Source organism: Erinaceus europaeus, chromosome 1 (genome assembly GCF_950295315.1).
Source record: "Erinaceus europaeus chromosome 1, mEriEur2.1, whole genome shotgun sequence".
Lineage (NCBI taxonomy): Eukaryota > Metazoa > Chordata > Mammalia > Eulipotyphla > Erinaceidae > Erinaceus > Erinaceus europaeus.
The window spans coordinates 61333965-61593433 of record NC_080162.1 but is presented as its reverse complement, the minus strand read 5'-3'; the positions used below and the strand labels follow the sequence as shown (position 1 = coordinate 61593433).

At 37.9% G+C, this 259469-nt stretch overlaps 1 protein-coding gene across 1 annotated transcript; it reads left to right on the top strand.

The window, feature by feature from the left end:
• The first annotated feature begins 61591 nt into the window (after positions 1–61591).
• SPTLC3 (serine palmitoyltransferase long chain base subunit 3) lies at positions 61592–219676 on the top strand. Its single transcript, XM_007526075.3, has 12 exons — positions 61592–62010; positions 103844–104029; positions 111743–111897; positions 113664–113812; positions 133875–133999; positions 136200–136293; positions 162794–162899; positions 171094–171313; positions 177429–177555; positions 204553–204688; positions 210053–210182; positions 218569–219676. Exons 1-12 carry the CDS (start codon positions 61894–61896, stop codon positions 218680–218682), a joined length of 1659 nt encoding a protein of 552 aa, XP_007526137.1. The 5' UTR covers positions 61592–61893; the 3' UTR covers positions 218683–219676.
• Positions 219677–259469: the final 39793 nt, after the last annotated feature.

Sequence of the window (259469 nt, the reverse complement as noted above, 5' to 3'; positions counted from 1 at the left end):
GGGAAACGAAACTGTTGTCAGAATTATCTCCAGTCTTTTCCTATCAAAGATGTATTTTTATTTATTTATTTATTTTCCCTTTTGTTGCCCTTGTTTTATTGTTGAGTTATTATTGTTGTTGTTATTGATGTCGTCATTGTTGGATATGACAGAAAGAAATGGAGAGAGGAGGGGAAGACAGAGAGGGGGAGAGAAAGATAGACATCTGCAGACCTGCTTCACTGTCTGTGAAGCAACTCCCCTGCAGGTGAGGAGCTGGGGGCTGGAACCCCGATCCTTAAGCGGGTCCTTGTGCTTTGTGCCTCGTGCGCTTAACCCGCTGCGCTACCGCCCAACTCCCAATTTTTTTTTTTTATTTTACTATTAATGATGGGCACACTTAGTGTAATATACAAACTTGGGGTATTGAGTTAGCTTTTAAAAGCATAGCAGATATTGATTTGGGGATCAAGAAGAGCCTGGTGAAGATAGATGACATCAAATGTCAGCAGTTTTTCAGAGCACCCCATCTGTCTGACCTATCTTGGCAACCACTATCATCTGGGAAGGTAGTATTCATAAATTTATATTCAAAAGTAATGCACCAAAATCTTAATTAAAAAAAAGTTGAATCAGTATCTAACAATGTTATTCACATGATAGACTCAATAAATAACATGCTAAAAAAATAAACGATCTCTGATCTATAGATGTTCAAGCTCCTTATAAAAAAAAATGGCATAATATGGTGTCAGGTGAAAAAAATGGCATAATATGATGTCAGGTGATATGCACCATAGTACAAACATTACTATACACAAAGACCCAGGTTCAAGCTCCCAGTTCCTACCTGCAGTAACTTTTATAATATTCTCTACATTATATATTTCTAAAACAATATAAATGCTATGTAAATGGTTATTAGGTAATATTACCTATAGAAAAATATCAATAAAATACATATTCAATAAAGCTGCTACCACACATGTTCAGTTATATAATAGTAGGCATTTTCCTTCCATGGCTGACTGAAGCTTAGTGGATGGGAGATTGGAGGGTAGAGAAATCACTGAAGGAAACCAAAGATTCAAAACATCATCTGTACCACCTTCTGGAAGTGTGAATATTAGGCAATAATGCTAGAATTGGTAGGAGAAAGGACATCCACACAATAATGTAAAAGTAGCTCAGAAGTGAATGAACAAAACTTGCTCTAAGCTCACAGAAGATTAAAATGATTTGTAGAATTCACAAGGAATGGGTCAACTGCCCTGCCTTTTGTAGCCCTGTGTGTTCTTATGAGTATTACATGCATGCATTTCCACCATGTATGGTTTCCTTTCAATTTTAGCAGACACAAACTCTATCTAGATATTTTTTACACACCTTTAACATATCACTGGCAGTATAATACGTTTGCAGAAAGCGATTATTTACAGAAAATGCGTGAACTTCTGATTTACTAATACATCATTAGTTTGTTAATTTTGGGTAATTTAATTTATAATACACATGGCTTGAGCTCTGCAAGGAGGCTGCTTCAAAACTGGGAAGTTCAGGTGAGGCCACCAGATTCCAGATGCTACCATGATGCCAACTGACTTCCCTGGGCAGAGGACCCCACCAATGTGTCCTGGAGCTTCCCCAGAGCTCTGCTTCCACTAGGGAAAGAGAGACAGGCTGCGAGTTTGGATTGACCTGCCAACATGCATGTTCAGCAGGGAAGCAATTACAGAAGTTAGACCTTCCACCTTCTGCATCCCATAATAACGTCGGGTCCATGCTCCCAGAGGATTAAAGAATAGGAAAGCTATCAGGGGAGGGGATGGGATAAGGAGTTTTAGTGGTGGGAATTATACCCATCTTGTCTTATAGTCTTGTCAGTGTTTCCATTTTATAAATAAAAATTTTTAAAAATTATTTCTGAATTAATGGTGAAAAAAAAACTTGAGGTGGACAGAGAGATGAGAGATTGTACCTATGTGTCAATATCTGTACTGTAAATCATTAAGTCCCAATAGAGAAAGAAGGAAGCTAGAAAGACTTTGCAAATATCTCTTTTAAATATACAATAATATTTCCATGATTTAGCCTAAGTATAACTTATATTCTATGTTATTTTGCTAAGAATGTTTTTAGTAATAATTTTTGAGGTTTATTCTTGTTAGTTGCTTGCATCACCTCTTAAACATTTTATTCCATGAATATACAATTTATCCACTCTCTTACTGATGTTCAAGTTATTTTTGCACTATTATAAGCAATAATATTATACAATTTTTTCACAGATCTACTTTTTTTTAATTATCTTTATTTATTGGATAGAGATATCCCAAAATCAAGAGGGAGGGGGTGATAAAGAGGGAGAGAGACAGAGAGACACCTGCAACCCTGTTTCACCACTTGCAAAGTTTTCCCCTGCAGGTGGGGAGAGGGGGCTCGAACCTGAGTCCTTGCGCACTATAATATGTATGCTCAATCAGGTGCGCCACCACCTGCCCACTGGATCTACTTGTTAATATGTGCAGGTTTTCTAGATCCATAGTTAGCAAACATAACAAAGATAGCTATTAACATTGCTGCTGCTACTACTAATCATAAGAGCCGACTTTTAATAATTTATTGGTTTTATAGGTTGCCTATGAATCATGAAAGTATAAACATTAGTAATTCTAATATGCCAAAAATGAAAACATTAGAAGAGAATGATAGATTTGTAGTGTGTCAACTTTCACCTCATAAAATAGTGCTAAAATGTAAAGTTATATATGCCTACTAGACATATATGAGTTTCTAGTCCTGTGGTCTGGGAAATGGAGCAATGGCTAAAGCATGGGACTCTCAAGCATGAGGTCCTAAATTCAATCCCTAATAGCACATGTATGAGAGTGATGTCTCTCCTCCTATTTTTCTCATTAATAAATAAAATCTTTAAAAAAAAAACATTCCTACTGCTATGTATTTTCATAAAATTTGATGTGTCAGAAGTAAATTTGTGCAAAAAGTATGTATACAAAAAGAGATGATGTGGAAGGCAGGTGGTGACACACCTGGTTGAGCTCATGTGTTACCATGTGCAAGGACCTGGCTTATAAAGCTCCCACTCACTATCTGCAGGACGAAAGCTTTGAGAGTGGTGAAGCATAGCTGAGGTGTCTCTCTGTCTCCCTCCCCTTCCTCTCAGTTTCTGGAAGTCTCTATGCAATAAATAAATAAATATTTAAAGATTTTTTTAAAAAATAGATTATATAAAGAGTATACATCAACTTTTCAGTAAATACCAATAAATACTTAGAGAAAAAAGACAAAGAGAAAGCAGGATAAAGGTATGTCTATTGTAAGAAAGAGGAAAAACAGTCAAATAACTAGGATTTTTTTTTTTCTTTTTGCATATATCTGTGTGTGTTTGTTATACCAGAGTGCTGTTCCGCACCAGCATGTGCTGGTATGGGGGACTGAACACGGGGCTTCAGAGCCTAAGAAAAAATGGAAGTTTGAAGCTCAGTAAAACAGCCATATAGAAGCTTTAAGATTGATAATCTTGCATACATTCACGCAAGCACTGGAGTCATAATATATGCTATGTTCAATGTTCACTTGACTGTCAAAGATTACAGGAGGATATCTGAATTAAAGATCAGAAAATGGAATATTTTTATATCTATCTCTCAGTTCTCCCCTACTTTTAACATTACACTTCAATAAATACTGTTTCCCTAAGCACCTTTGCTTTTGTAGTTATGAATAATTCAAGTATCACAGAGAACATCAATAATACTCTTTTCAACCTAAATTTATAGTTTTATCCAGTATTTATGCATTTTTTGCTTCCTCTAGGAGGAAGAAACACATTACATATGTTTGAGTAGTTAAGAATCATACTCAAATTCTGATCATGAGATTTAAAATGTTTAAACAAAGCAGATTATTCTCTCCCTCCTCTGCCCCCAAAATCTGTTAGAATTTACTAGACCACTGGAGGCACCAAATTTTACTACCTCATTACTGTTAACTTTTTAAGCCCACAAGGACTTTAAAGTGGCATCAATAAGAAAATTCCACTAGTGTGGAAAGTGGGTGTCTCACCACAGCTACGCCAGATTTCTTCCAGAGAAAGAAGTCTTCTGTGTTGAACAGATTATAGAAAATTGGGCTCTTTTTTTTTTATATAAGTAAGCTATGAAAACATTCTAGAATGAATAAAAGATAGCTTTGTCTTACTGAAAACTAAATTTAGGCTACAAAGTCTTAAGATAATCCCTACCAAAAAATTAAATTACATTATAGTTATACACCCTATGCTTTTTTTGGCAGTCTCCTTTCTCCACAGAAAAATGTCAAGGTATTATCAATACCATAAAATACTGCATCCCATTTTTCAAAGAGGGAGTTGTACAGCTTTGAAAATTCAAGGTTCCTTTTAAATTTAATTTAAGAAATCTTACTGACTATAAACATATCCTGTGATCTGAACTCCAGCAAAAACAGTACCAAAATAGACCCCTTCTTTAGTGTCTCAGTCCCATTCATTCTGAAGAAAAGACCCTGAGTTTTTTTAAATGCCAACCTGGATTATTCAATGGAAAACACTGAAAGAAATCAATATTTTGTCCTGGCATTAAAATGTCAAAGACAAGTCAGGGTTTGCTGTCACTGACAAAACTGTTTAGGCTCAAGGATAGAAAGAATGCCTGCTTTATCCCTTTTTCTTGAAGAAAGTAAATAGGTTTCATGATAGATGGTTGCTTATTAAAAGGAATTTCAAGGTTTTTTTTTTTTTTAGCTATTATAAGCCAGTCTTTATTCTTGAATGAAAACACTTGAAAGTACATGAACTATGCTATAACTTTCAAACAAACAAACAAACTATGCTATAACTTTCAGAGCATTTATATATTTAAAAAAATGTTTCTCCAAATCTGATTTTTTTTTGGTCATAAAGAGGTATATCTAGCCTCCTTCTGTAAATCTATGCTTAAATTTTCTTAAGTTATTCAAGACTCAACAGTTATAATTCATGATTCTAAGAAACACCCAGCAACTTCTAAATAATATTCTAATTAGGAGTATTTGATTTTTTTCTTCCAGAGACATGTATTTTTAAAACAACTTAGCAATTAAGAATGATAACAGAGAATGTACTGCTATGAAAAAGAAATGTGTTAACTCTGTAGTGAGTGTATGGAGGAATCAGCTAGAGGATGCCTTCTTTATAAAGTTATATGTGTTTTTCAGTAAAGCATAAATCCACAAAAGATCAAGAGTAGGAAAGCTTTATAAAGTGATAAAAGGAAGGAAGAGAGAGCTAGAAGGAATAGTAGAAAGAGGAGATTAAGTACAATGCACATAAACATAATTTTTCTTTTCTTTAGCACATTGTAAGTTTACTTCTCTAGGGCTACCCTATACTATGGCATGTGAGCTTTGATATGCCAATGTTCACAACATCATAGAATTTACCACCCAAAAATGTTAAATAATCATGCAATTATTTGAGAAATAAATTGAGTGTACATACACATAAATACATACATCTGCTAAAAGATAACCAAGACCCATTCATCGCCCTAGATGTCTTATATGTGTTCAGTTCACTATAGGAAATGGTAGCTGTGGAAACAAGAGACTGGAAGAGATAGCCCATATGGGCTAATGTATCTATTTTATCAAGAGTTCATATGGGAGCTAAATTACTGGACATCATATTAGTGCTGATTTCTCCCCAGAAACAGATTTTGAAAGAAGAATTTATGAACATTTAACTTATCTGGGCAACAAAGGCAGCAGCAGGAAGAGGAGTAGGAAAGGAAGAATGGGAAGAAATTGACCAACATAGAATGAATTATCAAGCCAGTTTCACCAGTCAGACTTGGAGGAGTTTAAACCCATATTGAGCAAAGTGCCTCGGAATTTAACCTGGAGATATGCTTGAAAATGTATACTTCAAAGCTTATATGCCATTAGTTGAGGCTAGTGGGATGAGAGGAGAAGGTCTTTAATTCTTAGCCACATCCAGGGGGACATAACAAATCCAGTAGTCACATAATATTCTCAGGCAAGAACTGTCAGTACTGGCAGGAAAACAGGTCTTCTGAACTGAACTTTTTATATTGAAATAATCTAAGAGGACACTACCACCATCTGCTTACAGTCACCCAAAAGCTCAACATTGCTGGGTATAAGAAAAGGATTGTCTTGAACATACATACAAACTATGGGCCATAAGATAGGGTACATGAGCACATGCATCCATAAACTGAAGAAAAAATATACCTTAAAGTGAAAGTGTGCAATGTCTACAGTGACTCAATAAATGCAGTAAACTAGTAGAAAATCCTAAAAAAGACAAGATAAGGTAACTTAATCAAATATTTTCTACTTAGAAATAGATACCCTCCTCACCTACTCTGTATTTCACTTCTCTCAATCACTCTAAGTCCAACTGAGTCAGATAAAGTACGGACCACACAATCTGGATGAGGGCAAAAGACAGCCATGATTTAATGGTGGCCCTTTTGGTACCAGACCACCCCATCATATGGGGCTCTAATCGGGGAATCCTTGGATTCCCACACCGTTATGATGGGCCTAGACCTCTAACAGATCCCTCTCTCCACCATCACTGGTCATTTCCATCAGGAACAACATCATAAACCTTCTTATGGGCCTCTACAGGACATTGTCCTCAAAGTAGAACAACAATGGTAGGGACTGTCCCACTCTCTGAAGGGAGGCTGGGTCAACATACTTTGTCACTCAAGGAAAACTGGTCCTGAAATGAGTATAGCCTAGAATAGTCCTAGCAGTGACCATGGAATATGAGCTCAGACTGATAGGGATACAGAGGTTACACATGTTCCTTTGCTAAATATGAATAGGCATGGGCTCTAGGTCAGTTTGATGGGGTTTACAGTTAATGGTATTTATATACTTTTCCTAGATTTGAGGGCTTTTCTCTGTCCTTATCCAGCTTTCTAGTCCTATCCTAAACTACGGCACCATCTTCCCAGACAATACCTGCACGTTAGCTGTCAGGCTCAGTCCAAAATTAGTAGTCATGGGCTCCTTGGAATATACCTAAAATAGACTTCCTAGCTCCTTCCAACATGAAGAGCTCAAATTTCATCTGCTACACTTTTACCTTTAGGTTCCTAATTATTAAACAATTTGTTCTGCTTTATATCTTAATGCTTTTCACCCACCAAGTTGCAGATGCTAACATGATACCATCCCGAGCAGAGGACCTTACCAATGTGTCCTAGAACCTCACCTCACCAGAGCCCTTCTCTACTAGGGAAAGCTAGAAACATGCTAAGGGTATGGATCGATATGTCAGCACTCATGTTCAGCAGAGAAGCAATTAAAGAAGCCAGACATTCCAACTCCTGCTCCCCCCAGAGGGATAAAAACTTCCATTGGAGGGAAGGGGCTTTGGAACTCTGGTGGCAGGAATTATACCCCTCATGTCACAATCTTGTCAATCATTATTAAATCACTAATAAAATTTTTAATAAAAATAAAAGGATTGTCTTACCCTCACATTCCACAGAGCACATAACTAAACATAATATAGATAATTATTTTCAAAGACAAGATACTGAGCTTTATTTCTCAGGGAACAATTTAATTTTATGTAAGCATTTTCACATCTTTCTAAAGCAAGATCCCCATAAAGAATGTTAAGCATTTTCACTTGGATGACTCAGATCATATGCATTTTGTATTTTCATTTATCAAAATGAATTTAGAATCATCAGATGTCCTACCTCTGTAAGTCTTTATTTTGTATAATCTTTATATCAGAATTATGTGGGCAAACAATTGTTATGCGATAGTGAATTTAGCTTGGTGTTGCTCTTGCTTCCTGGGAATGAAGTTTAAGAAATTGCTGTAGAAATAGAAGGATCTTTGTTGTTCATGGTGCCTTGGATCATAACTGAATATACTTCATTATGTAAATTAAGTAACACATGGTGAACTCTTTCAGCCATAGAAGCACCAAAGAAGACATCAAGCAAGCTCTATGGATCGTAGCGCAATACTGTGGTGTATCTTTCTCTCTTTACCTTTTCTCAGTCTGCCTCTCCCTCTCACTATTCTCCATGTCTCTCTCTGAACAAAAAAAAAAAAAAAAAAGCAAGAAAAGAAAAGAAAATGAGAACAGCTAAATATCTCACATGGATAGAGCACTGACTTGTCATTTGTGTGACCCAAGTCAGACTCCAGTGCTCACAGCATTGAAAGAAATATTGGTGGTGGTGTTTCTTTCCCCCTCTTTCTTTGCCTCTGTGTCTCACCTTTCCTATCTGAAAGAAAAGTCATTTCAAAGTGGTGAATCCCTAGAGAGGAGGGAAAGGAAGAAACAATGGGAGGACATTTCATGACCCATGCTTCAAAAAGATCTTCAGAGATTCAAATCCAACAGCAAAGAAAACAAAAATGAAAGTAAATCAAGGGTAGCACATCAAACTGAAGAGCTTCTACACAGCAAAAGGTATCACAAAACTAACAGAAAGACGATCTACAGAGTTGTAGAAGATCTTTATACAACATATTTCAGATAAGGGACTTCAAAAAACTATCAAACTTCAAAAAAAACTCTGTAAACTTAACACCAAGAAGACAAACAACTCCTTAAGAAAATAGAGTAGGGACATGAATAGAAACCTTATAAAAGAAGAGATCTAGAATGTCAACAGACACATGGCGAAGTACTCGAAATCAATGATTATCAGAGAAATGCAAATAAAACAATGAAATACACTTTATACCTGTGAGAATATCGAGAATGTCATATATTAGAAAATAAAGTAACAAATGTTGGAGAGGATTTAGATAAAAAGGGGCACTCCTAGACTGCTGGTGGGAGTATAAATGGGTTCAACCCTTGTGTAAGACAGTCTGGAGATTTCTCAGAACACTAAAAATAGACCTTCCATATGACCCAGCTATTTCTCTCCTAGTGATTTATCCAAAGGGAACACCTACCAAAAGAGATGGATGTATACCCATGCTTATACCAGCATAATTTATAATCACCAAAATTTAGAAGCAACTCAGATGTTCAATGACAGATGCCTGACTAAAAAACAGACAAATAAAAAACCTGTGAAATATATATATACTATTAAGCTGTTAAAAAATGATTAAGTCATCGTGTTTGGATGAAATTGGAAGGTTTCATGTTAAATGAGATAAGCCAAAAAGGGAAAGAGAATACTGAATGATCCAACCTATACGTGGGACCTAATAATTAGGAACAGGGAGGAAGAAAAGTGATACATGAACTGGCCATGGCGAATTGCTTCAAAGCAAGGAACTCTGGGGAAAGGCAGGGGGTGAAGGAGGGGTGGGAGAGAACTATGGGGACTATTGCATAATAGAATTATATGCATGTGACAGTGACTGCGCTATAAAGCATAAACCCCATAGTAAAAAAGTTTAACAAAAAGAAAGGGGGGGAGAAGAAAAGCAAAAGAAAACTTTGCTCAGGATATCATTTAGCAGTACTGTGCATAGACTAATCTACAAGTTGATTCCCTGGTACCATATGAAAGGTAAAATAAAACAAATAATTAGCTCAAATAAAATGGTCCAAAAATCATTATGTCAAGGGAGCTTGTACGTATTAGGGCACTATATTCTGTTCCCCTTCAAAACTATAAGTTAATTGTCATTAAAATATTCTGACACCTCCTATTTTGGCTGTAAGTAGATTTTTACCTTAATCACTCACTCATGACTAAGAGACAAAACAGGGTGGAGGATAGATAGCACAGTGTTTATGCAAACAGACTCCCACAGCTCCAAAGGTCCAAAGTCCATGGCCCAATCCTTACTCCACCACCAGCCAGAGCTGAGTCAAGCTGCACTCTGGGACCCTGTCTCTCTGAATAAATCTTGGTTTCTGAGGGAATTATTCATCCTTTTTCCTCCTTTATCAGGAAAACAATGTGAAAGGCTCCTACTACATAGCCACACCTCTTCACCATCAGGAGTGTAGATTTTCTCCTGAGTCACCTGGCCAGTTCTCTCCCCCCCCCTGCCCTATGCCCCCACCCCCATGTCAGAATCAGGCTTCCCTGGTACTGTTCCAGCCCCTAAGGGGAAATAGCAATGGCCAGTTGTAAATTGGTGAGGTTTAGGTGATCTTCTCCTCCCCTCAGCAGTCTTTTTGTTGATAAAATGCAGACCAGAGGTGGTATGTCAACTGGCAAACTGCTGGACTGGTACCAGCCATTTCTGAGTAGGTATGGGGTTTTTGCCCCAGGAATCCCTCCTTAAGACCCTCTCTGTTCATGAGCCACATGTGTTTGTACTCACTCCTGGCTTGGACTGTTCCTGAAGTAATTCAAGTCCTATTTTATTGTTCTCAGGTGATCCTTTTTGCTATTCCTAGTTGATCAGGGAGGGCAAAACGCAGCTGCTATTACTTCTCCCCCTCCTTCCGCCCCTCCACCTCGTATTTTGGAATTATAAAGCTGCTGTATTTCCAAATTAAAAGAAAGGGGAAAGCCTCTGCTTGCTTTAGGGTAGGCTTCCAGCTCTTTTCAGGTGCTATTTGCACTGAACTGATGATAAATCCATCCAAGATGCCAAGTAAACAACTACTTGCCTCCAGTTGGATTTTCAATTACATCAGGTATGTAACCTGATGTCTGAGAGTCCTAGGACAAGATTGTTTTGTGAGGTTATTTAAAAGAGATCTTTGTTTACCTGCTCCCTTCCCCCAAGTGTCCACACCTCATATATTTCTCAGTCTAGCATGCTCTCTCTAAATACCAGACTGTCTGTGCTCAGAAGTTCTTATCTACCATAGTGCAAACGGCCATGGGAAAAATAATAACTTTAAGTAAGTATTCCCAGAAGACCCACAGTAATAAATGCTAACAACCATTTCCTGGGAAGCTAGGATATAGGATAGGTATATATGATAAGCAAGAAGAGTTGAGAGAAGTGTAGTCGAGGATGAATTATCTCTAAAAGTAGAGACTGATGAGAAGTATGAGCTTAGGAAGTACAAAATCTAAGCTTCAAATTCTCAGAGAGTGACAGCAAAACCTTTATTTTCTGCCCCCTTATTTGAAATATGAGCAGAACAGGTGGCTTTCAGAATTAAATGGAACTATGCTGTGCTTGCTTGTTGATCTGCTCAGCTATGCTTAGTGTAGCGTCAAGAATTAAACTTTGGGATTTTTGGTACCGTAACCATTAAATTCTACCACTGATGCTATCTTTCTGACCCTATCATAAACTTGGTAATTATTCCAGGATAGGGTTCTACTGTGTTCAACAAGTATGTAGCCTGTGCCATTTGTCTGTTTAACATCACTCAGTGCTCTTGTTCTATAAAGGGTTCAGAAAGATGTACCCACTTACCACTATGACACAAATTGCTATAAAATTCTTCAAACTCTTGCTCTCAAATGCTACTGTACTTATCACAAACCTACAATAAAAAAAAACCCTGACTGGCAGTGACTGGCACAGATCACACCTTGAATAACACTTATTTAAACATTATTTTCTCTCAATACGTAGCTTCTAGAAATGATATGTAGCTCATTTTCAAAGTTGATACAAATCATACTATGGCATATTGCCCAGCACGTAGGCGACATTTAATAAATATTAGATATAAGCAATAAGGCCATGCTATATTTTATTCAAGATAAATTATGATACTCTGTATCCAAGAAATCTTTTTGTAAAACTAACATTATTTGGATTTAGATGAAAATGAAAGTCTATTTTAGGCTGTGTAATTGATATGCAGACTCTCTCAAAAGCCTAGACCAAGTAGATCAGAAACATCCAATAGCACAGCTATATACAAGATACTGGGTACTGTACAGCAAACCATAACAAAAGGACTTTTCAAAGTTAACCCAATTACCAAATAATGTGATGATAACATTAACTATTGATTGTCTTTTTGAACCCTAAGACAGCAGGAACCTCACATCTCCACTATAGAGCCTCTACTTCCCCCAGTCCTGGAACCATTGTATAGGGCCCACTTTCCCATGTGCCTCTCCCAATCCATATCAAATAATATTGCATCTGCCGATCACAACCTAATCAACGCAATGATGGCCACCTCAACATGCTTCACTTCAGACTGTGTCCAGAGACATCACGTGTGGAATGACAACCCTTCAGCTTCATTACTCGGGTGAGACCTTTCCTTTCATAGTATACTCTAATTCCATCTCAGGTGGTTCACTTTCTAACAAAGTCCCAAAACCTAGATATACACCAGTTTCTGTGAGAGAGAGCATATGTTCACACGTATCCATAAACTACTGCAAAATATATACCTGAAAGCAGAAGTACACTAGAGTTTGCAGTGAGTACCCCCCTAACATTTCCTCTCCACTATTCCAAGCTTTGGGTCCATGATTGCTCAACAATTTGTTTGGCTTTGAATGCTAACTCTCTTTTCAGTCACCAGTTTCCAGATTCATCAGGATGCCGGCCAGGCTTCCCTGGACTGAAGACCCCACCAATATGTCCTGGAGCTCTGCTTCCCCAGAGACCCATCCTACTAGGGAAAGAGAGAGGCAGACTGGGAGTATGGACCGACCAGTCAACGCCCATGTTCAGCGGTGAAGCAATTACAGAAGCCAGACCTTCTACCTTCTACAACCCACAATGACCCTGGGTCCATGCTCCCAGAGGGATAGAGAATGGGAAAGCTATCAGGGGAAGGGGTGGGATATGGAGACTGGGTGGTGGGAATTGTGTGGAATTGTACCCCTCCTACCCTATTATCCTTTCTTAAATAAAAAAAGAAAAGAAAAAAAAAAGAAACCTAACACCAAAAAAAAAAAAAAAAAGAAAGTCTATATTGATACTGTATTCTTTCTAGAATGTCTGTTCTTAGTGGGAACTGAGCATCAAGGAGATGAATTCATCAGAAGCTCCATTCAAAGCATGATACAATCTCTAGTTTTAGGGAGTATATTATCTACTTTATATATTGCACTTCCCCACTTGGTATGTGTTCTGCTTTATACAATATGTTAGTATTGCAATGTGTTTATATTTTATTTTGTAAATGCTACTGTCATATCTCATTTTGGTTTTATTTATTTATTTATTCATCTCATTCTTATTTATTTATTTATTTTTGTCTTAACTGTTCCTCTAAACCATATTAAGAGTGTGGACCTTTAATATTTCAATAAAAGAAAAAAAATTCAACTAGAGTAGTAATCAACTATGGCTATTGGGTTAGATCTTGTCCTGTGTTTTTATATCTTTTACTGAAAATTAACTTTTATTAGAATAGTCATGTCCACTAGTTTTTATTGCTATACTACTCTTTGTAGTCCTAAAATACTGGGGACTGAGTGGTGGGGGGAGGGAGTATAAGAACCAACTTCAGTGCTTCAAATATTCACATTTTCTTTAAGGGTTTTCATACTGTAGCCAGTCCGGTCATTGCCACAGAAACTATATGACCTACAAAAATTGTTACATATATTATTGAAATTGTAACTCCAAAGGGACTGGGCAGTCTGACATAACCTGGGGGTAAAGGAGTGGCCTGAAATTGATAAACTGATTTAAATTTAAATGTCACATACTCTGTCAACAGTTAATATACCAAAACAAAATTTGAAAGCAGATACTGAGACTCAACAACTATCCACCCTGCTCCTGATCAACTTGTCCCTTCAAAATAATAAAGAATGCTTAAAACCAACTTATATTTTAATTTTTAAAAGTTAAAAAATATTATTTATAATTATAGTAGGTTACAAGTCCCAGCAACAAAGTCTTGTGTCCTCATCTACCCACCTTCCAAAGATAACCAGGATAGTTCTCACAGGTCCTTTGCTTGCTTCTTTTGTTTTTGTTGTTTGTTTTGTTATTTAGGTTTTTTATTCCATTCAAATTTACTAATTTTCTAGATAGTATATATGATTAAAGGCATACAGTAGTTGTCTATTATCTCTCTACTTATGTCACTACCTATTTTAGTCCTTAAGAGTAAATTCACAAAAGGCCTATTATAATCCAGGAGAACATAATTCTAGGGGAGGAAGATCTGAAGACTTCAGATCCCTTTCTCCTTTCTCCCCTTAGCCTATAAAGTCTGTGTTCAGACACCATAAAGTACCTAATCAACTAGCATCTACTTAGACCTAGAAATCCTCCTCACCTACCTCCTAATACACATCCCCCAATCACTCCAAAGCAATCTGTGTCAAAGTAAGGACTAAAAAAGCTGAATAGGCGCAAGAGACTGGCATACTTTAATGATGACTCTTTAGTCACTACCAGGGCCACCCCATCACCTGGGGCCCTAGTCAGGAAGTCCTGGGATTCCCACACAGATATGATGGGCCTAGACCTCTAACAAATCCCTCTCTCCACGGTCACTGATCATCTTTATCAGGAACAACATAATGGACCCCTCTGTGTGCCCCTATCCAACCTGGCCCTCAGTGTGAATCAACAATGGTATGGAATGTTCCATTCCCCAAAGGGAGGTTGAATACTCTGCCTAACACCCAAGGATGATGGGTCCTGAACTTGGCGCAGTCTGGAATGCTCCTAGCCGTGACCACGGAATGTGAGCTCAGACCTACAGGGATGCAGAAGTTACATATGCTTCTGTGCTCTCTATGGGGCCCAAATCAAATCGATGGGGTTTACAGTTAATATGTATATACTTTTCCCATATTTGGAAGATACTCTCTTCCTTGATCCAGCTTTCTAGCTCTTTTTCCAACTATGACACTATCTCCCCAGACAACAACCTGGGTCCACTTGCATATTAGATGTCAGGTGAAGGCAAAAACTAGTAGTCATGGGCCCCATAGAGCCCATGGAATATATCTGAAACAGACCTACTAGCTTTTCCAAAACAGAAACCCCAATCTTCATTTTCAATATTCATGCCTTTGAGTTCATGATTAGTCAACAATTTGTTCTGCATTATATCTTAACTCTTTTTCAGCCACCAGGTTCCAGATTCAACCATGATGCCAACTCAACTTCCTTGAGCAGAAGACCCCACCATGTATCTAGGGGCCCCACCTCCCAGATCCCTGCCCCTAAAGAAAGATCCCTAGAGAAAGAGAGAGAGAGAGACAGGCTGGGAGTATTGGGAGTATGGATTGACCTGCCAATAAGCATGTTCAGTGGAGAAGCAATTACAGAAGCCAGATCTTTTACCTTCTGCACCCCATAATGATCCTGGGGATAAAGAATATGGAAGTTATCAAGAGAGGGGATTGAATATGGAGCTCTGGGGGTGAGCAGTGTATAGAAATATGTTGTTAAAATTCGTACTGCTCCAGCTGGGCGGGCTAGGTTCACGGCGGGTAATAGAGACGTGGAGACAACAGCTGGGCAGGGAAGCTGTATTTCTTTATTCAGGAACAACGATTCATAAACTAAGACAAACTAATCACCAAACAGAACTCTGCTGTCTCTTTGCAGCGGCGCAAGCACTCTCTCTTACTCTGAAACTCAGGAACCCTCTCCCTCTTCCTCTGCAACTCTGGAACTCTGGCGGGGTTCCTTCGGGGCCGGGCCAAGCAGGCCCGCGAAACTAACTGGACTAATCTAATTCTCTCAGTGGGGGAAAACTAGAACCCAATGTAAAGCATACAACAATTCCCCCTTTTCTTTTTAACTAAATGGCTACAGTATCAAGGGTGTGGGGTGAACAGAAACATATATCATACAGGCATTTTTAAAAAAGAAACTGGCACAAACATGGAGCAACATGCAAGCAAATAACAAGAACCAGCGTGTTGCCAAGGGAAGGCCTGAGGGGGCCATATCTGCCCCTGTGGGCTAAACTTTATCAGCTTAAAAAAAACATCTCTTGCCTCTGTGGGGCGTACTTTCTTCGACGGGCATTTGCATGGGGGCGGGGAATGGCCTAGAGTCCCAAAGGCAGCTGGCTGCAATTTACTTACTATGAAACAAAACTTGTTATTAGCATATGTACTGCACGATCCAACATTTCTAATAGAGAAGGAATTTGAGACTTTTACATATCAACAACGTCTTTTAACCTTTTGTTACACCCATTCAAGATGGAGTCACGTTGTACTCAGGAAAGGAAACCTCAGGCATGAGAATAATTAGCATAGCCATTGTGCGATCTACCATTTCTAATAGAGAAGGTAATGGAGAGTTTTACATATCAACAAGTCTATTTAACCTTTTGTTTAGACCAATTTAGTTAAAATATATTGCTTGTTAACTAATTTTTACCTTAGACTTTAAATGTAAGTTAATTTTATCTTTATGAGAATTACGTTGAAAACCTTTTTCATTTAACTTTGACTAGTAAGAATTTAGCCTTAAAGTTACTGTTTACCAAACTTTAAACATATACATAAACATGGTCATTAATACACAAGGATAGAAACTTTTGTTATGAAGACATGTCATTTTAAACACGAATTTAAATCTGTACTGTCTTAGTTGTTGGGGGGGGGGTTTCACCATCCGGAGGTGGCTTCCCGCGCAGCTTCACTTCTAGGAATTGCAGGTTGCGATTTCTGCACAAATCTCTGCGTACTCCAGCTTGTCTGCCTTCAGACCGGACCGGCGGCTGGAGATCTCGTGTGCCCAGTTTCAGCAGGGAGCCCGGGGGTCCGGGAGGCCCAGGATCGTTCCAGAATTCATAGCAAGAGGGCAGGTGGGCCAGTTTTGTAGAAGGCGTGGGCCTAGGTGCCCAGGGGTGGCGGCCATGATAGGCTGCCACGGCCCTGCCCCATGGCCCTGACATGTTTGCTGCCCTGCTCGCAGTGGCCGAGCAGCGTGGAGGGATCACGCGTCCAGTGCCCTGCGCCACGCAGTGGAAAGCCGGCTCCTGTAGGCTGGCCTCGGGCTCTTGCGTGTTGGCATCGGGCTCCAGCATGTTGGCATCAGCCTCCTGCGGGCTGAGGGGCTCTTGGGGCTCTTGTGTGCTGGCGTCGGCCTCCTGTGGGCTGCGGGGCTGCAGGGCTGTGGGCGCGGTGCGCAGGGTTGTCTGGGCGCAGCCAGCTGGCTGGCTGTTTAACCAGGTGGAAACAGCAGCTCCGCACCTCGCCTCCCGCCCGCTGGCTCTTCCCGCTAGCTGTTCTGAGTTCACCCGAGCGAGTGGAAACCACAGAGTGGTCCAGAGATAAATGTTCCAGAAACAGCAAAACAGTCTTGTGAAGAAAGAGCAGAGGCCTTTGGAGATCTCTTCACAAGCAGAAGAGAAGGCCATAGTATATAGGTAGCCAAATTGTCTTGACTTATCTGAGAGATGCGCAGGTCAGGTCCACGTGGGCGCCATTTGTTGTTAAAATTTCGGAGGCTCTTGTTGGGTTAGCTAGCTTCACGGGCGGGTAACAGAGACGCGGAGACAACAGCTGGGCAGGGAAGCTGTATTTCTTTATTCAGGAACAATGATTCATAAACTAAGACAAACTAATCACCAAACAGAACTCTGCTGTCTCTTTGCAGTGGTGCAAGCACTCTCTCTTACTCTGGAACTCAGGAACCCTCTCCCTCTTCCTCTGCAACTCTGGAACTCTGGCGGGGTTCCTTCGGGGCCGGGCCAAGCAGGCCCGCGAAACTAACTGGACTAATCTAATTCTCTCAGTGGGGGAGAACTAGAACCCAATGTAAAGCATACAACAGAAATATACCCCTTTTATCCTGTGGTCTTGTCAATGTTTCCATTTTATAAATAAAAATAAAAAGAAAGAAAAATAGCTCTAACAGAATAAATAATTCAATAAATAAATACATCTGTTCCCCCTTAGCCTCTAAATTATGTTCCACCCCCCTTCTACCATAAATACAGAAAGAAGGGAAGATAGTTTGAGTAATGACTCCTGCCTCCATAGCAGGTTTTAGCATCAATAATTAATAAACATACATACATGTACCTATGTATATTTGTTAACTGTTGTGACAGTGTTTGAGTTTTAGAAATGTGCTTATAAAAGAAAGGGCTCTTTGATGTTACCCTGGAGTGAAGGAGGGGGTGACCAGAGACTGATGATAACGCTGGGTTTCTTCTTACAGGAACTCATTTGCAAAGAGTTAATATACTAAAACCAAATTTTTGAAACAGAAAAACAACTATTGATGTCCCATTAAACTTACCTTGTCTCTCCAAAATAATAAATAATGGCTAAATGTAATCACAAATTTTACAGGAAGACAATCTGAGAAGCTATGCTTCCGGAGGTGAAAAATCTGAGGACCTTGGCTCTTCCCATCATTTTTTTCTGAAAAACCTAACTTCTAGTTTCCAAACCTTCCCCAGTTCTACTTGTTAAAAACTGACTTCTTTTTGAGGGCAACAAAATTTACTTTGCCGTCCTATATAGTGGTGGGTTCTTCTGGCAACAAAAAGTTGGTATAACAATTTGACTTTATTTCACAATTGGCAGTGAGGTGCTATTTTAGCTTCACTATCTGACTCTTTACAAATGTTATGAGTCAGATGCTCCATAACAATTTTTCACATTCTCATTTCTCACAATCTTTCTTTCTTGTTCTCACTCTCACTATGGAGGTTTAGCTAATGGAGGAAGAAAAGCCATTGTTTACTATGAATACAAAGATATCTGAAAGCCACTCCCCACTCCTGAAGCCACACCTGTGGTTATATAACATAGCCACCACTCTCACAGACCTCAGCACACCTTGGAAATGCTCCTTCTCCAAGCTCCGTGTTAATTTATGTTTTATGGGCTTAAACAGTTAAGTCAGAATGTCTGGCACTGCTTTTTTGTCAGACCCCTTGATTAATGTGGTATGGAAAAGTAACTGATCTTAATGAGAAAAAATTCTCATTTCTTTAAAATGTAAGTATGGCTGACAATTGTTATCTATATTGTAGATTAATATTTTTAAAAATCCAGACTTTGGTGGCCAGGTTTTGGCACACCTGGTTGAGCACACATGTTACAATGTGCAAGGACCTAGCTAGGTTCAAGCCCCTGGTCTCCGCCTGCATGGGGAAAGCTTTGCAAGTGGTGAAGCAGGGCTGCAGGTATCTCTCTCTCCCTCTACCCTCTTGGTTTCTGACTGTCTCTATCCAATAAATAAAGATAATATTTTTTTTTAAAAATCCAGACTTTGAGGAAAATATTTAAAAATATAGAAGGCAAAGTATATATGGAGAAGGCTAGAATAGGACAAAAGTCTCAAATCTCTGGGCACCAAATAAAGACCTTTTATAGTATAACTATGCTTCTTAGAGTATTATTGTTCTTTTTTCTTTTTACTTCTATCCTTGTGGAGACAGCATCTCTTATTAGTGTAGATAAGCATAGAATCAAATAGAAAAAGTCATATTTATTTTTTATTTTAATTGGATTTTTGTTGTTATTGTTGTTTTTCTTTAATGTTTTCTTTATTTAGGATATAGAGATAACCTGAAAGGGAAGTGGGGGGACAAGGGAGAGAGAAACAAAGGCTTCTGCAGCAGTACTTTATCATTCCTGATGAAGACTGGGAATTCAAACCCAAGTCCTTGCACATTGTAATATGTGAGCTCTATCAAGCGTGCCACCACCACTTCCTTAAAAGCTTCCATTCTCTTCCTTCTCTTCTCTTCTCTTCTCTTCTCTTCTCTTCTCTCTTCTCTTCTTTCTTTTCCATTTCTTTTTCTTTTCTCTTCTCTTTCCTTTTCTGTTTCTTCTCCTTCCATCTTCCCTTCCTTCCTTCCTTCCTTTCTTCCTTCCTTTCTTCATACTTTGCTTCATCCTTTCCTTCTTTTCCTTCTTCTTTCCTCCCTTTCTTTCACCAGAGCACTGGTAAACTCTGGCAGAAGCTGTTCTGGCAATTGAATCTGGAATATTTTATTTCTATGTCAGAAAGGACTTTTTGCAAAACCACTATGCAATCTCCCTAGTCTAGAGTTCAAGTTTTACATAATACGGTACTAGGTACAGAGTAGACCCATATTAAATGTTTGCTTGATGTGTGCCTAGTCTACATGTGTGTTTTCAGTTAAATCCCAAGACTCTAGAATGTTGTGTGATAAGAAAAATACTGGAGCCAGGTGGTGGTATGCCTTGTTGAGTGCACATATTACTATGTTATTATGCACAAAGAGCTATTCAAACTTCCCTCCCTACCTGCAGGGAGGTAAGTTTCACAAGCAGTGAAGTAGGTTTATCGGTGTCTATCTTTCACTTTCCCTCTTTATTTACTGTTCTCCTCCCAATTTCTCCCTGTCCTACTAAACAGCCAGGAGTAGTGGATTCATAGTGCAAGTAAAGAACCCCAGTGATGCTACACTGGTAGCATTAAAAAAAAAAAAAATACTGCCCTGAGTATTCAGTGATGGCCATGCAGCTTACAGCATAAAAACAGTTCCCACACCTATAATCAGAAGACCTGCAAAATGATCATGAAAAGAAGCAATGGAAGTAGTTTTCAGGGGATACAACAGAAAATCAAAAGAACTAGCCTTACCAAAGTCCTATTTGCATGGAGTGTAATTAGTTCTAGGAAAACTATTTTGGTGGCATTCACTCAGAACATGCTCACTAACAGATAACTACTACATGCATTTGAATTTCGTCTTTGATTTCTTCACAAAAATTTAAATCAAAGCAATATATCCCTATAGAAAATGTTATATATTTAAGTTAAAGGACCACCTTACTGAATTATCAAATGAATATTTTATCAATAAATATCTGGAAACATAATTCATGAATATACAATTTACTCTTGTTATTTGCTGATTTATTTTATTGTACAAAATTAAATATTTACTGATGGGGCACATTGTTCTTTATGCTCATAAATAACAATACAATAAATAAGTATGTACATACTATTCAGTTTAACAAATGAAACATTTCTACTCAATTGAAGCACTCAATGTTCTCATTTCTGATTACTGAAGTCATTCATGTTGGAAGTAACAACTCTTTAGACTTTAGGAATTAGTTTTAATATTTATTTATTAGTTTATTAGACATAGAGAGAGACCTGCAGCTCTACTTCCCTATTCATGAGGATACCCCCACCCACCCCTGTAGGTGTGGATCAAGGGCTTGAACCTGGGTTCTTGTGCACTGGAACATGTTGTCTCTACTATGTGTGCCATCACCTGGTCTCAGATTTATTATTATGTTTCTCTAGTCTCTATACTTTTCTATATGCATCTGTTGATATCTACAATACTCGTTTTATATTCTCATAACTCAAGTATAACTGATATCCTTTTGCAAGTTGTTTTACTTCAGTATCTTTTGCATAACCACTATGCAATCTGCCCAGACCTATTTTTGAGGTCTATTCATATTGTTACATGTAAGTGTCCTGTAGTACCACCTTATATGAATATAGCAAAAAATGTTGTATGTATTCTTTCCTGTTTCTATTACAAGCAATATATTAATGAGCATTCATAAGCTTGTCATTTTATAAACTTGTACAAGCATTTCTTAGAGTAGTATCTGATGATAACTTTAACACTACTTCTATTAAAATGAATCTGCAACTTTCTGAGAAACAAAACTACAACTCCTCAGTATTTTGCATATATTAAATTATTTTACCCTCACATCAACCCTATAAATAAAATAAAATGATTATCTTTACTTTGTGGCTACAGAAGGTATAGGTAGATAGCTGGCTGTGATCATATTTACTGGGGGAGTAGTTATGGATTATAGCGCAGTTACTGACACAGGAACCTAATTAAGAGTATTTTGCAGACATCTGTCACAAGGTCAGAAATTGTACCTATGTGGTACCCGATTTTTCAATGTTATCAAATGCTACAAAAATCCTTTAAAGTGTTATGACAATTTTCATTCTTATTAGCTGGACATAGGGTTCCCTATTACCTACATTCTTTTTTTATTATAAAATGGAAATAGTGACAAGACTATAGGACAAGAGGGGTACATTTCCACACAATGTCCTCCCTCAGAGCTCCATATCCAATCCCCTCCCTTGATAGCTTCTTTATTCTTTATCCCTCTGGGAGTATGGACCCAGGATCATTGTGGGGTGCAGAAGGTGGAAGGTCTGGCTTCTGTAATTGCTGAACATGGGTGCTAGCAGGTCGATCCATTATCATAGCCTGTCTCTCTTTTTCCCTAGTGGGGCAGGGATCTGGAAGGCAGGTCTCCAGGACACATTCGTGAGGTCATGTGCCCATGGAAGTCAGATTGGCATCATGGTATTATCTACATTGTTATAGCAATTAATGTTAGCTTTAAAAATTGTGTTTCAAAAAGTATTTATAGAGACAAATACTAGATAGTTATATGTCACAGAAGTAACTCAGGTCAGAGAAAGCATGAATGTTTCTCTTTTGTTGGAGACCCCCTAATTTCTTGATGTAGTAGATCCCTCCCTGAGTTATAATGCCTGTTACTTAATACATTGGTGATTTCTCAGTTTTACTGTTTTCCTAACTATTGAGAAGCTATATGTAGAATAGGAAGAAATGCTGGGGATTCGGGCGTTAGTGCAGTGGGTTAAGCGCACTTGGCGCAAAGCACAAGGACTGGTGTCAGGATCTAGGTTGGAGCCCCTGGCTCCCCACCTGCAGGGGAGTCACTTCACAAGCGGTGAAGCAGGTCTGCAGGTGTCTATCTTTCTCTCCTTCTCTCTGTCTTCCCTTCCTCTCTCCATTTCTCTCTGTCCTATCCAACAATGACATCAACAACAATAATAATAACTACAACAAAACAAGGGCAACAAAAGGAAATAAATAAATGTCAAAAAAAAATTTTTTAAAAAGAAAGAAATGCTGACCACTTGTAGTCTCTCATGTTTCCCCTCTAGCTATGAATACTGATGAGCAGTTTGGGTCAACATACCCCAAGGCAAAAGGCCAAAAGCTGCATACTGTGACAAACACTGCTGTCCCTCACATACCATAGAATGCCTGATATGGACATAATGAATATGTATCACCAGTGTAGTCAGAGAGTTACATGACAATACCACGGTGTTCTAGCATTAACCGCCATAATTTGTGTATCCCTGAAAAGATGCTTTTGATGTTACTTGTTCTATGCTCTGATGTAATAGAAACTTTTTGCCAAGAAATTTTCTGTTGGAGTACTGAGTGATGTCACACACCTAACACAGACCATTGTGTATGTGGAGGGGGTGGGTGTCCATCTTCAGACCACTTCATTTCACAGACAAGAGTGTCTGAAGTTTATCTCAAGTCTGAGACATGACAAGGCTCAGGGTCCTGGCATCTGGTCCTCGACATCCAGTGCTTTCTATAATCTTGTCAATTTGGACAAGTAAGACTATAATAAAGGATAGGAGTTGAGAACACAGAAATATTTCCCCAAGTAGAGTCTGATATTATTAATCATCCGACATATATCTGTTCAAAAAGTAGTTTTGCTAATAATGCTCATAGAGCTATTGAACTACACAAGAGAAAGTCTGCACCAAGTTTCTAGCTTTCAATCCTTCTCAGTTTAAACACTGCCTTTCTTTAAAGGGCACCTATCTTCTCTTTTGTGAATTACTCAGAAAGCACAAAGAAAAGAGTGCCTTTGGGGAGGGGGGGACCCAGAAAGTTCACTTTCACTTTCCCCTAGAAATACTTTTTCTTGGGGTTTCCTATGAGAGGGAAAAATGGCTAACTGTTATACATATTTGATTGAAGATATATACTCAAATTATGAATGCAAGGATATGTACAACTGTGATCAAATCAAATAAAAAATTTCCCAACTTGTGGAAGATATGGGAAATGCTCTTTTCCACTAGCACACATTTTAACACACCACCCACACTGGAACTTTAAAATTCCACCAAATGGAAACTTCCCACAGTGCAGGAAGAGGCTTTTTCACCACTGGGTTGAGTGACTCCTTTCTCACTGAAGGACCCTTCTGTTCACAGAAAACTTCAGAAATAGACTTTTTTCCTAAGGGCCCAAACACATTTTACTAAGTAAAAGTGAAAGATATGTTTGCAAAGAAGTAAAAATTTAGGCCTTAAAAAGTTAATCTATGCTCTTAGAAACAAAACAGGCTATATTTTAGTAACACATTCTATGTTTTTTCTATAAACTCCTTTCCCCATAGAAAATTAAAGATGCTATCACCTTTATAAAATGGTACCAACCAATCCTCAAGAGGATCATTTCAGAATTCTGAAAATCCCATTTCCCTACTGAGTTTTACAAAAGAAGCTTTATGAAGCCATAAACCACCCTTTCTGACTATGAAATTCAGAGGGGAACAAAAATCAATAACAAACAAAAACTTCCTTCTTTTGTTTCTATGGTTCACCCATTTTAAAAAGTCTCTGTGTAATTCAAACATTAATTTGAATTAGCTAGTAGAAAAAAATGAGAACAAGAAATATCTTTCTCTCTTACTGCCATTTCCGTTAAAAGGAGAAGCCCGGGTTTGGTATAGTTGCTACAGGTCAAATCTCATCAGTTCAGGGATGGAATGCCTTTTCTTACTCTGCCTAAAACAAATAAAATAAGTTTCTCAGTGGACTCATGGCTATGAAGGGCTTGGTTTCCAAGTAATCAAGCTATTAAAATCCAGTCTTTATTCTTCTGGGTAAATGGAGTTTACTAGGATATCCAAATAATTTTTTAAAGAATGGTTAATTTGGGAGTCAATTGGTGTCTTGCCCAGTAGAATGACCATGTTACCATAAATGATAACATGGATACAAATCCTTGTTCCCCACCTGAAAATTTGAACATAAGGACTGGTATAAAGGAGTTTGCAGGTGACTGTGTTCTCTGCCTCTTTTGACTTTTCTCCCACTCTATATCTTTGTCTCTTACTCTTCATACACAAAAAAGAAGGAGGAGAAGAAGAAGAAGAAGCAAAAGAAGAAGAAGAAGAAGAAGAAGAAGAAGAAGAAGAAGAAGAAGAAGAAGAAGAAGAAGAAAAAGAAGAAGAGGAGGAGGAGGAGGAGGAAGAGAAAAGAGAAGTGGTAGGGGAGGGAAGTGGAGAGGTTCAGAGGGTTTAGGTGGGGCAGGGTGAGAAAAATGGTAGCCAGGAATGATGGAATGTGTTGGCACCAAACCACAGTAATAACCCTAGTGGCAAAAGAAAAATAAATTAATTAAATTAAATTAAATAAATGGGGACTCACTTTTAAAAATTGCAACTTATTTGTTTGTATCCTTTGATTTTGTCATAGTATATCTAATCTCCATTATGAAATAGAATCTGAGATCTGAGGTTAGAATACAAAAATCCTCAAGAGTATTATCGTTGATTAAATGCTACATCCAGGAGTTTAATTCTAACACTTCCAACAACTTCAATGAGTTAAATAAAGCCAATCTTATTCACCAGAGAAAGACCCCACGCATAGTGACAAAGACTCTGGTAACTGGAAGCTATGGTTTTACACTGAAGTGCTGAGAGAGAGGGACATGGATAAGCCTCAGCTATAGCTATGCAAAAATTACTAGGGAAAAAAGGCTTATCCTATGGCTCCCTTGTATCAGATCAGAATTTCAGAGCAGTTGACTTCCATGCACTATTTTATTTGCATGCAGTAGTATTGTATAGATACATCACTTACTTGATTATATGGTAGATAATTAAGCACCACTAGTAGGGTGTTACAACTGCATTGTAACATTGCCAAAGCTGTTGCTTTTAGGGCTTCAAGAAATGTACCAAAGTACTGGAAATATGAAGCTTCTATGGAATTTATGTGACAAGTTTTGTCTTTTACTTCTCAGTACTTGTCTGAAATCATCTATAGGTGTCCTGTGGAAGCAACTTTGAGGAGCACTTCAGGATATAGTATCTCCTTTATTCTCACTCGCAAATAGAGAGCTTCTCAGATACAAGGATTATTTCCCTGGTGAGGAAGCTGTCTGTGAGACTCCAGTGACTTCCCCAGTCTTTTACAATTGCAAGGAGATAGGACCTTGACCTACTTACTTCTTCCTCTTTTTTTTCTTTACCACTATACCCTGGTGATTTATAGTCATTACTGAGTTTGGAAAATGTTAGCTAAAGTCTAGTTACTACCACCAAGGACATCAAGATTTCAACTATTAACATTTATAGTGACAGTGTGTAGATATGATGACACCTTAAATTTTGCCACATAAATGTAATTTTAAATTGCTTACTACTCTGAATGCAGTAAGTCTTAAATGTAGAAGTTACCATGGTTTTTTCTTCTGGCAGTGCTGCATGTGTATTTGAGGAGTTAACCAAGAGTTTGCATCTTTCTCCCTTTTCTTTAGCAAAAGCGCAAGTAGTAAACTCCTGCATCTATTCATGCTGCACTCAAAAGAATGGAAAGGGGTCATGTTCATTCTCAAAAATTGACTTTATAGTTCTCACAGGTGCCACCTGCTGGGTTGTTACTGTGTTTCTTTGTAAATGTACATGTGCTAGCAAATTCTTCAAAGAAACTTGTATTAAATAATAATATATGTAATGAAATGTGTGAATATTTTGAATATGTACAGTTGCTAGGATTTTTACAAAGTGAACACACTCATGAGGCTAGAATTCAGCTAAAGAAGAAAAAATATTACCAGTAACATGTACCACCTACTCTTTGCCTTCTCCCTAACTCTGGAGTTGAGGCAACTGATATAATCTAATATGATAACCTTGGTGTGATTCAATATGTTAAACTGCGCCTTGAACTATTCACTATGCAAAATGCTTCATCAGTCAGGCTATAATCTTTCTCTTTCCTCTGCCTTTAATAAGAAATCACCAGGGTGTGATGGTACCTAAAGTATCTGGGTTGCAGGGCAGAAGTGTTCTCATATTTGTGAGAGCAGGAAGGTCACAGAACTGCATTCAAAGTCTATACTGATTCTGAGATGAATTAATGCACACCCAGCAGAATGCACACAGTACAGGATCTAGTTTCAAATCCCCAGTACCCAGCTGCAGGTGAGAAGCTTACTGAGTGGTGAAGCAGGAAAACGGATGTTTCACATTCTCCTTATCCATCTCCCACTTCCCTCTCAAAGCTCTGTCTCTATCATGTGTGTGTGTGTGTGTGTGTGTGTGTGTGTGTGTGTGTTTATGTTGTCCTTACATGCCAGCAAATTCTGCTAAATACATGGTCTTTTGGAAGCTTGGAAGTGGTGCAGTTGGTTGAGCACGTGTTACTATGTGCAGGGACCTGCGTTCCAGGCCCCTATGCATACCTGGGGGGGGGGGGGGGATTTTCACAAGTGTTGAAGTAATGCTGCAGGTGTCTTTCTTTGTCTCCCCCTCTTGCATCTCAGTTCTTCTGTGTCTCAACTTACTAAATGAATAAAAGTAAACAAATGTATATTCCTTTCTTAAATCAAACTCAAAAGCATCATCTTTTTCTACACTCCTTGACAAAACGGACCAAAGAGGATAATGGAAAAGGAGTAGAGAAATCTAGGAAGAGAGAGAGGGAAGGTACTGAACCAGAAACTTAAAATGCAGAGGGATACAGAGATAGGCTTGTGGAACATTCTGGCAATCTCAGATTCTTAGAAAAACCTTCTGGCATCTACAAGTGACTCAGATCTCTTTAAACAGTGACAGAAGCATCTTTCATACACCAACAATTAATTGGGTGCAAAGCTAGTCATATTTTTATGCAATCTGTATTAGCTAAAATTGACTACAGCTACAGGGGGTTGGGTGGCAGTGCATACATGGCGTGAAGCACACATAGCGTGAAGCACAAAGACTGGCGTAAGGATCCTGGTTTGAGCCCCCGGCTCCCCACCTGCAGGGGGGTCGCTTTTCAGGCAGTAAAGCAGGTCTGCAGGTGTCTTTCTCTCCCCCTCTCTGTCTTCCTCTCCTCTCTTCATTTCTCTGACCTGTCCAACAACAACAATAAAAAAAATCACAACAATACAACAAGGGCAAAAAAAGGGGGAAAAGTGGCCTCCAGGAGCAGTGGATTCTTGGGCTACTGAGCCCCAGCAATAACCCTGGAGGCAAAAAAAAAAAAATCAATTACATTTGCATATTCACCTTTTTTACAGGAATCTCTTAAAATATAAGTAAATAATTTCATTAATCAACCAGAAAAAAAAGTTAATTATTTTCTGTTATCAGGTTACCTCTCTTCCTATTTACAATATTCCTATTTGAGAGAATCATTTCTTAGTGAAGCTCCTATTTCATTTGCAGCCACAAGATGTCAGCCCAAACTCAGTAATCTTGTATTTCTAATCCAAAGAATAAACTTCAGTATTTTCTCTCTGGCCAGGAGGAACTTTGAGATGTTAAGACCCTTGGGGGTCAGGCACTGATACCACAGCAGCCACATGCCCTAGAAGGTCTTTTTCTTTTATAAGACCCAGTGAAGACATTTGGCCTTCTGACTGGCAGTGCACAGGGGATCAGGAAGAGAATAAGGCAACAAGCAGCATAGGTTATAGAAAGTTTATTGTTACTAACTTGTTACTGAAAAATAGTTACTGAGAGAAAAGGGTAGACAGTAAAAAGGAGCCATTTTCCTCAGAGATGAGACAGAGGTAGAGCCAACTGCCAGATGCTAGGCAAGTGTGCACTGGTTATATACCTTTAAATTGAAATTGGATTTTGTTGGGGGGGAAAAGGGAAAACGGCTGTGCCACTAGCCACTCTGGCATCAAGAGAATTTTTTTTTATTTTATTCAACTACAGCTTGCCGCTGACTGCTAGTCTTTGCGTTTAGTCTTAAACCTATGGGGTTTTCACTGTTCTAGATAGCTTTGAATAATTGCAATCTGTCAACCTGGAAAAAAAAAATCCCTATTTATAATTTTATGCCATAGCACCAGCACCTTACTGTCTCTGAATAGATGAATAATCTCTGGGTTGTGTGCACTGAAAAATATTAATTGTTTAACTGGAGCTCAAATCACTTCTAAGGGGCCTCTTTTGAAACTTATTTCCTGTTTCTAGAGGAGCCGCCTTTCCTTTCCACAGTCAACCACTAGCCCAGGAGTCCACAGACTTCTCAAGTCCAGAAAGTCTGTGCTGGGCACCCTGCACAAGGACAGGAAGCCCTGCTGCAACCAGCAACTATCCACACAGAACACTAAGCATGGACCTGCCTCCCACCAGAACCTGAAGTAAGCTTCTTTCCTCTGTAATTCTGAGAAGGCTTCAGGCAGCCTATCTCTCCCATTATGTTAACAGAACCTCCCCTATGGTTCCAAATGCTTGTGTTAATTCCAAAAATCACAATCTGGCCACAGGACATAGAAGACAAAAAGAGAGCACAAAATTTTATCATTACTTCTTAAAGTTTCTTTTCCTTTCTTCTCCCCCCCCCTTTTTTTTTAAGAATAGAAATAACCCCTTTCAGACTTCTTGCAGCTGATACAAATTTACAAGATGTTCACCCAGGCCCCAGAAAAGGTCACCAGCAAGAAAAGTGAGATGAACAGGGCCTCAGGGAAGTTTAGCCTGGTAAGACATACCCCTTAAGAGCATAACTTGAACTGTCTCAGACTTGAATACAAGTCCATTAGCAGGTCTGTTACAGAGCCAGCTAACAGAATCTGCTTTGGGAAGTTAAAAACAATAACCAAACAAATAGAAAAAAAAATCCAAAACATCTATACTATGCAGATAACTTGTCATAGTGTGTGTGCGTGTGTGTGTGTGTGTGTGTGTGTGTGTGTATGTGTGTTAGCAAAGGATCATATGCGGAGATTTTATTTTTAAGGTATTTTAGAACTAGTTTATTAAAAAGCAACTTACTGGAGGAAGGGGGAACATCAAGAAATGGGTTTCTATCTATGACACTCATTTTTCTTAGGTTCTTGTATCTCTACCAGTCCTTTGGAGATCTCTTGGACACATTGTAGCATGGGGTAGTTAACTTACCTTTAGTAAGCCTGGGGCAAAATCTGGTCACAGTGGTTTGTGGCTCTCTTTAAAATGTGTTTGTGTCCTTGCTTTATCCTTAGGATTTGTTATTAATTGCCAAGGTGAATATCCCAAGGTGAATACACTTCTCAATACTGTTTAGTTTGTTATAAAGCTTTCCTTTATTAATAAGAAAGTTGAGGAAAAGAGTGAATTAGAGCACCACTCTGGTACATGTGATGCCAGGGAACAGCTCAGGACTACATGCTTAAGAGTCTAACATTTTATCCATTGTACCCCCTTTATGGCCACTACTAATTGTTTTAAATAGAAAACAATCATCAGAGAGATTTTTTTTTGTATGCAAAAGTATTTAATTTTTTTTCTTTTTTATTTAAGAAAAGATTAATAACAAAACCATAGGGTAGGAGGGGTACAATTCCACACAATTCCCACCACCTAATCTCCATATCCCACCCCCTCCCCTGATAGCTTTCCCATTCTCTATCCCTCTGGGAGCATGGACCCAGGGTCGTTGAGGGTTGCAGAAGGTAGAAGGTCTGGCTTCTGTAATTGCTTCCCCGCTGAACATGGACGTTGACTGGTCCGTCCATACTCCCAGTCTGCCTCTCTCTTTCCCTAGTAGGATGGGTCTCTGGGGAAGCTGAGCTCCAGGACACATTGGTGGGGTCTTCAGTCCAGGGAAGCCTGGCCGGCATCCTGATGACATCTGGAACCTGGTGACTGAAAAGAGAGTTAACATATGAAGCCAAACAAATTGTTGAGCAATCGTGGACCCAAAGCTTGGAATAGTGGAGAGGAAGTGTTAGGGGGGTACTCACTGCAAACTCTAGTGTACTTCTGCTTTCAGGTATATATTTTGCAGTAGTTTATGGATACGTGTGAACATATGCCCTCTCTCACAGAAACTGGTGTATATCTCAGAGAGACTTTAAAATACCATTTATAGGGGTCACATGGTGGCACACCTGGCTGAGTGTACATGTCCTAGTGCACAAGGACCTGAGTTCAGGCCCCCAGTTCCCACCTGCAGGGGGAAAGCTTCATGAGTAGTGAAGTAGTGCTACACGTGTCTCTCTTTCTCTCTACGCTTTGTCTCTCCTTTCCCTCTTGGTTTTTCTGTCTCTGTCCAATAAATAATAAAGTATAGATTAAATATAAAAATTAAAAATAAATCTTTAAAGTATATAATTTATTAATTGATAAACTGCCTCCAAGAAAGAATAAAACTAAATCAAGACAATGTAGTTATACTATCCTCACTTAATAAATGAAGAAAATGTAGATTCAGAAATTATTTAGTTCTATTACTAGGTCTATTACTAGGTCTTTCACCTAGTAAATGAGACAGTAACACAGATTCTTAGAATTGTAAATCGTGTTTTTACCACTTCTGTGGTTTTTCACACAAATAACACTCAGTAAAGGAGGAGGGGAGTCTCTAAATAACTAATTTTAAATGAGTCCTATCCAATTTGATTGAAAAAGAATGGCTACTACTGTTAATAAGGTAACAAACAGCACATATTTTCACTTAGAAAACATTTAGCATATTCATTCTTTCAGTTAAGAGTCCTGGAGGGCACACCACAACAAAGAACAAAGAAGTGTAATATGTCCTTGCCTTTAAACTACTTTGCAACTATAAAGGGACCTGAAGTCATACAGCAGTTGAACCATAATACAAAGTGAAACATCCTAGCACAAATGCAAAATTCAAAGTGGTTTGTGATAAAAAAAATTCAGAAGTTCAATTTCATGTTTGGGGGAGTTGATGGCATAGTAAATTACAATCTGAGCAGAGCCCTGGGAAATGGCAGGCAAGAAGTTGAAAGATGTCAGAAAAGGACTTGATGGGTGGAGAGCAGCTTAAAGAAAAGCAGAGGGACAAGAAATCTTCTAGCAGGTTTGGGGGACAGCCAGTCATAACTGGTTTGGCTGGAATGTAATGTGTGTGGCATTTATGTATTAGAGACTGGGAGATAAGATTAGAAATTTAAGGAAAAGGAGTTTGTTGATAGCGCAGCTGACTAAGCATACGTGGCGCAAAACACAAGGACCTGATAAGGATGCCAGTTTGAGCCCCGGGCTCCCCACCTGCAGGGAAGTCGCTTCACAAGCAGTTAAGCAGGTCTGTAGGTGTCTTTCTCTCCCCCTCTCTGTGTTCCCCTCCTCTCTCGATTTCTCTCCGTCCTATCCAACAACGACATCAATAACAAAAATAATAACTACAACAATAAAACAACAAGGGCAACAAAAGGGAATAAATAAATATTAAAAAAAAGAAATCTAAGGAAAGGGGAAATCACAAAGAATCTTCATTTTCTAGTCAAGACAGTGGCTGGCATGTCATTGAAATATTTTTTTCTTTGTCCTGTTTGTTGTTTTTATTTGTTTTTGGCATCTTCAGGACTTTGGACATGCTTTTTTTTTAATTTCTTATTATGTTTATTTATTTATTCCCTTTTTGTTGCCCTTGTTGTTTTATTGTTGTAGTTATTATTGTTGTGGTCATTGTTGGATAAGACAGAGAGAGGGAGACGGGCGGTGGCGCAGTGGGTTAAGCGCACGTGGCGCAAAGCGCAGGGACCAGCATAAGGATCCCGGTTCGAGCCCCCGGCTCCCCACCTGCAGGGGAGTCGCTTCACGGGCGGTGAAGCAGGTCTGCAGGTGTCTATCTTTCTCTCCCCTCTCTCTCTAGAGTCTTCCCCTCCTCTCTCCATTTCTCTCTGTCCTATCCAACAACAAAGCAACGTCAACAATGGCAATAATGACCGCAACGAGGCTGCAACAACTAGGGCAACAAAAAGGGGAAAAAATGGCCTCCAGGAGCGGTGGATTCATGGTGCAGGCACCGAGCCCAGCAATAACCCTGGAGGGAAAAAAAAAAAAAAAAAAGACAGAGAGAAATAGAGAGAGGAGGGGAAAACAGAGAAGGGGAGAGAAAGACACCTGTGGACCTGCTTCACCACTTGTGAAGCGACTCCCGTGCCTGTGGGGAGCCAGGGGACTCAAACCTGGATCTTTAACCAGGTCCTTTCGTTTTGTGACACCTGCACTTAAACTGCTGTGCTACTGCCTGACTCCAGACATGCATGGTTTTGCCTCTATTTCAGATGGAGACAGAGACAAAGACAGAAGAGACAATCTAGTATCTATACTTCCCCTGGTGCCATGAAACTCCAATGTAGTGCTAGAGCTAGAACCAGAGTTGCATGCATGGCATACCAAGTGCCCTACTCAGTGAACTATCTTCCAATTCCTCATAGAAATAATTTGAAATTTTTTATATATTTACTTCTGCCAGTATACAGCTCAACTCTGGCTTATAGTGGAGCTGGGAATTGAACCTATGACCTATGAGCCTCAGATCTTTTTGCATAACCAGTGTGCTATCTCCATGCCTTTGAACTAATTTTTACTAGAACTGAATTTTAAGAACAGTGAGTTTTGGGTCCATGTATATTATCAACATGAGAAACAAAATTCAAAGTGAAAATTTTTAAAAAGTATAATAACCAAGCAACTAATCCAATTATCAGGGTCTGCATTCATTGTAGAAATAGTGGCAGAAATTTGTAGCAACTGGAGCTTTTGTATACTATCCATCAAGTGAAAAGTAGAACAATCACTTTTCAGAGTTGTTTGACAATTTCTTATAAAACCTAGCTTTACCATATGAGTCAATCATTTCAATACTAGGTACCTAGTAGAAATGGAATATACAGACACATAAAGTATTGTGTAAAAATACTTCCAACAGCCTTCCTCAGACTATTGAAAAACTGGAAGCAATTCAAAGACCATCATAAAAATTTAATATAGAAAAAAATACTATTTAACAATAAAAATAGAATGTATTATTGATATTTACAATGGCATGGTTCAATTTAAAAATGTAATATTAAAGAAACAAGATAAGTGTATAAAATAGGTGAATTTCGCATCTAATTGAAATACAAATTTAGAAAAACTGTAACTAACTAGTGTATGTTAGTGGAAGGAAGTACAAAAAGCATGGAGAAGTGATTGTGAATGGTACATGAGAGGGAGGGGCCGGGTCGTGGTGCACCTGGTTGAGCGTACATGTTACAGTGAGCAAGGACCCAGGTTCATGTCCCCAGTCCCCACCTGCAGGGGGAAAACTTCACAAGTGGTGAAGCAGTGCTGCAGGTGTCTCTCTGTCTCTCTCTCTCTCCCTGTCTATCACCCCCTTCTCTCTCAATTTCTGGCTGTGTCTATCCAATAAAGAAATAAAGATTTAAATAAATTTAAAAAAGAAAAGTACATGAGAGAACTTTCTAAAAGGTAAAAATGTTCTGCATGTTATTTTTGTAAAGGATATGTATATTCTATAATTATCAAAAATCACCAATCTAAACAAATTATACATCTTCATATTATTTTAATTATACCTTATTCAATTAATTGCAGGACATCAAAATGTAGCATCCATTCAATCTTCCTGAATATAAAAACTAACAAGTCAAAACCCTTAAATGCATCATCTAATATATCAATCAAAAGAAGATAACATAAATAATGGTGGATAGACCTAGAATTGAACAATGAAACTTTGTACTGAAGTTAGATTTGAAAACCAATTTAATCATTTCTGTAAGAGATAACGAATATGATAAAGATCAACATTGTAATATTTTTCACACCACAAGTGTTAAATTATATTTCAAATTTAGGAATGTCAATTGCAATTAAACACTAGCATGTTCAAATATATAATTAAAAAAGATTAAAGTCTTGCTGGAAAAAAAGGATTCCATTTTAAGGTTTTCTTATAGAAAAATTTTCAATTTTGTTCATGGTTCAGAAATGTTTTTGGAAATAAAACTTGACTGCATTTATTTCTCACATTAAGAAGTAATATAGTGTTCACTGATGAGTGTTCTTTTACCTCTTGGAAAGATAGGGCTTGTATTAAGAAGGCAGCATGCAACCTTTCATAATTAGCTTAGGAGGCAAAACTAAATTATTGTTCATCAGATAAGCTTTACAAAATGTATACTTAAGGTCGCCTGTTTGGAAAGTCAGAAATTATATTCACTATTCAAAAGCAAGATGGAAATCTGTTGAACCTGTCATCTGGTACCTGACATAGGGAGCAAGAGTAAGTTAAGAATACTTGCCAGAGGAGCAAGCAATGGTTGAGTGCACATACTAGAATGCTCAAGGACCTGGGCTTAAGGCCTCAATCCCCACCTGAAGTGAGGAAGTTTTACAAGTGGTGAAGCTGTGTTTCAGGTATCTCTCTGTCTCTCTCCCTTCTATTACCCGCTCCACTCTCTCCATTACTTTCTAGCTCTACCTAATGAATAAATAAAGTAAATAAATAAATCTTGTTTATTTATTTTCTTTTATATCACCAAGGTTATCTCTGGAGCTCAGTGCCAACACTAGGAATCCACTGATCCCAGTGGCCATTTTTTTCCCCTTTCTATTTAATTTAACAGGAGAGAGAAAAATTGACAGGGAAGGGAAAGATAGAAAGGGAGAAATACAGACACCTTCAGATCTGCTTCACAGCTCGTGAAGTGTCCACCTTGCACGTGGGGAGCAGGGCTCAAAAGGGATCCTTGGGTCTGGTGATAAATGCTTTTAACCAGGAGCTCCATCCTCCAGCCCCAATAAATCTTTTTTTTAAGGGGGTAATTTACAGTTCTTTTGAGAAGGAAAATACAATTGTATGCCAGCTATAACTCACATATCTCTCTCTGAATGGAAAATTTGTGTACTACTGATAGATGTGTTTTTATAGTGTTGAGCCCATGACGTTTCAGTGTAGAATTCAGTACTGTGTAGAATGTTGATTGTGTCGAGTATAGCAAATGCTTGAGAAACTCCAAAATAATGTATCTGGATACATGTTAATTATCTACTAAATTTCTGGGGACTGAAGTTATACCATTACCTCCCAAACAACATGGAGGAATATTGTCATTCTAAATTTTAAATTTTAGTGATCATATGATATTGTCAAATATTTCAAGTAGTTTTAAACTGATAGTATGGAAAAAAGTGTCATTTTTTGCTTTAATCGTATTCCTATTACCATAAATTATGGTTTATTGTAATTTCAACTGTGAAGTATCATTTTATCTGATTAAAAGTCATTTTGTCTGAAACAGATGTTAAAAATGTGATCAATTTTGAGGCTCTACAGAAAGGATATTCATTCTTATATGCCAGATGTTTAAGCACAGTACAAAATATTTTTTAATGATTCAATATTAATTTACAAAATTACAAGTCAACAGGGATACAATTCCACCCCATTCCCACCACCAGAGTTCTGAATCCCTTATCCCTTCACTGCAGTCTACCATGGTTCTTCCAGGGTTGCAGACATGAGTTAACCATCACCTCTACAGCTATCTGTCTAGATTTGTACATAATTGCCCCCTTTTTCATCCAGGCTAAGTCTTCTCTCCCTTCCGAAGCCACACATAGCCCTATTACTACATCCAAATCTCTCTCTCCTTTTCGTCCTCTCTCTCTCTGGGACCTGATGGAGCTAGAGTTCAAAGCCCTTTTATCATCTTCCTCCTATCACTTCTCCCCCACTGGGAATATGGATCAGAGTTGTTTTGGGGTGCAGAAGGTAGGAGTTCTGCCTTCTACATTGCTTTTCCATGGGACTTAGGTGTTGGTAGGTCAATCCATAACCCCAGGCTGTTTTTACCTTTCCCTAGTGGGGTAGAGCTCTGTAGAGTTGAGGTTCCAGGACACATTAGTGAAATCATGTGCCCAGAGAAGTCAGAATGGAATCATGGTAGCCTCTGAAACTTGTCTGGAAGGTAGCAGATCATCAAGTGAGACAATATGGCTAATGAGCAGGAACCAAAAAGTAAGAACAAAGCAAATGAGATCAGGAATCTTAGGGTAGAAGAAAACTAGGAAATCCATTCTAGGCATGATTCCAGGAGCCAATGTCTATAGTAGTCCCTGCCTGGGTGTGATCACAAACATGAAGTTGGATAAAAACATTGTCTGAGAAAACACTGTCAGAATATAGAAAAGGGCTAGAAAGTTGGATTACGGCAAAGAGTTATTGAAAATATTCTGTGGCTAGAATTAACTCTTTACCTCCATCCTCCCAACCCAGGACCCATATATTTTTATATTTAGCACCAGAGCCTGTATAGCCTCTGCGTTCCTATTGGTCTGAGCTTGCAGCTCATGGTCACAGCTGGGAAAAGTGCAGGCTGCACTCATTTCAGGACCAGTCTTTCTAAGGCAGGACAGGATACCCCAGCCTTTCTTTGGAAACTGAAATAGTCCCTACCATAGTTGCTCTATGGTGAGGACAAGGGTGGCAATAACAAATTTGTGTCTCTTAAAGGCTCCAACTAAAATCTCCTAGACCTCAGAAGAAATATGATCATTGACTAAAACTGTGTTACAGTCACAGAATTTTAGAGAACATGTTTTTTTGCCTATTCAATACAGTATAAAACTTAAACGTTTTGTTGATGTCTTTTTCTGTAGAGTAAGATTTATTTCAAATTCAGCTTACCAATGGAGTGGCCCTTAAGAATTTCAGTGATCTGGTTAAAGATGCTGTCATGATGCCAACCTAACATCTCTGGGCAGATGACCCCACCAATGTGTGCTAGAGCCCTGATTCCCCAGAGACCTGCCCCACTAGGGAAAGAGAGAGACATGCTGGGAGTTTGGATTGACCTTCCAATGCTCATGTTCAGTGGAGAAGCAATTACAGAGACCAGACCTCCCACCTTCTGCACCCCATAATGACCCTGGGTCCATACTCCCAGCAGGATAAAGAATAGGAAAATTATTAAGGGAATGGATTGGATATAAAGTTCTGGTGGTGGGAATTATGAGGAATTGTACCCATCTGAGCCTGCTGGACATATTCGTGCTATTATTTCTCCTCCATTGGGAGTGTGGACCAAAATTCTTTATGGGGTTCAGAAAGTGGGAGTTCTGGCTTCTTTAATTGATTCTCTGCTGGACATGGGTGTAGTCCATACCCCTAGCCTCTTTTGGTCTTTTCCTAGTGGTATAGGGCTCTGAAGAGGTGAGGTTCCAGGAAACATTGGTGATTTTATCTGCTCAGGGAAATCAGGATGGAATCTTGGTAACGTCATCAACTTCATGGCTGAAAGGTAGTAAGACATGAAGTGGGGGAAAATTATTAATGAACAGGAACCAAAAATTAGGAATAGTGCATATGAGAATAGGGACCCAGGGGCCAGGCAGTAGTACAGTGGGTTAAGTGCACATGGCGCAAAGCACTTGAACTGCACAAGGATCCTGGTTTGAGCCCCAGCTCGACACCTGCCGAGGAGGGTTGCTTCACAAGCAGTGAAACAGGTCTGCAGGTGTCTATCTTTCTCTCCCCCTCTCTGTCTTCCCGTCCTCTCTCAATTTTTCTCTGTCCTATCCAACAACAACAATAGCAACAATAACAATTATAATAAGAACTATGACAATAGACAACAGGGCAACAAAAAAAAGGGGGGGAGAGCCTATAGGAGCAGTGGATTCATAGTGCAGGCATTGAGCCCCAGCAATAACCCTGGAGGGGAGAGAGAGAGAGAGAGAGAAAGAGAGAGAAAGAGAGAGAGAGAGAGAGAGAGAAATGGTACCGTAGGGTGAAAGAAGTGCAGAAGTCTATTTTAGGTATGTTACTAAGGGGCCTATTACTATTGTGGCTTTTGCTTGAGTTTGATAGCTAAATGGAGTTGGACAAAAAATACTGTCTGAGAAGATAGTGGCAGAGTTGAGAAAAGGGTAAGAACATGAAGTTGTACTGTCTCAGCTGAAAGAGTGACTCATGAGTAACGTAACACTGTTCAGCACTGACTTATGGTAGTGCCTGAAACTGAACCTAGGTCTTCTTACCCTCAGGCATGAAAAACTGTTACACAACCCCTGTGCTACCCCTTTGACCTCCATTTCTATAATCTTTACCAAGTATAACAGAATTTCCCAGCAGAACTTTCTGTAATAATGAAGTGTTCCATATTTCCAATGGCTGTATGAAAGCAAGTAGTAACATACAAATTTTTAAAAAATATTTATTTATGTATTTATTCCCTTTTGTTGCCCTTGTTTTTTTTAAATTTTTTATTTATAAAAAGGAAACATTAACCAAACCATAGGGAAATAGGGGTACAGCTTCACACAATTCCCACCAGCAGAACTCTGTATCCTGTCCCCTTCCCTGATAGCTTTCCTATTCTTTAACCCTCTGGGAGTATAGACCCAAGGTCATTGTGGGATGCAGTAGGTTGAAGTTCTGGCTTCTGTAATTACTTCCCTGCTGAACATAGGTGTTGACTGTTCGATCCATACTCCCAGCCTGTCTCTCTCTTTCCCTAGTGGGGAAGGGCTCTGGGGAAGCAGAGTTCCACGACACATTGGTTGGGTTGCCTGTCCAGGGAAGTCTGGTTGGCATCATGCTAACATCTGTATATATTTTGCCCTAATTTATGGATACATGTGAACATATGCTCTATCTTTTTTTTTAATATTTATTTTATTTATTTATTCCCTTTTGTTGCCCTTGTTGTTTTATTGTTGTAGTTATTATTGTTGTTGTCGTTGTTGGATAGGACAGAGAGAAATGGAGAGAAGAGGGGAAGACAGAGAGGAGGAGAGAAAGACAGACACCTGCAGACCTGCTTCACTGCTTGTGAAGCGACTCCCCTGCAGGTAGGGAGCCGGGGTTCGAACCGGGATCCTTATGCCGGTCCTTGTGCTTTGCGCCACCTGTGCTTAACCCGCTGCGCTACAGCCCGACTCCCCATATGCTCTATCTTATGGGACCTGGTCTATATCTAGGTTTTAGGACTTTGTTAGGCAGTGAACCTCCTGGAATGGAATTAGAATTAAATCTTTTTTATTGTTGTAGTTATTATTGAATTCTTGTTGTTGGATAGGACAGAGAGAAATGGAGAGAGGAGGGGAAGACAGAGAGGGAGAAAGATAATAAATTTTAAAAAAAAGAAAGAAAAAAGAAAATAAAAACCTCATTATCTTTTCTTCCTTTTTTGCCCCATAAGAATAATTCTGGATATGTTAATCCACCTGATCACATAAGAGGGAAAGGTTTATCATAGCTTAGTAGATTGCACAAGTTGCAAACATACACAGCACAGGAAATGGCATGCAGAACTCACCCAGAAGGTTTCATTAGAATAAATTTTATTTCAGCTGTAGTGGCCTTGCATACCAACCCTAATGAGTTAATTCTGACTCATACTGACTTCCTGAACTTGTGCCAAAACCCAGTATATATTCACAGCTAGACACTCATTACACAACCTCTTGTTTTTATTGTTTGTGGCATTGTATCTCTCTTCTTGGGATTGTAGGGAATTCAGCATGAGGCCCAACTGAAGAGGAACTTTTCCCCGAGTTATTTCAACTAGGTATACAAAATTCCTTTTGAAAATATGTATGAATTGTGGTCTGGGAGGTGGTGCAGTGGCCAAGGCACTAGACACTCAAGCATGAGGTCCTGAATTCAGTCCCCAGCAGCACATGTACCAGAGTGATGTCTGGTTGTCTGGTTCTCTCTCTCTCTCTCTCCCTCTCTCTCTCCCATCTTTCTCATTAATAAATAAATAAAATCATTTTAAAAAAGAAAGAAAAAGAAAATATGTATGAATCTATAAACTATAATTCTACAGAGCTACAATCTTTATCAAAAAAAGCACTATATTCTTACCAGTAATGTACAAGTCATACATCCATTCTGGGCCTCAGTTTTCCCCAACTGCATAAAGAGAGAATTTTATTTTCAATACATAAAAATAAATATCCCTTATTACAGTATAATCAGGAAATTTATATTACTTAACTAGGTAAACAAATGAAATATGGAACAACTGAGCAATTCTGTTTCCATTCTTTTAGATCCTAATAGCTGGTTTCTCCAGTAGAAGGAAGCCAACCTAGAAATTGCTGACTTGATGACAAGGTCTTTGAGAACACAATTCTGTTCCAGATTGCACATTGAGTTACAGTACCTCATAAGACTCCTGAATAATATGTAGAAATAGCATTAGCCTCTCAGGCCTGATTGGTATTCAGTAGGTAACCAACTCTTTTTCACTTGGCTGCATCTATAGTAGATTTTTCAACCTGGTCATGGCAGATGGCAGTTCTAAGGAGTTAGTGTTGCCAAAAGTATCTCCCTTCCACAGTAATCATCATTAATCCTGTTTATTTTTGTCCTTTGTACTATCTGTAATGCCCTATTTTCTTGGTCAGGGAAGATTAAACACTCACAGTTTCTGGAAGTGTTTCTGGGTCAATGTAATGGTCTTGTCTTTAAGAAAAGTATTTTATTCCCTATAACACTAATTTTCTAGGACAAATGTAGATAGCATAATGGTTATCCACAGAAGTTCTCATGCCTGAGGCTCTGAAGACCCAGGTTCAGTTCCCCGCACCACTATAAGCCAGAGCTGATAAGCACTCTAGTGTAAAAAAAAAAAAAATCATTTTGTATCACTTTTTTTTTTCCTCCAGGGTTATTGCTGGGCCAAGGTGCCTGTACTACAAATCCACTGCTCCTGGAGCCAATTTTTTTTTTTGGTTTGTTTGTTTTATTGGATATGACAGAGAGAATTTGAGAGAGGAGGGAGATATTGAGAGGGAGAGAGACAGAGATGCCTGCAGATCTGCTTCACTGCTTGTGAAGTGACACCCTGCAGGTCGGAATCAGGGGCTTGAACTGTGATGCTTGCACGGGTCCTTGTGTTTAGTACTATGGGCTGTTAACTCGGTGCACCACTGCCCACCCCCTTCTATCAGTTCTATAAATAAAAGAACTACAATAATATATTTGTATCTAGAAGATATCTGAATAAAGGATAAACTTATTTTAAAATGACATGTTAGTTTCATTCCCAAACAATATGCATTAAATTAAAATCAACTGACTTGTTAATTGTGTAAAAGTATATATGTAGTAGTGTCCAAAAATTTAAACAGGGGAGAATAGTTATTTATCATATTAATTATATAGAAAATGGGCATTAAGTTCCAGAATGACTAAGAACTCTTAACAGGAGTTAGAGACATAATTCAAACCAAATTGATCCGTTTCAAAAGTTGTAAAATTTGTTTCACATTAGGTATAAGCATCAAAAATCAGAACTTCCTGACACATTTATAAATTTTGTCATTGAAAGTATATAAATGATAGTCCAAGACATCAGACAATTCACCCCCAAGGGGATTGGATAAAGTGATATAGATGCTTTTAGTATATGATAAAATAATCTAATTAAACTTTTATTCTTTAAGACTCAAAATTTTTATATTTTAACTATTTTTCTTAAATAATATTAGAGAGGACTGGATTTCTGGCTTGCTTCGTCATGTGCAAAACCCAGTTTCAATCCTGGTCCTCACAGCACTGGGAGAAGCTTCAATGTTATGATGTCTTCTCCCCTCCTTCTGTTTCTTGTGTGCTGTCAAATATTTAAGCTGTGATAGATGATGAAGTTCTAGAGTTCTTCTGTACAATACCGTACTTATATAGTTGACAATATAATACTGTACCCTTGAAAGCGGCTGATAGTGATTGCCATGTCATCTGTTCTTACTAAAAATTTTTTTAAGTTAGGTGGGATCTTTTAGGATGACTCTCACTATCAAAGATACCACAATGTTGAATTCCTTCATAATTTATGAGTAAATGATGGGAGGGTAAGTCTTATAGTTGTTAAGGAGAGCCTACATGGAATATTGGGGGGGGAGGAAGAGGTTTGGATTAAATATTCCCTGATATTTAAGCACAACTCCTCTTTCTGTATTTGGTCTCTTCATAAATCAGTATAATATATTACATAAATGCATGTCATAATAGTGGTAATAGCGGCAAAAACTACATAGCAGCATTTTCTCACAAGAATAGAAATCACTGAGAAATAAAGTCAAGTTAAAAAAATTCTAATTATGTTTGTGTTTTCATTGATGATTCCTCTAGCACAATACAATGGAGATTAATCCTTTAGCTTCCTAAGTGAAGATCTTTTAGCAAGAAGTACAATTAAATCTTAAGACCACATTTGGTGACAGACTCTATAAAAAGGCACCCAATTTCCCTTTTCAATATCATTTTATTTTATTTGGGGGGAGTTGATGGCTTACAGAACAGTTGTTGATACATGGATACAGTTCCCCAGCTCACCACAATACAGAATTTTTATAAAAACAATGCAAAGGGTCAATAGACATGAAAAAAAATGCTCATAGTCATTTAAAATCAGAGAAGTGGAAATAAAGACAACAATGATATACCACTATATTGCTATGATAATGGCATACCTTAGAAAGAACACCCCAATTTCTATGAATCCAAGAAGTATTTTCTCTTCTCTCTATATGGCTTCATGCTATAATGATGGAGAACTCAGAGCTCCTTCTTGTCCCACCTGCCACAAAAGTAAAGGTGGTTCTTCTTCTAGCGTTTGCCCTTCTTCCGTAGCCAGTCAACAGCATCAGGTTGAGCCTGATGTAAAGTTTCGAGACCTCCTTTGAATCTGGAGAGGTGGCAGTCGTTGACTATGTGAGTCATAGTCTGTCTGGATCCGCAGGGGTAGTTCGGGTCGTCTCTGGATCCCCAGAGGTGGAACATAGCGGCGCACCGGCCATGGCCTGTTCGGTAGCGATTGAGGAGAGCCCAATCATAACATGCTAGGTCAAAGCTGGGTTGACGCTTACAGGGGTCTGTGATGAGGTGTTTGTTCTTTATCTCAGCTGACTGCCAACTCTGTTTCCAAGAGACTGGAACAGAGAAGTTCAGTGTAGGCGTAGGGGAGGTTGGTGGTTATACAGGATAAGTCTGATAGGAGCCTTGCCTTTCCCCTGAAGCAAGTTTGGAGGATGAAAAAAGGACTAAGGATTGGGAAATGCCAGAGGCAATGTCTGAGTGCTAGTCCAAGTTTCTGCCCCATTCCATTCTAATTTAAAAAAAAAAAAGTGGCAACTTTTGACTAACTGAAAGTGAAACTCAATAGTTATACCTGTCAGAAATCAAAGGATGTTTCGGGGTGTCTCTCTCCTTCTTCGGCAGGGTGGCCTCCAGGGGAAAGGTAACGGGCTGGTTCTTTCTTGCTCACGACAGGGGTGACACGAAGTAAAAGACACTAGGGGACTCTTAGCGTGAATCTAGAATCTGAGTCCTTAGAGTCCCAGAATCCTAGAGTCCGTTTATTAGCAAAATTGACATGAGTTAAATAGAAAAACAATGGAGGTAATTATTGTTGAAATATGACAGAAATTACAGATTTCTTAACAGTCAGCATGCCCCAAGGTAGGGGGCTGGTATGACAGGAATTGAGATACAAAATAGTTATTTTCCATGACACAAACAACTTAATTATCCAAAGGTATTTGAGAGAAGCATAGGGGTTAAACCCGTAGGGTGAGACAGAAAGAAGATGAATATCAAAAGGCCATATAGTTTGGAATTTCTCTTGTCTGGGGTCTGAGGTGTGTGATGAAGTGTGTGATAAGGTGTGTTCTTCTGTGATCAGAAGGTGACTTTGAATAAGTGAATCTGCGGCCATGTGGCCTGCAGTTAATGGAGAGAAGTACTATGGTATCTGTGGGCCTGAGAGTCAAGAAGGAAAGAACCAAGTCTGAGTTTCCCCCCTTATGCTCACCTCAGTTGAGAGAGACTTACCAAGAGGTTATCTTCTCAGACCTCCATCCAAAGATGGGGGTGGTTCTCCCTAAGCTCTATCAGGCTTACACATGTTCCCAACAACTTTTTCCTACAAATTTCTTTTTGAACATTTAAGGAAATGTTAACTTTAGTGAAAATTAAAGGACAAGTAAATTCCATTTAAAAAATAATTGAGCGTACAGGTGATGGTACACCTGGTTAAGCACTCACATTACAGTGCACAAGGACCCAGAATCAAGCCCCTGGTGCCCCCTGAAGGGAGAAAGCTTCACGATTGGTGAAGCAAGGCTGTAGGTATCTCTCTGTCTCTCTATCTCCTCCTCCCCTATACATTTCTCTGTGTCTCTATCTAATAAATGTATATGTATATATATTTAAAAAACAATTGAAAAATAATAGTGATAAAAAGCAAAAAAATGAAAACTCTATGAAATTAATATTCATAATTTTACATTTACTTTAGAAGGGTTGGAACTATTCATGGAAATGTACAAGAGGAATCATTTGTAGTACATATCATTTAATTTAAAATTAAAAATTTAGGTTCATAAGTAATAATTCTGTTCGTAACATAGTATTATGTCAGATAGACTATCCATATTTAAGTATTAGTGATTGTGAAACTCCTTGACTTTAGAGGAGACCACCTGGGACCACAAAAAGGCAGGTGAGTGCAAAAACCAAACCACCAGTGAGTGCAAAAACATATGGCTCATGGACAGAGAGGAGCCTAGGGAGAGATTAAGTGGCTGGTAACAGTCTGGCAGTTTACCAGTTGACACACCACCTCCAGTCTGTTTCACCAGCAAAAGACGGCTGAAGGGAGGAGAGAACATCCATGAGACTTACCAAATGCAACTGTGAGTCTCCATTGATACTGCCCTCAGAATCTGAAGCAGCCAGTGGGTGGGGGGGAGGCCCTGTGCTGACACCAGGGGGCAGAGAACTAACTAAGAAACTCAGGAGGAGATCTATACCTCAGTGGCCTAGCGGTGGGGCTGTGAGAGTCTCTTTGGATTATCTCTGCCCCACCCTGCTTTATCTCTTGGTCAGGAGTCAGTGATTAAGCTAAGAAGCTTAGTTATAGTTTAAAAGCCCTCAGGCTCCCATAGTCTACAGGGAAGAAAAAGAACAAAAGAGGCTTTTAAACCTCTTAAGCCTTTTAAGATCCAACTCAGGGATTAAAATAATATTGACTGTAGGACTATGTGAAAGCTTAGTAGAGCTAAGGGAAGCTCTCCCATCCTAGGATGGAGGTCTGAAAAGACACCCCACTTGTTAGCTTCTCTCCTCATAGAGATGAGCCAAGAGGTGTTGTAGAGCCAGATGTTGTAGTGCACGGGCCGCAGAGAAGAGAGAGAGAGGGTCTGGAGCGAAGAGGAACACACAAATCTTTATTCACGCTGGCACCTCAGAGTTGGGTGTTAGAGAAGCAGGTTGGGCCACGTGGAGGTAGAAAAAATGGCCGCCTCAGCAGTAACCTTTCCTGCGTCTGAACACAGAGTGGAGCGCCGGCAAGAGAGTGAGGTGCGGAAAACGAAGAGTTTTTATAGGAGTAGCTTTCACGAGAATGGGAAGGGGGAGGAGTAACCATAGCACTCCAGGATAGGATGATAACTCTCGTGAGAATGGGAGGGGGGAGGAGTAACCAGAGCACTCCAGATATCGCGGGGATATAGACAATGAGGGCACAACATGGCTGAACAGGCACTCTGAGAATGTCCCAACTCTCGCGGGAACTAGCAGTAGCCTGAGGGGACAACTTGGTAGATGTGACTGCATTGGCACAATTTCCCAGCAAAGAGGGAAAAGTCTCCCAGACTCAGTTTCTCCTTGTTAGACTTTCAAGCTCACAGAATTCTTACAATTTCTCCCTACTAGCAGGCTACATGGCTGCCTGCTTTAAGGTTCACTCAAAGTTCACAGTCACTCAAAGTTCACACATCCACTTCACTTTTTGTTCACAAAGGAGAACACACTGTCATACACCTCAAACACCAGACAGAAAACCCCAAAATTTATATTCCCTTATACCAGACAGAAAACCCCAAAACTTATATTCCCTTATGTTCTTTGATATCTGTGATTTACATCAGTTTTGTTTATCTTCTCTCTGTCTCACCTTATTGGTTTAACCCCTAAGCTTCTCTCAAATGCCTTTGGATAATTAACCTTCCTGCATCATGGAGAATAATTGTCTTGACCTTTATGTATTGCATCAATTCTTGTCATACCAGCCCCCTACCATAGGGGCAAGCTGACCTTTAAGAAACCTGTAATTTCTGACATATTTGAGAAATGTTCTTTGTTTAAATCTCTATATAAACCCAAGCCCACCCCCAAATAAAATGGGTGTTTGTATCAGAATGCTCCCCGAGTCTTCCTTTCTGAATTTTTGGTCCCCTTAGAGCCAGAGAGGGAATATCGGTGGCTTGCCTCCTGACTGGAACCACCCCACGTGAGCCCCACCAATTGACATAATTGTCAATTTCCACAACAGTGAACCCTTTGATTGATAACCTTACAAGCCAATCCAGGCAAGAGTGATCAGTAATTTGAAAATTACTGAGAGAGGAACCTTATAGCACACAATATAGAATGGTTAAACCAACAAGAATAAATATTGGAGAAATGAACCAGGACAAGAGTCCAGCTAAAAGCCCCCCAAAGGGTGAAACACAAAATAATGAGGTCAACATCCAAATACTAGTTAAGGAAATAATCACAGGAGTAAAGAGTTTGAAAGAATTGTCATCAGAAATGCAGAAACAACAAATAAGACCCTGGAAGAAAACACTAATTATCTCAAGGTTATTAGAGAGCTGAAAGCTGAAATGTCTGAGCTAAAAATACAACTAGCTGAACAAGCTAAAACAGTATCAGAACAGCATAACAAGATAGATGAACTCCAGAAAACAGTAGAGGGGAGAGAGAATAGAATAAATGAGGGTAAAGACAGAATTAGCAAGATCGAGAACTAATTAGAGACAACTAAAAAAGAAGTAAGAGATCTCAAAAAGAGATTAAGAGATACTGAAAACAACAACAGAGACATATGGGATGACTTCCAAAGAAATAATATATGCTTTATTGGCTTATCACAGGAAAAAAAGAGAGGGAGGGGAAGAAAGCATTCTACACGACATAATAACTAAGAAATTCTCTAGTCTAGACAACATAAAAGACAAAAGTTCAAGAAGCCCAGAGGGTCCCAAACAGAATTAACCCAGACTTAAAGACACCAAGATACATCATATTTAGAATTAAAAGGAATAAGGATAAAGAAAGGATCCTGAAGGCTGAAAGAGAAAAACAAAGACTGACCTACAGAAGAAAACCCATAAAACTAGCAGCAGACTTCTCCACACAGACACTACAGGCCACAAGAGAATGGCAGATATCTATTGAGTACTCAATGAGATAGGCTTTCAACCAAGACTACTGTATCCTGCTAGACTGTCATTCAGACTATATAGAAGCATAAAAACCTTCTCAGACAAGCAACAGTTAAAGGAATCAACTATCACCAAACCTGCTCTGAAAGAAGTTCTGAAAGATCTACTATAAACAGTCAGAAAGTCCTTGATTTTACATATATATATTCCCATCTAATAATCATTTCATATTTCATATTTTATAGCAATGAGCTTGAATAATTGTGATGTGTTATATAGTAATATCAGAAAAGGTTATTAGAGGAAAGACATATATTTTATTATTGTTGTTGATGTTATTATTTGACAGGACAGAGAGTAACTGAGAGGGAAGGGTAGATAGATAAAGAGAAAGATAGACACCTGAAGACCTGCTTCTCCACTCATGAGGCATCTTACTTACAGGATACTTGTACATGGTATACATGTGCTTAACCAACTGCATCACTGCATGGATATACATATCCATATAAAGGAAGAGTTGATACTGTGGTGTCCTTTTGTTTCTCTATCTGTGTCCTTTGAAAAGGCTGATTTGGAGCTATGAAGTCTGGCAAAGAAAAAAAACAAATTTAAAAAAAGTAAATATAATTAATATCTCTTCTCATTTTCATGAGGTAAGCAGAGTATTTTCTCCTATTTCTCTATCCCAAGCGTGTAAGATATTTTGTAAAGATTTTGCAAAAGGTGTTTGTTTTTCAATCTGTTATTCTTTTTATTTTTAAATAGTTGCTTTAACTGTTTTTTATATTTTTATTAACTTTTATTTATTTATTTGATAAGGAAAGCCAGATATCAAGAGGGAAAAGTGATAGAAAGGGACAGATACAGAGAGACACCTGCAGCACTGCTTCACCACTTGTGAAGTTTCCCTCTGCAGGTGGGTACCAGGGGCTTGAACCCAGGTCCTTGTGCAATATAACATGTGTGTTCTACCAGGTGCACCATCATGGGGCCCCCAATCTGTTTTTCTCACCAAAACATTCAAGAATGTTTCTTTAAATCAATCATAAAGATCCAAGTCTTTGAAGTAGGATCCCTTCCAGAGTCCTTTCCTATTAACCTAGAAAAAACAAGAAAAAAATACCTGAAAACTCAAGAAAATACAACCAGGATTTCTTCAGAAACTTACTAATTCATGGATAAATATAGACACCCATGACCCATGTGTAGAAATGAGGTGAGGAGGAGATACTTAAAACTCAAGAAGCCGCAATGTATGATGGTAGTGAAACAACCAGTGTAGGAGAAGACCAAAGATAATATTCTGGTTCCTCATTGGAGGTCATCTCTTCTAGATCACAGGCTGTCAAACCAATGCTTGTTAGAATCCAGATATACCTAATACATAGTAGGGGACAGAATTTGGGGTCCAGCCATCTGTCACTTGTCTGTTGTGTGACCAGAACATTTCCTGTTCTCAGTATCTTGTTTATACCTTATCTCCATTACAATTGCTATATCTCTTTTATTATTGCTCTTATCTTTATTATCTTTGTTTTCTCTCTTTATCACTAGTAAGTAATTATGTGATAAATCTAGTTATCTTTCTAAACCTCTCTGATTGCCTCAGGCTCCCAGAGTAAGCTAGACCCATACTTGAACAGCTATACCCAGGTTTCAAAAATGGAGGAAGGTGATTATAAATTATGACTTGTGTATGTCCTCCAGAAGCTAAAAATCCAAGGAAACACATACTCCCCTTGAGTGTCCAGAAAGAAATCCAATCCTGATGAGACTTCCACTTTAGCCCAGAGAGATTTATATCAGACTCCTGTTTATAGAACTATAAGGCAACAATGATCCAGGATACAAACCTTCCCCCCACCCTAGACCCTTTTATTTTGGTGCAATACACTAACCCCAGTCCAAGTTCTGCTTAGTGTTTTCCCTTCTGTTATATGGAAAACTAGGGAATGTTATGCATGTGCAAACTATCATATTTTACTGTCAACTATAAACCATTAACCCCCCAATAAAGAGATTTAAAAAAGAATTATAAAGCAACACATTTATGTAGTTTCAGCTAAGTTTTTATAAATCTTTTATAATAGCAGTGGGAAATACATAGACAGTGATCATATACTATTCATTTATCTTCATTAGATAAGCAGAAAATAAAGTTTTACTTTCCATCCAAACTTCAAAAAAATGGTAAGTTATTTTTTTTACTTTTGCTGCAGATAAACATACTTCCAAAGATTTGCCAGATCCTTTATTTTTTTTAATATCTTTATTTGGGGATTAGTAGTTTTGGTGCAATATACCAGCTCCAGTCCAAGTTCTATTTAGTATTTTCCCTTCTGATCTTGTACTTCAACTTCTATGAGTGAGATCATCACATATCCATCCTTTTGTTTCAGACTTACCTCACTTAACATGATTTCTTCAAGCTACATTCAAGATGGGGTAAAGAAGATGAATTCACAATTTTAAATATCTTAATATTATTCTATTATGTATATATACCACAGCTTACTCATCCACTCATTTGTTGTTGGTAATCTGGTTGCTCTCATTTTGGCTATTAGAAATTTTTCTGCTGTGAACATAGGAATTCACAAATCTTTTTGGATGAGTATGTTTGGTTCATCAGGATATATTCCCAGGAGAGGAATTGCAGGGTTGTAGTATAGGTTCACTTCTACCTTTCTGAGAGTTCTCCAGACTGCTCTCCACAGAGTTTGGACCAATTGATATTTCTACCAGCAGTGCAGGAGGGTTCCTTTGTCCCCACAACCTCTCCAGCATTTGTTGCTGCTACCTTTTCTGATGTGGATATCATGAAATATCAAGAGTGAAACGATATCTCATTGTTGTCTTTATTTGCATTTCTCTGACCATCAATGACTTGGAACGTTTTTCATTTGTTTATTGGCCTTATGGATCTCTTCTATAGAGATCATTCTGTTTGTATCCTCTCCCCATTTTTGGATGGGGTCATTTGATTATTTGATTTCTTATTGTTAAGTTTGGTGAGTTCATTATATATTTCGCTTACTATCCTTTTGTCTAATGTATGGCATATGAAGATCTCCTATTCTATAGGAAGTCTCTTTGTTTGGTTAGTGGTTTCTTTTGCTGTGCAGAAGCTTTTTAATTTGACATAGTCCCATTGGCTTATTTTTGAATTAGTCTCCTTTGTAACTGGTTTCAATTCATTGAAGATATATTTAAATTTAGATTGGGAAAGAGTTTTGCCAATAATTTTCTCTAAGTATTTGATAGTTTCTGATCTAACATCCAAGTCCTCAATCCATTTGAAATTACTTTTGTTTTTGGTGAAATAGAGTGGTTCAATTTCATTCTTCTGCATGTTTCAATCCAATTTTTTCCTTCATCACTTGTTGAAGAGAATCTCCTTTTCCCATTTAATAGTCTGATCACCTTTGTCAAAGAGTAAATGTCCATAGGTTTGGGGGCTTCTGTACTCTCAAATCTATTCTGCTGGTCAGAGTGTCTATTTATGTTCCATTACCAAGCAGTCTTAGTCACAACAGTCCTATAATACAATTTGAGATCTAGGAGTGTGATGCCTCCAGTTCTGTTCTTTCTTCTCAATATTGTTTTGGCAATTCTAGGTCTTTTCTCGTTCCAGATAAACATCTGTAGCTTTTTTTCTATTCTACTAAAAATGTGGTTGGGATCTTGATGGAGATTACATTAAATTTGTATATGGCTCTGGGTAGTATACTCATTTTGATAATGTTAATTCTTCCAACCCATGAACATGGAATATCTTTCCACATCTTTGTGTCTTTATCTATTTTCTTGAGTAGTGAATCATCATTTTCAGTGTACAAGTTTTTCACTTCTTTTGTTGTATTTATTCCTAGATATTTTATTGTTTTTGTTGCTATAGTAAAAGTAATTGATTTCTGGATTTCTTTATCTTCCAACTTAGAGTTTGAATAAAGTAATGCCACTGACTTTCGAATGTTAATCTTGTAGACTGACACCATACTATATTGTCTGATAATTTACAAAATCCCTACTGGATGTTTAGGTTTTTCTCTATATACTATTATATCATCTGCAAATAGGGAAAGTTTGACTTCTTCTCTCCCAATCTATATCCCTTTAATGCCTTGCTCCTGCCTGATTGCTATGGAAGTAACTTTTAGCACTATGATGAATAGTAATGATGATAGTGGGTAGCCCTGTCTATTACCTGATCTGAGGGGGAATGCTTCCAGTTTTTCACCACTTAGTATGATGTTGGCTGTAGGTTTGCTACATATGTACTCCACTATCTTGAGGAATTTTTCCATCTATTCCCATTTTTTTAAATATTTTATTCATTTATTTATTTTCATTTTTTGCCCTTGTTTTTATCGTTGCTGTGGTTATTATTATTGTTATTGATTTTGTTGCTGGATAGGACAGAGAGAAATGGAGAAAGGAGGGGAAGAGGGAGAGAGGAAGATAGACATCTGCAAACCTGCTTCATGGCTTGTGAAGTGACTCCCCTGCAGATGGGGATCTGGGGGCTCGAAACAGGATCCTTACGCCAGTCCTTGAGTTTTGTACCATGTGTCCTTAACCTCCTGTGCTACAGCCCAACCCCCATTCCCATTTGTTTGTACTGTTTTAATCATGAAAGCATGATGGATTTTGTCAAAGGCTTTCTCTACATCGATTGATATAACCATGAAGTTTTTGGTCTTGCTTTTACTGATGTGGTAGATCTTGTTGATTGATTTACATATATTAAACCAACTTTGCATCCCTGGGATAAACCCCACTTGGTCATGATGAACAATCTTTTTACTAGACTGTTATATCTGGTTGGCTATAATTTCTTCAATATTTTAGCATCTATGTTTATCAGAGATATCAGTCTGTAGTTTTATTTTTTTAATTTACTTTAAAAAAGAGATATTAACAAAACCAAAGGATAAGAGGGGTACAACTCCACATAGTTCCCATCACAGAATCTCTGTATCCCATCCCCTCTCCTGATAGCTTTCCTATTCTTTATCCCTCTAGGAGTATGGACCCAAGGTCACTGTGGGATGCAGAAGGTGGAAGGTCTGACTTCTGTAATTGCTTTCCCACTGAACATGGGTGTTGACTGATCAATCCACCCCCAGCCTGCCTCTCTCTAGGGTTGGGGTCTGGGGAAGCAGAGCTCCAGGACACATTGGTGGGTTCCTCTGTCCAGGGAAGTCAGGTCAACATCATGCTAACATCTGGAACCTGGTTGCTGAAAAGAGAGTTAACATACAAAACCAAACAAATTGTTGAACTCTCAGTACTGACTCTCAGTACTCTCAGGACTCCCTCTCAGTACTGCCTTAGTTGTATCCCAAATAGCTTTTGTCATCATCTTCATTGAATTCTTGAAACAATTTAATTTCTTCCTTAATTTCCTCTTTGATTCAATAAGTTGTTAAGTGGTATACTGTTGAGTTTCTATATTTTGAGACTTTTATTAATTTTGTGTTGTCAAATGTTAATTTAGTTCCCTGAAGTCTGAGAAGATGCTTGGGATAATTTCAATGCTCTTAAATTTGTTGACACTATCTTTGTGGCCAAACAGATGGTATATCCTTGAAAATGACCCATGTGGACTTGAATAGAATGTGTATTTCATTTTCTTAGAGTGAATGACTCCACAATTATCCAATAATTCTAGTCTATATATCTCTTCTTCATTTAGCTCCCTTGTTTATTGATTTTCTGCCTAGATGATCTGTCAAGTTGAGAGAGTAGGGTGTTGAAATCCCCTGCTATTACAGTGTTCCTGTTAATATATTGCTGTAGCTCTTTTCAGTAGATGTTTGATGTATTTAGATGACCTCTCTCAGTGCATAGATGTCAATAATTATTAAGTCCTCTTGAGTGACTGATCCTCTGAAAATTAAATAATGTCTGTCCCTCTCTTTATTATTTTATTTATTTTAAGATCTATAGTGTCAGATGTGAGAATAATTGTTCCTGCCCTTTTTTGTGGTCCATTGGCTTGTATGATGGTTTTCCATCCTTTCACTTTGAGTCTCTGTTTGTCTTGAGATAGGTGGGATTACTGCAGACAACATATGGTTGGGTTGTGTTTTCTGAACCATCTTCCTACTCTGTGAATTTTAATAGGTGAATTCAAGCCATTGAAATTTATTGATATTATAAATTAAAGATATTTTAATGTCATTATTCTAATCTTTTAGAGTGTTCTGATATATGGTATGTTTATGGTGATGTAGTTGTTTATAGATCTTTCAGAACTTCTTTCAGAGCCGGCTTGGTGATAGTTGGTTCATTCAACTGTTGCTTGTTATAGGAGGCTTTTATGCCTCCATCTAGTCTGAATAACAGTTTAGCAGGATACAGTAGTCTTGGTTGAAAGCCTTTCTCACTGAACACTTGATAGATATCTTGCCATTCTCTTCTGGCCTGCAGTGTTAGTGTGGACAAGTCTGCTGCTAATCTTATGGGTTTGCCTCTGTAAGTGGCCCTTGGTTTTTCTCTTGTAGCTCTCAGGGTCCTTTCTTTATCCTTATTCTTTTTCATTCTATATATGATGTGTCTTGGTGTCTTTAAATCTGGGTTATTTCTGTTTGTGACCCTCGGGGCTTCTTGAAACTTTATATTGTCTAGAGTGGGAAGTTCTCAGCTATTATGTCCTGTAGAATGCTTTATTCCCCTCTCTCTCTTTATTCCTCTGGTAAGCCAATAAAGCATATATTATTTCTTTTGAATTCATCCCATATGTCTCTTTTGTTGTTTTCAGTATCTCTCAATCTCCTTTTGAGATCTCTTACTTCTTTTTTAGTCATCTCTATTTCATCCTCAATCTTACTAATTCTGTTTTCTGCCTCACTTATTCTTTTCTTTCTCGCCTCTGCTGTTTTCTGAAGCTCAACTATTTTGTTACCCTGTCCTGATACTGTATTATCTTTTACAACTAGTCATGCTTTTAGCCGAGAAATTTCAGCTTTCAGCTCTCTAATTACCTTGATATAATTAGTGCTTTCTTTTAGAGTTGCATTTGCTGATTCCCCATTTCTGAAGATATTACTTTCAAAAGGTTTTCTAACTTCCGAGGCTAATGCCTCAATTAGTTTGAATGTTGTCATCATTCTTATGTGCCTCTACCTTTGGAGGGCTTTTATCTGGTCTTTTGTCCTCGTTCATTTCCTAATTTTCCTAATGGCTTTTTCCCTAATGTTTCATCTTGGTTTAACCATTTTATATGGTGTATTATGAGCTCTCTCTCTCTCTCAGAACTGGTCAATCCACTAATCACATCTGCCTGGATTGACTTGTGTCTAAGTACAGTACTTAATGATTTCACAGTTTTGTAAATTAGCAGTCGTTACAATGTTATCTCCATCCTTGAGGTGAGGCACAGTGGGAATTATACATTGGGAATAGATGAACAATTTCTCAACACAATAAAGATCATTTATGACACATCTAAACCTAACGTTATCTTCAGTGAGCAAATGCTGAAATCTTCACCCTAAAACAGAAAACCAGATAAAGATGTTCATTAACTCCACTATTATTCAGTGTAATTCTCCAGGTCCTCACCATTGCAACTAGACAAAAAAAGAGGTACCAAAGGTCTACAGATTGTAAAGGAAGAAGTCAAACCATCAATATTTGCTAATGACATACTATACCTAAAGGATCCTAAAGACTTCACCAAAAATTACTGTAAATAATTAACAAATTCAGTAAAGTAGCAGGATACAAGGCCAATAAATATAAATATTTGACATGTCTGTATACAAACAAGAAGTCAAAGGAATGGGAAATAAAGAACTCAGTCCCATTTACAGTTGAACTCAAGAGATAAAATACCACTTGGGATTAATGTCATGAAAGGAATAAATAACCTTTATAAAGAAAAATATAGGTCATTGTTAAAGGAAATACAGAAAACAAAGAAATGTGATAATATTTCTTGTTCCTAGATGGAAGAACAAACATTATTAAAATGGCTATTCTACAAAAAAAAAATCTACAATTTTAATAAAACCCTGTTGAGATTGCAATGGCATTTTTTCTAAAGAAACTGAACAACTTGGCTAAAGATCTATAAAACCACACACACAAAAAAAAACATGTCTTTCCAAAGCACTTCTGAGAAAAGAAAAAAGAAAAATACGGAGTTATTGTGCTCCCAAACTTCAGTTTATGTTACAAAACAATAGCAATCAAAACAGTATGGTACTGGGATGAAATGGACACTCAGAACTCAGAAATGCACCCTCACATATACAGCCCCCTAGTATATGACTAAAGGACACACACACACACAAAAAAAAAAAAAAAAAAAAAAAAAAACAGCGGATGAAATGAAAGTCTTTCTAACAAATGGTGCTGAAAAAACTGTACAGCCACAAGCAGAAAGGTGAAACTATACCACCACCTAACAGCATACATCAAAGTCAGATTAAAATGCATCAAAGATCTGGATATTAGACCAGAAGCTCTAAAATTTATAGAAGAAAACATCAGTGAAAGCTTACAGAATCTTTGTATCAAAGATGTATTTGGAAACTCAACCGTATAGGTATAGGGAAGGAAAAGAAGAGTAAATAAATTGGAATCCATGAAATGAATTTTCTTCTGAACCTTGAAAGTAAACTACACAAGAATAGCTAGGCAACCCCATAAATGAAAGAAGATATTTGCACATCACATGAGTGACAAGGAACTGATATCAAACATCTATACAGAATTGGCACAGATCTACAGAAGAAGTAAAAATAATCTAATAAAAAGTGGGCCAAACAACTAAACAGACAGTTTCCTAATGAAGAGATACATGGCATATGAAGAAATGCTCCACTTGACTTATCAATAGAGAAATGCAGGGGTCTGGTGGTAATGCAGCAGGTTAAGTGCATATGGTGCAAAGCAAAAGCACCTGTGTAAGGATCCCAGTTATAGCCCTCGGCACCTGCAGGGGGATCACTTCACAAATAGTGAAGCAGGTCTGCAGGTGTCTATCTTTATCTCCCCATCTCTGTCTTCCCCTCCTCTCACTATTTCTCTCTGTCCTACACAATAATAACAATAATAACCACAACAATAAAACAAGGGCAACAAAAGGGAGAAATAATAGCCTCCAGCATCAGTGGATTTGTGATGCAGGCACTGAGCCCCAGTAATAAGCCTGTAGGCAAAGAAAAAATGAAAAACTACACTGAAATTTTATCTCACACTTATTGGAATGGATTACATCAATAAAACAGGAAATGACAGGCATTGGGGTTGTGGATAAAAAGGAGTTCTGCTATTCTGCTGATGGGGATGCAAACTTTGGAAGACTGTATAGAAAGTCCTTACATCAAAATGCAAGTATCTTACGACCCAGCAACACCACTCCTAGATATTTATCCAAAGGATACTCAAACACTATTTTGAAGAACATAACATGCACCTTTATATTTATAGCTACATTATTCATACTTGTCAAGGATTGGAATCATACTCAATACCCACCAGTAGATGAATCCCTAAAGAATTCATGGCATATATATTCCATCAATGCTACTTTGCCATCAAAAGTTATGGTATTTCGTCCTCTGTGATAAAATGGACAGGACTGGAGCTGATTGTGCTTAGGAAAATATGTACAGAGATGAAAGACAGCTGTGGGATAATTTCACTCATACGTGTAATTTGGAGAGCTGATATGCATGAATTTGAAATAAAAAACAGAAGCTTTTAAACTGTTCCTAAGACTTGTGAGAACTATGGTGGTTTTCTTTGTGAGGTGGGGGAGGGAGAAAACTTTAGTGATGGGTGTGGTGTGCAATTATACACTACAATCTTACAATCTTGTAACCTATTATTTATCTCGAATAAAAAATGGAAAAATATTTTAAAAGTCTATTAAAATAGTATGTTGCTAGAAACTGCTTTAATGTAAGTGATATATATCATCTTATCCCAATCATTCAAAAATACTATAGTTACTGTGTTTATTTTTTATCTAGTTTCTAAACAAATAGAATTCTCTAAGCATTGGGTTATGACAGTTACTTTTAAAATTAAAAAGTACAGGGAATCCAGCGGTAGTGCAGCGGGTTAAGCGCATGTGGCACAAAGCACAAGGACCTGCATAAGGATCCTGGTTTGAGGCCCCAGCTCCCCACCTGCAGGGGAGTTGCTTCATAGGTGGTGAAGCAGGTCTGCAGGTGTCTATCTTTCTCTCCCCCCTCTGTCTTCCCCTCCTTTCTTCATTTCTCTCTGTCCTATCCAACTACAACGACATCAATAACAACAATAATAACTACAACAATAAAACAGCAAGGGCAACAAAAGGGAAAATAAATAAATATTTTAAAAAATTAAAAAGTACAAATAAAATTAAGATAAAGTTACCTTGGGATTTGCTTTATATTCTAAATTACTGCTTGAACCTGCTATCTTTAAGTCTGGTTTCTTAGTCTACAAAAACTTCTTCACACTGAAAGCCAAGATTGTACATGCTATAAGGACCTATAAGTGATTGATTGTAACAGTTCTGCTTTACTCAATGCACTGAACTTGTTCTATTGGAAATAAGAAAGACCTTGTTTTGAGCAAAAAGATAACTCATTCTGTTAAAGCACAGAACTTACATGTCTGAAATGCCAGTACCAGCTTACTACAAAGATGAGCAGTGTTCTGGTCTGTCTGTTTGTCCTCATCCTCTTTTTCACAAAGTAAAGAATATACATATACAGATATATATATCTTGTTTTCTGCAACACAGCAATATGTAAAACTAGAGGAAGTGAAGTGGTCATTGTAATAGCCATAGAGCTAAAACTGAATGCACAATGGAACAATTATGTGACAAGAATTAGGATCTATTGAGATGTTATCAAATGGCTTTCTTGTTATTATCACTGGAGTTTACTACTCTAAGACAAGATTTTCAGATAGAGACAGAGGGGAAAAAGAGGAAAAGACACAGCAGCACTGAATATTCCTTAAGTGTGGAAAAGGAAACAAAGTGACTTCGATGAGAGTATCGCTGAAGAATTAAATAATTAGTCCTTCCTTAGTAAGCAGACATAAAACCAACAGTGTAAACTAGGGGCTTTTTATTGACATGATGGCAGCCATGGTTCCACCCAGTCACTGAGACTCTAATTCAGCCTTCCTGGACTCCACAACTCTTGTGATCTTCATACCTGTGTCTGTTCATTTCCTTCTTAGTGAATCTGTCAGGAATTTCAACCTCAGTGGAATACACCTATTCCTTAAGGTTGGGTGTTTGTATTTATATCCTGAGAAAAATTGAAGTTAATAGGGAGATAACATGATCTTAATCATAGGTGGACATAAAATTCAAAACAAGAAGGAGCTTAATGGTGGCACACTTGGTTGAGAGCACACATTGCATGTGTAAGGACACAAGTTCAAATCCCTGGGTCCCACCTTCATGAATGGTGAAACAATATTGCAGGTGTCTTTCTCCCTCTTTCTATCTCATCCTTCCTTCTCAATTTTTCTCTGCCTCTATCTGAATTAAATAAAATTTATAAAAAAGCAAATCAATGGATAATACAGGGTAAAATCTAAGGGGACTGTTTATCTAGTAAATTGGATTTATATACTTACTCAGATTTATAGATTAAATTTAAATAGATTTTCAATTTATAGTTTAGTCTGACAAATAATAATTTAAAACTCAATTAAGTAAAACTGACTTTGATTTGTACAAAGAATTCCCTAATGAAACAAGAAACTCACATTGACAAAAATTTAAAAATGGTATTTTTACTATTTGATTCACACATACAGGTAACTTCATCCCTAAATATCTGGAACAGAATTATAGTGCTACTACTGGAATATTTCTGACTCTTGGTGTTTTTTTTTTTAAATAAAATCAGTTTATTGAGAAATGTTGACTTATAAGGCTATTATTATTACAGGAACACATACTTGTGGGTTTTAAAACTTGCATTTATTTTTTAAAATAATAAATTATCCTTTCATTGGTTAACAGTGATATGTTTCTGTCAAGTTACTGTACACACTACCAAAAGTTCTGGTGCCCTTATATCTTTTTAGGTCAAATATATCCTTTTGTATTTTTAAAATCTTTGTTTCCAGAGTCTCAGTTCTGAATGCTTGGGATTTTCTTTAATGCATGTTGCTTTGTAGGTAGACTTGCTGAAGACTTCTCTTAACACTGTCATATCAGAAGTTAGAATTTCAAAATGCAAATTCTGGAGCAGGTGGGGAATGAGTCACAAACATTCAGACATAATAATCAATATTCTTAAACTCAAAACATAATTCTATATTTACTTTAACAGAGTAAGGTATTTAAAATGAATTTGAGTTATCTACTGGTTATAAATATGCATACTATCTAATGCTATGCTTTTTTTTGTTTGTATCTCAGTGTGTATGTGTGTGTGTGCTTGAATTAGTCCATTGACTCAATAAGTGGGTTTCTTTTTTCTTTCATTCCAACTTATTTTGGGGTTGGGGGGTGTAAATGGTTTACAGTACAGCCATTACCACAACAGTAGAGCTTCTTATCTTTTCATGACAGCTGTCTGAAAAACACTCTCAACTCCAATTTAGACGTATTTCACCATTATGCATTGGGAACCCAATGCCCTCTTCATCTTCCTGCTAACCCCTATGCTCCAGTTTCATTTGTTTTAGTGCTAAACCACACTCAATCCAAGTTTCACCTCCTGTTTCCCCCTCTTTCCTTGTTTCCTAAATTCCACATATAAGAGTGGCCATTCAGTATTCAATAAGTGGATTTCTTTTCAAAGTGCTTAATGTTAAAGAAGTCTCTCCAAGTCTTTGGAACACACAACAGAATGTAAATGATTACCATTTCCCAGCAAACCATGTCACCATAATAAACTTATCAAGAGGAAATAGACTTCCTGTGACTGGTGCATTGAGGGAATCAGTTAATGAGTAAACCAGATATATTCAGAACTAGGACATCACATTCACTGTCTGCCTCACAATATCTGTGTCAGTAACCAAGCTTAGTCAAATATTTATTTTCCTACTACTCTGCCAGACATCAGCCTGCCAAAAATATATCATCTCATTTTTAGAAGTGGGGAAACTGAGGTACAGAGTAAATAGTTACCCTCCCCTTGTCATGTTACAAAGGTAATGCAATCAGAATGAGAAAGCAAATAGCCTCTCAGGCTTTTGTCTTAATGGAAGACTTTAGGAACTAGTTAGTACCTTCATAGCCCTGGCTTTAACATGGAGTGAATGGAGAATTTTTTTCACCATTTTTGTGTTATAGTATGATCCATGTCACATAAAATTAACTTCATTAACTATTATTAACTGTCCACCTCAGTAACATTAAGTATATTCCCCTTGCTCCTATCATAAGCATATATTGTCTGTCCTCTTTCCATCTTCCCACTTGAAGCTCTGTGTCTATTACACAATAACTTCCTATACCCCCCTCCCATTACAGACCCTTGACAGCTGCTTCTGATGTTTATTTTACAGCAAAAAGAAATGTTGACTTTGAGTTTGGTTCACAAAAAAAAAAAAAAAGAAGAAGAAGAGGAATTTGATTCTGGAGAAGGAGATAGCAGATAGATGTAAATCTAGAACCAACTGCTCTCTGAAGATTGTATGAGTGTGCTAAGTATGTGTGTATGACTTTAAAAGATTCTCCACCTCCTACCCGCCCCCTCACAGTTTGTCACTGTGTTTTAGTCTCCTGATTTCCTCAATCCATACAAGAAGCCAGTTTTAGTAATCTACTTTATAGCTTCAGAAGCAGGTCTGTTGCTATGAAGGTCACAATCTGAGTTAAGGAATATAAAAGTAACCAGTATAAAGGCAACACTTTTCTTTTTCTTTTTTTTAGCTTCAAAGATCTGCCCAAAAGATAGACTGTTGCTCTTCTTCTGGAAAAGCCTGATTGGTAGGATTCCTTCAAGGGCTCAGCCCGAAGTGCTTTATCCTGTCCCTTAACCAACTTCAAAACTATAGCTTGTCAAGAGCCTCTGGAGGAAAACCTGTCTTGTTCCTTCACTTCACACAAATGGCCAATCCCAGAGGCAGTGATGTTTGCAATGGGAGTCTTCATAATCATAAGGAACAGAGGGATAATTTGAAAACTGAAAACTGCACAAAGAATGGAATAGTGCAAGAAATTCAGGTAAGGGGCAAAATCATGAATGACCTGCATGTTTCATTATTTCTTTTGCAATGTTATTTGAAGCTATTTAACTGTTTTTATGAAGTATATATATTTTTACTCTTCTACTAAACTGAAATTATTGGCTACCAAAGAGTTTACATAAGGGGTAAGAAGAAATTTTCTTTTTGATGCAAGGTAGAACAAGCATTACCCAAAAGCCTTCAACTCCCTAACATGCAAACATGCCTAAAAGACTTGTGGTTTCTTGTAAACATTTTAGGGAGTCAAAGTTATGAAGATCCACACTCTTCAGCTAAATATCACTAAGAAATAACAGCATACCACTTTCATCGTGCTTCAGAAGCAAAACAAAGGGGGAGGGGGAATGAAAGAAAATATTGCTGAGGTTATGTGGTTGTAGATGGCATTTTTCGCCTAGTGCATGAGAGTTGCCTGCCTTTCTGAAAAGAAAAAAAAAGACAATGTTTAATAAAGCATTATAATATGCGGTTTGACTTGGGGCCAGATTCCCTGTTTGAAACATCATAGGAATTCCTTTCTAAGACACTTCAGAAAGTGTAGCCTATTGTTACATTCTGTGCTCAGGAAACAAACAGACATTTAATTGTCATTCATTTTGACACTTTTTATATTTTGGCTATTTCTGGACAGATTTTTTTTTTGCCTCCAGGGTTATTGCTGGAGCTCAGTGCCTGCACCATGAATCCACTGCTCCTGGATGCCATTTTCCCCCTTTTGTTGCCCTTGTTGTTGTGTCCTTGTTGTGGTTATTATTGTTATTGTTGATGTCGTTCGTTGTTGGCTAGGACAGAGGGAAATGGAGAGAGGAGGGGAAGACAGAGAGGGGGAGAGAAAGACAGACACCTGAAGACCTGCTTCACCGCCTGTGAAACAATTCCCCTGCAGGTGGGGAGCCGGGGGCCTCCACCGAGATCCTTATGCTACATACGCTTAACCGGCTGCGCTAACACCCAACACCCAGAATTTTTTTTTTTTTAATGTGGATCCACTGAGAAGAAGGAACTAGAGAAATGTTGGTTTATTCAAACAGAGAGCGTAGGACTTGCAAGATATTTGTAAAGGAGGAGGAGGAGCAGCAGAAGCAGGAGGAGGAGGAGGAAGAGGAGGAGGAGAAGGAGAAGGAGAAGGAGAAGAGGAGGAGGAGGAGGAGAGGAAGGAGGAGGAGGAGGAGGAGAGGAAGGAGGAGGAGGAGGAGGAGGAGAGGGAGGAGGAGGAGGAAGAGGAGGAGGAGGAGGAGGAGGAGGAGGAGGAGGAGGAGGAGGAGGAGAAGAAGAAGAAGAAGAAGAAGAAGAAGAAGAAGAAGAAGAAGAAGAAGAAGAAGAAGAAGAAGAAGAAGAAGAAGAAGAAGAAGAGAAGAGGAAGAAGGAGGAGGAGGAGAAAGAGAAGGAGGAGGAGGAGGAGGAGGAGAAAGAGAAGGAGAAGGAGAAGAAGAGGAAGAAATGCAGTTCTCCTTATTCCATGAAGCTTTAATCCTCTGCTCTTAGCAACAGGTATGAGTTCACCTGCTTGTGGAACAAATTAGCATTCCCAAACAGGTATCTCCACTGTTGAGAAAGAAGAAGCTGCACAGAAGCCCCTGAAGTTCTCCTTTATTCATTCATCCCCAGATTCCCAGCGTCTGCCCAGAGAAAAGGTCCATTTTTTCTAAGATCAAGGAGATTTGGCTGCAGGCCAGTCTGCTCATCAGTGAATTGCATGTATGTGTTCATTTGGAAGAGTTGGTAGAAGGGGGCACTCTGAAGTCTGCGTTACATGTGAAAAGGTTGTTGTCCCTAAAATTTGTCTGCCATCGCCAGACATATTTGCAAGAGATGAAGATCTGAGGGTGAGGAATTAATATAAGCAAGCAGATTTCTCAGATGGTGTGGTTTTACCTCTCAAGACTTCAAGAGTATACTTATGGGTTGGCTCTGAATTAATTAGTTAGTCATTTTTATGACTATATTATGCTATTAAGAAATATTGGGAGTCGGGCGGTGGCGCAGGGGGTTAAGCACACGTGGCGCAAAGCGCAAGGACTGGCTTAAAGACCCGGGTTCCAGCCCCCAGCTCCCCACCTGCAGCAGAGTTGCTTCACAAGCGGTGAAGCAGGTCTGCAGGTGTCTATCTTTCTCTCCTCCTCCTCTCTCCATTTCTCTCTGTCCTGTTCAACAACAACGATATCAATAACCACAATAATGTTAAACAACAAGGGCAACAAAAGGGAAAATAAATAAAAATAAATTTAAAAAAAGAAGTTCTTACACTCAGAAAAAAAAAAAAGAAGAAGAAATATAAACAAGGGAGTCAGGCGGTAGCGCAGCATGTTAAGTGCAGGTGGCACAAAGTGCAAGGACCCAAATAAAGATCCTGTTAGAGCCCCGGGCTTCCCACCTGCAGGGGAGTCATTTCACAAGCTGTGAAACAGGTCTGCAGGTGTCTATATTTCTCTCCCCCCTCTGTCATCCCCTTCTCTTTCCATTTCTCTCTGTCCTATCCAACAACGACTACAACAATAAAACAACAAGGCCAACAAAAGGGAATAAATAAATTAATTAATTTAAAAAAGAAATATAAACATACTACGGCTGAAAATGGATAAAATAAAAGATTGTCAGGATATATTATCATTGCAATCATTTGCAAAGCAAAGTGAGAAAGGTTTCTAGAAACCATGAAAAAATATTAGTGCATTCTATCTACCTGAAAATCTAAAGCACTTTGTGGCAAAAGGAATCACTGAGAAAAATAAATTAAAATTAATTTTAAATGAAATTTCAATTAAAATGCCATTTACGGTTGCATCAAACACAAGAAAAATGTGAGATTGGATGTGAAAAAAAATGAAGAGAAATCGAATTAAAGCTATTTTTGAGTTGTTATTGAGAGACCTGAAAGGAATATATGGAAAGATATTTTTCACACTGAGGGAGACTCAGTGTGGGGAAAAAAGCACTAATTATGACAAATTAATTTATCAAGTACATGTTATCCCAGCAAATAAAGCAACAGAATCTTTTCTGAACCAAAGAAAAGTTTTACAAAGGTCAACAACTGAAATGTCAAAATAAAAACTATGAATAAGGATGATAGTGAGAGGTGGCTAGCATTATCAACTCATAAACCATGTTACAGAGCACAGGAATTGATTTTAAACTGTCCTATGAACATACAGGTAAATGATATTCTTTATTATTAAAATTAATTTATTGACTAGATAATATATATTTTAAATAATAATTATACATGGTAAGCAAAAATATAAATGGAAGCTCAGGAGCCATAAAAGAAGAGGTGAAAGGTCATAAAGATAGCTCAGTGGCTAAGTTACCTGTCTTGCCATGCATGCTGCCTTAGACCAAGTCCTGACACCAATAAAAGGCAAATAGTACCAGGAAGTTATATTATTGTAGTATCTCTATCTCTCTTCTTCTCTTTCTCTCAGAGATAAATAAATCTTTTCAAAAGGTTTTGTTTGATGTGCTAGAATAAGAATGGTATGCTTAAAATTATTGCCTAGGTTGTATAGTCAAATTCAATGACTACAAGTACCAAAATTTAAAAAATGAAACAATGTTTCTGTCAGTGCAACCAAATCTGAAGTGTAATTGTTTATCCCGAGGAGGACTTTACCTGGTTACGCAATTTATAGAAAAGGTGTTGGCTCAGGAGAGTCAGCATATCCAAGTACAGAATGCATGATTTTAAGTATATTTAGTGTATGTCCATTATAAATTGACTGTATCTATTTGTAAAACTTTCCTAGACACAGTGCCAGAGGTAGATTGATGTTAACCTAAAAATAAGGAATCAATATCATTTATGTTTGAATACACTTAATTTCCTTACTAAATCTTCTCACCTCTGTGTCATTTGGTCTGCATAAGTAATTTTCTGGCATTCTAGAGCATGCCAACCTATAAAATCATGTGTGAACAAGCCAATATAGAAAAAAAATATTAGGGAGTCGGGCTGTAGCGCAGCGGGTTAAGCGCAGGTGGCGCAAAGCACAAGGACCGGCATAAGGATCCCGGTTCGAACCCCGGCTCCCCACCTGCAGGGGAGTCGCTTCACAGGCGGTGAAGCAGGTCTGCAGGTGTCTGTCTTTCTCTCCTCCTCTCTGTCTTCCCCTCCTCTCTCCATTTCTCTCTGTCCTATCCAACAACGATGACAACAACAATAATAACTACAACAATAAAAAAAAAACAACAAGGGCAACGAAAGGGAATAAATAAATAAAATAAAAATTAAAAAAAAAATTAAAAAAAAAAAAAAAAAAAAGAAAAAAAATATTAGAAAGGAAAACCTTGGCGAGGTTAGCAACAATTTATTTATTTGTTTACTTATTTACTTATTTTGTTTTACGATAGGACAGAGATAAATTGAGAGGGGGAGATAGAAAAGGAGAGAGAGAGAGACACCTGCAGACCTACTACAACACTTGTGAAGAAACCCCCTTGCAAGTAGAGAGCCTGGGGCTTGAACTAGGATCCTTGCACTGGTCATTACACTTCATACTATGTGCATTTAACTCAGTGTGCCACTAACAAATGCTTAGAAAGAATATTAGAATATTGGCAAGGGATGGAGGTTGGATTGGGGTGGGGTGGGGTGGGCGGATGGTAGAGCACCTGTTAAGCACACACATTACAGTGAGCAAGGACTGGGGTTCAAGCCCCTGGTCCCCATCAACAGGGGGAAAGCCTCACAAGCTGTGAAGCAGTATTGCAGGCGTTTCTCTGTCTCCCGCCTTCCCTACCTCCCTTTCCTTCTCAATTTGCCTCAGCCTATATCCAGTAAATAAATAAAAGCCAAAACTGTTTTTAAAATCAGGTTTTTTTGAAAGATAGAAAAAAAGAAACAGAATATTAGCAAGGTTTAGTGTGGGGGGCAATAAAATAAAATGACAAGAAAGTATTTACCTGCCATGAGCCCTGAAAACAGGTCCTATATTGACACAGCTCATGATTTTCAAAACAAGCTGAAAATCCAAGTAGAAAGTGTTAATAGCTTTTCTTTAATTGGCTCTTAATTTCAAAAATTCAAATAGTATGAATTTCTTGGAAGTATTGCTGTCAGTAATAAATGCATAATCTCTAAACTAAAGATAAAGAGGTATAGAAAAGAAACAGCAAAATAGCTCACCTAGATAATGTTCTAGCTTTGTCATACATGAAAATCAGTTCCGAGAGTGGAGGAAGTTTTGACTTTGTAGCATTTCCTCTCTCTGTCTCTCTCTCTGTCTCTTTTCTCTCTCTCCCCTCCTTCCCTCTCTCCCACCTTCCCTCTCTCCCTCCTTCCCTTTCTATCTGAAAAGTCAACTTGCAGTGATGAATCTCCAGTAAGACAAAAAAAAAAGCAAGAAAAGTAAGAAATAATGCTATTTCCTCAAATATATTTAGAAAGAATGGCTGCACTCTATGTAATGTTACAAAGCATAACCATAGTAGCAATAAACTTAATAAATAAGAAATGAATATTTCTATATTCACAAATTTTCCATATATACAGTTCATGAATTTTCTGAATTTAAGTCACCAAGTGTTGGGAAATTGTGAGGAGCCTCACAAAGCATTAAGCCAGCTTCCCCGATACAACTTGCATTCCTGATACTATGGCCTACCTACATAATCATTGTTTTGCCTGAAAGATTCCCACCCATTCCATTCCTTTGTTCTATCTTCTATCTACACTCCTTGCCTCCAGGGTAGTATTAATCCCACCAGTTAAAACCTTCACAACAGTTGCTAAGGAAGTTCCTACCTTTCCAGCCTTTCTCTGTCCCTTTCCTAGCCATTTCCATTTACGTCTGGGTCTGTCTTTTAAAAGCCTCTACTCTCTGATCAATAAAGACATTGCACTGTCTCGCCACCACATGTTTGGTTCCTGAGTCATCTCCCTCGAGTTGCTGAGTGATTTGAGGATGGCTCTGATCGAGTTCTCTCCAAACTACAGAGTATGTGCCCAAGAAGAGGCACCACCATGCTAACCCACAACCAAGCTAAAAAACAATTCACTTTTAGTGAATTTATTAGTTTTTATTAGTTTTCATTAGACACATCTGCTCTCTCAATACAATAAGAAAATCAATTTCCTTAGAGAAGACAGGATCAGGGATTCTCAGATCAAGTCACCAAAGATTAAAAAAAAAAAAAAATTCACATACCCCAAAGCATTTGGGGAACAAAGCCTCACATGTTATTCTTTTATTTTTAAAAATTGAATTTGAATTTTGTATTCTATTCTATAAGGCAGTTCTATTTCTCATATTTTTATCTTTATTTTAAATATTTCTTTACAGCTAATATATTCTTTTTCTTTATTGGGAGATAATGATTCATAAGATATTTAGTAAATTACTTGAGTACAGTTTCTTATATGCATGGCACACCTGGATGAGTGCATATGTTACAGGACCTGGGTTTGACCCCCTAGTCCCCACTCGAAGGGGGAAACTTTGCAAGCAGTGAAGCAGGACTGCAGGTGTCTTCTCTACCTTCCTCCTTTCTCTCATTTCTGGCTGTCTTTACCCAACAAAGATAATAAAATTTTTAAAAAATCTTATCTCCTTGTGATAGATGTTTGTACACCACTCCCACCACCAATTTAAGTCTCCTGCCACATGATACATCAGATTTCCAAATTCCTTTCACCTCATTCCACCTACCTCCTTTAGAATCTATGTATTTGCTACATTAGATCACAATTTGGCTAAATTTCACCATCTGTTTTGCCTTTATTTCTTTGTCCCTTAATTTCCACCTCTGAGTGAAATTCATCTAGTATTCATGCTTCTCCTTCTGGCTTATCTCACTTAACATGATTCCTTCAAGTTCCATGCAAGATGTGGCAAATGATAGTTTATCATTTCTAATAGCTGAGTAGTATTCTACTATGTATATATACCAAAAATTTCTTACCCAATATTATGTCACTGGATATTTGGTTTGTTACCAAGTTTGGACTATTACAAATAATACTGCTATGGGCATAGGTATACACAAAACTCTTTGAATAGGTATTCTGGGTTTCTTTAGATAAATCCCTATAAAAGGAATTGCTAGGTCACCAGGTATGTCCACTTTTAATGTTCTGTTTTCCACAGGGGTCAAACCAATTTACAATTCCCATCAACAAAGTAGAAATGTTCCTTTTCCCCACATTCATGTTAACAATTGTTCCTGTTTTTTTTTAATATATGAGATTTTCATAAGTGTGAGTGGCTTTTACTGTCTTTTTTTCTTTCTATTTTTTTCATGACACTGGGAATCAGTGACTTTCAGTATTTTTGCATCTGCCAGTTGGTCCTCTGGACATTGTCTCTGAGGAGCATTGTGTTCATGTCCTCTTCCCATTTTTATTGGGGTTGTTTGGTCTTTGTTGCTTGAGATTTGTGGGCTCTTTATATATTTTGATAATTAGCCCTTTGTCTGATGTATGATGTGTAAAGATCTCTCATTCTGTATAGATCCTTTTTGTTATAGTGAAAGTTCATTTTGCTGCTCAGAAGCTTTTCAGTTTTATGTAATCCTCCTGGTTTATTTTTTCTTTGGTTTCCCTTGCTGTTAGATTCAAATCTTCAAAGGCATTTACAAAGTAAATGTTGTGGAGTGTTCTGCCAATGTTTTTGTCTATATATTTGATAGTTTCTGCAAGTCTTTTATCCATTTTGAGTTGACCTATGTGCATGGAAACATATTGTGGTTCTCTGTCATTTTTTCTGCATGTTTCATCCAAATCATCCCTGAACTATTTATTAAAAAACTCTCTCCATTTATTGTTCTGGTCCCATTGCTGTAAGTTAGAAGACATTTATATTCCTTTTTCACTACCCCTTCCTCAAATTTCTTTTTCAGCTTCCTTTAGTATCCTGAATAAAACTGAATTCATGATTACAAAAAGGATCAGGTGGTGGAATAACTGGTAGAGTACACACATTACCATGTGCAAGGACTCAGGTTCAAGCCTCTGGTACCTACCTGCAAAGGGGAATCTCATGGGTAATGGAGTAGTAATTCAAGTGTCTTCTCCTTAGGTATCTCTCATCTATATAAAAGAATTAAAAATGAAAGTTTAGTGTAAAGAAGATTCTCCTCTCAACCATTTTGTATGCATATTATTAAAAAGACCTTAATATGTGATCACCGTTAAATTTTCTTCCTATTGAAATAAAGTTTACATAGAATAAAGTGAAGAAATCTCAATTATACTATTAAGTGAAGTTTGACCTGCACTATATTTTCATTAACTCTTAACAGAAATAGTTTTACAGGGTTAGAAGAGATCACACCCAATTGGGTGCACCCATTACCATTGATAAGGTCCTGGTTTTGAACTCTGACACCATATAGAAGTGCCATGACAACAAAGGAAATGCCAATGTTGGAAGAGCCTTAGAACAATGAAATCATACATGCACTAGACATTGGTGATGTCAAATTAAATTAACACCTGATGAGGGTAAATGAAGGGCTCAATAGAAAACTAATCAGAAATAAAAATTAAACTAATCAGAGAAACTCTTCCACTGAATACATGGGGATTGACTGCATTTTCCTTTGTGATTAGTATAATACAGATAGAAACAGGGGCTTAGTTTAGAATTTATAACATTTACATCCCATTTACATCCTTTTTTTTTTTTTACCCATCATGCTGAAAAAAGTTCTGAGCTTTTAGATTTGCTACAGTAGACCATTGTTGCGATTCCCAACCTAAAAAAAAAAGCACCACAATATTTGATTTCACAAAGTGTTATATGTTATTATAAATTATTCTCAGTTGCAAAATTGATATTGCAAAATCTCATTTGCCTCATTTCTTTTTTTTTCTTTTATTTAAGAAAGGATTAATTCACAAAACCATAGGGTAGGAGGGGTACAACTCCACACAATTCCCACCACCCAAACTCCATATCCCACCTCCTCCCCTGATAGCTTTCCCACTCTCTATCCCTCTGGGAGCATGGACCCAGGGTCATTGTGGGTTGTAGAAGGTAGAAGGTCTGGCTTCTGTAATTGCTTCCCCTCTGAACATGGGCATTGACTGGTCAGTCCATACTCCCACTCTGCCTCTCTCTTTCCCTAGTAGGGTGGGTCTCTGGGGAAGCAGAACTCCAGGACACATTGGTGGGGGTCTTCAGTCCAGGGAAGCCTGGCTGGCACCCTGATGACATCTGGAACCTGGTGACTGAAAAGAGAGTTAACATACGAAGCCAAACGAATTGTTGAGCAATCACGGACCCAAAACTTGGAATAGTGGAGAGGAAGTGTTAGGGGGATACTCACTGCATACTCTAGTGTACTTCTGCTTTCAGGTATATATTTTGCAGTAGTTTATGGATACGTGTGAACATATGCTCTCTCTCACAGAAACTGGTGTATATCTAGGTTTTGGGACTTTGTTAGAAAGTGAACCACCTGGGATGGAATTAGAGTATACTATGAAAGGAAAGGTCTCACCCTAGTAATGAAGCTGAAGGGTTGTCATTCCACATGTGAAGTCTCTGGACACAGCCTGAAGTGAAGCATGTTGAGGTGGCAATCGTTGTGTTGGTTAGGTTGTGATCGGCAGATGCAATATTATTTGATATGGATTGGGAGAGGCATGCAGCAAAGTGGGCCCTATCCAAGGGTTCCAGGACTGGGGGAAGTAGGGGCTCTATAGTGGAGATGTGAGGTTCCTGCTGTCTTAGGGTTCCAAAAGACAATCGATAGTTAATGTTATCATCACATTATTTGGTAATTGGGTTAACTTTGAAAAGTCCTTTTGTTAGGGTTTGCTGTACAGTACCCAGTATCTTGTATATAGCTGTGCTATTGGATGCTTCTGATCTACTTGGTCTAGGCTTTTGAGAGAGTCTGCATATCAATTACACAGCCTATATATTTAAAAAATTCAGTCTGTGTTTTAAAAAGCTTCGAGACATACAATTAATTTTCCACCTCTCATATTAATTAACTAGTGATTTATATGACTACATTTTACTAGGAGTGTACATAAACACCATTCCCACCACCAAAAGACTGTGACCCTCCCACCCACTCCCACCCCCCACTGGTCCAGGAAGCTGCATGTCTACCCCTCACCACAGGGTTTTTACTTTGGTGCCCTACTTACAATTTGATCAGGTCCTGCTTTTAGTTTCCCTTTCAGATCTTCTTACTCAACTTCTGTTGATGAGTGGGATCATCCCATACTCATTTTCATCTTTCTGACTTAGCTCACTTAACATAATTCCTTCTAGCTCTGTCCAAGATGGGTCAGAGAAGGTGGGTTCATTGTTCTTGATAGCTGCATAGTATTCCATTGTGTATATATACCACAGCTTTCTCAGCCACTCATCTGTTGTTGGGCACCTGGGTTGCTTCCAGGTTTTAGCTATTATGAATTGTGCTGCTATGAACATAGGAGTACACACCTCTTTTTGGTTGGGTGTTATGGAGTCCTTGGGGTATAACCCCAGGAGAGGAATTACTGGATCATATGGAAGGTCCATGTCTAGCTTTCTGAGAGTTTTCCAGACTGCTCTCCACAGAGGCTGTACCAATTTACATTCCCACCAGCAATGTAAAAGGGTTCCTCTGTCCCCACAACCTCTCCAGCATTTGTTGCTGCTGTCCTTTTTGATGTATGCCATTCTTACAGGAGTGAGGTGGTATCTTAGTGTTGTCTTAATTTGCATTTCTCTGACAATCAGTGACCTAGAGCAGTTTTTCATATGTTTGTTAGCCTTTTGGATCTCCTCTGTACTGAATGTTTTGTTCATATCCTCTGCCCATTTTTGCATGGGGTCATTTGCTTTTATGGTGCTAAGTTTGCTGAGCTCTTTATATATTTTGGTGATTAGTTTCTTGTCTGATGTATGGCATGTGAAGATCTTCTCCCATTCTGTGAGGGGTCTCTTTGTTTGTTTAATAGTTTCTTTGGATGTGCAGAAGCTTTTCAATTTGATGTAGTCCCATTGGTTTGTTTCTGCTTTAGTCTTCCTTGCAATTGGGTTTGATTCATCAAAGATGTCCTTGAGGTGTATGTGGGAAAGTGTTTTACCAATGTTTTCCTCTAAGTATTTGATTGTTTCTGGTCTGACATACAGGTCTTTGATCCATTTGGAGTTGATCTTTGTTTCTGGTGAGATAAAGTGGTTCAATTTCATTCTTCTGCATGTTACAACCCAGTTTTCCCAGCACCATTTATTGAAGAGAGCCTCCTTTTTCCATTTAATGCTTTGGGCCCCCTTATCAAAGATTGGATGTCCATAGGTGTGGGGATTTATTTCTGGGCTTTCAATTCTGTTCCACTGGTCTGTGTGCCTATTTTTGTTCTAGTACCATGCTGTTTTGATGATGATGGCTTTATAATATAGTTTAAGGTCTGGGAGTGTGATGCCTCCATTTCTGTTTCTTTTCCTCAAGATGGTTTTGGCAATTCTAGGTGTTTTCAGGTTCCAGATAAATGATTGTAGTGTTTGTTCTATTCTCTTAAAGAAGCTTGGTGAAACTTTGATGGGTATTGCATTAAATTTTTATATTTGCCTCATTTCTTAAGGCCTCTTTTTTCTACTTCTTAAAATAAGAGTTACATATAAAAAGCTTCCTTTTTCATATTTTAGAAAGACATATCGTAGAAAACAGTATTACAATTAATGATTGCTACTACATGTGAAAGTATATCTGTGTTCACAGTTTTTAAAATATTGTTAATCTTTACAACAGGTTTTCAAGGTTTACATATAATAATCCAAGGGTTGAAAGATCAGACCCCCACATGCAGGGGAGTCTCTTCACAGGCGGTGAAGCAGGTCTGCAGGTGTTTATCTTTCTCTCCCCCTCTGTCTTCCCCTCCTCTGTCCCTTTCTCTCTGTCCTGTCCAGAAAAAAAAAAAAAAAGGAAGGAAGGAAGGAAGGAAGGAAGGAAGGAAGGAAGGAAGGAATTACCCAGACAATTATTTATGTGTTTGGTAAGTAGTGAAATCAGAATTTTCTGATTCCTAACATCACAATTTGTTGCCATATCCCACAGCCCTGTGCCCTAGTAAACTGAATCAACACATAGATAATGAGAGTAGGGCTTCCTCTTCACACTGCCTAAACTGATTTGTTTCTCTTTGCTTATTCTCTAGTCTTCAGCAAATGATATAATCTCTAAGTGCTTTAGTTTCCTCCTATAAAAACAGGGATGGTAGGAGTCAGGTAGTGACATGCAGGGTAGAGCACACACATATCATATTTCAAGGACTCAGGTTTAAACCCTCAAGCCCTCCCTACAGGGGGGAAGCTTCATGAGTGTTGAAGCAGTGCCACAAATGTCTCTCGTTCCTTTATCTCCCCTCCCCCTTCTCTCTCAATTTTTTTCTGTATCTATAAAAAAACGGGGGGCAAAAATGGTAGTAGAATTATCATGCGGACACCAAGCCCTAGTTATTAACTCTAGTGCCAATTTAAAAACTAATGACTAAAATGAAAATAAAAGCATGGATGATAGGAGAATTTACTATATAAAACAAATATGACAGTGTATGTAAAGACTAATAATAGTAACATAAAGGCACAAATTTTTTTTTCAGATGTGACTCGTTATTATTGTTGACTCTGACAGGAGCCTACATTGTTTCTACTGCTAACCTCCCTTTGGTGAAAAAACTTCTAGAATATGAAGATGGGAGTTCTGTTGGACTGCATATTATTACTACCTTTAACACACAGTGACAGAAATATGTGAAGATGAGACCAAAAAGTTTCCAAATGAAAAACCATTAGAGAATAATAGTATGAAGATAGTAAGGCTATCTTCAATGTGGAGCAGTTGTGAAATCAGGATGGTAGGAGCAAATCCTGTTGATGTCACATGTACTCCATCTTTCATGTCTTACCATTTTCATAGACATAGACTCAATTCCAAAGGTCACCTCCCAATACTCTGGTTTCTCTTCAGATGGCATAAGTCTTTCACATTTTACCAAAGGTCACCTTCCCGTGGTCTTAACCTGTGGACTTCCACTGGTTCCCCAAAGTCTGCTCTACTTACTCTCTAGCACTAGGCTAGAAGTTCTGGAGAATCATCAGCCATAAGATTATCCCTCAACCGTTCAGTGATAGGAATAGGAGGATAAACGCACCTGCTCCCTTGTCCTCAGGCTAATAGCCTTGAGGCATGTTCTATGCTGCAACCCAGAGTTCTCACCGGAAGTGAGCTCTAGTTTCCCACAGTATTAAATAAGTAGACAAGTCCTCCACTTGTTTTCTGTTCTGCCCTTTCTCCTCTTCCTTCTTTCCTAATCTTCCTGGAATCACTTGACTCCTTCATTTAGGGTCTTCTGGGTATCCTCAAATTAAAACAATAATTTCTTTAAAAAGGTAACAAAGGAGGCAGGGAATGGTTCAGTAAACAAGGCATTAGACTCTTAAGCATGATGTTTTGAGTTTGATTCTTGACGTCTCATGTGCCACAGTGATGCTGTGTTTTTTATCATTTTCCCCACCCCCCTCTTCAACTCTCCCACCTCCCTGGTCTTCTTCCTTCCTCTTATAAATAAATCGTTTATAACCATAAATAGTTCTTTAACCGCCAGCTTCAATTACAACAATATTTATCTGAACAATCGTAAATCATCATTATTTCTGAACAATAAGCCTTATTTTATTTATGAGTTAATAAAATGTGTCATAAAAATGATTCCAATATGACAGAGATGATGCAGATAGATCTGGGAATGGAAAAGCATCTTCAGGAGTTATTCTTAGTAATTTTTTAAAAATAAGCTTCTAAAGGTCTTCAATAATGTTAATTCACATGTTAGGTTTCTATAGCCAGTCAACAGAATAATCTTTACATTGCACACCAAGTTCCACAACATCCTATAAATCTTCAAGTTATTCACTTTTGTTTTCACATCCTTATATTTCCTCAGACAAATTTCAAACACATGAATGCTTATTTCCAGACCCAGCAGGTGTACATGATTCAGTTCACTTCTTAGCTCATTTGCTAGCTTGCCATGATCATGACTTCAATGTCATGGGAGGGACTCTTGAGTTCTTGCAACATGGTGTGTTTCCAAATCACTTATTGTAATAGTCTTAAAGAAACTAGGCTTCAGATCATCTGGAGCACTTGAATAATTGTGCAGAACTAATCTCAGATCTCAGAGAAGTGTGTTATCTCATTTTCTTAATCTTAGTGACATATTTCTCAATAGACAATTCAGACTCAAATAGGTGTTATCACTTGCCCAAGATCTCAAAATGGCCACTCCAGGACAAGTCACACCTCTATTTATTGTCAGTTTCTAGCAGTTCCACATCATAAAATTAAAAACAAAGATCACAAAAGACAAGATAAAAAGCATTTTTGCAGGTCCATGTGAATAATTTGAGCACCTGGGAAAGTCCACAATAAGAACACCTCAGAAGCTGATTTGTCAGTATATACAAATGGATTGGCATGTTCTCTGAGGTCATTGGTTAACTCATAGCTATACTCTTACATACGGTGTTAAAGACTGAAAAGAGAAGTAATCCATATGGTGGTCTAAAAAAAGACTCAAAGGCTAAAATTAAAAAGCCATGAACATCAGTTTTCTCTTATTAAGTATGATATTTAATTTTTGAAATAATCAGTTGAGTCACATAATGTGCCCACCCATCCACTAAGTTTGCAGAAATAAGAGAGACAGAAAAAAACTGGTTGAGTCATGAGAACAGGTAAAAAACTAGTCAAGATTAACCTTGCTAGTTACTTCATTATTATATGCTGCATATGAAAAATTAGTCAGATAATGCATGCATGATGTTGGGGAAGAAAATAAATAAATCATAGTATTATATTTCAGTGAACTGGTTATTAGAAAAATTATGATTTTTATGAAAATGAAATATGTGCTCCTTTCAAGAGAACAAGAGCTTTCAGTCATAGAATCACATACATTCAACTCTATAAGGACATAGTCTGTCTTTATAGTCAACTAAAAGATGAGCCAAACTATATAAACTGGAATGTTCTTGACTTTCATATATTTGCAATTTTATATTGACAAAGATGAATAAAAGAAAGATTCAAGAAAAATATGCATGATCAACCTTGAACCAAATCTTAGTGACCACACAATGAAACAACAGTAACTGAATATTTTACAGGTCTCTTGATTTCTGGATATAAAGGTTCTGTTGAATGGCAGACACTATTTGGTCTCATTGCACAAAACCAGAAGTTTTAGGGGGTGGGTGGATGGCAGCTTAGCATCACTGAGATGCAAGAAGAAATTGATTCAGTTTAATTAAATAAGAAAAAGTATCACTGTAATCCAAGTTCAACTCCCTGTGCTCAGCCAAATAACTCTCAGTATGATATTTCGTGTGCCTCCAAGAACTCCACCCTTGTTATAGCTCACCTATGAGTCATGGGCTATCTGGCACAGTATAGAAACCACAGTGTACACCACACCATGGTGTCAAAGCATACCTCCATTGTTGGCTTATTCTCATGAAGTTTAGACCTTTTAAATTTTATTCAGAAATTTAAAATCTCAGAAACAACTGAGTAAGTTTATTTCATTAAATCTTCTTCTACAATGAATATGGGAGAAACTTCAAAATTAATAAGCATGGTCTGGTGAAATAGTTCAACTTAGAGATAATTTGCTTTGCCATATACAAATTCTAGCCTCCAGCATACCACAGGGAAGTATTAAGTCACTGAAAGAAACTTTGGTGATGTAGTGCCTTAAAAAAAGAAAGGACAACCAACCACACAACCACAAATCACTGGGTGTGAGTATTCCCAAACAGCTTTCCAACAGTGCTTTTGAAAACATATTACTAATTGGATTTCTAAGCTGCAGCTTTGCTTAAAACCTGACAGTGGACAAGACTGCAAAATTTAAATCCTAAACTTGGTTATACGCTTTGTATAACCTCCCTACTCCATTCATTCATTCATTCATTCATCATATACATATGGACAATCAACTATATCGGATATCATATAGGCACTGGCATACTAATAATGGTAAAGACAATGAAGTTCCCCTTCCAAAACTGGCATTCAGTCATGCCTCTCCATGCCAGTTCAAACTCTGACACTCCTTAACTCTGGCTCTTCATTCTGCTGGGAACATGGCTGATAACTCATAAATGGCTACTAATTATTACTAAAATCCCATTTATATGCTCTTTTTCTAAGGGAAGTTCTACTCCTTCCCTGAGCTAGGTCAATTCTCTATCCTAGCCACTCCACAATTCTCCTTATTCATTATTTCCTATTTTATAAGTATTTGCTCTGTATCTGAATTCAGACCATGGATTACTTTTTTTTTCATACTTTTCAACTCTGAGAACCATATAGTATCTGTTGCTACTCAAGTCTACAATAGTAAGAGCAACCATAGATAATGCATAAGCAAATGGGTGTGGCTATGTTACAATAAAACTTTATTTACAAAAATAGGCAGTAAACCTGCTCTGACATGTAAACCATAATTTGCCAACTGTTGAACAACAGGTACAATGTTGTGTATGTGTCCTCTACCAACCACACATTACTGAGCACTTGAAATGTGACAAGTATGAATACAACTGAGAATCAAACTCTCTAAGATGGCTTAATTTGAATAATTCCATTTTAAAGGTAAATAACCACATGTGGCTTGTGATTAGTGTATTAAACAGCACACATAATAGATGATGTATGTCAGGAGGATATGAGTTCTGTCTTTCTTGGTCATTATTGTATCACCTGGACCTAGTTTAGCAGCTGACACAAAGCAGATAATGAATAGGTATTTGTTGAATGAACAAATGCATTAATAGAAATAATTTATCTGTGACTACATTGCTTTTCACCTGTGCTATACACTTAGTTTAATTTCTCCACTGAAAGTTTCTGCTGTCTAGTAATGAAGCATGTTTTAAGTTCATTTTATCCCCCTTTGCCCATGAGCTCCACAGGAAACTATCTGATGATCTTTTCAGTGTCTAGCACAGATGCAAACACCTGTTAGTCAATCTTCTCATGGGCTATACCTTCATGGAAACAAAAATATGTAACCCTATGGTTTACTTTACTTCTGCGATGGGTCCCAGTTGGTCATTATTCAGAAGTCTAACTTCAAGATTCTTTTTGAACTGTTGTTGTAGTGTGAGAAATTAAACTTAGCTCTGCCCTTTCCTGCTATTTTTTTCAGCCTGAGGAAGTTGCTTAATGTGTGTGACTCTCTTTGAAGTGAAGATAATTGTAATTTATTTACAGCAATGTACTATCTACCTCATAAAGTATCATTTAAATGAATGAGATAACCGCCACAGTAGCTCTGATTACTTCTGAGTAATGCACTGTTTTCAAAAAACACATAATAAATAATCAGGAAGGTGGTAGTTATTTTCAGGGGTATTAAACCACTAGTGCATTGTTTTCTCTTTCTTATCAAGATAACTTAATAAAAGCTTTGTGTTCTTTAAAAGAAAGAACTGGTTGTTAGTAAATCAGAAAGATGCAGTCATTACAGAGTGGTGAACGATCAGTGCTTTGGTCCAAAGCTGAATTACATTCAGTTGACTTTATAGCCTTCTTGCCAGATATTTTCCTAGGGAAGATGTTGAAATTCTACAAATCTTTCTGTATTACACTCCAACTGTAGTTCTGACTAAGGGACAGCCATTAAAATTACATATTTTTCCACTGCTATATGAAACAGTGTCAAGTTTATTATGCCATAAAATGCCGATTGGCAGGACACAACCACTTATAAACATGTGCAAGGATCCAGGTTCAAGCCCCTGCTCCCATCTACAGGAAGAAAGCTTCACAAGCAGTGATGTGTGTGTGTGTCTCTCTCTCTCTCTTTCTTCCACTTTCCTCCTCCCTTCTCAATTTCTCTTTGAACTATCAAATAAAAGAGAAAAAAGAAAATAATGGCTACCAGGATTTTTTTTGCATACATTGAGCCCCCAAAATAACATTAGTGGCATTAAAAAAATAAAAGAAAAATAAAAAGGCTAACTCTGGGGCCAACAGATGGCACACCTGGTTGAGTGCACATGTCACAATGTGCAAGGATCCAGGTTGGAGACCAGTCCCCACCTGCAAAGAAAAAGTTTTGAGAGTGGTGAAGCAGTGTTGAAGGTGTCTCTCTGACTCTCTCCTTCACTATCATCCCCATCCTTCTCAACTTCTGGCTGTCTCTATTCAATAAATAAATTAAGACAATATTTTTTCTAAAAAAGGGGGGCAGCTGATTCTATACTAGTGGGCTCCATATAGCTCACCTCCATGTAGATAACACTAGAGGTCAAGAAAGAGATTTATGGGGGGGCAATAGCTCACTGGGTTAAGTACACATAGTATAAAGCACAAGGATGGCACAGGGATCCTAGTTAGAGGTCCTGGTTCCCTACCTGCAGGGGTGGGTTGCTTCACAAGTGGTGAAGCAGGTTTACAGGTGTCTTTCTCCCCCCCTCTTTGTCTTCCTCTCCCTTCTTAACTTCTTTATGTCCTACACAATGCAACAATAACAGTAACAACAACAACAGCAATAACATAACAATGGGAGGAAAAGATGGCTGCCAGGAGCAGTGGATTCATATGCAGGAACATAGTCACAGCAATAACCCTGGAGAATAAAGGAACGGAGGGAGGGAAGAAGGAAGAAAGGATGAAGGAAGGAAGGAATGGAAGAAGGAAGGAAGGAAGGAAGGAAGGAAGGAAGGAAGGAAGGAAGGAAGGAAAAAAGGAAGGAAAAAAGGAAGGAAGGAAGAGACAGACTTATACAAGGTCCTTTTCTTCTCGTTCTCTTCCATCAGCAGGTACCCATATTGGTCCTCCTGTCCTAAAAGGTCCTAAACAACTCTCCCAAACTTTCCTGGCCCCGCCTTTCTCTTCTCATTTACTCACTCCTACAGTAGATATTTAGTGTTACTCTTCTAGAGACTCTATTGAAACCCCCCCAGAAATCTTGCCTTTTTTGCAAACCTTTCACTTCCCAATCTATGTGACACCACAGAATTGCTCTTACTTATTACCTACCTTCTAGTATAGTGAAGAGGAAAATCAAGACAATGAGAAACAAGCTTAGCTTTTCAGTATTTGAACATCAACCTGTTCATCACCAGCAAAGAGGAGTTGAAATAGCTGCCATACAAGAATTGTATCTTCAGGAAGTTCTATTTTTAGTCTCTCTGAATTCTGTGGTTAACGAAATCTCAATTCCGTAATCTACATTTTTCCAGAATGCACCATGCATCTTACTGTAAAAAATGGAAGGGGGAAGATGGTGGTGAACCTGGTTGAGCACACATATTATAATGCCCAAGGACCCAGGTTTAAGCCCCCAGTCCCCACCTGCAGAGGAAAAGCATCACAAGTGATGAAGCAGCTGCAGGTGTTTCTCTGTCTCTCTCCCTCTCCCACCCCCCACTTCCTCTCAATTTCTGGCTGTCTCTATTCAATAAATAAAGACAAAAAAATTTAAAAACAAATTTTAAAATAAAAAAGAGGAAAAAAACAGCTTTGTGCAGGGTTTATAATTGTGGCAGATTTATTAAGTTCTTAAAAACAACAATAGAGAAAATAGCAAATGAGAAATGACTAGCTAATCATGTGTCATGAGCCATGAGTCCTTAAACATGTACTAGCATTCAGCTTCCACCATGCTCTGGTCCCAGGAGATGAGATGACCAGGCAAAAGGCAAACAGAAGGAAGTCAAGTAAAGACAGAAGGCAAAAGGGGCCATATTTCCACCAGAATCTTCCTTAAATCCCTTCAGTTACATTGTGTGTGAGCTCTGTGTCTGCCTCATGTTAATGACACCTGCTAAGCACACCCATATGGCTCAGCCTTCCTTATAGGCAAAACCAAGTATCCCCAACATACCTCCTAACATGGAGAGACAATAAAGCAAATGTTGAATCTTCGACTTGATTGATTTTTCTGACACAAACTTGCATTGATTTACATTTTAATTTTTTTGTTGACCAAGGCAGATCTTGATAAAAAAAAATTACTTTGAAAAGATAACTCTGTTCACTGGCTAGTAGATGTTCCTGAGCAAAGGTTAGCACTTAAATAATTGGGCTGGGGGAAATGGCTCACTTGTTTAGTGCACTTATTTGGTCATGTGTATGGTCCAGCTTCAAGCTCAGCCTCCACCACACTGAGGGAAGCCTATGGCTTATGGTGTCACTCTCTGTCTCTATCTGAAAAAGTCATCCTGGAATGGTGATAACAAGAAAGAAAGGAAGAGATGAAGAGAGAGAAAGTAAAAGAGAGAGAGAGAGAGAGAGATGAAGGAAGGAAGGAAAGGAAGAAAGAAGGGAGGAAGAGAGGGAGAGGGTTGGGTGATAATTCAACATTGGAGCACAAGATTTACAGTCATTGCAATATGACAGAGCTGAATGGCATTTTATTCTCTCTTTTCTTTCTCATAAAAGCCTTTTTTTAATGAGAATGTTAGCACCAGCTCTTTTATTTTTTAACTTTTTATTTGTGACTATAGGGGATCACAATTTCCACAATACACCTACCAGCAAACTTCTATGCCCCATCCTCTCACATCCCCCCCAGAGATAACCACCACAGTTTTCTAGATTCTACATGAGTGAAATCATCCCATAGTTGTCTTTCATCTCTTTTTCTTATTTCACTGAGCATAATCACCTTCAGTTTTATCCATTTTGCCCTGAAGGTCACAACAACATTTTTTTTATTGCAGAGTAATACTCTATGGAATATTTACCCCATAACTTCTTTAGCTAGTCTCATGTCAGTGAGTATTTAGGCTGCTTTGGCTACTTTGAATAATAAAGCTATGAATATGGGATACGTGTATCACTCTGGATAAGTGTTTGCGTGTCTTTTGGATAAATGCCCAGGAGTAGTATTGAAGAGTCATATGATAATTTCATTTTTATTTCTTTTTGATTCTCCATACTGTCTTCTAAAGGGGTTGCTTGAGTTTGCTTTCCCACCAGCAGTGTAGAAGAATCCCTTCTTCCACACAACATCACCAAACCCTATTACTTACATTTTGTTGTTGTAGGCCATTCTCACAAGAGTGAGATAAAATCACAGTGTGGTTTTGATTTGCATTTCTCTGATGATACGGGAAGCAGAGCATTTCTTCATATGTCTATAGGCTATGTTATTTGGACTCCTGTCAGTTAAGTTCTTTGCCCACTTCTTTTTTTTTTTTTCTGTTGCCTCCATGGTTATTTATTGCTGGTCCTCAGTTATTTATTGCCTGCACTACAAATCTACTACTGCTCCTATGGCCATATTGCCTTTTTTAATTTAATTTAATTTTTTTTGATAGGACAGAGAGAAATTGAGAGGGGAGGGAAAGATAGATAGATAGAGAGAGAGAGACAGAGAGAGAGAGAGAGAGAGAGAAAGATAGACACCTGCAGACCTGCTTCTGCTTGTAAAGCGACTCCCCTGAAGGTGGGAAGCCAGGAGCTCTAATCCTTGTGCAGGTCCTTGAGCTTCGCATTAGGTGCACTTGACCCGGTGTGCCACCATCAGCCCCCTTGGCCCACTGTTTACTAAGTTATTGCTTTTGTCTTATTAAGCTATACCAGTTCTTTATAGATGTTTAATATCAGTAATTTATCTTTGTGTTATGTTAAAATATCTCCTCCCAGTTATTGAGTTAACTAGTTATCCTTGGGTGGTTTCCTTTCAATGTATAAGAGCTTTTTAGTTTTTATTAGTCTCATTTATTTACTCTTGTGTGGGAGTTGAAGGATTCCCTAATTAGAGCACCACATGGTGGAATAGTCTGGTAGTGACCAAAAAGGCCATCATTAAGTGAGCCAATCTCTTGCCCTTTTCCAGCTTTTGTAGTCCCTCCTTTACCTGACAAGCTTGGGCTTTCTCCCAGTAGATAAAACACTGAGTGTCATTTATTGTATCCAAACCAGTATGAGGTTTATGGGGTCTGCCTTCTTTGGGACTTTCTTCTAGATTGTCAAACTTATTTGGCTTAAGTCTTATCGGTTAGAGAATTTATGATGCTTTCTTTAGGCCTTTCTGCTAGGATACGAGGCTTATTAGGTCTGAGTCTAAACCCAGAGGGCTATTAAGCACTTATACTTTGAGTTATATAATTGTCCCTTGATTATGGATACATGTGCACCTGTATCCAGTACACTAAGCCCTATCCTATATCTACTATCTCTAACTCTGTTAGATAACATATCAGAAATGAAACTAGGCAGTCCCATGTATTAGGAAAGTCTCACCACATTAGAGGAGTTGAGAGGTTGACATCTCAGGCATAGTGTTTGAAGCGACAATCCACAGTTAACACGTCAGTGGCAGGATATGTGAAACGGCAGCTCTTGTAGCACTGATTTAGTCGTAGTCAACAGAGGCAGTATGACAGGAAACAGAGAGAAGACACATCAAGAAATATGGGTATAGTCATAGGGGTTCCAGGACCAGGAGAAATAAGGAAATAAGGGTTCCTTGTAGTCTTAGAAAGATTTTAAAATAGCAGTAGTTAATTAACATAACCAAGTTAGTTGAGGGTTTGTTTTTCTATAAAAATTCAATGGTCAGCATCTATAGTAATATATTTGACCTCACTATGCTTTGTACCCTTCAGGAGTATCTGGTAATCACCATGTCTTAGATATTGACAGGGCCAAATGGTTTTGATCTATCTGGCCTAAAGTTGTAGGTAACTTAGAGATTTTAAAAATCTCTATATATTTTTAGAGCTCCTTGAATAATTTAAGCCCAGTGTCAGAATTTGATCATCTTATACATCTGGAACATTAAATACTTAGGCTAAAGAAAAAGTCTAGGCAGTTAGAGAACTTGAAGTATTAAATCTATTTTCCCTCCTGACAAGTTAAATTAATAGTGATTTATGAGATTATAAATTAATAGGATTATAATTTCACACCATCAAAGTTCTGTGTCTCTACCCAACCCTCACTCCTATAGATAATCAAGATAGTTTTTATAGCTTTTTGTTTGTTTCAAGTATGTGTGTCCAATTCTTTCAATTCCGTATGAGTGAAACTGTCCTATAATTGTCTTTACCTCCTTCAATAAGCGTAATTCTAATTCCATCCATTTTATACCAAGGGAACCAAAATCATCTTTTTATTGCTGAGTAGTATCCCACTGAGTATGTCCCATAACTTTTTTATCCAGTCATCTGTCAAAGGGAATTTTGGTTGCTTCCAAATTTTGACTATTGTAAATAATGTGGCTATGTACATGGGTAGATGTAAATCCTTTTGAATTAGTGTTATTATATCTTTTGGATAAATGTTTAGGAGTAGAATCGCTGTATCATAAGGTATTTCCATTTGTGTTTGTTTAAGGATTGTCCATATTGTTCTCCATATTGGCTGTACCACTTTGCATTCCCACCAGCAGTGTAAGAGTTCCTCTCTCTCCGCATCCTTTCCAACATTTATCCTCTCCTGTTTTGTCGATGAAGGCCATTTTCACAGGTGTAAGGTAGAATCTCAATGTGGTTTTAATGTGCATTTCTCTGGTGATGAGTGAATTGGAGCACTTCCACATATGTCTGTGGGCCATGTGTATCTCTTTTTTAGAGAACTGTCTATTCATATCTTCTACCTATTTTTTTATTTTGAGTTATATGAGTTCTTTATAGATTTTTTATATCAATCACTTGTCTGAAGTATGGTTACAAATGAGTTTGGGGAATATACATAAATAATGGTTATGTCTTCTTGTTGGGTTCTTTGACCCTCTCTTTCTCTGCTTATTTTCTTTTAAAAAATTTATTCTCTCTATTTATTTGATACAGACAGCCAGATATCAAGTGGGTAGGGGAAGACAAGAGAGACAGAAAACTTTTGCAGACCTGCTTCACCACTCATAAGGCTTTCCCCCTGCAGGTGGGGACTGGAGCCTTGAACCCTGCTCCTTGCAACTGCATGTGTCTATCCTTCTCTCCCCTTCACTATCACCCTCCCTCTCAATTTCTCTGTGTCATATCAAGTAAAACAGATTAAAAAGGAAAAAAATGGCTACTGGAAGTGGTGGATTTGTGGTGCTGGCACCAATCCTAGCAACAGACCTGGAGGCAAAAAAGAAAAATATATATAAGAAAATTGAGCTTGGATAATAACTAGTCTTTAGACATTAGAGTTAAAATACTTGAAATATTTGAAAATCCTCAATGTATGATATTGTTTTTGCAAAGGATTCTTTATTTTCTGTTCCTTTATTAAATTACTTAACTTGTAAAAATATAATTGTAATACAATGCAGTAAATGTAAAGATGGTGTTATGCAATAGTAATATCTAATCTGGATATCTGGAATTTTTACTTTATTTTATTTAATAATGAATGAGAAGTCCATTGGATAAGAGGGGTACAATTCCACACAATTCCCATGACCGGAGTTTTTCATCCTAACCCCTCCATTGGAAGCTTTCCTATACTTTATCCCACTAGGAGTATGGACCCAGGATCATTATGGGGTGCAAATGGTGGAAGGTCTGTCTTCTGTAATTGCTTCTCTGCTAGACATGAACATTGGCAGATTAATCTATACCCCCACCCTGTCTCTGTCTTTCCCTAGTGGGCAGGGATCTGGAGAGGTGGGGTTCTAGGACACATTGGTCATCTGCCCAGAGAAGTCAGATTGACATCAATGGTAGCATCTGCAATTTGGTGGCCCATATACAGCACAGGATCCTGTTAAACCTCTGCACCCTTGTAGATCTGAGGTCACATTCCACAGTCATATATAGGAATATTCTAGGCTGCACTCACTATAGGACCAGTCTTCCTCCAGTGGCAGAGTATGTTGACCCAGTCTCCCTTCAAATAGTGGGGCAATCCCTACGAATGTTGTTCCACATTGAGGGCAAGGTCCTGTAGAGGCCCACAGGATGGTCCACTATGTTGCTCCTGCTGGAGATAAACAGATATAGTGGAGAGAGTGATCAGTTAGAGTTCTAGGCCCATCATATCTTTGTGTTAATCCCAGGATTCCCTGAGTAAAGCCATGGATTATCAGGAAACCTGGTAGTGACCAAGAGAGCCATCACAGAGGTATGCCAGTCTCTTGTCCTTATCCATCTTTTATAGTCCTTACTATGTCTGACAAGGTTTAGTCTTAGAGTGACTGAGGGAAGTGAAATAGGAAATAATTGAGGGGGCTATCTGGGTCTAAATTGAAACTATTTGATTGTGTACTTTATGGTGTCTATTACTTCTTTCTATTTGTTTACTGCCCTATTTGAGTCACTGTAGACTACTGTGAACTTTTACTTTAAGGTCTATATTTTCACATAACTTATGGATACAAGTGCACATGTATCCTATCTCATATCCCTGGTCTAGATGTAGGTTCTGTGGCTTTGTTAGGAACTGTGCCACCTGAAGTGGAATTAATGAGTCCTATGAGCTAGGAAAGGTCTCAACTGAGTAATGGAGCACAGCGGTTATCATTCCAGGCCTGGCTTCTCTGGATACTGTCTAAAGTAAAATATGTCAAGATGGTACTGGTTTCATTGATTTAGTTGAGCTCAGCAGATGCTGGATCAAATGATATGGATCAAGAAAAGCCTGAGGAAAACAAACCAAGCCCTAGAGGTTCTAGGACTTGGAGAAATATGGGTTTAATAGAGTATGCAGAGGGTTCCTGTTATCTTAGAGTTTAAGAAGGCAATATACAGTTACTGTTGTAAACAAGTTATTTGAAAGTTTGGTTTACTTTGAAAACATTAAGGTTAGGATTTACTGTGCCATATAAGACCTTACCATGATTTATGTCATGTAATGCTACTTATAAGTAACTGTGTCTTATATACTGATAAGACCAGTTGCTTCAGGTCTCCCTGCCCTAATATTATATGTGATTAAATATTTCAAAGAAAAAAGTCATTATTATGAATGTATTAATAATCTTAAACCCATTTGAAACCTCAAGTGCTTAGATTGAAGGAATATATACTCAGAACTGGGGTCTATGCAACAAAAAGTTTGAGGCATTTCATCTAATTTTCCCCTCATACTGATTAGTGATTTTTAAGACTACAAGTTAATAGAAGTGTATATTAACACTATTCCCACCACCAAAGGTCTATGTCTCTACCCCCATCCCCCTATAATGAAGCTGAAAATCTACCCTCCCCTTCCCCCCATAGTTTTTTTTTTTTTTACTTTGGTGTAATACTCCAAACTCAGTTTCTGTTTTGCATCTCCTTTTCCATTCTTCTTTCTCAACTTAATGAGTGTGATCATCCCATACTGATCTTTCTCTTTCTGATTTATCTCAATTAATATAACTCCTTCTAGTTCCATCAAGGATGGGTCAGAGAAGGTGGGTTCATTATTCTTAATAGCTGAGTAGTATTCCATTGTGTATATATACCACAACTTTCTCAACAACTCATCTGTTGTTGGACATCTGGGTTGCTTCCAGGTTTTGGCTATTATGAATTGTGCTGCTATGAACATAGGTGTACATGGATCTTTTTGGATAGGTGTGTTTGATTCCTTATGATATATCCCCAGGAGAGGAATTACCAGGTCATAGGTAATTTCTAGGCTTTCAAGAATTCTCCAGGCTGTTGTTCACAAGGGCCAAACCAATTTACATACTCACCAGCAGCACAGAAGGGTTCCTTTACCCCCACACCTCTCCAAGATTTGTTGTTACTATTTTTTCTGATAAGTGAAATTCTCACATGAGTGAAGTAGTATCTGATTATTGTCTTTATTTGCATTGATCTGACAATCAAGAGTAGGAGAATTTTTTTTATTTATCTGTTGGACTTATGAATCTATTCTTTGGTTAATATTCTGCTCATATCCCCTCTGCATTTTTGGATGAGTTTATTTTCTTGGTTTTGAATTTGATGAACTCTTCATATATTTTGGTTATTAACCATTTTCTGATGTATATCATGTAAAGATCTCCTCCCATTATGTAAGAAGTCTCTTTGTTTGGATAGTGGTTTCTTGGGTGGGGGTTGAGTGGGTATGCAGTGCAGAGGGAAAGAGTAAAGCTCACAACTCCATGCCTCCTTTGTCCTTTCAGACTCTACTTGCTAGATTAAGGGTGGGTTATATGCTTCTGTCTTGGTTCAACTTTGACCTCTCCTGCATACTTCCTCCATCACTGGCCTGGAAATCCTGCACTCACCCAAAATTCCCAGGTTTAAATTAGCCTCCTTGCAGAGCATATGCGGTGTGTTGTCTCCAAGCTACCATCTTGGCTCCACCCTCTGGATAATGGTTTCTTTTGCTGTGTAAAAGTTTTTCAATTTGATATACTACTATTGGTTTATTTTTGTTTTAGTCTTCCTTGCAATTGTATTTGTTTCACTGAAGATGCCTATAAAACTTAGAAGGAAAAGAGTTCTGCCAGTATTCTTCTCTAAGTGTATGATAGGTTCTTATCTAACATTTAAGTTTATTTTTGTATGGGGTGCAATGTCCTGGTCCAGTTTCATTTTTCTTCATATTTCAACTCAGTTTTCCCAACACCATTTGTTTAAGAAATTCTCCTTTCTCCATTTAATCATAGTTGCTAAGAAGTGTACTGTTGAGTTTCCATCTTTTGGGAATTTTATTAATTTTCTATTTGTTGTTAAGTTTTAATTTAATTCTCCTGTGTTCTGGGAGGATGCTTGGGATGATTTCAATGCTCTTAAATTTTCTGACATTGTCTTTGTGGTCTAACATGTGTTCCAGGAGGTAGAATAGTGGATAAAGCATTAGACTTCTAGTTCTCTCTCTCTCTCTCTCTCTCCCTCTTATAAATAATTAAAATATTAAAAAATATATATTTATCCTTGAGAATACTCTATGTGGACTCAAAAAGAATGCATAGTTAAGTTTCTTCAGATGAAGGGCTCTTAAATTATCCAATATATCTAGTCTATATATTTCTTCATTTAATTATCTTTTTCTTTATTAACTCTCAGCCTAGATAACCTGCTTATCTGAGACAACACAGTGTTGAAGTCTTCCTCTATCACTGTATTGCTATCAATGCATTTTCATACCTCTCTCAGTAAATGTTTGATGTATTTTGATGGCCATTTATTGAGTACATCAATGTTGATAATTGTTAAGTCCCCTTGGTTGGCTGATGATCTGCGTATTATGTATGTACATCCCTATATTTTATTATTTTATTTATTTTAAAGTATATTGTGTCAGATATGAGAATAGCTATTTCTGATCTTTCTATTGTTTCAGTAGCTTGTATTATAGTTTTCTATACTTTTATTTTGAGTCTATGTTTGTCATGTTGAATTAGGTGGGATTCCTGCAGACAAATTGTGATTGACTTGTGTTTTCTGATCCATCTTCCTACATTACCTTTTATAGAACAATTCAGATGATTTACATTAATTGATACTATATATTTCAGATGCTTCAATGCCATTATTCTCAACTTTTCTGATTGTTCTGGTGTATGGCATGTTTTGGTGATGTTATTGTTTATAGGAGACCTTTTAGAACTTCTTGCAAAGTAGGTTTGGTATTAGTTGATTCCTTCAACTATTGCTTGTACGAAAAGGTTTTCATCCCTCCATCTAACCTGACAAATTGTTTAGCAGAATACAATAGTCCTGGTTTAAAGCCTTTCTCATATTGAGTGCTCAACATATATCTTGCCATTCTCTTCTTGATTTTATAGTTTGCATGGAGAAATCTGCTGATAATATTAGGGGTTTTTCTCTATATGTGACTTTTTTCTTTTGCATCTTTCAGAACTCTATCTTTATTTCTTGCCATGTTAACTATGAAATGTCTTGGTGTATGTAAGTCTTGCTTAACTTTTTTGGGGGACTCGCTGGGATTCATGAATCTTTATGTCCTTTCTGCTGTTTAGAATAAGAATTTTCTTTTGCAATTATCTCCATTAGTATGCTTCTTCCTCTTCCTTTATTTCTGCCTCTAGGAAACCAATGATGTGGTTATTACTTCTGTTGCCATCATCGTATATGTCTTTGTTGTATTCAATGCCTCTCAATCTCTTTTTTTATATTTATTTATTTCCCTTTTGTTGCCCTTGTTGTTTTATTGTTGCAATTATTATTGTTGTTGTTATTGTCTTTGTAGTTGGATAGGACAGAGAGAAATGGAGAGAGGAGGGGAAGACAGAGAGGGGGAGAGAAAGATAGACACCTGCAGACCTGCTTCACCACCTGTGAAGTGACTCCCCTGTAGGTGGGGAGCTGAGGGCTTGAACCAGGATCCTTATGCAGATCCCTGTGCTTTGTACCATGTGCGCTTAATCCACTGCGCTACCGCCCAACTCCCTCTCAATCTCTATTTAGTTACTTTACTTATTCCTTAATCTTCTCTAATTCATTCTTGATTTTACTCATACTGTTTTCTCATGTTTGCCTCAGTGGTTCTGCTCTCATTTACTTTCAGATTAATTCCTAAATTCAGCTATTTTGTTAGCATGCTCAGTTACTGTATTAACTTGTTCAGCTAGATGAGCTCTTAATTTTGCTACTCCAGCTATTAGCTCTTTAAATGATTTCAAAGTAGATTGTGTTCTCTTTCACAATCATGAAATACTCTTTCAGTATCATTTGTTGCTTCTCCATTTCTGGTAATATTTCCATCAAAAGCTTTTCTTACTCTAATGATTATTGCCTCAAATAATTGTGTGTGCTTTCACTATTCTTATTTGCTTTGCTTCTGGCTTGTTAAATTTTTTTTCTGGGCTTCTGTCCTAATTCATTGTTGTATTAATTCTTTTTTACTGCATAATTATATTTGTGTCTTTTGAAAATTATGTCCTGGTTGTTTACCTATGTAGGTTTGCACAGATGCTCCCACAATGTTCTTATCTCTGTGTTGGATGTGTGGAGCCTTTTTTCCTTTTTCTTTTTCTTTTCTTTTTTTTTTTTTTTTTTGCAGATACAAATGAGTTTTAGGATAGAGTCCTATAGGAACCTCACAGAGATAAGTATTTGCTTTACTTTAGATCAAGTTGGGGTACACCAGAATCTCTCTATAGAGCTGGGTATGTCCAAGGAAGCAGTTTCCAAGTAGCAAAACAATACATCACAGTCCACAAGATCTCTGAAAGCAATGTACTAATTGGGTGGGGTTTGTCACTGAAGGCTAGGTTGGGTTTTTAGATAAAATTCAAGAGTGTGAAATAAAATAAGTTTGATGTTTCTTCAGCAAACATGAAAGACAAGACATCAAAGGACTTCAGGCATTCAGGCAGGTCATTTTCTTCTATGCTGAAAATCTAACTTTATACTAAAACCAATGCTTCCAAACAAGAATTTTTGTAAAGGCATTGAAATGCAGTTATGGATAAGAAAAATATTTTTCTTCACTTTCATATTTTAATATTTTACACTTAATGAACAGGAAATTCAGAGATATGTAACTTGTCAAAAATCCTTTGTGTTGATGATTATGGAATATTTTGTGAGTTTTGTGATAAATAATATGTGGATATTAGAGACAAAGTTTACACTTATATGTATACATATATTTACATATATACTTAGAGAGAGAGTAGACATGAGAAGATTAGGGGGAGTACAGAGACTATTGAGGTTATAATCAGAGTGGTCCAGTAGAAAGGCTGATTAACATCTCTGATGTTATAAATTTTATCTTGAATACCTTTCTCTCCTCTTTCAATACTACCCTTATCCTTCAATCTCTCACTCTATAAGCCTTTTGTCAATTCTATTATCACTCATGAAACATAATCTATTCCTTCCAGCCAGTGCTAGATACAACTTCTCCCAGTTCCCATAGTGTTCTGAACATCTCTCTGTGGTAGAATTTGTCAGCCCATAGTCTTCCTTCTGGGCATATCCTATCTCCTGATAGCATTTGGCAGCACAAGACCTCAAAATTTGGTCTTCTGTTAATTCATGAATTAAAACAATAACAAAGTGCCATAGAATTGATTATGGAGTCTAAGCATGTCTAAAATAACCTACTTACATATACATATAGTTCACTGAACCAAAAAACACACTATAGTTTTCTATATAGGCAGTTTCCACTTCACTTTTATCAACTGGATTACCTAATTTCAGAGTATAACAAGAAGGTGATGATTGATAATATCAGCCATTTTAAAAACCATGAGTAAAATTATCAGGAAGTTACATGATGTCTTAATTTAACCTAACTATATAAATATAGAATCAAACAGCACAATCCAAACAGAAATGTATCACCTATTGTTGGAAAGATAATAAGTTAAGCCAGACTGAAGCATGCATTTTATAAATCACTTCTATTTGGCATAACTACAAATATATGATATAAGATTATAGGTAAAATACTCCTTTCTTAAAATTCCTTCACAACTGCAAGGCATTACTTTCCCTTCCAAATAAGGTAGAAGTGTATACTCTATTGTCTATGGTGGCTTTATATTGTGTCATCTTAGACAGGATAGACTCTCATGTCCAAGAATTTTCAGACTGGTGTTGGACCAAAGAGAAATTCTCATAAAATTAAGAAGGAGAAAATGAAGCAACAGTTATTATAACCTCAAGGCTTGTAGGACACAAAATATAATTACAACATGTGGCCGTTCATACTTAACTATGGAATTCATAAGCAGCCAAAGGAAACAACCATAATTTTTCAGGTCCTAATAGATCTCTTTGAATTTGTCTACATTCTAGAACTCATGTATGCATAAGTTTATGGCAAAAGAATACTGCATTTGACATACTTACCATTAGTGTTGCAGGTGGTGCAAGACAGATAGGAATGCTTATTTATCTTTCTCAATTTCAATTTACCCCAGTGTGTTTCAATTTGCCCTCACTTTTCTGTTTTTAGGATTAGTTCCTCTTCCCACTTGAATATTTTGTTGCTGACTTACAGTAACTCTAGTCTAACAACCCACACAGAATCAGCAGCTCTCTATAGATTGAACATGTCTGCATATGTATATACACATAGACATAGTTCATACACCACTCAGTTTATCCCATCTGAAATGCACAAACCAGTGCATTTCAGTTTATTCACAGATGTCCAACTGTAACCACAATTAATTTTGAAATACTTTCATTATCTAGTCCCTAACAACTCATGCTCACTTGCAAGTATGTTGTATTCCCTTCCAGTCTTTATCCTTTACCCTGAATAAGTCACTTATTCATTTTGTGTCTTTGTAGATTAACTTATTATGACATTACATGTAACAATATTTTACCATCATTTTTAAAGAATTTATTTTCTAATTTTTTAATTATCTTTATTTATTTATTGCATAGAAACAGCCAGAAATGGAGAGAGAAAGGAGAGAGAGAGGAGGAGAGAGACAGAGAGACATCTGCAGTCTTGCTTTACCACTTGCAAAGTTTTCCCCCAGCAGGTAGAGACCAGGGGCTTGAACCCAGGTCCTTGTGAGCTGTAATATGTGTACTCAGCCAGGTACACCACCGACAGCCCTGATCTGTAGTCTTTTATGATTTTTTTTTGGAACATGCTGCTTTTTTCATTTTTATTTATCATTAAAAGTGGGTTAGAAAATTATAAGATTACAGGGTATGGTCCATGTCATACCATCATCAGGCTTTGTGTTCCCACATTCTAACTCCCAAGTATTACAGATAACTACAATAATTCTCACATAACCTTAAAAACATTTTTTTCTTTTCTTTCTTTTTTTTTTTGCAAGTTTATATATGTCAGTTCACTATATGCCACATGTGAGTGAAACCATCTAGTAGGTTGTCTTTTATCTCTTTACTTCTTTAGCTAAACACAATTACTTTCAGTATCATCCATTTTGTCCCAAAGGATAGAATAGCATATTTTTGATTGCATAGTAATATTCCATGGAATATACATACCATAATTTCTTTATCCAGTCATATAACAATGGGGATTTGGGCTGCTTCCCCTCTTTGGCTATGAACACAGTGGTGCATATATCTCTTCTAATTAGTGATTATGTGTTTTGGATAGATAGACACCTGAGAGTGGTATTGCTATATCATAAGGTTATTCCATTTTTATTTGTTGAACTTCTCTCCAGATAGTCTTCCCAAAGAGCTACACCAGTTTTCATTCCCACCAGCAGTAGAGAAGTGTCCACTTTCCTTCATAACCTTTCCAATACCTGTCACTACCCATTTTGTTGATGTAGGATATTATCACAGTTGTGAAAAGGAATCTCAGTGTAGTTGTCATATGCATTTCTCTAATGATAATTAAACTGGACCATTTCCTCATATGTCTGTTGGCCATGCATACTTCTTTAGAAAATTGTCTATTTAGTTCAGTTTCCTATTTTTTAAATGGGTTATTTATTTACTTATTGTTGTTGTTGAGTGTACCTGTTCTTTCCTGTGTCTATGTTTTTTTCTTGTTTTATTCTTGGTTCTATCTTATTACTAATCATCTTATTAAAAGTTGGAATTCATTTGCTTCTTTTCATGTGGGACTCCTCTCAGTAATTCTTGAAAGGCTAGATTGGTAGTGGTGAATTCCTTCAGATTGTGAATATTTGAAAAAAATTTTTACTTCTCCCTCATTCATGTAGGATAATTTACCTGGGTAGAGTATCCATAGCTGGCAATTCTTGACTATTAATATTTTGAATATGTCATTGCACTCTCTTCTTCCTCCAGAGTTTATATAAGAAGTCTGGTGAGACTGATGGTTCTACCTCTTTATGTCAGAGTTTTTCTTTCCCTTGCAGTCTATAATACATTTTTCCTTTTTCTTGCTTTTGAATAGTTTTACACTGATGTGTCTTGGTGTGGGACTTTTACCAGTTATAGTTGCTTCATAGCAAAAAGATGCTGTTCTGTTCTTTCCAATTAATTTCCGGTTAGCTGTTACTGTGGGCTTTTCTCCCTGGACTAGACTGCTGTGCTGTCTCCCCCTGGGACCTGAACATGTGTAGTTGAGCTCTGGCAAATTAAGCTTAAAAGACTCACGGATATCCAGCCATAATGACTAGCCTATCTTTGCCCCTTTGCCTATTTTGCTATACCTAAGTAACCACAATGTACTAAACTCCCCATTTGTTTGATCACCCCCCCAGAAAAAAGATGTTGTGAGAGCTTTTCATAGAACCACTATAAAAATGGTCTCCCCTTCCATCTCCCCTAGTTAAATGTGCCATAGTCTGTAAAATAAGTTATTTATTCCACATCACGCAGAGGAGTTCTGTTTTGCAGCTCAAAGCCTTGCTATTATAACTTTAGTGAAGACTCATTCCCAAAATTCTAATATTCTTGGCAGTTTACGTTCTCATCATGCATCTCACAGCTGCAGCTACCCAACTCTCATATGTCAAAAGTTCTGTAAACATTCCACTTCAGAAAGGAAAAAAAGGCTATTCTCTAATCTGAGCTTTCCTTCAGCATTTTTGTCATCAACAACATTTCCAAATGTCCTACTCCTGTGGTGGCCAAAACCTGAAAGCCTCTTCATTTTTACCCTGACCTTTCTTTTAACAGACCATTGCAAAATAATAATGGAAAGTGTCATATTACATGAACTCTCTCAGTCAGAAAACAAAAGCGTGCTTGTGGGTCAGTGGGTGGTTAATTTGCAGAATTAACTTGTTTCAGAATGCCTACCCCTTTTATTCTACCCCAAATAGTAGAACAAGTGTCTCAGCTCAGATTTAACTTGTTTCAGAATGCCTACCCTTTTTATTCTACCCCAAATAGTAGAACAAGTGTCTCAGCTCAGATTTTTCAGTTCTGAGGGAAAAAGATAATACTGCTGAGATACTCCGTGGCATAATGTTTAGAAAAAGGACATGTACTCTTTTTTTTGTTTTTCTTTTAATTGCCACCAGAGCTAGTGCTGGGTCTTGGTGCCAACACTATGAATCCATGGCTCTCAGTGGCTTTTTTTTTTCTCTTTATTCTTTCTTCCTTTCTCTCTTTCTTTTTCTTTTTTTTTCTATTTTATTGAATAGAACAGAAACAAATTGAAGGAGGAGAGAGGTAGGAGGGAGAGAGAGAAAGAGAAAGAGACACCAGTAGACCTGCTTCTTTCTTTCTTTTTCTTTTATTTTTTTTCTATTTTATTGAATAGAACAGAAACAAATTGAAGGAGGAGAGAGGTAGGAGGGAGAGAAAGAAAGAGAAAGAGACACCAGTAGATCTGCTTCATTGCTGGTGAAGTGCCCCCCACTTGGAGGAGAGGAGTGGGGAATCCAAACCAGGTGGACTTAGTGAGTGAAGTGTACACTCAAGCTAGAGAGCCATCACCCAGGCCCAGTTAAGTATCTTCCCATCTACCTCAGGGACCTATCTCTGGAAATTATACCATCCATTTCCTTATTTCTAATTATCCTTAAGCTATTAAGTACTTTCTTCAACTACTAAATGTGTTCAATATTTTATCTCAAAGAAGCACAAACATCACTAATAGTGTCTAAAGGTACCATAGCTGAACACTACTCATCCCTGTCCTGTCCTCCATTCTCACTTTGCTGTCTCAGTGGACCCCCATTCTCTTGCTTCCCTGTGTGTAGGTTTTGTCTAAGACAGTATACATTTTTCCTAATTGTTTTCTCTAAAGCAACATCATCCATTCTAGCATTTTCATCCTACATACCTATTTGGAAGGTTTAATGAGAATCACAATATGTGGCAGGTACTTTTAATTCAACCTCATTTAATTTTTGAAATTAGTCCTATTAGTTCCATTTCATACTTTAGGCATTTGAGGGCAAGGTCCTATGAAAGGACTTTCATTTCAACATATGAAAGGACCAGAATATGAACCCTGTAGTCCTGTGAAAGCACTCTCCATTACTATTCCTTGTGTCTCATAAAGACTAAACTCAGATTCTACCTTCTTCCAGGAAGTGATTCCTGATAACCAAATGCAATATAGTCCCTCCATTTGTGTCACCTTTATGACATTTACCCACTATACTTCCACTCACCACACACACCAATACACTATCAATTCTGGGAAAAATAAACTGCATGCATTGTTTTCATATATCTGCAGATGTTAGCCTATGAGATGCAGAATAGTACAAGATCTACTCATTTGAATAGCACAGTAATTCTAAAGCTTGGTGCTTCTAGCATAGCCCAATACCTTATTAATTTTCAGAAGTGACAGAAATGCAGGATAGGGTGCCAAGTTACTCAAATCGTCAAGCACTCTGGTTAAAGTAGCTCAATAGCTGCTTTTTTCAAAACTATGAGGAAGAAAATGCAAAAAATAAAAGAAAAATCTTGCAGATTACCTATAGTTTCAACCTTAACCAGCAAACATATTAAAAAAAAAAGCTTATGCTTCCTTTAACTTTTTTTTTAAATTTTTTATTTAAGAAAGGATTAGTGAACAAAAGCATAAGGTAGGGGGGTACAACTCCACACAATTCCCAACACACAATCCCCATAACCCACCCCCTCCCATGGTAGCTTTCCCATTCTCTATCCCTCTGAGAGCATGGACCCAGGGTCGTTGAGGGTTGCAGAAGGTAGAAGGTCTGGCTTCTGTAATTGCTTCCCCGCTGAACATGGGCGTTGATTGGTCTGTCCATACCCCCAGTCTGCCTCTCTCTTTCCCTAGTAGGGTGTGTCTCTGGGGAAGCTGAGCTCCAGGACACATTGGTGGGGTCTTCAATCCAGGGAAGCCTAGCCAGCATCCTGGTGGCATCTGGAACCTGGTGATTGAAAAGAGAGTTAACATATGAAGCCAAACAATTTGTTGAGCAATCATGGATCCCAAGCTTGGAATAGTGGAGAGGAAGTGTTAGGGAGGTACTCACTGCAAACTCTAGTGTAATCCTGCTTTCAGGTATATATTTTGCAGTAGTTTATGGATACGTGTGCACATAAGCTCTCTCTCATAGAAACTGGTGTATATCTAGGTTATGGGACTTTGTTAGAAAGTGAATTACCTGAGATGAAATTAGAGTGTACTATTAAAGGAAAGGTCTCACCCGAATAATGAAGCTGAAGGGTTGTCATTCCACACGTGAAGTCTCTGGATACAGTGTGAGGTGAAGCTTGTTGAGGTGGCAATCGTTGCTTTGGTTAGGTTGTGATCGGCGGATGCAATATTATTTGGTTTGGATTGGGAGATGCATACGGGAAAGTGGGCCCTATCCAAGGGTTCCAGGACTGGGGGGAGTAGGGGCTCTATAGTGAAGATGTGAGGTTCCTGCTGTCTTAGGGTTCAAAAAGACAATCAATAGTTAATATTATTATCACATTATTTGTTAATTGGGTTAACTTTGAAAAGTCCCTTTGTTATGGTTTGTTGTACAGTACCCAGTATCTTGTATATAGCTGTGCTATTGGAAGCTTCTAATCTACTTGGTCTAGGCTTTTGAGAGTCCGCATATCAAATACATAGCCTATATATTAAAAAGATTCAGTTTGTCTTTTGAGAAACTTTGAGACATACAATTGATTTCCCCCTCTCATATTAATTAACTACTGATTTATATGTCTACATTTTGCTAGGAGTGTACATAAACACCATTCCCACCACCAAAGGACTGTGACCCATCCCTCCCGCCCACTCCCACCCCCCACTGGCCCAGGAAGCTACATGTCTACCCCTCACCACTGGGTTTTTACTTTGGTGCCCTACTTACAATTTGATCAGGTCCTGCTTTTAGTTTCCCTTTCAGATCTTCTAAGTCAGCTTCTGTTGATGAGTGGGATCATCCCATACTCATCTTTATCTTTCTGACTTAGCTCACTTAACATAATTCCTTCTAGCTCTGTCCAAGATGGGTCAGAGAAGGTGGGTTCATTGTTCTTGATAGCTGCATAGTATTCCATTGTGTATATATACCACAGCTTTCTCAGCCACTCATCTGGTGTTGGGCACCTGGGTTGCTTCCAGGTTTTAGCTATTATGAATTGTGCTGCTATGAACATAGGAGTACACACCTCTTTTTGGTTGGGTGTTATGGAGTCCTTGAGGTATAACCCCAGGAGAGGAATTATTGGGTCATATGGAAGGTCCATGTCTAGCCTTCTGAGAGTTTTCCAGACTGCTCTCCACAGATGTTGTACCAATTTACATTCCCACCAGCAATGTAAAAGGGTTCCTCTGTCCCCACAACCTCTCCAGCATTTGTTGCTGCTGTCCTTTTTGATGTATGCCATTCTTACAGGAGTGAGGTGGTATCTTAGTGTTGTCTTAATTTGCATTTCTCTGACAATCAGTGACCTAGAGCAGTTTTTCATATGTTTGTTAGCCTTTTGGATCTCCTCTGTGGTGAATGTTTTGTTCATTTCCTCTGCCCATTTTTGGATGGGGTCATTTACTTTTATGGTGCTAAGTTTGCTGAGCTCTTTATATATTTTGGTGATTAGTTTCTTGTCTGATGTCTGGCATGTGAAGATCTTCTCCCATTCTGTGAGGGGTCTCTCTGTTTGTTTAATAGTTTCTTTGGATGTGCAGAAGCTTTTCAATTTGATGTAGTCCCATTGGTTTGTTTCTGCTTTGGTCTTCCTTGCAATTGGGTTTGATTCATCAAAGATGTCCTTGAGGTATATGTGGGAAAGTGTTTTACCAATGTTTTCCTCTAAGTATTTGATTGTTTCTGGTCTGACATCTAGGTCTTTGATCCATTTAGAGTTGATTTTTGTTTCTGGTGAGATAAAGTGGTTCAATTTCATTCTTCTGCATGTTTCAACCCAGTTTTCCCAGCACCATTTATTGAAGAGAACCTCCTTTTTCCATTTAATCCTTTGGGCCCCCTTATCAAAGATTAGATGCCCATAGGTGTTGGGATTGCTTCCTTTAACTTAATAAAAAAAAAAAATTTACATTAACGTAACTACCTAACCCCAGGTTGACAAATATTTCCCAAGAAGTATAACTGACTTTAATTTTAAATATAGAAACATAGCAAATGAGTCATTTTCTGTATGTTAAGAAAGACAAATGCATTTCATAATAGTGTTCTTCAGGGAAGTATTTTATTTTTTCTTTGCCAAATAAAATCACACTAAATTTAGTTAAAAATAAATAATAGTATATGAATGAGACTAAAGTAGATATTGGTTTGGGCTCATGAACATTGATGTCATCTCCAATGTATTACATTTCTTTTCTAGAACAAGGGAAAATAGTAACATAGGCTCACTACACTGAACAAAACAGGGTTCTGTTTGCATCTAGGTAGACTGTCTTATCTGTTATGTAGAGCAAGGGCTTGTCTTAGAGCAAACTGATGCAGGTTCCCATGGATTTCATGGAAATGTTCTGTTTGATTTGGCCATCCATGGAACTTAGAAACGAATATGAGGCCAGGAAAAGCAAAAGGAACACTTTCTTTTTAAAATTTTTTTATTGATTTAATAATGATCAACAAGTCCATAGGGGTGCAATTCCACACAGTTCTCACCATCTGAGTTCTACATCCCATCCTTTCCATTGGAAGTTTTCCTAGTCTGTATCCCCCAGGGAGTATGGACCCAGGATCATTATGAGGTGCAAAAGGTGAAAGGTCTGGCTTCTGTCTTTCCCTAGTAGGCAGGGCTCTGGAGAGGTGAGATTCCAGGACACATTGGTGAGGTCCTCTGCCCAGGGAAGTCAGGTTGACATCATGGTAGCATCTGCAACTTGGTGGCTAAAAGTGTTAAGATATAAAGCAGAACAAATTGTTAAAAATTGTCTACAATAGGTAAAACAAATCGTTTACAATAGGTAAAAACATAGAAGATGAGATTTTGGGTCTCTATTTTCGGAAAAAGCTAGGAAGTCTATTTTAAATATATTCTAAAAGGTCCATGACTTTACTAATTTTTGCCTGAGCCCAACAGCTAACATGGAGGTGAGCTAAAGGTATTGTCTGGGAAGATGGTGTCAGAGATGGAAAACTGGGTCACAGAAGGTAATTATTCCCAAATATGGGATGAATGTATAAATACCATTTACTATAAATCCCACTGATCTGATGTAGGGCTCATTTCAAGCACAGGAACTTGTGATCCCTGCATCCCTGTAGGTTTGAGCTCACATTTTGTGGTTATAGCTAGGAACGTTCATTTCAGGACCAGTCTTCCTCAAGTGGCAGAGTATGTTGACCCAGTCTCCCGTAGAAGAGTGGGGAAGTCCCTACCATTGTTGTTCCACACTGAGGGCAAGACCCTACCTGGACAGACCTACAGGTTGGTCCAAGATGCTGAAAAGGAACACTTTCTATTGATCCTTACAAAATGACCTTAAATGTCATGGACGTTTTTCTCTTTACATGTGGGCATATAACAGCCTTCCTCTAAGTCAGTCGAAAGAATGTATCTGTAGTCTGGTTAAAAAAAAAGTTTCTGAAGTCCTTCATATTGAATCCCCTTTTCACTCATCCTTCTGCTATAGTACCCTCAAAAGGAGTGGGTCTTAAAATTCTGTCTCAAGTCTACATTTCCCAAATTTTGTTTCAGTTTTGCCAGAATTTTTTTGGATTTTGTGCCTGTGTGATTCTACCACTACTGGTGATTCATTATTACTATTATTTATCATTATTATTATTCTAGATAGAGGGTAACTTTTTTTAAATTGTTGTAGCTATTATTGTTGTTGTTATTGATGTCATCATTGTTAGATATGACAGAGAGAAATGGAGAGAGGAGGGAAAGACAGAGAGGAGGAGAGAAAGATAGGCATCTGCAGAACTGCTTCACCACCTGTGAAGCAACTCCCCTGCAAGTGGGGAGCCAGGGTATCGAACTGGGATCCTTGAGCCAGTCCTTGTGCTTGGCATCACGTGTGCTTAACCTGCTGTGCTACCGCCCAACTCCTGATGGTAGCTTTTTTAACAGATGTTAGGTGATACCACCCTGTGATTTTGATTTGCATTTCCCTGATATTCAATTATGTTTAATACCTTTTCATATACCTGTTAACTAGTATATCTTCTTTAAGAAAATACCTAATCAGGTCCTTTGTCCACATTTAAATAAAAATATTTGCTATTTTGTTGTTGAGCATACTAATTCCTTAAACTTTAAAAAAAAATTTTTTTAGTCTTTATTTATTTGCTGGATAGAGACAGTCAGAAATTGAGATAGAAGGGGATGATAGAGAAGGAGAAATACAGAGAGACACCTGCAGCACTGCTTCACCACTTGTGGAGCTTTCCCCCTGCAAGTGGGGGCCAGGGGCTCGAACCTGGGTCCTTGTGCACTGTAACATGTGCGCTCAACCAGGTGCACCACTACCTGGTCCCCCCTTAAACTTTTTAGACAAAAAAATCCATATAGTTTTTGAAAATATTTTCTCTCCTTCTTAGGTTGCCTTTTCATTTTATTGACTGTTTAGTAGGAGTAGGACCTTTGAAGCTTATTGTTATTCTTCACTTCTGCTTTTAAAGATAAGAACATGTTATCATCAGAAATTCTCACATTGTGAATTATAATGTTCTTTCATCTCAAAATCATTTACTGTGCTTCTCTAGCCAAGTGTTTCCTGTGAAATGGAAGTTAAATATAAGAGCTTGGCTAAATTCAAGAAAAATGTTCCATCATGAAAACAGACAGACTAGTTTTTCTAACATCTGTGATATAATTTAATTGCCTTAGTAAGGAAGGTAGTAATTTCAGATTTGGGATTAGAGATTAGATTACGGAAAGATACTTGTAATCTTGCAAAAATCTTAATATTTATTTATTTTTCACTTAATGGATTTAGTAAACATTGATAAATGTTCACCTGCTCTAATGAAAATAATTAGATTTGTAAAATAAAATGTGTGTTTTCTGTTGACTCTCCTCAATTATCAAATTCTACTTTTCTTCAAGCACCTTTTAATCTTAAATATGTTATTTAAAAATTATGAGATCAAACGTGCAAACTTTTAAGTAATGTCATTTATTGTGATGGGGAGAGAACTAACTTGAAATTTTCTTTTGTGTTTTCAGCAAAATGAGGAGTCACAATGTCATTATAAACCACTTGTTGAATCCTTTGAAGAAGCACCTCTTCATGTTATGGTTTTTACTTACATGGGATATGGAGTTGGAACTTTATTTGGCTATTTCAGAGACTTTTTGAGAAGCTCTGGAATAGAAAAATGCAATGCAGCTGTAGAACGAGAAGAACAAAAAGTATGTATGTTCACTTTCCTGAACCTGTATCAATGCCTATTGTTCTGAGAGTGGTAGTGCACATACAGAGAGTCTCAATCATGAGATATTCAGAAATTATTCAGTGTAAATTCTACTCATATCTTTCCCTGTAGTCCCTGCTCATTGACTTGCCTTTTATAAATGTTTAGTCAAGATCTACTTGCTAGATCCTGAATAAAGATTTTCTCACATTCTTTTTATAATAATAATTTACACTGAAATTATTCACTGTAAATTCTACTCATATCTTTCCCTGTAGTCCCTGCTCATGGACTTGCCTTTTATAAAATGTTTAGTCAGGATCTACTTGCTAGATCCTGACTAAAGATTTTTCTCACATTTTTTAAGATTTATTTTTTAATATTTATTTATGTATTATTTATTCCCTTTTGTTGTCCTTGTTGTTTTATTGTTGTTATTATTAATGTCGTTGTTGGATAGGACAGAGAGAAATGGAGAGAGGAGAGGAAGACAGAGAGGGGGAGAGAAAGATAGACAACAGGAGACCTGCTTCACCGCCTGTGAAGTGACTCCCCTGCAGGTGGGGAGCTGGGGGCTTAAACCAGGATCCTTAAGCTGGTTCTTGTGCTTTGCGCCACCTGCGATTAACCCGCTGTGCTACCACCCAACTCCCTCTCACACTTTTTTTTAATAATAATCCTGTGAGATAAATATTAAAGCACCACTTTAACAATAAAACGGGATCCTGAGATGGAACAATCTATTGTAGAGTGCATACCTTTTATGCAGGGAGTATTGGTTTCATAGACAATAACAATTTCAAAATAAGGTGGAGTGGTACTTAAGTAGTTTTCTCCCTTTTCCCTCCTTTTCTATTGCTATCAAAATACAGAATAAAAACTTGGACCAGGGAGATGACTCACTAATTTTTAAGGCTCTGGCTTCCATCCCTGACAGCAGATATAAAAGATTTTAAAAAGTAACTAGTAAATTGAGGATACATGCCTAGGACTGAGTTCAGTATTCTAGCTGTACCATCAGCATTATTTGTAGCTCTTCCAGGATTTAAAAAAAATGAATCTGAATAAAATGCAAAGTTTTTATTCCATCTAGGTCAGGGTTTCTCACCTTCTGTACAAGTAATATTTAGGGCTGGATAACTCTTTGGTATGCAGTTCTTTCTTTTGCATTGTAAGATTTTTTTAAATTTTTATATTATTTATTCCCTTTTGTTGACCTTGTTGTTTTATTGTTGTTGTGTTTATTATTATTGTTGTTGATGTTGATGTCATTGTTATTGGATAGGACAGAGAGAAATGGAGAGAGGAGGGGAAGATAGAAAGGTGGAGAAAAAAACAGACACCTGCAGACCTGCCTCACCACCTGTGAAGCGACCCCCCTGCAGGTGGAGAGCTGGGGGCTCGAACCTGGATCTTTATGCAGGTCCATGCACTTTGCACCACCTGCGCTTAGCACCACCTGCACTTAACCCACTGTGCTACCGCCCAACTCCCCTCATTGTAAGATTTTTTTAACAACATCCTTGGCCTCTACCTTTTGCTTTCTAACCACTACCCAGTTGCCATAAGCACTCTCCCCCACACTACCATCATCAAAACATGCCTCTAGACATTACTAGATGTCTCATGGACTGAAAAATGCTCTCAACTTAGTACTATAGATCTAAATTTTTCAATAGTTGGCCCATAATTCTACAGCCTCTTCATTTCAGGTGACTTTAGACAATATTCACAGATCCTTAAAGATCATGCATTTTGTTAACATATTTTCCAGATTGGTTCATGAATAGGAAATTTCCTATTTTACTCATTAATACTTCCAAATACTGTGATTTAGATATGTATCTTTCTATATTAGTACCCCTAGAGTATATTACAGCAAGAACATAGCTGAAGAGAAAAAAAAATTCATTTTAATTAGAAACTGTCAAATACTGTAATTTAGTAAGTAGCATGGATAGTAAGATAAACAGATATTAGAGTAGTATATCCAGGAGCACATTATATGAAATATTTCTTTTTGCCTGAAAGCATGTGTATTACTTTTAAAGGAAAATGAGAGTCATTTTCATTGCTATAGTCCCTCACTTTTACAAGTAGTTGAGAACATGGTTTAAGAGACCTGTGTTAATTGTACAGAAGAAAATACATAGGGGCCAAGCAGTGGCACACCTGGTTGAGTGTACATGTTACAGTGTGCAAGGACTCAGTCTCAAACCTCCAACCCCACCTGCAGGGTTATGTTTCATGAGCATAAAGCAGTACTACAAGTATCTCTCTGTCTCCTTCTCACTATCTTTCTCTCTCTCTCTCTCTCTCTCTCTCTCTCTCTCTAATACATAAATACAATATTAGGGGGAAAAAAAGAAAATACATGCCTTTCCATCAGAGACTTGAGAACGTGAATGAGGTGGAGATATGTGTGGAGAAAGATTGTTCGAGTTTTAACAGATTAATGAACAAAACGTGAGAAAAAACAATGTTAGGTACGAGATAATGTAAGAAGTGGGGATTGGTGCCTCTTGATTCCCTTAAGAGATCTGGAAGGCATAATATTGGAGCCTGAATATGGAGAATAAGTTCATCTACTCAGTAAGATGAAAAATTAGAATTTCCCTGAAAAATATGATATGCTTACAAGAGGGCACTGTTTGTATCAAGAATTTATTCAGTTTTGCCATGTTATGATTTTAGCATGTGTATTTTATGCTAGTCACTGTGCTATAATTGGAGAAAATAAGAATAACGAAGGCAGATGTGGTTTTTGCCTTCAAGGAACAATATAAAAAGCTATTGATTGAAATAAAGGTACTATAAAAGTAAGTGGATGATATTAAGGGAATAAAGAAGAGAAACATCTCATCTGAAACTGTTAAGATTTCTGGGAAGCAGAGTTAAAATGAGATCCAAAGGATACAAAGAAAGAAGTAACGAAAAGGGTGCGAAGAGAGCATGTCTTCATGAAGAAGAAACTAAAAAATGAGAAGTAAGGAACAGTATTGTTTCAAGAAACCAAGGAATTCCAATGACTAGTGTATTGTGGAGGAAAGTGGGAATATGTGGGAAGAAAGATTGAGAAGCAAGCAGGGATCAGACTATAATGGGTTTTTATAAGATATGTAGAAGAATAATGGGAAGGGGTTGGATGATTTCATGCTGAGGAATACCTACTTAAAAAATAATGCTCACTATGTGTAAAAAGAATTGCAAAAGTCAACATAGAATTTTTTAAAAATCAGTTTAGATAATAATATAGAAATCTTGGAGACCTCAGGTTTGGATCAGAGTAGGTATAATGATAATCATGGGAAGAGGCTTCTTAAAAGAGATGTTTAAGAAGATAGAATCAGGAAATATTGGATAGATTTGGGGAAATAAGAAGTTGGACAGATAAAATTATACACCCAGATTTATGACTTAAGCAGCTCCCTCAAAACAAAAAAGTGTCATTTACTAAAGAAAGGGGATAGAAAAAGAGTAGTAAATTAATTTCACTTTGACAAATTGAGTTTGAAGAATTAGCAACTTTTTCTGAAAGTCTAGACCTCAATAGAAAAGTCTCAGATATTATTACATCTCTTATATTTCTTAAGTATATCAAAATAACTAAAACCTATAGAAGTTAATGAGATCTTCCGAGAAAGATCTATAGAGAAAGTGAGAGAAGAGAATGGAGGAATTTAGATAATTTAATAGACGTCAGAGACGAAATTCTAATTGAAGACTAAAATCAAAGTCGTAATTAGAAAGTCTTATAATAACTTAGAAAGTATTTGTGCATTAACTAAAGAAGAGGTATCTTTAATTTAAAAAGTGGGGCCTAAATCTTGAGATATCTAGAATGTAAAAATTAACAAATGTTGTTGGGTGAATATGTCTAAAATAAAATAGAACTAGAGGGAGTCGGGAGGTAGCCCAGCGGGTTAAGCGCAGGTGGCGCAAAGTGGAAGGACCAGTGTAAGGATCCCAGTTCGAGCCCCCGGCTCCCCACCTGCAGGGGGATCGCTTCACAGATGGTGAAGCAGGTCTGCAGGTGTCTATCTTTCTCTCCCCCTCTCTGTCTTCCCCTCCTCTCTCCATTTCTCTCTGTCCTATCTAACAACAATGACATCAGTAACAACAACAACAATAAGTACAACAACAAGGGAAACAAAAAAAAAAAAAGGGAAAATAAATTTTAAAAAATTAAAAAAATAAATAAATAAAATAGAACTAGAGTAATCCCAAAATTTCACTTCAGTCAGATTTATATAAAGATGGCAATGGTATCCATCATATATCCATCATAAATGTGATGGTTTTATAATGGCAAAAACATGACCATGTATACATTTTTGAAGTTAAAAAGATAATTTAATAGAAAGGAATATAGAAATAACTAAATCAAATAGGAAACAAACTTGTATTTTCCCAAAAGAACTGACAGGCCTCTCATCAGTTAAAAATTACACTGAGAAACTGGGGAAAGAAAGCAAATTCCTCTTGATCTTTTTCATAAGGAAGTTCGCTGCCTTTCCTTGACACTGTCTGGTCTGTTTCTGAAACTTTTATCATCAATCTGCTTGTTAGTAAAAGTAAGTCAGATACCATAGGTCAACATATTCTAGAATTTTTACTGGAAAACAGGGTAAGTCAAATATAAAATTTCCATGTGTGGCGTCTTTTGGCAGGATGAGACTTCATATCCTCTAGCCTATTTCAACATATTTGATCCAGAAGTGCAACAAAGCTCATAAACTTTGGTTCTTCTAAAGCATTTCTTATGTTTCAAGTAGAATATATTTACACAAATGCTTGTTCTCATAAAAGTTAACTATGAGATGGAGATGTGAGGGCAGGAGGGTTATCACTGTGTTCCTGGTTTCAGTATGTGTGCATCCATGAGAGTATGAAAGAGACAGGATGGGAAAGGTGAATTCTTCCAACAGAGTTTTCAGTGGGCCCCACAGGGAGCCCTAGTGATGAGCTTATGTTCAAGTCTGAGTTAGTTACCACTCCACCCCAAAAAAATAAAGTCTTTGTTTGGTAAATAAGTAATAAAAATAAAAACCATCTCTATGAGACAGAAGTCTTAAGATACTAATTCATAAGTTTTTATTGAATGTGAAGGTCAGTCACTTGCAGAATTCTCTGACCCATCAAAATAAATTAGAACCCCTATACTTCAGAATACTTATTCTCCATAAAGAGCAAGCTAGCTGTCCATTTCTTCATAGACAGAAATTCAAGATCTCTAGACCAAGAGCCAAAAATGTTGGAGTATTGTCCTACCTTCCCTTCAGGATAATGATGATATGTTATTATATATTAAAGTCATATTTTGTTTTCTCAAGTCAATGCCAAGTTCCTTATAATGAGAAAATACTTCTCCATATTTTGGCAATCTGTTGGTTTAGTATTTTCAAGTTGTGGGTCATGTTCTTTATCATCAGTGGTACTGTAGAAGGAAGGATAGATAAACTGGGGCAGGAGCCATCTTAAAGTCACTCTGAAGTGATTTCTAAAAGCATGAGTAAAGACGGAAACAGAGTTGATATCATTTGCCATTTTTCTGGGTTTTCTCTCTTGTCAATAAGGCATCTGAACTCTGTGATTTTGCTATCCTTCTGTCCTGGTATCTGAGTATCTTGCACAGTATTTGGTTCCATTCCTGAAACTGATTTTATTTTAACTTTGTAGGTGTAATATTTTGGGGTTGTTTTTCTGCTTAAATTAACTGTTTTCCTAAGCCAACTATTAATATCTCTCCAAAGTCAAGTAATCATTTTATTTTGAGTAAAATTTCTCACAAAATCTAAGTCTAAGATTCTACTTTAAAAGCAGAAATGTTACTTTCATCTTAATATGATGAATTCATATGATACCATTTCAAGTGAGAAATTTAAAAAAATAGAAACAGAACACAGATAACATTTGGATGGTGAGAAAAAAATGTTATTAAACAAAAGTGGAAATAGTTTGGAAAAGATTTCTTAGGGGGCAGTCAGTGGTCTACATGGTTAAGTATACACATTACAGTGCTCAAGGACCCAGGTTCAAGCCTCTAATTCCCTATTCCTAGAGAAAATCAACTTTGTTCTCTAAACGGAGAAGAAATAAAGAAAATGAGAAATCTCACTCCCAACTCTTTATGACTCCCTATTGCCTTCAGTATAATGCCTAAGTTTCTCGTGTGGGAACTCAAGGTTCCCATGTGACTAGCTGACATTGCAGTTTCACCTACATAACAGTGAACAGAGAGATAGTTCAAGAGGTAACAGGGAAATAGACCAGACAGGACCTTACTTATGACTCTGAATGAGGTGGAAACTGTTGCAGATTCTGAGATAAGACTGACAGGATTCACCCTATGTTTTATTAACTTTTTAGTGATTTAATAATGAATACCAAGACTGCAGGATAATAAGGGTATAAGTCTATACAATTCCCACCACCAGAGTTTAGTATCCCCTCCATTGGGAGGTTCCTTATTCTTTCTCCCTCTGGGACTATGGAACAAAAAATTTTATGGGGTGCAGAATGTGGAAGGTCTGGATTCTGTGATTGCTTCTTCACTAAACATGGATGTTGGCAGGTCAATCCATATGCCCAGCCTATTTCTAGATTTCCCTAGTGGGATAGGGCTCTGGAGAGATGGGGTTCTAGGACATATTGTTGAGTTGTCTATTTTTACTCATTTTCCTCAACTACATCTACCATTTCCAACATATTCACCCTGAAGCATTCCTACCCATCCCAGCTCATACACACCCTCTCCATGTCCTCTCCTACAAAAAGCCACCTTGCTTCCACCAGCAATATGCGATTCTTCCTTTGGTTCAAATCTCTCTGATGTCCAAAGTGCTTGGCTTAGGTCAAGGCTTTTCATTTTATGTCTTGCATTAACAGTTAGAAGTTAGATGAACAAGTGAGATATGATTTGCTTTGGCTAGATTATAAATCCCTGAGGCATGAATTACACTATGTACCACAAAAAGAGTGCTTCTACTTCACCTGCAAGAGTAGCATGGTGCTTCCACAAACTTGGCAATTTGGCCTCCAGATCTTTGGCTAGATGGATGACTGCTGAGCATTTGCCAAAAGGTTTTGTCAACAGCCTAAGTGCATCCACATTTCTAAATATACCGTAAGAAGGAGATTAATGTTCAAAAAGTTAAGACCAAACTATTTTTTCCAGCTAAACGTCTGCAGTAATAAGCATCTACTGTTACCATAAAGATGAAATTCTATAGGAATTCATTATGTCTACCACTCACTTGGGGAATCAGACTATGCCATTAACATCACTACTTTTATTTACCATATTTTTTGCTTCTTTCCCTTAAATTATTTTTGGATCTATTTTTTTCAAATAATTTTATTGAGTGTTTAATGGCTTACAGTACAGTAGTTAACAGATGGGCATATTTTCTCATCTCACCATGATAGGCATCTTTATTTTCTACTGGGTCATCTGATTTCATCCCTCTTGAAAAGTAAATTCTTTAGGGATGGAGACCTCATAGTGTCTGAGGAATTAACTTGTCTGTCCCTTAACCTTCAGACACTGTTTTAAAAATTTGTAAATGAAATATTTGCAGGATTCTTCCCTAATTCCAAGCCATCAACTGCAAAGAAAATGCAATTAGGAAGTTAGAAATGACCCCCAAAAACATAGTAGTAATGCAAAAAGCAAGTGACCAAAAGTAAACTTTTACTTTTGTTCTAACAGAATTTTGTGCCATTATATCAAAACTTTGAGAACTTTTACACACGAAACCTTTACATGAGAATCAGAGACAACTGGAACCGTCCCATCTGCAGTGCTCCAGGAGCTCAGTTTGATGTGTTGGAGAGGGTGTCAGATGACTACAACTGGACATTCAGGTGAGGAAACCACCTGGAGAGTCTTCATTGAAACACAATGCTTTCAAGAAGATCCTGGCATGAACATCAGATTTCATACCTGAAAGAAAAAAGAAAGCCTAAGTGATAGCCACCATTTAACCTTTTGCAAACCTTCATAATACGAGTGGAGGGAATCATGGCAATTAAACTTCTTGTTATTTTCTTTAGCTATTTAGTAAGGATTTACAAAATTATAAGATTATAGCCATATAGTTCCACACTTTACCCACCACCCAAGTTCTGTGTGTCCCCAGATGGATAGCTTATTTATATCACAATTAGTATGAGAATAAAATTCAAAGGTATAGGATACAAAGAATCAAGAGGAGCTCTCTTCAGATTTAATGGGAAACTATACCCTTCTAGTTTTCTTGCTGAAAGAGACAGTGATGACCATGACTCTTTCTTATTTAGGAAATGCTTTTCTTTAACTTACATATCAACAGAGGGAAAGGGGGAGAGAGAGAGACAGAGATACAGAGAGACAGAGAGACAGAGGGAGAGGGAGAGAGAGAGAAATTGCAGCAACAAAGTTTTCTTCAGTGTAGTGGGACCTCAGCTCAAATCTTGTTTGCATACCTGTCAAGGAAGCACACTATCCAAGTGAACTATTTCACAGACTCCTATTAGAAAAGTCTTGCTACAATTGTAAGCTGAATGTGACATAAAGCAAATGCCCAAGAAGAATCGAGATTGAAATTGGGGCAGCTTGGAACATTCCTACTCATGACACAGAATGTGAGCTCAGATCTATAGGGATGCAGAGGTCTCTTAGGTTCCTAAGCTGAATATGGGCCCCAGATCACATCAAATCAATGAGGTTTACAGTCAACAATATTTATATACCTTCCCCATATTTAGGAGCTACTCTCTTCCCTAATCCAACTCTCTAGCCTTTTTTTTATAGCCATGACATCATCTCTCCAGACAATAACTTGGATCCACCTGCATATCAGATGTCAGGCTCAGGAAAAAAAAAAAAAAAAACTAGTATAGTCATGGGCCCTTTGAAATATAACTGATATATGCCTACTAACTATCTATAAAATGGAGACCCCCCCAAATCTTCATCTGAATTATTCCAGCCTTTAGGTTCATGATGAGTCAACAATTTGTTTGGCTTTATATGCTAACTCTTTTTTCAGCCACCAGGTTCCAGATGCTAATATGATGCCAACTGGACTTCCCTGGGCAGACAAACCCACCAATGTGCCCCAGAGCCCTGCTTCCCCAGAGCTCTGCCCCTCTAGGGAAAGAGAGAGACAGGCTGGGAATATGGATCAACTTGTCAACACCCATGTTCAGTGGGGCATCAATTCTAGAAGCCTGCTCTTCCACCTTCTGCACCCCATAATGACCCTGGGTCCATACTCCCAAAGGATAAAAAATAGAAAGCTAACAGGGGAAAGGAGGGATACAGAGTTCTGGTGGTGGGAATTGTGTAGAGTTGCACCTCTCCTATCCTGTGGTTTTTGTCACTCTTTCCTTTTTATAAATAAATATTTAAAAAAGAAGAATCATGACTAAGTTCATAGTTCCTGATACTTATTTTTTCCCAATGCTTTCAACAGTTTTGCTATGGGATAACTTTGCCCTAACAACAAACCATTTTGTGATGATGAGAGTGTAACTGAAAAAAGAAAACATACTATTAGGCTAGACCCAAGATTTCTTTGAATATGACTCATGACACTAGGCTATTAAATAAAAACATCCTTTGTCTTCACCTGTCCTTCTCTTTTCAGATTTACTGGAAGAGTAATCAAAGATGTCATCAACATGGGCTCCTATAACTTTCTTGGTCTGGCTTCCGAGTATGATGAATCTATGAGGACTGTAAAGGAAGTTTTAGAGGAATATGGCACAGGTGTGGCCAGCACCAGACAGGAAATGGGTATGTAGGTTCACTGTTTCCAAATTTTGTCCATCTGAGTCTCACATTCCTTTGGTTACTTCTCAGACCTACACTGAATGTATTTGGTATGCTGAAAACAAATCTGTTATAAAATACAAAGAGATCAAGGTATATGAGTCCTTTAATGGAAAATGTAAGCATCATGCTGTTGCCAAGCAGTAAATTCACGACACATTTTGTTTCTTCCCGTGATTTTAGTTCTTGGCCATGCTATATAAATTGTAGACATTTTGCCTTCAAATTACTTTATGATAATATCACCCAAATAAAAGGGTTCTTCACTCCTTTGGCAGAGGGGGGCTCCCTTCTACAACTTTTCTTTTTTATTAACAGCTTTATAGAGGTATAATTGATATTAAAATGTATTTATCTAATGTATATAATTTGAATATTTTGAGCATATACATACCTTGTAAAATCACAGCCAAGGTAAACATGATATCACCTCAGAAAAAAATTATGCTCTCCTTTTAATGATAAGAGCACTTAATATGAGATCTCCCCTCTTAGAAAATTTTACTTTGAAATCAAGTATATTGTTAACTATTGTACTATTACAAAGTATGCTGTGCAGTAGATCTCTAGAACTTAAAACCTTCCATAACTGAATCTTTATAAACCTATTGAACAAGACCTTCTCATTGAGAATTTGGTATTTAAAACCAGTTTTCTTAGTGGTGTTCATCACTAGCTAAAATGACCTTCCATTTGTATTTGTGTATGACCCATCTCTGCTACTAAAGTATTAGCTTCATGAAGAGTGGAACTGATTTTGTTGATTACCATGTTGAATAAATTGTGAGTGCATGGGCTAGATGGAAAAACTTTCTATTTCTTTCTCTTTTACCAAGACATTTGTATTTTCTTTTAGTAAGTTTTTACTTATCTATTTTCTTACCAGAGACCAGAGCACTGCCCAGCTCTGACATAGTGTTGCTGAATAATGTACCCGTGATCTGTGGGGGCCTTAGATATGAAAGTTGTGCAAAATACCTCTATACTATCTTCTTTGGCCAGCTTATTTTCTTATTTGGAGAAGTAAAGTTCTATTGTGAGAAGAAAATTTCTAGTCCTTTCCAATCCAGGAAGAAAAAGAGATAAAACTTTATATAGAATGCTTTATAATTCTTGGTAAGTTATCTCTCCATATTTATTCCTTACGAAAATCCTATGTCATAGTAGGCAGAATGGGTGAAGTTATCTAAACCTTCTGGAGGAGGAAACTGAGACTCACAGTGACTAAGTAGTGAGCCCATGTTAGTTAATTAACTTTCCTAACTCCAAGTCTATCGCAGCATTTTCACTATAACAGTTTCCTACCCAAGGTAATATATATTCACCCTGTCAGACTCAGGCCTATCAAAGAATCAGAGGTAAATCTGCTAAAAAGTGAGCCTTTAGGATTCTGGGGAGTGATGTACACAGTTAAACACGCATATTATCGATAATATGCAAAGACCTAGGTTCTAGCTCCTGCCCCCATCTGCAAGGGGATGCTTCATCAGTGGTGAAGCGGGTCTGCAGATATATGTCTTTTTCTCCCTCTCTATCCCATCCTCCCCTCTAAATTTCTCTGTCTTTCCTATGAAATAAAACAAGAAAAAAAGAAAGGGGGGGGAAATGGCTGCCAGAAATTGTAGATTTGTAGTACTAGCAATGAGCCCTAGGGATAACCTTGGCAGCAATACAGTGTGTGTGTGTGTGTGTGTGTGTGTGTGTGTGTGTGTGTGTGTGTAAAGGCAATTTAACTTTGATGAAAAATAAGTCGCATGTCCCTCTTAACTAGCTAGCTAGCAGAAGAACTTTTATAAGATTTAAGTATTTAAGCTTGCACACACACAAAAACATCACAATTCAAATATACCCAAAGAAGCTTTCTTTATCAAGCAATTACCTAGATACTTGGCTTAAATTCCTGAGTTAATTAATTGTTATCTATATTTCTTTTTTCTTTTTTATTTCTTTATTGGGGGATTAATGTTTTACAGTCAACAGTAAATACAATAGTTTATACATGCATAAAACTTTTCAGTTTTCCACATAATAATACAACCCCCCACTAGGTCCTCCACCATCCTGCTCCAGGAGCTGAACTCTGTTATCTAGATTTCTTAAGACATCATTCTTATCTTCATTTTGAAGCTTATCATCATTTTGAAACTAAAAGTTGCAAGATCCACTTCACTTAGAAGAAATGGGTCACTTGTGATTCCTATTTTGGAAATGGCATAGAGACTAGAAGACTAACTCCAGTCCCAGTCATAAGGGTAGCAGAATTAAAACCTTTGGGTTTGTTGTTGTTGTTGGTTCTGGTGACACCCAAAACAAAATAGAAAAAGAGTTTTTAATTTCTTGTAAGTGCCATTCTGCTACATCATCTTAATTCTTTCTCTGGTGAGTCCTCCAGTTCTGCATCTATAAATTGACGCTAAGGGCTTATTTTTCTTTGAGCAATGCCATCTTATTTTGTTTGAACTACTTGACACTTTTCTCTACATGAATAGGTTAGATTGTTTTATTCATCTGCACATGGTAATATGGCTGACATGATGTGGAAGGTAAGAGTAAGGCAATGGAGAAAGAAAGTCTGTGATGATTCCTGGCATTACCAAAAGGTACTAAGCCCCAAGACCAATGGTAGACAAAATAATTCAGAAACCCATTGTGCCATGATTCTTTTAGTCTCTGCTATTCAAGTGTGGAAGTAACTACTGCTGGCATGCACAGTAGATACTCAGCAGCTTCAGTTTTAGAACTGTGAAGAAGGGCTGCCGTTCACAGTATTTTGCTTTTTGACAGTATAAGATGCTGTATACCTTGTGTTACAACAGCAAATAGTAACTCTTCCAATCCTGTTGTTTTTATGTTAAGTAAGATAGCAAGAATTGGAGCATGCAAAGAATATGGGGCTTGGGTAATGACATAAGTTTTTCTATGAAAAGAATTTAAATCTTGGTTCTGCTATTGCTGCTGGTGGAGTGATTAGAGTGGCAGTTCAGTTAAGCTATTAGTAGTAATAAAGGTGAAAACACTGTTATTATCTGAGCCTACATACATGATTTGTGTGGTTTCAAATTAAATCTACATATGTGTTTTAAAAGTGCATCATGTAGGTGACTATTTGTTTATCTCTTGCAGCATTCAAGCATCCTTTCCTTATCCTTATTCCTTTTCATACTAAATATGATGTGTCTTGGTGTCTTTAAGTCTGGGTTAATTTCTGTTTGGGACCCTCTGGGCTTCTTGAACCTTTATGTCTTTTATGTTGTCTAGACTAGAGAAGTTCTCATCTATTATGTCCTGTAGAATGCTTTCTTCTCTTCCCTCTCCACCTCCGGTAGGACTATAATGCCTATATTATTTCTTTCAAAGTCATCCCATATGTCTCTGCTGTTGTTTTCAGTATCTCTTAATCTCTTTTTGAGATCTCTTACTTCTTTATTAGTTTTCTCTAATTCATCCTCAATCTTTCTAATTCTTTTTTCTATCTCATTTATTCTATTCTCTCTCCCTCTGTTGTTTTCTGTGGCTCAGCTATTTTGTTACTTTGTTCTGATACTGTAGTCACTTGTTCAGCTAGTTGTCCTCTTAGCTCACCTAAGAGGAAAAACCATAAGATTAGCAGCAGATTTCTCCACACCGGCACTAAAGGCCAGAAGAGAATGGCAAGATATAAATAGAGCACTCAATGAGAAAGGCTTTCAACCAAGACTACTGTATCCTGCTAGACTGTCATTCAAACTAGATAGAGGCATAAAAATATTTTCAGACAAGCAACAGTTGAAGGAATAAACTATCAACAAGTCTGCCCTACAAGGAGTTCTGATAGGTCTCTTATAAATAATCACATCATAAACATGCCATATATCAGAACATTCTAAAATTTTAGAATAATGGAATTAAAATGTCTTCATTCTATAACATCAGTAAATGTTAATGGACTGAATTCACCTATTAAAAGCCATAGAGTTGGAAGATGGATCAGAAAACACAACCCAAACGTATGTTTTCTGCACGAATCCCACCTAATTCAACAAGACAAACACAGACTCAGAGTGAAAGGATGGAAAAATACCATACAAGCCAATGGAACACGGCTTGTATGGGCACGGGGTGGGGGTGGGTTAGGGTGGGGTTGGGGGAGTGGGGCAGGAAAAGCTATGCTCATATCTGACATAATATACCTTAAAATAAATAACATTTAAAGAGATAGGGATGGTCATTACTTAGTGCTCAGAGGATCAATAAGTAAAGAGGACTTAATGATTATCAACATCTATGCACCCAAAGAGAGGCCATCTAAATACATCAAACATATACTGAAAGGGCTATAGCAATAAATTAATAGCAACACAGTAATAGTAGGGGATTTCAACACCCCTTGGATGTTAAACCAGAAACTATAGAATATTTAGAGGAGAATATTGGCAGAGCTCTTTTCATCTAAATTTTAAAGGGTCTCTCAATGCAACAAATCCAATTGAAAAAAAATTGAACAATAAATACAAAGCGGAACTTGGGCAGGGTCTGGTGTATTGCACCAAATTAAAGGACTCTGGGGTAGGGGCAGAAGTTACAGATCATGGAACATGATGGCAAAGGAGGACCTAGAAGATAATTGAATTGTTATATGGAAAACAGAAATATGAACAGGGGTAGATGGCATAATGGTTATGCAAAGATACTCTTATTCCTAAGGCTTATTCAGAGTCTTATTCCAGAGTCTTAGGTTCATGGTGAATTCACCTTCTTTACCCCATCTTGGCTGGAACTCGAAGATATCATGTTAAGTGAGACAAATCATAAACAAAAGGATGAATATGGAGTGGTCTCACTCATAGGCAGAAGTTGAAAAAGAAGATCAGAAGGAAAAACACAAAGCAAAACTTTAGAGTTGTTGTATTGCACCAAAGCAAAAGATCTAGGGTAGGGGAGAGGGTTCAGGTCCTAAAACATGATAGCAAAGGAGGACCTAGTGGGGGTTGTATTGTTATGTGGAAATGTTATAAATGTAAAAAACTATTATATTTTACTGTTGACTGTAAACCATTAATCCCCCAATAAAGAAATTTTTTTTAAATGCATCTAAAAGAAGCATAGAATTCTTATAGTTCAGCCAAGACCATTGATGGTAACAGTTCATCTTTTTCAATTGAGTTATCAGATAACATTCAATTACAGTGACATTCTTAAGAGATTTTCTTGAAAAAGCAATCTTAAATGAATGTTTATAAACAATAAGGAAAGGTGTTTATCAATTGATATACTGTTTCTCAAGATTCTCTTGACACTGGAAGGCTGTGGGAAATGTTGCTGTAGACTGCTGCTCAGTCCCACGTGCAGTTTGTTCCTGCCCACTTTGTGGTCCCTATTTTAGAGTTGTGCAGCTCCTTAAATAATAAAGCTGGAAAATATGTGAAAAATAATTCAACACTGCACCTCAGCTTTTCTAAATCCCCCCCCCCCATGTAAACAATAGCACACAGTTCTCCTCTCCACACACTCAGTATAGTCTCAATTGCCCCTCCTGCATGTTCAGGCAACCAGTCACTTCTGATAGTAGGTGCTGCCTGACCCAGATGGTTTTTTGTTAAGAGATGTGGGCTTGGCCAGACTGGCTTTACAAAATTCAGTCACCAGTTTTCAGATGTTCGGGAAACAGAGAAAATGTTAAATAACTGAAACCAATATGACCTACACCAAGATTCTTAGTTATAAAAACTGTCAAGGACAAAAAAGTATTACAGGTCACTAGAGAAAGCAACAAAGTGACATATAGCAGCAACACTATGGACTCTTATCAGACTTGCAAACAGAAACCCTATAGTATAGGAGCAAATGGAGTAACATGTTGAAAATGTTAACAGAAAGTAGGAACTATCAGTAATAGGTAGTATCACCTGCAAAACTACGTTCAACTTTAAGGGAGAAACTACTGGAGCTTGCACTAACAGACCTACCTTCAAAAAAAATTGAAAGGAATTACACAGGGAAAAAAAAATGAAGCAAAGGATCAAAATCCTAAGCAAACTGATAAACAGTAAGGAAAAAACAGAAATAGAAGCAGAAGTTTTAGGAGTTTATAATAAATGACAATCTAGAAAGACTGACTGTGTGCCACAGGACCAACCTGCTACATAGAAAATAGCCACTCATGCTTCTCAGGAAAAATGATTTACTCCCAACCAACCTCTGTCTGCATCTGTTTATCCTTCCGATTTTACAAGTCTGATTCAGACAGTCCACTGTGCCCTCCTATTCCAAGGAACCAGAAAAGTATTTTCAAAAACCTATATGAAAGAGTCACAGAAAAATGAAGAACTTAATCCTTTTTATAGAAAGTTAATGACAACAAAGCAAAATGTCAAAGAATAACATCAGGAAAAGAAATGATTCCTTATATATGACAAAATTATGACTCTTACAAATTAAAAAAAATAAGCAATAATTTTGAATTAATGAGAAATAAGCAATGATTTTGACCAAGTTTAAAATAGATATACAGTATAGTGTGACTCTTTTCAGTGTTTTATTAGTTGTCACCCTTTCATGAAATTTTAATACTCTATTAAATATGGTTTCACTCATACATGGAATATAGCTAATTGAATATGTAAATCTGAAAAAAACAACTATTTTCAAGGCTGTGGGCAAATTATAGTGGTTATCTTTGTAGGTGGGGATGGTGACAAAGACCCTTGGTAATGGGAGTAGTGAAAAAAAAACAATAATAATTTACTATTAAAATTTGGTCCATCCTCCCAGAGGGATAAAGAATAGGGAACCTTCCAAAGGAGGGAATGGGATATGAAACTCTGGTGGTGGGAATTATATGGAATTGTACCTCTCTTATCCTAAAAATCTCGCTAATCATTATTCAATCACCAATTAAATAAATAAATAAATAAATAAATAAATAAATAAGTAACATGAAAAGTATTAACTATTTTCAAGACTGTGAGAACTGTATGTAGTGGCTATCTATGGAGGTGGGGATGGGGACAAAGATCTTTGGTGATGAGAATGATGAAAAAAATTTTAAAATAGTAATGTACTATTAAAAATAAGCCATTGAAATAAGTGACTTTTCATACTTGTTATTCCTCTAAATAATAGCACTTAATATATTATTATTTAGTCATATTTGAATATTAAATGTTTCTGGCTAGCATTTGCTAGCCAGTCTGATTTAGTATCAATAACTTAGAAGCATCAGGTTGAGAGCAAAGGCTCTAGTGTTAAGTTGTAGGAGTTCAAATCCCTCTCCTGGCTAGAATCTGAGATAAGCCATATGTTTTTCTAGTCTCAACTTACTTTTCTTTATAAAGAATACATTTTTTAACTATATAAAATGAGTTATAGGACAGTATGTTTATAAAGCCTTTTTGTAATTTTAAAAACACTTTCTTTTTTTTAAATATGTTTATATATTATTTATTTGTTGGATAGAGATAAAGAGAAATTGAGAAGGAAGGGGGAGATACAAAAGGAGACAAAAAAGATACCTGCAGCAAGCCAGCTACAGCAGAACATTTAAAAAGTTGTACACCATGAGCGAGTGCAATTTAATCCTGGCATGGAAGGCTAGTTCAATATTGAAAATCAATAAATGTGATTCACCACATCAAGAAAAGGAGGTACAAAAGCCATGTGATTCAGTTGATGCAGAGAAAGCCTTCGACAAGTTTCAACATGACCGTCATAACCAAAACATTAAAAAGAATGGAAATAGGTGGAAAATTCCTCAAACTAGTTGAGTCTACATACAGAAAACCCAAAGCCAACAACCCATTCAATGGAAAGAAACTGAAAGTTTCCCCTCTATGGTTAGATATAAAGAAAGAAAGAAAGAAAGAAAGAAAGAAAGAAAGAAAGAAAGAAAGAAAGAAAGAAAGAAAGAAAGAAAGCCTACCAACTGTCTCCATTACTATTCAACATAGCAATTAGGCAAGAGAAAGGAATTAAAAGAACACAGACTGGAAGAGAACACAGTCCAAAGGAGCAAAAAACATCAAATGGAGAAAGGAAAGTCTATTCAACAATCATGTTGTGAAAACTGGGTTGAAACATACAGGAGAATAAACCTGGATCACCACATATCATCATGTACAAAAGTAACCTCCAGATGGATCAAAGATTTAGATGCTAGGCCAAAAACCATCAAATACTAAAAGGAGAACACTGGCAAGACTCTGAAATAAATTTTAGAAACATCTTCACCAATTCAAATCTAACTTCAAGGAAAACAAATACAAGAGTAAATCAATAGGACTACATTAAACTGAAAAGCTTCTGCACAGTGAAAGGAATCACCACCATAATAGAGAAACTCCCCCACATAATGGTTAATAACCAAAATACACAAAGAACTCAACAAGCTCAACAAAAAGGACAAATAACCCCTTGAAAAATGGGGGAGGACATGGGCAGAATATTTTCCAATGAAGAGATCCAAAGGACTAACAGATATATGATAATAAAAAAAATGCTCAAAATTACTGATGATCTGAGAAATGTAAATAAAAACAACGAGATACCACTTTAGGCCTGTGGCTGTGTCATACATTAGGAAAAAAAAATGGGGTCATGAGGTAAAGCAGCTGGTTAAGTGCACATGGCGTAAACCGCAAGGACCAGCTTAAGGATCCTGGTTCAAGCCCCGGGCTCCCCACCTGCAGGGGAAGGGCATCACTTCACAGACGGTGAAGTAGGTCAGCAAGTGTTCACCTTTCTCTCCTTCTCTTTGACTTCCCATCATCTCTCAATTTCTTTCTGGCCTATCCAACAATGACAACAACAACAACATAAGCAACAAGGGCAATAAAAAAGGGAAAAAAATAACCTCCAGGACCAGTGGATTCATAGTGCAGGCACTGAGCCCCATCAATAACCCTGGAGGCAAAAGAAAAAAGACAAAAAACACCAACTGTTGGAGAGGCTGTGGGGGAATTTTGCTGTTACTGGTAGGACTGTAAATTGGTTCAACACCTGTGGAAAACAATATGGAGAATAATCAGAACACTAGAAATGGACCTACCACATGACCCAGCATTTCTTCTCATAAAGATATATCCAGAGAAAACAGAGACCTATCTAAAGGTCTATTTACACCTATGTTAATAGCAGCACAGTTTGTAACATTCCAAACTTGGAAGCAACATGGATGCCCAATGACAAATGAGTGGCTAAGAAAACTGTGGTACGTATACACAATGAACTATTAAGCAGCTATTGAAAATGATGTGGCCATCTCCTTTCCAAAACCTTGGTCTGAACCTAAAAGTATGTTGAATGAGTTCTGCCAGAAATAGAATGACCAATGCCAAATGATCTTACTCATAGGATGAACTTAAGAAAAAAGGGCAGTAAGGAAAAACACAATGTGAAGTTTTAACTGAGGTGTGGTGTAGTGCATCAGATCAAAGAACTCTAAAAAAAGGAAGGAAAGGAATAGGACTAAGGGACATTGGGGTCCTATTGTATGATGGGGGAAGGTGGTCTAGGTCTGAGTATTAAGTACCTTCCATTCACCTAGACACCTATCATGGGGACTTGAAGGGTTATAGCTATGTATTGACTGTACTGTCAATCATTAATCCCCTAAAAAATTGTGTCTGTTTATTGGATAGAGATAGTGAGAGATTGAGAGAGAGGGAGAGAGAGAGAGAGATCAGCAGCTTTGCTTCACCACTCCCAAAGTTTCCCCTTCCCTTCTACAGATGGGAATATGAGGCTTAAACCCAGATTCTTGCACATTGTAACGTACACTCAACCAGATATGCCACCTTCTTCCAGCCCCTATAAATTCACTTTTAGAAATATATCTCATATGTATATCCATAATGATAAAGGTAGTTAGATTTTACTCTGTAGTGTTTTATTATTTATTGGGTTTTTTTCTTTGTTTTTTTTTTCTTTTTTCTCTCTTACCAAGGCTTCGCTGCTATGGGACAACTTTTTCAGATAGAACAAAAGCGGATGGTATGTGAGTGGTGTTTGTGATACCACAGCACTGAAGCTTCCCCCAGTGCTATAGTGGCCCCATGTGGTGTATCAAGAGATCAACCTGGGTCACGTGCATAGCATGCTAGTGCCTTCCCAGGTGAGCTACCTCACTGCCCCTTTGCTTAAAAGTAAGCCAGAGTATAGAATGAACTTAAAATTGTATGAAAATAGTTGATGTTTCCAAGACATTGCCACTAAATCAGACTGAACAGATTTCACCTGCTGGAGGGACCTTGCGTCAGGTTATTTGAATTCTTTAGCTAACACCTGAATTTCTCAAACTTTAGCTCAGATTAGAATCACCTGCAGGACTTGGAAAACCAGTTTGTTGGCCCCAGTTACAGTTTCTGATTCAACAAGTCTGAAGTCAGTCCCCCCCACTTTGTATTTTTTATAATTTTTTGTATTGTCTTTATTTATTTATTGGATAGAGACAGTAAGAAATCAAGAGAGAAGGGGGTGATAGAAAGAGAGACAGAAAGATTGCAAAAGCTTTCCCCCTGCTGGTGGGTCCCGGGGCTCAAACCCGGGTCCTTGCACACTGTAACATGTGCTCAACCAGGTGTACCACCACCCGACTCCCAAAATTTGTATTTCTATTAAGTTCCCAGTTAATGTTAAAGTTTCTACTATGGAGATCACAATTTGAAACTTTTTTTTTTGTTTTGTTTTTGTCAAATCTGTTTATTGCAGTTATTGGTATCTTTTTAATGAGAGCACATCTGAAGTCTGGATTGTAGGGTTATAGGAGTTTAAGCTTGGACCTCAGAGTTTCAGGCATGAAAGTTACTTGTTTCCCCAGCTCAGATGTCTCCCTTGCCAGAAATGATCAAATACAGTAAGAAGAAGTTCTTCTAATTACTGCGATTCCAGGACAAACAGGATATGAATCCAGGTGTCAGTTCATCCTTCATACCCATCTTGAGCACAGATGCTAAGAGGTTTAGAATCTTTTCCCAAACAGAAATAGGGCTTCAGTGGATGAGAAAGTGTCTCACGGAAAGAATGCATGTGGGAACTGTCATTCAAATTGTAGAAGGAAATCTGACCCAGCTCATAGTCCAGGTAAACTCCAATGCCTCTGGGCTTGGTCTTCAAGGCCAGAGGAACGGGCTTTGCACCTCTTGCCCCACATAGTCTCCATCCTGCAGTTGAATGGTCCAGCACCTGTTCTGAAAGAGGGGGAGCTGCTGCAACCTGCCTGATGGGGAGTGGATACACACCCCTATGGCCCAGCTAGGCTTGTCCTCTACCTGTACCTCCCAGTAATGGCGGCCGACACAGAACTCTTCAGAAACCAGGACTTCAAGAACAAGTGGAATTTTCTGTTGTCTTTGAAGAACATTCCTACTTTCCTCCATATAGGTCACAGATCTCTTGTTCTTGGACACATGGAGATGAGGATGTGCAGTGTGTGGATCCAGAGTCACATCTGCTCTGAATATGTGTCTAATCACCTGCAGGTCTGAATTCAGTGGAGGGAGACTCCATCCCTCCCTCTTTAGGTCAACGGAGCACACAGTTGGGATCTCCACGCTCTCACATCTGCCATAGACCTTTCCAACCCCAGTCAGCATATGCAGATCTGCCTTCACAGTTCTTTCTGACACCTCGTGGATCAGATTTACAATGGTGGATGAATTTTCAAAAAAAGTATTGGAGTTGTTGTTGATTCTGTGCTTAAAGATCAGTTTCTCCTCAGTTAACTTGCACAGAATTGCCTCTTGCTCCCTCTCCATAACCTCCTGAATTGTTACGAGTTCATTGATGAACTTCAACCTCTGTTTGCTCAGCCAATCTTTCTTTTTCTGGAGATTTTTGATTTGTCTGTCTGTATCTTGCTGAAATTCTGAACAGCTTATCAGGGTGCTGGTGTGAACATTGATCATCTGTCTGTAGTGAGAAGCAGCCTCCTCCATGGACCTCACATGGTGGTGCTGGTGGTCAGGGGGCTGAACACAGCCAGGACACAGCACCTCCAGGTCCTCCTCACAGAAGAGGCTCAGCACCTGGTTGTGCCTCTTACACAACCTTATCTCCTGCTGCTGCACTTCCTCACTCCTGCTGGGGAGGAGCTGGATGATTTCAATGATCCTTGCCAGCTGGCTGTTGGCAGTCCAGTGCCTCTGTTGACAAGTGTGTCTGCAGACAGGGCAAGTGAATTCGTCAAGATCTTCATGCCAGTACTGTTGGAGGCAGGGCTGGCAGAAGTTATGCCCACACTCAGTGGTGGCAGGCTGTCTCATGTAGTCCAAGCATATTGCACATTTTGTATCTGCCTGCATCGCCTCCATTTAATCTGGGGAAAAAGGGCTGGAGCTTCCTTGGGTTTCCTCAGGATGTTTGCCTCTGGTTTACTCTCCAGAGAGAAGACACAGTCTTAGGACTCTGTTGCCTTGTGCTGAGTATCTCTGGAGCAAAGAAAGCCTCCGAAAGTGGCAGAGCTTGCTGCTCAAGGATTCTGTTGGACACCTACAGTTCAAGTTCACGGAGTCTGCTGCCTTAAATTGCTTGGATTGTGTGACAGCTCAGAATTCTCCTGCTTGAAGGCTCAGGAATCCACAATGCCCACTCCACCTGGGCTGGTGACTCTGCTCAATTCAAGGCAGGTCTTTCCGTTTCTCCAAGGGGCCGGTCCTTCTGTTGGTACCCAAACCGCAGCTTGCAGCCAGTCCAAATGAAGCAATGTGAACTGGGCCGCTAGTTCATTTGCATCTTCTATGGTAGTACACAGCTTGTCTGGAATGAAGTAACTCTGGGATCCGTTTGCGATCACAGGAATAACTATCTTATATACCAAAAGTACTTTCCCATCTTGGCTTGTTGTAGAATATAAGTAATTTGAAACTTTTGACCATACTGATAATTTTCATGATAATTATACAAATCTGCTGAAAATTCTATGTTTTCACTTAAGAAGATTGTCTTTATTTATTTCTTATATTAGTGATTTAGTAATGATTGACAAGATTGTGGGATAAGAGATGTACAATTCCCACCACCAGAGTTCCATATCCCTTCCCTTCCATTGGAAGTTTCCCTGTTCTTTATCCCTCTGAGAGTAGAACCAAAGATCTTTATATGGAGCAGAAGGTGGGAAGTCTGGCTTCCGTAACTGTTTCTCTGCTGGACATGAAAACTGACAGGTCTATCCATACCCCCAGCCTATCTTTCCCTAGTGGGGTAAAGCACTGGGGAGGTGGGGCTCCAGGACACATTGGTGAGGTCATCTGCCTAGGGAAGTCAGGCTGGTGTCATGGTAGCATCTGCAACTTGGTAGCTGAGAAGCATTAAGATATAAAGCAAAACAAATTATTTAGTAATCAGAAACCTAAAGGTAAGAACAGAGCAAATGGAACTAAGAGTCTTTGTATGGGAAGAAACTAGGAAGTCTATTTTAGGTATATTCCAAAAGGCCTATGTCTTTACTAATTTTTACCTGATCCCATCAGCTAACATATAAGTGGGCTAAAAGTATAGTCAAATTTCAGTTAATAAATATTTCTGTAGTTGTAGAATTTTGCCCTATAGGTTAAACAAAGCCAAGTAAGACTAATAATTAAAAAAGATAAACCAATAATTTAATATTAGCATAATAGTTGCCAAGAAGACATTACCTAGGATGGCTGGACAAAGGTGAAAAATCAGAGAATTTTAAAATGTTAGTCACTTATGACCTTCCCTTCATCCACACAGATACAGTAAGATGAAATTCATGAAGCCTATGAATTTTTTTAACTTTCTGAATGCTATTCATACAATCACTATGTTGAAAAATCAAAATCGGACACTAGTTCTCCCACATCCCAATGAAGAAATCTTCACAATACACTGTTCTATCCATAACTAAATCAGAGATAATCTACATATAGGGTCAACTACATTTCTTTTTTTTATTTCTTTATTGGGGTATTAATGACTTACAGTCAACAGTAAAATATAGTAGTTTGTACATGTGTAACATTTCCACATAACAATACAACCCCCACTAGGTCCTCCTCTGCCATCATGTTCCAGGACCTAGACCCTCCCCTCTACCCACCCCTGAGTCTTTTACTTTGGTGCAGTACACCAGCTTTAGTCCAAGTTCTGCCTAGTGTTTTCCCTTCTGATCTTGTTTTTCAACTTCTGTCTATGAGTGAGATCAGCTGCACTTCTGTTTTTGCACTGACCACAAGGTGTAAATAGGTTCCACAACTTTAGTGACTGTAAAATAATAATAATAATATTTTTGTGACACAATAAAAATTCTGTTCCATCCTGAATATACTAAAGATGTAGAATAGTAGCTCCGATTGAAGCTGAAACCCATGGAACAACTGGATATTCTGCATGAAAACTGACTACAATTTGTGAAGTAGCTCTCATGTGTGCCGAATAGAAAAAAAAAAAATGAGGGTTGTGAAATAGGCTCGTTAATAATATGCATATTCTTTCCTATTAGTCACTACCAACATGGAGGTCAGGTATCTATGTTCTGACTTTGAAGACTGAATCAGTCAATATCAACATAATAGCTGTCTCTTTTTTTTCTGATTCTGATTTTTATTGATAGGGTTTAGTAGCAAACCCAGTACTAGTCACATGAAAATAATAATGAGACAGTTGGCAATAAGATATATTCAGCTCACGTTCATTATTTTATTCACAAAACAGGTTTCCAGTATCCCATGGTGTAAGTAAACCTTCAGGATGAAAACAATGGTCTATGTATGTACAACACAGTACTTTAGATATTCCTTCTCATGAGCCAATTCATGAGGGTTATTGGTCTTTAGAGACTAAAGAAAAGACTAAAATCATAAAGAGAAACAGAAATAAAATCACTGTGGAGTTATTCACACCTCCAGTTAGGAATATCACTATTCTTACTCATAATTTAAAAAATGCCAGGCTGGGCAGATAACATAGTGTTATACAAAAGATTCTCATGCCTGAAGCTCCAAGGTCCTAGGTTCAGTCCCCCTGACACAACCATAACCCAGAGCTGAGCGGTGCTCAGGTTTAAAAAGAAAAAAGAAAAAAGCCAGCCTTTATGAGCCAAAGACAAACTGCTGAGTATAATAAGTTCTAAAACTTCTTAAGTATTCATACCAGTAACTGCAACTTGACAGGATTCAAACACTTCAATTTAGTCAAAGTATGTTATGAGTGTTTGTAGAAGCAAGCTAGTCAACTTTTTAAAATTCTTATTTATAGAATGGAAACACTGACAAGACCATAGGATAGGAGGGGTACAATTCCACACAATCCCCACCGTATTCCACTCCGCATTGCATCTCCTGCCCTGATAGCTTTCCTATTCTTTAACGCTCTGGGAGTACGGACCCAGGGTCATTATGGGGTACAGAAGATGGAAGGTCTGGCTTCTGTAATTGCTTCTCCACTGACCACGTTCTTTGGCATGTCGATCCATACTCCCAGTCTGTCTCTCTCTTTCCCTGGTAGGACAGAGATCTGGGGAAGGGGGGCTCCAGGACACATTCGTGGGGTCATCTGCCCAGAGGAGTGCAGTTGCATCATGGTAGCATCTGGAACCTGGTGGCTAAAAAAGAGTTAACTACAAAGCCAAACAAATTGTTGACTAATCATGAACCTGAAGGCTGGAATAGTGCAGATGAAGAGTTGGGGTCTCCATTTTGAAAATAGCTAGTAGGTCTATTTTAGGTATATTCCAAAGGGCCCATGACTATACTAGTTTTTTCCTGAGCCTGACATCTGATATGCTGGTGGACTCATTATTGTCTGGGGAAATGATGCCATGGCTGGAAAAAAGGCTAGAAAGCTGCATCAGGGAAGAGAGTAGCTCCCAAACATGGGAAAAGTGTATAAATATTGTTGACTGTAAACCCCATCCATTTGATCTGGGGCCCATATTCAGCATAGGAGCCTATATAACCTCTGCATCCCTGTAGGTCTGAGGTCATATTCTATGATCATGAGTAGGAACATTCTAAGTTGCACTAATTTCAGAACCTATCTTCCTCAAGTGGTAGATAGGGTTATGTTATCCAACCTCCCTTCAGAGGATGGAACATTCTCTAACATTACTGATCCACATTGAGGGCAAGGTTCTATGGGGGCCCACAGAGGGATCCATTATGTTGTTCTTGATGGAGATGACGAGTGACAATGGAGAGAGTGATCTATTCGTGGTTTAGGCCCAGTGTGTCTGTGTGAGAATCCCAGGACTCCCCGACTAGGGCCCCAGATGATGGGGAGAATCATCATTAAAGTATGCTAGTCTCTTCCCCTTATTCAGGTTTTGTAGTCCTCACTCTGACTAGATTATCTTTGAAGTGACCGAAGGAAGTGTAATTGGAAGTAGGCGAGGAGGGTATCTAGGTCTAATTAGAAACTATTTACTTTGTGGTGTCGTTTTAGGTCTTTCTGCTTGTGTTAGTCAATTTTTAATGTCTACTTTCCCTCCAGATCTTTCTACATTTTTGTGTCTTGAATATGAAGAGTAGTAGGAGGAAAACAGCACTAGTTGATACAAATTAAGTATTAGTACAGTGAATGATCCTTTCTATTTTTCTTTAATGAGCACCACTTCATCTTAAGTAACTCAGTCTACCCTTGGAACACAGGGCACACCAAAGTGGAAAATGCCCAGTCCTCTTGAGAATTTCTCAAAGAAATCTGAGCTATGGGGGCTAGGTGGTGGCACACCTGGTTAAATGCATGTAATACTATGCATAAGGATCTGTGTTTAAGCCCTCAGTCCCCACCTGCAGGGAGAAAGCTTCACAAGTGGTAAAGTAGGGCTGCAAGTGTCTTTATTTTCTCCCTTTCCTCTCAATTTCTCTCTAGTCTCTCAAATAAAGTTTTTTTAAATAAAATGTTTTAAAAAATAAATCTGAGCTATGAAGACTAAGCAGAGAAATTCCATGAAAATAATAGTAGTATATCTAAATGCAGCAACAATCAGAACTGGTATCTTTGAAAATTACTTTCACATCTGTGTTTTTTTTAACATAATTACCTCAAGTTCCATCCATTTTTATTCATTTGCGAAACATAGCAGAAGACAAGTTGCAAAAAAATAATAAACTATTTCTTAGATTTTGTGAGGGAAGAATACAGAATTTTGGTGGTGGGTGTGATGACTTACATATGTGAGTGTGTACTGTACTCCCTAAAGCCTTACAATTTTGTAAAGCACTTGTATATCACTATCAATAAAATTCTTAATTTTGAAAAGAAAAATTCAAATTATCTGATTGGTGATCTGGAGGAAAGATTTTTGTCAGGAAATCTTACATGGACCTCTCAATTTCCTTTTTTCTCTCTCAATCTTTAAGCCAGAAATAATCACAGAGACACCATAATGGATAATTTCTCAGGGTATTTTCAAACACAGTCATTCCTCATTAGTTGGTTGGCTGTTTATTGCTTACAAAATATCCCATGTTATACTAAGGAGTTTTAGCAATGCAGCTGTTATAAATCCTTGAAGTTCGGGGAAGAAGGGAGATGACAACATCACACTGATTCATCATGAACTTCTACTTATGCTCACTTGTCCTCTGGCCCTTTAGGAAGAAAAGAACTAGGTGAAAAAGCACCAAGCTGGTAGGATTTGGACACCTTCTGTCCTTGCTGAAGTCTTCTTTATGTGTGGGTATTTTGAAATTAGTTCTCACTGTCTAGTCATGAGGTTGTTCTGACATTATCTGGCTACTTGAACTTATTTTACCTCCCACTGTACTAGACTCAGTTCTACCCTCATTCTCCATCAAAAGACAGCATGAAATTCCACAAGCATCTGCTATGTTTAAATACTGTGCCAGGTGTATGGTTGCCAAGCTAATGATCACAAACAACATATTTTAAATGTAAAGTTTTGAAACGACTCCACCCCACAGAGTCTGTATGAAAGGGTTCTTCTTGTGACAGAATTGCCCCTTATGTGTTCTCCATCTGACTTGTTAAGTGCTATAATTGCTTTGTGAGGCAACTGATGAATCTCAGAGTTGATTTCCTGTGCAAGCTGAGCATAAATAGCATTCAAGAAAATAGCTGTTTTATGTAGATTTCTAAGACTGTCTGGGAAATATAAGGAAATCCCAAATATGGAGAAAAGGATTCTTCTGTTTCTAGGGAAATCTAAAGGATTGCTCTCCCAATCTCTCCAGAAACTGAAAATTGCAGTTGATGAGAGGTTATTGAGCTGTTCAGTAGGAAAACTAGAGTCAGAACCTCAGTCTCCTCTTATCCAGATTGATGACTTTGTCCATACTTTTCTGGGAACCATTTCCTCTGGGATGTAACTTCTATTAGGTTAAAACAAATCCAAAAAAAGGTTTTTGGTTTGTATGTGTGTGTGTGTGCATGTTTTGCTTTTTTTTTTTAATTTCAGTTTTTGTTCTTACTTAATGATATATCTTCAATCACAACATATTTTAAATTTTAAAACCCCTCCACTCCACAACCCTTGAATTAAAAATGACCCTGCTAGAATATTTATTTTATGATAGTGGCAAGTGGGGTAATAAATCTTGAGAAACAAAGTCACCAGTCATACTGTTAGACAGTTGTGTGACCTCTCAGCAATAGTTGATATGAGACATTGAAGACTAATTCTAATTTTAAGTGCAAAATCAAGCTGGGAGAGAGTGCTTTACAAGCACATGCCATGGGGAGATAAGAAATTGTACCTGTGTGTCAACAACTGTTCTATAAACCAATAATCCCCCCTGTAAAATGATAAAAGGGAGAAAAAAGTTTGAACTCACCGCTCAATGTCTTCTGAACTTTAAACCCTTGTCATTTTAGCATAGTAAGCAAGATACTTTTTTAAGTTGAATAAAATTTTGACTTTGAACTTTGTCTAGTAAAACAAGTTAGTCTTTAATTTGAAGGAAGAATGTCTTAATCCTGAATAGATGAACAAAATTCATCTTAAATATAAGTGAAATTTGATCCAATAGACTAGGAGTGCTAAATAGAACATCTCCACATTCTCTGTTGTCCTAAATACAACCGTAAAGAAGCAGTCCTAATAACAATGCAGTGCAATACACATGTACAATTTAAATTCTTCTAGTAGCAAAATTTTAAAAAGTGAAAATAGGTCAACTAGTGTCATAATATACTTAATTTGACCCAATGTGTCCAAAATATTACCAGCTAAACATGTAATAAATATTAAAAGTTGTACTGAACTATTTGGGGTTATTTTGTTCTTGTAATAAAGTTTCAGAAATAATATTTTATTTATTTTTATCACATAGCTAAAATACATCACAAAATTATTATACAATGACAGTATATCTCAATTCAGACACTAATTTTTATTGGTTTAAATAAGTGAAATATAATCCTGCTCAAGAGAGAGCTCAACAGAGCTAGCTATTTCCTTGCTATGCACATGGCCCAAGTGTAAGTTATGGCAATGGAAGGTTTTCTGATATCTATGCATCTAAGAAAAGTTGGCCAGAACAATGACACTACACATGCATAAGGCCCTAAGTACACATGCACACATATATATATATACACACAACATATATCTACAGAAAAGAGAACAAATCCTAACTGTCCAACTCAATGATTTTTTACAAAGAAAACATAAATGTAGTCAGCACTCAGATCTAGAAACAAAACATTTCAAGAATCTTATTGTCTCCTCATTCTCCCAAGAAACTACTATCTTGCCATATAATAGCAGAGGTAAGTTTTGTTTTCTTGCAGACTTTATATAAATGATCTCATGCAGCCCAAAGAAGTGTGTATAAATGATGTTAAGTGGTGTCTTTCGCTAAGTCATGTGTTTATAGACTTTCTTATGCTTTTATGTGAGGTAATCATGTTCACATATTTACTGTTGTGTTAAATCTTTCTACACAAATATCTTCCACAACTTTTTTTTTTGCTTATTGTACAGTAAATTGACACAGGTTGTGTGGAGCTATTTCAAATATATCTGCTATGTACCCTCTTGTACATATCTTTTGACAGTGAGTCTACCCTGGAATTTGATTTTTCAGTCTTGGATTTGAAGAGACTCACTCACCGATCATTTCTTATGCAGGTACCTTGGATAAACATAAAGAATTGGAAGATCTTGTGGCCAAGTTCCTAAATGTAGAAGCAGCTATGGTTTTTGGGATGGGGTTTGCTACTAACTCAATGAATATTCCTGCGTTGGTTGGAAAGGTGAGAATTTGTTCAGGTAACTGTACTTTTCTTCATTGTTTCTAAGATTTATAACTCTAAGTATGCCCTTTGTTCATAATATTGCTGAAATTTTCTTTTTTTTTTATTTATTTTTTTTATTGTTTTTAAATATTTATTTTATTTATTTATTCCCTTTTGTTGCCCTTGTTGGAAATTTTCTTTTTTTAGAGAATACTGAATGCCCAGATTTTTTAAAATAAATATACATTTATCCAGAAAATCTCTTGATTATGATTTTCTGATTACTGGAACATTAAATCTGGAAATTTCAATCAAAATTTCTCTTTGATGATGAATTAATAAAATGAACTGAATTTTAGGCTCCCAAGTCCCTCTTTGAAGCAAGCCTATATTAAGCATTTTTGGATACAACATTTTCTCCTATAACTACTTAACTTATTCATCATTAAATCACCTATTAAGAATCTATTCTGTCTTCATTTGAGGCAAGATATGAGTGAGTCATGCAAAGGTAAATTTGACTTGTGTCTTATAGGTGTATGCTCTTCGTATGAAGGGGAAACATCACATTAAATAAAATAAGATGAGCAAAAGTCTCTCAGACTCCTCATGAGAAAGTCTAGAATGTCTGTGCAAAGTGGGCAAGCTAAAAATAGAATCAATTTCAAATATGTTGATTAAAATATCATTGGTATTTCCTTAAGAAAACCAAGAAGCAGCAGCATATATAAAGCAATGAAGTTTGCAGTACTAACCTATAGCATAGTAGGCAAAGAATAAATGGATGATGAAATCCGATGACAAATTATCTACAAGGAGGCTCACAATGTTAATTATTCCAATGTGTTTGAATTTCTTCCTGAGAAGAAACGGAGAATGGACTGGTTTAAATAGATAAGTCCTATAATCATATCTATGTTTTTAAAAATCTAACTCATGAAATTTAATGCAGTGTATGATCTTTGATTGGATTCTACATTGGAAAAAAATAGAAGGGAGCTGGGCGGTAGCACAGCAGGTTAAACACACGAAGAGGAAGGGCGGCGTAAGGATCCCAGTTCAAGCCCCCAGCTCCCCAACTGCAGGGGGTGAAGTTGGTCTGCAGGTGTCTATCTTTCTCTCCCCCTCTCTGTATTTCATTCCTCTCTCTATTTCTTTCTGTCCTATTCAACAACAACAATAATAATAACAACAATAAACAAGGGCAACAAAAGGGGGGAAATTTTTTTAAGTTTAAAAAGAAAAAATAGAAAGTATCTCTTAAGCATCACTGAGACCAATGAGGAAACTTGGATTTTATCTGTATATTATCGTAGATGATAGGTAAATGCTGGATTTCTTACATGTGATAATTGCATTGTTATTTTTGTAGGAAAATCTTATTCTTACTAGATACATACTGAGAAAATAGAGGTGAGGGGTTATTAGAATTACAAGTTACTCTCAAATGTTCAATACAAGGAAATTACAAATATATACATTTTGCTACAGTATGGAATTTCTCAGGCTCTTGTGTCAGTATGTCATTGTGAAGTTTCCATAACATCAGGGAGATTACAAATACTGACATTTGAGGTGGTCCCCATAGACTCCGTATTTGCATATGCTTAAGAAATTTCATAACATAATTTTTTAATTGAAAACAAAAATAATTTTACAAGCCATAATTTGTGAACAGCAATTAGACTGACCTTTTCCCATTTGCTTCAAACTGGATTGCATACTCAGGTAAATACATACTTTCCCAAATGCAAACTTTCAACTATAAAATACTTATTTTTTGCCTAGATGGATGTAAATTCAGCAGAAAATATTTTTTAAAAAGTGCTTGATGGTCCAGCAGAAAAGGCATAAGGAATACATTAAAACTATCCCACAATTCAGCACGACATTATAGAATGTCAGCACATCCCAACCAATCCAAGACTCTTTTCAGTTTTCTAATTAAACATCCATCCATTAGTCACTTGGTGTTAACCAAGGTGTTGAATGAGCTCTCCTGAATAATATATGCAAATAATTAGGTGTGGGTTCATAAAATCACCTTCATTTTCAAAACCTATTTCTCTACATAATTTTTATCCATGTAGACAACAGGTTAAATTATTGATGTTGGGGATTTGTGTTATAGATCTTAAAGTGTTCTTTTGTTCCCAGGTAGTGTTTTTCTTTAACTTTATTTAATGTCCTGTGCTTTATGTACTTTTTCTCTACACAGGGATGCCTTATTTTAAGTGATGAATTGAACCACGCTTCTCTTGTTCTTGGTGCTCGACTCTCAGGTGCTACCATAAGGGTCTTCAAACACAACAGTGAGTATCAGCATGTTCATCCGATGTGTACTTACTTCTTAATTCTAAGAGAAATTGCATTACTGATAACACTTTGTTTTTTCTTTTCAAATTGGGTACTTAGCCTAATGAAATATAAATGTATTCACTGCGGACTAGTGAACCTCTCCTGTCCCAGAATAAATTATTGAAGTTTACTAAATACCTACATTGTTAAGTGTAACCCAGATACATTAATGTCCTTGTTATTTGTTGTCTCAAAATGTGATGACTTCTAAAGAAATGAATGAACTTTTAGATCTGCTGTTTAATTATCAGAAGTATTGTGTGTCATATCTTGAAAAGACTGAGGATGTATCTAATTTTTATTTAACAGTTAATTGTCTTTTCCTTTACATAATGACAACTTTTACTAGCCTCACTTATGACATGTTCAGACACTACACACACACACACACACACACACACACACACACCCTCTATTCCAACCCATTGAAATAGCCTTTCTGGCTGTGGGTTGTGTAGTAGGATAGTTAGGAGGAAACAAATGGCTATTTCTTCTTAGAGGCTTGATAAAACAGCTTAAAAACTATTGGAAAAAATACTAGAATGGTATTAGACAGATGGGTTCCCTCATTCAGCTCAGCACATATTGTACCACCTTGTGTAAATCTTTTAATTTTCCTTGATATGTTTTCTCACCTAAAAATAAGAATGTCAGATTATATGCTATATAAAGATCCTCTTAGTTCAAAGTTTCTGACTCCAGTTCTTCTCAAATATCGTTAGATATTCCCCATCTTTCTGTGTGTATATGTGTATATGGGCATACACGTGCATACATGTATGAGGACACAAGCACTTGATTCTCCTTTCTCATCTTTCTCTTACCAACCGACAACTCAGTTATGACATCTTGCTCAATATTAACTCAAAATATATTTATTCAATTTCTTTTTTGTTTGTTTTTGTTTTTAAATTTTTATTTATAAAATTGAAACATTGACAAGACCATAGGATAAGAGGGGTACAATTCCACACAATTACCACCACCAGGACTCTATATCACATCTCCTGCCCTGATAGCTTTCCTATTCTTTTTTATTATTATTTATAAAAAGGAAACATTAACAAAACCATAGGATAAGAGGGGTACAACTTTGCACAATTCCCACCACCAGAACTCTGTATCCCATCCCATCCCCTGATAACTTTCCTATTCTTTAAACCCTCTGGGAGTATGGACCCAAGGTCATTGTGGGATACAGAAGGTGGAAGGTCTGGCTTCTGTAATTGCTTCCCCACTGAACATGGGCATTGACAAGTCGATCCATACTCCCAGCCTGTCTCTCTCTTTCCCTAGCAGGGAAGGGCTCTGGGGAAGCAGAACTTCAGGATGAGGTGGGGTTGTCTGTTCACAGAAGTCTGGTTGGCATCATACTAGCATCTGGAACCTGGTGGTTAAAAAGAGAGTTAACATACAAAGCCAAACAAATTGGTGAACAATCATGGTCCTAACAGCTGGAGTAGTGCAGGTGAAGACTTGGGGCGTCCTCCATTTTTGTAGATAGCTAGTAGGCATACTTTAGTTAGAATTCCAAAGGGCCTGTGGCTATACTAGGTTTTGTTGTTTTTTTTCTTTTTGCCCCTGAGCCTAAAATTTGATATGCCAGTGGATCCAAGTTATTGTCTGGGGAGATAATGTCATGGCTGGAAAAAGGACCAGAAAGCTGGATCAGGGAAGAGAGTAGCTCCCTAATATGCAAAAGGGGTATAAATATTGTTGACTGTAAATACCATTGATTTGATGTGATTTGATGTGATCTGGGGTCCATAATCAGCTTAGGAGCCTATGTGACCTCTGCATCCCTATAGATCTGAGTTCACATTCTGTGGTCATGAGTAGGAACATTCCATGCTGCCTCAATATCAACCCATCTTCCTCAGGTGTAGTATAGAGTATCCTCCTTCGGAGGATGGAACATTCTCTACCATTGTTGATCCAAGTTGAGGGCAACTAAGGTCCTATGGGGGCCCATAACGGGGTCTATTGTGTTTCTCCTGATAGAAATTACTGGTAGTAATGTAGAGAGGGATTTATTCGAGGTCTAGGCCCATCAAGTCTGTTTGGAAACCTCAGGACTCCCCAATTAGGGCCCCAGCTGATGGAATGATCTGATAGTGACTAAAGAATCACTGTTAATGTATGCCAGTCTCTTGCCCTTACTCAGCTTTTGCAGTCCTTGCTTTGATAAGGTTAGCTTTGGAGGGAGTGAGAGAACTGTAATAGGAAGTAGTTGAGGTTGGTATCTAAGTCTAAGTAGACACTATTTCATTATGAACTTGATACTGACTCACTACAGACTATTGTGTATTTTTGCTTTCAGGTATATATTTTGCCCTAATTTATGGATACATGTGAACATCTGCTCTATCTTATGGGACCTGGTCTACATCTAGGTTTTGGGACTTTGTTAGGAAGTGAACCTCCTGGAATGGAATTAGAGAATACCATGAAAGGAAAGGTCTCACCTGAGTAATGAGGGTGAAGGGTTAACATTCCATGCCTGACATCTCTGGACACAGTCTAAAGTGAAGCATGATGAGGTGGTACTTGTTGCATTGATTAGGTTGGAATCGATGGATGCAATATCATTTGGTATGACTTGAGAGAAGCATGCAGGAAAGTGAGAGCCCCACCCCAGAGGTTCCAAGATTGGGAGAAATACAGGCTCTATAGAGGAAGCAATAGATAGTTATTGCTATAATCAACTGTTTGGCAGTTGGGTTAACTTTGGAAAGCCCTTTGTTAAGATTTGCTGTATCATACACACCATCATCATATTTTATGTCCTTTGACATTATTTGTATATAGCTATATCACTAGTTGCTTCTGTTCTCCCTGGTCTAAGCTTTTAAGAAAGTCAATATATCAAAGACTCAGCCTATGTATTTAAAACTCAGTTTGTGCTTTTAAAAGTTTAAGACATTCAATCAGTTTTTCCCCACTTGTATGTCTTAGTGATTTATATGACTACAAATTAATAGGAGTGTACATAAACACAATTCCTGCCACCAAAAGACTGTGTCCCGTCCCTTCCCATCTCCCTTCCCTTCCCCCCATCCCCATGAAGCTGAACATCCACCCTCACCCTCAACCCAGGGTTTTTACTTTGGTGCCCTAATAGCTTTCCTATTCTTGAACCCTCTGAGAGTATGGACTCAGGGTCATTATGATGAAGGTGGAAGGTCTGGCTTCTGTAATTGCTTCCCTACTGAACATGGGCATTGACAGGTTGATCCATAATCCCAGCCTGTCTCTCTCTTTCCCTAGTGGGGCAAACCTCTGGGGAATTGGGGCTCCAATACACATTGGTGGGGTCATCTGCCCAGGGAAGTCTGGTTGGCATCATGGTATCATCTAGAACCTGGTGGCTGAAAAAGAGTTAAGATATAGCAAAACAAAAGATATATCTTTATAAGATAAAGCAGAACAAATTGTTGATTCCTCATAAACCTAAAGGCTGGAATATTGTGGATAAAGATTTGGGGTCTCCATTTTGGAAAAAGATAGTAGGTCTATTTGAGGTATATTCCAAGGGGCCCATGACCCTACTAGTTTTTGCCTGTACCTCACATCTAATATTCAGGTGACCTGCAACCAATAAATAATTGTCTGGGGTGATGGTGTCATGGTTGGTAAAAGGACCAAAAATCTGGGTCAGGGAAGAGAGCAACCAGCTACTCCTGGTAGGACTCCTGTGGAGATAATTTCTATATCAAGATTCCTGGATCAGCAGAGGTATCATCCAAAGGACTTAATTCTTAAATTCATTTCAGATGCTCAATCATAGTCAATCTTTGGTTAGAAAACATATTCCTCTATTTGTATGTTATTCATCATTCACTGCTACATTAAATTATTTTTATATCTCTGGGAAGCAATGTTAGAAGCAAACTTAGAAGTTCAAGAAATGAGGTAATTAACAGAATATAGAAAATGTTTATACTAGCACAATATTGCTATGTTATTTTGACTCTGGAATGACAAATAATTGGTGAACTCTTTGGATTGGCAAGTGTCAACTTAGATAATGATTAAAAAGATATTTGGAAATTATTCAAATATAACCCCACCCATATATATGCTTAAACACAGCAATCTTGCTTGCAGAAGGAGATCTATTCAGCTTGTTCTCTGTAAGGAGTAAATGAACTAGACCATTGTTAGGGTTAATCTATCACTTCACTCCATTCTGCTGTAAGTAGTGACACACAATTCTAGTTGTAAAAAAATACATCTATGAAACATCATAAAAGATCAATAAATCATTTATCAATTTGTCACAATGCACAAAAGTAAACTCTGCAATGTTTATTTTGAAGATGTCTTTGAAGAGCTGAGTCCAACATCAATAAATGCAAAAACAAAAATAAACTAATGGTATTACATCAAACTGGAAAACTTCTGAACAGACAAAGGAACCATCATCAAAACAAAAAGACACCTACTAAATAGAATACCTTTACATACCATATATCATGCAAAGAGCTAATAACCAAAATATCTAAGTTCACAAAATTCAGCAGCCCTAAGTCTTTTGAACCAACTATTTTACCTGCACACTCACTGACAAAGATAAAATAGGTCGAGTATGAGGTTAAGTCATCTGGGTCTTCATGATGATAGGAAACTTGAGAGTCTATATATAGTACATAGATCAGGAAGTGAAATAGAGCTTTTCCCATGGTCAATATAGATTGACTGTCTCACCATGATGTAGCCTATCATGTTGATAACTCTCTTTCTGAAGGGAATGGTACAAGGGGATAGATTTAAATGGTTCATTTACTATATACTAAGATTGATATTAAGTGAAAAGATCATTATCATCCACATCCCAGTCCCACAAATAATCAAAAGTACTGCCATTGGGAGTCTAGATGTGGTTCAGCAGATAAGCACATACCATACTATGAGTTAAGCCGTGGATATAATATCTGGAACCAAATGGAAACACTATGGGAAGTACCAAGATAATTCCATTAATGGTGGAGTGGTTCTTCAACATTATCTCTTTCTCTATTTCTATCTCATCTCTCTCTTCTCTCTGTCTCTTCTATTTCTATTTTGACAAAGATAGAATAGACATTGGGCCTTAAAAGAGACTCAGTGGTATTTCATATGAGTAAGGTCCTGGATTCATTCCCTGGAACTACATATGGAAAAAAAATTATCTGTGAATGTATTGAAGTAGATGCTAACAACATAAACAAATAAATGAAGATCACTCCCACATTTTTGTTCATAGATATAAAATAAGAAAGCTATCAGGGAAGGAGTTGTGTTACAGAGTACTGGTGGTGAGAATTGTGTGGAGTTGTACCCCTCCTATCCTATGGTTTAGTCAATGTTTCCTTTTTATAAATAATTTTTTAAGTAATAGAAAACAAATAAAATATTTTGCATAAAAGTAAATAAATAAAATTAAATATATGCATGAGTCCAGTGTAATCACTGTGGGTAGGTGAGGTTTAAATATAGAAAAAGTTGCAGGAGAGTGAGCAATCAGCAAAATACTATGTGAGGAAGACTTTAGCAGATGTTACTGGTTTGAAGATGGAAGAAAATTACAGGTCATAGTTAATACCTCAGTACACAGTGCTCCCTTAGTCTTCAATTGCATCCACACAGATTGTTAATCTTATAGAGATTGTGAAAGGACCTGGAAAGGATGTAAAGTTTGTGTGTATAAGACAAGCTACCATCCCAGATAGAAAGTAATGACTTGAAAGGCAGGTTCATCATGATGACAACTAAACTGGAATGTTCTCAAATGTCAACATTGTATAATACCATAAAATTCAACCCTTATTCTCTTCTGAATTATCTTCTGCCTGTGTCCTGAATACAACTAATGACTTTCCTCTATCTATCCTTTTTCACCATGAACTAATTCTCTACTTGGATAGAGAGAATAGTAAGTAATATCATAAATAGCAATTATTCTGTATTGTGTCAGGCATTACATTACACTTGATTTATACAAAAGTGCAAAATTTGTTAATTTAAAATAAACAAAACACACATTCATAGACTATTCAATATCCCTGTGTATTAAGAGAAAATAGAACTTCAATATGATTAAATTGTCTAAGAACACACAGATGACAGTGAGAGTCAAAATTGGAACGCAAACCCTTGCTTCAGTCTTGCTTTGTTTCTCTCATAAGCATACCCTGAAACTAGGTCATTTATTTAGAGAGAACACACCAACAAATGAGTTGGGAATGGAGACAGAGAAAAACAAGCATCCACCAAAAAGTGTGTTATTTAGTAACTTACTACAATAAAACTGTATGTGCCTGTGTAGACATGCCTCAGTGCTATCTCACATGAGTAATAAGAAATAGCAAATTAATATTCCCACTGTGACTGAAAGAGAGCTATCCCTACTCATGTTCCCACAGTCAGGGGGAAAAAAAAAGTTAATGATAAAAGAATGGTGTGTATTTGCAATTAGCATAAGGCAGAAAGAATACAGATAGAACATGGATAGACTTGTTGATACTCTTACCTACTAGCTAAGACTGCTCATGACAGATTGTATATTGGACCCAATGGGTTATGAGTGCTTGTGTAAAATTCAACCTCATCTACTAATTTACTATACTAGTAGCCTTAATTACAACCCAGAATTATAAAGTAATGTTTCTGGCTAAATATTAAAAATATAGCCCCACTTCCCCAGATCCATGCACTGCTAGGGAAAGAGAGACAGGCTGGGGGTATGGATCAACCTGCCAACGCCCATGGTCAGTAGGGAAGCAATTACAGAAGCCAGACCTTCCCCCTTCTGCATCCCACAATGACTGTGGGTCCATACTCCCAGAGGGTTAAAGAATAAGAAAGCTATCAGGGGAGGGGATGGGATACAGAGTTCTGGTGGTGGGAATTGTGTGGAATTGTACCCCTCTTATCCTATGGTCTTGACAGTGTTTCCATTTTATAAATAAAAATAAATAAATAAATAAATAAATAAATTGTCACTAACTTCATTGTAATATGATATAAATAAGAGAAAGCCTGACATGGATGGTAGGAACAAAGAGTATGTAAAGAAAAAAAAAAAGAACTAGGACCAGTTTTAAGTTCTAGAATTTTATAGGTAGCTCCTTAAAAAAATACTGTAACAGACAAAATAAGCCTAAAAGTGGTGAAAATCCTAACACAGGCATTCTATACATTGAAGGACAAAAAAGAGAAACTAAAGATATGGATTAAAAGGTTCAATAATAATCATTCTTTATATTCAATAAAATTATGGTGACTAGTTCCAAGAAGCAGAAATGCAAGAGGCACATGTCAAAACAGCCCTTATAGCTGCCAAGACTCAGACAACTTGGAGTAAGCAGGTCTAGAATAGGGATGCAGAGTGCACACTTCTCTGACCTTTGATGTGACTAAAACCCAAAGGTCCAGCTTACGACTCTTTGCATGGCCACCCACAAGCCACACAAGGTCCCACTCAGGGGACATACATGGGAGATGGGAGTCAACTGATGTCCTCAAAAATTCAACATGAATTTCCCAAAGGTGTGCCTTGCCCAGGGAATAAAGTCCTGAGGTTCCACAGGAGAGCAGGGAGATTATTTTATTAATAAATATTCATGAGCCTATTAATTTCTATTTGTCTTCATGTAGTTGAATTCACAAATTATTTTCAACTTGATTTTCTGACTAGTGCAAAATTTTGTGTCCTGATGCGTTATTTTAGCCTTTAAAAGAATGAAAATTACTAAAATTAAATTTAGATTACCTTTGCAGCAGTCTTTCTCAGTAAATTTGGTTTACTTTAAAACTTAAATCCAAACTTTTTCTAACATGAAAGAGTATCTCATTTTCAAAAAAAATACCAAAACAAATGGGAAAAAAATTGGAACCTATTTCATGTGAATTCATCATTAAAAATGGTTATGTAATATCAAGTTATTTTTAATTATCCACAGTTCATTTCCTTACAAGATTAAAAGATTACTTCTTTTTTTAAAGATTTTTAAAATATTTATTTATTTTGTTGCCCTTATTTTTATTGTTGTTGTAGTTATTATTGTTGATGTCATCGATGGATAGGACAGAGAGAAGTGGAGACAGGAGGGGGAGACAGAGAGGAGGGAGAGAAAGACAGACACCTGCAGACCTGCTTCACCGCTTATGAAGAGACTCCTCTGCAGGTGGGGAGCTGGGGGCTCTAACTGGGTTCCTCATTCCAGTCCTTGTGCTTACCTCCCGACTCCCTAGATTACTTCTTAATAAGTATTTTAGAAGTTAATGCTTTATAGTACAGTCATTGACATATGCATACAGTTTCACTATGTACTAGGCTCCCAAAGTTTTCTTCCTCTCCTCCCTCCTCCTCTCCCAGAGTCCTTTGCTTTGGTGCAATACACCATGTCCAGTCCATGTCTCACTAACAAGCATTAAAAAAAAAAAAATCACATATTTAGGCAAAGAGGGTAGGACAATGCACTACCCATTAGTTACACAAATGATTTTCTGTTGTAAACCACAAACCAGCACATTTGGTGTACTTCGGTTTTTTTCCTTAGTACATATTCTGCTAGAGAATTAACATTTTATCTCAGAATGTTATTTTTAGAATATTCAAATCTTTGCTAAGCACAGAATGGCTAGGTTGTGAAAGTTTTGTAATGATTTGCAATGGAAATACATGATGCATTTTAATCCATTAAAGACTAGTGGGAATGTATCAGCCAGAGTAGCAAGTAATTTTTGTTTTATAAATCAAAAAGAGTATTTGTTATCTTGCAATATTATCAGTACTGTTGTAAACTGAATTTAAAGTGGTATTAAAAATGCCTGTTAAACAATTTTATCCATTTATATATCTTATTATAGATTATGTACAAGTTAACATCTAAATAAAATCATACGTTTAACCCTAAAATATTTTTAAAAATAGTAATAACAGGGTAGGTTTGGGGATGAAAGGACAAAATAACTTAAACCAATAAAAATATCTGGTAATAACAGAAAAAAGTACATATGTATCTTTTTTTTTTTTTGCATCAGACAAAACTGGCTTACGGTTAATAAGATCAATAGGGTCGATCTGATGGGGTATCTTTGCATTTTCTACTTTGAGCTCCTTCTGTAAAAGAGTCAACTCTTAATTTGTCTCTGTGAGTGACTGAGTGCCATAAAACAGGCTCATTACACAGCCAAATTAAAGAGTACTTAGACCCAAGAAATCTGTCCTCCATAAATCTGTTGGGTTGTAGAAAAAATCATCACACATTTTTGCATAGAAGAAAACATCATAAATTTTCTGGCAACCCAATAGCACAATTTTAGAAATAAACAGGAACCCTTTGGCATACTGATAAATACTTCCTCTGGACTCAGCGTATTAACACCGGGAACCTTTCAGGACCTCACACCAGAGGTAAATTCTCACTGGGAGGATTAGTCTTTTTTTCAAGGACTGGACAGCATTGTACCTGTTTCAAGGCAGATGTGACAATGCTCAAGGGCCCAGGCAAGCTTCTGGTCTATACCTGCAGAGGAGAGAGGAGAAGCTCCACAAGCAGTGAAGCAGTGCTTCAGGTGTCTCTGTTTCTCTAGCTCTACTTCCCTCTCAATCTCTCTCTGTCTCTATCCAACAGATAAACAAAATCTTTTTTAAAAAAACTTTTCAAGATTTGTGGAATCCAGTACTGTATTGCTTTCCCCAAATCTACTCTCTTTATTACTGATTACTAGGACCTGGATAATGTTTGTCAAGTTTTTATTTACACAGAGGGTGCCTTGCTAAATTGCAAATTCTAACTCAGTAGTTCTAGGATAGAGTGTGAGTTTCTGCTTTTCTGACAAGCTTCCAAGTGATGCCTGTGCTGCTGGGTCAGGACCACACATAGAGCAGTGATGATGCAGGTAAACTCTCCTCCAGTGTGCTATAAAGGCTTTCTTCAGATGGTATTACAGAGAAGAGGCTGTCTTCTCAGCTAGGAAAGTTGACATGAGATCAGAAGGCTGGTTAGGCCAAGGAATTGGAGTAGCTTGAAAAAATACATAGTGGAAACGAAGAACCAAAATTTTATCTAGTAGGGGCCAGGTGGTGGTGCAGCTGGTTATGTTCACACATTACAGTGCCCAAGAACCCAGGTTCAAGACTCTGGTCCCTGTTGGTATGCATGAGACCCCTTCTGTTTCATTTGGTTTAAATCCCCCCTGCTTAACACTATTCTATTTACATAACCACTTCATTCTATTTACATAACAAGCACCACCCTCCCTCCAGGGCATTTGTGGTTCAGTGATAGGATTCTCGCCTGCTCTGCCCCCTCCTTGTCACACTCTGATTTTCACCAGTCACTTTTCTCTCCACCCTCTCTATGTCACATCCTGTTTCCACCCTACTTGGCAAGTATATATAAAGACAGCATTGTAAGTTTAGCTTAGCTTGGTTTAGATTGTGCTGCATCCTGCACAAATAAAGAGATACTGCCTACAGCTCAACCATGAGTCCCTGGTCCTCTGTTACCCGCCCGTGAAGCCAGCCTGGTGAAAACAACATATCCTGGAGAAAAAAACAGGTCCCTACCTGCAGGGGGAACGTTTCACAAGTGGTGAAGCAGGACTGCATGTGTCTTTCTGTCTCTCTCACTCTAGCTCCCCCTCCTTGCTCAATTTCTCTCTGTGTCTATCCAATAATAAATAAATATTTTTTCAAAAAAATCTATCTAGTGGCATTTGAAGGTTGAGAGGAGAAAGAACAAAGCACACAGTGTTTGTGGGGAAGCTGAGGCCTATCTTGTCTGCACAGGGAAGGCTCATAAGTACTGTTTGAGTGGGAGCTCAAATCTATAAATATCACTTCAACTATTTTACAAGCCAAAGCCTTTCAGATCTCAAGGAAAGACTGGAGCCCTTGAATCAAATTGTTTACTGTAATAAATCCAGAAACTGTCTCCTTCTCTTTTAGCAATCAGTAACAGTATTGAACCTTTGCCCTTGTGAACCTTTTACATGCAGTAGCTCATGTTAGCCTCACAACTGCACAATGAGCTACCTGCTATGAAATATCTATCGTCTTTTTACAGATGTAGAAACAGGGTGGTGAAGTCACTTCCTCGGAGACACATAAGCAGTACGGGGTAAAAGGAAAAAGTCCCTCAATCCTCTGGGGTCTTCTTGGCTAGTAGTTCACATTAGAGGTACATATTAAAGAATAGAAATATAGATCTCCCACATTAGAGGTACATATTAAAGAATGGAAATATAGATCTCCAAAGGAGTGAGATAAATTTGAAAAATAATAGGGTCAAGGAATTAGAAAAAGTAAAAAATAGCATTTTTTCACTTCTCAGCCATATTTTAGTTTAAAATTGTCATGTGCATTTCTGTCATGTGCAGACATGAGAATCTTTTCAGTGATAGCCTGTGAAGTAGGCAACCAAAAGATGTCTTTAAATACAGATGAACATGGATTTTATGGGGCTATAAAAAAGGAATAATGAACCCCCAATCATACTAGGCAGCCTGTGGGAAGTGGAGACTGGCATTTATCATTCACTATGGAGAACAGAGGAAGACAATTGAGGGGTGGATGGACAGTAAGGGAAACTTCCAGGTCTCAACTGATACTCAAGTTTACACGAAAAGAGGACAGAGAAAACTGTAGTAGCAGAAACAAGATTGTCCTTATACAGAAAAGTCAGAACAAGAAGGCCATGTGACACACCCAGTGGAACACACATAGCACGATGTACAAGGGCCAAGATTCAAGTCCCTGGTCCCTGGCAGGAAGCATCACAAGTAGTGAATCACTGCTGAAGATGTTCTCTCCCTCCCTCTCCCTCTCTCCCTCTCTCCCTCTCTCCTTCTCCCTCTCCCCCCTCTTAATTTCTCTCTGTCTCTACCCAGTAAATAATAAAAAAAATAAAATATTAAAAAAGAAAGTCAGAACAAAGACTATTATCTATATCTTATTTCCCTGAAGGCATTCTCTAAATTACACCCCCAGTCTCCCTCTGAGAACATGGCCTTCTTTGTTCATTCTGTTCACAGAACCATACCTGTTTCTCCAGGTAAGTCCTGAAGTTTGCTAATATTACCAGAGCTTTGAAATTAAGGACATATGAACAGACTAATAATGTATATTTGTCACCCAGTCTGAGAGCAGCATTTGGCACCAAGCTGGATTGTTGTGAGTATTTTGTAATTCTGTAATCCAGTTAGCCACACCTGTTTAGCCTCAATCTCCAGAAAGTACATTCTACAAGTTTTGCTAGCAAGCCCATACACACCAGAGGAAGCTGATTTATTGAGTCAAATCTGGTGTAAATAATGTGTAAAGCATTATTGATACTCAATTTTGTGTTGATTACAGGTTCACACTGTGCCACTGTAACTACATAATTTCAGTGTACATGTTCTATGTAAAGAAAAATCTGATATTTCTCCCTTTGTATGTAACTTCTTTCCTTTCCCTAGCAGCCTGCAAAATTTTCTCCTTGTCACTGAGTTTTGATAATTTTACAATAATGTGTTTTGGTGTTGGTCATTTTGGATTTGTGAACCAGATTGATCTGCCTCCAAAATAGGCATGTTCTGAGGATTGCCTAGGTGAGGGAAATTTTCATCTAAAATTTCTCTGAAAATTACCTCTGGACCTTTGACCTGGTCTGCTTCCTCAGGTATCCCTATAACTTGTATATTCGACCTTTTTTTTTTTTTTTTGGAGTCTGCAATTTCACAGAAAGTAGCTTCTTTCTTTCTAAACCTTTCCTCTCACTCATCATTGAATTGAAAGAGTGGGTTAATTGTGTCTTCTAGATTAGAAATTGTTTCTTCTGCATGTGTGAGTCTATATCCTAAGCTCTCTACCTGAGATTGAACTGCACTAAAAGTGTCTTTCAGTTCTTGCAGTTCTGTTTGAAATTTTCCCTCCATGCTGCTTAACTGCTTTGAGTTCTTCTTTCATGCTTTGCAGCTTCTTATCAAATTCCAATGTAAAATACTCTTTCAACTCTTGCTTATATTCTTTTTTTTTTTAATTTTTTATTTAAGAAAGGATTAATGAACAGAAACATAAGGTAGGAGGGGTACAACTCCACACAATTCCCACCACTCAATCTCCATAACCCACCCCCTCCCATGATAGCTTTCCCATTCTCTAGCCCTCTGGGAGCATGGACCCAGGATCATTGAGGGTTGCAGAAGGTGGAAGGTCTGGCTTCTGTAATTGCTTCCCCGCTGAACATGGGCGTTGACTGGTCGGTCCATACTCCCAGTCTGCCTCTCTCTTTCCCTAGTAGGGTGTGTCTCTGGGGAAGCTGAGCTCCAGGACACATTGGTGGGGTCTTCAGTCCAGGGAAGCCTGGCCAGCATCCTGGTGGCATCTGGAACCTGGTGATTGAAAAGAGAGTTAACATACGAAGCCAAACAATTTGTTGAGCAATCATGGACCCAAGCTTGGAATAGTGGAGAGGAAGTGTTAGGGAGGTACTCACTGCAAACTCTAATGTACTTCTGCTTTCCGGTATATATTTTGCAGTAGTTTATGGATACGTGTGAACATATGCTCTCTCTCACAGAAACTGGTGTATATCTAGGTTATGGGACTTTGTTAGAAAGTGAACCACCTGAGATGAAATTAGAGTGTACTATAAAAGGAAAGGTCTCACTCGAGTAATGAAGCTGAAGGGTTGTCATTCCACACGTGAAGTCTCTGGACACAGTCTGAGGTGAAGCATGTTGAGGTGGCAATCATTGCGTTGGTTAGGTTGTGATCGGCGGATGCAATATTATTTGGTTTGGATTGGGAGAGGCATACGGGAAAGTGGGCCCTGTCCAAGGGTTCCAGGACTGGGGGAAGTAGGGGCTCTATAGTGGAGATGTGAGGTTCCTCCTGTCTTAGGGTTCAAAAAGACAATTGATAGTTAATGTTATCATCACATTATTTGGTAATTGGGTTAACTTTGAAAAGTCCTTTTGTTATGGTTTGCTGTACAGTATCCAGTATCCTGTATATAGCTGTGCTCTCTTGCTTATATTCTTATAGAGTTCTCATAAGCTTTCTATAATCTGTCTCTGATAGACTCTGTATCTAGAATGTCTTGGATTTTGTCTGATTTACTTCTCTCTGTGTCATGTGGCATGCTGTTTAACTGTCTCTTTGTTTTAGCATGTATGGTGTTGGTTATTGTTGGCCAGCAGGTGGTGCTGTTGTGGCCTTTGCGGTCCAGTTATTTGAATCTGTGGAGGTGAGTGGGGAGGGGTGTTTTGGTCTATCTTGTGAGCTGAGTTTTGTCTCTATTAAACTGAGAGAAAAAACAAAAGTGAATGCTCACCAAGTAATAATAATAAAAACCTTGAGTCAAAGATTGAGAGGTTTTAAGCTCCTATTTCTTTTCTTCTGGGGCGTCTGATAACTGTGTTATTGTCCAAGATGACACCCAGAGCTCTGGTTTCCATCAGCCATGTCTTCAACCTACTCCCGTTTCCACAGCCACACATGCTGGCACCTACCTGAGGCTGTGTTTTTGTTTCAGCTGTAGATTTTTTTTTCTTGCCTCCAGTGTTATTGCTGGGGGTCAGTGCCTGCACCGTGAATCCACTGCTCCTGGAGGCTTTTTTATTTCCCCTTTTGTTGCCCTTGTTGCCTTAGCCTTGTGGTTATGTCGTTGTTGGATAGAACAGAGAGAAATCGAGAGAGGAGGGGAGATAGAGAAGGGGAGAGAAAGATAGACACCTCCAGACTTGCTTCACCGCCTATGAAGGGACTCCCCTGCAGGCAGGGAGCCCCCAGGGGGCTCGAACCGGACTCCCGCAGCTGTAGATTATGTGTACAATTGATCTCTTGTTGCGTACAATAGTTATAATGGGGAAAAGAGGTCTGATTGCACCATAAACCATGCCTCCCGGAAGTTCATGTTCTATGTATATGTACCTTATAGTGTCAAATATCTTTCAATCTAATTTCCATATCATAGTTTGTTTTTTTAGAAACTGACAAAAGACTGATGTGTTCAAGGTTTTTAGGAGAAAAAGTGGTAGTGGTTTTACAAACTTTCTTTCTTTTTTTTTACCTCCTTTTCCCATTTTTGTTGCTCTTGTTATTGGATAGGGCAGAGAGAAATCGAGAGAGGAGAGGAAGATAGCGAAGAGGAAAAAAAAGTCAGACACTTGCAGATCTGCTTAGACCAGGTTCACTGCTTTTGAAGCTACGCCCCCTGCAGGTGGGGAACCAGTTGCTCAAACCCAGATTCTTATGCCAGTCCTTGGGCTTTGCACCATGTGTGCTTAAAGTGCTACCCTACTGCCTGGCCCCCACAAACTTTCTAATATTAGTTTGCCTATGTTAATAAAAACAAAAACCTAGTTATTCCTTACTACTTCTCTGATGGATCATTAGGACTAACATAGTACAAGTATTTAAATAAGCATTATTTTTTTTTTAGAATCCTTTGCAGATGTTAGCATGTGGCTTAATGAAACAGGAGAACCCTCACAAGACCTGAAAAACATACACCCTGAATCCCGTAAATCTGTGACCCACACATTGTAGCATTAAAAAAACAAGACCATATCAACCTGAGAAAGACTACCAGAAACAAATGTGAGTCCAGAAACCCAGGATTAGTAGTCATTCCTTTCCTATCAAGTTTCCCTGACACTAAGGGATCAATGGGTCTCTGCCACACAAACAGAAAAACATCGATTTTTCCCTTTGCTCAAGAGCCCCAGTGTACAGTCACTAGGAGTTTCATGAAATTACACCAAATGTCTCTCCCTATGAAATTCTTCATTCACAGTAAACATAATGAGTTCCTTGTCATCGAAAAGACTGAGATTCCTCTGACTTTCCATCTGCAAAATGCATAAAATACATCCTTTTCAATTTAAAGGCTTGTCTCCCTGCTTGTTACTTTTTAAAAAGCAGAAAATTCTATTCTAATTAATAATGTTCATTTTAAAAATTGTCTCAACTAAGTCTACAATGTGTATAAGAGCTTTCTGATGCATAAAATAAGTGATCTCTGAGATTATAATTTTTGAAAATCTTAGAATTCTTAGTGTAAATGGCTGTTAATTTAAATGCACCTGTTTTTGTCATGTGATGTTATAATCACACTCATCATGTGTCATTTCCATACAAAAACTTCAATTCAAGACAATAAAGGAGGAAGAAAAAAACATTTAAATGAGAATACTTACATTTTTCTCCTCTTTATTTCCTAGAGAAACTAACAAACTTATAGTTGATTGTAGAAAAGGGAGCCACTGCTCCTTTCTAGATAGAAGCAAGAGTGAAAATAAGATGTCAATATAGGTGAAATTTTCAAAATAAAAGCAACTTTCTGCTTCCTTGCCTGCCATCTAGTGGTTAATGCTGCCATGTCAGTAAAAGCATGCTTTTAGGAAGACCTGATACTAACTGCCTATTCTTAAAACGAAATATTTAAAAGTTTATTTTTCTATTATTACTGCAGGAACAAAACAATTATTCTTCCATTGGCATCAAAAATTGTTACTTGCCTCTTGCCTAGTCTATGGTTTATTAACAAGATACAAAACTGATTTTCTTTTCCATGGAAAAGGTAGTTAATTCAGTTATCAAATATCATACCAAAGAAGTAGGACTGGGGCCCAGAGGGTAAATCAGATGAGATCACATGGCCTTCTAGGAAGAAGAGATATGAAGCAAAATAATTACCAGCCTGATGAATGCTTAGAAAAAGAAATAGATGGGCAGCTCTGGAGAGGCACAGTGGACCTCTGAGCACAAGGTCCCGAGTTGGCTCTCTGGCACTGCATGAATCAGAATGATGTTCTAGTTCTCGCTCTTACTCTCTCACTCTCTCTTTCTCTTTTTAAAAAATATTTATTTATTTATTCCCTTTTTTTTCCCTTGTTGTTTAATTGTTCTAGTTATTATTGTTGTTGTTATTGATGTCGCCAATGCTGGATAGGACAGACAGAAATTGAGAGAGAAGGGGAAGGCAGAGACGGGGAGAGAAAGACAGACACCTGCAGACCTGCTTCACTGCTTGTGAAGCGACTCCCTTGCAGGTAGGTGGGAATCTGGGAACTCAAACTGGGATCCTTGTGCTGGTCCTTGAGCTTTGCGCCATGTGCACTTAACCTGCTGCACTACAGCCTGACTCCCTCACTCTTTCTTTCTTGCTACATTCCTCCTTTATAAATAAATCTTTAAAGTAAAATAGAAAATAGGTAATACTTAGAAGTAGTAATCAGGTGTAGGTGTGACTTAGAAAAGAAGTGAAAGTAGGAACATCGAAGTGAGTAAATGCAGAAAAAAAGTAGTTATAGATATAGATAAAGATATCAATGATATATAGATATCTGTGATCTGTAGAGAACTACAGCAGTTTTCAGTGGAGGGGAATGAAGGCACAGAACTCTGGTAGTGGGAATGGTGTGGAATCACATCATTATTATCTTATAATCACACCTATTATCTTATAATTTTGTAAATCACCAGTAATGTTTTAAAAAAAACATGTCATTAGGAACACCAAGGAGAAAGGAAATATGACTATTGACCAAAAGAGTTTTCAGATGTATGAGTAAATGAGTTTGAGTTATTTGAGCAGACTAGAGAGATAGGAAATGGAACCAAACAGGGAGTCAGGAAGTAGTGCAGCAGGTTAAGTGCACTTGGCGCAAAGCGCAAGGACTGGCATAAGGAAATGGAACCAAATCATGTAAGAGAATGGGGAGGTTGTGTTGGAGGACATTAATAAACCCTACCAGGAAAATGGAGGATTGAAGGGGGCCTAGTCCAGTAAGAGCTTTTTAAAACTCCTTTACATAACCGTTATTATAACAAACAGTCTCAAAACCTCAGGAGTATTCTCAACTCCTCCTGGGACTCTTCTGGGGCCCGTGGATTAGCCTGGACATAGTCTTTCAGTGTTACTGGTAGAAGTACCACAGAAACATGTCATCTTAAGAAAAAGGCATGAAACATTAATTCGAAGGGATATATGCAACACTATGCTCATAGCTGCATTCTTCACAATAGCTAAAGAGTGGGAGAAGCCTAAATGTCCATCAACACATAGCTGGATAAAAAAGAAAATGAATGAGATATATACTCCATGGACTACTACTCTGCAATCAAAAAGATGATATTGTATCTTGTGGGACAAAATGGATGGGTTTGGAGGTGATTATGCTTAGTGAAATAAGTAGAGATGAAGTACAACTACCAGATGGTTTCACTCACATGTGAAATCTAGAGAACTGATACACATAAACTTAACTTGACCAAAAAAAAAAAAAAAAAAATCCAAAACAAATGAACTGTTTCTAAGACTTTGTGAGAATTATAGTGGTTATCTTTGGGAGCAGGGGGACACCAAACCTTAGTGGTAGGTATGTTATGGAACTATACATTGTAATCTTATAATCTTGTAAGCCACTTTTAATCACAAATAAGAAATGGGGGGGGGGGAAGAGGTATGGAACTGTCTCTTCCTTTCTTCTAATAGCCAAAGAAAGTCACTTAGCAGAAAGCAAGTTAGGGTTTACAGAAAGTCCAGCCCCACTTTAGTGGATAGGACTGGAAAGAATTTTGTGACAACATCAAATTGAAAATATGCACAGGAAATGGAACCATCACCAAAACAGAGAGACTTCTTGAGGAATGGGAATAATCTTTACATGCTATACATGAAACAAGAGTCTTATAAATAAAATAAAGAACTCATCAAACTCAGCAACCAAGAAACAAATAACTCTATCCAAAAAATGAAAAGAGAATATGGATAAAATATTCACCAAAGAAGAGATCCAAAAGGCCTACAGATGTATAAACAAATGCTAAAAGTCACTGATTATCTGAGAAAAGATAACAATGAGATACCACTTTATTAGAAATAATATTAACATCAAATGTTGGTAAGATGTGGGGGGAAAGGAAATTTATACTTCTGGTGGGAATGTGAATTAGTACAACCCCTGTGGACAGCAGTCTGGACAATACTCAGAATGATAGAGATTAATCTGCCCTATGATCTAGCATTTCCTTTTCTGGAGATATGTCAAAAAGAAACAAACATATCCATCAGAATAGATCTATAATGTACATCTATGTTCATAGTACTGAAATTTGTAATAGATTAAGCTTGGAAGCAACCCAGGTGTCCAACAGCAGTTTCATGACTAAGAAAGTTATGGTATATATACACAATGGGATACTTCTCAGATGTTAAAAGTGATGGATTCATCTTCATCTCATCTTGAATTGAGCACGAAGGACTCACGTTAAATAAGATAAGCCAGAAAGAGGATGAATATCACATGATCCCAATCATAAAAGAACTTAAGAATCAAGGACAGAAAGGCAAAACACAAAGTAAAACTTGGACTGGGTATTGTGCATTGCAACAAAGTAAAGTACTCTGGGGAAGGAGATCCTGTGGGGATTGGAGAGCTTTGGGGTCCTGATGCATGACGATGGAAAAGGACCTAAGTTACAGGTTAGAGTATTTTACAGACACCTATCATGCATTGTCAGATGAGAAACTGCACCCATGTTTCAACAACTATTCTGTAAACCATTACCCACCAAATAAAGCGATAAAAGGAAATATATATATTAATAACTCTTAGACTCTTAGCTGACCAATGTGTTTTTCTTTTAATCTTGCACATCTCAGCCAAAGCATTTGAAAGATATTTCCACAGTAACCTAATTGTATCTGGAATTTGACTGAGAAAATCAGCCTTCAAATTTACTCTCATCTTAATAGACTCTAGAAAGTGTTCGGCTTTTTTTTTTTTTTCCTAGCTGGAGCAGCCATCTTCCAGTAAATCGCCAAAATGACTAACACAAAGGGAAACAGGAGAGGAACCCGCTATATGTTCTCTAGGTCTTTTAGAAAACATAGAGTTGTTCCTTTGGCTACATATATTCGAATCTATAAGAAAGGTGATATTGTAGATAAAAAGGGAATGGGCACTGTTCACAAAGGAGTGTCCCACAAATGTTACCACGGCCAAACTGAAAGAATCTAAAATGTTACCCAGCATGCTGTTGGTATTGTTGTAAATAAACAAGTAAAGGGCAAGATTCTTGCCAATAGAATATTTGTATTGAGCATATTAAGTGCTCTAAGAGCAGAGAGAGCTTCTTGAAACGTGTGAAGTAAATGATCAGAAAAAAAAGGAAGCCAAAGAGAAGGGACTTGGGTTTAACTGAAGAATCAGCCTGCTCCACCCAGAGAAACACACTTTGTGAGAACCAACAGAAAGAAACCAGAGATGCTGGAACCCATTCCCTATGAATTCATGGCATGATCAATATAAAAACTTAATAAAATATCAGAACTATAAAATGCTTTCTTGTAAAAAAAAAAAAAGAGAGAGACAAAGTGTTTGAAACATTTATTTTAATTTTTGGATAGAGTGTGAGAGCCCTGCTCTGCATCTCATGAAGATTCCCCCATGCAGTTGAATCCATATCATAGGAGGGGGCTTGAACCTGGGTCACTGGGCATTATAAATCATGCACTCTATCAGATGAACTATCTCTTATCCTCCTGCAACATTTCCTTTTGCCCACTTAGAAATACCCATCTATATAGAAAATAAATATTAGAAATAAAACAACGCATTCCTCATGAAAACTTTCCAAAGTAGCAAAAAAGAATGAGCTTTCAATTGTAACCAAAGTGAATAAAGACATTAATGTTCACTGCATTCCACTTTTTTTTTTCTTTACCAGAGCATTGCTCAAGGCTGGTTTGTGGTGGTGCAGGAGATTGAACCTGAGACTTCAGAGCCTCAGGCATAAAAGTCTGTTTACATAACCATTATGCTATCTACCCCCACCCCCTTTCTCCATTCTTTTTTTTTTTTTATTTATTTAACAAAACCATAGGGTAGGAGGGGTACAATTCCACACAATTCCCACCACCCAATCTCCATATCCCACCCCCTCCCCTGATAGCTTTCCCACTCTCTATCCCTCTGGGAGCTTGGACCCAGGGTCATTGTGGGCTGCAGAAGGTGGAAGGTCTGGCTTCTGTAATTGCTTCCCCGCTGAACATGGATGTTGACTGGTCGGTCCATACTCCCAGTCTCCCTCTCTATCTCCCCCTTCCTCTCAATTTCTGGCTGTCTTTATAAAATAAAAAATAAATAAATAAATAAGAATTAAAAAATAAAAATAATTTTAAAAAAGAAATACTTTTTTCAAAGGCTGTTAAGACCTGTTCGGATTCTAGACCAATAGTCCCAAAATGCTAAAATTAAATGTGTGTGTATATATAAATATATATACATATATATATATATATATATATAGAGAGAGAGAGAGAGAGAGAGAGAGGTGTGTGTATTTTAGTTTCTGTATATATAGTATTATGTCCTCAAATGTGTGTGTGTTCTTGTTTATCATTTGAATTATTGTATTCTTAACATTTAATACACACCAAGACATCAGAATTAAATTGGCAAAGACTAAAGAAAGGATCCTGAAAGCTTCAAAAAATAAATAAATAAAGAGTCACATACAGAGAAAAAACTAAGACTATCAACAGATTTCTCACCACAAACCATTAAAGTCAGAATTAAATGTCAATGCTCAATAAGAAAAAGTCTTTCTTCCATGAATACCCTATCCCACCAGACTGCCATTCAGACTAGATGAAATAATAATAATCCTCTTAGACAAGGATCAGTTAAAGAAATACATTATCACTGAAACTGCTGTACAAAAACTTCTAAAAGATCTCCTTTAAACAGAGACAACAAAAAATGTCTCACATAAGAGCACCCAAGACAAACTTATAATAATTGCATTAAAATATCTTAAATCCATAAAATCAATAAATGTCAATGGTATAAATCACCCATTAAAAGACAAAGAGTACGTTGATGGATCAGAAAATACAACCCAATCATATATTGTCTGCAGGACCCAACAGAACAAATTCACAAATTCGGGTTCAGAATGAAAGGATGAAAATCATCATAGGGACTAAAAAAGGGACTAAAAAAGGCAGGAACAGCTATCCTAATATATGACACAACATGTGACTTCAAAATAAAGTAATAAAAGGTAGAGATAGGCATTACATAATGCTTAGGGAATCAGTCAACCAGGAGGATATAATGATTACTAATATTTATGCACCCAGTGAAAAGTCATAAAATATATCAAACATCTACTGGGAGTACTACAAATATATATCAATAGCAATACAGTAATACTAGGAGACTTTGACACCCTATTTTCACAAATAGATCATCCAAGGAGAAAATTAATTTTATAAAAAAGAGACTCTACCATGATGCCAACCGGACTTCCCTAGGCAGATAACCTCACCAATGTGTCCTGGAGCCCCACTTCCCAAGAGTCCTGTACCACTAGGGAAAGAGATAATAGGCTGGGAGTACAGATCCACCAGCCAACACCCATGTTCAGGGGGAAGTAATTACAGAAGCCAGACCTTCAACCTTCTGCATCCCATAATGACCTTGGGTCCACACTCCCAGAGGGTTAAAGAATAGGAAAGCTATCAGGGGAGGGGATGGGATACAGGGTTCTGGTGGTGGGAATTGTGTGGAATTGTACCCCTCTATGGTCTTGTCAGTTTTTCCATTTTATACATAAAAATTTAAAAAGAGAGAGAGAAAAAATTAAACAAAGAGACAGACTAAGCCTACAAGATATCTTCAAAACTCTTCATCCCTAGAGAGTAGAATACCCATTCTTTTCAATCCCACATGAATATTCTCAAGGATAAACCATAATGCACCCCACAATGATCTTGGATCCATACTCCCAGAGGGATAAAGAATAGGGAAGCTTTCAAGGGAGGGGATTGGATATGGAGCTCTGAGCATGGGAATTGTGTGGAAATATACTCCTCCTATCTGATAGGCTTGTCAATATTTCCATTTTATAAATAAAAAAAAAAAAATCAAGCGCATTGAAATCACTACAAGTATCTTCTCAGACCATAGTGGAATCAAACCAACACTCAACAACAAATAGAATGCTATAAAAGAGTTCCAGGGGGCATGTGATGGAGCACCTGGTTAAGTGCTCACATTGCAGTGAGCAAGGACCTGGGTTCAAGTCCCTGGCCCCCCACCTGCATGGGGAAAGCTTCACAAGTGGTGAAACAGGGCTGCAGGTGTCTCTCTGTCTCTCTCCCTCTCTCCATTCTGCTCACCTCTCAATTTCTCTCTGTCTCTATCCAATAATAAGAAAATAAAAATATTTTTAAAAATGTGGTCTGTCTGGGAGGTGGCGCAGTGGTAAAGCTTTGAACTCTCAAGCATGAGGTCGCGAGTTCCATCCCTGGCAGCACATGTGCCAGAGTGATGTCTGGTTCTTTCTCTCTGCTCTTATTGTTCTCATTAATAAATAAAATCCTTTTTAAAAATGTAAAAGCTGAAGTGAAGAAAAAGTTTAAAAAATAATAATAATAAAGAAAAGAGTTCTAGAATATGGAAGCTCAACAGTATACTGCTTAGCAGTTACTGGATCAGAGGAAATTAAGGAAGAAATTAAAATGTTCCTAGAAACAAATGAAAATGAAGATATGAAAAATCAGAATATTTGACACTAACAGAGAAATATTTAATAATAGACAGTACTAGTAGGGAAATTCATAGCAATTCAGGCACATATCAGAATACAAGAAAAATTCAAATAAACAACCTGAGGACACACCTCAAGGAAATTTTTAAAAGGAGTACAAAGGAAGCTTAATGCAAATAGAAGAAAAGAAATAATAGAAAATAGGACAAAAATAAATACCATTTAAAACAAACAAACAAAAAAAGCATACAAACCTGCTGTATCTTTGAAAGGATAAACAAAATTGACAAACATTTTTCCGGACTCACTAAAAGCCCCACGACTCTATCTCTGTCCTATGGAATAAAAGTAGGAAAGGAAAAGAAACGGCCACTGGGAACAGTGGACTTGTAGTGCTGGCAGAGAGCCCTGGAGGCAAAAAATTGAATTAAATTAAATTAAATTTAAAACAAGAAAGAAATATCACATGTTCTCATTAGAGATGGAAGGGTTGGAGTGTGAAAAGTGAGTATACCTACTAATGTACCCACCCAACTTTGGAGGAAGCCCTAAAACACACCTAACCACAAATTGGAAACCCAAGGCAGATGAAGGCCTCTCCATTGAAACCAAGAATCTCAGTTAGCTTAATCCTAGGTCAGTGATGAAACAACGAGAATCTGCCTTGATACTTAAGAACTATGTATGTGGCGTCTAAGATCAATACTGACTGTGCGATTTCAGATTTATCTTTGCTAGACTTCTCCTGTGAGCATTTCACAAGGGACAACTAATTCCTCGTTAGCATTACCTAACAGTCACCCATTAGAAGACACAGGGTAGGAAGATGGATCAGAAAATACAACCCAACCATATATTGTCTGCAGGAGTCCCACCTAACTCATAATACAAAAACAGGTTCGGAATGAAAGGATGAAAAAATCATCATATAGGCAGGGACTAAGAAAGGCAGGAATAGCTATCCTAATATATGACACAACAGACTTCAAAATAAAGTAATTCAGTAGTGGGTATAAATTTTCAAATCAAGAATTCATTCTAGACCTTAAGTTCTTAAATTTAGATGCACAAAAAGTGAAAGATTAATGAAATATTTAATGAGCCTGAAATGCTTACATATAAATCTCTTTGTTTTATTTATTTTTATATATTTATTCATTTATTTATTTATTATTGGATAGAGAGAGAGAAATTGAGAAAGGAGGAGGAGATAAAGAGGGAGAGGGAGAGAGACACCTACAGCCCTGCTGAAGCCCATTCATGAAGCTTTCCCTCTGCAGGTGGGGACTAGGGCCTTGAATCTGGGTTCCTGTGGTTTAATGTGAGCACTTACTAGATGCACTGCCACCACCTGGCCCCTCTCTTTGTTTTATTGGGATAGGAAGATAAAACAACAGTTTACACAACAAAATTTCATGTCTGAGGCATGAAAGCCCTAGGTACAGTGTTACCTTAAGCTTTAGCTGAAAAAATGGGAAATACCATACAGAACACTCCCACTTACACAGAATCACAATTAGCACCTTTGAAGGCTATTAAAAGTCCTGATTTGCATTTTATAAACAAACACTCATTTAATGTTGCATAATCCCCTTTTAAACAGTTTAGGGAAGAGCCTTGAAATGTAATGTTATGGAAGTTAAAGTTGTAAATGAAATTCCTGCTATTTGTTTTCATGTTAATATCATATTTTTTTTTAATTCTAAAATAAGTAAATAAGCCATAACTGAGCAATGTTTAGGCAATAAAAATGAAAAATTAAAAAAAAAATCTTCCTTTTCTTGCACGCACACACCATTTATGCAAATAAAAGTAACTGGGTGAGAAACCAAATCTTTCCCAAAGGTCTCTCTGCTGAAATAAATGAAAAGGCACTACTAGTTACATGTCACATTAAAAGCTAAAAATACCTGTCAGACATTCCTCCTTGAGTGCTCTCAATCACAATTCAGTGTGAGAAGAAGAGACATGATCTTACATAAGACAGTAAATGGTACTGGTAGCAAGCATGGGTAACAATACAACACTACATGGGCTCTAGTGTGGATTCTGCTATTGAAGGTCATAAACCTCAGGCAATTTATTAGATCTCTCTGCCTATCAAGTCCAAGTGTAAACTTGAGTTATCTCTTAAGGTCATTGCAAAGATGACTATTTTAATGAGTGTGCTTGGAAGAGTGTCTAGAAAACAGCTAGGATTCATTAATTGTGAACTGTTATTAATGTAACCAAAGTCTCTGAATTCTTTGCAGAGAAAAAGCTAATTGTCTCACTGCTTCAAAGTTTTTAAGCCTCTTAGGTTGGAGAATATCAAGAAATAAATTTCTAAGTTTAAAAATTGAAACTGCTGGGATATATCCTAAGGACTCAATCACACACCATCCAAAATGATATATGTATACCTATATTGATAGCAGCACAATTGCCAAAAGTTGGAACTGCTACCACCAATATTGCAACTCCTTATCAACTCAGCTAAACTCTAATATACTCATGACTACAATAATGTTAGCTAATTATTTCTCAGACTTAATTTAACCTGGCAACAATACTTACACCTAAGAAGATTTGATATTGAAGCAGTGTGGAGATAGGAGAGGAGAGCTTTATAACAGTCTGTGAAACCATGAGCCAGTGGGAGTATGGGAGTGTTTATACTTCCCGTGATGTAAACCTGATTAGTCATTTTATCATCCTTAAACTTCAAACACATACACACACTAGGCTTTACCCCCCACTACTTCAGGAGTTTTCTGTTTCTGATTTTGCCCTATGAAAGTTTAGATCTGAACCTGAATCAAAAATAGAAGAAAAAAAAAAAAGAGAGAACAAAGAAAAGCACTGATGCCTCCTCGGAATATAAAAAAGAAAAACACTTTTTGACTCGATTTCTTTTATGCTATTATTTAAAGATATGCAAAACCTAGAGAAGCTCCTGAGAGATGCTATAGTGTACGGCCAGCCTCGAATCCGCAGAGCTTGGAGAAAGATTCTCATCCTGGTGGAGGGCATCTACAGGTATGTGGATAACCAGAGATATTTTAACATGGACTGGTCCTCAGGAAGCTGACAAAATGGGAAAAAGACAGACACCCTCCTAGCTAAATGGGGAAAAAAAAAAACTGAGTTAATCAGAGGTTTTGTTGAGGAATCTAAGAACTGTCAGGCCTTGGGTTGCCTGGTTTTCAACGACTATAGTACTAATGGTGGGTTTCAGTGGAGATTGAAAGCTTGCAATGATGTCCTCAGAGATGCTTTCACAGGCTATTTCTAACTTCCATTGATTCCACTACCTTTGACTGTCCCATAGTTTTAAAGGTCACTGAGAGTTGAATTATTCAACATTATGAGACTCCTTTTCTGTACTGCTCTAGTAGATGTTACTGCGGGCAAGCAGATCTCCTTAAGTGAACAGCACGTTCAAGCTCCAGTTGTTTGCTGAGTCTGGTCAATAGTTAGCATTAGAAAACAAAATATCTGCTTGTTAACCTAGTGTGCAATTTTTTTTTTAATTACCAGAGCACTGCTCAGCTCTGGTTTATTGTGGTGCAGGGGATGAACCTGGGACTCTAGAGCCTCAGGCATGAGAATCTCTTTGCATAACCATTATACTATTTACCCCTGCCCCCTAGTGTGCAATTCTTAACTCAGAGAGCTGGGAGGTGGGATGAAAGAAGGAATGGTCTTAGAGCCTAAAGGTATGTGTATGCCTGAATTTTCCCAGTCCTTTTAAACTGAACAGACCAAAAGCACAAAGATAAATTTAAAAAACACTAGAGTTAAACTTTTGTATTACAGATTGTGATTGAATTTGCTTCTTTCTCTGTCTGAATCAATTAGCATTGCTGAAATGGAAATTGCCTTCAGGCTTTTGTCTGTTGGACACCCTAATCCATGTGTCAAGAAAAATTTACATTAGAGTGCTAACTCTTAAATCAATTCTCAAACCGTCCTACCGTTCAAGGAATTGAGAGGCTTCCTATGAGACAATTACAGAAAAATAAAAGACGTTTAAAGGAAAATGATAAGAGTTAAACTTTCCAACAATGATGAATGTGGTTGCATAGGAAACTTGAGAACAGCTAAACTAATCAGTCCCCAGGTACAGGCTGTTTTCATTACATAAATAAATAGCAAGCACCAAAAGAAATGCACACTTCTATCCCTTTTGGAAAAAGAAATGATTTCTCCCAAGTTTATGATAACACTATCAAATAAGCCCATTCAACACTAATTTTACTTGTTTTACTCTAGTCCTTATTCACCTTCTGAATGGTGTTCTGGGCATTTCAAGAGATACTTCATAGTTTCAAAGTCAGTTTTTCCAGTTTCTAGCAGATGGTTTTCAGCAGCATTTACCAGGTGTTAAGGGGAGCCTCACAGGTTATCCTGGAGATTATACCCTTTTAATGAAATCTTTACAATCACCCTAGAGTTGTGTTCTCAATAAGGATGACTTCTCTCTGGTAACATTTCCTACCAGGGGCACACTTGGCAATATTCTTCTATAACAAGTGCAATAGAAGATATCAGCATCTGGTAGGCAGGGACCAAGGGTGGTAATAAACATCATATAGTCTCATAAATTGATCTCCTATAACAGAGTAATATCAGGATCAAATATCAACCATGCTAAGGTTGAGAAACCTTGCTACAGACAACTTTAATTAATCACTGACTCTAAGGCGCTTCTTTCAGAAAATAATCCCCTGTTGACTCTGGATTGTCATAACCTCATGGGTCTTTTCTCTTTCTGTGTGCTTCATGCTAACTGCTCACTCAGGCTGAACTAGAGGGAGTATGAATCTGCAAGGGAAAACAGGCAGAACCAGAGTAAACAGAAACCAAATACAAATAAATAGAACTTGGCTCCACTAAAGAAGGAAAGAGAAGGAAAGAGAAGGGAAAGGAAAGGAAAGGAAAGGAAAGGAAAGGAAAGGAAAGGAAAGGAAAGGAAAGGAAAGGAAAGGAAAGGAAAGGAAAGGAAAGGAAAGGAAAGGAAAGGAAAGGAAAGGAAAGGAGGAGGAGGAGGAGGGGGAGGGGGAGAAAGGGGAAGGGAAGGGAAGGGAAGGGAAGGGAAGGGAAGGGAAGGGAAGGGAAGGGAAGGGAAGGGAAGGGAAGGGAAGGGAAGGGAAGGGAAGGGAAGGGAAGGGAAGGGAAGGGAAGGGAAGGGAAGGGAAGGGAAGGGAAGGGAAGGGAAGGGAAGGGAAGGGAAGGGAAGGGGAGGGAAGGGAAGAGAAGGGGAGGGAAGGGAAGAGAAGGGAAGGGGAGGGAAGGGAAGAGAAGGGAAGGGGAGGGAAGGGAAGAGAAGGGAAGGAAATGAAAGGAAAGGAAAGGAAAGGAAAGAAAAGGCTTCTAGCCTGTAGGGCTAGTTAATGATTACATTGGACCTGTGTCCTGCTATAATACCAGGGGGATGAGGAAGTTGGGTACAGACTTAAGGCTCTAAATCAGGATGACAAGAACCACAACACACACTTTACCAGTCATTCTGGAGTGTTATCCATTATCTAAAATGAAATAGACCACCACAAAGCATAATGATTTATAAAGAAATGAGTGGTTACTTCCCATATGATTGTGATCTGTCTGGCCAACTGGACAATACTTGGGGGTTCACATTGTATTGACCAGGGCCATACATAGACCTGCATTCAACTAACCATTCAGTTGGGGTAGGCAATTCCAAAACAATCTCACATTTAGGGTCTTAAGTACCTTGTTTTCACCCCTAAAGTGTTTTCTCTATAGCTAAGCTTTACTACCCAGTCAGAGCTTCCTGACATCATAAAGCCTGCCTTCCAAGAGGAAAAAAACAAACAAAAACAGAACTAGTGGTTTGAGGAAAACATCACTACCTCTGTATTCTGTTTGTTCTGTCATGTCACAAGGCTAGTCCAGAACCAAGGGTAAGGGAAACAGGCATCCACCTGTTAATGAGAGAATCCTGACTTCCCTGGACAGATGACCTCACCAATATGTCCTGGAACTTCATTTCCCCAGATTCCTACCCCACTAAGGAAAGATAGAAACAGTCTGGGGTTATGGATTGACCTGCCAACAACCATGATCAGCAGAGAAGCAATTACAGAAACTAGACCTTCCACCTTCTGTACTCCATAAAGATCTTTGGTCCATATTCCCAGACCAATAAAGAATAGGAAACTTCCAATGGAAAGGATGGGATATAGAACTCTGGTGGTGGGAACTATATGGAATTGTACCCCTCTTATCCTACAATCTTGTTAATCATTATTAAATCACTAATTTATAAAAAAGAAATAGGAAGCCTTCAAGTAGCCATATTTGTGGACAATAAATCATGGCAGTTTATACAGAGTAAAATTTCAGCTCACATTTAATGTGCCTTCACAGAGAAATTCTTTTTATTATCCATGCTCCAGAATCTTGTCTTTAAATGAGACACAGCCTAAAAGACTATATTCATATGTAGAAAGCAGGGTACCTCTGAAGCCTTGGTACCTCCTAAGAACACAGTTCCCTCATTTGAAAAATAACAGTAGACTAACAGAGCTCTAGAACTTTAAAAAGTTCTCATTTACTGCTATCACCAGAAAATGACATACTCCCTACAAGATTTTTCAAAAGGTCAGGGTTAAGAATGTGAAATTAATAGGTCACAAATGTGTTTCCATTTTTTGTGAGAAGTATTTTGAGTACATATCTTCTTAATATCTATTCAAAGCCTCTTTTGAATTTAAATCCAAGACATTTTATCTCTTGCTTGTGGTTAGTTTTGGACAAACACCTCCTCCCCCCTCCCTGAGAGAGCTCACATAAATTATGATTGTTTGTTTTTAATTAACTCCAAAAGAGAGGTGTCTACCAATTCAGAAAGTTTAAAGCAGATATTATAGTAGAAAAAGCTAAATACCAAGTCTGAGAAGTCAATGAACTCAACAAAAATTGTTATGATCATAGCAAAAACAATAATAGTAATAATGGTGATATTACCATTTAAAAATTATCTGGGGGTTATTATTATATACAGAACCAAGAGGAATCTAAATTTGGAAGGAGGCCTAGAAAATCCATATCCTCACATTGACACATACAGTTGTGTATCCTAATAGGGTTATTTAGTAAATGAGGTTGTATAAACCAGTGCTTGGCAAAAATCAAGGCATAGGAAGTCCACAACCAAACATAACTGTCTGAATTTACTTTTAGTTGAGGAATTTGCAATTAAGGATAGTAAGATATCTGCATAGCAAAGGTATTTGATTTCTACCCACCAAAAGGATAGGTGTTAAATGAACAAAGTAATATTTATCATGTGCCTGCTTCTTGCTAAACATTGTATATGTACAGTTGATGTAAATAATTGCTCAAGAAATAATCTCTAGGATATGAACATATGCTAAAATATCAGAATGCCACTTACTCTAACAATGTAAGTTATGCCCTTCTCAAAAATATATTCAATTGAAAGACTGGAAACTTCAGTAGTAAACCTCCAACTTACTATTAGTATAGTTTAAATTTTTTTTAAAAAGCATTAGTGAATTTATTTTTATTAGACTTAGATCCTCTTTTATTCTCTTTCTTCCTTTCTTATCTTGGGATAGACTTTGAACCCACCAATGACATTTTTCCACTATGATGATTTATTTTTTATTTTTATTTTTTATTTTTTGCCCCAGCCAAGGGCCATTTGAATATTTATTTATTATTATTTTTTTTTATTTAAGAAAGGATTATGATGATTTAGCAAACCAATGGTTTACTTTTCAGTCCAGCCAATGGATAATGCTATTTACATGTGGAGAAGAAGGTGGTAAGAGAAATATTTTAAAAGGAGTTTTGTCACTTAGCTAATATATTATGTAATAACAAATATATAAAGAAATTATTCACTGACTTGCTGGCTTAATAATTCAAGTCCCAGCACTTTGAACAGCACTTCAAATTAACTGGCAAATGATCTTCACCTGTAATTTTATTTTAGTTGTTTGTCTTCTATTGATGTCAAGAGAGAACACAGCCTTCCATTCAGGAAGAAAGAGTATGACATTCTTTTTTTTTTTTTTTTTTATCATTCTTGGCACTGTTTTTTAACACTGATCCATAGACATAACACAGATAGATTTTTTTTTTTTAATGCGTGCACCAAGCTCTTTATCTCACTATAGGGAAAAAAAAAAGTGATAAAAAACTTCTAGTATTGTTTGGTGTCTATAGCTATTTATTATGTACGATACCTACAATGGCATCCATATGCATTATTACGAGAAGATTCCACAAAGAGGATTACCAATCTCTCAAATTAGGCTTTTCCATTTCCCCTGAAGAACATACCACATTGAGTACTCATTATTTACCTAGTACTTTGCAAGCATTATTTCAAGTCATTGTTACACAGAAATTATGAAGATCTCATAATCATTATTACTTTATATAATAAGAGGAAACTGGAAGAAAGCATCATGTTAGTTGCCTGGAATCATGGATAGTGGTGTGGATACAGCCTAGACCTAGACAGTCAGATAGCCCTATGACCTCCCTTCAATGCAAAGAACTTTAAAATCACTAAATCTAAGAAAATAATAGCAGTAACTTACCAACTTACATAAGAGAAAACGACTTTATTTGATCTTCCATTTGTTAAAATCTAAAAGCAGCCAGTTAAAATAACCTTGTGAAAAGTAAAAATGTAATAAAAAGCTGAATGAATATCATTAAAATCAAATATGTCTGTTCTGTGAAGGACACTGTCAAGAGAATTAGAAGACAAACCACAGACTGGGAGAAAAACATTTGCAAAAGACACATCTAACTAACTATATTTTGTTATCCAAAATATACAAGGAATTCTTAAAACTCAACAATAAGAAAACAATCCAGTTTTTAAAATGGGTCATGAGAGACAACACACGGATATCAAAAACACAGATGAAATGATGCTCCAAAACAAAGGTCTTTAAGACATGCAAATCAGGAAAATTAATATTACTACACACCTATTGCAAGGTCAAAATCTGGAACACTGACAGAAGAAAAGACTGAAGCAGATGTGGAGCAATAGATACTACTAGTGTGAATGCAAAATGGTACAACCACTTTGGCTGACAGTTCGATGGTTTCATACAAAATTAAACATATTCTTGCAATACAATCCAGCAATCGCATTGCTTGTTACATATATATAGGAATCAAATACAAGGAAACTGGCACTTGATGTTTGTATCAGCTTTATTCCTTTTTCCCCAAACTTGGAATCAACATTGATGCCATTTAATAGGTGGTTGGACAAATAAACTGTGGTGCATTGAGACAATGAAACATTATTCAGTGCTAAAAATAAATAAGCTAATAAGACATGAAAAGACATTCAGGAATACCCTAAATGTGTATTACTAGGTGAGAGAGGCCAATGTGAAAAGACAACATGCTGTTTAATTCCAACTAAGACAAAAGCTATAGAGATAATAAAAGATCAGTCACTGCCAAGGACTGATGTGTCATAGGGGTATATGAATGAGCAAAACACCAACAGGATATTTATTTTACTACAATGATACCACAATAGTTAGCTATGTATCATGAGACAATTATGCAAATCCATAGAATGTTTAGTACCAAGAATGACCCCTACTCTACATTATGAAAATTAAGTGATAATGATGTGTCAGTGTTGGTCACCAATTGAGCAAATGCCCCACTCTGGTGGGGGCTGATCATTGGGGAGGGACGTATGTGCATATGTGGGACAGGGAGCTAAATAAAAATCCCTATGCCTTCTGCTCAGTTTTTCTTTGAGCTTAAAATGTTCTAAAAAATAAAAGCCGTTGGGGGGCTGGGTGGTAGCCCACCTGGTTGATCACACATGTTACAATGTTCAAGGACATGGATTCAAGCCCCCATCTCCCCATCTACTGGGGTAAGCTTTGTGAATGGTGAAACAGGGCTGCAGGTGTCTCTCTGTCTCTCTTTCCCTCTCTATCTCCCCATTCCTTCTCGATTTCTGACTGTCTCTGTCTAATAGATAAATAAGATAATAAAAAATAAAATAAAGGCCTTTAGACATACATACATACATACATACATACAAGCACAGAGATAGCTCACCAGGTAGGGTGCCTGCATTATAATGTATACAACCCAGACTCAAGCCCTGTTGCCATATGCAAGGTATAACAGCAATAGAGGAAACTTTTGTGCTGTACCATCTCTCCCTCTCTGTCTATTTTTTCTCTCTGTCTCTCTATCTAAATGAAAAAGTTGCCCAAGGAGCCAGGTGGTGACACCTCTAGTTAAGAGCACACATTACAGTGTGCGAGGACCCAGGTTCAAGTTCTTGGTCCTCACCTGCAGGGGTAAAGCTTCACAAGTAGTAAAGTGCAGTAGGTATCTCTCTCTTTCCCTTTCTCTTTCTTCCCTTCCACTCTCAATTTATGCCTGTCTCTATCCAATAATAAGTTTTCTTTTTTAATTACTCTAAAAAAAAGAAGTTTCCCTGAATAGTGAAATCACATGTCTGAATCCCTGGTTCCACAAAATAAAATAAAATAAAACAATATAAAATATACATGAATACTACACTCATTATCATAATTCCTCCAACCTAATACCCACTGGTCTCGTAACAGTTGAAGTGTTTTGAGTAAGGTTTGAACTTTCACTGAGTGCTAAACAGAGACCCTAAGAAGAACTTTCTATTGTACTCTAGTTAATTAATACTACGTGTGTGTGTGTGTGTGTGTGTGTGTGTGTGTGTGTGTGTGTGTGTGTGTGTCTTTAGTTTCCATTTCAATCTCTGGTAGTTCAAGCACTATGTTTTTAAGTTGGATAGAAGTGGCCAAGTAAGCAGTGGTAGACTTACAACTATAGATCACCATACAGCGACTTAATTGAAATCAGCGGAATACCTAGAATCTAAAAATGGTCCATCTAGTTGCTCTAGTCAACTTTATAAATAGATCAACAATGCAATAAGCTAATGGCTTGGATTCCAAATAATTATAATAATACAAAGAACTTAGATCCATTATTGGCAAGAAAGAGAATGACAGCTTCACCTTATAAGACAGAGTTGTCTTAGGCTAGTAAAATATGCTTTAAGAAGAAAGAAGGGGCATGTCACTATCACCCCTCACTGGTATCTAGGTAGATTGAGAACACTGGATGTGTGTCTGACAAAGAGCTTCTAGAAAACTACCATTAGTAATGAACATTTTTCCTTTGGTCCTAGTATGGAAGGTTCCATTGTGAATCTACCCCAGATTGTGGCTTTGAAGAAGAAATACAAAGCTTACCTCTACATGGATGAAGCGCACAGTATTGGGGCTGTTGGCCCAACAGGCCGAGGTGTTGTGGAATTCTTTGGTATGGACCCTCGAGATGTTGATGTGCTAATGGGCACATTCACCAAAAGCTTTGGATCCTCAGGAGGTTACATAGCTGGAAGAAAGGTAAGAAAGGAATTCCTTGTACCTGTTTACAACCCCAAAACGCTAGCAACACAATCTGCGGTACTTCTCGAAATTCCTTAGAATTACATTACAACTGAGCCTATCTCAATTTATCTACATCTGCAGTGGTTTCATAGTCAAGTAAGTGCCACAATGATGAGGGTAGTGCCACTTATATTGACAAGGCACTAGTGATGAGTAATCACATTAAAAGTAAAATGTGAGCATATACATAAAGACAATATAAAGGAAAGGGATAGTTAACTCTCTGATCCGACACCTAAGAAGTCATGGAGTGAATATCAGTCTTGTAGACAAAGTGATAGTAGGCTGAAAGAGAAAACACTGTATACCAATCTACACAAAATGAATAAATAAGAAGACAATATAGAGCTCTAAGTTTTATTTTTGCAGCATGAAAAACACAAAGCAGGTAACAGTGATGATTAACAAAGGTCATATATTAAGGATATTGACCCTGTACTACCTGTTGTGGGTTTTAAATTTTTTAATTGGGGCCAAGTGGTGGTGCACCTGGTTGAGCACACACTCCACTGTGCCCAAGGACCTGGGTTCAAGGCCCTGGTCCCCACCTGCAGGGTGTAAGTTTCACGAGTAGTGAGCAGGGCTGCAGGTGTCTCTCTGTCTCTCTCCTTCTCTACCTCCAGCTTCCCTCTTATTTTTCACTGTCTCTATCCAATAATAAATAAAAATTTTTTAAAAGAATTTTAGTCACAGTGGTATAGAGATTAGAATTGTACTCTTATGAGATGTTCTATGCAAAATAATTCTCTCTCACACTTTTGGATAAACCATAGGTAAAATATTGTCATCCTCTCCTATCTTACATATATGCTTTAAAAATAAAATCTAATCTGATGGGATCAGACTCTCAAGTCACCTATTATCCTAGTACCAATATTACCAAAAGAGTTGCCAATATAGAACATTAAATACTTGGAAGAGATCTGAAGCTCATGGAAATAGAAAGGGAAAGAGAAATATTTAAACTTGTATTTGAAAGATAAAAAAGCCAGCTGTCTACTTCACTATAAGATAGTTTTATCTGCATCCTTATAGCAATCCTCACACAATTTTTCACCTGACCTAAAGAAATTGTGTAATAGTGGTGTTTTTCTCCAGGAAAAAAAAGCACAGTAGATCCTAAACCACTATAAGGAAGCAGCATCAACACTTTTTCTAAAATTTTTAATTAATCATTGTTACCAGCAAGAACAAAAATTTAGACCAGGGTAAACCAGTTAGACAAATCAGGGATTGCAGCAGAGAACAATGTGTTCATTGGAAGTTCATGATTGAAAACAGATTGGGGGGCTAGCTGGTGGTGTATCCAGTTGAGCACACATGCTACACTACACAAGGATTTGTGTTCAAGCCTCTGGTCCCCATATTCACAGAAGAAAGCTCCACAAATTGTGAAGCAATTCTTTAGGTGTCTCTCTTCCTTTCTCTTTTCCCTTCCTATACACTTCCATTTTTCTCTGTCTCTAGCCAATAAAATAATTAAGTAAGTAAAATATTTAAAGCAACAGATTTCATTGTGGCCACTTGCCCTGCTATGAGATGCAGAAACAAAAAAACTTAAAATATTCAGATATTTTGTGATCTTGACCCTTTAATAAGTACCACTTACTTTCGTCTTCAATTCACTATTTTTTTTCATCCTTCCTCCATTTTCCTGTGAGAATTAGCTAGTCAATGCTAAAAACAATGGGAATTCTAAGGATATTTCAAAATCCACCTAAGTCTGGTAAAAGGTGTAATGGCCCCTTCCTAGACTATTAAAGCAGTAGGAGCAGAAGAATTCAAATTTAGAAGATCCCTTATCCAGACTGTGGTTCTCTGTGAACTTGTGGTTTTGTGATGGCTTTAGCAGCAGTTCTAAAATCCAAAATTTGTAACCAAGAATAACACTGTTTCCTGACCCAAAGGCACCTGAGTAAATGAAAACAACCAGATCCTTGCAATGTTAAATTTGGTAGATGTCACATTTTCTCCCTTGGACTTCCTTCATTTGATGTCCACTTTAAACAAAGACTCATGACTAATCTGAAGAAAGGACCTGTTTGTGTAGCTCTGTCAGATGTTCTACCTCGTGAATTCAGCAGCAATCTGAATTGCATTTTCTATTTTTCTATGTAACTGCTGTTCATTTAGGATAGACATGGAGAAATTGGGAAACTAGTAATAAATAAATTAAGAATCAGTAATAATTAAACAGAATAAATTATGTAATATGTTCACATTCTTGTTCTTTGAAACCATTTGATGCATACCTGGGCCTTGAGGACACGTTCAATTCTGTTTCCTTCCCTTCAACAACTCCTCTAAATTATACTGCAGTATCCAAATTTACCACTAGGTAGCAGCAAGAATTAGGAAGTGTTTAGCAGAAGCTCATTAGCCTATAACTGATTTAAAAAATAAAGATAGTGTTAAGAATGTGGAGAGCACTTGGGAATGTGTATAAATGGCTTTAAAATGTGTCAGATACACAGTTTCCTAGAATGTTATGGTGAGTCTGGGCAAATGCTGGATATTTTTGCTTGAAAATTTGTTTTTAAATAATTAAAGTTTAGAAGTATATTTAATTTTTCTGGATATTTGACAATAAAAAGTATATATGTTTTAATTGGTGGGGGGAGTGGTTGAAAAATATCTAAAGAAAAAATAAAGAAGGCCCTAAGCCACGTGATGCAAAAGCGATAAGACTAACCATTAATCTGTAACAGTACACACACAAAATACATTTTTTAAAATTCTTTATTGGGGAATTAATGTTTTACATTCAAAACACATTTAAAAAAATTTTTTTATTTAAGAAAGGATTAATTAACAAAACCATAGGGTAGGAGGAGTACAACTCCACACAATTCCCACCACCCAATCTCCATATCCCACCCTCTCCCCTGATAGCTTTCCCATTCTGTATCCCTCTGGGAGCATGGACCCAGGGTCATTGAGGGTTGCAGAAGGTAGAAGGTCTGGCTTCTGTAATTGCTTCCCCGCTGAACATGGGCGTTGACTGGTCGGTCCATACTCCCAGTCTGCCTCTCTCTTTCCCTAGTAGGGTGTGTCTCTGGGGAAGCTGAGCTCCAGGACACATTGGTGGGGTCTTCAATCCAGGGAAGCCTGGCTAGCATCCTGGTGGCATCTGGAACCTGGTGATTGAAAAGAGAGTTAACATACGAAGCCAAACAAATTGTTGAGCAATCATGGACCCAAAGCTTGGAATAGTGGAGAGGAAGTGTTAGGGAGGTACTCACTGCAAACTCTAGTGTACTTCTGCTTTCAGGTATATATTTTGCAGTAGTTTATGGATACGTGTGAACATAAGCTCTCTCTCACAGAAACTGGTGTATATCTAGGGAAAACACATTTTTTTAAACTAGGAACTTCAATTTCACTCTGCTCATGAGTTCTTAGTAAATCTTGAGATCTGAAAATGTTCACTTCCAAAAATCTGAAAGAGAAAAAAACTAATTCTTAATTATCTTTTCAACTGACAAGTTTAGTAGTGTTTATGGTAAAGGGTCTATAGTTCTTTTCTTCTTTTTAAATTTTAATATAATTTATTTGTTTTATTTTGATGATGGACAGAGAGAGGATAAAGAGAGAAAGAGATCAGAACACTGCTCAGTTCTGGCTTAGGGTAAGAATGTGGGGGATTGAACCTGAACTTATAGCCTCAGGCATAAAAGTCTTTTTGCATAACCATTATCCTATTTCCCCAGCGAGAGGGTCTATATTTCCAGTAACAGTTTCTAGGAAATTTGAAATCTTCGTGAAGTTGGTCAAAATCAAAATTTGATACATTAACAACCAAATGCAATCATCTAAAGAATAAAAGTATTTGGAAGCAGCTAGAAGGATAATAATGAGCTTGTGCTGAGGCTTTTCCAACAAAGAGTAAGGATTTTGTTTGACCTTAGTATTCCTGTAATACACACACACACACACACACACACACACACACAAAAAAAAAAAACCTACAAAATCATCTCTTTGTATTAGATTTTACTGCTCTGGTCTCAGCTTTCTCTCTTCACCTCAGAGAAACTGCTAAAATACAGTCTCTCAAGACCCAGCAAGTTATGACAACTTTGCTCACTTGAGTCTGGAGCTGCTATAGATAAGCTGTGAACAGCCCAATTTAGAGCATTCTGTCCTTTCAAGACCTTTGAAGTGAAATGCCAGGTAATTACTTCTCTCTACCTGTCAGAGCTCCACACTATGAATGACTTCTTTGAAGAAAACTTGTGCTGATACAACAATCCTTCACATTCTTGGATTTTAATTTTTACTGACACTGTTGCCGGAATGGTCAGCCACGGAAATCCCCGTTTCTGGAATCCAGGTTCTCCCAGGGCATGAATCCTGAGTCTTCTTATATGATTAGTGCCCATCACTGTCTTTCTTAACACCCACAGGCTCACCAAAGACTTGCAAGTGAATTAAGCAAAAGTAGCCCTCTTGAGTTAGAAGTTTCAGGACTGGAATTCTGGAGGAAGAATGTAGGCAGAGAAGACAAATTTGGGGTTAATGTTAGCCCAGAAGCCTGGATGCTGGATAAAGGCAGACTCCTTGCTGAAACTAACTCTGCCCTATGTGCTCAACCCTGGCTGTATTTAACAACTCTTTGAAGTGAATAAGGGTCATGGAATGAAGTCCAAGATGTTTATTCTAAGAGCCTCCTGTTTGATATCCTCAGAAAAGTCACCCTTGCTCTTGAACTCCAAGCCTTTGGGTAGAGAAAATAGTCCAGGTTCTGAACTTACAAATGGACTTGGAAACCTCAGTATGAGGAGACCTCTAACCTACCATGGAGGAAGACACAACCCAGACTCGCCTTGCAAAAGACCAAAGCCAATTTCTAATTCATGACTCATGGAGCCCAGTAGGGTGATGAAAGGAAGGAATCAGAAACCAGGAACCAAGACTTTCCTTGATGCTCTGCAGAAGCTATTCAAAGAAACACTTTCTGAACCACTTATGTAAATCAGACTCCATCACAAGTCACACTCTGAAGGAAAATAAGGTTGTAGGCAAGAAAGTCTTATGTTTATAAAGAAATCAACTATAAGGATGAGTCATTTATTCAAACTGAGAATTTGTGTGACTTTGACTTTAAGAAGTCTGTCAAAATGTGAAAGAAAATCAGGGGTTAGGGACATTGAGAAGAACCCTTTAAGAAATGATGGCAGATTTGGTTTGTTTCTTTGTCAGTGATGTCTCAAGGGCAAGAGAATATCGTTATACTTGTTCCTAAGAATGCAGTTTGGGATTCCCTCACTTACTTCCAAGACCTACACCATTCTTCCTCAGCCCTAAAACACCTCCACTTTTTGTTAGTATTTACCAGGCCCCTCCTATATGTCCCTTTCTGTGGGTTGAGCACCACATAAGTAAAAGTGAGGAGGGTCTTCTCTGTGTTTCTCTGGTCTGTTTCACTCTAGGTTAAACCAGGTTTTCTCATCTAGAGAAACAATATAATATGAGGCTAAAGGTGGAACTCTAGAGCCAGAGAATTTAGGCCCAGGTCCTGTTTCTGCCATTGGCTGAATATAGTTTTCTGATTTGCTCCATATTTCAATTACCCCATATATAAAATGGAGATTAAACTAGTCTTGTAATTTGTTAGCTAGCCCTTTTACACATCCTGGTTTGCACATCTTGTTACTTTTCCTGTCACTACATTTCCTTGGACATAATGCACTGTATTATGCTTAAGGAAAATGCCATATCCCACAATATTTGCATAACCCTGGATACTAGACCTATGCTCATACATGCTAGATATTCAATAAATACTTGGGAAATAACTTTTCATTTGCACACCTGATTTTGCTTACCAGCCTCAATGCAGAATTTGTGGCATATAATTTTTGTGTGTATTTTCGAGTTTTTGATAGAAAGACTGAGACAGAGAAAAAACAAACAAATAAAAACCAATTTGGTGATGCTCATTAAAAACTGGGCCACACTGGAGAATCAAATGTCTTGTGCTGTGATGGATGGAGATAGAACTAGATATGGGTATTACCATATCAACACTGAGCTTTACCTTCTTTTGAACTCCCCTTCTTTATTAAAGGACCTTGTGGATTATTTGAGGGTTCACTCACATAGTGCTGTTTATGCTACATCCATGAGTCCCCCGGTAGCAGAGCAAATCATCAGATCAATGAAATTCATCATGGGACTGGATGGAACTACACAAGGTAAGAAAATCTGAAATGGTACAGTGTCCATTAGACTCCTAGAATTCTGTGCCTTCTGCTCAGTCCCTGCCCCCCCACCCTTCTCAAATATACAGCATTTTCTTAATGAAACCCAATTTGTGAATCACTGCATGTGCTGCATGGATGTGGCAGCACATAGGCAAAATCAAGTTCTTGTTAAAACAAAGAAAACCAAAGCCAGGCAGTAGCACAGTGGGTTAAAGGTACATGGGGTGAAGTGCAAGGTCCAGTGTAAGCATCCAGGTTTGAGCCCCTGGATCCTCACCTGCAGGGGGGCTGCATCACAAACAATGAAGCACATCTGCAGGTGTCTTTCTCTTCCCCTCCTCTTTCGATTTCCCTCTGTCCTATCCAACAACAACAAGGGCAACAAAATGCAAAATATGGCCCTCCAGGAGCAGTGAATTCATAGTGCAGGCCCCAAGCCCCAGCAATAATCCTGGAGGCAAAAGAAAGAAAGAAAGAAAGAAAGAAAGAAAGAAAGAAAGAAAGAAAGAAAGAAAGAAAGAGAGAAGGGGGGGAAGGAAGGAAGGAAGAAAGGAAAGAAGGAAGAAAGGAAGGAAGGAAGGAAAGAAGGAAGGAAGGAAGGAAGGAAGAAAAGAAAAAGCTTTTAATTAACTTCTTAATGTGAATCAGTGATATCTGGATAATTGAGCATAGTCAGCTATGTTAAAATGAAGCCATGTTGTATGTTTGTTTGGGATTGTGCTCTATATTTCTCTACAAATCAGTGCATTTGATAAGTCCACTTATAAATTCATTTGTTTGTTTTTCCAGTTATATATTGAGGAGGAGAAATCTACTTTTCATCACTTGAGGACATAAACACACACACACGCACACGCACACGCACACGCACACGCACACACAAACAATAATGCTTCTGTCTTACTCAGCTTCTTCTTTGATATTGTGACTCTAGAATCAGAGTGAGTGTCTGCTCAATCCAAACAGGATTAACTTCCTTTTTTGAAAATATCTTCCTTACAAGCCTATTGGCAATCTCCTCCAATCTTTCAGATCATGTTTTCTACTGCAAATCATGGTGGGGACACAGTTGTGAGTAAGGAAGTTTTTGTTGCCAAGCAATCTACCACATGCATTTATGAAATGTAGTAAATAATTTTGACCTCAAAACTGGCCACTGGACTATCTGATCTCTGTTGTCTATCCAAGCTCACAATTAATGTGAAGCACTACTTTTCTTAGTGCAATATTGCAAGATACTATTTCAATAAGAAAATAAAGAGATTCATCATTTTTTCAGTCTTATTAAAGCAGCAAATTGTTCCTGTTACATCCCAAATTTACCCCCCCAATCTACTATTTAAAATCAGTTTGAATAGGATTGTATTGGTTGATGTAGTATATATTCACCTACCTTTCTTTTTTATTATTTATTTTTTATATTTCAGAATTATGTCTACAGAGGGTTTGAAACCACACCATTCCTACAGAGTTCTAAATCTTCACTCTCACCACTGCAATCCACCACAATACCCCTAAGGTTGTAAATATGGGTCAACCATCTTCTCTACAACTGTCTGTCCACATTTATACATAGTTGCCCCTTCTTTTTCTGATTCAATCCTCTCTTCTCCTCCAAGCCACTCATGACAACATAACTACTTCCCTTTCCTTTTCCTCCATCTCTTTGGGTGCTGGTGGAGCTAGAGTGCAGAGTCCTTTTATCTTCAGCCTATCACTCGCCCCCCAAAGGAGTATGGATCAAGGTTGTTTTGGGAGATCAGAAGGTAGGAGTTCTGACTTCTGTAATTGACAGGTCAGTCCATATCCCCCAGACCGTTTCTATCTCTCCATAGTGGACCAGAGTTCTGGAGACGTGTGGGTCCAGGACACATTGGTGAATAGTCTTTGAGAAAAGGACATGAAAATATAATATCAAGGGAAAGGCTATGTGGCACAAAGGTTAAGTGCACTGAATGAAAGCAACAGCCTGAATTTGACTTTTGGGGTACTATATACCTGCTGTGTGGCCATAGGCGAATGACCTGATATGCTTGTTCATTTTTATCTAAGTTATTTCTCTGTGCTTCAGCTCCTCAAGCTATAAAATATAGAAAACAATATTGACAAGTTGAGGTTTTGTGAAAATTGATTAAATAAACTATATGTGCATATTTTAACTTGGGTATGTCTGAAAACTAATTACTGAGTAAACATTTTATAATTGTTTACTACTGTTATTTACTATTGTTCCTAATGTATTTAAGAAGATTTTTGAAACACTTCTCAGGGAAATAATTTAATTTAAAAAGGATTCTATGGTGGAGTAAGATTATATTTCATCCAAGATTCTAGATATGTTATTATGTTACTGTAACAACAATTACAAAAAAAAATCCTTAGATTTATTTATTTTTTAAACAACAATTACAAAAAAAACCTTAGGTTTATTTCTTTTTTTCATAAAATCTAATACAAATAAAACAATTGGTTTTTAATTTTATTTTACTTATTTGCCTGCAGGGTTATTACTGGGGCTGGGTGCTACACCATAAATCCACTTCTCCTAGAGGCCATTGTTTTCCCTTTTGTTGCCCCCATTGTTATATTGTTGTTGGGGTCACTATTATTGTTGTCATTGATGTCGTGGTTGTTGGACAGGACAGAGAGAAATGGAGAGAGGAGGGGAAGACAGAGAGGGAGAGAGAAGGTTAGACACCTGCATACCTACTTCACCGCCTGTGAAGTGACCCCCCCCCCCCCCGTAGGTGGGGAGCCAGGGGCTCTAACCAGGATCCCTACACAGGTCATTGCGCTTCGCACCATGTGCGCTCAACCCACTGCGCTACCGCCCGACCCCCGCAAATAAAACAATTCTGTGCACAATTTACTCAAATCTAATATAAATCAAATAAGTCTATATACAGTTTACTCTATAGAATCATTGATTAAGCAAAAATGTAACTTAAATAAATTGTCCTACAGTAACAAGGACTATCCTTTGGTCTTATTTTTTAAATTTTTGTAAGTTTTTTAATTTTATTTTATTTATTTATTTATTCCCTTTTATTGTCCTTGTTGTTTTATTGTTGTAGTTAATGATGCCGTTGTTGTTGGATAAGACAGAGAGAAATGGAGAACGGAGAGGGAGACAGAGCGGGAGAGAAAGATAGATACCTGCAGACCTGCTTCACTGCTTGAGAAGTGACTCCCCTGCAGGTGGGGAATCAGGATTCTAATGCTGATCCATGTGCTTTGTGCCACGTGCACTTAACCTGCTATGCTACAGCCCAACTCCCCCTTTGGTCTTTCTCTCTCTCTCTCACTCTCCCTCTCCCCTTCTCTTTCTCCCCCCCCCCCACATAAAAAGTTAACAAATAAATCTTTAGAAAGCTCCTCCCACACCCTTTCCCCAGCTGCAAGGGGCATACTTCACAAGTGAAGGAGGTTCACAGGTGTCTCTTTTTCTCTCTCCCTCTCTACTTCCCCCCTCCCCTCTCAATTTATGTCTGGCCTATCGAAAGAAAGAAAGAGAGAGAGAAAGAAAGAAAGAGGAACAAAAGAAATGGATGTCAATACAAGAGCAGGTGGTAGCACATCTGGTTAAAAGCAGATGTAGTATGTAAGGACCTAGGTTTAAGTCCCTGGTCCCCATCTACAGGGGGACAGCTTCACAAGTGGTGAAGCAGGGCTGCAGGTGTCTCTCTGTCTCCTTCCCTCTCTATCTCCCCTCCCCTCACCTCTCAATTTCTTTCTGTCTCTATCCAGTAATAAATAAATTAAAATATTTTTTTAATTCTTAAAAAAATAGATGTCAGGAGCCCCAGTTTATGCTAACCCTAATGACAATTAACAACAACAAAAAATTATTTGGTTTTTATTTTTAATCCCTAGTTAGAATTTCTCATTTCTTCCTCTAGCCACTTTAAGAGAGAGAGAGAGAGAAAAATAATTACAGAAAAGACTATATAGTCTGTTTTCGTAGACACAAGATAAGGGAAACAGGGAAAAAAATAGGACTATTTCTTCACAATGGAATGAACAAAGAAAAGTGGTAGACAAGAAAACTGACAGAATCCACAGCCAAGCTTCAGATGGTTCGGCCTGACTCATCTTTTGAAGAATTCAAAGGCACACAGTGACTGATCATACTGGTCTCCTTTAGGACAATGCCTGCTTTAAATAAGATGAACAGGACAGATTGGGGATATTGTGTTAACACACCCCTTTCTGCTGAGATAGACTTTCAGGGTATAGTTGCCCAAACTTCAATGGGATGCACTATGTCATGCCAGACCTGCCTAACAGGATCTGAGAAAGAGCGCCTGGCTCCAAGCCTTCATCTTCAACCCACTCCACTGCGACTGTGATTGGAGCCTTGAAAGGCTTTGTTTCAGGTTAAGTTCGGAGTGGTTGGCCAGATCTGTTCCTTGATGAATGTCTGCACTTTAATCTGCAATGCAAAACCATACGCTTCAAAGAAAAGCAAGCTACAGGAATAAGGTCAGTGTTCCTTTGAAGCCAAGGTTCAAAGATGAAATAGCGGTCCCAGTGAAATGACAATGTTTATGCACAGCCACCTTCACTGCAGCTAGGCTGCTGGTGGAGCAATGCACACAGGCTGAGAAGCTGCAGGCAGGGTATGCATTCCACATGCACTGAGCTCTTTTTAATCTCCTGGCCTGTCACTTTAGGCAACACAGTGAGCCCAAAGTGTAGATTTGGTTTCTCTGCCCAAAAGAATATTGGGTGGTCCACCAACCAAACCAATGCTGTAAGACCCTTAAGGGCAAATAATATGTCTTGAATTAATTTAGTGTTCCTCTGAGTGTCAAGCTTAGTGTTCAGCTTAATACATATACCATGGTTCAACTTCCACCTAGCCAGCCTACTCGAATTTAGATCACTGTTTATGCTAAATAAGATCAAGGGGAAGTTTGTGTCGTAGAACTGGGAGTCGGAGATCAGTTCTATATCCATTCTGTCTACAGAAGGAGCCAGTCACTGACTGGGGTCCTTCAGTAACTGACAGTACTATAGAAGAGATTCAGAAAAAGTACCCTTCACCCATGTTCTTCATTTGGACATAGCACAAGCAGTTACAAGAGGGTAAAACCTAAACCACACAACTCCCTAAAGATAACACTGTCAAGAGTTACCAGTTATGGAGATGCTCCTTTTTTTCTGGTTGTTTTTGTTTTATTCTTTTATTGTTGTTGTTTCTTCTTCTTCTTCTTTGTTTTCCTCCCTCTTCTTCTGGTCTTCTTTCTCTGTCTTCATTCACCATAATTTCTTCCTCTCATCTTTGAATGTTTTTCTCTGTACAAAAGCCCATCCTACCACTAGCTAATCAGGGAGAAGAACATTGATAGCCATTTCCCTCCTCATGATTCCAGAAAGTTCTAAGTTCTAGTTTTTAAAGCATGAAGATCTAGGTTTGAGCTCTCTGACCATCACGAGGGAGCTCCATGTGCAGGAAAGCCTCATGAGTGTTGGATAAAAGTTCTCTGGTGTCTCTCCTCTCCCTTTTAAAAAATATTTATTTATTTATTTATTATTGTGTAGACAGAGAGAAATTGAGAGGGGAGGGGAAGATAGAGAGGGAAAGAGACAGAGAGGGACACCTGCAGCCCTGCTTCACCACTTATGAAGATTTCCCCTTGCAGATAGGGACCATGGGCTTGAACCTATATCCTTGTGCACTATAATATGTGCGCTTAACCAGGTGCACCACCACCTGACCCCTCTCTCCTTCTCTCTCTGGCTCTCTCTCCCTATGTGTCTCTTACCTTCTTTCGGGGGGAAAAAAATTTTGCTGGGAATTGTGAAACACAGACAGGAGATCTCAACAAAATATTTGTGGTAATAATAATAATAATAATCTTAGACAATAAGCATTCCCAGATTGAGCCTATTTTGCTTACCATACACACGATGGCACCAATACCATTTTGACATCCACACAAAAGCTAATTATTAAAATATCCAAGAACAATCTCTAATGAAACAAATATGAACCATCATCAATTATACATACTTAACATATTAAACATTTGATATATAAATATATACAATTTAATATTTAATATATATCTTGTCAAAGTTCTCTATTAAGAAAAATTAAGTAGCTATGTTTGAGAGAAAACAGAAATAAGAAACTTAGTCAAAGATCTCACAAAAATGGAAGGAACTAGCCCCAAATTGTGTGATTGTGTGAGTGTGTGTGTGTGTTGCACCATGAGACAGATACTGACAGAGTATTTGTTCTGAACCATGTTTTCATCAAAAGATGCAAGCACCGTCTTTGAATGCTTAATACCAACCATCTCCCTAGCTAAATGTATCACTGAGGCCAGTTTCTTTGTTGGAAGTCTTACCAATGTCCATGTCTATTTTTCACATTTTATGTGATGATAATGCCAGTGATGAGTGAAAAAGTGGTGATGTGTCCCCCAGTATTTCAAATGGAATGTGACGTGATGGGATGGAGAAAACTGTTACAGTCATTATGCAGCAGGTTATCTTTTTACTTCAACTGGATAATATGTACTGAACATCTACACTGTGTCAGACATTGTACAGAACAGTAGTGATAAGATAATGGTTCTACCAACAAGAAATCTAGACCCCATTCATTATTGTCTAGAGAGAGAAGAGGATGGCCGTGAGGTCATTACATGGTAGTGATCTCAAATTTTAGTCCTTGGGCCAGCAGTATCATCATTACACCATTTATGGGAAATGTCACAAGTATTTCTTTCTTTTTTTTTTTTTTTAATATTTTTATTTTATTTTATTTATTTATTCCCTTTTGTTGCCCTTGTTGTTTTATTGTTGTAGTTATTATTGTTGTTGTCGTCATTGTTGGATAGGACAGAGAGAAACGGAGAGAGGAGGGGAAGACAGAGAGGGGGAGCGAAAGATAGACACCTGCAGACCTGCTTCACCGCCTGTGAAGCGACTCCCCTGCAGGTGGGGAGCCGGGGTTCGAACCGGGATCCTTATGCCGGTCCTTGTGTTTTGCGCCACCTGCGCTTAACCCGCTGTGCTACAGCCCGACTCCCGTCACAAGTATTTCTAATAAGAAGTGGTGGGTGGGGCCAGAAATCTGTTTTCACCATTCATCCAGGTAATTTTGATAAGTTTGAGAAGCACATCTCTGTACAGGAAAGGAATCAAGTGAGATCATGTATACGGAGGGAAATGGAAGAAAACAGAGGGTGGAATTCTGATCAATATATATAGGGGTCAAAGGCCTAGCAGAAAAATAGGAGGAAGAACAGAAGAGAATAGAGAAGATGAGGACATGTTAAAAAAGGAAGCACATTTAGATCTACTTCTTTAAATTTCTGTGATGTGTCACTCCTACTTGTTCAGTTATGTCACCATTGCAACTCATCCTCCCCAGGGTCTGTGATCACTTACTTGTCAGCATAGCAAAGAATGTTATGCCTTATGAAATACACGTGTCATAAGTTGCCCTTTAACTCTGTGCTTTCGTATAATGTTTTGACGAATGCAAAGAAATTAAGGATTTCTGGTCACAGCACTTATCATATTGTCTAATTTGATAGACTCTCAGAGAGGCACTGCCACTTCTCAAGTAACTTCTGTCTCTCAGAACAGACAAGGTACTATACATAGTAATTACTAAATTTTCTACCTTATCAATACTTCTTCAATAATGGCACCAAATTTGGTGAGAATGGAGAGCCTTAAGAGGTAATTCTGTTCCATTTAAATCATGATAAATTAATTCAATTAATTAAAAAAAATGGTGACAAAGCACTTCATGTTCATAACTTGCAAAGAATGCTTTTTCTTATAATTACATAAAGTCTGCTTGACCTGTTGCAATGATTGATAGCTATCTCAATTATGTAACAGTTAGCCTTCTTTGTAGCTATTCATGTTCCTGTTTGTTGGCTGCAATTTTTATGAGTCTGTGTTGAAATGGTAATGGCACTTTTGTAAGAAAAAATGGTCTGCTCAACCTGATGCATCTATTTAAATAAAATATCAAGTTTCTTTTTTAGTGACAAGGGTCTGATGCATGTGTGATTTTACCACTCTGGGGCATTTTTTTTTTCCATGAGTGAGACAGAAAGATGAGACATATCACTTTCCTCCCATGCATACAGCACCTTCTGTTGGCACCAGGGTTTGAACCTGATAAACTATCTCTCTAAGTCTTCAGTTTCCTATCAGAATTAAGTAATAGCTATATATCTTGTCAACCATTAATTTGCCTCCTCATAGACATGAAGTTTTTATACTTAATACATCAATTTATCTAGGAATCAAATATTTTGGAACTTTTGTTAAGCATAAAACTCTTTTAGCTAGGTTATTTCTTATTTCACCAAAACAGTTATAAGAAGAAATCATTGCGTTTGGGGTTTAATCAGGCTTTTTTTTTTTTTTTGCCTCCAGGGTTATTGCTAGGGCTCAGTGCCTGCACTGCAAATCCACTACTCCTGAAGGCCATTTTTGTAATTGTTATTGTTATTATAGCTGTCGTTCTTGTTGGATAGGACAGAGAGTGGAGAGGAAGACAGAGAGGGGGGAGAGAAAGACACCTTCAGACTTGCTTTACCACCTGTGATGAAGCGATCACCCTGCAGGTGAAGAGCCGGGGACTCGAAACAGGATCCTTACACTGGTCCTTTCTGAGCCGTGTGCGCTTAATCCACTACACTACTGCCCGACCCCCCCCCATTCAGATTTTTAACCCCTATTTTAATGGATGTATTTTAATGAAAATAATCTGACACTCCTTTGACTCATGCAGTTTTTTATTCCTATTATGTTTATTACACATCCCAAATCCAATCCCCCAGACAGGTAGTGATTAGTTAATTAATAGTGCCTTGAGCATAAAATATGTGAATGAATGAATGAATGAATGAATGAATGAATATCGAGTAAGTAGATTTGAGGCTAAACAGATTTCCTGGCCAGGACATGGAACTTAATCATCTAGAAGCCACTGCAATATAATTTCTTTACTATAGAATTATTTTGATTAAAATACTTAAATTATCACTCCCTTGGTAGGTACATATCTGGTCAATACCTAGAGTTCCTTTTCTATTCTTCTGATAAATGAGTAGTTTTATGTTATATATGGCAAGGCTTGGCCTAGACAATAATATAGAGGTGAGTGAGCTGGATAATTCAAGCCAAGGCTACCAAATAGCAGAAGAAAAAACATGGAGATTTTCCTTTAATTATCCAAGCTATAAGCTGAATCCTGCACTTGGGGTTTCATTTGGAGACACCATCTGAAGCTCAAAAGTGCACTTGACTTTCTATATACAGTAATCAGCAAGAACTGGCCAGCCGTTAATCCTCTCTGTCCGAGTTAAAGTATAGTTCTAAAAGAGAGAAAAGTAGACTGATGCTTAAACATCCCAAACGGCATTTTCCACTGAGTATGCTACTGGGACTTCTCTCATCTGCATCGTAATGATGATTTGCACTTAGGCTCTTTTTCAATCAAGTAACTTTATGTTTTCATGGTATTACCTGGTGGTGGGTAATCAGGGATTGAGAGGCCAAAACTCCTGCAGGAAAAAAACAAAACAAAACAAAAAACCCGACATTTTCTTATTTGGCCAATTTAAAGTACAAGAGCATTTGTATTTTGAATCCTTGAAACGTTTTTCATAGTCTCTTTCTTTATAAGACCAGTATTAGTTAAGGTAAATCAGATAATATAGAAGAAAATCTCAATATATTAGTAGAATATATAATAAAAAGATATATAAAGTCTAAAATGGGGCTTCTTTGGGCAAGCTTTTCTCTTTTTTTTAAATTTTTTAATTTATTTTTATTTATTTATTCCCTTTTGTTGCCCTTGTTGTTTTTATTGTTGTAGTTATTATTGTTGTTGTCGTCGTTGTTGGATAGGACAGAGAGAAACGGAGAGAGGAGGGGAAGACAGAGAGGGGGAGAGAAAGATAGACACCTGCAGACCTGCTTCACCACCTGTGAAGCGACTCCCCTGCAGGTGGGGAGCCGGGGTTCGAACCGGGATCCTTATGCCAGTCCTTGTGCTTTGCGCCACCTGCGCTTAACCCGCTGCGCTACAGCCCGACTCCCGTTTTCCTCTTTTTTTTTAATATTTACTTATTTATTCCCTTATGTTGCCCTTGCTGTTTTATTGTTGTTGTTATTGATGTCATCATTGTTGAATAAGACAGAGAGAAATGGAGAGAGGAGGGTGAAGATAGAGATAGGGAGATTAAAGATAGACTCTTGCAGGCCTGCCTCACCGCCTGTGAAGCAACTCCCCTGCAGGTGGGGAGCAGGAGCTAGAACCGGGATCCTTAAGCTGGTCCTTGCGCTTCGCACCACATGTGCTTAATCAGCTTCACTACCACCCAACAACCAAGCTTTCCTCTTCTTTTTTTTTTTTATTTTTTATTTATAAAAAGGAAACATTGACAAAACCATAGGATAAGAGGGGTACAACTTCACACAATTCCCACCACCAGAACTCTGTATCCCATTCCCTTCCCTGATAACTTTCCTATTCTTTAACCCTCTGGGAGTATGGACCCAAGGTCATTGTGGGATGCAGAGGGTAGAAGGTCTTGATTCTGTAATTGCTTCCCCGCTGAACATGGGCCATACTCCCAGCCTGTCTCTCTCTTTCCCTAGTGGGGCAGGGTTCTGGGGAATCTGAGCTCCAGGACACATTGGTGGGGTTGTCTGTCCAGGGAAGTCTGGTTGGCATCATTCTAGCATCTGGAACCTGGTGGTTGACAAGAGAGTTAACATACAAAGCCAAACAAATTGTTGACCAATCATGGACCTAAGGGCTGGAATAGTGCAGATAAAGAGTTGGGGGGTCTTCCACTTTGTAGATAGCTAGTAGGCGTATTTTAGTTAAATTCCAAAGGGCCTGTGGCTATACTAGTTTTTTTTTTTTTCCATTTTCTTTTTGCCCCTGAGCCTGAAATCTGATGGTGGATCCAAGTTATTGTCTGTGAAGATGATGTCATGGCTGGAAAAAGGACCAGAAAGCTGAATCAGGGAAAAGAGTAGCTGCCTAATATGGGGAAGGGGTATAAATATTGTTGACTGTAAACTCCATTGATTTGATGTGATCTGGGGCTCATAATTAGTTTAGAAGCCTATGTGACCTCTGCATCCCTGTAGATCTGAGCTCACATTCTGTGGTCATGAGTGGGAACATTCCATGCTGCCCCAATATCGAACCATCTTCCTCAGGTGTAGCATAGAGTATGTTGTCCATCCACCCTTCAGAGGATGGAACATTCTCTACTGTTGTTGATCCAAGTTGAGGACAATGTCCTATGGGGGCTCACAAAGGGGTCTATTAGGTTGGGATCAGCAGATGCAATATCATTTGGTATGACTTGAGAGAAGCATGCAAGAAAGTGAGTCCCACCCCAGAGGTTCCAGGACTGGGGAAATATAGGCTCTATAGTGGAAGCGGGAAGTTCCTGTTGTCTTAGGGTTTAAGAAGATAACAGATAGTTATTGCTATAATCACACTGTTTGGCATTTGGGTTAACTTTGAAAAATACCTATGTTAGGATATTCTGTATCATATACACCATCATCATATTTTATGTCCGTTGTCATTATTTGTATATAGCTATACCACTGGTTGCTTCTGTTCTCCCTGGACTAAGCTTTTAAGAGAGTCAACATATGAAAGACTCAGCCTATGTATTAAAAAGACAGTCTGTGCTTTAAAAAGTTTGAGACATTCAATCAGTTTTCCCCTCTCATATTAGTTAGTGATTTATATGACTACAAATTAATAGGAATGTACACAAATACCATTCCCACCACCAAAAGACTGTGTCCCATCCTCTCCCCCCTCCACCCCCCACCCCATCCCCTGCCCCATGAAGCTGAGAATCCACCCTCACCCTCAACCCAGGGTTTTTACTTTGGTGCCCTACTACAAATTTAGTCAAATCCTGCTTTGAGTTTCCCTTTCTGTTATTCTTTCTCAACTTCTGTTTATGAGTGGGATCATCCCACACTCATCTTTATCTTTCTGACTTAGCTAACTTAACAGCTCTCCTCTTCTAAGAACACATAGTCTCCTTGTACTTTATGGCTCCTCTAGCTTCACATCTAACATCAAAAGTTGCCACCAAATGGGTATAGTACATAAAGTACAATGCACTGGAAGTTTTTATCAACAAAAGGATACATTGCACCCCACATCCGTTTGACTATGGGTCAGTCACATGACTTTACCTAACCACAAAGAAGCCTGGGAAATGAGGATGACTATTAAGAAGAAGGAATTGTGTTTGTTGAGTAGCTAGTCAGTCTTTGACATAGCACTTAACCTTAGCTCAGGACATTCTTTCCCTGAATTTTTGATGGACAGACAGTACAGAAAAGACTTGTGTGTTTTAGACAGTTGCCCAGTCTCTCTCTATTGACTTAATAAATAAACTCTTGACCTGGAATGGAATAAAAGTAACTAAGAACAAAAGAAAAACAAAGTCAAACTGTTGGAAGTCTTACCTATGTCCATGTCTATTTTTCACATTTTATGTGATGATAATGCCAGTGATGAGTGAAAAAGTGGTGGTGTGTCCCCCAGTATTTCAAATGGAATGTGACATGATGGGATGGAGAAAACTGTTACAGTCATTATGCAGCAGGTTATCTTTCTTTTTTACTTCAACTGGAAAATATGTACTGAACATCTACACTGTCAAAAGTCAAAAGGCCTGAAGATTAATTTATTTTCCTTTTATAAGGACTCTCAGGACTTCAGATCTCACTTTTGCATCATCTTCACAAAGCCTTATCGTCTCTGTCTCTGACAGGTAGTTAGGTCATTATAATTATTTTGCTGTTAATTTTTCCAATGCCATGTACCTTTTGGAAACATAAAATAGACACTGGGGATAACTCTTTCCAAAAGAAATCAAAATGACATGAAATTGGAACAGCTTTGAAAGACCACAACAAGAAAGAATGTATATTTTGGAAATAGAAACACACTCTCAGATATTCAGGACATTTTTTTTGGTAAGGGGAATATGATAAAATGAAAACTACAAGTTGCATCATTTAAAACATGCAGTTTTTTTATATGGACATTTAGGTTGATTATCTAAATTAGACTACTTTATTTCTAGTCATTCCTAACTCCCACTTACCCAAGGCTTCTTTGGGGACATTAACTAAAAGAAAGCTAAGGGACTTGAGTAAGGATTGAATCTCTGATGTTTTTCACATCAGAACCCAAGTTTGGATAAGGTAGCCAGTCATAAGAGAAGACTAAATTCCATCTCAGATAAAGAAATAAAGCAAGAAACTTCACACCAAAGTTGAGTTCATATGAAAATATGATCTTGCTCAGCATCGCCTTGTGCATTTCATCTACTTAGGAAAGCAATTAAGATCTCTGTGTTTCTGTCATTATGTCCATATGCGCAAATTCACTTCAGATAGTTCATTTTAAATCATAGCTGAGATTTTTTTTAGAGCCTTAAAATCTCATTAAGAGATGGAATTGAATAAAATGACAAGGTCTTTGTATTTCATTAACTTATAGGTAGTAATAACAACTATAATAATATATAGTCAATAGTGATAATAACGCATATATACTAATGGCCTTGTTTAAATACCTGCTGGAGAGAAAACTAAAGAGATAAAAAGTAAGACTTAAAATATAATCCACTTATACTGAAAAAATACAACCATATCTCAGTTTAAACTCATTTCCTATGAATTATTTCACTCATCCTGATCATTTGTAAAATTTTATCATGAGATTGGCAAGTGAGGTATTGACCCTGTCTCTAACCCAACATGGACTTGGAGAAAGTGGCACTAGCACCTTCCAGCTGTGACCTTGGACCTTTTCTCTGGTCCCTGGAGTAGGGCACACATATTTTTACACTTGAGTTTGATGGGTTTTAAAAACAGGAGTGACTAACTGGAAAGATTTAAAGCTTTTGGAGGGGGGTGACAACCAGGAGTGGTGGGGAAAGACTATCCTGGATGACAGCAATTAGTTCTCAAGTAGAATTTTCTCACTTTACTACTGTTTGTATTTGACATGAGATATATGCACAAATCTCTCTCAAAAGATATTGCTTTTCATCAGTGCAAGCTGTTTGGGCTACAAACTATACTTTATACATCCCTATCATCAAGTCTATCTTGCAGTTATTCTTGATGAAATATACTCTTCACCCAGAATTAAAGAAATGGTGAATTAAATAAAAAGGACTGTGATTTGGGGCAGTGTAACTATAATCATTTAATATAGCATCTGACATGGATCTTGTCATTTTTCTCAGCATCTGTTTCAGTGGAGAGTTCAGTGAATACAAAATTGACTTTCTATGATTTCTTTTTCTCCTCTAAATCCCAGCAAGGTATTGTTAGTTATGTTTCTCTGAAGTCCCTCAATGAATTAAAGAGGAGCCTACAGAGAATTCCACATGAAACACAGTTCCAAGTACCCTGACATTGAAAATCCTTGGCATAGTAGAGGCAGGAATGAAATGCTTCCCAAATATATTTGCCACTTGGTTACCAGCTGGCGATGCAAGAAAAGGCAGAGAAAGACAGAGGGCACGGGGAACTGCATTTTCTAAATGGTTTCAGGCCACTAGCATTTCAGCAATAGCTAATACAAAACAGATGGTGGTGCTACGCTCCACTGGCTTTCAACTGAGCGGCTGCCTCAGTCCATGATTAATCACCTGTGCTGGGGGGTGAACAGGGAAAAAAAAGTCCTACCTGGTCTTTTTGTGTGTTTAAGGTTGGGGATAGCAAATGAAGTGACCAGCATTGCTCTCTGCCATGTTGCTGCTTATTTACAACTTGGATTTATGCAATAAACACAGATTTACCCAAGAAAGTAAATTCCAGCTAGACATTTGCCTGGTAGTGCAAAATTGACTTGAACAATGTTCTACAAACTCTGTCCTTTCATTTGCTTCATCTTAAGAGTTAGCCAAGGGTAGAATTTTTATGGTAGTTCAGTAAATTCTACACTCACTTTGAGGCCTTACAAGAATCTCCCTAATAAGAGTGTAAAGAGAATCTGTTTGTCTTTTAGATGGCACAGGGGTAAGAAGATAGTGTGGTCATTTTCTTCCACCTGTCTTACATATAAGATATCCCTTTACACTATAAGATTGTTCTCTTTGCTTTTATTTACTCTGTGTGGATGTACTCTGAAATGGGGGAGTTGTGAGTCAACCCACATGGAATTCCATGTTGGTTCTCTACAAATGGGAAACATGATCCCAATTGTAACATCTTTGAGGATGAAGGGCAGCTTTTAATCACACGTTAAGCTCCATTTTTTTTCCCATCACAAGTTTATCTTCAGCTTAGCAGCACAAATTCCACATGTAATGACCATCATACCCTGGTCCCGCTCTTGTCCTGGAGAAGTTTGTAGAGAGAAAACTAGTTATTCCCCCATCCACAGGTAGGGAGGATTAGACAGGTAGTTGTGTACCTAGAGAAGCCCAACATTTGCTCTGGCTAGAAAGAATGGATTTATTTTCCATTTCTGCATAACAAATCACCACATTTTTTAAATTTTTATTTCAAAATGGAAATATTGACAAGACTATATAGGATAATAGGGGTACATTTCCACACAGTTCCCACCATCAGAACACTGTATCCAGTCCCCTCCATACATAGATAGCTTCCCTATTCTTTAACCCCCTGGGAGTATGGACCCAGGATTATTATGAAGTACAGAAGGTAGAAGAAGGTCTGGCTTCTGTAATTGCTTCCCCACTGAACATGGATGCTGGCAGGTCAATCCATACTCCCAGCTTGTCTCTTTGTTTCCTTAGTGGGGCAGGACTCTGGGAAAGCAGGGCTCCAGGACACATGGTGGGGTTGTCTGCCCAGGGAAGTCAGGTTAGCATCATGGTATCATCTGGAACCTGGTGGCTGAAAAAGAGTTAAGATATAAATCAGAACACTGTTGACTAATAATAAACCTAAAGTCAAGGATATTGCAGATGAAGATTTGGAGTCTTTGTTTTGAAAACAATACACACTTATTATCTTACACTTTTCTTGGGCTGAGAGTCTGGGTACAGTTCATTCTCTGTTCAGGTTATTACCAGACTGGAATCAAGGTGTCAGCAGCTGCCTGCTTTTATGAAACTCAAGCTTCCTTTCTGGCCATCAACCAGGACCCCCTTTTCTGTTCCTGGAGACTGCTTGAATTCCTTACCAAACAGCTCAGTTCATTTTAAAGCCAATTAGATCCACTTCCCCCTATCCCATATCTTTGAATCTCTTTCTCCAGGAAAACCCTAATTCCTTCTAAAGGCTCACCTGAGTAGGGTGTGTGTGTGTGTGTGTGTGTGTGTGTGTGTTTCTAGTAGGGTTAATGCTAGAGCTGGGTGCCTGCACTAGGAGTCCACTACCCCCAACAGCCCCCTCCCCATTTTTTCTTTTTTCCTTCTATTTTATTTGATACAACAGAAAGAAATTGAGAGTTTAATAGAAGGAGAAAAACACCTGCAGACCAGTTTCACAGCTGTGAAACATACCCATGCAGGTGGGGAATGGGGGCTCCAACCTAGATCCCTGTGTATGGTAATGTGTTTGCTCGACTGAGTGCACCACTGCCCAGTCCCCCTGACTAGGTTTTAGGTAAAGTTAATGTCCTTAAATTTTTTTTACCCTTGTAAAATAGGACGAGTATGATACCAATAGTAAGATACCATTTGGTTATCTAGTGATTGCGTACTTCAATTTAAACATGGAGAGGAAAAAAAAATCAGGTGAACATTTAATTCTGGCAGATAAGTTATTGGAGGACATATACTGGGCACCAAAAAAACCAAGAAGGTCCAGGAAGAACCAGACTGCCTGTCTACAGGCACCACGAGTTATTTGTATTGGTTGCTGGGACCTAATCTTCGAGGGCAAATCTAAGTGACTCATATAGTTGTTGTTCAAATAAATGATTATCAATATTTTTGAAGCATAAAATACTTCCAAATAAAATGTACAGAGAAATTAATTTTATAAAATTCTTGTTAATTTACTCCATTTCAATCAGACTAACTGCATACCAAGTACTCATCTAAGGGTTTTTTTCTTTTTTCTTAGTATGAGAGGGACATTGTTACTATTATCACTTTCATTATTGCCATAGTCTAAATGAAAACTATGAGTTACAGAAATATAAAGCCCCTTGCCCAAGATGGTAAAACTGATTTTGTATCCAATAAATTGGATTTAACAGTCCTTGAGCACTTGACCTTGATGCTCTTATTACAGTAAAGGTAGAAGGGGACTTCTCTGCTCTCCTATATTTTGAGTTTCTCCCTCAGTTTTACCGCACAATACACCCTTCCCTGGAAACACTTAGAAAATTGGAGATCTGGGGTGTGTGTTGGTGGGGGAGGGGGAGAATGGTGCACCTAATTGATTGTACACATTATAATGTGCAAGGACCTGGTTCAAGGCCCCAGCCCCCAACTGCATGGGGGAAGTTTCACCAGTGGTGAAGCAAGGATACAGGTATTTCTTTCTTTCCCACCCTTTCCCCAGTTCCCCTCTCAATTTCTGTCTGTCCTATCAAGCAAAGAAAAGAGAGAAAAAAGAGGGGATGGTTGGGAGTGGGAGATTCATCATGCAGACACCAAGCCCCAGCAATAACATTGATGGAAAAATTAATTAATTAGTTAATTAATTAATTAAAATGAAATCAGATATTTGAATCACATAGGCAGTTCCTGAGACTGTACACATGTGTCACTTCTTAAAACCTTTTCAAGGGACCCCTATCAATCCAGGGCCTGTCCTTTGCTGTCTCATTACCTTCTTGCCACACATCAGGACAGTTGCTGACACATCTCCTTCACCTACTTCAGATGTTTGCTGAGAGCCAGGAGACAGGAAGTGGCAATACACCAGACTTGCATGCCTAAGGTTCCAGAGGTACCAGGTTCAATCCCCAACACCACCATATGCCTAAAATGAACAAGGCTTTAGTATCTTTCTCCGTTTTAAAAGGAAAAAACAACATAAGTATAAAATAAAATGTTTTAATGACAGATATTTATGATCATTCTGGCTTCCTAACTTGCCTTGTCACCCCGTTTTTCTCTCACTCTAATCCATGCACTGCACTATAGACTTCCTTTCCCTAACCCCCTCAAAAACATGTCACTTCCTGATCATGATGCTGCCATGGCTCCCTTTCACCCACCAAAAACATCTAGCTCTTGGGAGTATATTGGTAGCTTTTAGTAATCTGACTCCACTGATCCTGTTCGTGGTGATAATCTAAACTTTCCAGGCAAGTGAGCTACCCATCCTCTGGGAACCTCCTACCTCCAAAATTATATGCACAGGATATTAACTTACCACCTCTCCAAACTTCTAGAACATTTTTTTCCTTTGGGGCATTTGATTTCTTACCTTCCATTATGATTAAATGATTTTTTTTTCTGGTATAAGAGTCCCCTAAAAAAAAAACTGATACACTAATCTTTTATCCTCCACAGAGCACAAGCCACCTACCCATACACAATGGATATGCAGAAATTAGACATCTTACCCAAAGCTCTGAGAAACAAGTAGGGCAGCTATTGTTTTCATTTTCATTTAACAGATTGGTAAAGTGAGGCTCTGAGATGATTAATAACTTGTTCATCTTCATAGTGGGAAGAAAAGGGCAGATGGAATGTCATACACAGATCTGTGGACTGAGCACAAAAGAAAACTTTGAGATTTAGTTACTCTCTAGTATCTTCTGTTAAGTTCAGCCTTATAATCTTCATAGATACAACCACCACAACAGCATTATGACTCAGAGCAATGGTTCACAATTGCTAGTGCACACCACAGGTTAGCTGGGGAAGTTTTTCTTTTAAGGTCAATGGAAGTTATTATTTATTTATTCACTTTTTTATTTGTTTGTTTATAGAAGAACCTCTACAAGAAATTGCTATGCCTATTCTAGAGGAAAAATATTTCCAGAAGATTCTGATGTGTTCCCTTCTTTAAGAATCTCTAGTTTTACAGGATTCCCCAAAGGCCCTTAACCTCTCTTAAACTATAGACTTAATATGTACAGTTTAATAAGTTGTGACAATGTCCTATTCAGGTGCAAAATAATATTGAATCTTCTCATTCACTCAAAGTAATCATAAAGCACAACTATGCAAAAAGCCTGATAACTATCCATACCTATCTCATGGCTCTTATTCTTAATTGCATATTATTTGATATTCAATCTGTCTATTGTGAAATCATGTCATTCATGATAGCCTCAAAACTCTTTCATCTTCTACTCTACCTTAGTGACTGGCCCAATTCCTGAGCAAAGTGAATACTTTTTCTTTGTAAAATGTAAGAATCTATGAATCATGGAATTCATACCTCATCAAGAATGAGTTGACCAGCTGATTTCTAAAACTGCAGACTTTGACAGACCTGTAGGTACAGTCATTCTCCAGGTCAGCTGAATAGCACATTAATGTTCTCTCAGCCTCAGCTTTCTCATCTGCAAAGGGGGCCCAGAAACACAGCACCCAGTTCATAGCACATATAGGTGAGATGCATGTTCTCACCACTCACAGTGAATTTGAGCAATGAATAGGGAGGTAGAGGTAGGGCATCTTTCCAGAATCCTTGAAGTCGTGCTATGCTGATAGACATCTACCCTTGATGTCCAGTTGGCCTGCTTCTGCATGCCTTCCACAGGGTCACAACTGAGCAGCCTACAGCGTCCTTGGAACATGTGTATGTGACTATAAAACATACCGTAACTTTGGAATCTGGACATCAAAAGGAGAGCTTTGGTGCCTGATAAAAATGTGCACTCCTCTCAGCAAACCACTCTAAACACTGTTTTCTCCATCCCACTGGGAAGCTTGTCACTGTTAATGTGATTCTTATGATTCTTGCCACTTTGTAGCCTCTTGATCTTTACTGAGATCTCTCTGCCCCTGAGTGTGTTGGAAACAAAATGTCCTGTCTGGTGTCCAGAGCTTAAAATAACAGACCCTGGCTTCCTACTGCCACACTGAAATTTTACTCCAAGGTCTCTCCCCATCACCCTCCCCAAACCCCTCCCCATGCCAGGGAGAGAAGCCAAGGATGACCAAGAGACAAAAAAGGGAAAAGAGGCAGGAAGACTAGACATTCTTAGGCCACTGTAGGCATTTATTAGTATCAATTTGATTTTATCTGGGAAAATTATTTCAGAAAGATCAATTTCTTAAACTGTGAACAATGTTTTACAGCACAATTCTTCCCATCACTAAATAAAAGGGCTACATTTTCCAAGCAGTTCTGCCTAGGAGTATGTTTGAGCTTGTATTCTGGCAGTAGTGGTATGCTAAATAATTTAACAGAGAGCAGTGTGCATTTCTGTGGATGTATTTTTATGTCTGAGAAATAATAAGATAAGTCACCTTATGGCATCTAGGCATATTCATGTTTCCTCTGTTAGAAAATGAGCTTGAAAAGTCTACAGAAAATAGAGAGTGGCACTGCTGTTGGCTCACAAGCTCGTCAAATCTGCCTCTTTCACTTAGTCATACAGAGGAAATGCCTTCCTTTGTATGCCCATGTTTCGACAAAGAAGATATTTTCCTTCTTTAGCTTCTGACAAGTCATTCTGGGAGACTCCGCTGTCCACAATTTCTTCTGGTCTTCTGAAGACAGAGTTGTACCAAACATATTTTTGGAAACACCACAGATGATTGTTTTTATTAGGGGACTGTGGAGCTTTGTAGTGGGATGCTTTGCGTTTTATTTGTTTTCCTTCCCTTGCCCCAGCTGTTTTTGTTTTAACAGCATTGGAGAGAAGGTTAAAGTATTTGTGGCCTCTGTTAACCTTGCCCATCTCTCAAGCCGACAGAGCTAGAAATCTGAATGAATAGAACAGCAACCTACAGATCATCTGCCCCATGGGTTCATCCATGATTTAATCTACCCTCATGAGAGGGATGAAGTTGGCAGTACAGGTGATTTCAATTTAAGTCAACACTTTAAAGAAGATTACTGTCAGGAGAGCAGGTCCTATCCCCTCTCACAGATACACACACACACACACACACACACACACACACACACACACACACACACACACACACACACCATAATACTGATGCACTCAAGTACTCAGTAATTTCGGGAATGTAATCATACAAAAAAAAAAGGTCATATCAGATGCACAGCTTTATTTTTCATGCACAAGAATGATGACTTAGGGCATAATCAGACAGCTAAACCAATCATGCATGTATTGAAGGAATGGACCAGTAAAGGTGGTCATTTCAAAGACATCTGAGTTTCCTTAGGTGCACCTTAAGAGTACAACTGGTGCCTGTCACCCCCCAGGGTGACTCCCACCCCATTCAGAGATCCCTATTTTATTAGTCTGGAGTATAGTTTGGGCAATGAATTTTGACAAGTTCTCCATATGATTCCAAGGTACCATACAGGCTGTTGAAAACCACAATCCTATGAAGAAAGTTATCAAATTAATTTTCCAAGTTCCTAATACATGCGGGGCACAATAATAAGAACTTCTCTACTTGGGGTTTTATATATCTCCCAATTTTCCTGTGAAATAGGCTTATCTCTATTTTACAGGCAAAGCTGACAGTTTAAGGCCTTAAAGTGAGAGCCTTTAAGGTGCATTTTTATTTCTAGTTCATTTAACTCCAGGTGCTATTTATTTTCCACTCAATAGTTTTTCTTTGGAACAAAATAAACCCCAATATAAACTATTTAGAACTGTACATAAGAGACCAACTCATTCACTTATTTACCAAGGTGGAAACCTTCCTTGCTTTTATGTAATGAGTGGGACAAGGATCAGAAATTATTCAATTAGGGTCTTTAAATGTTGAAAAATAATGTGGCTATAATACCTAATTTGCATGTGATTCCAGCATGACTTTCCCAGAAAAAAAAAAAAAGGAAAAGTGCTAAAAATTCCTTCTACTTTTATAAAACACTATTCTAGAAGGAATATTAAAGTACAACATAATTAATAAAATCACCCACATCCTGTCTAGATGAGTAGCATTTTATACATACAAATTCCTCTCTGCCCTCGGGCCATCCAAGAGTAGGAGAATGTTTCCAATTTTAAAGAGTGAGCAATAAAATAATTGAAAGGAGCTGTATCTTGGCCAACTCAAAAGACCTCAGCAACATTTACAGAGACCTGTATGAGGAAACATGGTGACTACAATGTGTGTCATTATGGCTTTGTCAGCCATGCTATGTTTGATGGACCAAAGATAGAAAAGTTAGGGCAAGAAAAAACATCCAGTTCCTAAAAGCCAGCTACCACTGAGATTGATGTTCCAATCTGTTTGGTCAACTCTTCAAAGATCTAGAAGTAGTAAAGTGATGATATTAGCTTGTGATCCAGTTACTTGGGTTAATCACGGTATAGGGGATAGATGGGGTCAATTAAGTAGCTGGACAGCCTAATGATAGATGAGTCATAGGCAACTGAAAAGATAATACCATTGGGAAAAGCAATTTAAGTCATCCATGTGCTTCCAGGCCAGGAAATCCTTCTAGTCATTGAGGGAGATCATTTAGGAATCATCAGATCCTGTCTGATGAAGTCATCTATTCATTATACAACTAGTGATGAACAAAATTGCTGAACACTCAAGGGGACAAACCATGTAGAGTACATTCTGGTGTCTGGAATATATGTGTGTGCCTTCATTCAATCATCTTTAAAACACCACCACCCCTTTCATTTCTTTCAACTATTCAGTCTCCCCCCCCAAGTCCTATGTTCTCATCTATTCTTATGTTTGCATATACATACATATCCTTATTTTCTTTTTCTAATTTTTTTGTCTTTATTTATTTAAAGGATAGAGACAACCAGAAATCGAAAGGGAAGGGAGTGATAGAGAAGGAGAGAGACAGAGAGACATCTGCAGCACTGCTTTACCGCTCGCAAAGCTTTCCCTCTGCAGGTGGGGACTGAGGGCTTGAACATTGTCCTTGCACTTTGTAACATGTGTGCTCAACCAGGTGTGCCACTACCTGGCCCCACATATCCTTATTTTCTTGTACACATGCAAACACAGTTTTAATGTGTAAATATGTTTGAAAGTAAATAAAACTATTTTCCTCCCTAATTTCAATTTTTATCCCTCAAATCTTTTTTTTTAAGTTAGGCAGAAAAACAAAGGCATATATGAATTAAAGAAACTAATAATTGTAACTACTTGTCCCTTTAAAAACCAAAGTTCCAACCAAAGGCCCTGAAGTAAAAGTTATCAGTGATAGTCATATTGATAAAGTCTGAAAACATGATTTTACCTTCTGATTGGTCCCTTTTGGGTTCATCCTCTAGGCTGTAGGGTAGCATTGGGGTGGGGTGGGGTGGGGTGGGGTGGGGAGAATGCCTAATAAGAAGGAATTAAATCAGTTATTTATTAGGAAACTGCAGTTTCTAGAATTTATGTTAGGTGTTTCAAAATAATTAACTAATGGAGAAATAGCTGCAAGAAGTCACACACATGACACACACACCATGCTGATCTATTAAATTGTCCCTCATTGAAATGTTTAATCAAAAAATACTTCATCCAACCTGAGTTTGACAATTCAGTTTTCTTAATTAAAACACAGAAAAGTACAGATCAGACCAAATTGTTCATTTAGAAGTGGCAGTGGAATTATAGAAGTGGCAGTGGAATTATAGAAGGAAAGGAAGATGAGAACTTACTTTCCCCAGAGAGGAAAAAAAAAAAAAGACAATGTTGACTATAAACAGTAAAGCAAACTAAAAATATCTATATCAAGATTATTGATATTTCAGCTCAGAAGTTTATCTTTTGTTGGAAGTTTAAGTCTCAGTGGGACACAACACATGAATAACAAAAGAACTAGTGAATAGAATGAGTACTACTCCAGTTCCAACTCAGATCAGGTTTACAGGCTGTCTAAAACAAGACAGTGTTAGCTCAGTAAGGAATATTGAATAGGATTGGATGTTTGCATCCCCTAGAAACTAATACTTGTAACTACTTGTTCCTTTAATCAGTATAATATTTGCATTTGGTACAAGGGTGTTATTCAACAGGTATGTGCTACTACAACTCAACTTTCCTCTGATTGGTCTGTTTTCCATTCAGACTTATCAGTGTTCTTATTCTACCCAGTTATTTAGTGATTTAATATTTTCAACATTACTCCTAGTTGTCTCTTACTCTGCCCACATGGACAATGGTTATCCATCACTACCCTCTCGATTTTTTTTTTTTTTTTTTTTTTTTAGGTAGGTGAATCCAGGCTGTGCCTCAAGAAAGTGTTGAGCAGTGGACAACTTTTCTCAAGGGACCATTTTATGTTTAGGCAGAGTTAACCCCGCCTTTACTCTTTGTTACATGGGTAGCACCTAGCCTAAGCCTAGCCAGTAAGAATATTCCATTCCTCTGATTATCGGTTTCATAGAAGAACACAACCACATCTATCATAGACTTGCAGATTTATGGAGTTCTCAAGAAGCTAACACTGAGGTCAGGTACATATTTGTTACCAAATGGAGGAAGCCTGGTTGAGAATGTTGTTAACTCAGAAGGAAGCTTAGGCACAAGACAGAAAGAGTCTTGATACCATTTGAACCCTTAAGTCCCATTTATACCTAAATGAGTCCTCCATTACTTGGATTTTCCCTGTTGTGTGAACCACTACACTAATTTTTTTTTCTTGCTTTAGTAACTTTGAGTTAAATTTTTACAACTTACAATCAATATATCTTGAGTAATAATAGTAATCTAATAGTAAACTAAATGAATAAGGTAACTTCTTTTTTATTTTTTATTTATTTATAAAAAGGAAACACTGACAAAACCATAGGATAAGAGGGGTACAACTCCACACAATTCCCACCACCAGAACTCTGTATCCCATGCCATCCCCTGATAGCTTTAATCCTCTGCGAGTAAGGACACAAGGCCATTGTGGGATGCAGAGGGTAGAAGGTCTGGATTCTGTAATTGCTTCCCTGCTGAACATGGGTGTTGACAGGTTGATCCATACTCCCAGCCACTTAAACACTTCATAGTTTCCCTAGTGGGGCAGGGTTCTGGGGAATCTGAGCTCCAGGACATATTGGTGGGGTTGTCTGTCCAGGGAAGTCTGGATGGCATCATGCTAGCATCTGGAACCTGGTGGCTGAAAAGAGAGTTAACGTATAAAGCCAAACAAGTTGCTGGCTAATCATGAGCCTAAAGGCTGGAATAGGGCAGATGAAGAATGGGGGGGGGGGGTCCTCTGTTTTGTAGATAGCTAATAGGCATATTTAGCTATATTCTAAAGGGCCTGTGGCTATACTAGTTTTTTTTTTCCCTGAACCTGAAATATGATATGCAGATGGATCCAAGTTATTGTCTGTGGAGATGATGTCATGGCTGGAAAAAGGACCAGAAAGCTGGATCAGGGAAGAGAGTAGCTCCCTAATATGGGAAAGGTGTATAAATATTGTTGACTGTAAGTTCCATTGATTTGATGTGATCTGGGGCCCATATTCAGCTTAGGAGCCTATGTGACCTCTGCATCTCTGTAGATCTGAGCTCACATTCTGTGGTAATGAGTAGGAACATTCCAAGCTGCCCCAATATCAGGACCCATCTTCCTCAGGTGTAGCATAGAGTATGTTGTCCATCCTTCCTTCGGGGGATGTAACATTCTCTACTGTTATTGATCCAAGTTGAGGGCAAGGTCCTATGGGGGCCCACAAAGGGGTCTATTTTTTTTGTTCCTGATAGAGATGACTGGTAACAATGGAGATAGGAATTTATTCATGTCTAGGCCCATCATGTCAGGGAATCTCAGGACTCCCCAACTAGGGCCCCAACTGATGGAGTGGCCTGATAGTGACTAAAGAGTCATCATTAAAGTATGCCAAACAAATGAGGTGACTTCTAAAGAAATGACAATAATTCTTCTTCTAGCGTTTGCCCTTCTTCCGTAATAATTATAACTCACAAATGTATATGTGCCAAAGAATGTAGATTTAGTTGACTTGAACAGCAACTGATGGGAAAGAAAATGAATGCCTTATTTTTTTTTTTTTTACCTGTTTTTTACCTGTTACTCAACCCAATTCCTAAGGAAGATGTTTCCTCATCTTTGCCATAATATACTCAGGAAGGATATTATGATGAAGAAAATATCTGTCTCATTGTGTTGTGTTTTTATTTATTTGTTTCAGGAAGACTGAACTCTTAATCCCATAGCACTAGCCATAGCCACTGAGTGAAGGAACTAGTTGGGAGGGCAGTCTTTCTGAGAGCTGGCCACAGAGCCATGAGTTGGACTATCCTAGAAACTTTTCCAAAGAGATGACAAATGTAAATTAAGTCAAAATGATACTCTTCATAGTAGAGTGGGGATGTAAAAGATTTAAAGAGAACCAACAATTGGCAGTAAAATTAGAAACTGAGGAACACAGAAAAGTTTTATTTTTTCCCCAGATTCTAAAAGACAGAGTAAGTCAGCCATTTGATTAGAAGTTATGGTAAAAGAGACACGATCAATGCAAGGCTAGTCCGTAGCAACTGGAAAAGAAGAGACAGAAACATATAAGAGTTCATTGTATAATGGGGGAGACAGGCATCAAATCAAATAATCATGCAAACAGATATGAAATTACAACTTTGATGTCAGATGTAAACATGTTACACGACATTATGGGAACCTCTATCAGCAAGACTGGACCAAGTCTGAGGAAATCAGTAATAGATGAGTCCCTTCAGTTGTTAGCAGTACCTGGTAGTAGCAGTTCCTGGATCCTGTCTTCCAGGCTTGTGGAAGTTCCTGGGCATCAATGCCCACAATTCTTTACCAGGAGATATTTTCCTAGCCTACTTTGACCACCTCTTTGTTAATGATATGCACCTGCAGAAAGATTTACAAATGCTTGCCAAGTCTATTTGACCTTTGATTCCCTCTTCTTGGTAGGAATTGATGGATTTCATGCCTATCTCCTTTCAGGATTGCAGAGAGTACAGCAACTTGCAAAAAACACAAGATATTTCAGACAGAGACTGAACAAAATGGGATTCATTATCTACGGCAATGAGGAATCTCCTGTTGTTCCCCTGCTCCTTTATATGCCTGCTAAAGTAGCGTGAGTATCCAACAGACTAAGAACGCCTAAGCCCCCAGGTGAATCTGACTGAAAAGATGATTTTGATACTAGGAGGCTCTTGGGGCGTAAACATTGTATTACACACTTGGAACTGTGTGCCTTGTTCCGAATCCATTGTCACTTCATCAGCAAGACGTTTTCATGTGTATTATAGGAAGGAAATGAGATACTAAGTCCCACCATTTTCACTCTGAATTTGGAGGAGTCACTTACCTCCCAAGGCCCCAACTATAAATTAAGGATGATCCTATGCCTTTACCTGACTCAAGAACTTACTCAGGGAAAACTTGTGAAAATCATCTCTCCCCATATACAAATAGTGCTGGACTTTGTGCTTCCTTCCATCATTGTCCTTGGAAGAAGGAAGCCTCATTTCAGTGGGGAAACAAATGTTGAGAACAATTAAACTAGCTTCCCTCAACTCATACAAGTCAAGCAACAGTAAAACCAAAAGGTAAACCCAAATCTAACCTTCCTCCAAAGACACACTTTATAACACCACCATATATATACATATATGGTCTGCTAAAGAAGATGGAACCAGGGACACACTTTATAACACCACCATATATATACATATATGGTCTGCTAAAGAAGATGGAACGCAGGGTTTTACACATGGCTCAGTTAACACTGAGTCATCTTACCTATACAATATTTTCTATTTTTATAATGAGAGAGAAATATAGAAAGAAAAAAACAAAAAGCACAGCTCCACCATCAATGGAGTACTGGTTGCAATTTCTATATGGTGCTAAGAAACAAATCTGGAACCTCATACATGTTGTGTGCTCTATGTCTGAGCCCCCTCCCTCTGAACCCCTCCACACATGCCTTAACAATAATCTGCAATGCCTCCACCATATGTCTGTTGATTGCAAATCTGAAATTGAGTGTTCATAACAACTGTATAAGGAGAAAAAATATTGCTTCTTGGTATGGCATAGACAATTTATACATGAGTCCAACTTCTATTATTAAACAGAAGTTAGGTAAAAAAAAAAAACTTTCTAAATGTCTAATGCTTGTGTATCCTACCAAGTACAAGGTGGAAACTAATATTCAACATATGTGTATAAAATATTAGAGGTTTTTTTGGGGGGGTTATCACTGGGGCTTGGTGCTGGCACTTCTAATCCACTCTTTCTTGTGGCCATTTCTTCCTATTTTATTGGATAGGACAGAGAGAAATTGAGAGGAACAGAGAGATATAAAGGGGGAGAGAAAGATATCTGCAGACCTACTTCACCACATATGACTCTAGCCCCTGTAGGTGGGGAGCCAGGGGCTCAAACTGGGGTCCTTGCGCAGGTCCTTGCAAATCATACTACATGCACTTAACGCTGTGCACCACTGCCCAGCCCTGAAATTTTAGAGATTTTTGACTCTTCTTCAATATTTCACGGTCAGAACTTTCTTCCAACATTATTACTGGATTGCATCATGCGAGTATGTTAAGTGAAGTAAATCAGAAGGAGATAGAAAAATACCAGATGAGTTCATTTACATGTAGAATTAAAGAAATAAGGTAAGGGAACAAACAGAGTGAAATAAGCATAAACCTTTGGCCTATTCTGCATATTTGGGATTACTAAAATAAGAGAGGAATGGAGAAAGAAAGAGTAATGCCCTGCATTGAGGGGAAAGCTACACTGGTAGTGGGTGAGGTAAGCAGCACATATTTTTGAGATATGGACCCTAGAGACAAAAACGTTCTTCTAAAACAACATTTCCTTGACTTTTTAAAAAATCATATTTTTAAAAGATTGATTCCTAGTCTAGGAAGACAGCATCATTATGTAAAAGACTTTCATGCTTGAGGCGTTGAGGCCCCAGGTTCAATTCCCAGCACCACCATGAACCAGAGTTGAGCAGTGCTCTGGTCATTCTATCTGTATTGTTCTCTCTGTATCTTTCTCACTAAAAATAATTAATTAATTAAACATTTTAAAAGTAAAATTAAAAACTGAGTATTCATGGTAGCATGGATATCCAAAATAATTATTGCACTCTTTGGTTGTATTAGTAAAACAGAACTTGGAAAAAAATAGTCAGGATCCGTTTGTACTCTGCATCACCATGCTATGTTGAACCTGGGTGATATGCCAAACTATCTAGCACCTTCCAATTTAACATTGTGCTAGTGGGGGGTGGGTAATAACATACCTAGTTGAGAACACATGTTATAATACACAAGGACCCAGGTTCAAGCCCCTGGTCCTCACTTGCAACGGGAAAGCTTTACGAGTAGTGAAGCAATGCCACATGTGTCTCTCTGCTTCTCTTCATCTCCATCTCCCCTTTCCCTCTCGATTTCTGACTGTCCCTATCCAATAAATAAAGATACTAAAATTTAAAAAAAAAGATAGTGCAAATGAACAAATAACATCGACAAATGCTGACTGTGCTAAGATATTCAGAGACCTGAGTGAGTCCTAATTAAAGATGGGATGCTTTGAGCCCAGTTTACAAATGAGGATACAAAGACCTCTCTTCTAGTGATTGTAGGTAGTAGAGCCCAGAATTCAAAAATCTGTCTCATTTGCCTCATAAATCTAGTTTTTTGTTTTTTGTTTTGTTTTTAGTGATAATACAGCCTCTCAAGCTTAAGTAGAGAAATACAAAGATCGAATTAAAGCTAAATGGAATAGACACTTAACTCTCTGTAATTCCATCTCTAGTGAATCAAAAGATATTAATCACTACAAGGGAAAAAGTCTAATTCTTTGAGTTTGTAAGGAAAGTTAGAACAGGTAGGTTAGCTCCAAACTGTATTATAGCCTTTTGTTGGCAGAAACTGCTAACAAGCTTATTCTGATGTTTCCATTTCTGGTAATTTCTCTATGGAAAAGTTTTTTGTTTTATGTAGAGAAGCTGTTGAGGAAAGGAGCTAATTGTTTAAGTCCATTTATGAGCACCTCTTTCATTGGCTTTTAAAAGCTTCTGATTTTACTAAAGAGCTGTAGTCTTTCCACATTTCATCCTATCACAGAGTGGAAAACATATCTCTAGTCATTTGCCCTTTTGAACAGAATTCTGCTGCAATTTTGCAACTGGAATCTTCTTTAGAGTTCAGTACAATGTAGTTTCAGCCAAACAATGTCCACTTAGATCTTCAAGAACATGTTGTATTCACTATTTAATAAAGGTTTTATATTTTGCCTTTAAAAGATGTGATGATGATATAGGTAACACAGTGCTAATTTTGATTATTATCACCATTGATATTACTCCTTACTATTTACATCATTTAACTTCTTTCAGCATATGCTTGCTCTGATTTGCTTTGGGGAGTACAAACTCCATTATTTAAAATGTTCAGAATTCATATACATTAAGGCTAGGTTTAGTAGTGTAAGTTTTAAATTCCAAAGTACTCCAGGGTAGCCTCAGATTAAGCTAATGAATCAACAGTAATATATTTTGTTCCACATTCTTTGGCAAAACTCACTTCCTCTGGTACAAAGAGAAACATGTAGACAGTGAAAATGGTCTTTAGGGAGTCCCAAAAACTGGCCTGAGATCATGGGTCAGGTGGTTTGTACTCTAGCAATAAAAGCACTTGACTTGCTTCTCAGACAATTATGTGCTCTCATCCTGTGTAGTTCTGTGGGCAGCCTTCCATAGGTTGATCAAGACAGAAAGAAAACACCCTCTGTTTTCAAGCCTTCTCAGTTAAAAAGCTTCATCTTCTTCCCAGTTGAAATCAAAAGGCAAGTGTTGCCTTGCTAAACCAGGAGGCCAGAGAGACTGTGTTCAGCACATCTTGCATTCTCTATTGCTCCCTATGATAACTAGTGTTTGCCATGAGACAAGTAGAAGGCAGGCAAAATTATAATTCAGCATCTGAGACTCGCAGTATGAACCAGTGTTATTACAAAAAAAAAAAAGTACTTGAAAAGAAGAAGCAGACAGCTAAACAAGAAGAATGAATGAACAAGCAGGCTTGCTTTCTACGTGTCTGGTTCAAGAATGCTTCCTGAGTTATGACTGGAAGGTTTCTGTTGTGCTGTCAGTTTCCAGCCTAAAATAATACACAGGCAACCTCTTAATGCTTCGAACAGACCTGAGGCATTTACCTCACTTATGGGCAAAGCCACTTCGTAATTAAGGTTTCCTGCAGAGAACAGAACAACAGAGCACAAAGAGGAAAAGCTTCACTTGAAGCTCATGCTGTTTTGTCTGATATTAGCTCTTGGCATGAGAAATTTACAACATTTCAATAACTAGTATTCTAGAATCATTACTGTGACTAGCTCTGGAAAAGAATGAGGTTTGAAGTGGTCAGGGGACGAAATTATAGAAAAAAAAGGTTGACCTTGAATCAAACACTTAAACACTTCATAGTTATTTAACTTAGATCCTACAGGTAACACATACCAGCCAGCCTCCTTGTCTTTGCACACATCTTGCCCCCTCCCTGCTGGCCTATTTCCCCTTAATCCAGTCTGTGGGTGTATTATCCCTGAACACATTAGAGGTGTTCATTTACATAAAAAGACCAGGAGATTTTTGCTACTTCCCATCCCTGCTTGAATGAGAAAATACTCAACCTTAGAGGGAGAATATGATTTAAGATTGGCTTCTGAAAAACCTCTGATCCTATAGTAGCTAAATATAAACTTCTTGAAATGTCCAACACCATAGTATAGGTATTAATGTCTCGAAACAAATAGGATTACAATCTATACATATACTTTCTTTAGGAAAATGTAGAGTTAACTGTTTGGTTTTTGCTCTTTGGAACCTCACAGACAAAGAATTATATCTCAATGTAGGCTTATTAAGTCATAGCATATAAGCATTTTCTTTTTTTAATTGTTTTTGTATTTATTTTCCCTTTTGCTGCCCTTGTTTTTATTGTTGCTGTAGTTATCATTGTTGTTATTGATATCGTCGTTGTTAGGACCGAGAGAAATGGAGAGAGGAGGGGACGACAGAAAGGGGGAGAGAAAGATAGACACCTGCAGACCTGCTTCACTGTCTATGAAGCGACCCCCCCTGCAGGCAAGGAGTTGGGAGCTCTAACCGGGATTTTTACGCAGGTCGTTGCACAAACGCACTTAACCCGGCTACCGTCTGACTCCCCAAGCATTTTCTGTTCAGTGTCAAAGACTCAGTTCTTGCTGTCTAATGAGTGTGGCAAATTCCAGAATATACATACTGTATATTCTAGGTGACATCAAGTGACTACCTTCTTTTTCATTTCTATTGTCTTTGATATAAGTTTAATAATTTCAATATTTTTTCTATTATTGGAAAGTAAAATTTAATTAATTCATATTCTCTGCAACATAACTTTGTCATCTCTAACTCAATCTCATTATTTTACTTTTCCCCTAGGGCTTTTGCAAGACATCTATTAAATAGAAAAATTGCGGTGGTGGTTGTTGGATTTCCAGCCACTCCTCTTGCAGAAGCTCGGACTCGGTTTTGTGTCTCAGCAGCACATACCCAGGAGATGTTAGACAAGGTGAGTATACCACAGGTCAACAGATCCTTCAGAACTGCTACCTCAGCTTCTGAGCAATGTTTGTTTGTTTGTTTTCTAATCTAGCTCAGGGTTCTCTAAATTTCTCTAGTTGGCCAAGAAAAAAAGACTGTCAAGAGTAAAACATAGTGATATCTATCTTATGGAAATGTGGATAGGACCCCTTGTGGCAACAACAATCCTGTAAATCAACATTCTCTCAATAAAGTGATACTGAAGATGGGGAAATAAAAATAGGATCAGTGAAGTTCACACTTCACAGTGCACAAGGACTTGGACTCAAGCTCCGAGTCCTCACCTGCAAAGGGGAAGTTTCATGAGTGGTGTAGCAGTGCTATAAAAGTGTCTCCTCTCTGTTTCTCTGCCTCCTTTTTATCTCTCTGTTTCTCATCTTCTCTCATAAAGGGAAAAAAAAAACACTGTCAGAAACAGTGAAGCCCTGTGATAACCCTGGCAACTAAATAAATAAACATCAATAATAAAACTCACTGCAAAAATAAGTAAATAAATAAATAAATGACTATGCCAGTAATACCCACAATAACTCAATAGATAGAAAAGAATCAGTAAAATGAAGACTTGAGTAAAATTAATATTTTCCTTCTGTGGAAAAGACTAACCAGCTAGTGAAATGCTGTACTCTTTATTTGTTCTTTAATGCAATGGTCAAAGATTAGATGTCCATAGATGTGGTTGCTTACCTCTGGGCTCTTAATTCTATTCCACTGGTCAGTGTGTCTATTCAATTTCCAGTACCAAGCAGTTTTGATTACAATGGACCTATAATACAATTTGAGATCTGAGAGTGTGATGCCTCCAGTTTTGTTCTTTCTTCTCAAGATTGCTTTGGCAATTCTAGGTCTTTTCTGGTTCCAGGTAAATATTTGTAGTTTTTGTTCTATTCTCCTAGAAAAAGTAGTTGGAATCTTGATGGCGATAGCATTAAATTTGTATACAGCTCTGAGTAGTATATTTGTTTTGATGATGTTAATTCTTCCAACCCATGAACATGGAATATCTTTCCACTTCTTTGTGTCTTCTTCTATTTTCTTGAATAGTGACTCATAATTTTCAGTATACAAGTCTTCCACTTCTTTGGTTAGGTTTATTCCTATATGTTATATTTTATTGTTGTTATTGTTGCTATAGTAAAAGGAATTGGTTCTGGATTTCTTCTTCTTCCAGCTGAGTGTTTGCATAAAGGAATGCCACTGACTTTTGTAGCCTTACACTTTACTATGTTACCTGATAAGTTCCAAAAACTTCCTGCTGAATTCTTTAGGTTTTTCTACGTATATTGTTATACAATCTACAAATAGGGAGAGTTTGACTTCTTCTTTTCCAATCTGTATCCCTTTAATTCCATGATCCTGCCAGATTGCTATCACAAGAACTTTCAACACCATATTGAATAATAATGGTGATAGTGAAAATTCATGGAGTTTACAGTCAATAATATTTATACACCTTTCCTATATTTGGGGACTACTCTTTTCCCTGATCCAGCTTTCTGGTCCTTTTTCCAGCCATGACATCATCTTCTCAGACAATAACTTGGATCCACCTGCATATCAGATTTCAGGGTCAGGGAAAAAAATTAGCATAGCCATAGGCCCTTTGGAATATAACTAAAATATGCCTATTAGCTATCTACAGAATGGAGACACCCCCCCCCCCAACTCTTCTGCACTACTCCAGGTTCCAGGAGCTAGCAGAAAGTTGGATTAGGGCAGGCAGTAGTTCCCATTCTTACAAAAAAAAGAAAAAAATCTATAGCTAAAAGTAACTATTTACCTCCATCTACCTGCTCCAGGGCCCATATGTAAATACATATTTATATTTAGCTCCAGAACCTGTGTAACCTCTAAGTCCCTATGGGTGTGAGCTTATAGCTCATGGTTACATCTGAGGTACATTGCAGGCTGAACTCATTTCAGGACCAGTCTTTTTCGAGTGGCAGAGCAAGGTACCCCCGGCCTTCCTTCGGAGACTGGGGCTTTATGGTAGAGCCAAGGTCCTGAGAGGGCTGTTTCTTATGGAAGCGACCAGTGGTAGTGGAAAGAGGGACCCTTTAGAGCTCAAGGCTCATCATATGTGTACAGGAATCCAAGGATTCCCTAACTAGGGCCCCAGATGATCAGGTGGTATGATATTGACCAAATAGGTCATTATTAAGTGGGCTAGTCTCTTGCCCTTATTCAACTTTTGTAGTCCTTTATCTGATTATCTTAGATTTTCTCTCAGTTGTTTAATCATTGCATATCATTTGTTGAGCCCAACCAGAGTTAGGTTTTGGGAATCTGTCTTTTTTGGGCCTTTCTGCTAGGCTGTCCTGATAATTTATTCTGAATGCATTCAGTTACAGAATTTAGGATGCCTTCTTTAGGCACTTCAACCATTATTGAGCACTTTGAGTTCTATGACTGCCCCTTGTTTTTATAGATATGTGTACACCTGTATTCACTACCCTAAACCTTACCCTAATCTGGTATCTGTTACTTAGTTAAATAACTTGGATGTAGGTAGTCCCATGTGTTAGGAAAAGTCTTACCAGATTTGAAGAGTTGTGAGGTTGACTTCTCAGGCTGGTATCTCTGGTTACAGTCCACAGTAGGATTTCAATAGCAGTGGGATGGCTATACCAGTAGCAATTTGGCTGAAGTAGACAAAGTTGGTATGGTGGTAAGGAAGAGGGTTTAGCTCTTCCTTGAAGATTTTGTAGAATTTATTTGTAAAATCATATGGTTCAGGACTTTCATTCTTTTTAAGGTTTTTGATAACTGTTTCTATTTCGTTGGCAGTGATTGGCCTGTTCATATTATCTAGTTCCTCTTTACTTAATTTTGGAAGTTTGTAGGTATCTAGGAACTCACCTATTTCTTCCAGGTTCTCTAGTTTAGTGGCATATAATTGTTCATAGAAGCTTCACATGATATGTTGAATTTCTATGGTGTCTGTTGTGATATCTCCTCTTTCATTTATAATCAAATTTATTTGGGTCTTCTTCATTTTTTGTTTTGTGAGTCTGACTAAAGGTTTGTCGATTTTGTTCACTCTTTCAAAGAACTAATATTTATTTTTTGTTGATCTTTTGTATGGTTTTCTTATTTTCAGTGTTATTTATTTCTGCCCTACCTTTAGTTATTTAAGTCCTTCTGGTTGCTTTAGGGTTCCTTTGTTGTTCTTCTAAGTCTTTAAGGTGTGCAATCAGATTGTTTACTTGAGCCTTTTTTTATTTAAGAAAGGATAAATTAACAAATTTTATATATTTTTTAAATATAAATACTTTATTTAACTTTAATATGAGAGAGGGAGACTGAGACCAGAACGCTGCTGAGCTCTGGCTTATGGTGGTGCTGGGGGTTGAACCTGGGACTTCGGATCCTCAGGCATGAGAGACTTTTGCAGAGCCATTATGTTGTCTCCCCATAAAAAAATTTTTTTTAATTTATTATTATCTTTATTTATTGGATGGAGACAGTCATAAATCAAGAGGGAGGAGGGTGATAGAGAAAGAGAGAGACAAAGAGACACCTGCAGCCCTGCTTCACCACTTGTAAAGCTTTCCCTCTGCAGGTGGGGACCAGGGGTTCAAACCTGGGTCCTTGTGCATTATAATACATGCGCTCAACCAGGTGTGTCACCTGGGTCCCTTACTTGAGCCTTTACTTGTTTCCAAATGTGCTTGAATGGCTATAAATTTCCCTCTCAATACTGCCTTAGCTATGTCCCAAATATTTTGATAGCTATTGTCTTCATTTTAATTGGACTCGCAAAACGTTTTGATTTCTTTCTTAATTTCCTCATTGACCCAGTAGCTGTTAAGTAGATTACTGTTGAGTTTCCACATTTTGGGACTTTTACTAATTTTTTGTTTATTGTTAAGTATTAATTTAACTCCACTGTGGTCTGTGAAGATGGTTGATATGATTTCAATGCTCTTGAATTTTCTGACACTGTCTTTGTGGCTTAACATATGGTCTATCCTTAAGAATGACTCATGTGGACTTGAATAGAATGTGTATTCCAGTTTCTTGGGGTGAATGACTCAGAAAATGTTAAATAGTTCTAGTTTATCTCTTCATTTAGCTGGCTTGCTTCTTTATTCATTTTCTACTTAGATGATCTGTCAAGCTGAGAGATTGGGGTGTGGCAATACCTTACTATTATTGTGTTGCTGTTAATATATTGTTGTAGCTCTTTCAGTAGATGTTTGATGTATTTAGATGTCCTCTCATTGGGTGCACAGGTGTTAATAATCGTTAAGCCCTCTTGATTGAGCATTAAGTAATGTCCACCCCTACCTTTAAAAAATTTATTTATTTTGGGAGTCAGGTGGTAGCACAGTGGGTTAAGCGCAGGTGGCACGAAGCGCAAGGATCGGCATAAGGATCCTGGTTCGAGCCCTGGCTCCCCACCTCTGGGGGGGTCACTTCACAGGCAGTGAAGCAGGTCTGCAGGTGTTTGTCTTCCTCTCCCCCTGTCTTCCCCTCCTCTCTCCATTTCTCTCTGTCCTATCCAACAACAATGACATCAACAACAGTAATAATAATAACTACAACAACAAGGAAAACAAAAGGAAAAATAAATAATAAAAAAAATTTAAAAAAAGAAAAAATTTATTTATTTTAAGGTCTATAGTGTCACATATGAGAATAGCTGTTCCTGCCCTTTTTTGTGGTCCATTGTCATGTATGGTAGTTTTCCAACCTTTCACTTTGAGTCTGTGTTTGTCTTGCTGAGATAGGTGGAATTCCTGTACACAACATATGGTTGGGTTGTGTTTTCTGATCCATCTTCCTGCTCTTTGCTTTTTGGTAGGTGAATTGAAGCCACTAATATTTGTTTTCTTTTTTATTATTATTTTTAGTATGTATTTATTTATTTACTTTTTTCTGCCCTTGTTATTTTTATTGTTGTTGTAGTTATTATTATTGTTGTTTATGTCATTGTTGGATAGGATAGAGAGAAATGGAGAGACGAGGGGAAGACAGAGAAGAGGAGAGAAAGACAGACACCTGCAGACCTGCTTCACCACCTGTGAAGCGACTCCCCTGCAGGTGGGGAGCTGGGGGCTCAAACCTGGATCCTTACCAGTCCTTGCACTTCGCACCACGTGCGTTTAATCCGCTGCACTACTGCCCAATTCCCAAGCCATTAACATTTATTGATACTATAGAATGAAGATATTTTAACACCATTATTGTAGATTTTTAGAGTATTCTGATATATGGCATGTTTATGGTAATCTGATTGTTTATAGGAAACCTTTCAGAACTTCTTTCAGGGCAGGCTTGGTGATAGTTGATTCCTTCAACGTTTCTTCTCTGAGAAGGTTTTTATGCCTCCATCTAGTCTGAATGACAGTCTAGCAGGATACAGTATTCTTGGTTGAAAGCCTTTCTCATTGAGCACTCGATAGATATCTTGCCATTCTCTTCTGGCCTGTAGTGTTTGTATGGAGAAGTCTTCTGCTAATCTTATGGATTTTCCTCTGTAGGTGACTCTTTTTCTCTTGCAGCCTTCAGGATCCTTTCTTCATTCTTATTCCTTTTAATTCTAAATATGATGTGTCTTGGTGTCTTTAAGTCTGGGTTAATTCTGTTTGGGACCCTCAGGGCTTTTTGAACCTTTATGTCTTTTATGTTGTCTAGTTTTGGGAAGTGCTCATCTGTTATGTCCTGTAGAATGCTTTCTTCGTTTTACTCTCTTTCTTCCTCTGGTAGGCCTATAATGTGTTTATTATTGAAGTCATCCCATATGTCTCTGTTGTTGTTTTCGGTATCTCTTAATCTTTTTTTTGAAATATCTTATTTCTTTCTTAGTTTTCAATCTTGCTAATTCTATTTTTTTGCCTCATTTATTCTATTCTCTCTCCTCTCTGTTGTTTTTTGTAGCTCATCTATTTGGTTACCCTGTTCTGATACAGTAGTCACTTGTTCAGCTAGTTGTGCTCTTAGCTCAGTTATTTCAGCTTTCAGCTCTCTAATTAACTAAAAATAGTGTTTTCTTTCAGAGTCTCATTTGTTGTTTCTGCATTTCTTAAGGTGGGTATCTTAAATGATATCAGTTTGAAAGACTTGACAAAAAGGAAAGTCTATAAGAGTTCTATTGGTCATTTATTCTAATGTTGACAACTTGCTTTATCTTTTCTTTTTTTTTAACTTTTAATTATCTTTATTTATTATATAAAGATAGCCAAAAATTGAGAGGATAAGGGGAAAGATAGAGGGAAAGAGACAGAGAGACACTTGCAGCACTGCTCCACAACTCGCAAAGCTTTTACCCTGCAGGTGGGGACCAGAGGCTAGAACCTGGGTCCTTGGGAGTTGGGCGGTAGTGCAGCGGGATAAGCACATGTGGCACAAAGCCCAAGGACCAAAGCATAAGGATACCAGTTCAAGCCCCCGTCTCCCCACCTGCAAGGTAGTTGCTTCACAAGGAGTGAAGCAGGTCTGCAGGTGACTCTCTTTCTCTCCTCCCTCTTTCTTCCCCTCCTCTCTCTATTTCTCTCTGACCTATCCAACAACAATGACATCAATAACAATAACAACTACAACAATAAAAAACAACAAGGGCAACAAAAGGGAATAAATAAATAAATATTTTTTTAAAAGAACCTGAGTCCTTGCACATGTGCACTCAACCAGGCACACCACTACCTGACCCCTCAGTCTATCTTTTCCAAAGCATTTGACCCTAATATTGTGTTCATCTTCATCTGATAGGCTAATAAAAACAGAACCAAAAGGTAAAAAGAGACATGTTTGATACTATAGGATAAGTGACATAATGATAATAAAGAATATATTTTTATATTCTAGAGTAGTGTCTATAACTGTCTATATATTCGCTTGTCTACATTAAGAGAATTCAAACAAATAAGACCTTTCCCTTATGATTTAAATTGTATTACTATATAGAACATAAAGATGACTATTTGTGGAGAGATGGAGAAGAATATTAATCAATTTCCACTGATCTTCTGGTCAGTTGGCTTTAATCAGTTTATTTTGTTATGAAGATATAACTTCATATACAAACATCTTTCTTTGCCACAAGGTTATATATGTCATTCAAATTTAAAATAAAAAATAAGGGTAAGTGGGTGTTACTTGCCTTTATGCCTCTCTTCATACCACCAAAATAAAATAAACAATGATGATGTAGAGTTGAACCACTAAGCTATATTAAATATAAGGAGTTAGCATTTAAAATTCCTTAAGGTCTTACTTATAAATTATACCTTAATGATTCCTTGATATTCCTCTTTTTCTTTAACTTCAAAGAAGCTGACAAAATTGTGGCTCTCTGTAAGGCCTGACATATACCTGGACTCCAGAGTCACTTAGAAATTTAAAGATGGGAGCCACTGGTGGCACACCTGGTTAAGTGCACACATTACAGTGCACAAGGACCCAGGTTCAACCCCTGGCCCCCACCTGCATAGGGAAATCTTCACGAGTGGTGAAGCAGGGCTGTAGGTGTCTATCTGTCTCTCTCCCTTTCTGCCTTCCCTTCCACTCTCAATTTCTTTCTATATATATCCAATAATAAATAAATAATTAAAAAAAAAGAAATTTAAAGATGACCTCACCAGTGTGTCCAAGAACCCAACCTCCCCAGCACCCTACACCACTAGGGAAAGATAGAAACAGGCTAGGGATCTGGATCAACCTGTCAACACCCATGTCCTGTGGAGAAAAGCAAGTATAGAAGCCAGACCTTCCACCTTCTGCACCCCATGATGTTTGTTTTTTTGGTTTGAAGGACACAATATATAATTTTTTAATTTATTTTTTATTTTTATTCCTGATTTGTTACTGATTTAATAATCATCAACAAGATTGTGGGATAAGATACAATTCCCACCACCACAGTTCTGTATCCCATCCTCTCCATTAAAAGGTTCCCTATTGTTTACCGCTCTGGGAGTATGGACCAAAGATTTTTATGGGGTGTGGAAGATGGAAGGTCTGGCTTCTGTAATTGCTTCTCCACTTGACATGGGAGTTGCCAGGTCAATCTGTAACCCCAACTTGTTTCTGTCTGTCCCTAGTGGGGCAGGGCTCTGAGGAGGTGAGGTTCCAGGACACATTGATGAGGTTGTCTACCCAGGGAAGTCAGGTTGGCGGCATGGCAGCATCTGCAACTTGTTAGCAGAAAAGCATTAAGATCTTTGGTCCAGAGGGATAAAGAAAAGGAAAACTTCCAATAGAGGGAATGGGATATAGAACTCTGGTGACGGGGATTGTATGGAATTGTACCATTCCTATGCCACAATCTTGTCAGTCATTATTATATCACTAATAAAGATTTTTTTAAAGAGAAATTTAAAGATAACTGATGAAAATTAATATCATTGCAGGTTTTGGAAGCTCTAGATGAGATGGGTGAACTCCTGCAACTGAAATATTCCAGGAAGAAGAATTCAGCATGCCCTGAACTCTATGATGAGACAAACTTTGAACTCAATGATTAAGTTTTCTGGCTCTGAATGGAATCTAAAAACTTTGCCAGAAAGATGGCCCTCCTCCCCTCAAAACAACTATAACTGAATTTCTCCCCAAACTCTCCGCCTTCCAGGACAAAATTAGTTTCAAGACCAGTTTAACTGAACTGAGGGAGACATTGTTATTGCATTTTTATATTTCCAACTTGGTGCTACAGAGGCAAAAATATGGTTCCAAATTTTAAATTTCTCTTCTCCCAAGTATTCTGCTACAAGTACATACACACTTCTTAGAATATTTTTAATGGCATTGAGCCTTGTTTAAGCTGCTACTGTGCAACCTCTTTGGTCCAGATCCTTTCAGGAGTTCTAACCATATAAGAGGTCTTGATTTTAAATTCTATAAATTTCACTATGTAGTTGTTTATTTCATCTGCTCACATGGGCAATGGTAGTGGGCAATAGTTGACCTTCTGGTTCTATTCAAAAAAGCTTCATATATAATTCATCTGTATCATGGGAAGTTCCAAACAGAAGGATGCAAAATAAATGTTATTTCTACCATTGGCCACACTTGGACTTTTTTCCAAGGGCAAGTGTCAAAAGACATAGTTAATGTTTCAAAGGAGAGAGCATAACTGGCCAGCAGAAATGAGAGATATATTTGAAGGAAATTTTCCTTTTTCTTCTGCTGGTCTCCTATAGTTTTACAATTAAGTATTTGAGGTTTGGAAAATTGAAGATTTTTTTTTCATAAGGAAAGGGGGTGAATGAAAGCACAAACCAATTTTAGGCCTTCACTAAGACTGAAAAATATTATGATAACTTGAGCATTGTTGGTACCATGCAGAACAAATGTTAATGTGTACAACCTTCAATGACTTTAAGGAATGAGTTGTCATTTTCCTATTGAATATTGAATCAATGATAAAATCTGATTTTCTTTAGAATTGAGTTCCAACACTACACTTGGAGAACATATTGACTTTAAAGCTTCTTGCCATTAAAAGTAAAGTTTACTCAACCTTTTCAAGATCTACTAAATAATGCTGTGATTCAAGACATGCAGTCCAACATGGTGGACTTGCCCACTATTAGGCAACTAATTGTAATTTACTTGAGTTCTACCTATCTCTCTGTAAATGTGAAAACAAACTTTTCTTCAAAGGTGCTTTTTGTTAATTGGATCTAGTTGGTATGGAAAAAAATCAAATGGAAAACCTTATCTTTAACAAGCTCCCAGATGGTTCCCAGATTTGGAAAATCTAAAGAGCAGTGGTGACCTTTTAGCAAAGCTTCTGTAATAATAGTTTGAATGAGTTACAGAACATTCCACTCCACCAAATGACACTATAAACAAATCACTTCAAGAGAGATTTGACTTGGTGTGACACACATGGACCCAAAATTACATACTATGCACTGAGATAGAAAATCATCCACAATATCTGTATTGTATAGTACAATATGCTAGGATGCTCAAAGCTTATTAAAATAATAATAATTATGACCAGAAATATGAAATGTTTCAGATTTATCTCCAACAATGCATGTGATGGAGTGGTACTACAGTAAATCAGTCAATTAACAAATAAATCTTTAAAACAAATAAAGGTTATCAACTAAGAAAGTTTTTACAGTGAAAATTAAACCCCCTGTAAGTATATCAGTAAAAAACTGGATCACGATGATAGGAGTACTAAATTAGAAGTAGGTTCTGAAAATACAACTTTCTCATCCATTGACTGATTTTGATAACTAAATCCCAATTTTTCTCAATGACTGCAACACTACTTGTGAAAAGATAATATATATTGCACTCATGTGCAAAGAAAAGAAAAATACATGTGTCTTTTCTCTTGAAATTGTGCATTAAAGTGAAACTATCTCTAGGTGATTTTCCAAGATGCATTAATATCTTCAGTAAAGAAATAGGAAGCAAAGAGAGCAATGCAACATCTGGGGATTCCCTAAGGTAGAGAAAACAATAAGCATCTCATTATTTTCTGAATATTTGCAATCTTCACAAACACCTTCACACCTTCCATTAAGTTTCAACTCTCTATAAGAATATATTTATGAGCAGAAATGTCTACTATTACTACTTTTATGAGAAACTTCCTTAACTCAACATAAGAAACTACTACTCACTATTCCAGCATGGGAGGGAAAGGAGAAGGTATTCCCTCTTCATTAAGAACCCAGAGTCCTAGGTTTTTCAATTTATTACATTTTTGAGTACAAGGTAAAAAACCTCTATGTACTCTAGTCCTTGCTGAAACTATTGTATTGTTATAAGAATAATAACAACCTAAGAAGAATGCTCCCAGAGCATATTAGGAGAAACCAAGATTCTATAGGGCTGACAACATAAGGTATATATGTCATACAGAATGAGGTTGATTAAGAGAGTGATTGTGATTTTTTATTTTAAAATAAAATTTAATATTAAAATAATTGTATTAATAATTAACAAACCTAAATAATTACACTAAAGCCAAAAGTTCCTCTTTGTTGCTAAATTAAGAAGAGAATTTTCTGACAATGCTATGCATTGTTAACCCTTTCATTTACACACACACTCTCACACACACACACACACACACACTTCCCTTCCTTTATAGAGAAATCAGACTATAAAGGAGAGAAATCAGAGTATAATGGTAGAGATGTAAGAATTTGGCTGGCTGATATACCAATAGAATATGTTATTCTAGAAATGACCTTCAGGGAAACAGAACATAGAACACAAGTTTGATATTTGTAAAATGGATACATTTGTACAGTAGAGAAAAAGTGCCACCACATTTCTAACATCATCATGGAGCTGTAGTATTGTGAATGTCTAACCATATTACCTTTCAACATAGTTTGATAGAGACCAAGGGTTTCAGCATATATTAGGAAGATCCCTGAGTCCCATTGCAGACTTCTACTGAATCACTATAACTGTACTATTCAGGAAATTATAGTTAAGCCATGTTTCCCAAGGAATTCTACCCAAACCAAAAACTGAGAGAAGCATACTAAAGCAGTCTCTGTGTTAGTATTTGTGTTTGGTAGACCAGTTGTTCTAATAACAAGCAAGAACTTTGTTCTGTTTTACTGTGATACTTAGGCATATTTATTTCAGAGCTGAATGATAGTGAAGTCTGTAATGCACCAAACATTTATGCCTAAGGCTCCAAAAGTCTCAGGTTAAATCACTGGCACCACCACAAACCAAAGCTGAACATTCTCTTGGTATCTCTTTCATTTAAACACATAAATATTTTTGTACAAAATATTTATACTACTAAAGTGAGTTATTCCAAAGTTTCTTTCTCAACGTGAAATTTTGTTCCCATTTTCCAAATAGTTTCTCTTTCTATAATAGAAAGATGACAAAGGTGCCCACATTATTAAATGGGGAGAGGGGAGTCTTTTCAACAAATGGTGTTGGAAAAAAATGGGTTGAAACATGCAGAAGAATGAAACTGAACCATTATATTTCACTAAACACAAAAGTAAATTCCAAGTGAATCAAGGACTTGGATGTTAGACCACAAACTATCAGATACTTAGAGGAAAATATTGGCAGAACTCTTTTCCACATAAATTTTAAAGACATCTTCAATGAAACAAATCCAATTACAAAGAACACTAAGGCAAGTATAAAACTGTGGGACTACATAACTTTAAAAAGCTTTGGGAGTCGGGTGGTAGCGCAGTGGGTTAAGCTCAGGTAGCACAAAGCTCAAGGACCAGTGTAAGGATCATGGTTTGAGCCCCCGGCTCCCCACCTGCAGAGGAGGCGATTCACAGTAGGTGAAGGAGGGCTGCAGGTTTCTATCTTTCTCTCCCCCACTCTGTCTTCCCCTCCTCTCGCCATTTCTCTTTATTCTATCCAACAATGACATCAGTAACAACAAGAATAATAACTACAACAATAAAACAAGGACAACAAAAGGGAATAAATAAATAAATATTTTTTAAAAATTAAAAAGCTTCTGCACAACAAAAGAAACCAATACCCAAACCAAGAGACCCCTCACAGAATTAGAGAAGATCTTTACATGCCATACATCAGACAAGAGGCTAATAACCAAAATATATAAAGAGCTTGCCAAACTCAACAACAAGAAAACAAATAATCCCATCCAAAATGGGGAGAGGACGTGGACAGAATAGTCACCACAGCAGAGATCGAAAAGCCCAAGAAACACATGAAAAAATGCTCCAAAAAATTGGGCTTCCCAGTGCGGCGACAAGGGGGTGGGGGGTAGGGGTGGTTGGGATGGGACACAGTCTTTTGGTGGTGGGAATGGTATTTATGTACACTCCTATTAAAGTGTAGACATATAAACCACTATTTAATTAATATAAGAGGGGAAAATTGATCATATGTCTAGAACTTCTTAAAACACAGACTGAGTCCATTTAATACATAGGCTGTCTTTGATATGTTGACCCTCTCAAAAGCCTAGACCATGGAGAACAGAAGCAACTGGTAGCACAGCTATATACAAGATGCTGGGTATTATAGCCCAAACCCTAACAAAGGGACTTTTCAAAGTTAACCCAATCACCAAATAATGTGATGATAACAATAACTATCCATTGTCTTCTTGAACCCTAAGACAGCAGGAAACTCACATTTCTACTATAGAGCCTATATTTCCCCCAGTCCTGGAACTTTAGGGTGGGGCACACTGTCCTACATGCTTCTCTCAATCCACATCAAATAATATTGCATCTGCGGATCGCAACTCAATCAACGCAATGAGTGCCACCCCAGCATTCTTCACTTCAGACTGTGTCCAGAGACTTCAGGTGTGGAATGACAACACTTCAGCTTTGTCACTCAGGTAAGACCTTTCCTTTCATAGTATTCTCTAATTCCATTCCAGGTGGTCCACTTCCTAATAAAGTCCCCACACCTAGATATAGTCCAGGTTCCCTGAGATAGGGCATATGTTCACATGTGCCCATAAACTAGGGGAAAAAAATATACCTGAAAGCAGAAGTACACAAGAGCCTGCAGGGAATACCTCCCAAGACTTCATCTGCACTATTCCAGTCTTTAGGTCCATGGTTGCTCAACAATTTGTTTGGCTTTGTATGTTAACTCTTTTTCAGCCACCAGGTTCCAGATGCCAGCACGATGCCGACCAGGCTTCCCTGAACTGATGACCCCACCAATGTGTACTGGAGCTCCACTTCCCCAGAGCCCCACCCTACTAGGGAAAGAGAGAGGCAGACTGGGAGTATGAATCAACCAGTCAACGTCCATATTCAGCGGGGAAGCAATTACAGAAGCCAGACCTTCCACCTTCTGCAACCCACAATGACCCTGGGTCCACACTCCCAGAGTGATAGAGAATGGGAAAGCTATTAGGGGAGGGGATGGGATATGGAGATCCAGTGGTGGGAATTGTGTGGAACTGTACCCCTCTTATCCTATGGTTTTGTTAACGTCTCCTTTCTTAAATAAAAAATAATGATAATCTAAAAAAATTGATACTGAAATAAACCTAATCATGAAGAAAAAAAAAAAGAAAAAATGCTCCAAGTCTTTGATTGTCAGAGAAATGCAAATCAAGATAAAAATGAGATACCACTTAACTCCTGTGAGAATGTCATACATCAGAAAAGGTAACATCAGCAAATGCTGGAGAGGTTGTGGGGTCAAAAGCACTCTCCTGCACTGCTGGTGGGAATATAAATTGGTCCAACCTGAACAGTCTGGAGAACTCTCAGAAGGCTAGAAATGGACCTACCCTATGATCCTTCAATTCCTCTCCTGGGGATATATCCCTAGGAACCCAAAAAGATGTGTGTACACATGTTCTTAGCAGCACAACTTGTAAGAGCCAAAACCTGGAAGCAACCCAGGTGTCCAACAACTGATGAGTGGCTGAGCAAGCTGTGGTATATACAAGTTGTGGTATACACAATGGAATACTACTGAGATATTAAAAATGTTGACTTCGTTTTCAGCCCATTTTGGATGAAGCTTGAAGAAATCATGTTAAGTGAAATAAGTCATAAACAGAAGCATGAATATGGGATGATCTCACTCTCAGGCAGAAGTTGAAAAACAAGATCAGAAGAGAAAACACAAGTAGAACCTGAACTGGAGTTGGTGTATTGCACCAAAGTAAAAGACTCTGGGGTAAGGGGGTGGGGAGAATATAGGTCCAAAATGGATGACAGAGGACCTAGTGAGGGTTATAACATTATGTGGAAAACTGAGAAATGTTATGTATAAACTATTGTATTTGCTATCAAATTTAAAACATTAATCCCCCAATAAAGGAATTTAAAAAAAGAAAAGAAAAGAAAGATGAGTCCAATATTGAATACGAACCTGCCTTGATTAGGACAAATGATTTATTCTCCAGTTCTCCTAGGCAGAACTTCCTTCTTCATACAAATACCCCTTATCCTTTTTTCTTTTAATCATCATGTCCCTTTAAATGTGGTGTCTTGCTCTTTTTCTTCCTACCCCTTAATGCTTTTAAAATCAAAGTTCTGGGGCCAGAAACATAGCTCACCTGGGAAAGTGCCTGCTTTGCCAAACTAATGATTCAAGTTTGTGTCCCTAGGCCCTATAAAACTAAGGGAAGTTTCAATGTTATTGTTTCTTTGAAAAAGTCCATAAAGGTAAATATTAATGTAAAAAAAAATATCAGAGTTCTAATGAGGAAAACTTGGCACTCAGTATAAACTGTGACACTAATTTACTGTGGTGTCTTTCCCTCTTCTCTCTCTCTCTAAAACAACAACAACAAAAAATTCATCTGAAGTAAAACCATGCATGTGCAAAGATACTGGCTCTACAAAAATAGTTATTCCAGATAAACTTTACATACTAGTGAGGAAAATTAAAACAGATATAAGAGAACAAATGAGACCAGAAACCAATTTATCCATTTAGAAAATGCTGACACCTGTGACAGTTTGAATAGAAGGTAGAACTTCTCATTCCCATTCTATCAATTGGTCCAATGAAAGGCTGATGGTTGCAAGTTAACTGGTCTGAAATGTTATCACAGATACAAATCAACATAATATCTAACATAGGAGGTTAAAGTAGAAGCAAGAGTGGATTATTTTTCCCCTGTGGCATGAAACAAAGTTCCCTTTTATTCAGCCCAGATGCTAATTTTTATATCAAAAATATTGATGGAAGGGGCTAGTGATTTTGGCTCTCACCCAAGTTTACTCAGGATCTTTCTTAATTAGGTTTGGGTCGGTTGCAATGCCCATGGCCAGGGTTAGGTCTGGCTCCAATCACCACATCATGCTCTCTACTTCATCATGGGCCAAGGAATAAGGCAAGGAAATTGCTGCTTCTTTGTTTCTCTAGCCCATGAGTATGTTTTTCCCAGATTTGAAGCATGCATGGAGCAAATGTGTAAGGAAGACCAAAAGAAGTGTAATGGCTTCACTGTGATGAGATCAAACTAATCTACTTGACTGTGATCCTCAACATGAATAAGGTCCTGTGTTTGGAAAATGAGTGGATAACAACAATGTGAGATCACGGAAAAATACCTTGGCATCTTTTGAATGAAAAATTTTCACTGGGTTGATGCAGTAAATCAGTCTGTGATTTTTTTTTTAAGGGAAATGAAATCTCTTTTGCCAATAACACAAAATTTTCTCGTAAATTATCTATTTTATATTTGTAGTTAAATAAATGTGTACATCACATTTTTATATAGTTTGTAATACAGTTTATAACAGTCTGTTAAAAATACCACCATACACATAAACATCATGGAACTATAGAGGCAAATCAAAAACATATATGACAAAATGGGTTTTCTTCCTATATAAAATAGTTTCTTGATATTAAAAATATGTAACTCAGAATCTCTAAAATATTTTCAACTAAACATCTGAGGTGTTTTAAAAGTCTAAAATAAATCTGAGATAATACTTTCAAAGTGTGGATTTGTATTTTATTAATGAGACAACTTTAGGTGGGATCAACCACATGTTAAATAAAGATTCCCATGCAAATAACTCCCTTAGAGTCAATGTTACAGACACATTGTATAAGAAAACTCATTATTTTGATAAAAATAAGTCTATTTCCAGTAAAATTAATACTGTATCTTTTGAAAATCAAGTTGTTTTGCAGTGTGATTTTAATTTCTAATTGTTAAGTAGAACAGAAATTTGCCAGATATTCAAATTACACGGAACTCAACTGTAAAGAAAGATGGAAGACCAGGAATCACCAAATATTGAGAGAGTATCAACAATACCAAAAATGAGTATCCAGATAAAGCTAAAACGAACGATTTTCACTATCTTTATCCCAGAAAAGAGAATTTTCTAAATATTTAAACTATTATCCCTATAGATCAACTTGATTATATGAGAGAAACCATGACATTTACTAAACCATAAACTGATAAGAGAGGAACCTGTAGTCTTGGCCCCATAGTCAGCTGGCCAGATCAGTTGCTAACCACATCTCTCATTTTCAACACCTTTCGTGTAGAAGCGTTTACCAACTACCTTCAAAAATGATGTGCATTTCTGTCCACAGTGTGCCAAATGAACAGATCAATTCTGAATGCTTTCAGCTAAGGCATCTTTCAAAAGGCTACACAGGAGGACACTAGAAACTTGAATGTTGAAAGGATGAGTCTCCACAGTGCAGTTCTTAGGCAATGAAAATTCTGTAATGGCCACAAGCACTTGGGCATGCTAAGTTTGGCCCATCTGCTCCTCAGGATATGAAAAGAAAGGCGGTAGGTTTCTCACCTCTGTGATCTTTACTCTGCCCCTCAAATTGTCACACCTCACTATAGGACTCTCCTGGGTTTCATTAGTGATAGGGAAGGTCTGCCAACTGGGGATTAGTATAGGTTTGTTTGGGGTTGACTCTTTAAAATTTCACTTTCACAGGGTAATAGCCTGGGGTCAACTCTTCAATGAAACTCTGGAAAAGAGAAGATATAATGCATTTATGACTTGTTTATCCATCTGCATCTTCCCTGGTGCATGTTTCTGGGCTCTTTTCCCTCTTGGGTTATGACTTTTCAGGGCTGTCCAAAGTTACTCTCTAGTGACAGTTTAAAGACTAGGTAGGAGAGGCAGCCACTGGTAGTAAGAGTTTGCCAATTATTCATTCCTGCCACATCTCCACACTGTACATTTCTCCCTTTCTCACCATTTAACCTTAAGTGTGGCTATATGTGAGAGACGTAAAAATAGGATTTTCTATAATAGTTCCTTAGTCTATCAAAATTGAGGGAAATGCTTTTAGAAAAATCTTGCTTATTAATAACCCTCTATGATTAGACTAAGACCTAATAAACCTGGGATCCTAGTAGAAGGGCATAAAGAAGACATCACAAATTCTCTAACTGATTAAACTTAGACCTAGTAAGCCTGGCAGTGAAGAAAGGCCCAACGACTGCAGATCCCATAAACTTAATACTGGCAGGGGCCAGGCAGTAGCGCAGCAGGTTAAGCACACATGGCATGAAGCTCAAGGACCAGCATAGGGATCCCAGTTCGAGCCCCTGGCTCCCCACCTACAGGGGGGTCACTTCACAAGCAGTGAAGCAGGTCTACATGTATCTTTCTTTCTCTCCCCCTCTGTCTTCCCCTCTTCTCTCGATTTCTCTCTGCCCTATCCAAAAACAATGAGAACAATAATAATAATAACAATGATAAACAACAAGGGCAATAATAAAAAAAAAATGAAAAATGACCTCCAGGAACAGTGGATTCTTAATGCAGGCATGGAGCCCCAGAGATAACCCTGGAGGCAGGAAAGAAAATGTACACTCCTATTAAAGTGTAGTCATATAAATCAGTATTTAATTAATATGAGAGGGGAAAAATTGATTGTATGTCTCTAACTTTTTAAAAAATTTTTTTTATTTAACAAAGGATTAATTAACAAAACCATAGGGTAGGACTTTTTAAATCACAGACTGAATCTTTTTAATACATAGGCTGAATCTTTGATATGCTGACTCTCTCAAAAGTCTAGACCAGGTATAACAGAAGCAACCGGTGGCACAGCTCTATACAAGATGCTGGGTATTATACAACAAATCCTAACAAAGGTACTTTTCAAAGTTAATCCAATTACCAAATAATGTGATGATAACAATAACTACCCACTGTCTTCTTGAACCCTAAGACAGCAGAAACCTCACATTTCCACTATAGAGCCTATATTTCCCCCAGTTCTGGAACCTTAGGGTGGGGCACACTTTCCTGCATGCTTCTCTCAATCCACATCAAATAATATTGTATCCGCCAATCACAACCTAATCAATGCAACGAGTGCCACCCCAGCATTCTTCACTTCAGACTGTGTCCAGAGACTTCAGGTGTGGAATAACAACCCTTCAGCTTTGTCACTCGGGTAAGACCTTTCCTTTCATAGTATTCTCTAATTCCATTCCAGGTGGTCCACTTCCTAATAAAGTCCCCAAACCTAGATATAGACCAGGTTCCCTGAGATAGGGCATATATTCAAACATGTCCATAAACCAGGGCAAAATTCATACCTGAAAGCAGAAGTACACAAGAGTCTGCAGTGAGTACCCCCAACACTTCATCTGCACTATTCCATCCTTTAGGTCTATGATTGTTTAACAATTTGTTTGGCTTTGTATGTTAACTCTTTTTCAGCCACCAGGTTCCAGATGCCAGCACGATGCCGACCAGACTTCCCTGGACTGACGACCCCACCAATGTGTACTGGAGTCCCGCTTCCCCAGAGCCCCACCCTACTAGGGAAAGAGAGAGACAGACTGGGAGTATGGATCGACCAGTCAATGCCCATGTTCAGTGGGGAAGCGATTATAGAAGCCAGACCTTCCACCTTCTGCAGCCCACAATGACCCTGGGTCCATACTCCCAGAGGGATAGAGAATGGGAAAGCTATCAGGGGAGAGGATGGGATATGGAGATCGGGTGGTAGGAATTGTGTGGAGTTGTACCCCTCCTATCCTATGGTTTTTTTAATGTCTCCTTTCATAAATAAATAAATAAAACAGACAAACAAACAAAAATAAACTTAGTACTGGCTTGTATACAACCACAATAACACTCGGTGCTTTAACATTTTATTTTGGTGGGGTTTTTTTATTTATTTTGTTTTGTTTTAATTTTTTATTAGTGATTTTATTATGATTGACAAATTTGTGGTATAAAAGGAGTACAATTTCCCCCACCAAATTTCCATATCCCCTCGCCTCCATTGAAAGTTTCCCTATTCTTTATCTCTCTGGGAGTATAGACAAAAGATCTTTATGGGATGTAGAAGGTGGAAGGTCTGACTTCTGTAATTGCTTCTCCACTGGACATGGACAGCTTTAACATTTTAAGTGTTTTAACTGGGAGAAAGTCTAAGCTTATCAGATAAAGAAAGGAATACAAACGTTAGGTAAGAGCAAGAGACAAGCTCACTTAACTATGGTGTTTGGGTTCATTACCAAACTATCACAGCCTCTGGGCCCCTAGATAGGAAATTCTTGGATTTACACATATATATGATGGGCCTAAACCTCTAAGAGACCCCTCTGTCCACCATCATTGGTCACTTCCATCAGGAATGCCATCATAAGCCCTCTTGTGGGCCACTCCAGGAATTTGACCTCCCTATAAAGTAGCAATGGTAGGGACTGCCCCAAGTTCCAAAGGGAGGCTGGGTCAGCCTACCCTGCCACTCGAGAAAGACTGGTCTAGAATGTTCACAGTGACCACAGACTGCAAGCTCAGACTGACAGAGACTCAGAGGTCACACAGGCTCCTGTTCTAAATATGAATATATGTGGGCACTGGGTCAGATTGTGGAGATAAACAGTTTACTTTATTTATAGTTTTTCTTCAAGTTTAGGAGCTACTTTCTGTCCTAATCCCTATTCTCAACTTTTACACCATCTTCCCAGACAGTATTCTTTGTCCACCTCCATGTTCACTATCAAACTCATGCAAAAACAACAAATGTCACAGGCCCCTAGGAACATACCTAAAATAGACTTTCTAGCTTTTTTTTCATCATAAGATTCCTGTTCTCAGCCGCTTGCTTCTACTTTTGTTTATGGTTCATTAATCATTTTGTCCTGTTTTATATCCTATCTCCTTTCAGCCACAAAATCGCAGATGCTATCATGATTCCAACTGGACTTCCTGGAGCAGAAGAGCTCACCAGTGTGTTCCAGAACCTCAGCTCTTTAGAGCCCTACTTCACTAGAGAAAGACAGAAATTGTCTGGGGGTATGGATCATCCTGCCAATTTCATGTCCTGTGGAGAAGCAATTACAGAAGCCAGAACTACACCCCATAAAGAATTTTGGTCCATACTCCCAGAAGGAAGGAAATGTTAGGGGAAGATGACCAGAGGGCTCTGAACTCCAATTCCATCAGGACCTGAAGACCCAGAGAGAGAAGAGGAAAGAAGGGCATTTGGAAGTAGTAATAGGTGTATGTGTGACTTAGAAAGAAGATAAGGCAGGACTGTAGGCAAAAAAGAAAGGGATGGGGGGGACAAATATATATATATATACGTACAGAAGCTTCCAGGACTGGGAGAAATATGAGTTTATAAGAATGAGGAAGGTTCCTTGCTGTCTTAGAGTTCAAGAAGGCAATAGATAATTACTATTACCACCAAGTTACTTGGAAACTTGATTTAGTTTGGAAATCCCATGATTAGGATATATACTGTACTATACAAAACCTTACTATGATTTTTGTCATTTAATGATATTTACAAATAACTATATCTTATATGCATGCAAGATTAGTTATTTCTGGTCTTCTTGGTCTAAGACTATAGGTGATTTAACATTTTTTTTAAAAAAAAGAGCTATTATTAGAAAGGATCCTAAAGACTGCAAGAGAAAAACAAAAAGTCACATACAGGGGAAAACCCATAAGACTATCAGCAGACTTCTCCACTCAAACTCTAAAAGTCAGAAGAGACTGGCAAGATATCTGTAGATACTGAGCCCTCAATGAAAACAGGTTTCAACCAAGGATAATATATCCTGCTAGACTTTCATTCAGACTAGATGGAGTAATCAAAACCTTCTTAGACAGGTGACAGTTAAAGGAGGCAACCATCACCAAGCCTGCCCTGAAAGAGGTTCTTAAAGACCTCTTATAAACAAGAATATCACCATAATATTTGCCATATATCAGATCAAATATTTTTTTTACTAATGGCACTGCAATATCTTAAATCCATAATATCAATAAATGTCAAAAGCTTAAATTCACCCATTAAAAGGCACAGAGTAGGAGGATGGATCAGAAAACATAACCCAACCATATGCTGCTTGCAAGAATCCCACCTGACCCAACAAGACAAATCCAGACTTAAAGTGAAAGGATGGAAAACTATCATATAGGCTAATGGACCACAAAAAGGGCAGGAACAGCCATTCTCATCTCTGACACAACAGAATTTAAATTAAATAAAGTAATAAAAGACAGGCAAGGCCTTTACATAATGATCAGAGGATCAATCAACCAAGAAGATTTAACAACTATTAACAGCTCTGTACCCAATGAGGGCCCATCTAAATATATCAAACACTTACTGAAAGATCTACAAAAATACATCAATAGTAATACAATAACAGCAGGAGATTTCAACACCCCAGTCTCACACTTAGACAGATCAACTAAGCAGAGAATGAACAAAGAAACAAGAGAATTAATTGAAGAGATGGACAGACTAGACTTCCTGGACATTTTCAGAGTTCTTCATGCCAAAAAACTGAATGTACATTCTTCAAATCCATACAGCACATCCTCAAGGATAGACTACATATTAGGCCACAAAGACAGTACCAATAGATTCAAGAACATTGAAATCATCTCAAGAATCTTCTCAGACCACAGTGGAGTAAAGCTAATACTCAACAACTGTCACTTGCGTCGACAGGACGCAGAAAAAGGAGGTTTAGAGCAGAAAGGGAACTCAATCCTTTATTTGTGCTGGCACCTCAGAGAGAGCAGCAAGTTGAGCCACATGGAGGTAGCAAAAATGGCTGCCTTGCGCCTTGCGCAGCAACCTTCCCTGCGTCTAATCACCGAAGTGACCAAAGTGAAATGCAGGCAAGAGAGTGAGGTGCGGAAGAAGAAGGACTTCTATGGGAATAGCTCTCATGAGAATGAGAAGGGGGAGGAGTAACCATAGCACTCCAGGGTAGGATAATAACTCTCCGGGAATGGGAAGGGGGAGGAGTAACCAAAGCACTCCAACTATTGCAGGGGAATTAACAATGCCCTGAGGGCACAACATGGCGGAGGAACAGGCTCTCCGAGAATGTCCCAACTTTTGTGGGAACTAGCAATAGCCTGAGGGGGCAACATGGCAGATGTGACTGCATCTGCACAATTTCCCAGCAAACAACAAACAGAAAATTGCCAAAAGTCAAAAAATTTGGAAATTCAACAACTTGCTGCTTAAGAACCGCTGGGTCAAAGAGTCACTCAAGCAAGAAATTCAAATGTTCCTAGAAACAAATGAAAATGAAGACACAGCTATCAAAATACTTGGGACACAGCTAGAGCAATAATGAGAGGGAAACTTATAGCCTTACAAGCACACATTAGAGAACAAGAAAAAGCTCAAATAAACAACCTTATCACATGCCCTAAGGACTCAGAAGAAGAGGAACAAAGGAACCTTAAAGCAACTAGAAGGACTGTAACACTAAAATTAGAACTGAAATAAACAACATCAAATATTAGAGAACCATACGAAAGATCAATGAAGCTAAATGTTGGTTCTTTGGAAAATTTAACAAAATTGAAAAACCCTTAGCCAGACTCACTAAAAAAAAAAGGGGGGGGGAGAAGATTAAAATAAACAGAATTGTAAACGATAGAGGAGATATCATAACAGAAATCACAGAAATCCAAAAAAATCATGCAAAGTTTTTACGAACAAATATACGCCACCAAGCTAGTGAATCTGGAAGAAATGGAAGAATTCCTAGAAAAATATAAGAATTCACCACCACCAATCCTGCCTTACAAGAATTACTAGGAGGAATCCACCTGAGAAGAAGTAAAGGAATTCCAGGTCTAAATTAAGCAATCAGTAATAGAATAGAACCAGAAACACAAATAGTACAGTACTGAAATAAAAAAAATGGATACTGGATCAATGGAACAGAATCAAAATCCCAGCTATAAGCTTACATATATCCTGCAACCTATTACAAAGGACCAGAACAATTCATTGAAGAAAAGTTTCCTCAACAAATCATGCTGGGAAAACAGTAGTGTAGTCGAAAACTATAGTGTAGTATAGTATAATGGGAAAACCACGTGTAGAAAAGTGAAACTAGACTACCACTTAGCACCCTGTGCAAAAATCAGATCAAAATAGATCAAATACCTGGATATTAGACCAGAAACTCTAAATCCCAATCTTTGCCCCACCTTGAATAGAATTTGAAGGAATCATGTAAGATGGGATGAGTCAGAAAGGGAGGGGGGGAAATACCAGATAACCTTACTTCTAAGTGGATCTTGAGAGACAGGAACAAAGAGGAAAAACACAAAGTAAAACTTGAACTGCACCAAAGCAAAGGACTCTGGGGAGAAGGTGGGTTTGAGGTTCTAAATTGGGGAATGAGAATGTTTTGCATTTACCTTTCATCCAGAAATTGTACCTATTTGTTAATAACTGTGCTATAAACCATTAACACCTCAATAAAATGGGGGGGGAGTACATATATTAAAGAGAAAACAAGAAGAAAGGAGAGAAACCTGCAACACTGCTTCACCACTCATGAAATTTCCCCTCTCCAGGTGAGGTCAGGGCTTGAATCCTGGTAATGTGTGTACTCTACTGAGTATATCACTAACTGGCCTGAAGATTTTTATCCAGTGATAACCTTGTTTGTTTATTTGTTTGTTTGACTGGTATTTGGGGTTTTGTTTTTTTTTTCTGTTTTCATTGGTGACATTGATTTCACCCAAAGATAGCTATCTCACTCTCATATGATTGCTGCAATTACTAAAAGGTTACATATTTACTTATACATATATTTACTTATACAAAATAGATATATTTTTTTAAACCCCAGCATTTAGTGTGCTACAATTATTCACTATTTTTTAAATTATCTCTGAACCTTCATGCTTTGGGCTATTTTCAGATAGAATCACAGAGTAGAAAAGAAACCACAGGACTGAAATTTATTTCAATGAGTTGGGGGACTGGGTTCAAACCTGGAGTAAGCACAAGCATACTGTTCAAGTTAGCTACTTTGCACACCCACAGTCCTTCATGTTGTTGAGCCTGAACTGAAATAATTGCTATATTAATAACAGAATTAAAATCTGAGTGATTTGACTCAGTTAAAACCAATCTCTCTACCTGAAATGGAATAAATCCCATCCAAAGTGCATAGTTTTTCAATGCCCATGTTCAGAGGGGAAGCAATTACAGAAGCCAGACCTTCCACCTTCTGCACCCCATAATATCCCTGGGTCCATGCTCCCAGAGGGTTAAAGAATAGGAAAGCTATCAGGAGAGGGAATGAGATATGGAGTTCTAGTGGCAGAAATTGTGTGTTGTACTCCTCTTATCTTATGATCTTGTCAGTGTTTCCATTTTATAAATAAAAACTTAAAGAGAGAAAGAGTGAAAGAGAGGGACCTTGAATACAAAAAAAAAAAGTGCATAGTTTTGTAGTGGGACAGGATGAATGGGAAAGCTAGGGAGGCATCCATAATTTTCACCAAAAAATCAGATCCCTGCCTTTCTTCTTTATTCTTGTAAGCACAATTCTCTATGAACTCCAGATCGCTCCTTCCTCTATAATATAGGAATAATAAAAACTAATTGACCTATTCCTTGGGGTTCTTTTAAAGATGAGTGAGATAACATAAATGAAGGTCCTTTGTAAATGGTCAAGAGTTCATCTATATAAGGTATACATTTCAAAGAACAATTCATTATTAGAAACGTATTAACAATTTGAGCCCACTGATCAATCTGATTTTCAATTTGAAGTCCTAAGTGCTTAGACTGAAAGAACATGTACTCAGCCTATCATCTATGCATCAAAAAGTTTGAGACCTTCAATTAATTTACCCTTCTCATATTCTTCTTTAAAATTTTTTATATTTATTTACTTTCCCTTGTTTTTTATTGTTGTTGTAGTTATTGTTGTTGTTATTGATATTGTCGTTGTTAGATAGGACAGAGAGAAATGGAGCGCGGAGGGGAAGACAGAGAGGGGGAAAGAAAGATAGACACCTGCACACCTGCTTCACCACTGTGAAACAACTCCCCTGCAGATGGGGAGCTGGGGGCTCCAACCAGGATCCTTATGCTGGTCCTTGTGCTTTGCGCCACCTGCCCTTAACCTGCTGCACTACCACCCGACTCCCTTCCCTTTTCATATTAATTAAATAGTTATTTGTGATTGTAAGTTGACTGTAAGTTGATTGGAGTGTATATTAACACCATTCACACCACCAAAGTTCTGTGTCCCTCCTCCCTCCCCTGCACAACCACCATTTTTGCTTGATATTTCTCTACAGGCACTGGTACATTCTCTGCTCATGTGGGAGATTACATCCTTCTTCCCAGCCCTGCAGTAGCCCAACATATAACTTAGAGAGCTCTGAAATAAGTCCCTTGCTCCTGAGATGGGTTAATTCTGGAGTATGTTCTATATAGATCACAGTAAGGTAACATGAGTAGGTTATAGTTACCACCATGGTAATTGACATGTTAGCATACCTCATATTGGTTTTCTTCCTTCTTGCCTTAATTCCCTGCCTAAGATCTCCTGGAATCACTTCCCAAATAAATTTCTTATCTTCATAACCCTCTCGTAGGAATGGTTTCAGAAAGAATCCAAATGAAAAACCACTATCAAACTACTGTCCTGCAGCTATGAAATGCTTATTTGACATGAAAAGTATGTTCCAGACATTTTATTTTAAAACACATTTAGTGGTGTGTGTTTTTAACCTTCTTTCTATATACATTTTTATTTTCCACATATACAGTACCTATGTTTTTAATTAATTCATTCTGTTTCTGGACAGAGGAGTCAAAAATGACCTGTCTCCAGAGAAAGATGAAACACCAGATATGATGCCCAGCTGTTTTTTCTCATAAAGTACTGTTCGAAGACAGATAATGCTACTAGAACCTAGAATCTAAAATTAGTATAATTATCAGTAAAATATACACTCAACTATGGTGAATTTGCACATTTGAAGCAAAAAGAAAAATATACATTCAAAGTGTACTCAATCATAATTTTAAAAACATTCTACACATGGCATGAAGTGTAAGGACCGGCATAAGGATCCCAGTTCGAGCCCCTGGCTCCCCACCTACTGGTAAGTCGCGTCACAACCTTTGAAGCAGGTCTGCAGGTGTCTTTTTCTCCCCCTCTCTGTCTTCCTCTCCTCTCTCCTTTTCTCTCTGTCCTATCCAACAATGACATAAATAACAACAATAATAATAACCACAACAATAAAACAAAAAGGGGAATAAAAGACAAACATTATTAAAATGAGTTTCAACTGTTTCTTTTCACTGTTCTTAATATGGCTATGCAGAAATTTTAAATGACGTATGCATCTTATATTGAATATTTTGACTCACATATTTCTATTAGGGGTCTTTCACTTAAAATGTCGCCCTTACCAATCTTAGCACATTGCTTTATTTTCATCACAGTAATTTCTCATTCTTATACAAGTAAATCTTAAATTGTTTACTCATGAGTTGTAAGCTCCAAGGATCTTGTTGGCCAAGCTAACTCCACATAAGTGTTAGGCACACCGTAGAGTTGAAAATAAACTTTATGGGGGGCAGGCAGTGATGTACCTGGTAAAATGCACATGTTAGCATGCACAAGGACTCAAGGTCAAGCCCCCAGTCAACACCTATGTGGTGATAGGTAGAGATGGGGAACTTCTAAAGCTGTGAACAGTGCTGTAGGTGTCTTCCTCTTTCCCATCTCTATCTTAATCTTCCCTCCCAATTTCTGTATCTATAAAAATAACAATAGGGGGTCAGGTGGTAGTGGAGCAAGTTAAGCGCACATGGCACAAAGTGCAAGGACTGGTGTAAGGATGCTGGTTTGAGCCCCCGGGCCCCCACCTGCAGTGGGAGGTCGCTTCACAAACAGTAAAGCAGGTCTTCAGGTGTCTCTCTTTCCCTCCCCCTCTGTCTTCCTCTCCTCTCTCGATTTCTCTCTGTCCTATCCAACAACAATGACTTTAATAACAACAGTAATAATAACTACAGCAATGATTAAAAAAAAAAAAAAAGGGCAACAAAAAGGGGAAAAAATAGCCTCCGGGAGCAGTGGTTTTGTGGTGCAGGCACCGAGCCCCAGCTTTACCCCTGGAGGCAAAAACAAAACAAATAAAACAAAAAAATAACAGTAAAATTATTTAAAAAGCTAACTTTATGAAATGTATATGTGAAATATTGAAGGAAATAATGGATTATGAATTCTGTTTTCCTGAGCACTGCCCCTATTAACACCAACTCAACCTTACTGAGTGTTCACTAGGCTAGTAAGCTGGACTAGATCCTCTAGGTTGAGGAGAAACAGTCACACAAAAGAAGCAATGCTTGCTTGCTGACTATTGCTTAGTTATATTTTGTGGATTTTCCAGTAATATCACAATCAGAAATGAAAGACGATTTTGTTCACCTAAAAATAACCAACACACCTAAGACATAAAATATGGTTAACCAGAGAATTTTCCCATTATTAAGAAGCTAATGACTTAGTAACTAAAGTGATTGACTAGCATCAAAAACCCTTTAACTGACCTTCTGCTCAGTGAACAGTCATTACAACAATCAAGAAACTGGAAGTATTTTATCAGGGTAAATAAGAAGTCACCACTAATTGCTGGCCTCTGCAACCCATAACTGCCATCAAGTCACTAGCAGTGCTATCATTAAGCTTTATAGTTGAAAACTTCATTAAGATAAATGGGAAAGTTCACTCTCCACTCACCGCTATTATTTATAGATTTATCTGTCTGATGATTAAAAGATTTTCTCCAGATCGAGTTAAAATCTATATCCACTGCTCACAAAATGGCTATCCTGTACAAAAAAAAAAAAAAATCACTAATCTGGCATTAAGCAAATGCAGGGCTCTGTGAGTTATGTTGCATATTATGCTTTTTTAAATTAGTGACTTAATAGTAATTTACAAACTTATAAGATAATAGGGATGTAATTCTACATTATTCCCACCACCAGAGTTCTGTGTCCCCACTTCTCTCCAGGGGAAACTGCAATCATTTTCCCAAGGTCACAGATATGGTTTGATTATATGTCTAAATATATATGTGTGTGTGTGTGTGTGTGTGTGTGTATTATGTGCAGAGAGAGCTGTTATTGGCCTTTTTTAATTTAATTTATTTATTATTGGATAGAGACAGAAATTGAGAGAGCTGGAATAGTTCCGATGAAGAGTTGGCCTGCCCCACTAGGGAAAGAGAGAGACAGGCTGGGAGTATGGATCGACCTGCCAATGCCCATGTTCAGCGGGGAAGCAATTACAGAAGCCAGACCTTCCACCTTTTACACCCTATAATGACCTTGGGTCCATACTCCCAGAGGGAGAAAGAATAGGAAAGCTATCAGGGGAGGGGATGGAATACAGAGTTCTGGTGGTGGGAAATGTGTGGAGTTTCTTATCCTATGGTTTTGTCAGTGTTTCATATACATATATATATATTGAAAGGGTAGGGGAAGATAGAGAGGAAGAGAGACACCTATGGCTCTACTTCACCACTCATGAAGCTCTCCTCTTGCAGGATCCTGAGCACACATTACAGTGCTTAAGCCCCTGTAATGTGTGCTCTTAACTAGATACATCACTGCCTGGCCCCTTTTTGTCCATTTTTAATCACTTCTATGACCCTGCATTCATTTCCTCTCAAACCACACCTATACCTATCATTATGCTCCCCTTTTTTCCTCTTCCCTCTCAAATAAATGAAACAGTACCTGACTTCCTCTAGTGTTTTCCATATTTCTTCTCTTTCTGTGATGATAACTTGACTATAAACTAGCAAACATAAGAACTGTTCCACTTTCCCAGGGGAAGACTGGTCCTGCAATGATTACAGTCTAGAATGTTCCCAGCAGTGGCCAAGGGCTGTGAGCCCAGACTAACAGGAACTTGGAGGTTATACAGGCTCTTGTGCTAAATATATATATATATATATCCCAGGTCAGATCAATGTAGTAAACAGTTAATTGTATTTATATATTGTTTTCAAGTTTGGAAGCCACTCTCTGCCCTACCCTGGCTTTCAAGTTCAATTTTCAGTGCTGATACCATTCTCCCAGACAATATTTCTAGTCGATCTACATGTTAACCAGCAAGCTCAAACAAAATTTAGTAAAGTCACGGGACCCTAGGAATATACCTAAAATAAACATCCTATCTTCTTTCCACCTTAGGGTCCCTATTCTGATTTGCTCTATTCTTACTCTTTGGTCCCTGTTTATTCAACATTTTGCCCTGCTTCATAATTTTACTGCCTTTCAGCCACCATGTTATAGATGCTACTATGAAGCTATCCTGACTTCTTTGGGCAGAAAACCTCACCAGTATGTCAAGGAACTTCACCTCTCTGGAGTCCTACCCCACTGGGGAAAGTCAGAAGAAGGCTGGGGGTATGGATTGACCTACCAGTGTCCAAGTCCAGTAAAGAAGCAATTACAGAAGCCAGAACTTCCTTATGTACTCCAAAAAGAATATTGGCCTATACTTCTAGAGAGGGGAAATGATAGAGGAAGATGACAAGAGGGCTCTGAACTCTAATTCCACCAGGACCAGAAACAGTTGGCACCAGGAATCTTTGTGTTTATACCAAATTGTATTTTTTCAACCTTATTGTCCATGAGTAGAGATTTCCATATTGAAGGAAGAGAGGAAGTTCGTAGGTTTTAACTCAAATTCTGAGCATGACATTCATGGTCTCTCTTTGCTAATGATGTATAGAAATATTTTAATCATTGTGCATTCCTGATTTTGATTATACCCACTGAAAATAACAGCAGCAGAAAAGTAGACAATTTTTGATTTTCTTGTATATATTATAATTACACCTTGTCTAAGACACAAATAACTTCAAAAATACTTAAAACATATATATCTTGAATATATAGTTTTATGACTTTATTTATTTATTTATTTTGCTTCATCACTCCCAGCTGTCTGTTTCAGAGAGAGAGAGAGAGAAAGAGAAAAGCACCACATTTTCCTCCAATGTGGTAAGGGCCAGGCTTGAACCTTGGTTATGAATAATATATAAATAACAAACCCTCTCTGGGATCTTCTGCTTGTCTTTGTCAAGAGTCTGCCAAACTTCAGCCTCTGATTTTGACATTTTTTATATAAATATTTTCAGTTATTTGGAAATGTCTTTGGTATTATCTAATTTTTTCCTCAGTGTTCAATTAGATTCTCGTTATTTTTGTGGACACGATCTGATTAAGGATAGCTATATATTTCTACAATAGACCTAAATTGCCCACCATTCTCTTAGTTCAATGTTTTTCTTCTTATTTTGCCATTAATTCTCACCTCACCCCACAAACCTGCATATTTGTTTTCATTCTTATGCTTGTTATTTCACACCACCAGAATCTTCTTTTCTTTATTTGTATCTGCCAGCCTATCCTGCCACTGGATGCCAATTCAATGACTTCTTCCTTTCAGAAACCTGCCTACAGTTAATGACTTCTATTTGAATAACAACAACATATAGGGAGTCAGGCGGTAGCACAGCGGGTTAAGTGCAGGTGGCACAAAGCACAAGGACCTATGTAAGGATCCTGGTTTGAGCCCCCAGCTCCCCACCTGCAGGGGGGTTGCTTCACAAGTGGTGAAGTAGGTCTGCAGGTGTCTATCTTTCTCTTTCCCTCTTCTTTCCATTTCTCTCTGTCCTATCCAACAACGACAATAATAATAACTGCAGCATTCAAATAACAAGGGCAACTAAAGGGAATAAATAAACGAATAAATATTTTTAAAAACATACAAAATATATTTCACTTCATGCCCCCCATCTTCCCTTTATGCATTTAAAAATATTTATACATTGCACTGCTATATTCACTAAGACACAATGAATAAAACAGACATGCTTCCTGCCCTCATAAAGCTATTTTAGTGGCGAAGACAAACATAAAACCGTTTATCTGTATATGAATCTCACAAGCCCCCAAAAGGCAAGGCTACATTTAATCTAGGAGTACAAAGAAGATTTTCAGGACTACCTTTAAAATTGACCAATGCCGTAAGAATGACTTTGGCACTATGTCTTTAATTGACTTGGTGTATTTGCCTCTAGGACTCTGGTTAGTGTGTTCAGTGTATAGTTACAGTTGCGTAACTTCCAGTCAGGGCCCTGAACACAGCTGCAGAATACTAAGTAAACCAGGGGGGTGGAGTTGAGAGATGGTACCTCAAATTTTAGTGATTCACAAGTAAAAACACTGCTTACATTTTAGTTTCAGTGACTCGTCTGAGAATTGCCTATGATATAGACTAACTCCTTCAACCAATAATGGCTATTTCATTCTTTCTGCACAGACCCAAAGCCCAATTCAGGAACTTTTAAACTTAAGACAGCTGTATTTACTTACTGATTTATTTAGTTTTCTTTACTAGAAGAATATTCCACTGACTTATGGTGGTGCTGAGGACTGAAGCTGAGACTAAAGGTGCCTCAGGCATGAAAATCTTTTGTGGACGCTGAGTGGTGGCACACCCGGTTGAATACATATGCTACCATGTGCAAGGACTTAGATTTAAGCCTCCCATCCCCACCTGCAGAGGGTTGAGGGAGGAAACTTCATGAATAGGTGAAGCAGTGCTGCAGGTGTCTCTCTCCCTCCCTCCCTATCTTCCTATCCCCTCTCAGTTTCTCTTTTTCTCTATCCAATAAATAAATAAAAACTTAAAAACAATTGTTAGCCCATTGCAATGCCACTTTGATCAAATATCTTTATCAAGCAGTGATTTAAAAAAAAAAAATTCTAAGGATCTTAAACAATTCTTTTAAACTAAAGTTTCAGACCAGAGATACAACTTCTCTCTGGGTATTTTGTTTCTAGCAGAGGTGGTGGTTTTCCTTTAAAAATCCACTATAGAGGGGGTCGGGCCATAGCGCAGCGAGTTAAGCACAGGTGGCGCAAAGCACAAGGACCGGCGTAAGGATCCCGGTTAGAGCCCCTGGCTCCCCACCTGCAGGGGGGTCGCTTCACAGATGGTGAAGCAGGTCTGCAGGTGTCTATCTTTTTCTCCTCCTGTCTTCCCCTTCTCTCTCCATTTCTTTCTGTCCTATCCAACAACAACAACAATAATAACAACAATTCTTCTTCTTCTAGCGTTTGCCCTTCTTCCGTAGCCAGTCAACAGGTCAGGTTGAAAGCTGTCAGGAGCTGCTTGTTGCTGGCTTTGAAAGTGACTGGGATCCATGTGGATTCAGTCGGCTAGGAAGGATCGTCAGTTTCCCCAATGAATGGGTACTCACGGGATGCACCACGAGAAGGTCGATCCAATGCATCCCGACAACAATGATCAGCAACAAGTCCTGGGTCTCAATAATAAACCAGTCTGTTAAAAAAAAAAAAAATCCACTATAGGGTCTGAGGGTATGTACGTGGCCATACAACTGTCCCAGGTTCAAGCTTCAGCAACACAGGAGAAGCTAATGTACTTGAGGAAGTGCCAGTGCTTGGTGTTTCTTTCTCCTATTTCCCTCCCAGTCTTTCTGTTTGAATGAAAAAGCTACCTAAGGTGGCATACTTTGGATAGTGCATTTGCCTTCTCATGAACATGATGCAGCTTTGAACCCGCACCCCACTTCAACTCCACCCCACTGAAAGGAACTTCAGTAAAGATGCTCTGCTATTTTTCCTTTTCTCCCTTTGTCTCTGTCTCTCTCTTTTTTTTTTCTATAATGGGGGGAGAGTTGGCTTGAAACCCAACCACCAATAACAAAATTAAGGGGGGAGGCAGAAGAGTGAGACCACCAGTAAATATTAAGTCACTTAATGTTAAAAAGTATAATATGTAACATAACTCACCAAGCCCTGCATTTGCTTAACTCTAAATTGTTGAGTTTTTGTACAGGACAGAGCCATTTTGTGAGTAGTGGGTGTAGATTTTGACTTTATCTGGACGAAATCTTTTAATAAATAGGTGAAGCATTTTTCTTTAAAGCCATTCAAAATAAGTAAAGTACCAAGTCTCTCCTGGCACACCTAACTATGAGTTGATTTCCCATAATACAAATCATAGCTCAATTTAAAAACAAATTCCCAAAAGAACCTGTGGCCTTCACTGCCTTTCTACTCTCTTCATGACCTCCAAATTAAGCTGATGGAGGCAATCAGAGGCATAAATAATAAAAAGCAAACAAAGAGCTATTTCAAATTGTCAGCATCATTGGCACATGTACGGTAATCTACATTGATTAAATAGCTCTCCCTTTGAATGCTATCAGCTGTTAGATGCTCACCTTTCACAGATGTGTCCCTTCCTTTACACTGTACTGTTCCTAGAGAAAAAGTGAAGCCTATTGAGGTTTGCTCTTCTACTAGTACTAAATGTGATGCTGGAAGTTGGTCAACCCCAGACTAAGCAGTAAACCTCAACATCATGAGCACCATCACTATAAACTATGTTGCCTCCTAGTAAAACGTCTATGAGCTCATTTGGATCTCAATTCCTAGTCAAGAAAATAGTGAAAATTCAGAGTAAGAGGCTGGGAGGGGAAAACACTGGATTTAGAGTGTATTTTGTTTATTTGACTGTAAACATATTTGATTTAATTCATCTTCCTCAATTTGTAGAGAAACAAACAAAAACCCCTGAAAACATCAATAGATGTCCTAAGAATGAAAATGATATTGAGGTGCATTTCCACTTCGGATTTTGTTACCTAGAGCAGATCTACCCCCCCTTCCCCCACCACCACAAATACACCCTGAGGAGGAGGGACTAGGAGCAAGCTTCATTAGCCATAATGATAATTACATGAACTTTCAAAGAAGCTTTTATCCTCAAGACTTGAAGTGCTCTATAAACATTAATTAATTTAAGCTCTGGGTAGCCCAGTACCAGTATGTCCTTTGTAAAGAAGAGTAAACAGAAGTTCAGGGAAGTTAAGTGGTTTCACTAAACTCATTCAGCCTGCCCTCCCAGCGCTGTGAAGGAGCCTGAATCAATTGCCATCACTGGTCCCAAAAGGCAAGAAAGATGTTGTAAAGTGGGGGGACGTAAGGAAATGGTTCAACTTAAACCAAAATGATAGGTAAAAACACCGCACAACTGATGAAATAGACCTCAGGATAAGAGATAAGTGCTAGCCACCCCCACCCCTATTTATTTTGTCATCTCTTCTCAAAGTTTTTTTTTGTTTTTTTTTTTGTTATCAACTAGGGCTTCACTGATCTGGGTCTGGGTCTGGGTCAACTTTTTCAGATAGAGACAGAGGGAAATATACCACAAATCTACTAAAGTCTTTCCCCAACCCCTGTGCAGTGCAGTAGGGACAAGATTCTAAGCTGGGCTACTGGTGTGACAAAGCAGGCACTTTTATTTATTTATTTTTCAATAAATAAATAAAAGTGCCTCCAGTCACTGGGGCTTGGTGCCCACACTAAGAATCCTCACCTCTGGTGGCCCTTCTTCCTTTTTTTTTTTTTTTAAAAAAAAATGTATTATTGGAAAGGACATAGAGAAATAGAAGAGGAGGAGACAGAGTGGGAGAAAGATAGAAACCTGCAGACCTGTTTTACCTGTGAAGCGGATACTGCAAGTGGAGAGCCAGGGCTCAAACCCAGATCCTTGGCGCAGGTCCTGGCACTTACCCTAGTGCTTAATACTATGTGAGCTCAATCAGGTGCACCACACTACTGACAGCTCCCAACATTTTTTTAACAATTTATTTATTGGGCCAGGGAGATGGTTCACAGGGTAGGATGTGCATTTGGCACCACATGGGAGAGCCAGGTACTGAGTAAAGCTCCAGTACTGTGTACTAGCCCTCTCCCTCTCTCTCTCTCTCTCTCCCCTTCTCTGAATGAAAAAAAGTAATTTCAAGAGCAGTAAAATCACACGTGTGAGACTATAGCTCTGCAGGATAAATAGCTTCTTGATTTATTAGTTTACTAATGAAAGAGAGGAAAAGCAAAATATTACTCTGACACATGCAATGACAGGCATCAAACTCAAGGGCCTTTACATGTAAGCCCAATGCTATGACAGCAGCACAATTGCCTGGGACATGTTGCAAAACTTGAGATATTGATTCAGTTAGAGCCTGAGGCAGGCCTGAATGAAGATCTTCATACCTAAGCTAACCTTCAGCTCTGTCCATGGATGCTGCTGGTCATGGAATACATTGTGTAATAATTGGCTGTGTCTTTATTACTATTTTTTTGGTGCTACTTCACTTTTCTCAATACTGTGTGTTACATTTCTTTCCCTTTAAAATTGCTGTATGGTGGTATTTACTGGAGGAGGTAAAGTAGTTTAAGTTCTATGATTTTTAACAAAGGCAAACACTTGGTAATCCAAACCTCCATCAAGATAAAAATGGTTTTGCTATTGCCCAGAAGTTCACAGACCCAGTTTTGTACTTCCAGATTACAGAATAAATCTGTACAAGATCAAAATAAAAGCACAGTATAGGCTAGCTTCTAAAATGAGAGCTATATTACTTTTCTATGTCTTTTAAATTAAGTAAAGAGGAGTGGGAGCAGTGAATATCTCACTTAAGACAGTGTGCTGTTTTGCCATGTACATGACCCAGGTTTGTGCTTGGCCCCCACTACATTGAAGGAAGCTTTGATACTGTGGTGGTGCACTCTCTCCATCTTTTTCTTTCTCACTCTCTTTTCCTCTGCCTTCTCTATCTCTAGCTTAAAAAATGAAAAGAAAAAAAAAAATAAGATAAGTCACCAACCTCACTTATTTATTCATGACCTTTGGCGTTTGGAGGCAGAGTTGAAACATTGTGCAGCAAAATTCAGGCTGGAATCTAGGCCACCTGCCCTTTGGTTCCACCATAGATAACTGGTCAGTTCTTTGAATAGAACTGCCTTGTTTTTGCTGCTAAATATACAAAAGATATTTCATTGCCTGATATTTATCTAATATCAGTATTTTTAGTATTTCTCAGTCTCTTCTTGATGAAGGAACACTCATCTTACTTTCCAGAGAGGAAGCCTGAGGCTGACAGACGTAAATCTGCACTGTTTCTCAAAGAGGGAAGGACATGGGTTTAAGCTGATAAGAAACAAACCATGAGACTATGTTTAAACAATTCCAAACCACAAAGAGGAGAATGAAAACATTTAGTCAGTCATTCAGAGTTTTCTTTTTTCCTATGTGAAGATAAACATCTGGGAATTTTGGATAATGAACACATTTTTCTCAATTTTTATTGTAAATAAATTAATTGAACAACTTTACCAGAAGACATAGCAGTTTGTAAAACATGCTGCTGGGTTGGGGCATAGGGTTGAATAGACTATGGAACAGTTTATAGTTTGCTTTATAATCATGTTCAGTATGGTAAATGCCTTTAAGAAGGCACAAGAAAGAAGAGAGTTTCAACAAAAGGCAGATCCATCTGGGGAAACCAGAGGAAAACTCAGAGAAGCATTAGCCTTTGAGATGAGACTTCATCAACAGCAATGATTAGTGGAGCAGCAGGGATGTGACACAAAAAGGAATATGAAAATGGAAAGAAATGCATGACAATATTGCAAAGCAAACATAAAAAGAGTGTTGTTCAAATTCAGAGGCTCTTGCCGGGCCGGCTAGCTTCACGGGCGGGTAACAGAGACGTGGAGACAACGGCTGGGCAGGGAAGCTGTATTTCTTTATTCAGGAACAACGATTCATAAACTAAGACAAACTAATCACCAAACAGAACTCTGTTGTCTCTTTGCAGCAGCACAAGCACTCTCTCTTACTCTTGAACTCAGGAACTCTCCAACTCTGGAACTCTGGAACTCTCATACTGGGGAACCCTCTGAAAACCTGGCCCTCTCGAACTCAGGAACCCTCTCCCGGGGTTCCTTGGGGCGGGGCCAAGCGGGCCGGTGAAATTAACTGGACTGATCCAATTCTGTTGGCGGGGGAGGGCTAGAACAAACCAATGTAAAGCATACGACAAAAGAGAAAAAGCAAAATAGGAGATAATTTACTTGCATATCATCGAGAAATATAATACTGGATATGGCCATGCTTCCATCTTTGATTCACTAAGCATTACTCAGTATCCCCTTAATACCTCGGGCACTGTGAAAGACTTTGGGCATACTCTAATGCAAGAAGAAAGAAAAGTATCTGAGCTCATGAAACTCACAGCCTGACTGGAGAAAAAGACAAAAGGCAGCAAATAAATAACACATATTGAAAATTTATCAAAAGTACAATAAAGGAAAGAGATTTAGACCAATAGTAAAAACAAGCATATATTATGAGGAGGAATCTGCTGTATATAGCATATTCAAGGAAGACCTATCTGAGAAGATGACAATGGGGAAGCAGGAGGATGACCCAGACAGAACTTTTATGCAAAGACCATGAGACAGAAACGAACACACATATTGTAGAAACTGTGAGATGAATGATAAGCCAGGAATTTAGGAAGCCAGGGAGAAAGGTCCAAGAACAGATGGTTGTGCAAATAGGCAAAACTAAATCTTATATAGTCTTATGGAGCATGGCAAGAGATTTCCATTTTATTCGTAGCATAATGCACAATTCTGGATACAATTTAAGAAGAGAATGGCATGGCCTAATTTTCATGTTAAAAGATCATTCCTAAGAATAAGTCCTAGAGATCTATCAAACAACATAGTGAATATTGTTACTAATAGTGCATTGTATAATTTAAAATTTTCTAGGCAGGTATATTTTGTGTTCTTATCATAAAATAATAACAGTAATAATAATAAATAGAAAGGGTGGTAGTAAATTCAGAGATGATGATTACCATATATACATATATGTACACATATATATGGAGAGAAAAAAGATTGTGCAATGTAGTATTGTAGCTGTAAATACAGAATGTATACAACTTGGTGAGTTTGGCAATAGTGTATGCTAGTAAAGGCATCACCACTACTTTTTAATGTTAGTCAGACCTCTATAAAGAGTTTTCTAAAACAAGAATAAAAATAAGTCAATAAAATTAATGTATTCCTTTTTAATATTTACTTATTTATTCCCTTTGGTTGTCCTTGTTTTATTGTTATAGTTATTATTGTTGTTGTTATTGATGTCAACGTTGTTGGATAGGACTGAGAGAAATAGAGAGAGGAGGGGGAGAAAAAGATAGACACCTGCAGACCTGCTTCACTGCTTGTGAAGCAATTCCCCTGCAGGTGGGAAGCTGAGGGCTTGAACCAGGATTCTTACACCGTTCCTTACGCTTTGCACCACTTGCGCTTAACCTGCTGTGCTACCACCAGACTCCAAAAATTAATGTATTCTAAAACCATAAGTGTTCCCACTAGTATATAAACACAGGAGTGGAAAAAGGCAAGAGTGAAAGAGGCAAGGTGCAAACTGTGCCGTGTCTTACTAAGGGCTGGCATGAGAGAAAAGAGCTTAGTGAATATGGATGCACTTAGAGGTAGAGAATAAGCAAAACTTGCAATGGACATGAAGAAACATGTGCATATATGTATATTTTATATCCAAAAACTTGTCTTACTATTAACAAATCAAACTGTCCATATCTTATTCAGATATTGGAAAATTTTTTGCATTTTTATTTCATTTTTTATTTTGAAATAATAGTCTACTTAAATAAAATATGCCTTTGTATATATTTAAAAGGCATAAACGAGCAATGATTTTATTTTATTAAATGTCAATACTTGCATTTTTAGTTAACAGTGATCTATTATACATTTTAATAACCATCAACTATTGCTATACAAGCTACAACTTGCATAGATTTAAGTATGTAAGTAGTTTATATACCCATAAAAACCACAAGCTCTGTTAAATGGGAAACAAAGAAGGTAATTTGTACTATCAAACCATCTTTTTAAAGTTTGGAGAGGGACTGGGAATTGAAGACTGAGATCTTCAGGCTAAGAAATGCAAAACCAGAGAGAATAAGCTCACATGTTAAAATAATGTCTGACCCAACTCTTTTAATTCATTTTGAAACAACAATAAACGTACCTCTCAGAGGGGGAAAAAGTGTTTATCCAATTGCTTGTCACATTGGCCCATACCAAAAACAGCTTTGCAAAATTATTTTGCTAAAACTTAATCACACTATAAGACTTCTCAGAATCCTCATGAATATAATAACTCAAATAATATTACTCAGACATCTATACATTTAAAGACAGATTTAATCAGTCTTTTGAGTACTGATTGGTTTTGGATTTCTATAATTTTATTTTAATTGTGAGTCGTCTTAGTTTCAAGCCTCAATCAACTTAATTGCTTTCACAACAGAACTCTACCTTTGAAAGCAAAGGATTGACAGATTCTCCTTAGAGAGCTGAGTTGTTCTGCCTGTCTGGGCCACTTTTATTCAATTCTTTTACATCTACCTCTCACAATTATGCCCCACCAGTTCCAGGATCACTTGTTGAAGTTTTCAAGGACCGATTTCTGTCCACCTTTGTAGTAGAATTCTTCCCCTGGGCATGGAAATATCGCTGGAGCCTCCTATAATAATTTTAACGGGGTGTTGGACAAAAATATATATTTATTTCATGTGGGGCAAAGTGTAGGGGAAATACCTTCTTAATCATGGCTCATATTTTCTTCCCAGATGAATTAACCTCATTTTCAGTTGGGCATGAGGTAACTGGCAGTAGAAGAATTTTAAGACAGAATAAGGCCCAAGTCACCAGTTTAAAAAGCAATGAGAGGGGATCCCTATTTTCATCTCTACTACTTTTTGTTTCCTTTTCATTAATCATTTTGTACTGCTTTGTGTCTTACTGCCCTTCAGTCTCCTAGTTGCAGACGTTATCATGACTATACCCTGACTTCCCTGGGCAGATGATTTCACCAATGTGTCTTGGAACCTCATCGCTTCAGAGCCCTGCCCCACTATGGAAAGGAAAGTAGGACGAGGGCATAGATTGACCTGCCAACACCGATGTCCATTAGAGAAACAGTTATAGAATCTAGAACTCCCACCTTCTGCAACCCAAAAACTGTTTTGATCCATACTCCCAGAGGGGGAGAACTGTTAGGGGGAAGATGACCAGAGGGTTCTGAACTCCAGCTCTATCAGGAACCAGAGAGAGAGGGACGTTTTGGATATAATAATAGGTGTATGTATTTTACTTGGATAGGAAGAGAATATGGGACCTTCCCCCTAAAAAAGATCAAATGTATACAAATATAGACAGATGGTTGTAGAAATAATAGTTAACCCATATCTGCAACTTTGGAAGAATTGCTGTAATTCCTTACAATGAAGTAATTGGAGAATCCCAAATTCTGGTGGTGCGAATGTTACAAAGTTGTATACTTGTTATCTTGTAATTTTGTAATCAATATTAAATCTCTATAATAAACAAATAGCGATGAGAGCATAACCTCACCTATCTAGGACTGAAAGGAGAGACAGGAAAACTTTGATGCCAGGAAAACTTTGATGCCAATGGAAGGCAGAGAATAGAGCGCAGCCACCCTGCATGAGGCACTAGATACCACAACAAAGTCCTATTTTTCCTCTAAGAAGGATTTAACAGGAGGACCTTGTTGAATACTTCCACAGCTTCTTAATAAAAAGAGCCAACATACCTTTTTCTGAAGTTCTTTAAAAAAAAAAAAATCTAATAGTGAGTTCTGAAAGCAGAAAACAGGTTAAATGGCTCCTCTTCCAAAGATCCATTGATGTCTTCAGTTCTCTTAAGATAAATTCAAAACTCACCATGAGGATCTAGCTCTGAAATCTACCCTAAAATTCAGCAACCTCTGCAATCACACAGGCCTTTTTTTATTTAAAGATTTATTTATTTATTGGCATGAGAGAGTGTAAGAAGGAGGGTGAAAGAGAACAAGAGCACTATTCTGCCCCATGTGATGTGTGGAATTGAATGCAAGACTTCATGTTCCCAAGTCCAGCACTCTAACCACTGAATCACCTCCCAGGAAGCACAGATCCTATTTTTAAACCTTGGCCATGCCATGTGCTACCTGCCAACTTTTAGTCTGTTTCAGGTGATGAATCTTTTGCTGAAATTCTCCTTTTAAAAAAATTATTTATTCCCTTTTGTTGTCCTTGTTGATTTTGTTGTTGTTGTTGTTGTTGCTGTCGTTGTTGTTGGATAGGACAGAGAGAAATGGAGAGAGGAGGGGAAGACAGAGAGGGGGAGAGGAAGATAGACACCTGCAGACCTGCTTCACCGCTTATGAAGCGATTCCCCTGCAGGTGGAGAGCCAGGGGTTGGTATACCGCTCCTTGCGCTTGGCGCCACGTGTGCTTAACCCACTGCACTACCCCCCACTCCCTGAAATTCTCTTCTAATATGTCCCTCCTCAGACACCTTCTAGAAAAAATCTCCAAGTGTTCTGCCTGTTCTGAAGGGGAGCAGTAGGGGATGAGTCACGAGAGGGAGTATTAATAAGAAGCTTACCACCAGGAGTCTGGCGGTAATGCAGTGGGTTAAGTAAGCACACGTGGCGCGAAGCACAGGGACCAGCATAAGGATCCAGGTTCCAGCCGGCTCCCCACCTGCAGGGGAATCCCTTCACAGGTGGTGAAGCAGGTCTGCGGGTGTCTATCTTTCTCTCCCCCTCTCTGTCTTCCCCTCCTCTCTCCATTTTTCTCTGCCCTACCTAACAAAGACGACAATAATAACTACAACAACAATAAAAACAACAAGGGCAACAAAAGGGAAAATAAAATTTAAAAAAAGAAAAGAAGCTTATCACCCTGGACATTAAGAGCTCGATTTTTCTGAGGACATTCTAGGTGATCAGGAAGATATCAGGATATTCAATACATGAGCTGAGGGAAACTTCCAGGGGACCCTTCACTGCATGTAGGTACAACATACTTACTACTGAGGCAATGAACACATCCAAACACGTGATCAAAATGAGGGATTCTGGGCATCTAGAAATAGGGTCAGGGCTAGGCGGTGGTGCACCTGGCTAAGCGCACACATTACAGTACACAAAGACCCAGGTTCAACCTCCTGGTCCCCACCAGCAGGGGGAAAGCTTCACAAGTGGTGAAGCAGAACTGCAGGTGTCTCTCTCTCCCTCTCTACCTCCTGCTCTCCTTTCAATTTCCTTGTCTCTATCCAATAATAAATAAATAAATATTAAAAAAAAATAAAAGTAGGGCCAAGGTGACACCAGGGAAATTGTCAGTGTTCATTAAAAACTCAGTTATGGAATATAGAATCAACAGAATACCACTCTGCAATTAAAAAAAAAAAGGTGATATATCCTTTGGGACAAACTGGATGGAATTAGAGACAAATATGCTTAGTTATTTAAGGTGGTGAAAGAGAACTACCAGATGGCTTTGCCCATTTGTAGAATATATAAAATTAAAATACATGAACTTAAAAAAAAGGCAAACTGTTTTTAAGACACTGTAAGAACTGTGAAAGTTGGGGGAGGGGAAAGTGGATAGAACTTTGGTGGTGGATATGGTGTGTTATAATCTTGTTAGACATTGTTAAATCAACAGTAAATATGAAATAATAAAATAAATTTAATTTAAAAACCTCTTTCAATGGACCCAATACTCTATAATAGAGGAGCATAAGTGTTGGGTGTAAGGTGAGGTGTGATAATATACTTCTTGGGGAGATAAAAAATTGTATCCTTAGGGAGTCAGGCAGTAGCGCAGTGGGTTAAACACATGTGGCACAAAGCACAAGGACCATAAGGATTCCAGTTCGAGCCCCCGGCTTCCCACAAGTCGCCTCACAAGTGGTGAAGCAGGGATCTGCAGGTGTCTATCTTTCTCTCCCCCTCTCTGTCTTACCCTCCTCTCTCCATTTCTCTTTGTCCTATCCAACAACGATGACATCAAGAACTACAACAATAAAACAAGGGCAACAAAAGAGAATAAATAAATGTTTTTTAAATAAATAAATACAGCAATCCTGGAACACTGTCTGTCTTGGACATCCTAGATTTAAGTACAATTCCTAGACAAATTCACTAAGTTCACCTACATGCTACCTTCCCTGTATAGACTTTAGTTTCTTTGACTACAAAATAGAGATTGGAAATAGCAGTGTTTCTATATTGTGACATAGATCTCAGATAATATAGAAGGCACAGTTAGGTAATAAAAGAACAGATGTGCTCCAATTTAGGAATTATACATTTTTATTAAACAGGGTAACTAACTACTAAAATAATTCTCAAATTTTGAGTATCTTAATACAGTAAACAATGACTTCTTACTACTCCAGTGTATTGCGTGCGTGCGTGCGTGCGTGCGTGCGTGCGTGTGTGTGTGTGTGTATTTCGATGGAGATGAGGTAGTGTGGGGGAAAGTATATGTGTTTGAGAGGAAGAGATGAAGTGTATAATTCCTCCTTAACTTAAGGCCAGATCCCATAAACATAATACTTGGTTTGGATACAACAACTAATACTCAACACTTTGACAACGGGGAGAAAGTCTAAGCTTGTCAGATAAAAAGAAAGGGCTGAAAAAGCTGGATAAGAGAAAGAGACTGGCTCACTTAATGATAGCCTTTTTGGTCAATACCAGGATACCCCATCATCTGGGACCCTAGTCAAAGAATCCCTGGATTTCCCCCATAGATGCAATGCGCCTAGACGTCTAATAGGTACCTCTCTCCACTTAGGTCACTTCCATCAGGAACATTATAAGCCCTTCTGTGGGACTCTCCAGGACCTTGCACTCACTATAAAGTAGCAATGGTAGGGACTACTCCTCTCTCTGAAGGGAGGCTGGGTCATCCTACTCTGCTACCAGAGCAATACTTTTCCTGAAATTAGTGCAGCCTAGAATGTTTCCAGCAATGACCATGGACTGTGAGTTCAGATAGCGACTCAGAGGTTACACAGGCTCCTGTGCTAAATATGAGTATGCATGGGTCCTAGATCAGATCGTGGGTATAAACAATCAGTTCTATTTAGATATTTCCTTTTGTTATTTTTATTATTTTTATTTATTATTGGATAGAAACAGAGATAAATTGAGAGGGGCAGGGGGAGACAGAAAGAGAGAAAGACAGAGAGACACCTTCACCACTCAAGAAGCTTTCCCCCTGCAGGTAGGAACCTAGGTTCGTGTACTTTGTAATGTGTGCACTTAGCCAGGTGTGCCACCGCCTGGCCCCTATGTTTTTTCTTCAAGTTTGGGCACTACTCTCTGCCTAATCCATCTTTCTAACCCTATTATCAACTCTGACACTATCTTTGCAGACAATGTTTTTAGTTCACCAGCATATTAGCTATCAAGCTCAAACAAAAAATTACTAAGCCATGGATGCTTAGGAACATACCTAAAATAGACTTCCTAGCTCTTTTCCACCCTAAGATCCCTGTTCTCATCTGCTCTATTCCTAATTTTTGGTTCCTGTTTATTAAATACTTTGACTTGCTTTTTATCTTACTGCCGTTCAGTCACCGAGTCGCAGATGCTACTATGATTCCATTCTGATTTTCCTGAGCAGAAGAACTCACCAGTGCACTGTAGAACCTCACTTCCCCAGAGCCCTATCCCAGTAGGGAAAGATTTAAACAGGCAAGGGATATGGATAGTCCTACCAATGCCCATGTCCAATGGAGAAGCAATTACAGAAGCCAGAATTCCCACTTTCTGAACTTCATAAAGAATTCTGATCCAGGAGTCAGGCAGCAGTTCAGTGGGTTAAGGATGGTATAAGGAGTAGCTTCACAAGCGGTAAAGCAAGTCTGCAGATGTCTTTCTCTCCCCCTCTCTGTCTTAGCCTCCTCTCTCCATTTCTCTATGTCCTATCCAACAACGACAACATCAATAACTACAACAATAAAACAACAAGGGCAACAAAAAGGGAATAAATAAATAAATATTAAAAAAAGAAAAGAATTCTGATCTATACTCCCAGAGGGGAGAAATGTTAGAGGAAGGTGACCAGAGGGCTCAGAATTCCAACTCCATTAGGACTCAGAGAGAGAAGAAGAAGAAAGGAAGGACATTTGGAAGTAGTAGTAGGTGTAGGTGTGACTTAGAAAGGAAAGGAGGGCAGAACCACAGGAAAAAAATGTGAATATATACACATATATAGATATCTATAGAAATAATAGTCAACCTATATCAGTGACTTTGGGAGAACTCCTGCAGTTCCAATGGAAGGAATGGGGACACAGATCTCTGGTGGTAGGAACGGAGTGGAATTATACCCAAATTATCCTACAACTTTGTAAATCAACATTAAATAACTAATAATTTTTAATTGAGGATCTTTACCTCCACTAATTCTGCTATTTTCAAAGATTCTGAAGTCCTAAACCATATTTGTTGCATTTATTCAGTATACAAGGAAAATTAAACAGGGATAGTGCAGGAAATTTTAGGAACCAGGTCTAGAAATGAGTTGATCAGTACTCCTCATTCTGATCATTGATATCTAAGCATATCAATAGTTTGTCACAATCAGGTTTGGAAAAGTAATCTTTCTGTGTATCCAAGAAAATATCTAATAATATTTGAGTAATTCACTTATGGTATGTCACTGCCTATACACACACACACATATACAGAGAGAAATATGAAAATATATCAAAATTTTTAACTCTACATGGATATTACTGCCTGGATATGGGTAGGTAGCAATGGCCCCACTGAAATTACGTTAAATAAATTGTTAAGTTAAAGGGGGGCAGGCAGTAGCACAGCGGGTTAAGCGCATATGTTGCAAAGTGCAGGGACTTGCGTGAGGATCCCGATTCAAGCCCCCGGCTCCCCACCTGCTGTGGAGTCGCTTCACAGGTGGTGAAGCAGGTCTGCAGGTGTCTTTCTCTCCCCCTCTCTGTCTTCCCCCCTCTCTCCATTTCTCTCTGTCCTGTCCAACAACGAACGACATCATCAACAACAATAATAACCACAACAAGGCTACAACAACAAGGGCAACAAAAGGGGAAAAAAAGAAATTATTAGGTTAAGGATAGTGAAAGGGTTATTAAAAAGATCTGCCAAGTTGTAAAACAGGAAATAACTGTCTTCCAGTTACATGGTTTTACAGAGAATTTGGCTATTTACATTTATTATTGGTAAATGTGAATGCGAGTCATATGATACTTTTCTGGAAATTTTAGGAATCAGTTAAATACAGTATAGTTTGATATCCCTGGGGAAGTGTATTTAGATCCCCCTGCTCATCTCTCACCTCATTCCCAAGAAAATCTGCAGAAGCTCAGTTCTCTTGTAGTTGAAATTCCTTATCGACACTTTATGCATTCACAGATTTAGCCACTCAATCAACACACAAAGTTGGCTGAATCTCCAAATGCAAAACTCAACAATTAAAAAAAAAAGTAAATAAAACATAGACACTATAAATTGACTGATGGTTCAAATCCCCTTGTTGTTCAAGGGTAAAAGGCACTTCTATGGCAATGCTGTATAGAAAGTTTCCTAAAACTCAGTGATTTAAAACAATAACCATTTATTCACATGTCTTTGGAGTAGGAGGAAATTGGATGGCTAAGACTAATTCCAGTGGGTTCTTCTGACCTCACCCTCAAGCTGCCAGTTGAGTTCATTTCTACTCCACTTACTTTTCATTCATGGAACAGAGACTACCTCAGAGAAGAACACAACAGAGAGAAGAATGTCCTTGACTCTTGAGTCTCATAATTGACAGCTCATTGCTTCTAATCACAAACAACCTGTCTGCACTTAATAATCACTGGAATAGGAAGATACATTCCACTTGGGCTAGGCAGATAGTTTAGTAGTAGAGTACACACCTAATAAGCAGAAATCTTGGTGTTTGATCCACAGCATGGCAAAAGAGAGAAATAGGGCCAAGTGGTGGAACACGTGGTAAAGCACACAGTATAGTGCACAAGGGCCCAGGTTCAAGGCCCTGGTCCCCACCTGCAAAAGGAAAAGCTTCATGAGTGGTGAAGTAGATCTGCAGTTGTTTCTCTGTCTCTCTCCCTCTCTATTCTCCCCTTCACTCTCAATTTCTCTCTGTTTCTGTCCAATAATAAATAAAATTAATTTTTCAAAACTTAAAAATTTTATTAAAAATAATAATAAATAAAAGAGAAACCAAGACAATACAGATAAAACTCTATGGACGATAGTTTTTAGACTCTTTCCCTCACACACTCTCTCACACTGTGGGGGAGAAAAAAGCAAAGAAAATTCATTCCACTGAACAACTGCAGAAAATACCCAATTCTGAGGTGCCAGCGCGAATAAAGATTTGTGTTTCCTCTTCGCTCCGGACCCTCTCTCTCTCTTCTCTACGGCCCGCGCACTACAACATCTGGCTCTACAACATTATTTCCCAGATATTTTTGTAGTTGCACAATATCATGTAACTGAGCTCTGACCAACAGCGTGTGTCCTGGTTGTTAAATTTTCCTGAGCAATGCTCCACTTATTCTTTCTTCCCTTGTCTGCTCAATGAAGGATCTAGAAAATGCAAGTTTACTAAATACAAAAGCCTGAGTTCCTTTGTCAAAGAAAAGTTTCTCTTTAAAATACCCTAATGACTCAAACTATTGTGGCACAAGTATAAAATAAGCTTTTGCTTTGTTAAGTCATTGGGGGCGGTGGCGGGTGGGGGGGTTGTATTAACTATTGCTGCCAATGTCACATTCCTTGCCAAATACATATATAATTTTTTTTCAGTGTTGCTATGCCTGACATCATCATCACATAATTATGTTCCTCCTCTCTACCCACCCCCCTAACACACACACACACACACGTGTGTGTGTATGCTTATGAGAACAGTTTATCCTTCAATCTCAGTGAGTAGCCAGAGCCTCCCTTTAAAGAATTATTTGGCTTGTATATCCCCAACAAATAAAATCTTTATTCCCAAACACTACATTTTGTTTGTCACTCATGGATAAAACTCAAGCTAGACACCAGGTAAATAAAGGAAAATCCTGACCTTTGTAGAATAACATCCACCCCAAATTGGAGCTTCAAAATTATGTAAACAGATCTTTCATGCTTATCCCTTCACAAGGCTATGTCTCATCTAACTTTCATCATCCTGTTTAGAATTTACCAAGTGAGAATCTTCAGATTTCAGTTCAGACACATCTGGCTCACAAATGAGGCACTACACCCCTCATCATTGTGAAATCTTAACCACAAGCATTGGTGATGAGATCTTGTGTTTATTAGTAAAGATGTGAGAACCAGTCAGTTGTGAAGCTATTTTGAGTGGAGACATCTCTGATGTGGCATCTTAGAGGTGTCAGTTTGATCTTTCTCTGCAGAAGAACCTCTGTCATTAAATGAATTTCCCAAGTGCAAATTTATTATTTTACTTTCCTTTCAGATAAAACCTCACCTGGAACTGTTAAAAAGATTATTTTAACAACTCTGCAGTTGTTCAAAACAAGTTAACATTCCCAACTTGTGTCCTCATTTACTGAACTCTTTTTGTTTTTTCACTTTCCTAAGTATATTTAAAATCCTTGTATTTAAACGTATTATAAAAATAGAGTCATTGTTATTTTGCATCACTAAAGTCAATTTTATTCAGCAATGAATAAAATTTGAATAAATTTGTATTATAACAGTCTGACTTACTGTCAGAGAGAAAGAGAGGCTAAAGTACTA

Bases quoted from the DNA above. Each gene is read 5' to 3' on its own strand.
- SPTLC3 (XM_007526075.3), top strand. From the start codon at position 61,894: ATGGCCAATCCCAGAGGCAGTGATGTTTGCAATGGGAGTCTTCATAAT. The intron at 111,898-113,663 runs GTGAGGAAACCA...TTCTCTTTTCAG, and splicing joins GACTACAACTGGACATTCAG to ATTTACTGGAAGAGTAATCA. The intron at 134,000-136,199 runs GTGAGAATTTGT...TTCTCTACACAG, and splicing joins TTCCTGCGTTGGTTGGAAAG to GGATGCCTTATTTTAAGTGA.